General features: G+C 40.7%; 1 protein-coding gene across 1 annotated transcript; it reads left to right on the top strand.

The window, feature by feature from the left end:
• The first annotated feature begins 132,129 nt into the window (after window positions 1–132,129).
• Window positions 132,130–281,255, top strand: nord. Its single transcript, XM_068226525.1, has 9 exons — window positions 132,130–132,308; window positions 249,451–249,558; window positions 250,869–250,900; window positions 255,114–255,333; window positions 257,854–258,109; window positions 265,090–265,317; window positions 269,184–269,414; window positions 279,515–279,795; window positions 281,114–281,255. The coding sequence occupies exons 1-9, from the start codon at window positions 132,130–132,132 to the stop codon at window positions 281,253–281,255; spliced, it is 1,677 nt and encodes a 558-aa protein (XP_068082626.1).
• Window positions 281,256–288,358: the final 7,103 nt, after the last annotated feature.

The raw sequence follows: 288,358 nt of genomic DNA, 5'->3' as shown, positions 1-288,358 counted from the left end.
TGAGTGGACCCCGTTCCATCCCTCGTACCACTTTTCAAATTTCGTGGCAGAGCCGGGAATCGAACCCGGACGTCCGTGGGTGGCAGCTAATCACGCTAACCACTACACCACTACGTGTGGCCAGTATCCAGTATTCGGGATCTAGTCGGATCGAACCCCACTGTCAGCAGCCCTAAAAATGGTTTTCCATGATTTCCCATTTTCAGACCGGGCAAATGCTGGGGCTGTACCTTAATTAAGGCCACGCCCACCACCATCCCACTCCTAGCCCTTTTCTGTCCCATCGTCGACATAAGTCTTACATGTGCGACGTAAAACAAGTTGTAAAATAAAAAAGGGCACCCAGAATATAAACCGGGGCCAGTCCCAACCGATTGGTGGGAAAGGCCAGGAAGAAAAAGGTAATTACTATTAGTTTAGTTCCTGTGCTCCTCAACCCGTTTCTCTTGACAGACCCAACTTAGCAGATTCGATCCTGACTCTGTCCGGTGGTATTTGAAGGTGCTCAAATACGACAGCCTCATGTCGGTAGATTTACTGGCACGTAAAAAGAACTCCTGTGGGACTAAATTCCGGCACCTTGGCGTCTCCGAAAACCATAAAGAAGTAGTTAGTGGGACGTAAAGCAAATAATATTATTATTCTCTTGTCAGAGGAACGGCGACTGCCCGCAATACAATCCCTCATCAGCTGTTGGGACCTTCTGCTGCCTGGTCTTCAGTTTCAAAACTGTTGGGAAAATTTGTGTTCTCCAGTGCCTAGGAATTCGACCTATGAGTCCCTTACCAATTAATTTTCCCTCTATTATCAAGAGTTCGTAGTTGACTTCCCTTACTAGTTGGTCAAAATGACCTAAGGTCACACAAATAATGTTACGCACGAGCTTCTAAATTCCTAGTTCCTTCATGATGGATACACTTGTATATTTTTCAGTTCATGGGATACGTAGTGTCCGTCTCTGTGGTGTAGTGGTTAGTGTGATTAGCTGCCCCATCCCCGGAGGCCCGGGTTGGATTCCAGGCTCTGCCACGAAATTTGAAAAGTGGTACGAGGGCTGGAACGGGGTCCACTCAGCCTCGGGAGGTTAACTGAGTAGAGGTGGGTTCGATTCCCACCTCAGCCTACCTGAAAGTGGTTTTCCATGGTTTCCCACTTCTCCTCCAGGCAAATGTCGGGATGGCACCTAACTTCAGGCCACGGCCGCTTCCTTCCCTCTTCCCTGTCTACCCCTTCCAATCTTCCCATCCCCCGCAAGGCCCCTGTTCAGCATAGCAGGTGAGGCCGCCTGGGCGAGATACTGGTCATCCTCCCCAGTTGTATCCCCTGACCCAGAGTCTGAAGCTCTAGGACACTGCCCTTGAGGCGGTAGAGGTGCAATCCCTCGCTGAGTCCGAGGGAAAAGCCGACCCTGGAGGGTAAACAAATAAAGAAGAAGAAGAAGAAGAAGAAGAAGAAGGGATACGTAGTACCACATTTGAAAGGCATCGACTTTCTTACAAGCTACTTCCTGTATCTTCCATGGTTCTGGTACATATACAAGATGAACACAAACTGCACCGACAAACTTTCGGATCTTGTTCAGGGATACTTTCTGATTGTGAGTGTATTGGTACAAGGGACCCGTGGTCTTCAGTGTCTCGTTATAGGGTAATAATGTAATTATGATTTATTTACTTTTCCAACTATTCTTGTTTCTGTTAAAATACCTTGGCAACAGTGAAAACGCCTGCAATATGCAATAACCAAAACGTACAACACAAAACATAGATTACCAAGCGAGTTGGCCGTGTGGTTAGGGACGCGCAGCTGTGAGTTTATGCTCCGGAGATAGTGGGTCCGAACCCCACTGTCGGGAGCCCTGTGGATGGGTTTTCTTCGTTTTCCATTTTCACACTAGGCAAATGCTGGGACTGTACCTTAATAAAGTCCACGGCGGCTTATTTCGCACGTCCCAGATTTTTTCAATCCCCTCGTCGCCATAAGACCAATGGTGTTGTGCGACGTAAAGCAAATGTTAAAAAAGACACACACAGTAATGCAACAACCCCCAGACGATACACGTACACTTCTATCACAATGTGTTCAATATATTCTCTCAGTGTACAGTATTGTACAGTAAAAAACAAATTCAGAATTGTTCCCTTACTAGTAACAACTCCGTGTCGTTGACTTCCAGCATGTTAAACAAAGTTCTGACACCCCAGCGTCTGCCAAGAGCTAGCATCTAAAATGGACGTAAAAGATTATTGAAATTATTCTGTTAAGTGCGACCAGTATCCAGTATTCGGGAGATAGTGGGTTCGAACCCCACTGTCGGCAGCCCTGAAGATGGTTTTCCGTGGTTTCCCATTTTCACACCAGGCAAATGCCGGGGCTGTACCTTAATTAAGGGCCACGGCCACTTCCTTCTCACTCCTAGCCCTTTCCTGTCCCATCGTCGCCATAAGACCTATTTGTGTCGGTGCGACGTAAAGCCTATTCTAAAATTATTCTGTAACTAGCCACCAAAGTCCAAGGGTCTCTTATACCAGTATTCACAGAAGGTATCCTAGAACAACCTCCGAAATTTTGTCGTTGGAGTTCGGGTTCATCCTGTAGGACAGTAACACTGAAAAATTGAAAATGAAAGTGTTCAGCAGCCGGAGCTCTGTTCCAGTTCCTAATGCCATGATCCAAGGGTATATATTTAGTACCTCAGGTCTAGAGCTTCCAGAGTTTGATATTAGTGATGCTAGGTACACATGTTTTTCACTGACTTCAAAACCACCAACTCACCTTACAGTTGCAAAGTTATCATTAATTCAGTCGCTTTAGCCTTTCTTCCATTTATTATGAAGGTCCAAAGTTGTAACTCTTCGCTCAGATATTCGACGACATTTCTTATATGCCTTACGCATTGATGACCACGCCATCAACGTATCTAAGATCGGTTATTTTCCTAATATTTATGACCCACCACCTAGATGTTTTTTTTCAGGGACACGTCCCATGATGAATTCTTTTCATTTTTTTTTTGCTATTGGCTTTACGTCGCACCGACACAGATATGTCTTATGGCGACGATGGGACAGGAAAGGACTAGGACTGGGAAGGAAGCGACCGTGGCCTTAATTGAGGTACAGCCCCAGCATTCGCCTGGTGTGAAAATGGGAAACCACGGAAAATCTTCAGGCCTGCCGACAGTGGGGTTCGAACCCACTATCTCCCGAATACTGGATACTGGCCGCACTTAAGCGACTGCATCTATCGAGCTCGGTTTTTCATATTTCTGATTGTACACAGACCGAATTCGAGGGTTTTCTAAGCACGCTGATACGAGCCTCACTGCTGGCATATAACTCCTTGATTTTGCCAATGAGATAATTGGGGACACCGAGCCAAACGCAAACGAAATGAAGAAACAGCAATGCCAGTTAAGTCGACTAAAATATGACGGGCAGGTGCAGGGTTGCTATTAATGGTCGACGAACGCCAGTACGTAATAATCGCAGCGGGAAGTGATCAGAGAAAAAGTTCGGTGTCAACTGAGCAATCTTTATGTCTCGGCCTTTCAATGAGCGCTTTTCCATCGGCGGTGATGTTGTGTGCATCATGGGCGGCAGTACTTGTTTCTGCTCTCAGGATTTGACTGTACCATCTCATACGACTCTCCCGCATTTTTAGCTTTAATGAGAACAACTCCCATCTTCTGCCACATTGTTCCGTTGGGTACGTGATCAAATTTTGGAACTCCTAGTGACTAACAAAAAAGGCCCTACAGACGACCTGGTTTTGGTCAGACAGTTAGGTGGATTTGGTCAGATGAGGTGCTAAATTAAGTTGTGTGTAGTTGCGTCGTCCGAAGAAACTCTTGTCGGGTAGTTGCGTGAAGTCAGGTGGCCACGCCATCCGATCGCCTGACCACCTTATCAAATCAGATCGTGTGGAGCGTTGTCAGTTGACCAGGGCAGACCTACATATAGTACAGTGACTACTGACCGGGAAGTTATTGCAGAGTTTTTGGAGGTATATAAAGAATTTACTTGTTTGTCGGATACATCGAGAAGGCAGTATAATAAAAAGGATGTCAGAAAACAGGCTCTTGAGATCCTGTTAGAGAAATTACAAGTTATAGAAAGCGAAGCGACGCAACGATCCCGACAGTGAAGAAGAAACAAAACATATGATGGCAATGACTGCTTCTCTCATGTTGGTATCTTGTTTCGATGTCAGTGGACTCATTAGGTGTAACAATGTACTGAAACTTTCGTAGTTCATCATCATCATCATCATCTGTTTACCCTCCAGGTTCGGTTTTTCCCTCGGACTTAGCGAGGGATCCCACCTCTACCGCCTCAAGGCCAGTGTCCTGGAGCTTCAGACACTTGGTCGGGGGATACAACAGGGGAGTATGACCAGTACCTCGCCCAGGCGGCCTCACCTGCTATGCTGAACAGGGGCCTTGTGAAGAGATGGGAAGATTGGAAGGGATAGGCAAGGAGGAGGGAAGGAAGCGGCCGTGGCCTTAAGTTAGGTACCATCCCGGCATTCGCCTGGAGGAGAAGTGGGAAACCACGGAAAACCACTTCCAGGATGGCTGAGGTGGGAATCGAACCCACCTCTACTCAGTTGACCTCCCGAGGCTGAGTGGACCCCGTTCCAGCCCTCGTACCACTTTTCAAATTTCGTGGCAGAGCCGGGAATCGAACCCGGGCCTCCGGGGGTGGCAGCTAATCACGCTAACCACTACACCACAGAGGCGGATTCGTAGTTCATTCTCAAATAATTACGGAAGTCATCAGAATTCAGTTTAGTAACATCATACGACTATTCCTCTTTTTTCGTTCCACTAGACATTTCTTTGCCCGCATTCTTCTTTCTTTATCTCACATTGCTTAACTGTGCTACAACCGCAATCCCAAACTTTTGGCGTTTCGATAGAATGGGAGCCATGACGTGTGTGTTCTGTTCAGGAGCCAAAGCTAACTGATGAGCTTCGGCGCTTAGTCAGGCCGACTATTGACAACACCTGATTTGGTGAGGATGACAGTCGGGCCGACAAATCAGGTCGTCTGTAGGGCCTTGCACATCTCCATGGGGTGCAGGGCGCTCGGCGCTTTTGGTGACTAGCCAGCTCTCGGCCCCATACAACACCGCCGCGCCGGACGAACTATGGCGCGGTACCCCTTTGATATGAAGTGGACCGGCACACGCCTATCACACAACACTCCTGTGACACTCCTCCTTCTAAACCAGGCCTTACCGAGCTCGATAGCTGCAGTCGCTTAAGTGCGGCCAGTATCCAGTATTCGGGAGATAGTAGGTTCGAACCCCACTGTCGGCAGCCCTGAAAATGGTTTTCCGTGGTTTCCCATTTTCACACCAGGCAAATGCTGGGGCTGTAGCTTAATTAAGGCCACGGCCGCTTCCTTCCCACTCCTAGCCCATCCCTGTCCCATCGTCGCCATAAGACATATCTGTCTCGGTGCGACGTAAAGCAACTTGCAAAAAAAAAAAAAAAAAAAAAAAGAAAAAGAAAGAGAGAACCAGGCCTTTCCAACTGAGATTCCACCATGGCTCAGACCGGCCCCGGCAGCAGCACCGGTGCTCGAAAAAAATTTTAAAAATAAAAATTAAAAATAAAAATTAAAAATAAATATGTCCGCCTCTGTGGTGTAGTGGTTAGCGTGATTAGCTGCCACCCCCGGAGGCCCGGGTTCGATTCCCGGCTCTGCCACGAAATTTGAAAAGTGGTATGAGGGCTGGAACGGGGTCCACTCAGCCTCGTGAGGTCAACTGAGTAGAGGTGGGTTCGATTCCCACCTCAGCCATCCTTTAAGTGGTTTTCCGTGGTTTCCCACTTCTCCTCCAGGCGAATGCCGGGATGGTACCTACCATAAGGCCACGGCCGCTTCCTTCCCTCTTCCTTGTCTATCCCTTCCAATCTTCCCATCCCTCCACAAGGCGCGCCTGGGCGAGGTACTGGTCATTCTCCCCAGTTGTATCCCCGACCAAGAGTCTGAAGCTCCGGGACACTGCCCTTGAGGCGGTAGAGGTAGGATCCCTCGCTGTGTCCGAGGGAAAAGCCGAACCTGGAGGGTAAACAGATGATGATGATAATGAAAAATAAAAATTAAAAATAAAATAAAATAAAAATAAAAATGAAACAAAATTAAAAATAGAAATAAAATGTCCGCCTCCGTTGTGTGGTGGTTAGCGTGATTAGCTGCCACCCCCGGAGGTCCGGGTTCGATTCCCGGCTCTGCCACGAAATTTGAAAAGTGGTACGAGGGCTGGAACGGGGTCCACTCAGCCTCGGGAGGTCAACTGAGTAGAGGTAGGTTCGATTCCCGCCTCAGCCATTCTGGAAGTGGTTTTCCGTGGTTTCCCACTTCTCCTGCAGGTAAATGCCGGGATGGTACCTAACTTAAGGCCACGGCCGCTTCCTTCCCTCCTCCTTGTCTGTCCCGTCCAATCTTCCCATCCACCCCCCCCCCCACAAGGCCCCTGTTCAGCATAACAGGTGAGGCCGCCTGGCCGAGGTACTAGTCATTCTCTCCAGTTGTATCCCCCGACCTAAAAGTCTGAAACTACAGCACACTGCCCTTGAGGCGGTAGAGGTGGGATCCCTCGCTGAGTCCGAGTGAAAAACCGACCCTGGAGGGTAAACAGATTAAGAAGAAGAAGAAGAAATAAAAATTTAAAAAATGAAAATAATACTAAAAATAAAGATAAAAATAATAATAAAAGCACAAATACAAATAACAGTAATAAAAAGAGCTGTATCCTGGTGACGTGGGGGAAGTTGGGAAATGACAGACACAGCATCACAGGGCGTCAAAACGCAGCTTACTTAAATAAAATTATTGATGACAATTGTGTGAACACATAAACACACCTTTTTTTCTCTATATACCGAGCCAGTCGGTCGTGGGGTAGGGGACGCCCAGCTGTGAGCTTGATTTCGGCACTCTCGGCAGCACTGAAGATGGTTTTCTGTGGCTTCCCATTTTCACATGAGGCATATGCTGGGGCTGTACCTTAATGGAAGCCACGGCCGCTCAGTTCCCACTCCTAGCCCTTTCTTATCTCATCGTCCGCGTAGAACGACCAATCTGTGTCGGTACGACGTAAAGCAAAGAGTAAAAGGAAGTATTCTCTACATATTTTTGTTTGCCTTCGTGTACATTTAGCATTATAATCGTTTGTTGACATCGTTTTGTTGGAAGTAATTTACCAATATTGGGTACAATCGATTTGGCAGTAGAAATTCCAGGTACGGCCGCTAAGGCAGCAACAGGCAGAGAAGTCCTGGTTTAAATTTTATTTAGATTCAAAACTGAAAACATCTGTTCGCATGCATAAGTTGTACAAAACATGAACGGAAATTTTAAGGCAAGTGCATTAAGTATAGTAAATTCCTGTGGATGAACCACCTTGTAAAATGAAATTAAATTACTGCTGTAGTGATAGTGCGCGTCATGTAGGACTGCCTCGCACTATAGTTTTATCAACTCTGTTTGGAAATATAAAAACAACCAAACCAAACCCGGTGACGCACAGCCCCGAAGGGCCTTGGCCTACCAAGCGACCGCTGTGCAGGCCGAACGACTGCAGATTACGAGGTGTCGCGTGGTCAGCAACAACTAATCCTACCGGCAGTTATTCTTTGATATCTAGATCGGGTGTTCGGAATTATGATGGTGATTTTTCATGGCATAAATATTTAAAGTTGAGATGCCATATCGTTCATTTCTTTGAATCGGGCATTGAATTTATGGTGCAAGTTCTGTAACGACATCTGGTACTATCCAATATGTCTTTAAGTAGAAAAATTTAATGATTTTAACTAATGGAAATTGTTAAAAACAATTTGCTTTAAAACCAAAATCCAAACCCCATGGCGCAACAGCACCGAAGGGACATGACCTGCCAAGCGAACGCTGCTCAGCCCGAAGGCCTGCAGATTACGAGGTGTCGTGTGGTCAGCAGGACGAATCCTCGTGGCCGCTATTCTTAGATTTCTAGACCGGAGCCGTTATCTCACCCTCAGATAGCTCCTCAATTACAATCATGTAGACCGAGCGGACCTCGAACCAGGTAAAAATCTCTGACCTGACCAGAAATCGAACTCGGAGCATCTTTATTTGTGGTGTTAGTCCAAAATATCTTTCGGTGGTTTAGGGCCATTATACACCATGTCAACTAACTATAAGGCATTTCTGGAGGCATTTTTCGCAGCCCAAAAGCGTTGCATTCTTCCTCTGGCCACCTGTCTTCTCTCTTCTCACCACCCGCTGTTCTGCTTTCGCTCATCGTGGAACCCCTTAAAGTCGTTGATCACTGATCTGTATCTTGATCGGTTAGAGATGTCCTTCTCATTCCGTCCCATGCACTTGAGATCCTTCCTTACTTCCTTGAACCATTTATCCGAGATGTTATATCTCTTGTCCAATATATTAAAAATCTGCTTCGTTCATCCGATTGCACCCATCCTGAACAGATGTCCGTACAAATTCAGTCGTCGTTTCCTTATTCAGTTCATCAGCCGTCCATTATCTCTTCTCTTCCTCGGGGTCTATTCTGCCCATCTGTTATCTTAGGACCCATTATTTTGCGAAGGATCTTGAGCTTATACTTCTCTGCTTCTCTCAGTCATGTCTGGCTCCATGGCTAAATGGTTAACGTGCTGACCCTAGATTCAAGGTGCTCCGGGTTCGATTCCCAGACGAGTCGGGGATTTTAGCCTTAATTGGTTATTTCCACTGGCACGGGGACTGGATGTGTGTGTGTCGTCTATAAAAAATACAAGGGAAACAAAAAACAAAGAATTAGAAAAAAATTTAAAGTCCAGCTTTTCCTGTCTTTCTGAGGCATTCACTTGCGTACAGACACTCGGGTTTGATCACTGTCTTATAGTACATGAGTTTATCATTCTTGAGATTGTCTTTTTCTTGTATAGGACATGCGTCCTACGGAAAGCTGCGACCATCTTCTCTCGCCTGCTGTTGTTACCTTCTATCACACTAGCTTTCATCTGACCGAGCTCGATAGCTGCAGTCGCTTAAGTGCGGCCAGTATCCAGTAATCGGGAGATAGTGGGTTCGAGCCCCACTGTCGGCAGCTCTGAAGATGGTTTTCCGTTGTTTCCCATTTTCACACCAGGCAAATGCCGAGGCTGTACCTTAATTAAGGCCACGGCTGCTTCCATCTACTTCCTAGGCCTTTCCTATCCCATCGTCGCCATAACACCTATCTGTGTCGGTGCGACGTAAAGCAAATAGCAAAAAAAAATAGCTTTCATCTGCACTATCTCACCGAGATATTTGAAACTGTTCATTTTACCGTACTTTGTTGTTAGGTGTTGAGGTGTTTATTTGTGTTATATTATTATTAGATCCACTATTTTTGTGTGTTAAATAAACGGCTTACGTAACCATTCTTCTAAGACAGCACTGGCGGTATTTTTTGCAGACATTTAACTGTCTTCTACAAGTATTCTAAGCTCCACATCCATAAATAAGTCTTGCTGTCACTATAACATTGTAAACATACAACTTTGTTTGTTCACTGGGGTCATGGTTGTCAAATACTCTCTAGAAAAGATGAGCGAAGCCACTCTAGCTCATCTCAGGCGATACAGTACTTTCTTTATAGCATGTGCCGAGAGTCATACAGGGTGGTCGGAAACAACGTGAACCTGGTATGGAGCATTAGAGGGTTGGTCATACTGATAAATAATTTCTAAAAATTAATTCGATATCTCGCCGCGTTTTCATTTTATCACCTGTTGAAGTTAGCCAATTAGATCGCTTCGGGGCTGAATTCAAATGGGCTTTGCGAAGCTGTGTTTACTAAACCTGTACGTGGTTTAATACCTGCTTGAGAAATCAGCAAACACAAGCCGTTGTCACTCTTCTGGTGAAATTTTATCTTCGAAGGGTGCTCTCATTCTGGTCTTGAGATAATCGCCATGGCCTTGATTATGATTTGACTTTCAATCAAAAAGATTGATTAATTCAAAATAAATAATCTGAATTATATTTATTATCTCACAATTGACAATTATTTTAACATCAATTGTAATGATATTAGCTTCAATTCTATCTTTTAAAAAAAGCCATTAGTCTAATGATCGAGAAATATCCCCTTTTGAATGTGGGTTTGACCCTAAAAGTTCAGCACGACTTCCTTTCTCTTTACGGTTTTCCTTAATTCCTGTAATTTTTCTCATCTTTGATGTAGAAATTGCTTTACTTCTTCCAGTTATTATTATTCTTTCGAATGGGCCACCAGAGGACCACGTGCCAATTTCAATTCCTTCTTCTTTGTTCTTTCCTTTTCTTCCAGTACGCTTTCATCTGTTCACTATGTTTCTTCTTTCTGTCTTCAGACCACTTTGAACCAGTCGTTTTTACTTTCCTACCTTGGAATCCTTCTATTTTCAATACTTTTAACCGAAAGCCTTCTCTATTATTTATTTCTTCTGTTGTTATATTGTTTTTTTCTAAATCCTTTCTTACTTCGTTGACCCAGCTTGTCGTTGATTTCTTACTCCACAAATATCTGAAAATCTTACTGGTTAATCTACTATCTTGCATTCGATATAAATGTCCAAAAAACATAAGTCTCCTTTTCCTCATTACATCTGATATATTTTCTATTTTTTGATATATTTCAGCATTACTTCGTAATTTCCAACCTTCTGTTGTGTTTTGTGGGCCTAATATTTTCCTCATGATTCGCCTTTCTAGTATTTCTAGCTTATCTAAATTATAGTTTAATGCCAGACACTCGCTTGCATATTATTATTATTATTATTATTATTATTATTATTATTATTATTATTATTATTATTATTATTATAAACTTATCATATCATTGTCAATTATTAGTACATTCTTCTTATTTATTTCACTGCTAGGATTATATCATGAACAAAGTCAAGGTCCGTGGAGGGTGGCAAGTCAACTAAAAATTTTAATTCCTGTAGGAACAGAAATAATCATAGTGGCAGAAGATAAATCGGCTCGAGTGTCTACGTCTATCCATACAGTAAACATATGGCGTGTTCATACAACAAATACTAAAAGACCAATTGCTATTATTGCATAAATTATACCTAAAGTACCGAAGGCCTCCTTTTTCCCTCTTTCTTGGCTAATAATATGTGAAACCATCCCAACCCAATTGGTTTAATCGACCTGGAGTAACACCATCTTTTACGCCTAAAGCTGGAACATCAGCAGCAGTTACTAAAATTCGAATTGGTGTATTTATAGGGAGAATAGTTCGATTATCTACATCTAATAATCGAAAATCATCTGCCTGGTGAGAATGCGAACTCACACCTACACCACCCTAACCGCTTGGCATTTCACAACATTCAGTGGGTGCAGGTAATGCATCCTTTGACTACACCCACAGGGTAGATAAACAATTCCAAAAAATTGAAAGAAAAATGAATGCATCCACATTCTAGTCGTCGTAAATATATTATTACTATTATCAGCCTTGTGGTGTACCGGTACCGTGCTTGTCTCTCATTCCAAGCATCTGGGCTCGTCTTGCGGCCAAATTCTGGACTGAGGAGTAGCACGAGGTCAATCAATCAATCAATCAATCAATCAATCAATCAATCAATCAATCAATCAATCAATCAATCAATCAATCAATCAATCAATCAATCAATCAATCAATCACTACTGATCTTTATTTAGGGCAGTCGCCCAGGTGGCAGATTCCCTATATGTTGTTTTCCTAGCCTTTACTTAAATGATTGCAAAGAAATGGGAAATTTATTGAACATCTCCCTTGGTCAGTTACTCCAATCCCCAACTCCCCTTCCTATAAACGAATATTTGTCCCAATTTGCCCCCTTGAATTCCAACTTTATCTTCATATTGTGATCTTTGTTACTTTTAAAGACACCACTCAAACGTATTCGTCTACTTATGACCTCCCACGCCATCTCTCCAGTGACAACTCGGAATATACCACTTAGTCGAGCAGCTTGTCTTCATTCTCCCAAGTCTTTCCAGCCCAAACTTTGAAACGAGATTTTCTCATACTCTTAGTTACAGGAAGAAAGCGCACAGTGAGAAGATGACGCTACTGACCTAGTGTACAAAATCGAACAAAGGTTGCCGTGTTTACAATGGTAACGGAAAATTGTTGGCCACAGGACTGACTAATAATAATAATAATAATAATAATAATAATAATAATAATAATAATAATAATAATAATAATAATAATAATAATAATAATAATAATAATGTCCGCCTCTGTAGTGTAGTGGTTAGTGTGATTTGCTGCCAACCCCGGAGGACCGGGTTCGATTCCCGGCACTGCCAAAAAAATTTGGAAAGTGGTACGAGGGCTGGAACGAGGTCCACTCAGCCTCGGGAGGTCAACTCAGTAGAGATGGGTTCGATTCCCACCTCAGCCATCCTGGAAGTGGTTTTTCGTGGTTTCCCACTTCTCCTCCAGGCAAATGCCGGGATGGTACCTCATTTAAGGCCACGGCCGCTTCCTTCCCTCTTCCTTGTCTATCCCTTCCAATCTTCCCATCCCCCCGCAAGGCCCCTGTTCAACATAGCGGGTGAGGCCGCCTGGGCGAGGTACTGGTCATCCTCCCCAGTTGTATCCTCCGACCCAGAGTCTGAAGCTCCAGGACACTGCCCTTGAGGCGGTAGAGGTGGGATCCCTCACTGAGTATGAGGGAAAAAACCGACCCTGGAGGGTAATCAGATTAGGAAAGAAAGAAAGAAAGAAAGAAATAATAATAATAATAATAATAATAATAATAATAATAATAATAATAATAATAATAATAATAATAATAATAATAATAGGTATTATATTTACGAGGTCTATAATGTTTTTCATTTTCTCACAATTCATGATTCTTATAATTCTTCTGTGGATTCACTCATTTATCTGTCGGATTATCGGAACTCTTTACCTCCCATCTGAGTGGATGGTTAGAGTCAAGGGATGAACTATCTGTACTCCTTGCATGTCCTGAGAGCTAGTAAAAAAAGGCACACTGGGCGAGTTAGCCGTGCGGTTAGGTGCGCGCAGCTTTGAGCCTGTATTCGGGAGATAGTGGGTTCGAATCCCACTGTCGGCAGCCCAGAAGAAGGTTTTCCGTGGTTTCCCATTTTCACACCAGGCAAATCCTGGGGCTGTACCTTCATTAAGGCCACGGATGCTTCCTTCCCACTCCTAGCCCTTTCCTATCCCACCAACGCCAAAGAACTGTCTGGGTCGGTGCGACGTAAAGCCACTAGCAAAAAAAAAAAGACAACAACCAACGAATCTGTACTCGTTCTCTCGTCTTCTAAGCTAAAAAACGGACGCATGATTCGATACTTAACCGTGTAGCGAAAAAATGTATGAGTGCTAAGATTATGTTAGATTTTTTTTTTTTTTTTTTTTTTACTGTTACTTATTTTTTGCTTTACATCGCACCGACAAAGACAGGTCGTATGGCGCCGATGGGACAGAAAAGGCTAGGGGTGGGAAAGAAGCGGCCGTGGCCTTATTTAAGGTACAGCCCCAACATTTGCCTGGTGTGAAAATAGGAAACCACGGAAAACCATCTTCAAGGCTGCCGATAGTGGGGCTCGAACCCACTATCCCCCGGATGCAAATTCACAGCTGCGCGCATTGTAATTATTTTGCTACATTATTTTGTAATGACGTACTTTAATTCACTGAAATATATCGAAATTACTAGTAAGTAACCTTTAATTTTATTATATTTGTGCATCTTTTAATGAATGATTATTTAAACCTCTTCCTTTGTTATCATGTAACTTCATGTTTTTGTTATACTGTACTTTCTTGTAATATTTTGTTTTCATGTAATACTTTTTTGTGTATATTGCACCCGCCCACCTCCTGAGTCCCAGACTAGCATTTATCTCAGGGGTGATAAGTTCGAAAACGAATTTAAAAAAAAATTTTATCAAAAAAAATATATATATATCGGCGCATCAAATGAACACAGGGATGAACGGGGCATGAAAATTTAAGGTTACGGGGAACGACTCATTCATGGATACAAAATTCTGACTCCACAATAGGACTGGGAAGTGACAACTTAAATTCCATGGGCATACTGGACTAACTACAATGAAAAGATATGGAAGCTGTTTCCTATTGAAATTGCAATGAGGAGCAATTTATTAACTTATTTTGCATACTACACATGATGACAAATTTACATTGGGACACTTTTAATCCTGAAAAATAAATGACATAATATTTGGATTTTACCTCATTACTCTGGTAGTGTAAAACACCTGGTGAATTCGTCCCAATTGGGTACTGGGGATCGAATTCACATCCGTATGATTGGACGTTTCACCGCTGGAGATCTTCTTTCGGCGACGAAGGCACGACAGTAACTTTTTACTGTCGTCTCCTCGTTCCGTTTGGACATGAGACACTTCCGGTATGTACATTCTGGTGAGCCGGACACCCACCGTAGAAAATGTTATCGCCTCGAAAAAACGGGAATTTATAATACGGACAAACTCTAGCCTATTATTTCCAGATTCACAAACACACCAGGTAGAGTTCATTTACTCAAAAGCTACTTTAATATTTACCTTGTCAATACGACAAGACGTACGGAAAGGTTCATTACTCTGCTCTGACCCCGCAAACATGTGCCGTCCGTGGGTTATTTACGTATCTACCGCTATCTCCCCGTGAAAACCCAACATCTGGTTCAGAGCAGTTCGACACAGGATGACTGTCCCTAGCATATCCTCCTATTATTATTAGATAATATCATTACCATTCTTTATCTGATCATTAGCATATACTTTGACTACCATCAATTAATTTTATTATTATCATTAATTTCAATTATAATCCGGTATTTGATTATTATCATTTGTCATCCGGGATGATTATATGCCAACCCTTGCCGACGTTCCAAACGAAGGGTCGTTCTTCCTCCTAATTTATCCGCACAATATAATGATCAGCTTCCTCATAAATATTTTTATTATTATTATTATTATTATTATTATTATTATTATTATTATTAATAGTGGAAATCGTGATTATCGTAACCCGTAATCATCCTTTCTATAATACTTCAACCTCTCGCTCTTATTATTTTCATCAAAAAAATAAAATTAAAAAAAAAGTACCTTCATTGGTTATTCTTCTTCTCCTTCTTCAAATATTTTATTTATTATTATTATTAGTTAAAAATCTCAAATCTTTCATTTCATCTCCCAACATCATTATTATGTCCAAAATATAAAAAAATTTAATTCTTCAAAAAAAAGTAGCTTAGTTTTTATTATTATTATTATTTTTAAAAAAACTTAAATTCGCCTGTTACACGGTAGTTCACTCTTAATATGTTTAACGCATAACCCCTTTTACAATTTCGATTTATCTTGGCACTAAGCACTCGATTTAAGACAAGATTCACTTGGAGTATGATTAAAAAATGGAAAGATGATATTTTAATTTCCACTCTTTAGAATTTAGTCACATATGTTAAATCCCGTTATGAACCACTAAGATCTGCTTTATATCGGTCGGGACAACACGGTATTCGGGACCGTACCTTCAACTTCGTACTGCCGTTAATTTTATATGGGGACACCTGTCCTCCCAAGACACATCTCACCACCTATGGCACATCGCGGCTGGGCAAATACCTCCAATGCCGGCGATTGCTAAACTATTCCTTCAAATTTGAAGTCCATTTCCTTTCATCGGAACTCTTCAAACATTTAATTCATAAAATAATCCTCGGTGCGTGGATTCTACCACTCATACCACCGGCATATGCATTTATATCATCTTAGGCCTTGAGATTCATCTATTTCATCATTACAAACAATACGGCTCAACTTATTTCACGCCGGATATTCGTCCCTCATGACTTCCAACTCTAAATATGGGCTCAAATCATTCTGGGCTTTTAACATATCGTGACCAATCTAATTCACGTGCCTTTATCGCTTTTAAACAAAATTTAATGGTTAAATTAAAGTCCAAAAACGTAAAATCAAGAATTTACGTAAAATCAAACTGACTACGCGAATGAAAGTCTTTAACGCTACATGTCATCTCCACTTTGATTATTATATTTGCACTGGCTAACTCGCGAAGCACCGTCATTATTATTATTATACTTTAACTTGCACACGCCCAAATATTATTATATTTATTATTTTACTTTCCTTTGTCGACTCACAAACATGATTATTATTAGTATTTTAATGACCTTCCGTACACAACACAAATCTTCCATACTCTGGCTCTTTCATAATCTGGCTGTCTAATAGAAATTATTCCTAATTAAAATACAAATGATCACCGCAGTGAATGAAATTCAAATAAATGGGTTAGCACAAAAAAAGAATTTAACACTTGAAATGAACTTAATTCAAAGTATTACAAACAGCATGCATTAATTGAAAGAAATATATCCCATATTTATATTATATACAACAAACAAATACTCAAATTAATTAATCTAACCCATTATTACGTTAATATAAATTAGTTCGTCCGTCTAACAAAAAAATAAAATCATGGACTCGGGAAGCGGACCATGTTAAGTAACCATAATTAATTTACACTGAACCCCGTTTAGTCGCGATAACATTCCCCAATATCAAAATTGTGTACTCATTCCTGTGTAGAATTCCATTGTCTCGTAGCGGAGGAGATATAGGCCTTACGGCCCCATGGTGATTTACACGTCCATCATGTCGCACAATACAAATTTTACACAATAAAACACTTCTGGGTGACTACCCATGATTAATACCTTATTACACTATTTTACACAAGAATACTAATAACAAAAAAAACACTTATAGGTGCTCCTAGACCCCTGACACTCGCACAATATACTCTTCATATACGCCCGAAACACACGTCGTGACACATTACGGCGAAATGTCGTTCATTTGAACCGGCGCGTATCGCGTCTTCAACCGGCACTTCCTGGTTTATTTTCAAGCCGTCTTGATCATCGCCTAGCTCCTATAATTCCCTGCTCGGATAGTTATTCACCGTCTATCTTGAGGTGTTTCCTTCAGGCTCCGCACACTGCCTTCCAAAGGTACTATCGGCGTTCCGTTAGTTATGTATTATTTAAACACATGACATTCATTAAATTCAACATACAATTGTACTGATTATACACACTCGGTACTATGGATAATTTCACTGTTCGTATTCATTCTCCTAATAATTCACGTACTTTCAGCTCTAATTGACTTCGAATACGTCCCGAGGTACTGACTTACAGAGTCAACGTGTCAGAGTCTCAACTACTTCATTACGACTGACACGACTGGTGACCGATAACGACTGGTGGCTGGTAAGAACTGAGAGATGTGAGGTCCGCTTCTGGACTTTTATGGACGATCTGGTTTCCCGCCGGGGTCATCCGCGGTCATTTCCTGGAGAGGGGGGTTGGTTTCCTAAATCGGCATATGCAGGTGGATTCGGATCTCCTGCTTTATCCCACTTAATACACTGGCGATACACATTCATGTGTCGTATTCTGAACTCCTATCGTTCGGTTATCATGGAAATATCACTTAATTTCTGTCCTCCACCTTTCGCGCGCTAACTCGGCGTCCCTGATGGCGTGCTCATCTCGACCAATGGCGAGATAGCGTGGGTCATTTCCACGAATTCATTACTTTAATTTATTACGATTACCATTATTCAACATGGGAACGATATCACAAAAATCCCCTCTATTCAATTGTGTGGTTGGAATAATTTAATTATTGTTATCGGAGAAGCTAACTGGAGTTCACTCTGAGTTTTTCTTATGTTGGTTTATCTGCGGGCCTGTGATATATTTTCTCATTGGTCAACACCGTTTCGGTTAGTTTGAAATCTCTCCCTTGAAACGTAACCACACCAAACGCCTCGGGCGTCGAAAAACTGCCACGTCACATTCTCGGTATTGGTGATGCATCTGCTCGGCCTTGGTCCGAAATATATACTCTTCTACTTCCTGGTAGTCATTATTCTGTTGTTGTGAGCTCTAGATTTAATCCTCTTATCTTCTGACCAGGAAACCTTTTCCCCCTAATGACAAGCTTATTGTGGCGCCGGACAGTCGCGATCACGGCTGGCTTATGTCGAAATTTTTCCCGTCCACACAAAACTGCCACTGTATTCATTTAATATTCCTATATATCTGTATTTCTCATATCAAAATCAAATCATGAAACTAGGGCCTATCTCATCAGGGTACAATATATTATTGTTTTCATTACTATTCACGTGAAATGCTGATGCTGTAGATGATGATGATGATGATGATGATGATGATGATGATGATGATGATGATGATGATGATGATTGTACCGGTTGGTACACCTATAAGCCGCACATTTGAATTTTCCGCCTTTAAGTACTCCTCTACAGCTGAAACTCTGAACTTAAAACCGAATTAATTCAACCGTTTATCAGAAGATGTCACTGAGTTAATTTCGAATTGCTTTTGTTTACTAATTATCAAGAAGTGTGGACATTCTCTCACAGATGTCTCTACCAAAAACTATGATCATGCACCCTGGTGCGAAGTGAAGGAACTTTTCTTGAAGATATTTTGTATTCATAAGTTTGTTGTTCTTTCATTTGTGGGTTGGCAATATTAATCTTTCTTTCCGCCAGTTTTGAAATTAGCCAATCGTAAATTTCTGTCATTAATTTTCTGCCAATGGCGTCTTTCTTCTGCAATGTTTATGTGTAACTGTAAGCTACCCAATAAACGACTGTGTGTGTGTCTTAATCATTCATGAAAGGTCTCGAATCTTCCCCGAGAGTATAAAAACTGCTGATTTTCCTGGCTCTCGGCCACTCGTACAACATCTAGCTTAGTGTATGGAAGTATAGCAGGAGGCGGGAAGCGCCTCTTTCGTCCGCCAGCAGCTCTTCTACAAGGTAATGGCATTTTAACATCTTTATTTCTTGCTAGCTCAGCAGTTTAGGCCTCGGGGAAGGTCCGAAAAATGTTCAATGTAACCTACCTTTCTAAAAATGTAACTTAGTGCCGGATTATGTAAAAGTTTCTTATTACTTTAACTGTAAATCGGGGATAGAGAGTGCTTTACCCTCTCGAGTTCCCCTTCATTTTGTTTTAGGTGACTACGTTTTCACAACAGATTTTCTACTCTTAATGTATTTTTTTAATACCAGTCACCTCCCTAGTTTGGGAATAGCCCCTGTGTCAGCGGCCTAATGCCCGGTAGGTTTTATAAGGTTTCATGTAGGAGCGCAAGCTACGCCTCCATTCATATTGGTATTTTGGGCCATTTAATTAACCTACTATTTTTCCTTTAAGGCCCTGTAGGTTGGGTACAAGATACCCCTGTTTAATTCTTGTAAGTTGCACCTCGATTGTTAGTGATTGTAAAGCATTGTATTGCCTTTAATAGGCTTGAACGATTGAGAGCGGGTCAGCTCTTTATGGTGTTTTGAAAGGTGCCTCTACGAGGCTTGACATTACTAGGTGGGAGCAAGTGCCCCATGTAATTAGGGGTTTTCTGCCCTTTGGTATTTTGTGGTTGTGAGCTGAGAGCTTAAGGATTGTGAGTTTGGGGTTCGAAGCCCAGGATTTGTATGGACCCCTTAACTTGTGCTTTCGTTGGTAAAGTAATAATTGTACCTGATCTTTTCATTGTTATTTCACCTAGTGAAAATTTGTTAAATCTTGTTGTCTATTGAAAATATAACCTTTATTTAAATTTTTAATTCATCTTTCGGACTTGTAGTTACACCATTTCCAGCCCGCACCTTCTTTCACCTCTGCTGTTCCACAGATACCTCGAAACAATGATGATGGTGATGATGACGATGATGATGCTTGGTGTTTAAAGGGGCCTAACATCAAGGCCATCAGCCCTCTTATGAAAGCCGGGCTGAGTGGCTCACACGGTTCAGGCGCTGGCCTTCTGACCCCAACTTGGCTGGTTCGATCCTGGCTCAGTCCGGTGGTATTTGAAGGTGCTCAAATACGCCAGCCTCCTGTCAGTAGATTTACTGGCACGTAAAAGAACTCCTGCGGGACTAAATTCTGGCACCTCGGCGTCTCCGAAAACCGTAAAAGAGTAGTTAGTGGGACGTAAAGCAAATAGCAAATAGCATTATTACCTCTTATGAAATGAAGACGGAAAAAGTCCGCGTCTGTGGTGTAGGGGTTAGTGCGATTAGCTGCCACCCCCTGAGGTCCGGCTTCGATTCCCAGCTCTGCCACGAAATTTACAAAGTGTTAAGAGCCTCGGGAGGTCAACTGAATAGAGGAGGTTCGATTCCCACCTCAGGCATCCTCGAAGTGGCTTTCCGTAGTTTCTCACTTCTTGTCTAGGCAAATGCCGGGATGGTACCTAACTTAAGGCCACGGCCGTTTCCTTCTCTCTTTCTTGCCTATCCCTTCCAATATTCCCATTCCCCGCAAGGCAGCATATTACCATAGCAGGCGAGGCCGCCTGGGCGAGGTATTGGTCCTCCTCCCCAGTTCATGTAATATCATTTGAGTATATTATTGTTACTATTTTTATGAAATGACGACAGAAAAAGCCTGGTGTAGTGGTTAGTGCGATTAGTTGCCACTTCCGGAAGTCCGAGTTCGATTCCCGGCTATGCCACGAAATTTGAAAAAGTGGTGTGATCTTCAAGAGGTCAGCTGAGTGGAGGAGGTTCGATTTCCACCTCAGCTGAGGACCAGTACCTTGTCCATGCGGCCTCACCTGCTGTCGTGAACAGCGGCCTTGTAAGGATGGGAATATTCGAAGGGATACCCAAGGAAGTGAGAAGGAGCGGCTGTCTGACAAAAAGAGCAACCCTGGAGGGTAAACTGACTAAGGGCCAGTATTATGATGAACGTGGCATCCCCTTGCTCGGAAAACTCGCAGTGCCTGTGGTCGTTCAATAATTTGAACCACTTCTTCGTCATCGCTTAGTATTTCTTCAAACACCTCAAAAATATCTTCGAGGTCCATTCGTTCTGCCATGTTGTAAAGTTATGTATTCTTAGACTTCAGATTGAGTTAAACTGTAACTTGAGTTTAAACCGATGTTGAGTCTTATAATGTCCGGCCTAACTTAAACTGAGGTGAAGAAGGAAATATACGATCTTGGTAGCAGTGACTTGCGAGAAAAGATGACTGTCGATAATGTTTGGCAGTGACTTGCAAGAAAAGATGACTATCGATAATGTTTTCTTTACATCTTGTAGGTAAAATGGCGGATAACAGAAATAAACGTTGTCCTAATTTTACTTGTAAGGAAGTGGAATTGCTTGTGCAATTAGTACAGACATATTTATTTAGTCCGTGAAACAGTGGCCTTATGAATTCCTCCGAAATCTCCCATTTTAATAAACATACCACCGGAGGCATAAAACCGCAATGCTATTAGTAGCTGACTGAGGGGTTCTACAGCATGATTTCTAAAATACAAGGAAGTTGTTTATTTTCTAAAATTTACACTTTTGACATTCCAACAGTTCAAAAAGTCATTTTTTACACTCTTACCTTTTCGTTCTAGCACCAATTTGCCGAAATAGGGTTATGACAGTCTGTTTTGTAAGCCTAAACCTATTTAAAAAGAATTTTTCATTCTGTATATGAACGTGGCATCCCCTTGCTCGGGAAACTCGCAGTGCCTGTGGTCGTTCAATAATTTGAACCACTTCTTCGTCATCGCATAGTATTTTTTCAAACACCTCAAAAATATCTTCGAGGTCCATTCGTTCTGCCATGTTGTAAAGTTATGTATTCTTAGACTTCGGTTTAAACGGTAGATGAGTGGCAGTAAAATTAATCTCTAGTTAAACTTAAGATTAAGTTTTATAATACACAACTAACAGATAAACCGAAGTTTAAACTGAACCAACAGTTTAAACCTCTATTATAATACTGACCCTAAGAAATTAAGACTGAAAAAGGAAACCCCGTGGCACTGCGGCCTTGACCGGCTTCTGTTCTATCGAGCGCCGCGACGCTGCTCAGCCCGAAGCCCCGCATATTACGATGCGACGCTTTGTCATCGCGATAACGAATCATCTCGGCGGATATTCTCCTCTATTGCAATCACGTGGGCTGAGTGAACCCCGAACCAACCCTCAAGTCCAACGATTGAGAGGCAGACGCACAACCCCTTAACTATAGGGCCGGTTTGCCTGTTATACTTCCCCTTAAAGCAATAATCCCCACAACCAATAAAAACAAAATCATGCGCACCTGTTCTCCTTGATGTCAAAACTACAGCAATCACGGTCTTCAAAAAAGCGGCTCCATGGCTGAATGGTCAGCATAGTCACCTTCGGTTCAGAGGGCCCCGGGTTCGATTCCTGTCCTGGTCGGATATTTTAACCTTAAAAGGTTATTTCCAGGTTCGGGGACTGGGGGTTTGGACTGTCCCCAACATTATTGCAGCTCTCACACAGCACTATCTTCCAGCTCGCATACACAGCAGCTGCTGACAACCCTAATTGGAGGGTCTGAATTAGGAATAGTCACATGGAATTATTATTACAGTGTTCGAATTTCGTTACAGTAAATTCATCACATTTACAACTTAACTCATATTTTCTCGTTGTTCCAGTTTTTTTTTTTTTATAAAGGGGCTGCCTGGCCGAGGCGGTAAAGGTGTGCTCGGTTAGCCCGGAAAGACGTGGGTTCGTATCCCCGTCAGGAAGTCATAAAATTTAAGAAATGAGATTTCCACTTCCGGAGGTGCATATGGCCCTGAGGTTCACTCAGCCTACTCCAAAAATGAGTATCAGGTTAATTCCTGGGGGCAAGGGCGGCCGGGCGTAGAGCTAACCACTCTACCCCATCACGTGCCGCGGTTAACAATGGTGGAAGCCTTTACCTTCCACTACTCCAAGGGCCTTCATGGCCTGTACAGAGGTGACTTTGTCTTTGTCTTTGTCCAGTTTTTTAACCTTGAAATATCACCGTCTTTCAACCGAGACAATTTGCTTCTTCTTTCTTTCTTTGTTTCTTTCTTTCTTAATCGAAACCGCCCTCTACTCAGCTGACCTTCCGAGACAGAGTGGACCCCATTCCAGCCCTCGTACTACTTTTCAAATTTCGTGACAAAGTCGGGAATCGAACCTGGGCCCCCGGGGGTCGCAGCTAATCACATTAACGACTACACCACAGAAGCGAACGTAACTTCCTTCTCAAGTGTGAAAAATTAGTAAACTGTACTGTACTGCAACTCATGAAGTCGGCAATTAAGCACATTGCATTCAACTTTTCTACTCCTTCAGTTTTCATAAATTTGTTCCAGCTGAAATTTTCTCCATTCACCACATTTTCAGAAATGCGGATACACGCGACTTAACTTGCCACTTACACCTGAGTTATGTATATCAAATACAAAATGTTGATGCGTTTAGAGACATTTTTTGTCAACCTATATAATATACTATTGTCTGGCTCCATGGCTAAATGGAAACCGCGCTGGTCTTCTGTTCAGAGGCCCCTGGTTCGATTTACGGCTGGGTCGGGGATTTTGACCTTAACCTTTATATTGCTGTGCGGAGAATGACCGCCAGTGTGCTTCGCCCGTAATATTACGAGTGAGACACATTCGATTATAACTACGCTTTACTCGCAATGTTGACAAAAGAAATCATTTAAACTACGTGGACTTAGGTAATACAGCCGTCTACTTTCAGTAGATAGAAAGTTATGTAATGATCATCCATTGATTAATTCATGAGTTATTACTACAAATACGACACTCTGCTTTATCAGCTGTGGGATGTCCAGCGCACAAGCTGGCAGGGAGAATGAGTGTCATGTCGCCTGCCAGCAAAGAGCAGATTGTTAATCATTGCGAGTTTATATGGTTTTATCTGCATTAGAATCCTAAGAGAAATAAATAATCCTATTTTGGTAATTTCAAGATTAATGATGATTAAGGTTCGGGTGTACCGGAAATCTGAAAAATAACCGTGAATGGTGGGTCTTCGACCACATTTAAAATAATTTTATATTGCATATGAATGAATATTTCGGCCATTTTTATTCCTTTGGCCATATTTTGTTAATTATAGTGATATCCGATCAAATTTGGTTTGAGCGTTGTTGTTGAAACCAAGGCGTCATTTTTAACAAGGTACATGTTATCTGCGTGCCATGCTGAATGCCTCAGACGGGTGAGGTGCTGGCCTTCTGACCCCAACTTGGCAGATCCGATCATGGCTCAGACCGGTGGTATCTGAAGGTTCTCAAATACGCCAGCCTCGTGTAGGTAGATTTACTGGTACGTAAACGAACTCCTGCGGTACAAAATTCTGGCACCTCGGTATCTCCGAAAAAGTGCGAAAAGTAGTTAGTGGGACGTAAAAATAATAACATTATTATTATTATTATTATTATTATTATTATTATTATTATTATTATTATTATCATCATCATCATCATCAGAACCTCCGTGGCTGAGGCGGCAGCGCTCTGGTGTCTCACCGCTGTGTACCGTGGTTCAAATCCCTGTCACTCCAGTGAGATTTGTGCTTGACAAAGCGGAGGCGGGACAGGATTTTCTCCGGGTGCTCCGATTTTCCCTGCTATTTTTCATTCCAGCAACACACTCCACTATTATTTCATTTCAACTGTCAGTCATTAATCGTTGCTCCAGGGAAGTGCGACAGGCTTCGGCAGGCGGCACAATTCCTATCCTGGCCGCTAGATGGGGGCTTCATTCATCCCATCCCTGACCCGGTCATCGCCTGGAAAACAGGTTGGAGGTTTCAGTCTTCATTATTATTATATTATTATGATTATTATTATTATTATTATTATTATTATTATTATTATTATTATTATTATTATTATTATTATTATTATTATTATTATTATTATTATTATTATTATTATTATTATTATCTGCGTCGAGTTTCAAGCACAAGACTTCAAAATGCTGTGGCAGATGTATATTTTTTTTTCGAAATACATAGGTAGCAGGTTTATAAGACGTGATTCCGAGAAAGTAATAATGTTCGAACGTACGCCGACATATAGAAAAAAAAATCATGCTAACACTTCATTTCTTTTTAAAGAAAGTTAAGTGAGTATCTAACTAAAATGCATAAGTCATAATTTACTTTCTTTAAAGTCATATTAGCTAGTTTTTATGACATATTTGCTTGCATATTTTGTACTTTCTTAGGTCATATATAAGGGGCGATCAAAAAGCTTCCGTTCGACGGCCGTATAGTCCTAAATCGGGATGCCAATCAGGCAAAATCGCCGGAAGCTTTGAGGTACTCATCCCACCGACACAGCAGGTTGAAAATCTCCGTGTTGTAAAACACTGTGACCTGCTGCCTGAAGAAGTCCGTAACCGCCTACTTCACATCCTCGTCCGACAGTAAGCGTCGACCCTTCAAGGCCTTTTGAGGGGACCGAAGGCGTGAGTATCACATGGGGAGAGATCAGGTATATAGGGCGGCTGCTCGAGTGTCTCCCACTTCAGTTGGCGTAATGAATGAGGCTGGCCTCCTGGACCGACCGAAATGCGACCCGCATGGAAATTGGCACACCATTCCACAGCGATGGTTTTCGACAGACATGCTGCCCCCATACACAGTCTTCATTGTTCGATGGTGTTTGTCCTTCGGCAGCCAACAACAGAATAACAGCATGTTGGTCCTGTTTGGACGCGTTGGTAATAATGTCACCATAGTTCATGTGGCAGCATTTAACGCACGCACCTCGGCACGACACTACTGCTACACGAATCCTTCTGCCTACATGTCCGTGCTTGTATACCGCATCGGAGTCGCGCTACGTTGCACCGTCCGCCGCAGCAACGCCCTCAAACTTACCACGCCTTATCCTTCCGAACCCTAATGATGATAGTAATGACACTGATTATAATAAATGTTCAGATATTGACCAACGAAATGCGCGAAGCCTGTGAAATAGGAAACGTACCTATCCTCCGATGTTCCAATGGCAGAGTAATGTGTTTAGTCTAATCGTGCACGATTTTGTTGACGCTAACAGTGTTGCAGATCGAAACAACGAATTAGGACAGTTTTCCGTTTTTATTTTCACCTGTTCTTATGCAAGAAATATTTTTTTTTAACGCAAAATCATCTCCGTACAGGCCATGAAGGCCCTTGGAGGGATGAAAGGTAAAGGCTTCCACTACCTGTAACCTCGGTACTTGATGGGGTACAGTGGTTAGCTCTACGCCCGGCCGCCTTTGCCCCCAGGAATTAACTTGGTACTCATTTTTGCTGTAGGCCATGTGTACCTACGGAAGTGGAAATCTCGTTTCTTAAATTTTTACGACTTCCTGACGTGGTTTCGAACCCACATCCTTTCGAACGAGCCGAGCACGCCTTTACCTCCTCGGCCAGGCAGCTCCCCAACAAATATTAAATTAAACAAATACATGTTACAAGTTTGTCTTGGAGAAAAAGCCGCCGAGTTCAAAATCACTTTTTCAAAAAAAATAAAAAAATACATGCATATTGAAGCATATAAAATGCACATTCAGCTCTTTATTGCTATTTCATTATTATTTTAATGTTTGTCAAATTGTTGGACAACCTTGTATTTGATAGACACAGTGTATTTATATTTTGTGTTAGAATGTGATCAGTTTTCCCAAGGTAATTTCGACTTCTAAGGATGTATCCATGTCAATTAGGCCTACTAAAAATAATTCAGCACGGGGCTTTTACTAAGGAGTATCTCAGCAATGAAAAAGTTAATTGTTTAATTCGACCGGCTTGTTGTTGTTGATGCTTGCGTCATCATTCAAAAGTTTTGATGCAGCATTTCATGCCACTCTTTTTTTCTTCTTTTCCTACCGCTTTTTCTCACACCTGTGGAGTCGCGGGCACGAACTGCGTCGCACATATGGATTTGGCCCTGTCTTACGGCCGGATGCCCTTCCTGACGCCAACCCTATATGGACGGATGTAATCACTAGTGCGTGTTTCTGTGGTGGTTGGTGGTGTCGTATGTTGTCTGAATATGAAGAGAAGAGTGTTGGAACGGACACAAACACCCAGTACGCTAGACAGAGGAATTAATCAGAAGCGATTAAAAGCCCCGACCAAGCAGGGAATCGAACTCGGGACCCTCTGAACCGAAGGCCAGTACGCTGACCATTCAGCCAAAGAGTCGGACCATTTCATGCCACTCTATCATATACCAAACTTTTCATTTCAACATAACGACAGTACTACATCCTACATCTGCTTTAATCTGTATTTACCGCGCGAGTTGGCCGTGCGGTTAGGAGCGCGCAGCTGTAAGCTCGCACCCGGGAGATAGCGGGTTCGAACCCCACTGTTGGCAGCCCTGAATATGGTTTTCCGTGGTTTCCCATTTTCACGCCAGACAAACGCTGGGGCTGCACCTTAATTAAGGCCACGGCTGCTTCCCTCCCATTCCTAGGCCTTTCCTGTCCCATCAACGCCATAAGACCTATCTGTGACGGTGCGACGTAAAGCATCTACCAAAAAAATAATAATGATAATAATAATCTGTATGTTATATTCATACCTTGGTCTACCCCGGCCGTTTCTACCGCCTACATTTCCCTCAAAAGCCAGCTGAATAAATCCTGGGTGTCTTAAGATGTGACCTATAATTCTATCTCTTCTTCTAGTCAAGTTTTGCCAAATCGATCTCCTCTTACCATTTTGATTCGTTATTTCTTCATTCGTGATTCGATCTACCCATCTCACCTTCAGCAATATTCTGTAACACCACATTTCAAAAGCTTCTATTATCTTCCTTTCTGAGCTACTTATCGTCCATATTTCACATCTACACAATGCCACGCTCTACACGAAAATACATTTCTAACTCCTATATCAATGTTCGAAGTGAACAAATTTCTTTCCTTAAGCAAGGCCTTCCTTGCTTGTGCTAGCCTGCATTTCATATCCTCATTACTTCTGCCATCGTTACTTATTTTACTACCCAATTAACAATATTCATCACCGAGCTCGATAGCTGCAGTCGCTTAAGTGCGGCCAGTATCCAGTATTCGGGAGATAGTAGGTTCAAACCCCACTGTCGGCAGCCCTGAAAATCTTTTCCGTGGTTTCCCATTTTCACACCAGGCAAATGCTGGGGCTGTACCTTAATTAAGGCCACGGCCGCTTCCTTCCCACTCCTAGTCCTTTCCTGTCCCATCGTCGCCGTAAGACCTATCTGTGTCGGTGCAACGTAAAACAACTAGCAAAAAAACCCAATATTCATCCACTTCCTTTAAAATTTCTTTTCCTAATCTAATATTTCCCGCATCACTTGACTTCGCACTACTGCACTCCATTACTTTTGTTTTGGACTTATTTATTTTCAACATGTACTCCTCTCCAGGAGACTCCGTCCATACCATTCAGCAACTCCAGATCTTCTGCAATCTCAGATAAAATAACAATATCATCGGCAAATCTCAGGGTGTTGAATTCCTCTACTTGGATTTTGATTCTCTTTCCGATTTCCTATTTGATTTCCTTTACTGCCTGCTCTATATAAACATTGAAAAGGAGTGGGCAAACTGCAGCCTTGCCTCATCCCTTTCTGGATTGCTGCTTCTTTTTCATAGCCGTCAGTTCTTATCATTGCAGACTGATTTTCATTTAGATTGTAGATAATTCTTTCTCGGAATCTGATCCCAATCACCTTCAGAATCTCAAATAGCTTGGTCCGATCAACATTATCGAATGCCATTTATAGATCTACGAATGCCAGATGTGTGGGCTTGTCTCTCTTAATTCGATCCTCTAAGATCAGACGTAAAGTTCTGATTGCTTACGTGTTCCTACATTTCTTATGAAGCCAAACAGATCTTCTCTCAACTCACCTTCAACTTGTCTTTCCATGCTACTGTAAATTATAAGTGTCTCAATTTTACAAGCGTGAGTTCTCACACCTGTCAGCACATGCCTTCTTGGGAATGGATATAACAACATTAGAAATCGTCCTAGGTAGGGCCCCATCCTCACAGACATGCAGGTTGCCTGTAGGCCGTCTACTTGAAAATGACCTGCACCAAGCCTCTCCGGGGCCATCCGCAGTTTTTCATTTTTTATTTTGTTTCAAAGATCCCATGAGCTAATGCTTGTATTGGGACAGTACATTAAAAAGCTGTCCCAGTTAGAATATTAATGACAAATTAAATTATTGATAATACAGAGCTGTCCGCCTATGAGGTGTAGTGGTTAGCGTGGTGAGCTGCCATCCTTAGAGGCCCGGGTTCGATTCCCAGATCTGCCACGAAATTTGAAAAGTGGTATGAGGGCTGGATCGGGATCCACTCAGCTTCAGGAGGTCATCTGAGTAGAGGAGGGTTCGATTCCCACCTCAGAAGTGGTTTTCCGTGCTTTCTCACTTCTCCTCCAGGTGAATTCCAGGATGGTACCTAACTTAAGGCCACGGCCGCTTCCTTCCCTCTTCCTTGTCGATCCATATTTCTTTCGAACTTATTGAAATTCCGACAAGCTTTTAACGAGTCTGGAATGGATTTAAAAGCTAGTATAGTCCTACACAATACACCATTAGTTCCATAATTCACTGTATTCATTCTAGGGACATGTAAGTTTCCAGATTGCCGTGTTGTACGGTCATGAATTACTGAGGAATTTGAGTTTAATTTTTGGCAAAGTATGTTTAATTTTGAAGGCAAGTGTTACCAAAGAGTATGAAATAGATAACCTAACTAGAGGAATGACATTTATGATGTTTGGATAGAAAAATGTTACTCAGACCTTTCAAGGATTAATGAACATTGTGTTGATGCGACTCGACTTCGTTTTCTGTTACTTGGATGATGTACTCGTTGTTTTATCTGACAAAGATACACATCAGCGGCAACTTCACTTTGTTTTTGAGATACTTCATGAGTATGGTCTCTGTGTTAAAGTCGCAAAATGTAACTTTGGGGCAGAAAAAAATTCAGTTCTTGGAATAACGAAGAAATATCCTTTTCATTTGTTTTTTTATGAATATTCAGGTTGTTATTTTTATCTTGTAAGTTATGTGTAGATTAAAATAAAGAAATAGTTTCGGGTCTAGCCTGGTGAGTTTCTTGTGGGTTTATTATTAATTTTACCCACAAGTATAATATTTGTTTGGACACTAAGAGTGGAAAAATATAAAGTTTATTTTGAAGAATTTGAAGTTCTGCTATTTGACCTTGGGTGCAGCAACAACATTAATGTATAGTAGATGAGCTCCATTTGATGAACGTTGTTACTTTTATCTTGCTCTAAGGCTCCCTCATCGTTTGGATCAACAAAACAAAATGTAGCCTCTATTATAATTTGAAGCATAAATATGACATTTCATGTTAATCAGATAAGATGTCTACCGATGCTGAAGTAACAAACAAACAAACAAAACAAACCAGATACTGGTAGATGATAATATAATAATGTTACTGGTACCGCGTCTGACTACCAACTTCTTTCCGGGACGCAGATGTCCCAGAATTTGGTCTCACAGGATTTCCTTTACGTTCGATTAAACTACTGCCACGATGCTCGCGTATTTCAGCACCTTCAAGTACCACTGAACTGAGCCGGGATTGAACACAAGAACTTGAGTTCATAAAGGCAACGTCCTTCCATCTGAACCACTCAGCCCCACAGATAGATAAAAGCAAAGCAAAGTCACCTCCGTACAGGCCATGAAGGTCCTTGGAGAAGTGGAAGGTAAACGCTTCCACCATTGTTAACCTCGGCACGTGATGGGGTAGAGTGGTTAGCTCTACGCCCGGCCGCCTTTGCCCCCAGGAATTAACCTGGTATTCATTTGTGATGCAGGTTGAGTGAACCTCAGGGCCATATGCACCTCCGGAAGTGGAATTCTCGTTTCCTAAATTTTACGACTTCCTGACGTGGGACTTGAACCCACGTTCTTCCGGGCGAACCGAGCACGCCTTTACCGCCTCGGACAGACAGCCCCTAGATAGATAAAGAAAGCTGCAAATATTTGTATTGGATCCAGTCGTCACAAAAAGATCCGGCATGCTTAGAGAAGAATATTATACAACGAGCCTATAATAGCATTTCACAAATGGTACAAAATATAAGCAAATTCATAAATTAACACACAAAACGTGATCTAATCTTGGGATGTCTAGTTGTTGAAGCCACTGAATAGCCGTTGTTGACGCTGTCAGAAGGTCTTTGATAGTTCCGAAAAAGGCTCTATGTAGGCATCTGAAGGTGATGTGTCGCATTGTCTGGAATTCTTCACCACAGTCACAGCTTTGGGAATGTCGAAGGCCCCAGTGATGCAACGCAGAGCCACTTCTTCGATGACCAGTGCGAATTCTGTTTAGTGGGACCCACACACTCTGTTGAAGATGAAATCTGGGCGGGGGAGGCGTAGAGTCAAAGATCGATATCCATTCAGCGGACGCCTTAGCAGTCCATTCTTCATTCTAGAGTAATGTTCTTTCATCAGTTTTTGAGCCAGCAGCAGGGTAGGGTGTCTAGATTTCGGTCGGGTTGATGTAAATGGATGTCTTGATACTGATAATCCTTAAGCACAAGAATGTTTGTATACCATTTACGAGCACTTTGATGAAATCTAAAATCAAACAATCTTTAGAAGAAATGCCTCGCAAGAAAATTAACATAGGTGAAATTAAAATATGGATAGACCTATTCATGAAACACCTTTAATGGTTTCATCATACACTGTAAATGGTCCAGTATAGTGGAATATGGTTTGAAAAATATCCGGTTTCGTAATTCGAAGGATAATGTTCTCGACTATTGCTACAGATGCCAGGCACAATATTGTATAATTGACCATGAACGTTCCCGACTAGTTGAATTCATGGCCTGGACGGAGCATCCCCGTGGTTTGGAGATTTTAACCTCCGGGAACGTCATACTAAAACACAAGAATATAGTTAAGTAGTTGGAACGGGATGCAGAGGTAACAGCAAAAAACAAAGCAAACACGAGTATTGATTTATGATTGACTAGCTCAGGTGCCCGTGCTTTGTTACGGAATGAGCGGGCCACAGGCAGCCGCGAAATCTCCTCCGCTGTATTACGTTAACTTTGCACACTGCTCATTCCAATGAGAGCCTCAGAGTGGGAATGGAAGAGCTGGAATACTATGACGAACCAATGATTTACGTGCCAGTGGTTATCAGAAAATTTATGAACCAGAGGGATGCTCAAAAAAAAAAAAAAAAAAAAGAAGAAAGTTATGTAACTTCCCAGCTATTTCCCGCCAATATTATCGTAGGCTGGTTTAGTCTTCACGCAGCAGTAATCCCATATATCGAAGAAGAATTGAATTGAATTGAATTTATTGATCATGATTTACATGCCACTGAGGCTGAAAATCCCCTTTATGTAGCGTCTTCTTATAATACAATACAGATTTATGATCACAGTAACTAGATTTTTATAATATTAAAGTATTAAACTAAACATGAAACATGACAGCAGAAGAGACAAAGCACATCACAACAAACAGTCGATCAATCAATCAATCAATCAATACTAATCTGCATTTACGACAGTCACCCAGGTGGCAGATTCCCTATCTGTTGGTTTCCTAGCCTTTTCTTAAATGATTTCAATGACATTGGAAATTTATTGAACATCTCCCTTGGTAAGTTATTCCAATCCCTAACTCCCCTTCCTATAAACGAATATTTGCCAAAGTTTTCCTCTTGAATTCCAACTTTATCTTCATATTGTGATCTTTCCTACTTTTAAAGACGACACTCAAATTAATTCGTCTACTGATGTCATTCGGCGCCATCTCTCCACTGACAGCTCGGAACATACCACTTAGTCGAGCAGCTCGTCTTCTTTCCCCCAATTCTTCCCAGCTCAAACTTTGCAACATTAATGTAACGCTACTCTTTTGTCCGAAATCACCCAGAACAAATCGAGCTGCTTTTCTTTGGATTTTTTTTCAAGATCTTGAATCAGGTAATCCTGGTGAGGGTCCTATACACTGCAATCATACTCTAGTTGGGGTCTTACCAGAGATTTATATGCCCTCTCTTTTACATCTTTACTACAACCCCTAAGCCCCCTCATAACCATGTGCAGAGATTTGTATCCCTTATTTACAATCCCATTTATGTGATTACCCCAATTAAGATCTTTCCTTATATTAACACCTAGATACTTACAATGATCCCCAAAAGGAACTTGGTCAATGTAATGTTAATGTTGATCAATTTTATGAGCTTTCGATGTTGTAGGCTTTCACACTTAGTTTTCTCTCAACTCTGTGATATTAGGGTAACTAATGTAAAGAGATTTCTTCCTTCTTTCATGACTCCTTCTTCTCTTTTTTTGTTTTTTTTTGTTTTGCTAGTTTGCTTTACGTCGCACTGACACAGATAGGTCTTATGGCGACGATGGGACAGGAAAGGGCTAGGAGTGGGAAGGAAACGACCGTGGCCTTAATTAAGGTACAGCTCCATAATTTGCCTGGTATGAAAATGGGAAACCACGGAAAACCATTTCCAGGGCTGCCGACAGTGGGGTTCGAACCTACTATCTCCCGAATACTGGATACAGGCCGCACTTAAGCGACTGCAGCTATCGAGCTCGGTACTCTTATTCTTCAAGCGCTCGTTATGCTTAAAGTACGCTCCTTTACGATATATTCTCATTTTTATTATCGTCTTCACAACTTTTCTTGTCGATTTGGGACGAATGACCACGTGGTTTTACACCTTAAAACAATCATGGCCAAAATCATCGCCAATTAGCACGACTGAACAATATTTCCATGTTAGCAGTGCTCGGCGTTGATATAGACTAAGCAACGAAAGCCCCAATTCATTAATTCTGTTATCAAATTCGGTACGGTATAATTGTGTTAAGACATAAATGATTGGAAATATTATTCTCTATAACTTTTCTTTCTTTCTTTCTTTCTTTCTTTCTTTCTTTCTTTCTTTCTTTCTTTCTTTCTTTCTTTCTTTCTTTCTTTCTTTCTTTCTTAATCTGCTTACCCTCCAGGGTTGGTTTTACCCTCGGACTCAGTGAGGGATCCCACCTCTACAGCATCAAGGGCAGCGTCCTGGAGCGTGAGACATTGGGTCGGGGATACAACTGGGGAGGATGACCAGTACCTCGCCCAGGCGGCCTCACCTGCTATGCTGAACAGAGCCCTGGGTGGGGAATGGGAAGATTTGAAGGGATAGACAAGGAAGAGGGAAGGAAGCGGCCATGGCCTTAAGTTAGGTACCATCCCAGCATTTGCCTGGAGGAGAACTGGGAAACCACGGAAAACCACTTCCAGGATGGCTGAGGTGGGAATCGAACCTACCTCTACTCAGTTGACCTTCCGAGGCTGAGTGAACCCCGTTCAAGCCCTCGTACTTTTCAAATTTCGTGGCAGAGCCGGGAATCGAACCCTGGCCTCCGGGCGTGGCAGCTAATCACACTAACCACTACACCACAGAGGCGGACTATAACTTTTCTTATCTAGTAATTTTCAATGGGACCAATAACATGGGTATTTAAAAATTAAACTATAGGCCTCTTCCCCTAAACTACCATTCCATGCAGCTTGTATAAAATCATTTATAACTTAGACTGTAGTGCCTTATTCCCCGACTTAACATACCGATTTTCATTAAATTCTTTTCACCCAATTCTCGTGGCTCGGTGGTGATACGAACTTAGCAACAAAATTTGAAATTCATTAATTTCTCGTTATCATAGTAAGTACGGTAAAAATGTATACGTCAGAAATTTAACTTTCTATAACTTTTTATGTGGTATTTATCGATAGGACCACTAATAACATAGATATTTGAGAATTAAATTTCAGGCCTTCCCCTAAACTACCATTTCACTCAGTGTGAATAATATTATTTACAGCCTAGATTGCAGTGGCTCGTTCCCCGACTTTACATACAGATTTTAAATAAATACTGTTCAGTCATTTCCTCACGATGCCCGTACATTCATACATACATACATACATACATCCTAACAGACAGACAGACAGACAGACAGACAGACAGACAGACAGACAGACAGACAGACAGACAGACATGGCGGAAAAATAAAAAGTGAATTTCCTTGTTACTGTGAACACAACCGATAAAAAATTCCATTCTTTTTTTAAAATTCTGAGCAATGTACGGATAAAACTCTTATTATATATAGATGGCTATGAATTAAAGCATAGTAAACGCACTTTACCACCTATGTGGTGTAGTGGTTAGTGTGATTAGCTGCCACCCCCTTCTGCCCGGCTTCGATTCCCGGCCCTGCCACGAAATTTGAAAAGTGGTACGAGGGCTGGAACGTGGTCCACTCAGCCTCGTGAGGTCAACTGAGTAGAGGTGGGTTCAATTACCACCTCAACCATCCTGGAAGTGGTTTTCCGTGGTTTCCCACTTCTCCTCCAGGCAAATGCCGGGATGGTACCTAACTTAAGGCCACGGCCGCTTCCTTCCCTCTTCCTTGTCTATCCCTCCAATCTCCACCCCCCCCCCCCCGCCGCAAGGCCCCTGTTCAACATAGCAGGTACTGGGCGCGGTACTGGACATTCTCCCCAGCTGTATCCCCAGACCCAAAGTCTCACGCTCCAGGACACTGCCGTTGAGGCGGTAGAGGTGAGATCCCTCGCTGAGTCCGAGGGAAGAAACAACCCTGGAGGGTAAACAGATTAAGAAAGAAAGAAACACACATTAAGTTAGAATCAGGAATTATTCCACGTTGTATGTTCAATACAACTGTAGTGGGTACTATTTTACATTGAATAAATTGCAGATGATGGTCTCAGTCTAGTGCCGAGGTTATAAAAACAACTAAATATTTAATACCATCAACTTCTTTAACGAAATCATCATTAAGAGTCAGCGTATGAATCGGCCCTATAAATATATCCCCAGCTTTCCAGAAAACTATAAAACTATTATGGCTTAAATGAGAGGTATGGGACTCATTTTCACTCAAAGGTTGGTCCTTCATACTACATATTGCAAAAATAATTATCTGATCATTATGACGGCATATTCTCTGTATGCAGTTTTAACATACTAATAAAACATTTATACGTATTGCTTTACAGTGCACGTGCTTTTATTGACGTTATCACCATTAATTGCAGGGCAAAAAACTTGGAATTTATGATACAAATACTCATTTGCCTCATGCCAAAGTCTAGACGGTAAAATTTAGTCGCTCTCATTTCGAATTAATTTTGTCGTTTCGAACAGGAAACTGGAATTCGCTTCACGCTATGATTTAAATTCAGAATTGAATTGCCCTTGTTAACCTGCTTGTTGCTTTACGTCAGATAGGTCTTATGGCGATGATGGTACTGTAAAGGCCTAGGAATGGGAAGGAAGAGGCCGTGGCCTTAATTAAGGTACAGCTCCAGCATTTTCCACGTGTTAAAATAGGAAAACACAGAAAACCATCTTCAGGGCGGCCGACAGTGGGGTTCGAACCCAATATCTCCCGGATGCGAGCTCACAGCTCGGCGCTCCTAACCACAGAGCCAACTCGCCCGGTCTCTTCAACTTGAAACCAGCTGTTTGATGGATCAGTGTTCGATTCATGATCCGCATTGGATGACTTGGATTTTATTACTGCATTGCATATTAAATATTCCAACCGTATTTTGTGGTGTATATACAATACTGTTGCATATGGTAGGTGCGCGAGCACTACCTCTTATTCCACAATGCTTTTCCTATCCATTATTTTCCTAATTCTTCCAAAGATCTTTCCTTCATTTTCTTGACGATAAATGTCTTTCGAATTGGGGTCACCGAGCTCGAGAGCTGCAATCGCTTAAGTTCGGCCAGTATCCAGTATTCAGGAGATAGTGGCTTCGAACCCCACTTTCGGCTGCCCTGAAGATGGTTTTCCGTAGTTTCCCATTTTCACACCAGGCAAATGCTGCGGCTGTACCATCAATAAGGCCACGGCCGCTCCGTCCCCACTCCTAGCCCTTTCCTATACCATCGTCGCCATAACACCTATCTGTGTCAGTGCGTCGTTAAGAAACTTATTAAAAAAACATTGCGATCGGCGAATCTCACGCGAAAACTCGACAAAACGCTTCAAAATATTATAGCTGAAAAATTATTACATATCGATGGTGCGTGACCAATACCTCGTAACTCACAATTATCCTCCTTAATACGGGTCACGCCGCCCAGCTACACATAAATATGCAGTCCATCAGAACAACGTTCTGCATCCGGGGGATAGTGGGTTCGAATCCCACTGTCGGCAGCCCTGAAGATGGTTTTCTGTAGTTTCCCATTTTCACACCAGGTAAATGCTGGGGCTGTACCTTAATTAAGGCCACGGCCGCTTCCTTCAAACTCCTAGGCCTTTCCTACCCCATCGTCGCCTAAGACCTATCTGTGTCGGTGGAACGTAAGGCCACTAGCAAAAATAAACAACGTTCGTGTTCATTTTCCTGTGCTAACGTCTAAAATAAAATGAACCTCCCAGCCACTTACTGAACTCTTGAACTTACCTTTCCATTGTTGGTCGTCTGCCAGAGCTGCTTCAATAGAGCAATATCGAACTCTTAGATTTTGGGTCGTAGTGGGTTTTTCTCTGTCACTACATTGACCAAATGATAGGTTCAGAAGAGAGCATAACTACTTTAAATGGAGAGCAAAAGTGTGCTCACTAAAATATTTACTCACATTTAATCACGATGAACATATTTATTAAATTGGTTAAACAAATCACTTAATAATTTCACAACGTTTTAACGCAGTCACAATACATAACGTGAGTGGTATCCTGTTAACATTATTGTGAAACATTATTTAAAAGAATGAAAATGTCGTGTAAAATTCATGGACAGCAAAAACCAGAAAACAACAATAAAACCTGAAAATCGGGCACCATTTATACAAACGATAACTGAGAGAGAATCCACACGATCCGTGTAAAATCTAACCTTCAACAACTAGTTTCCAGATTTACATTTAGGTAAGGTTATCCACCAGTCTAGTATCCTATCGGATATTGCAACATCCGCCGAATGAAGCCTTAATGGAACCAAATTGACTATCCGTTGCTTTGGATAGATTGCGAAACATTACAAAAAAAAAGCATGGTGATTATGACAAGTTAACAGCAGTGGTCACAATCAAAAATAAAATTCCACCCTGTATTGTCACCTCGTGACACCCTTAAGTTACATAATAAAACCGAGCTCGATAGCTGCAGTCGCTTAAGTGCGGCCAGTATCCAGTAATCGGGAGATAGTGGGTTCGAGCCCCACTGTCGGCAGCCCTGAAGATGGTTTTCCGTGGTTTCCCATTTTCACACCAGGCAAATGCCGGGCTGTACCTTAATTAAGGCCACGGCCTCTTCCTTCCAATTCCTAGGCCTTTCCTATCCCATCGTCGCCATAAGACCTATCTGTGTCGGTGCGACGTAAAGCAAATAGCAAAAAAAACATTAAGTTACATAATAATCCCGATGCTGAAACATGCATCACTCCAAACAGATCTTCAGAAAATACCAACAACAACTTGATCCAAGGGGATCTTGCGTTACGTCGTCCTGAAAGAACAAAACTGCGAAATGCGGGAGAACACTAATTCATTATGCATTTAGAAGAAATGCCAAACCCTGAAGTTAAAGAGAAGTGATAAGTCACTTGAAAATGTTCTTACTGAACCAACTCTCAGGTCATAAACGGTAATGTCGTTAAGTTTATTAAATTACAAGTCCACATTGTAAGCAAAGTAAAGTAAATCTTTCCAGTTACTATAACTACGACTACCATTACAATTCTGTCTACCTTCACTTGCCCCATTAAACTACAAGTGATCGATAGCTCAACGTCTCACCTAATATAAAGTGAAATAATGAAAATTGAAAATAAAGTATATTAACAGCTGACGAATCGAAACCGCATTCGTAGTGTAAATCCTATATAAATCAACTAAGTGTCAACACACGGCACAATCATTATATATCGGACATCCGAACAATAAATCTAAAAATAAAGAAAGAGTGAATAGAAAAACGAAAGTTCATTGAACTTGAACACGCGCGGCTAAACAGTAATGATGAGTCTCCGTTAGCTAGGTTTCCATGTGGGGCAACCCTCACATTCATGCCACTACTGATGCAACGCTATTACGGGAGCACCTTCTGGTTAGTAAGAATTATGCCGAAACATGGCCTGGATAATACCTGCTAACACTCTTCACATTCGTATTCGCTACTGCAGACACTAACATCGTTCAAGTCGATTCGTAAAATTGACTAACATATGACTTGACTATATACAGACGACGCCCTAATCCTGTCTTTGAGCCTACGTAGTGTCTACACCTACCTATATTTATATAATACGTGCAGCATCCTAAATCTATCCTTGAGCCAACGTTAGGATGTCTACACATCATTTACACTATCAGGAGAAATCGAAACTTCAAACACAATCCCGAATATTTAAATCTAATCCTCGTTGAAACTCTAACACGATGAAATGCAATTCGCCACAGAATGAACTCGAACCTGCAAATATAACTATGTCCATTTCTTACAATAAAGCGTGAAATCGAAATTAAATAACATGCTCCTCAATACAATCTCAACACATACAGTGAAGTTCGATAAATAAAAACAAATTCAACTCTCGTATGATTTTACGTAACATCACTCAAAACAGCAATCACCACAATCAAGACTACCACAGCATAACTCACAGTGTGAGGCTCCAAAACGGCCTATCATCTCACGGTTCCAAACATGTATTGCCGTGAACTTTCCAGTGAAGCAGCTTTCCAATAATCTACCCCAGCTACAATCTCATTCTAATAACATTCAATTTCACACCCGCAATGTTTCTAATCAACGATAATTTCGTCTCGTAAAAATACAGAATAGAATTCAATTTAAAATAATCAAGTACTGCCTTGACCGTTTGCCAGAATGTATTTTGTTCATTAGGTCGACTATCACAAAAATGCACTTTGCTGGTATTACATAGGATCGTCACTTGGACTTAATTGCCAATACCTACAGTTTCATATAATATAATAATCATGGAAGAACATGACTTGTAATTAAAATAGACTTTACAGCGCGCTCTCTCTTGGATTTGACCACCTTTGAATTTGTCACCTGTCTTGAATTGCTTACAGGACATCATTATCTTACACAGCCTGTCTCAGAAATATTACCTCTTCACATATACCCCGTCACACAAATTCATCTCCGTTGTAAAACAGGGCTTCTTATCCGCAGTCTCCTGTTCATTATACATCTCTCATAAAATGTAGGCTTACACTGCCTTTAACATCTTCCTAACTATTCTCATAATATTTAATTTCCATTACAATCCATTTCTTCCAGTTCGGAACTTTTCCAAAGATACGTACTCCCATGACCAACAACTTTATTAGAATCTCTTCTTTACGTTTTATGACCTCAAGAGCAAAACAGCATGGCGCGATTTTCTGTATCACAAATACACGGTGTCACAAAATTTAAGTTTTACAAAATAAGTACTAACCTTATCAGACTTCACTGGATTTCGGTATAAATCGCAAATCTGACTTGACATTGCTGCTGAACACATAATTTATCATTTAAAATTTTTCCTGGCGTGAATATTATTATTATTGTTAATTTTATTAATTTGATATTTAAATTTATCACGCTCATAACGACTCTTTCATTATCATTAATGTAACTTTTACCGGCCTGAACATTGTTTCATTGATTTTCACATTACAATATTTAAAACTTCACCTATTACATTTTTCTTACAAAAACTTAAACGCGTTTATGAGTTTCGTGCACTGACATGAGTAATAGACACTTCGCCTCAACATTGTAATACACTTAAATTTTACACACGACACCTAGTAATTTAATGGGACAAGCATGTACAATTCTAACTATAGAACATGATTACTCAATTAGACAGACCTGATAACTGCTTCGTAGATATAGGGCCATCCCAGCCGTATTTGGGCCAGCTTGCCTCACACACTTAGGCCTTCATATTTGGAGAGCACATTCTTTGTCTTTATTCTATATGACTTATGATTACACATATTCTACACGTTAATTGCTTTAACACGTAAATAATTAATTATTCTATACACACACCATCTGTTCAACCGGACCGTTCTTCGGCGAATACCTAACTTCCCTCTCTCACCCTCTTATGCCAGGTGGTTTACTGATATGAAAGTCGAAGCTTATCTTGACTAGTCTACGGTTCCCTTCATTGAACACTAAGACACACAGTAATTTACGAGAGCTATCTATGAATTCACGGTTTTCATTTGAGAAGTTCAGGGATTCTATGCCAGTTCAACTAAATATTTTATCTCGAGCCAGGTAACTCAATAAATGTCACAAGTTTATTTGAAGAAACATTTCAAGACCTCTGCTTGATATTAACGCAACGCAGGTCCACCCTCGCAAACAACGACCAAGTGAGTGTGCTGCTGTCCATAAGTGGGGATACTTATAGCTTTTCTAGGGACGCTATCCTTGTCATGATATATTGTGGTTTAATCATACAATTTCATAACTACTGGACCGATTTCTTTGAGATTCACCCCAAAAATTCCACCAAAATTTCAAGTTATGATGGTATTGTTTACTGATTTTCCCCGTTCCTTTAACGGGCGTAATTAATTAATTTCGTGTAGATGATTTCGCGCGCATTTGGATTGCTTGACTTTGGCACGTGTTTCTAATCTGCCAGTATTTATGCCAAACTTTCTCCAGGCCTAATTACATACATTCCACCCTGTGGATTTTAGCTTCAGTAAATACACTGACTGACAGAGCAAATGCAACACCAAGAAGGAGTGGTCAGAACTTTATGCCAATTGCAGGGTAGACTGACGTCACTGAGGTATGCTCATGATGTGAAATGCGCCGCTGTGCTGCGCACGTAGCGAATGATAAATGGGACACGGCGTTGGCGAATGGCCCACTTCGTACCGTGATTTCTCAGCCGACAGTCATTGTAGAACGTGTTGTCGTGTGCCACAGGACACGTGTATAGCTAAGAATGCCAGGCCGCCGTCAACGGAGGCATTTCCAGCAGACAGACGACTTTACGAGGGGTATGGTGATCGGACTGAGAAGGGCAGGTTGGTCGCTTCGTCAAATCGCAGCCGATACCCATAGGAATGTGTCCACGGTGCAGCGCCTGTGGCGAAGATGGTTGGCGCAGGGACATGTGGTACGTGCGAGGGGTCCAGGCGCAGCCCGAGTGACGTCAGCACGCGAGGATCGGCGCATCCGCCGCCAAGCGGTGGCAGCCCCGCACGCCACGTCAACCGCCATTCTTCAGCATGTGCAAGACACCCTGGCTGTTCCAATATCGACCAGAACAATTTCCCGTCGATTGGTTGAAGGAGGCCTGCACTCCCGGCGTCCGCTCAGAAGACTACCATTGACTCCACAGCATAGACGTGCACGCCTGGCATGGTGCCGGGCTAGAGCGACTTGGATGAGGGAATGGCGGAACGTCGTGTTCTCCGATGAGTCACGCTTCTGTTCTGTCAGTGATAGTCACCGCAGACGAGTGTGGCGTCGGCGTGGAGAAAGGTCAAATCCGGCAGTAACTGTGGAGCGCCCTACCGCTAGACAACGCGGCATCATGGTTTGGGGCGCTATTGCGTAATATTCCACGTCACCTCTAGTGCGTATTCAAGGCACGTTAAATGCCCACCGCTACGTGCAGCATGTGCTGCGGCCTGTGGCACTCCCGTACCTTCAGGGGCTGCCCAATGCTCTGTTTCAGCAGGATAATGCCCGCCCACACACTGCTCGCATCTCCCAACAGGCTCTACGAGGTGAACAGATGCTGCCGTGGCCAGCGTACTCTCTGGATCTCTCACTAATCGAACACGTGTGGGATCTCATTGGACGCCGTTTGCAAACTCTGCCCCAGCCTCGTACGGACGACCAACTGTGGCAAATGGTTGACAGAGAATGGAGAACCATCCCTCAGGACACCATCCGCACTCTTATTGACTCTGTACCTCGACGTGTTTCTGCGTGCATCGCCGCTCGCGGTGGTCCTACATCCTATTGAGTCGATGCCGTGCGCATTGTGTAACCTGCATATCGGTTTGAAATAAACATCAATTATTCGTCCGTGCCGTCTCTGTTTTTTCTCCAACTTTCATCCCTTTCGAACCACTCCTTCTTGGTGTTGCATTTGCTCTGTCAGTCAGTGTATTTCATAAAATTCTTAATTATTTATTTCTTGGTTAATGATGTTTCCGAAATCTCTCGCAATGAAGGCTTATTATGAGATAGTTAATTATTAATTACCCGAAGTCAATCGAAGTGTTCCGAGCTCGCTCGAATTGGTGGCTGGCTCCCCACGGCGAGTTCTCCCACCACGGAATGAGAGATAAGCTTGCAATAAAGAATTACGGTTGCACTTGTAGTTGCGTCCTGTAGTTGCAATTTTCTACTTGCAATATTTAGCAGGGTAGAATTATGGATTCAGTATGGACATACAGTCCATCAGAACAATGTTCGTTGTTCCTCTTTCCTATTCCAATGCGCAAAGGAAAATGAACCTTATTGTACCGTACAGTAGGAATGTAATGTATATTTTCATGAAGTGTTTACGCCCCTACAGTATAATGCATTTAAGGTTCATTTTATATTACACGTTAGCACAAAATTTTCTTAAAAGTTTTCAAGGAACTTGGAAAGTTATCGAATATTTCCCTTCATCATTTATTCCAATCCCGAACACCTCGTCCTATAAATGAATATTTGCCTCAATTTGTTATCTTAAATTCCAACTTATCTTCATATCATGACCTTTCCTAGTTTTAAAAGCTGCACTCAAGCTTATTCGTCTACTAATGCCATTCCACGGCAAATTCTCCATTGACAGATCGAAATATACCTCATAGCCGAGCATCTCATCTCTTTACTCCCAAGTCTTCCCAGTCCAAAGTTTACAACATCTTCGTAACACTACTCCATTGTCGGAAATCATCAAGAACAAACTATGCTGCTTTCCTTTTATCTATCCCAGTTCTTGTTTCAAGTAGTACCGATGTGGTTCGATACACTGGAACCATACTCTAACTAGGGTCTTACCAGAACTGATACGCCATCTCTTTTACATTCTTACAACCTCTAAATACCCGCATAGTCATGTGAAGAGATCTGTAACCTTTCTTAACAAATATTTTACCCCATTGAAGATCATTCTTTTACTTTTTTCTGCTATTTGCTATACGTCACCCGACACAGATAGGTCTTATGGCGACGATGGGATAGGAAAGGGCTAGGACTGGGGAGGAAGCGGTAGTGGCCTTAATTAAAGTACAGCCCCAGCATTTGCCAGGTATGAAAATGAGAAACTACGGAAAAGCACCTTCAGGGATGCAGACAGTGGGGTTCGAATCCACCATCTCCCGGATGCAAGCTCACAGATGCGCGCCCCTAACCGCACGGCCAACTCGCCCGGTTATGATTTTACTAACCCCTATGTTCTTACATTGTACCCATGAAGTTCTATCAGCCCATCAATACAGTAATTAAAACTGAGAGAACTTCCCCTCTTGGTAAGATTTTTTTACGTCGCACCGACACAGATAGGTCTTACGTCGACGATAGGATAGGCAAGATCTAGGAATGAGAATGGAGTGACCTTCGCCTTATTTATGGCACAGCCCCGGCATTTTCCCGTTGTGAAAATGGGGAACCACGGAAAACCATCTTCAAACTGCCGACAATGGGATTCTAACCCACTATCTCCCGAATCCAATTTTGGTGGAACTTACAAATTGAATTTTCATCCCATTTACCATCATACCATTATCCGATGTCCATACGTGCATGATTGCATTGCAGAATAACACTTACTTAATATGAAATGTTACTATATGAGTTATAATTTCTCATTTCACAGGCATATTAAGTAACAAGTCACAGTTAGTCAACAATAATAGAATGGACGTTAAATATCAAGAATGACCTCCTGTGAGCGGGCCTCTTTGACCGTGCGGTCCTTCCGCCCCCGCAACAAGGAAGTGACTCGCACTCAGATATTTTATTCCGTGATATTTAATTACATGTAACAGTACCGCGGGCCGACTGCATTAGTTTACCGCGATGATTGAAAGTCCAAAAACTGGAACAATGAGGGGAGAGACTCGCCGTTAAATGTGCCTGCCACGAGAGATGCTATTTATTATTTTCTCTTTGGGCGATGCAGGCCGCTCTTACAACACAACCCTGTTTGCCACATGTAGGGCCTGTACTACGACAGCCAGATAAAAGTGCGGTTTATATGTATACGGACCGGGCGAGTTGGCAGTGCGGTCAGGGGCACGCGGCTGTGAGCTTGCATCCGGGAGATAGTGGGTTCGAATCTCACTGTCGTCAGCCCTGAAGATGGTTTTCCATGGTTTCCCATTTTCACACAAGGCAAATGCTGGGGCTGTACCTTAATTAAGGCCACGGCTGCTTGCTTCCAACTCCTAGGCCTTTCCTATCCCGTCGTCGCCGTAAGACGTATCTGTGCCAGTGCGACGTAAAGCCACTAGCAAATAAATATTTATGTGGCCACGGCCGCTTCCTTCCCTCTTCCTTGTCTATCCCTTCCAATCTTCTCATCCTCCCCCCCCCCCCAAGCCAGGCCCCTGTTCGGCATAGCAGCTGAGGCCGCTTGGGGGAGGTACTAGTCATCCTCCCCAGTTGTATGCCCTGAGTCTGAGGCTCCAGAACACTGCCCTTGAGACGGTAGAGGTGGGATTCCTCGCTGAGTCCGAGAGAAAAAACGACCCTGGAGATTAAACAGATAAATAAGACGAAGAAGTTAGCACACTTATCTGGAAGTTCGGTTGATAACTGCGACTTACCAAGCTCGATATCTGCAGTCACTTAAGTGCGGCCAGTATCCAGTATTCGGGAGATAGTAGGTTCGAACCCCACTGTCGGCAGCCCGGAAAATGGTTTTCCGTGGTTTCCCATTTTCACACCAAGCAAATGCTGGGGCTGTACCTTAATTAAGGCCACGGCTGCTTGCTTCCAACTCCTAGGCCTTTCCTATCCCGTCGTCGCCGTAAGACCTATCTGTGTCGGTACGACGTAAAACAACTAGCAAAAGAAAAAAAAAGATAACTGCGACTTTCGTTGTCCGGCCCCGCGGGGCAACGCGGCCACCTGTCACCCGACGGCCCCGAGGTCGATTCTCGGCCGGGTCAGGGGTTTTTAATTGTAAATGATTAATATCCCTGGCCTGGGATTGTCGCGTCGACGATAGGATGGGAATGGTCGTCCTTAAAGTTCCCTTCCTCACATTTAACACTTTACACTTCCACAATTTCCAAATACACGCAGGTTCATAACATATGGCGCAAAGTAGGGAAAATGATCTTTTTGGGCGACGCCCCAAATAAATAGCATTTAAAAAATGACTTTCGTTTATGTGCAATCTGGGAGAGTATTCTCGAGTTTAGTTATGCCGAAGTTGGAGAGGCAGTTAACGAGACTTTGCTCATATCGGGGACACTAAGGAACCGTAAGAATGGCTACACATCAAGATGAATCTAATAATAATAATGCTATTTGCCTTACGTCCCACTAACTACTTTTACGGTCTTCGGAGACGCCGAGGTGCCGGAATTTAGTCCCGCAGTAGTTCTTTTAGGTGCCAGTAAATCTACCGACACGAGGCTGTCGTATTTGAGCATATTCAAATACCACCGGACTGAGCCAGGATCGAACCTGCCAAGTTGGGGTTAAAAGGCCAGCGCCTTAACCGTCTGAGCCACTCAGCCCGGCAAGATGAATCTATGTCTGCATGATGTTATGCGAAAAATAAGTTGTTATATTGAAATCTATGTATATATTTATAAAATATATCGTGCATCCTGTCCAGCTATCGAAGAATTTTTAAAGATCTCCTAAGCTAGCAAGTTGTTGCCACTGACTATATGAGTTGCACGCAAACAATACAAAAGTGAGCTTCCTAGGTACCCGTAGTCGTTACGCTAATGTTGTTTGATGTTGCCACGCAGTTATTTATGGGTTCGAGCCCCAGTAGTCCAACACTTTTTTACCTAATAAATGTTAGTCGGTAGGGTACTAGAGGTGAAAGTACACATTTCCTAATCATTAGAGTGCGTGTCAAAAGCTTGGGTTCTTTTCTAAACCTATCCGTGGCTCAAATATGAAGTTAAAAATTTTAATTTCGTGTGGCTATTCCTAGCCGGGTGCAGCCCTTGTAATGCAGACCCTCCGATGTGAGTGGGCGGCATCTGCCATGTGTAGGTAACTGCGTGTTAATGTGGTGGAAGATAGTGTTATGTGTGGTGTGTGAGTTGCAGGGATGTTGGTGACAGCACAAACACCCAGCCCCCGAACCACTGGAATTAATCAATGAAGGTTAAAATCCCCGACCCGGCCGGGAATCGAACCCTGGACCCTCTGAACCGAAGGCCAGTACGCTAGCCATTCAGCCAACGAGTCGGACCAAATATGAAGTAAAAGTATACGACATTGTTCATGGTGATTCGTCAGTAGAATGAGGACGTTAAACGGGGTTATATTTCTTTGACTCCATAACAACTTGCTAATAAGTATTTACAATAAAGTGAGATAAATGCTTGCCACTTACTATTCTAACACTGTCTTGGAAAACTTAACTTCTTCTTATTATTAATCTGTTTACCCTCGGGAATCGAACCCGGGCCTCCGGGGGTGGCAGCTAATCACACTAACCACTACACCACAGAGGCGGACAAAAAAACTTAACTAAGAAGATATGCCATCTTTCCTTTTAATATTATTATTAAAATATCAGTAGGTTTGTTGATAAAATACTTACAAAGACCGGATATTAAAAAGAGTCGTAACTTCGGCAGTGGTTATCGTCTGTTAGTGCAGGGTATTTGACAGGGTATTTCAAATAGCAGTTCAACGGTTCCACCTATCACGAAGGTAATAACTACTTTAAATAAGGCAATACTGTTGTAACTTTTGTTTAAAGAAAGGATTTCAACAGAATATACAGCATTTCACTGGCGAAATATTTAACAGTCGTATTGCTATTTATTCATTATTGTCGGTCTTTGTATTCAAATATTGGCATTGTTGTCTACAGTCGTGAACAAAGGGTGTAGTGTATCAAGAAAATATAAATAAAGATCAGCTGATTCTTGTAATCCGATCATTTGTAGTTCTGAGTAGACAGTTATAGTATCCGTAATTTATATTTCACATCCTCGATCTTTCATTAATTATGAGCAATTAGCTAATAATCAAGTTCCTACATCCCAATAATTGCAATTCAAGTCCCTGGTGTAGTTTAGACAGAAATGCTTTTGAGAAATTATTGTAAACAACCTCATATTTGTCAGCATTTAATGACACTCTTATTCTCCGTCCCGCGGAGTAGGGAAACAGGGGCACGAGGCAGAACAGACACGTTCGACCACATCTCTCTACAAGTGGGCATCGTTTTCTCTTCAGCAATCTTTTGTTCGGCCGGGTGGCCTTCACCTATATCTGCTACTCAGACGACCTCAATTAGCAAATCAGTTGACGCCTCGTTGGCTGTCGACTTCCCCACGACCATGGCTTTTTGCATAATTCCCGGCGGGGATCTTGCCATCCCCAAAGATGACATCTTCGACGACCTTTGTGCAGCTGGCCTTCCGGTCCACAATGTCTATCGACTGGTTGATGGCCTCACCTCTACACCTTCTTCACAGATTCTGGTTCATCTCAGCGACGAGGCCGCCCTTCAACGTCTTTACACTTCGGGCGCAACGATTCACTGTCAGATCTATGCAGTGGTGCGAACCCCTCCATACATTGAAGAACAGCTTTCTGCCAACCCAACCCTTGTCCCAACTATCCATGAGCCTCCATTTCAGACGATGCTTCTGCCCTCAACTCTCACCATCCCGACAACCACCACAATTACCACCACAACACCATCTATTCTCCTCCCTTCCTTACTTCCCATCACCATTGTTACCACTTGTCATCCCTCCCCTGTTATGTCGTCCTCTCTCCCTATTTCTGCGCCCCCTGCCTTTCAGCAAGTACCTCCTAACCCGCCGGCCTCGTCTGTCGCAGTTACGCCACCGCCATCTCCACCAGCTAACACCGCACAGCAGTCATCATCGACCCAGCCGCCTTCACCGTCCACTTCTGCCGTGTACAGCTGTGTGCTACGTGGAATCCCTCCAGACTTCTCCGACAGGGACATCCTCCAAGAACTCCGTGCAGTCGGCGTTTCCGTCCGACGAGCCATTCGGATGCGGAGCGCCTCCGGCCCAACTTTAATGGTACGCCTCCAGCTGCCTATATCCGAAGCAGTTCAATAGCTCATCGCCACCGGTGCCCGTGTCCACGACCATTTTTATCGCATCGAGCCCTCTCTTTCCCCACCTTCACCTGGTCGCCAGCCCGCAGATCATCCATCTCGTCACCCCCGGCCAACTCCTCCTCCCATTTTTCCACCTCCACCAGTATGCCCACCCCCTCCTCCCAACGGCTTCCTCCCTTCTCCCCTTCCAACATTTGACCTCCTCGGTCTTCTCACCGCTTCCCTTAACCATCTAACCGCTTCCCTCCATCTTCTTACTTTACACATCTACCCCGGCACTTCATTCTAAACTCCACTTCCTCCCTTGCATTTCACTTCTTCCCTCACACATATCTTGTATCTTGATAACACATGTATTTGTAATCACATCATTGTAGTTACCATTTGTAAATCTGTCAATAAAGCTCTAGAAAACCTACACTTCCTTAACTTATCCATTCATACTTAGGCATAGGCACAATTCCCCTCCCATCTCCTACGTATTCACATCCTTTACCCACCTCCTTCCGTCACTTCTCCCCAACCCGCCCGCATCTCTTGGCCAGAGAGAGGGCGTTACCCTCTAGGTGGCCCGCCCCACCCCTCCAGGGTGGGAAATGAAAGCATTGTTAGTTAGTTAGTTAGTTAGAGTAGAGAAAATTGTAGTAATCCACCATCTGCAATAACCACATAACCACATTTCAGTTGAGAATTGTAGTGCAGATACTATACCCTATAATCCTCAAGACTGGCCCCTAAGTATGGGCGACATTATTATATACCCTACAGGGCACATTAATACTGCAGGATGATACCTACCTGCTCTTCTGTTCTTGGATACGGACACCAGCTCAGCTGCAGTCGGCAGAAATGGTCGATAATTTGGGTTCTTATGACGAGAGGATCATGGGGAACTCAATACTACATTAAATTACGAAATGAGGAACACTTTCGCTGTGATCAGAATTTTGAGCATAAGTTTGTATTCACAACACAAGTTAATTACAAGGATTGCACCTGTAGTGCCAAAATACGTGCGCCGAAGGCTCGCATCTACAAATTAAAAAGACAATAAAGCAAATACAATCTGGATTGATGACGTTATGCTGAAATTTGTCGATCTGTGAACCAAGAAAAAAAACCGGATGTGTTCTCCCACATGGAAACTACATCCCTATGTCTGCGACATAAAATGATATAATGGTAGAATTAAGGATACCTGCAGAGATTACCGCTATTATGAAAGTTTCCTCCCATACCGGGATATTTACATACACAAAAATTAGCAGCACAATAGGTAAATAACAATAAACTAAGATAACCTAATCTAGCGCCCTCAATTACATATTTACACGGACGTGAACCCACGTCCACCAGGCAGAAACTTGTGCCAACAGGGCAATCATACCAGTAGCATAGTGCCAAGATCACATTAGTAGAATACACAACCCTAAGAACGCGAATCAAACAAGAAAGGAATACGAGGTAAAATGGATAAAAATAAATGACGCACAGTTTTACAAAAGACACCCTGCCAAAGGAGAATGACCGACCTCCAGAGCAATTTAAAAATGGCCGAGCTCACCCCAAAACAGAGCAGGCGAACATTGACCTGCAGTCGGGTCTGGAGCCCCCTCCCACATCAAAAAAAACACTTGTAAACAAACCACCGCTAGACGTCTTACCCTACATTCTTTCACAAAGGGACTTTCAAGCTTCTACACATAGCAGCAAATGGTCTAAAATAAGTGAGGAAAAACACATCTCACATCACGCTCCTGACTTCAATTAACCACCCACTCGGGTCGCAGTTGGATCACATAAAGTGTTCTACAATTCAAACATATCAAACCATTACCTCCAATATGCGGCGCGACAACAGTAACCTAGGGAGTCAGAGGTTCAAACCCAACGTTTGGCAGAGTAGCACAGAGTCGAATAGCGTTAAAACCTGCGCCTCCGCTACAGTTTACGCCCGTCTAAGGCACGTAAATAGAGCCCCTTAACTAAATAAATACCATCAGCCTGCATACCTTACATTACGCAGGTATATCTGCCCTTCCCCTGGAATATAATGGGAATTACACATAGTGCCTAATCCTACAAGTAAAATGCATTTCGCGACCGACCCAAAGGAAAAATATCCTGTCTATCATACTCAAACAAATATGTATCACTAGGCACACTACCTCTTGCCTCGATAACAAATATTATCTCATTGTCCGCTTTACATAGATACAAGAAACAACTCTAACTACTCTTACCCTTAGATATATCAAACACTCTTAATATGCAGCCTGATGGGCCACCATCAAATCCTATATGAATATTTACACGTTTAATTCTACTATCTCTGCGTGATACCTTAACTCTACCATATGTCTAATAATTCATTGGTCCACTTATCTTAATTAGTCTCCTCGTCTCTCCCTCCGGGTAGGCTAGCATGATTTAGCCCATCATGATAGATGTCTCAGCCAGGTTCGATTCTTGGAGTCCAGTCTTCCAGCCCCGCTGGTTCATGGTGTCGCCTTCTTCTTGAGGGATGCCTCGTTCAAGGTAGCGTCTTCGAAGCCACGTTCTGAAGTCCTTGCACCTCACTCCCCTCGGCTATATCTCGACTTCTTACTACAATGAAATATTCACTTTAAACACAACGCCACATTCTGGACATTTATTTAGGTTGAGCTAGCACAGATCGCTAACACTTTGCAATACACACTCCTCGTCCTCCACTCTCGTATAACTGCATACTCGCTAGCTTGTGCACTGTGCCACAAACTATTTCCTGCTCTATAAACTATCCACTCGGTTATTGTGTTTTTATGCCCGCTTAACTTGGATTCAACAGTCTATCAGAGGATAAATATAGACCTCCTTAGCCTATTGTCCACACTTCCTCGGCACCTCGGGAGCTTCGCCCCTACCGCTATTTATCCGAGTCTACAGGTACGGCTTTCTATTGTTACTGATACCATTAAGCACACGCGACCTCATTGATAGGTATCTGAACATCGCGCCACTTACAAATCCACCACCTGTAACTCCGTAAGTCTCTTATCCACTGGATCAAAGTTATCGCACTGTAATAATTACACACTGTCTTTGTTCTGAACAAAGGATTTCTGGCGCAATCTAGGCAGACGTGCGACGCGTGCCGGCAGCAATATGATAGTCAACTGGATGATCTCCCCCCATATCACTTAGCTTTTATATGTGGCAGCACCCCAAAGGACGCCAGGGGAAGTCCCGAGAAACAACTTGAGTCTGGAATGTGGCCACTACAGAGCTTCCCACGGTGGTTCTGCTTGGAACATATTTATTGATCTAATCATATGTTAATAAACCTAGAGGTATCTACCGCTTCGTAAAATTCTAGTAACCATTTCCATCTTTTTATTTTCTTGAAACACCTTCAATTACGGGAATTACGGCTCAATTTCCGTAATGTGGTGGGCCTGTCTGCTCCCGCTAAAAATCTCTGTTAAGATGGCAGGTCTCTCCCCCAGACAAATTCCCATCTCTCTTTCTCTCTTCCTCACATATTCTTTCTTCGTCTCACCTGACCACGCCTTGCCTCGGGAAATCACCTTCTCGATTCCCGCGCTCTGTATAGCATCACGCCCTCACAAACGGCGCCCTACTGCACAATTATCACTGCGTTAAATATCCATACTTGCGGTCATATATAATGGTACAATACGGTATATTAGATAGTACCTTGCCTGTTATATTCGCGTGTATTTTTGTGCAAACGACAGGTTTCATTTCTATTACAGCATAGTAGTACTAATATTAATCTGTATACGTGTTTAAATTTGTTGGTAATCTTTGAGTACCGGTAGTTCTTGCGAATATCTAATTTAGGGCTAATTGGAATTTTCATTTCTATTTGTGCTTAGTAATAACCTATTGTAATTAGGATCCGTTTGAACGTAGTTTAAACATTATTGTAGTGTAGTATAGTAACTTATTAGAAATTAGCGTGCCTATTCTATTATTTTAAGTAGATTTGCAAATTTCGAACCTTAATGGTAAGTTTCTTTTCTGTTTGTGCTTGGTAATAACCTGTTATAATTAGAATACGTCTGAACGTACGGTAGTTTAAAATTATTGTAGTGTATTGTAGTAAGCTATCTGAACTTAGTCTGAACGTAGTTTAAAATTATTGTAGCGTATTATAATATATTATTAGAAAAAAGTGTGTTTATTCTATTACTGTGAAATATTTGTGTAGTATAGTACCGTATCTGTGGTATCTGTAGTAACTCACTTACTAGAATTCTGTTGTAGTAATTAGTGTAGACATAACTGCAGTTAAGGACTGTGTAATTCTTCTGTATTATTCTCTGTTTCCAGTAATTAACCGCAATTATCATCCTGTTGGGGTGTTGTAGGATTAAAAAATCGTACGATTAAGCAGTATTGTAGTGTAGTAGTAGCCTATATTAATTAACTTATTGTCGTCCTTTGTGAATTACCCTAGGCAATATTTCTTTCCTTTCATTTTTATTTTGCACAGAATAAGTTATTTTCCTTTTCTTTTCATTATTCAGAAAAGAATCGCTAAGGAGTGCAAGTGTAGGAACTGTGGTTGTGGCCAGGCATTAAGGAGTATGAGGGAGGAGTTGGAGAGCTTGAGGGAGACGATTAGGAATCTCTCATAGGACAGGGAGGAAAGTAGGCCTCCCCCGAACAATGTACAGGATACAGTAGATGTAAAAGAGGAATGGGAAGGAAAGGAGGGAATTGTAGAAGACAGGTGGTCTAATGTTTTAAGGGGAAGGAGATTACAGGCTAAGGGCTCCATTCAGGATCAGAATTCAGGAGAGGTGCCTGTGAGAAATCGGTACGAGTCACTGAAGCTAGAACAATCGAGGGAAGATGAGGAACAGAGAACTGTTGCTGAGATGTGTGGAAGTAGGAGAAAGGCCAACGAGTATTCTCTTCTTTGCACTCTCTTGAACGCTTATGGGATCTCCTTCCACTAAATACGAGAAAGTTACTTGTTCAAAGCTTAATTCTACCCATATTCGATTATGGTGACGTAATATACAACAACCTAAACACCCCACTCAACGCTAAACTTCAGCGAGCTTATAATACATATAATACATGCATCCGTTTTGTATTAAATATGCCCAGGTATTGTCATATATCACCTTGTCTTGAACAGCTGTCGTGGTTATATTTGGCGGAGAGAAGAAACCTTCACTCTGTTTCGCTTGTTCACAACATTCTCCGTACAGACACACCAAGTTATCTGAGCATGGATCTTAAATACTTGTCATCTCCAAACAGTATACCTACAAGGTCACTAACCTCTTCCCTGCAGAGCTTCCCAATTTACCGCACGACCGGGTACGGCAACTCATTCATACCTGCAACCATACACTCTTGGAATTCCATTCCGGCTGTAATTAGTGACATACATAGTAGAAATGTATTTTTTTAAATATGATATAAATGGTACATAGACTTAAGAAATTAGTACTTAATGTTTTTAATAGTGACTCTCAGAAATTTACCTTCTGTTTATAGATAGATAGATAGATAGATAGATAGATAGATATGATTTATTTTAACTGGCAAAGTTAGGGACACGTGTCCCTGTCTTACACTTAACCAGTGAAATACATAATTAACATAAAAATATATAACATACTGAAAAAATGAAAAAAAGAGACTGAAACAAATTACTACGGTACTATGCTATCCTGCTGTACATAAAAATAACTATTATAATACACAATATAAATTAACATTTTGCTTCGTACGAAGAAATTAACTTACAACAAAGAACGAATTACAATTTCAATAATAATAATAATAATAATAATAATAATAATAATAATAATTATAGTATAGATAAACCTACTGATATTTACAATTAATTTGTCCAATTCCAGAAGTATATCACATTGACGAATGTTCAGTTTACATGTGTTTACTGTGGGTGAAAAACATTGGCAAATGGGGATAGGGATAAGGATAACTATGCAGGAAACCACAGCTGAGTACTTTCTAACACTCTTGATGAATAATAATAATAAGAAGAAGAAGAAGAAGAAGAAGAGGAAGAAGAAGGACCATGGAGAGAAGAATGACCATGAGAAGAAGAAGAAGAAGAATGACCATGAGAAGAAGAAGGAAAAGAAGAAAACTGTCGCACTACCAGCTCGTTTGATAGAGATATTTTGAACACATACTTTTAAATCTTCCGTGGTTTGATATCCCTCTGACCTCCTGCGGAAGGAAGTTCCATTCACGGCTGGCCACAACAGTGAAGGAATTGTTGTAGGTTGAGGATTTATGCTTAGGAATAGCGAGCAATGTCGAGTTCAGCGCTCTGGTGTTTTTATCATGGTGTTCAGAAAGGCTATGAAATCGTTCATACAGGTAAGATGGGGATTGTAAGGTAAGGATTCGGTGCAATGAAGTCAGGGTATGCAGCTTGCGTCTGTCTTCAAGGCGTAGCCATCCGAGATCGACGTAAGACTGGGTAACATGATCTGAAAATTTCAGATTACATATAAATCTTACACAGGCATTCTGTGCACGTTGTAGTTTATCTCGAAGCTCGGTTTTCACATCTTTGTAAACTACGTCACAATAATCGAATATTGGAAGAACGAGGGTTTCAACTAGTTTCTTCTTTAAACTGAACGGAAAAGTAAATTTGAAATTGTTTAATGTGTGCAACGTAGCAAAAACTCGTCTACTCACAGATATTATCTGATCCGTCCACGAGAGGTGCTGGTCAATGGTTACTCCGAGATTTTTTACGCTCTTGCAAAAGGGCAACACTTGATTTTGAAGTTGTACGTCGGGGATGGACATGCGGAAATTGTCGGAAATAAGTCTTGGGTGGGCAATTACTATAGTCTGGGACTTTTTCGGGTTCAAAATAAGTCCATGCTGGTAAGACCATTTACTTATGGCCTCTAGATCCATGTTAATTTTCTCGATTGCTGTCAAAACGTCTGTTGGTTTTGCATGGATGTAAAATTGTACGTCGTCAGCATAGATGTGACGTTTACAATGTGTCAGCTGTTTAGCTAGGTCGTTGATATAGACAGAAAATAGCAAAGGAGCAAGGGTTGACCCTTGTGGGACACCTCTTTTTACATATTGCCACGAAGAAAATGCACCTTGATTGATGACACGTTGTTGACGTTCGTGTAAATAAGCTCCCAGCCATCTCAGAGTACAGTAGGAGAACCCTAGGTGATAAAGTTTGGATAGGAGCAACTCATGGTCTACAGAGTCAAATGCTTTGCTGAAGTCCAATAATACTAGGATAGTTAGTTTTTGCTCATCAATAACCTGTCTTATATCGTCAGTCACGCTTAGTAAGGCAGTACATGTACTGTGATTGCGTCGGAAACCTGACTGGTGTGGGTCTAATATGTCGTGGTCGTTGAGATAGTTGGTGATTTGATTATGCACAATGTGTTCGAGTCCCTTGGCTACTATTGACAGTATATTTATAGGTCTGTAGTCACTGTTTAGTCTAGGAGATTTTATCTTTGGTAAAGGATGCACCAGGGCCATTTTCCAGACAGTTGGAAATACACTATTTTGAAGGGAGAAATTGTATATGAATGTCAATACTGGAATAATAGCGTCGATAATTTTCTTTAGCATTATAATACATATATTGTCCACCCCTGTGGATTTGGTTTTGATTCGCATGATAGCCGCTTTCACTTGAAGGGGTGAGACATAACTAAAATAAAATTTGTCTCTGCCTACGGGTGGTGTGTTGTAATTTGCACACAAAAGGTTTTCTTTTGCTTCTTCGTTTAATTGTACATGGGAGGATACAAAGTGATTATTCAATTCATCAAGAGAAACTTCCAAATCGTCTACCTTGTCCGGTTTATTTAGTCCAAAATGGCGGATTGACTTCCATAAAGTAGCGGGTCTTACGTCAGGTTTTATAAGGTCATGGGCGTACCGTAGTTTCTTACTGTCTGAGTCGTTTTATTACGTAGTCGTTTGTAATAGATAAAGTTTTCCTCTGTCGGGTAATGTTTATATTTCCTATGAGCTGCATCACGCTTAGCCATCATTGCTCTAATATCATCATTTAGCCACGGGGAGAGTCTTTTACAGACGCGTGCTGTTCGTATAGGGGCATGTTTGTCAAAAATATGTATTATCATGTTATTGAAAGTGGTGACCATGTCGTCAATATTAGTTTTATGAGTTATCTCCTGCCACGGCATCGAAAAAGCGTCTTCCAATAAATTTTCGTTGTTAATTTTATAATTTTATAATTAATTATATAATTAGAAATCTTAATACTCTGTAGTTTGTACAATGTAGCACATATAAGATGGTTTGGCATAACAGCAGGCTTCATAGCCTGAGTCACGCCATGTAAAAGAAGTCAATAAATAAATAAATAAATAAATAAATAAATAAATAAATAAATAAATAAATAAATAAGGGGTAGGAAAGGGGAAGATGGGTGGAACAGGGTCATGGGATGGAGAAAAGGGACGAGGAAGTAGCTTCTGCAGCTGTCAGGGAAGATAGGGCTGACCAGGAGGAGAGGGGATCAAATGACGTGAGTAGGTTTGAGGCTCTGGTCATGGGGGATTCCATCGTTAGACGTGTCGGGAAAGTGTGTGGAGGAAAGGGTACCAGGGTAGAGTGTTACCCCGAAATTCGGTTAGGGCAAATGTTGAGGAAAGTAGAAGAAAAGGAGAAGGGAAAGGAGAAGGTGGTAGTGTTTCACGTTGGTACTAACAACATAAGACAAGCAGGTATAAGTACCAACATAGTTGGCAATGTGTGGGAAACTATAAGGAAAGGAAAGTGATTGTAGCGGGTGATCTCAATTTACCAAATGTCAATTAGGAAGGTAATGCGAACGACAGGAAGCATGACCAACAAATGGTAAATAAGTTAATATGGGAAGGGCATCTGATTCAGAAAGTGATGGAACCATCTAGACGGAAGAATATTCTGTATGTGGTGTTGGTAAAACCAGATGAGCTCTATAGAGAAACCGAACTAACAGATGGTATTAGTGATCGCGAAGCTGTTTTTGCGGTAGTTAAAAATACAAGTGAAAGAAAGGAAGATATTAAAATTAGGTCTATTAGGCAGTACCATATGGCTGATAAAACAGGAATGAGGGAGTTCTTAATAAAAATAACTATGATCGGTGGAAAACTGTAAATAAGAATGTAAACAGACTTTGGGTTGGGTTTAAAGCAATTCTTGAGGAATGTGAAAATAGGTTTGTACATTTAAAGTTGGTAAGGAATGGTAAGGATCCACTATATTATAACAGAGAAGTAATGAAACTAAGAAGTATGTGCAGATTGGAAAGAAATAGAGTTAGAAATGGCTGTGGAAGTTAGGAGAAATTGAAGGAACTTATTAGGAAATTGAATCTGGCAAAGAAAACAGCAAAGGATAACCTGATGGCAAGCATAATTGGGGAACGTACACATTTTAGTGAAAAAGGAAGGGTATGTATAGGTATTTTTAGGCAGACATAGATTCCAATAAGGACATTCCAGGAATCATTAATGAACAAGGGGAGTGTGTTTGCGAGGACTTTCAAAAGGCAGAAGTATTCAGTCAGCAGTATGTAAAGATTGTTGGTTACAAGGATAATGTCCAGATGGAGGAGGTGACTAATACTAAAGAAGTATTAAAATTTACCTAAGATAACAATGATATTTACAGTAAAATACAAAATTTGAAAACTAGAAAAGCAGACAATGGGTTGGGATATAGTACCATATCTGAAGTACTCATTTGATTATTGTTTGCATGAATGAACTATACCAAATGAATGAAGAGTTGCTATAGTAGCCCCTGCGTATAAAGGAAAGGGTGATAGACATAAAGCTGAAAATTACAGGCCAGTCGGTTTGACATGCATTGTATGTAAGCTTTGGGAAAGCATTCTTTCTGATTATATTAGACATCTTTGCAAAATTAATAACTTGTTTGACAGAAGGCAGTTAGTGTTTAGGAAAGGTTATTCCACTGAAGCTCAACTTGTAGGATTCCAGCAAGATATAGCAGATATCATGGATTAAGGAAGTCAATTGGATTGTATTGCGATTTACCTGTCTAAGGCAGTTGATAGGGTAGATCATGGGAGACTACTGGCAAAATGAGTGCAATTGGACTTGACTGAAGATTGACTAAATGGGTGGCTCTATTTCTAGAAAATAGAACTCAGTGATTTGTGTTAAGGAGTGGAATCAGAGATAAGGCTTTTTGCAGATGATGTTATTCTGTACAGAGAAATAAATAAGTTAAAAGATTGCAAACAACTGCAAAATGACCTCGATAATGTTGTGAGGTGGACAGTAGGCAATGGTATGATGATAAACGGGGTTAAAAGTCAGGTTGTGAGTTTCACAAATAGGAAAAGTCCTCTCAGTTTTAATTACTGCGTTGATGGGATGAAAGTTCCCTTTGGGGATCATTGTAAATACCTAGGTATTAATATAAGGAAAGATCTTCATTGGGTTAATCACATAAATATGATTGTAAATAAAGGGTACAGATCTCTGCACATGGTTATGATAGTATTTAGGGGTTGTAGTAAGGATGTAAAGGAGAGGGCATATAAGTCTCTGGTAAGACCCCAACTAGAGTATGGTTCCAGTGTATGGGACCCTCACCAGGAATAATTGATTCAAGGTCTTTAAGAAAAGCAGCTCGATTTGTTCTGGACGATTTCCGACAAAAGAGTAGCATTACAAAAATCTTGCAATGTTTGGGTTGGGAAGACTTGGGAGAAAGGAGACGAGCTGCTCGACTAAGTGGTATGTTCCGAGCTGTCAGTGGAGAGATGGCGTGGGAGGACATCAGTAGACGAATAAGTTAGAGTGGTGCCTTTAAAAGTAGTAAAGATAGCAATATGTAGATAAAGATGGAATTCAAGAGGACAAATTGGGGCAAATATTCGTTTATAGGAAGGGGAGTTAGGGATTGGAATAACTTACCAAGGGAGATGTTCAATAAATTTCCAAAGTCTTTGCAATCATTTCAGAAAAGACTAGGAAAACAACAGATAGGGAATCCGCCACCTGGACGACTGCACTAAATGCAGATCAGTAGTGATTGATAGCAACAATAAATTGAATTCTTCTTCTTCTTCATCTGTTTACCCTCCACGGTTGGTTTTCCCCTCGGCCTCAGCGAGGAATCCCACCTCTACCGCCTCAAGGGAAGAGTCCTGGGCGTGAGGCATTGTGTCGGGGGATACTACTGTGGAGAATCACCAGTACCTCACCCAGGCGGCCTCGCCTGCTATGCTCTACAGGGGCCTTGTGGCGGAATGGGAAGTTTGGAAGGGATAGACAAGCAAGAGGGAAGGAAGAGGCCGTGGCGTTAAGTTACGTACCATCCCGGCACATGCCTGGAGGAGAAGTGAGAAACTACGGAAAATCACTTCAAGGATGGCTGAGGTGCGAATCGAACCCCCTCTATTTAGTTGACCTTCCGAGGCTGAGTGGACCCCGTTTCAACCCTCGTAGCACTTTTCAAAATTCGTGGCAGAGCCAGGAATCAAACCCGGGCCTCTGGGGATAGTATTAGACAAAAAACAAAATTATACCGTGTGGTAGGAATTATTTGATAATATACACTGACTGACAGAGCAAATGCAACACCAAGGAGGAGTGGTTCGAAAGGGATGAAAGTTGGGGAAAAAACAGAGTCGGCACGGAAGAATAATTGATGTTTATTTCAAACCGATATGCAGGTTACACAATGCGCACGGCATCGACTCAGTAGGATGTAGGACCACCGCGAGCGGCGATGCACGCAGAAACACGTCGAGGTACAGAGTCAATAAGAGTGCGGATGGTGTCCCGAGGGATGGTTCTCCATTCTCTGTCAACCATTTGCCACAGTTGGTCGTCCGTACGAGACTGGGGCAGAGTTTGCAAACGGCGTCCAATGAGATCCCACACGTGTTCGATTGGTGAGAGATCCGGAGAGTACGCTGGCCACGGAAGCATCTGTACACCTCGTAGAGCCTGTTGGGAGATGCGAGCAGTGTGTGGGCGGGTATTATCCTGCTGAAACAGAGCATTGGGCAGCCCCTGAAGGCACGGGAGTGCCACCGGCCGCAGCACATGCTGCACGTAGCGGTGGGCATTTAACGTGCCTTGAATACGCACTAGAGGTGACGTGGAATCATACGCAATAGCGCCCCAAACCATGATGCCGCGTTGTCTAGCGGTAGGGCGCTCCACAGTTACTGCCGGATTTGACCTTTCTCCACGCCGACGCCACACTCGTCTGCGGTGACTATCATTGACAGAACAGAAGCGTGACTCATCGGAGAACACGACGTTCCGCCATTCCCTCATCCAAGTCGCTCTAGCCCGGCACCATGCCAGGCGTGCACGTCTATGCTGTGGAGTCAATGGTAGTCTTCTGAGCGGACGCCGGGAGTGCAGGCCTCCTTCAACCAATCGACGGGAAATTGTTCTGGTCGATATTGGAACAGCCAGGGTGTCTTGCACATGCTGAAGAATGGCGGTTGACGTGGCGTGCGGGGCTGCCACCGCTTGGCGGCGGATGCGCCGATCCTCGCGTGCTGACGTCACTCGGGCTGCGCCTGGACCCCTCGCACGTGCCACATGTCCCTGCGCCAACCATCTTCGCCACAGGCGCTGCACCGTGGACACATCCCTATGGGTATCGGCTGCGATTTGACGAAGCGACCAACCTGCCCTTCTCAGCCCGATCACCATACCCCTCGTAAAGTCGTCTGTCTGCTGGAAATGCCTCCGTTGACGGCGGCCTGGCATTCTTAGCTATACACGTGTCCTGTGGCACACGACAACACGTTCTACAATGACTGTCGGCTGAGAAATCACGGTACGAAGTGGGCCATTCGCCAACGCCGTGTCCCATTTATCGTTCGCTACGTGCGCAGCACAGCGGCGCATTTCACATCATGAGCATACCTCAGTGACGTCAGTCTACCCTGCAATTGGCATAAAGTTCTGACCACTCCTTCTTGGTGTTGCATTTGCTCTGTCAGTCAGTATACATAACCTGAATCTTAACTTTTGCGTCCAGGTTATATTTTCAGTCTTTTTATTTTCTACAACAATTTCTGAGTTTCGTTACATAATTAATTTTAACAGGCGGAAGATTAATAAGGTCGTCGCCTATGGCGTTGGCTACTTGCACGGCAATGTCCCATCCTCTAGTCAAAGCCAAATAAAGGATGGAGGCGCGAGTGTAGAAATACTGTCTCTGGGTGGAGTCCATGTTGGGCCAATTCGACAAAGCCCAAAGGATGCCTTGAGCTTCGAGCTGGTCTCTTCCCGTCGGGGTGGCCTGTACCAGTTGCCTGAGCGCTTCGGCCAGTCGGTAAGCCCCGGTCGATTCCGGGACGGTGAGCTCGCTGGAGGTATGATGCGGGCGCCAACGAACGCCACGGGATGGCTTCTTCGGTCGTTATCTTCGGAGTCGGGTAGGTTTTCGGGCGGCCCGGAGTGGTGACTAGGAGCCGGTGACCGCTCCTGGTCGGGTTGCCGACCAGCTTGAAGTTGCTGAACGGTATTGTTATGTGAAAGATGTAGTAACATTTTTATTGCGTTGGTAATAAGGTTACTGAAAATATACTGAATTTAGTGCGGTGGTATACGTGTTCCATGGTGTTTTCGTGTTGGACGCCCGATGAGCAGTTCTTGGGTGACAAGGGAGCAGAAGTCTTCCTTTCGAAACTGTATTACTAGAGTCTAATATCAAACTCGTATTAAGCTATAATGTGGAAGTTCAGGTCAAAAGCAGAATTAGGACTGGAATATACACATAACCATCGTTAAAATACGTTGGTAGTACGCAAGAAAATATTTAACTTCTAGTTTGCAAAACTGGAACCTACGTATCTGGTTGCTTATCTGACAATCGTGGTACAGGCCTAAAGATCATAAAGCCATTCGTTCTTCTTCTTAATCTGTTTACCCTCCATTGTTGGTTTTCCCTCGGACTCAGTGAGGGATCCCACCTCTACCACCTCAAGGGTAGTGTCCTGGAGCGTAAGACTTTGTGTCGGCTTTACAAGTGGGGAGAATGACCAGGACCTCGCCCAGGCGGCTGCACCTGCTATGCTGAACAGGGGCCTTGTCGGGGGATGGGAAGATTGGAAGGTATCGACAAGGATGAGGGAAGGAAGCGCCCGTGGTGTTATGTTAGGTACCATCCCGGCATTTGCCTGGAAGAGAAGTGGGAAAACCACTTCGAGAATGGCTGAGGAGGGAATCGAACACGTCTCTACTCAGTTGACCTCCCGAGGCTGAGTGGACCCCGTTCCAGCCCTCGTACCGCTTTTCAAATTTGATGGCAGAGCCTTGAATCGAGCCCGGGCCTCCGGGGGTGGCATCTAATCACACTAACCACTACAACACAGAGGCGGCGCAAGATTATCTAATATTAGAAATACAGACGTTTTTCCATTCAATTGAAGTGTTTCTTACAGGAACTCCAATTCATTGGCAAGAAAAATTGACATCATTGGAATTAGTTCAACTAATTTGTGAATAATTACGTGCGATGATTTGAAATGTGGCTGGCAAATTCCTAAATCATGCAGGGAATTTTCACAAGGTTAATATGAAAACACAGGAAATGCATACTAATGTGTAAGGATACACTTGCAAATTCAAACTAAATTTATTTCAAGCCTTCATTTCTGGCTGAAAAACCATTCCTAAAACTTAATTATTTAGAAGATCTTGGTAACAGCTGTCATTCAAAGCTCCTCTCCTGCTTCAATTAGACGTGGCTACCGTCTAATACAAATATGTCATTATAACAGGTTCAGAAGGGGAAGAACAATGCTGTCTTGAATGCACATCAACAATGTAGAGTACCCAGTCACAATTCTTTGGTTGATTTTATACATACAACCTGTGACAATAAAGTTCGATGAATAGTCCTGTACTATCAACATGGATGAACAATGCACGACTGTGAACTTACCGTCCTTCGAAATAGGCTCCTCCCATAACTATGCACTGGTGAGATCGACGATACATATCCTGGAAACTTTGCAAGAATGCTTCCTTTGGGAAGGTGTTCAAAAGCCTTGTCACGTTTCGTTGGATGTCAGGAATATCGTCAAGTCTCTTTCCTTTCAAAGCGAGTTTGAGTCGTGGAAATAGGAAGAAATCGGGAGGATTGAGATCTGGCGAGTACGGGAGATGTTCAAGTTTGCACCACTCCCCTTTTTTGCCATTAACTGGCACAAGATGAGAACATTTTTTCCCCTTCCCTAATTTCTGGGTAACGATTTGTCGCACGGATTCACGGTTAATCTGCAGATCATCCGCTATCATGCGCATAGTTAATCGTCGATCGTTCGTGATTAATGTCCTCAACTTCTCAATGTTTTTGTCACTGGCGGCGGTCGCCGGTCTTCCGCTACGGGGATTATCAGAAACTACTTTCCCGGCCTCCTCAAAAACGGCCGAACCACTCGTACACACACTTCAAGGACAGTGCTTGATCTTCATAAACACGTACCAGCATCGCATGCGTTTCTTTCGGTGTCTTGAAAAGCTTAAAACAAAACTGTACATTGATCTTTTGGTCGTTCATGTTCCTGTTTGCAGTTCAGAACCAACGCACTAAACACGCACTGTGTCAAACAGGTCTTACACGGCACACACACTATGCTCAACTGAACAACATTGGGAGTAGGTGGTCAAAACCTGCTGCTACGCAGGTGCAGCGTTGTATGACGCCAATGTTGCCGGATCGACTGTTCTGATTTCATTCACCGAACTTTATTGCCACAGGTTGTATATATTACGTAGGAGCACTTCCTCAATTCAGATAAACCAAACCAAAACAAACTCCATAACGCAATAGCCTCGAAGGGCTATGGCCTTCCAAGCGGCCGATTCCTCAATTTTTCTGGATGCACTCGTTTTTCTTCCGATTTTTGTATCGGAAATCTTTATCTCCAGTCTGGGTTGTGTCAAAGGATGCACGTCGTAAGAGGCTACTAAGAGGAGAATAACAAAAAAAAAATATGCACTTGCTCTAACGTCTTCTAAACCCAAAAAACATATCCATGATTCTATGTTTCTCCGTGTAATGAAGAAAATTTTCAAGTGTGGAGTTGTTTCTTTGTTGTTTCGTTTGTTACTCTAAAAATTAGACTAATTTTATAACCATGGAGTATTCATTATTGTCCAAAATAATATAAATAACGCACCTATTCTCACATTATTACGATAATAACTGTAATAATTAATGACTAGTGCATAGCCACTGAATCAAAATTATTCTCTCACTCATAATAGAAATTACAACCGAAAAACACCATATAATATGTCTATGCTGTTGGTGGTGGTATGGTGGTTCGATTCTATGGCAAACAAAGGAATTGCCTAATAGGACACATCTGACAAAGACAGAAAGTACCGATCATAAGCAGACTCGGCTGCATCTTCCATACTCGGTTGCATCATACAACACTGTTTCACAGAACCGTTTGGAGGTTTGCCGATACAGCTGGGGGCCAACTTCCTAGCGACGCAGTCGCTGTGAGCGATCCTCAAAATATGAACGAAACTTTCCAACGTCGCTCTGTGAAATGTGAGGGGCTTCTAGCCCAAAAATGGCGCCTGATATAGGCATGACCATTAAAGAGAGTTCATCGTACAATGTTTTGGCAACATTCTTTTGTTTTCTGTCCATAGATAAACTCGAGCGATATTTAAATTTCCTTGACTTGTTTAAGCGTGACTCGTAAAAGCATGGCATCGAAGTGTAGGAAGGTTTGTTTAAGAGAGGAGGAAATTAAAGAACTAATGAGTCCAAGAACTATTGTGGTACCTGTGGAGAAATGTCTTGGTAACATTCCTTTCTTCCCAGTCATTATTATTATCAGCATCGTCACTATAACTATCACTTGCCTGGTTGTGTACTATCACATTCCGCACATTGTCTGAGGCGGAATCGGCACTTGATTCGTCGCACACAAGATCGAAATCACTGCCCACGAAGTCCAAGAGGTCACCGACTTCAGTGATTAGCTGTATGGCTCTTTAATTTCATTGTCATCATTTAATGGTGTTTACTTCTGTGCTTGCCGTTCAATATGCTTCATTTTAGAATTTTGGAACTTTGACACCCTTGCAAATATTTTTAAACAAAGGAATGCGTTTACTGGTTTTCGTATTATGTATATGTGTCCTCCAGTGTTCAGTTTTGCTATATTTGTAAGCGTGAGGTAATAACAATAATACATTTTTCTAATTTATATTTTCCTGAATAAATTATCCTAATTAATTAGTTAATAAAGTCAGGAATTTCATAATGATATGGAAATTACCCTGAATTTCACTCTCAGATTAAGATTTACTTTCATATCTTTAAAACGAGCAGAATAACATTTTTTTTTCAGAAAGCCTACCTTTTCCATTAAAACAGCTTGGCACTTTAAGACCTTGCCGTTATATTTTCGCCTGGCACTAAAATAGTTAATGTCCATTAAGTACTAGCATAAACATATGGTCCTAGCCTTCAACATGATGATATTTTTGCTTCATGAAAATATCTACAGCCTGTTTTCCGGTCGTTCGACCGGGTCAGGGATGGAATGAATAAAGCCCCACCCAGTGGTAATGATAGGAATTGTTCCGGCTGCCGAAGTCTGTCGCACTCTTCTGGGGCATTGATTTATTGACTGACAGATGAAATTAAAAGATATTGGAGAGTTTTGCTGGAATGAAAGGTGACAGGAATAACCGGAGAATCAGGAGAAGAACCTTTCCCGCCTCCGCTTTATCCAGCAAAAGTCTCAAATGGACTGGCCAGGATTTGGACTACGGAATCCAGTGGTGAGAGGCCGGCGAGCTGCTGCCTGAGCCATGGAGGCTCGTTTTTTCTTCATCTGTGTCAATAATTTTGACCTCAGCTCTGGAAATTTGTTAGCACGTCCCACAGAAGTTTGGTAGTACTTCTGCAAATGGTAAGAGTAATTGCATTCTCATTTAAATGCTCACTAGTGATTATGGGAGCTGTGGTTGTTGTTGAAGTGAGGTGATCATAGAACGCATGAAAAAGTATACGCCATTATTTTTCATATTTATTGCAATCTTCTTACGCACGTCGTACTACCTCACATAATGAATGCCCATAGAGAAAACAGTGCTGTTAATTTTAAGAAATTTAAATCTTTCTTTATCATATAGTGAGTACTTTTTTATTTACTCTAGTTTTCTGATGGCGTTATCTAATTCTCTTATTAAAATTAGAATAAAATGTTTCTGTTTGTATGCTAAAGAAACAATTGATCTCTTAGAAAATGACATTATGAATTGGAAAGGATATATACAGATCCTCTGGATGTTCATAAAGAATATGATGTGCATTCGTCATATGAAGATTGCGGCAGGCTTTCGGACACTGCGAGCGCCTGCTGAGGATGTTCTTATTTCTACGGCTAGAATCGGTGGAGATATAAAACATGAGCAGGTGGAATAAGAAGGTGTTCAGGGAGCAAGTCATGTAGGTGACCTTTCAAACATCTACATGGTCAAAAATATATTCCTGAAACAAGTGTGCCATTAGCAATACCGGATATTAGTTATTCAGGAGAAAAATCATGTAGAACTCGAAGAATGTTTTCTCGACAGTGACTGTATCCCTCTTCTTGTTACCGAGGCCAAGAAAAATAATGTGCCTGATCCTAACGTGACACATGTGGAAATTAAGTATTTCATTGGGTAGTTTGATTGCCTCTGGGTATAAGAAACTTTATGAAAGATACTTTATTGGAATTCTTTGGATGATAACGTAAAACCATACGGCGTGAAATGCATTACATAGGAGCTGTGATAGGTTTATTAAATTTACGCGTTGTTTATATAGCGCACTCTATGGGTTTGGATAAACTGGCAAAGCTGAGACCAGTTATAAGTTTGCTGAAGACCGCTTACATGTTCATTTCAAACCAGAATTCATTTCAGGTTTGACGAATGTATGACTGAGTACTTCGGTCGCCATGGTTGCAAGCAGTGCAGCAGAAACAAACCCATTAGATTAGGCTGTCAGGCACGGTGCTTGAATGTCAACCTTGCATAAAAGGTAGACTTTTAAATGTATCAGGGTAAAATTCCAAATTCTAATGTAGATGATGTGGCAAAGTTTGGAAAGGCAGTTGCAGCCATACTACAGACGATAAATACTACCCATTCTCTAAACACACACAGGAGTAAATATAATTTCATATTATGACGCAATTGTCTTCTTCCCGTAATCAAAAAGTGTGGAAAATGACATTTTATCCTACTGTAATTACTTTCCTCAATGTTTCATTACAAACCGTCTCAGAATTGTTGAGTTCCCCTTCAGAGTAACGTAAAGACGGATGGTCAGAGAAGTCATGAATCAAGGAACACCAAATTGTTTCTCCACCTGACTGCAGTAGGGCCTACTGTGGTTCCGTACTTATCTACATGAAAAGTGGCGTATCTGCATTCCCAGCCCAAGTAATCTGCCGCCATCACAATACAGACTAATGTATAAGTTAATGCATTTGCAACTGATAAATACAGTATATCATAGAGTTCGTTTTACCATCATTAATCCAGGACCAGAGGAGCATGTTTACGACTTTGGTAGCTTAGTGGACTGTTCACTGCTTCAAATAACGTTAAGGCGACACCCCTGTGATAAAAAGATATTTTTACCTAATGTATGGATTTTCACGAAACTTCGTGGGAAGGTCACCTACATAAAACTAGAGATATCACGAACATATTTTTTCCAAAACATTTTTCGAAATTTATTTTGAAATATTTAATTCCATTTTTTCATGAAATTTAATTAGCATGTTAATGAAAATTTGTAAATAGTACATAACACTTTTTTAAAATTCACTACGTATCTATTTTTCTGTACATAATTTACATAAGGAGTACTAAAAATTGTGTAACTTTCATGTTCTAAAATTTTGGACCTAAAAATCCCTACTATTTGAAAAAAATTTTGCAAAACAAAATTACATACGCAGGTTTTCTAATATAGCTGTGATACATATACCATACAAATTTTGTTGCATTAGGCAGAATATTATGGGAGAAAATGGAATTTAAGTATAAAATTGCAATTGGCGGGAAAATTAAATCAAAGTTCAAGTGACGTTTTCTTCCTGATTCATTACCTAAAAGTCACCAGAACAGTATATTTTCCTTCCTTTTCTTTCTTAGCAGCTTCAGTATGAATACTGGTTACTCTGGAAGATTTTATCTTCTTTTTCTCCTTGTCTAAAGAACGGAAAATGATTCACCTGCATTTTGTTTTTCGCAATGCAACTTTTCCTGAGTCGAAGTTATGCGGATTGTAGTTTCTGTCATGTCATGATTGTTGGCTATAGGTGCAGGACTTACAACAGCAAAACAAGGAGACGTCAGTGCATGGATCAAACATGGACGATTTGCGTGCTGACGAATCAAAATAATTTATAATACATTTAATTTTAAATAAGTAAATTCACCATAGAATGAAATATAATATTGTACGCAAGAGTAACTGAAGTGATAACATAACTCTTTTCGAAATAAACATCTAAATGTAACGTTAAAGATCACATTCCGTGGCAGGCGCGTAAATAACTATTACTGAACTGCCTCTTCTAGTGCACTTGAAGGAGTTGGCTGCGTTGTTGGGTATTCAGCCTGAAGGCTGGTGTAATCCTTAACAGCTCCACCTCAGCTGTCATAGATCATCTAGGCGTCATTGAAGAGGCATTCTAGGGAGATTACGAGAGAGGTAGCTTCCAGTTGCTTTTCTGAGAGAGAGCCAGAAGTTGCTGTTACATATAAGTCTGCCAAGGCCAATGAAACGCATGCACCAACCGACCCTGTCAGCAACATTTTCACACCGTTCATAACAGGTAGGGGTTGCATACGGAATGGCATTACTAGCGTCGGTCATACCTCAATCCAAGTAAAAGTACAAGTAAATGGGGTGTACAACATGTCGGAATTAGGGGCAAGAAATGGTGGTGGCCGAAATTCGCCTGAATGATAGACACTGCAGTAAAAATGATTGGAGTTTCATCAAAACTACTGGATCTGACATTCTAGAGCTGGATTTCCGAATGCAATATTGGATTGTGAGCGACGTGCTTTTAGACTTCTCATACCAGCAGAATGTAAACAAACATGAGAATAACAATAACAATCACTAGAGCCCGGATGTTTATGACCCAAATATGTTAGAAATATGACAATAAATATAAATTTAAAGTTTTTGATCACATTTTCGAAATCTTCGACATCTTGCCGATGTTTTGTTTGTTTGCTATTTGCTTTACGTCGCACCGACACAGATAGGTCTTATGGCGACGATGGGACAGGAAGGGGCTAGGAGTGAGAAGGAAGCGTTCGTGGCCTTTATTAAGGTACAGCTCCAGCATTTGCCTGGTGTGAAAATGGGAAACCACGTAAAACCATCCTCAGGGCTAACGACAGTGGAGTTCGAACCCACTATCTCCCGAATACTGGATACTGGCCGCAACTTAAGCGACTGCAGCTATCGAGCTCAGTTTGCCGATGTTTAAATAAACATTATATTGAAATGTACTTTTAAAATCCCGGTACCGTACATAACATTCAATAATAATAAATAAGTAATACTATTAATTTTATTATTATATTTTGAATTTATTCAGTTACTCAATCCAGAGGTAACTCTCGACTCTGCACAGAATGAAATAAATGTCACATTTTGACGGGCGATCACAACGAATTACATATATTTTAAAGTTTTCAAATAGGAACGACTTTCTATTTTCACGCAACACTGACTGGTAACTGAAAAAAGACAGATCAACATCGCAGGATGATATTGGAGCATATTTGAAATACGTCAAATCATTAGAGTTCCATTGAGGCTCACTATTCTTCCGCTTTATACCATCTGTCTCTTTCTATACAGCTTACCCTCCAAATTCGAATAAATATATATTTCTAAAGAAGATAATGGTAAGAAATTACAGACAATAATCAGGAGATGTAAAAAATCCGCCTTTGAGACGACTGCAAGCAGGTATGCGAAAATCGAATAAAAAGATATACACATGACAAAAATACTAACATTCACTAGAAAATATGACCATAGTATGAAAAAACACCGGAAGATGGCAAAAATCATGAAAGGAGCCAAAATGACTATATGGACCGTGAACGTTGCATAATTTTAGTCACCGTAGAGAAAATAAGTTTAACTTTTATTTCCCATGGAAAAAATATAAAGGAAAAAATATAACATCTCGTAAACATCCAGGCACTAACAATCACTCTACATTTTCTCCACTACACGGAAAAGCATAGAATCATGGGTTTCTTGGACTTAGAAGACGACGAGCGATTACAGATCCTTTGCTTGTTCCCCTCTTAGTATCTTCTTACGACATGTAGGGGGTTTAGAAAATGCATCCTTACATTCCACCCACAGAAAGAATAAAAAGTTAAAATACAAATTAATTTCCTTATTTGGAAGCGTCGTCCAAACCGCTGTTCCACATTGTAGCGAGGGCAACATAAATTCTAGGTCTTCTGATAGGCTCTACCCCTAATATTTTTACAAATCTCATACCATAGCTGTTGTGCCGACTAGAGTATACTTATTACTCGCTTCAGTAGATTTGGATTGTGACCTATTAGTGCCTAAAAATCTGGGCCTCACGGCCATCACTAAATAGATGGTCAAAATCACAGACGTGCAGCTGGAATCTAAAGAAGAATTTTCCTCTCTGGAAAACCGCCATTATCTGGTATGTAGGTCGCTGAACCCACTGAGATTGGAGGTCCCCAGATGTAAAACTAACCTTCAGATGTGTGGACTATTATGGGCCGTGCTATCTGACTTTGGTCTCTGATGGAGAAACCTCTGCATCTCTTCCCCCATTGCTAATGAACAGGCTCGTTGTATCCATGGATGTGTTGGAAGCGCGTCTTCCGTTCAAATTTTAAATACTTCATGAATGTATTGACTTAGAGTTTATATGTAAAATAACTAGAAGTAAGGAGAACATAAAATGCAGACTCGCACAAGCAAGGAAGGCCTTTTTTAAGAAAAGACATTTGTTCACCTCGAACACTGATATAGAAATTACAAAGATATTTTTGAAGACTTTCGTCTGGAGCGTGGCATTATATGGAAGTCAAACATGGATGATAACTGGGTCAGAAAGAAAAAGAATAGAAACTTTTGAAATGTGGTGTTACAGAATAATGCTGAAGCTGAGATGATTTGGCTAAATTTGACCAGAAGAAGAGATAGAATGATAGGGCACAACTTAAGACACCCAGGACATGTACAGTTGGTGGTAAGAACGGTACGGGTAGACCAAGATACGAATATGACAAATAGATTAGAGCAGATGTAGGATGTAACAGTTATGTAGAAATGAAAATGTTAGCACAGGATAGGGTGGCATGGAGAGCTGTATCAAACCAGTCTATGGACTGATGACTCAAACAAAAACATGTGATATTATAATTTCGTTAACTTTCTCTAGTAAATCTGCATGCTGGCTAACGCACAAACTCCCAAAGCCCCTGCAAGATCGGCGGTCATGTTGTAGGACATAGGAACTCCGGAATCCCCTTTGTGTGATTCTGAAATTATAGGCAATATGACGAAGTTGTACGAACACACAGTCATCTTTCGTATCGCTGTTTAGTTTTTTATTTAGTGCACTCTCAAAGCCATTAGTATATTTTATTAGTGTGTGGTGTTATGTATATCGGTGAAGTGAAATTTATCTTGCACTAGAGGTGAATTAAATTATACTTTCGAGTCTTCCAGTACGCTACGAAATAGCGTATATATATATATGCAAGCTAGAAACTCACATCCCACTGAACCCAGCATGGAAGACTCAGCGGTAGCGGGTGAAAGTGGTGTAAGTACGGAGTGCAGTACAGGAACTACAGAAAGTAGTTGGAAGTGTTCAATTGAAAACTGCTTAAGGCTCCTTTCTTTCTGTTAGCATGTCATGAGAAATTAGGTATTGTTGAAAACAAAGACATTTATGAAGTATTTCACGAGCGCATTTATGACTCTATACCGTGGCTCTAAACAATTAAATAGAATGTATAACATTCATACAGCAGATAAAAGACACAAATCTAAAAAATCTTCAGTCATTTGAAAAAATACGCGAATTGAGTTTTGTTCAAGAGAGCAGCATAAACGAACTATGGAAAAGCGATATGAAACTATTGAACAGAATATGAAAATTATGTATACTTTAATAACTGTTTAGTTTCAAGGTTTTCAGTGACTTGCTTTCAGAGGTCAAAACGAAAGTAGTATATCTTTGAACCGAGATATCTGTGTTCAGATTTTCAACATCATGGCACGTTACGACAAACAATTTTGAACACTTCGGTAGTTTTTCGTGGTAATTCTCGGACATAGAGAATGATTTAAAATTTTCTCTTTCTCTCTCTCTCACCCACTCATTCTCACACAGGTGTTGACTATCACAGGTGCGCTTTATCTTCTTAATTCTTACCTTATTTATCCACGAGAAACCGGAGAGTTTATCTAGATCACAAGAAGTAAGGTACGCAATATTTTACTTAAAACTTTTCACAACTACTAAGTAACTGTTAAAAGGGTAAAACACTACAGTATTAGTTTTAACGATAATCGCAAATTACAGTAGTTCAATAAAATATTGTATTTGACAACTACCTCTAAGCAGAAAACACTGCTTATGAATCTAGTGATTTATAGTTATTTTCTAACTGTTGGGTTGCACTCTACGTCACCGACCATAAAGTTAAGAGACCCTGCTTGCCGATAAGACCTTACATTTATCTTTCATCCGGCATCTTGGAAAAAATCTGCCGCGACTTGCGTGATGAGAAGCTGATGCCAACTTTTTATGAAGCTGTATCATGAAAGTCACTACTGGTGCACTTCGCAATAAAATATTATATTTTTGTTTAGGATCGTAAATCTTTTAGGATAATACGAGGTAAGGAGAATCATGGGATCTTCGAATAATGCATTTAATAACCTAGTTCGAGAAGAATTGACAAATTACTTCTGGGAAGTAGTGGTGGTACTCCATCCAGTTCGTACTTAATTTTCATTGAGACGTCCAAGAAACAAGAGAAATCCCTAAGAAAGCTTCCAAACAAAAAGGAAAGCGAAGTCATGTGCTCTATAAAGCTCGCTTAAGGACACGATCATTAACATACACAAGGAACTGAAAATTTAGACACAATAAGATGTGAAGCAATAATTCTAACAAGAGGCTAAATTGGTGGGTAGAATGACATTACAACCTCGTTAGTCCGGACAGCGGTTTAATAATAATATATAAATACGATTACATTATAATGCTGAGTTACGAGCGCAATGGAGATCGTTGAAAATAAAATAGTGTTGTTGCCTTTTTTGACGGTTTTCTGAGACATCGAGGGGGCGGAATTTAGTCCCGCAGGAGTTCTTTACGTGCCAGTAAATCTACTTGCACGAGGCTGATGTGTTTGAGCACCTTCAAACACCACCGGACTGAGCCAGGAACGAACCTGCCAAGATGGGGTCAGAAGGCCAGTCCTTCAACCGACTGAGCCATTCAGCCCGGCATAAGAGATCGCTGAAAGTTTGATGGCTGCAGAAAGCCCTGAAACGGTGAATACGACAAGGATGAAGCAGGTGGTATTATTATTATTAATCCTAAGCCGAAACTTAGTGAAATTAAAGACCATCTAAACATTGTCATACGTTGAAAGATAACAACGATCAAATCATATTACGAACATTTGAGGCGTCTGCGTGAATTAATTATTAAAGAAATTAATATCAAAAAAGACAACTAAACATCAGCAGTTCCTTCAAAGCAGTAAGAGTACCAAGTGTGGTCAATGAAAATGTGTCAAGTTCTAATTCTGTACTGCGCTAGTTATTCTGTACTTTGGGGGACCGAATACTGTATTGCGTTATATTGTTATGAATAAAACTCCATCTGTTTCATTACTCTAATTTATTTCACTATGACCTAATAAATGTACACACACGTATTTAAAAACACACAATTCTAACCAGTTATAAATGGCCACGCTTACTAATTACAAGTCAATTCACAAGTTCCTTTTCCTTACGGCATCGTAGGAGGTCCAGCCCGTTGCTATAGCTGGGGGCGCTTAACCCTTATTTTCAGTTTCACAAGACCAGCCATCTCATACAGCATTTGTGTGTAGACAGCTGGATCTGAACACAGGTCTACGGGCCATTCGACACACGATGACTGTTCCTTGGTTCGATTCAACAGACAGTGCAGTTATTCACATAGTCACATGCAGTGAACAACTAAACAGCTCAACAGTATTCAACAGCCGACGATACTCACAACGGCGAACATTGACAAGGGGTCCATTTACCCTCACACTCGCGATAGCGTTTTCCCTCGCTGAGCCTCAGTTCACAGAAATGCACGAACACACATACAGTCTTCCGTTCTGTCGTCTCAACCCACTCACTGGTCTCTCCGATACCACAACAACAGCTCCTCGTTCAGACCTCGGTGGGACACTAGCGACAGCCAACACCTCTCTTGCCCTCAGCCCAGCCACCGAACCCCAACACACCTAGTCTCACACTGACTCCACCTCGGAGCCCAACTGTCACTGACTGTCCGCGACTAGCCTCCCTTTTTATAGCTCGAGTGATTTCAGCCAGAATTTTCGCAAGGTGGCTAGAGGGAGAACATTCCCGTTGAATCTCCAAGAAACGCGTAAGCCGGCCAACGAGAACAATGCACGGAAAGGCCGGCCCTACCCTACAAGCCGGCTGGGAGATCCCAGGTCGCCTGAGTCACTAGCCCCTTCCTGGAAGTACCGAAAAGACTACCACGGAGCTGGCACGTGACAATATCTTGTAGACTAAATAACCTCTGTATTTATTAAATTTAAAATACCGTACTGTACTCGTTCCTTTTACTGCACAGAGTATTTAAATATGTACCACGGCTCATTTCTTAACTTATTTTGTTCAGTCCGGACTTTCATTAACACGGACAATTAGTCTGGATTAAGGAGGTTCTACTGTATTCTGAATCTTGTTTCTATGGTATGTTTGTGACATAATGTGAATCAGAAGAAATTTAACCTTCATGATCAACCTAACCGAAGCTCATTGTTCAAAATGTATTATTATTGCATGAATGGTGGCACTGTTTGCAGACCTGTTCATTTCTGTATTAGATAGGGTTGTGTCCTGTCTCCTATCTCGCTTAACCAATACGTAGAGGAAATAATGCAAGCAGCTTTAGCGGAAGAAACAGCAGGAATTAAAGGAAGAACAATCAACAAGTTAAGATTTCCATATGACACATTGTTGTTGGCAGAAAGCCTACAAGATTTACAGCGACCGACCAACCGAGTCGTGGAGGCAAGTGACCAATGGGGCTAAACAATTAATGTAAGTAAGACACGTTTTATGGTAGTAGCCTTACCCGAATACAACCCCAGGAAAGCTTGATGATCAATGGAGAGACAGTACAGCAAGTGGAAAAACTACTTAGGAACAAATGTGAACTACAACATTGACTGTACTGAGCAGTGGCGTGCACTGAACGCCATCTACTCCAGGGCTGTTGGGGTAAATAACTTTGCATTTACATTTTCGTATTATTCCTTAGAACGCTATTTATAAAGTTTAAAAACGGGAAACATCTGAGCCAAGCCAAGTATAACTCGCTCTACCGCAGTTAAGGTTCTCCAGCGAGCTGGGTTTCCTTGCCGACGCGAAAGAAAGCTCCCCCAGCGAAATTTAGGTCACTTTGGTTGATGCATGTCTTGAAGCTTCCTAGTCCTGTGATCGGAGCGGGCCTGTGGGCCCTCCCCCGACAGCAATTTACGACGACAGTCCAGCTAGTTTGGGAAAGGAATGTTAGGTTTAATACTTGACACTCGAAGTGTTCATCGCCACACACTATAGGCTACAAGACGGATATCAACATGTTAACAGTATAGCCACTTGCACATCTTCTTGCTAATAAAAATAGAGCCATTTTATGAAATCAGTTGCAATGTAGAAGAATATATTTTATTCCTGGATTTCGGCACGTATAAAGTTATGTCGAGCAATTTCATTGATGGCACGTGTTGAGCATGTTTTCCAACAGTCGCAGAAAAATATTCAGTTTGCCCAGCATGAACATAGTACTAAGTGCGAAATAAAAGAATTTTGTAGTTGGTAGTCTGTGATGGTGGTATATGGTGAATTTCTTAGTGTTCCTCTTGGATTATAGGTGAAGTTTCCGTGAGTTCTGTGCCATTCTTTATGAATATAAAACGTGTTATACGAAGTGACGAATATTTTTTCTCGTTTGTCGTTGATGCACGTACACTCAGTAAGCGAGTGAAACCATAAAACTTCGGCAACGGTAAAATACCAGTTAAATTTTGCTGATTCTCGTAACGAATGTGTTCCCCGCACGCTTTTTAAGTTAAAAACAAACAGTCCGAGTGTATTTTTTTGTGAAAACTATGACTTTACTGTACTATCTCGAAGTGTCACCGGATGAAACTCTAAGTACATTGTTTAAAATCTGCTATAGATTAAGTTATGATGGTGCCGTCACTGCCGTGAATGTCAATTTGGAAATACACTGACTGACAGAGCAAATGCAACACCAAGAAGGAGTGGTCAGAACTTTATGCCAATTGCAGGGTAGACTGACGTCACTGAGGTATGCTCATGATGTGAAATGCGCCGCTGTGCTGCGCACGTAGCGAACGATAAATGGGACACGGCGTTGGCGAATGGACCACTTCGTACCGTGATTTCTCAGCCGACAGTCATTGTAGAACGTGTTGTCGTGTGCCACAGGACACGTGTATAGCTAAGAATGCCAGGCCGCTGTCAACGGAGGCATTTCCAGCAGACAGACGACTTTACGAGGGGTATGGTGATCGGGCTGAGAAGGGCAGGTTGGTCGCTTCGTCAAATCGCAGCCGATACCCATAGGGATGTGTCCACGGTGCAGCGCCTGTGGCGAAGATGGTTGGCGCAGGGACATGTGGCACGTGCGAGGGGTCCAGGCGCAGCCCGAGTGACGTCAGCACGCGAGGATCGGCGCATCCGCCGCCAAGCGGTGGCAGCCCCGCACGCCACGTCAACCGCCATTCTTCAGCATGTGCAAGACACCCTGGCTGTTCCAATATCGACCAGAACAATTTCCCGTCGATTGGTTGAAGGAGGCCTGCACTCCCAGCGTCCGCTCAGAAGACTACCATTGACTCCACAGCATAGACGTGCACGCCTGGCATGGTGCCGGGCTAGAGCGACTTGGATGAGGGAATGGCGGAACGTCGTGTTCTCCGATGAGTCACGCTTCTGTTCTGTCCGTGATAGTCACCGCAGACGAGTGTGGCGTCGGCGTGGAGAAAGGTCAAATCCGGCAGTAACTGTGGAGCGCCCTACCGCTAGACAACGCGGCATCATGGTTTGGGGCGCTATTGCGTATGATTCCACGTCACCTCTAGTGCGTATTCAAGGCACGTTAAATGCCCACCGCTACGTGCAGCATGTGCTGCGGCCGGTGGCACTCCCGTACCTTCAGGGGCTGCCCAATGCTCTGTTTCAGCAGGATAATGCCCGCCCACACACTGCTCGCATCTCCCAACAGGCTCTACGAGGTGTACAGATGCTTCCGTGGCCAGCGTACTCTCCGGATCTCTCACCAATCGAACACGTGTGGGATCTCATTGGACGCCGTTTGCAAACTCTGCCCCAGCCTCGTACGGACGACCAACTGTGGCAAATGGTTGACAGAGAATGGAGAACCATCCCTCAGGACACCATCCGCACTCTTATTGACTCTGTACCTCGACGTGTTTCTGCGTGCATCGCCGCTCGCGGTGGTCCTACATCCTACTGAGTCGATGCCGTGCGCATTGTGTAACCTGCATATCGGTTTGAAATAAACATCAATTATTCGTCCGTGCCGTCTCTGTTTTTTCCCCAACTTTCATCCCTTTCGAACCACTCCTTCTTGGTGTTGCATTTGCTCTGTCAGTCAGTGTTTGTGCGAGTTTGTGACTGAAAATATTTTTGGATGATCTTTCTGAGGTACACCTTCCCGCGAAAAATGCAGCCTTATAAAATGGTAATGTTGACTTTAGAGAGTATAGTGGGGCTCCAATGCTTATATTTAAAAATCATTTCTGGCGCTGGGGTAACGAATGTGGTACTGAGGAAATAAAGTCCAGGATTGCCCAAGCCAGAAATGCATTCAATAAAATGAGGAGTGTGTTCTGTAGCAGAATCCTTAGTGTACATCTAAAAATTAAGACTTCTGAGACGTTACGTCTTCTCCACCTTGTTCTCTGGAGTAGAGACCTGGGCCATAAAGGAAAGAAAAATGGACAGATTAGAGGCATTTGAGTTATGGACGTGCAGAAGGATACTGCAGTTGAGTTGGACAGGTAAGGTCACAAACGATGAGGTAATGAGGCGAACGGGAAAGAGAAAGGAAATAATAAATACTGTCAAAATCAGAAAGCTCCAGTATCTCGATCATGTAATAATAATAATAATAATAATAATAATAATAATAATAATAATAATAATAATAATAATAATAATAATAATAATAATAATAATAATCGTATGGCTTCAGCTACCGTGTGCAGATATTTCGATTTGACGCCATCTAGCTGTCTGCTCGTCAATTTTGACGTTCCGTTTTACTCTAGGCCCACTAGATGGCAGACTGAGTAAATCTAAACTCTCTTGGTCGTTACCAGAGATCTTTTACATGCCGACATCCTACGACATGGAGTGTCGAATGGACTTTTCTTCTTTTCTTTCTTTCTTAATCTGCTTACCCTCCAGGGTCGGCTTTTACCTCGGCCTCAGCGAGGGATCCCACCTATACCGCCTCAAGGGCAGCGTCCTGGAGCTTCAGACTCTGGGTCAGGGGATACAACTGGGGAGGATGACCAGTACCTCGCCCAGGCGGCCTCACCTACTATGCTGAACAGGGGCCTTGCGGGTGATGGGAAGATTGGAAGGGATAGACAAGGAAGAGGGAAGGAAGCGGCCGTGGCGCTACGTTAGGTACCATCCCGGCATTTTCCTGGAGGAGAAGTGGGAAACCACGGAAAACCACTTCCGGGATAGCTGAGGTGGGGATCGAACCCACCTCTACTCAGTTGACCTGCTGAGGCTGAGTGGACCCCGTTCCAGCCATCGTACCACATTTCAAATTTCGTGGCAGAGCCGGGAATCGAACCCGGGCCTTCGGGGGTGGCAGCTAATCACACTAACCACTACACCACAGAGGTGGACGCACTTTTTTCCGCCCTTCAAAAATCCGACTACCTCTGCCGGGTTTGAACCCGGTATCTTGAGGTCCGGAAACCGACTCTACCACTGATCTACAGAGGTAGCTGCGATCATGTGATGAAAGGAGAGAAATATCATCTACTGCAGCTGGGAAGATACAAAGCAAAAGAAGACCCAGAAGAAGACGCATTTCTTGGATTGATAATCTAAAAACTTGGTTCAACTGCTCCACTATTGAGCTGTCTCGCGCTCCATCATCTAAAGAAAGGATCTCTATGATCTCTATGATGGTAGCCGACCTTCTGAGAGGAGATGGCACTTGAACAAGAAGATGATATAAATTTCCCTTTGTATATTATTACAGCATTGATTCACTTCAGTCAAGAGAGCGATAATAAATTCTAAGAAAAAAATACTTGACTTATCAAGCATACACTGACATCGACAGTTGCAAAGTTTATTAATGCTAAATTATGTCAAGGCCAGATAACTTCACAAGGAATCTATTGAAGGATTATTCGTGGAAAATTACTTTCACAAAAAACAACCTCTAAGAAATGGCTTGTGTTTACTTTGACTTCTCTCTCCACAGCGGAATTAGTAACTGCAGCAATAGCTCTTCTCCACATGACTGAAAATGTTTATACCTACTGTTTAAAGAATTCTTAATCCGTTGTTTCCTTGGATGAGATTTGGATTTTTCTTAGTAAGGCAGGTGGCCTATATTTCATCCCCTTAGCAGATTTGGACCTGTAGAAATTTAATAATTTTATGGAAAAGGCTAGAAATTGGTTATTCTTCACTTACGTGCAAGTTACAATTAAACTGTTATAACGTAAGGTACTCAGTATTTGGCATAAACATAAGTACTACAAAAGAATTAAAACCAACAAACATGTCTTCGTACTTTCGCCCCCTAACCCCCACCCCCACAAAATTTATGAAAGTAAAATTAATTTTAATATTTCCTTTCTAACCTTACCGAACAATTTCTCTACAATGAATGACATGAATGTCATTTATGAATAATAATTTCTTGGTATTGAACCCATAATTCTAAAGTCCAAGGGTTCAGTATTCTTTATAAGATGGTCGTTCATCGTTGCTCGAGGGATGTTAAACGTTTTACTTGCTCGTGTGTAACCCTGTGATAGTACATATATCACACCCTCGCACTGTATGTAGAAGTTAGAGATATTATTGTCAGTATTCGATTTATTATTATTATTATTATTATTATTATTATTATTATTATTATTATTATTATCAGTATTTCACTTGTATATTTTGTCATTAATCTTTGTAAGCTGGAAGGTATCCATATATGTAGTATGAGTTATTTGTTTTGCACGAGTGGGAAAACATTGCTATATTGGTCTCTGGTAATTTGGATGACTCATGCGGTCATCCCAGTCGATGAGTTGAGCTTGTTGTTGTACTAGGAAAGTTCTATGACTCATGTGGAACACCCGAGAGTTTGTTTATAACTTGGGACCAAGGAGAAGTTCAGGGCATGGTCTTGACAAGAAGATCTACCATGATTGGCTGGCGAGGATCTATCTCGGCGTATCATCTGAGAGGAAGGGAGAAGCGGATGTTTATATAAACTTGGACATCACAGCGGAAAGGAACCACAACTGACACACTGTACGGGAATAAAGTAGTGCTGATACGCGGTACTGGAGTGAGACTGCTGCAGTATACTGGACTGGACTTCAAACGTTCATGGAACGTAGTCTTGTTATGTTCGTGGAAAGTGGATGATCGACAAATTGTGGAGAGCTTACGCCTTAGGTATTGTAGCACGTGTGGCGGCCTGGCAGTATATGTTGGTGAAAGCTATCTCAGACTTTCCATAATTTATGTTCAGGATCGACAAGCGTGTGTTGCTCAAATGTATATATCTTTACAACAAGTGTTAAGGTCTGTGAACACAGTATTACGAGGTACAGTATCTGTGTGATGTTATAAATGTCGATTATGAGAATTGGCAAATCGTGTTAATACAGAGACAGTGAAGGGTTCTTATCTACATATATGTACATTGTTCAACGGACTAGCTACAAATGGTGGCTTAGTTCTCGCTTTCGTTTTCCCACTGTTTTCATTGTTGTTGTTGCTGTAAATATGGAGTCTTCCAGCAATCTTTTGTGTGTGTATTATATGTATAATTTTGTGTGTTGATGAGGTGTTCATGCACGGATTTTGTTAAGAATATAGTTAGCTATTTTAGAATCAGTTGAGTTATTGATGAACCTAGGTACAGTTCCTACCTATTTAGTCGTTTTCAGGAGGTTGGGTAATGCCTGCAGCAGATGTACCAGTACGCAGCATTGTGTACACGCCCTGGGATATAAAGAATTATCATGCTCTATCAAAATTCGAGGGATCCATTCTGGTGAACTCTGGCGCCCATACTACGGACATTTCGATTAACTATTTTTATTAATTTAATTTATTTCAAGTATTTTATGAAGTTTTATTTTATTGTTATTTAATTATATATTTTTATTAATGGTATTATTTAATAATTACAACCCATTATCTTGTCCCTATGGCCTTTTTCATAGCTTTCTTATCACACTGCTTGCGTTTTCTCATCTGGAAATAATGATAAACTTCATAAATAACAAATGAAATGAAGGGGACGAAATTACGAACATTCTCTGATTTATTATAATGGCCGCTACAATAAGTCACGTCAACCACATCACTGTAGCAATTACACGCCAGGAACTATATCACACAACTGAAATGCAGTCCAGTATTTCTAACACATATCAGTGCTCACTGTAGAATAAAAAGCTGTTAATTTGAATGCTGCACTAACTCAGCTTAGCATGAAAAATGAATCCTCCTCGTACACGGAAACTAAACGTGGTGCACACAACCAACTCATAAGAAGACAATGTAATGAGGCTACGAGTGTGCGCTTGACTAAACATTTGGTACCAACCGTGCAAACTGGAAATTCCTAGGGGGACGAAATTAGGCGAGCGAACGGGATTTGGCTCCCCTATCTTATACCTATGTTCAAGAACACTTAATCTGTGGTTTCCTTGGATGGGATTTGGATTTTTATGAGTACTGAGTATTCAAACATTATGAGACTGTACAATAAAATTTACGAACTTCCTTATAAGTACAGATCATAGATCCAAATGTACATTTACCTTTCAGGATCACCCACATACTCATCAAACAAACCACAGAAATTCGATGTAATATTGAAGGAGTAATTTATTGACTTACTTCTGAGGGCAGATGATTGGTCGGTAATTCATGCTGGTGCAACACTTGGGAGGGGGACAAGGCGTTTTCTGCCCCACCCCCGCAACAAAATATTCTCAGGGGGCACAGAGTCAATTTTCCCCCAAAATATTCCCTTCCTGGATGTTAAGACCCCTTAAAACGTGCAGTTTTGTAGTCTTCAAAGGCTGCTAAGGCGTTAAATTTGGAGATGGTAGTAAATGGTTTTATATCAAGAAATGAGATTAGAAAGTGGGCATTCCTTTAGAGAACTACATTTCCCAATGGAGACTGTTCAGGCGGTACATCTGATGGTAGAGTGCTTTTCACATTTCTTATTAGGAAATGCATACTGTACAGTAATAGGACATTTATTAAGAAAATGTATTTATGAAGCAAGTTCCAATTCTTTTTACTTGTGATTATTTCTGATAGTTTCGTACATAAAATATTACTTCAAAATATTTATTTACAAATCGGGTTCTATTTTACTTGTGAATGTTCAAAAATACGTATATTTGAGAAACAAGCTGTATTATTGTTCTATTTCTCGGTTTGTGAATATTGTTATAATATAGGAACGTTTGCTTTAATAGTTGTTCCTCATTTCACATGCGTGTGTTCATGTTAATCATGCAACCCCCGCCCAGACGTCGACACACCCGAAACAAAGGATTTTATACCTGGGATGTTTTTCAATTAGTTTTCCTGTTATTGTTTATTGAAATTAACTGGATGGTAACGGAAGAGACACTATGACATACATTTCCCAGAGTCCTAAATTATTATTATTATTATTATTATTATTATTATTATTATTATTATTATTATTATTATTATTATTATTATTATTTGTATCAATTTAGGAAGGCTCGGCTTGTACCGGTAACAAAATGGGCTGACTCGGCCTAAGCAAGGAGTCACCCTCTTGATTATCAAAAACTACAGGTATATGTACAAATATTTACAACAGAAATAATTACAACATATACATTTATACAATAAATACAAACATCTTCAGACAACTTCTTATGTCCCCGCTTTGGGAATCTGTTCTTCAGTATTACTGGAACTGCGGCCTGGAAGTTCATGCTGTTTGGCGTAAGTCAGAGGAAAATTCGTCCCTAGGAACTTTCTCACAATGTGGCAAGTGCTCAGCAGGGTGGCTTTCTGTATGTGTGATGATGCAGGTTTAATGCGGCCAGAGAGCTGTGCAAGCATTTTGGGATAACACCGGTACATGATATTACTATTGGAACTGTGGTGACTGATTCTAGTTTCCACAGGTGTTGTATTTCTATTGCCAGTTCTGTGTATTTTGAAATCTTTGTGGCTATTATTGTCTGCAGATTGAAGGTGTTTGGACAAGCAATTTTTTTACAAGGAATGCGGATCTTTCTGATTTATCGATTAGAATAATATCTGGCCTATTGTTGCTGAGCGTGACTTCGGTTATGACTTCACGGTCCCATAGTAGTTTATATGAAGAGTTTTCGAGAATGGGTGGAGGTGTATATTTCTAATATGTAGTTGATTATTATTATTATTATTATTATTATTATTATTATTATTATTATTATTATTATTATTATTATTATTATTATTATTATTATTATTATTATTATTATTATTATTTGCTTTACGTCCCACTAACTACTTTTACGGTCTTTGGAGACGCCGAGGTACTGGATTTTAGTCCCGCAGGAGTTCCCTTACGTCCCAGTAAATCTACCGACATGAGGCTGACGTGTTTGAGCACCTTCAAATACCATCGGACTGAGCCGGGATCGAACCTGCCAAGTTAGGGTCAGAAGTCAAGTACCTCAACCGTCTAAGCCACTCAGCCAGTCAGGGTCCTATCACTGGTTCTCCTCAGGTAATACTGATTTTGCCTTTTCTAGTGCTAAGGAATCTCTGGTCATTTCAAATGTTTTTAAGATAAAGAATTAACATCAGATAGCATTTCACTTACAAACTCTGTAGTGCATTTTCATGTAATATTAGGCACATATTGGTTTGGTTTGTACTTTTACTTGTACTTACAAATGAGTAAAGCAGAAAAGAAAATTTTGATCATGAGTCGTCGGGCATTTACTTTCTAAGCATCTCATTTTTAGCGCCTAATATACATTCAGATTCTCAAGTTCAAGTAACGTCTCTATTTATTTATTTATTTATTTATTTTTTTTTTTTTTTTGCAAGTTGCTTTACGTCGCACCGACACAGATAGGTCTTATTGCGACGATGGGAGAGGAAAGTGCTAGGTATAGAAAGGAAGCGGCCGTGGCCTTAATTAAGGTACAGCCCCAGCATTTGCCTGGTGTGAAAATGGGAAACCACGGAAAACCATCTTCAGGGCTGCCGACAGTGGGGTTCGAACCTACTGTCTCCCGAATACTGGATACTTGCCGCACTTAAGCGACTGCAGCTATCGAGCAGTAACGTCTCTATAACGAATCCTTTGCAAGATGATTTATAGCAATTACATGTATGTTTTTCTTTATTCTTCTTCAAATGCCATATCCGATCCCACAGACATTCGCGATCACCCTGAAGAAAGCACCCCTTGCTTTAGCGAACGAGAAGAGTAGTTCGGCGTTGACGCATGTCCAATTTTTTAAATTTGGAGCCATGACATCGGTGGTCTGCCAGCCCTTCGTTTGTTTTCTATCTTGCCTTTTACTGTCAGGTGTAGAAGACCGTACTTTCTACCTCGTATAACATGGCCTAAATAAACTATTTTCCTGGCTTAAAATTGTATCATTATAAGTGATCAAGGACTGATAACTATAGTAATTGAATTCATAGCAAATTTGATAATAGGTTAATAATTCGATCACTTCACGTCTATGCGGCTTTGCTGTATTTCAGTTGCTTCCTTTTAAAATCAAGAATCTTTTTCAATGGCAAATCCATTTCAGTGATGTACATTATAGTGATTATAAATTAAATAAATCCTACATCACAAGTTTGGACTGTTAATATCCCTCTTTCTCCGCCTCGTTTATCTCACTGGTAGGGTCGCACATGTGGATGTATCCCTGTTTTATGGCTGGTTGCCCTTCCTGACGCCAACCACAGGTGGAGGAATGTCTTCACTATTGCGTGTTTCTTTGATGGTTGATAGTGTGATGTATTATGTGAATATGACGAGGAACGTGTTGGGACAATCACTCAGTCCCCGACCCGTAGGAATTAACTATGCAGAGTTAAAATCTCCAGGAATTCAACCCGGAACCCTCCGAATCGAAGGCCAGCAAGCTGACCATTCGGCCAAGAAAGGAATAATCGGACTGGCTGTTAATATCTCTGAATAAATTTTCATTTCTTTAGGGTATGTATTGCACCCGCTCACCTCCTGAGTCCCAGACTAGCATTTATCTCAGGGGTGATCAGTTCGAAAACGATAAAAAAAAATTTATATAAAGAAATTCAAAAAAAGTATATATCGGCGCATCAAATGAACACAGGGATGAACGGGGCATGAAAATTTAAGGTTACGGGGGACGACTCATTCATGGATACAAATTTTTGACTCCACAATAGGACTGGGAAGTGACAACTTAAATTCCATGGGCATACTGGACTAACTACAATGAAAAGATATGGAAACTGTTTCCTATTGAAATTGCAATGAAGAGCAATTTATTCACTTATTTTGCATACTGCACATGATGACAATTTTACATTGGGACACTTTCATCCTGAAAAATAAATGACATAATACTTGGATTTTATCTCACTACTCTGGTAGTGTAAAACATCGGGTGAATTCGCCCCAATTGGTTACTGGGGATCGAATTCACATCCGTATGATTGGACGTTTCACCGCTGGAGATCTTCTTTCGGAGACGAAGGCACGACAGTAACCTTTTACTGTCGTCTCCTCGTTCCGTTTGGACATGAGACACTTCCGGTATGTACATTCTGGTGAGCCGGACACCCACCGTAGAAAATGTTATCGCCTCGAAAAAACGGGAATTTATAATACGGACAAACTCCAGCCTATTATTTCCAGATTCACAAACACGCCAGGTAGAGTTCATTAACTCAAAAGCTACTTTAATATTTACACTTGTCAATACGACAAGACGTACGGAAAGGTTCATTACTATGCTCTGACCATGAAAGCATGTGCCGTCCGTGAGTTATTTACGTATCTACTGCTAACAATCTCCCCGTGAAAACCCAACATCTGGTTCAGAGCAGTTCGACACAGGATGACTGTCCCTATCATATCCTCCTATGATTATTAAATAATATCATTACCATTCTTTATCTGATCATTATCATATTCTTTGACTACCATCAATTTTTTTTATTATTATCATTAATTTCAATTATAATCCTGTATTTGATTATTATCATTTGTCATCCGGGATGATTATATGCCAACCCTTGCCGACGTTTCAAACGAAGGGTCGTTCTTCCTCCTAATTTATCCGCACAATATAATGATCAGCTTCCTCATAAATATTTTTATTATTATTATTATTATTATTATTATTATTATTATTATTATATTCGTAACAATGAATCATCGCCCATTAAATATCTTAATTTCCTTTCATCATAATTATTATTCTCAAATTATTATTGCAAGTTCTTTATCTTCTGCTCCTTTCTACTTTTCATTATTATTATTATTATTATTATTAATAGTGGAAATCGTGATTATCGTAACCCGTAATCATCCTTGCTATAATACTTCAACTTCTCGCTCTTATTATTTTCATCAAAAAATAAAAATAAAAAAAGTAGCTTCATTGGTTATTCTTCTTCTCCTTCTTCAAATATTTTATTTATTATTATTATTAGTTAAAAATCTCAAATCTTCCATTTCAACTCCCAACATCATTATTATGTCCAAAATATAAAAAAGTACATTCTTCAAAAAAAAAAGTAGCTTAGTTTTTATTTATTATTATTATTAAAAATGGAAAGATGATATTTTGATTTCCACTCTTTAGAATTTAGTCACATATGTTAAATCCCGTTATGAACCACTAAGATTTGCTTTATATCGGTCGGGACAACACGGTATTCGGGACCGTACCTTCAACTTCGTACTGCCGTTAATTTTATATGGGGACACCTGTCCTCCCAAGACACATCTCACAACCTATGGCACATCGCGGCTGGGCAAATACCTCCAATGCCGGCGATTGCTAAACTATTCCTTTAAATTTGAAGTCCATTTCCTTTCATCGGAACTCTTCAAACATTTAATTCATAAAATAATCCTCGGTGCGTGGATTCTACCACTAATAACACCGGCATATGCATTTATATCATCTTAGGCCTTGAGACTCATCTATTTCATCATTACAAACAATACGGCTCAATTTATTTCACGCCGGATTTTCGTCCCTTATGACTTCCAACTCTAAATATGGGCTCAAATCATTCTGGGCTTTTAACATATCGTGACCATTCTAATACACGTGCCTATATCGCTTTTAAACAAAATTTTAATGGTTAAATTAAAGTCCAAAAACGTAAAATCAAAAATTTACGTAAAATCAAACTGACTACGCGAATGAAAGTCTTTAACGCTACATGTCATCTCCACATTGATTATTATATTTGCACTGGCTAACTCGCGAAGCACTGTCATTATTATTATTATACTGTAACTTGCAAACGCACAAATATTATTATTAATTATTATTTTACTTTCCTTTGTCGACTCACAAACATGATTATTATTAGTATTTTAATGACCTTCCGTACGCAACACAAATCTTCCATACTCTGGCTCTTTCATAATCTGGCTGTCTAATAGAAATTATTCCTAATTAAAATACAAATGATCACCGCAGTGAATGAAAATCAAATAAATGGGTTAGCACAAAAAAAGGGAAATTAACACTTGAATTGAACTTAAGTCAAAGTATTACGAACAGCATGCATTAATTGAAAGAAATATATCCCATATTTACATTATATACAACAAACAAATACTCAAATTAATTAATCTAACCCATTATTACGTTAATATAAATTAGTTCGTCCGTCTAACAAAAAAAATCATGGACTCGGGAAGCGGACCATGTTAAGTAACCATAATTAATTTACACTGAACCCCGTTTAGTCGCTATAACATCCCCCAATATCAAAATTGTGTACTCATTCCTATGTAGAATTCCATTGTCTCGTAGCGGAGGAGATATAGGCCTTACGGCCCCATGGTGATCTACTCGTCCATCATGGCACACAATACAAATTTAACACAATAAAACACTTGTGGGTGACTACCCATGATTAATACCTTATTACACTATTTTACACAGGAATACTACTAGCAAAAAAAACACTTATAGGTGCTCCTAGACCCCTGACACTCGCACAACATACTCTTCATATACGCCCGAAACACACGTCGTGACACATTACGACGAAATGTCGTTCATTTGAACCGGCGCGTATCGCGTCTTCAACCGGCACTTCCTGGTTTATTTCTAAGCCGTCTTGATAATCGCCTAGCTCCTATGGTTCCCTGTTCGGATAGTTATTCACCGTCTATCTTGAGGTGTTTACTTCAAGCTCCGCACACTGCCTTCCAAAGGTACTATCGGCGTTCCGTTAATTATTTTATTATTCAATCACCTGACATTTATTAAATTCACCATACAGTTGTACTGTATTTTTACACTCGGTACTATGGATAATTTCACTGTTCGTATTCATTCTCCTAATAATTCACGTACTTTCAGCTTTAACTGACTTCGAATGCGTCCCGAGGTACTGACTTACAGAGTCAACGTGTCAGAGTCTCAACTACTTCATAGACTGACACGACTGGTGACCGATAACGACTGGTGACTGGTAAGAACTGAGTGATGTGAGGTCCGCTTCTGGACTTTTATGGACGATATGATTTCCCGCCGGGGTCATCCGCGGTCAGCTCCTGGAGAGGGGGGTTGGTTATCCTAAATCGGCATATGCAGGCGGATTTGGATCTCTTGCTTTATCCTACTTAATACACTGGCGATACACATTCATGTGTCGTATTCTGAACTCCTATCGTTCGGTGATCATGGAAATATCACATAATTTCTGTCCTCCACCTTTCGCGCGCTAACTCGGCGTCCCTGATTGCGTGCTCATCTCGACCAATGGCGAGATAGCGTGGGTCATTTCCACGAATTCATTACTTTAATTTATTACGATTACAATTAATCAACATGGGAACGATATCACAAAAATCCCCTCTATTCAATTATGTGGTTGGAATAATTTAATTATTGTTATCGGAGAAGCTAACTGGAGTTCACTCTGAGTTTTTCTTATGTTGGTTTATCTGCGGGCCTGTGATAAATTTTCTCATTGGTCAACACCGCTTCGGTTAGTTTGAAATCTCTTCCTTGTAACGTTGACAACACCAAATGCCTCGGGCGTGGCAAAACTGGCACGTCACATTCTCGGTATTGGTGATACATCCGCTCGCCCTTGGTCCGAAATATATACTCTTTCACTTCCTCGAAGTCATTATTCTGTTGTTGTGAGCTCTAGATTTAATCCTCTTATCTTCTGGCCAAGAAACATTTTCCCCCTAATTACAAGCTTACTGTGGCGACTGAGAGTCGCGATATGTCTAGCTATGTTGAAATTATCCCGTCCACACAAAACTGCATTTAATATTCCTATATATCTGTACTTCTCGTATCAAAATCAAATCATGAAAGATAGAGCCTATCTCATCAGGGTACAGTATGTAAGACAAATAACTTACATTGAAATCTGACATTTCTAGGATTAATGACAACACTCCTTGCAGTTTAAAACAATATTTGTATAAACTATCATAGTTCCTGAATAGTCACAAATTTCGAACGTGGATGAGATCACAATCGTTGTATTAGGAGGTATAAAATCTGTGTCACTATCATGGATAATGTAGCGTACCACTGCAAACTTGTGAAGCAACAACCTACAGTCAAATGTAAGATAGGTCAGATTGGGGCAATCATAGTAGATATACAGTAAAGAATTGCCAGCTGGACATATGGAGCACTGGACCAATTGCATATTTTTAAAGAGCCTGCGATCGGGTACTACTAGGTGTAAGGCAAATCGGCAAAATTGGCAATATTTGGTGGATTGTGCTTTGTGTGGCTGTGGTGAAGTGCAAAGTACAGTCATCTACTAGAACGTCATCTTTGTCCAGCCACATGTACGGAGAAAAAGCGATAAGGAATGCACTCGAAGTCGTTAATTTCTGGTGCGCCACTATCTCAACTTTTGGTGCACAGCTTACTTTTCTCTAATGTTTTTATAGAAAAATGTTGTACGCCTTTATATACTGTATATATAATTCTGCTTATGACACGATCTAAATAAATAAATAAATAAATAAATAAATAAAATAAAGAAAGAAAGAAAGAAAGAAAGAAAGAAAGAAAGAAAGAAAGAAAGAAAGAAAGAAATCGTAGGTAGAATATTTTCTAGTACTAAGTGTTAGGTAATGATATTACAAAATTTAACATTATATTTTCCATCAATTTACAGTCATGGTTGAGGTAGAACCAAGTGTCGTCATCAGAAAATGCAATGAAAGAAGAATTTCAAAGATTGTAATCGTATTCCGTGGCGTGCACTGAACCCCACTAACCCCAGTGCTGCTGGGGAAAATAATTTTGCATTTACATTCTCTTATTGTTCCTTAGAAAGTTCCTTTATCAACTTTAAAAACCTGCAGACAGCGAAGTAAGGGCAAGTACAGCTGTTTCAATAATTCGTTCACTCTGCCGCAGTCCAGGTCACTTCAGCGAGCTGCGTTTCTTTACGGGCGCGAAAGAGAGCTACCCCAGCGAAATTCAAGTCGCTTGATTGACGCATGAGATTCAAGCTTAATCCTCTTGGGGCAGCGGGGTGATAGCTGTTGGCCTCGCTCGAGATACACAGCATCTTTCGGCGGCAGAGCAGCTATATAGCTTGGGTATGTATTAGTTGTTGTAGTTAACACTCGAAGTGTTCAGCACCACACGCCAGAGACTACAAAAACCAGTGTAACCACTTGCACATAGTCTTGCTAATAAAAATAGCGATTTCATGAAATCTACTGTAATAAAAATATTTATTTTATTTTTGGATTTCATGTATGGAGATTTAGAAGGGATTCGTTGATGGCACCTGTAGAGTGTTTTTCGATGCACGCGGAAAATTATTTTGGTTGCCGAGCATGAACACAGAGCCAAGGGCGAATAAAATAATTTTGTATTCTTTCTTTTTTTGCTATTTTGTTTTACGTCGCACCGACACAGATATGTCTTATGGCGACGATGGGAGAGGAAAGGCCTAGGAAGTGGAAGGAAGCGGCCGTGGCCTGAATTAAGGTGCAGCCCCGGCATTTGCCTGGTGTGAAAATGGGAAACCACGGAAAACCATCTTCAGGGCTGCCGACAGTGGGGCTCGAACCCACTATCTCCCGATTACTGGATACTGGCCGCATTTAAGCGACTGCAGCTATCGAGCTCGGTGTATTCGTTTGCTCTGTGTGAGTGTGTCTACCTGTAATGGTGGTAAGTTATATAGCGAATTTTTGTAGCGATCCTCTTGGATTATAGGTGAAGTTTTCCCGAGTTCTGTAGCATTCTTCGTGAATATAACAGTGGTATACGTCGTGAAGAATATTTTCCCTCGCTTGTCGTTGCTATACCTACACTCAGTAGACAAGTGATAATATAAAACTTCGCCGACGGCAAAATACCTGCTACCGAGCTCGAAAGCTGCAGTCGCTTAAGTGCGGCCAGTATCCAGTAATCGGGAGATAGTGGGTTCGAGCCCCACTGTCGGCAGCCCTGAAGATGGTTTTCCGTGGTTTCCCATTTTCACACCAGGCAAATGACGGGACTGTACCTTAATTAAGGGCACGGCCGCTTCCTTCCAATTCCTAGGCCTTTCCTCTCCCATCGTCGCCATAAGACCTATCTGTGTCGGTGCGACGTAAAGCAAATACCTGCTAAATTTTGCTCATCCAATTTAGGTTAGGCTTTTAAATTAAAAAAAACAGAAAGTTAGACCCATCTTATTGCTGTGAAAAACCATGACTGTCATGAAACGTCAGCAAGTGAAACTGTAAGTACATTGTTTAAAACCTGCAAGAGCTTAACCCTGAGAACCATCTGACCTTGCCGCGGTTAAGAGGCTGGCGAGTCCCAATGAAGCAGACAGCCCAGCCGCAGTTCCAACCATATCGGATGGGTATCTGTCGAAAGACCAGACTAACGAATGGTTCATCGAAAGGGGAGTAGCAGCCTTTCGGATGTTGCAAGGGTGGCAGTCTAGATGAGTGACTGATATGGCCTTGTAATAATACTCAACATGGCTTAGCTGTGTTCATACTGCTACACGGCTGAAAGTAACGGGAAACTACAGCCGTAACTAACTCCCGAGGACATGCAGCTCTCTCTGTATGAATAATATACTGATCACAGCTTCCTCCCAGGTAAAACATTTCCTAGGTAAAATAGTCCCCCATTCGGATCTCCGGGTGGGGACTAGACGAGAGGGAACGATTATCAGGAAGAAGGATACTGACATTCTGTTAGATGGATCGGGAATGTTAGAATTCTTAATTGTTGTGGTAGGCTAGAGAATCTAAAAAGGGAGATGGATGGACTAAATTTAGATATAGTTGGTATAAGCGAAGCACGTTGACAGGAAGAACAGGATTTTTGGACAGCCGAATACACCAAACAAATTATCAACACAAAATCAAACAGGGGAATGCAGGAGTTGGTTTAATAATGAATAAGAAAATAGGGCAGCGGAAAAGCTACTACGACCAGCATAGTGAAGGAATTATTGATGTCTAGATAGACACCAAACCAATGCCCACCACAAGAGTGCAGATCTATATGCCTACTAGTTCAGCGGATGATGAGGAAATCGAAAGAATATACGAAGGGATAGAAGATCTAATACAATATGTAAAAGATGATAAGAATCGAATTGTGATTGGATATGGAACGCAGTGGTAGGCCAAGGAAGAGAAGGTAATACAGAAGAAGAATTCGGACTGGGACAAATGAATGAAAGAGGAAGTCGGCTGTTTAATTCTGCACCGATCATAATTTAGTCCTTGCTACTAGTTGATTCAAACACCACAAACGACGGCTGCATACGTGGATGAGATCTAGAGACACTGGAAGGTATCAAATAGACTCCATTATGATTAGGCAGAGCTTCAGAAACCAGGTGTAGGATTGCAAAACTTTCCCAGGAGCAGACGTGGAATCTGACCACAACTGTTGGTCATGAAATGCCATCTGAAGTTGAAGAAATCGAAGAAAGGAAGGAACGGAAGGAGATAGTATCTAGACAAGTTGAAAGAAAAGTGTGTGAGTGATTGTTTCAAGGAACATGTTGCCCAAGGACTAACGAAAAGGCTGAAGGAAACACAATAGAAGAAGAATGGATAATCATGGAAAATTAGGTCAGTAGGGCTGTTAAAGAAATGTTAGGAAGGAAGAAAGGATCAACTAAGAAACAGTGGATAACTCACGAGATACTAGACCTGATTGATGAACGACTAAAATTCAAGAATGCAAGAAATGAAGAGGGCAGAAAAGAATACAAGTGATTAAAGAATGAAGTGGATAGAAAGTGCAAGATAGGTAAGGAAGAATGGCTGAAGGAGAAGTGCAAGGATGTTGAAGATTGTGTAGTCCTAGGAAAGGTAGGTGCTGCATACAGAAAAATGAAGGAAACCTTTGGAGAAAGGAAATCTAGGTGTATTAATATTAAGAGCTCAGATGGAAAGCCACTTCTACGGAAAGAAGACAAAGCGGAAAGATGGCATGAACATATCCAACAGTTGTATCAAGGTAAAGACGTAGATGATTTGGTTCTGGAACAAGAGTAGGCTATTGATGTTGATGAAATGGCAGACCCAGTTTCGAGGTTAGAGTTTGGCAGAGCTGCGAGAGACGTAAATAGGAACAAAATACCTGGAGTTGATGAAATATCCGCTAAATTACTCACTGCATTAGGAGCAATCAGCATGGCAAATATATTCCATCTCGTCTGTAAGATGAACGAGACAGGAGAAGTCCCATCCGATTTTCGGCAGAATGTTATTATACCTATTCCCCAGAAAGTTGGTGCTGACAAGTGTGAAAACTACCGCACCATTAGTTTAGTATCTCATGCCTGCAAAATTTTAACACGTATTATTCACAGAAGAATGGAAAAACAAGTTGAAGCTGAGTTGGGTGAAGTTCAATTTAACTTCAGAAGAAACGTAGGAACACGTGAAGCAATCCTGCCTTTACGTCTGATCTTACAGGATTAAATTAAGAAGGGCAAGCCCACGTATATTGCCTTCGTAGATCTAGAAAATACATTCGATAATGTTGATTGGACCAAGCTATTTATGATTCTGAAGATGATAGGGATCAGATACCGAGAACGAAGAATTATCTACAATCTGTATAAAAATCAGTCTGCAGTGATAAGAATCTAGGGCTTTGAAAAAGAATCGGCAATCCAAAAAGGAGTGAGGCAAGGCTGCACTTTGTCCCCCTTACTTTTCAATGTTTACATAGAACAGGGAGTAAAGAAAATCAATGAGGAATTTGGAAAAGGAATCACAGTCCAAGGAGAGGAAATAAAAACCTTGAGATTTGCCGATGATATTGTTATTTTATCTGAGACTGCAGAAGATCTTAGAAGTTACTGAATGGTATGGACGAAGCATTTGGTAAGGAGTACAAGATCAAAATAAATAAGTCCAAAAAAAGTAATGGAGTGCAGTCGAACGAAGGCAGGTGATACATGTAATATTAGATTAGAAAGTGAAATCTTCAAGGAAGTAGACGAATATTATTACTTGGGCAGAAGTAAGGAGAATATAAAATGCAGACTAGCACAAGCAAGGAAGAGCTTTCTTACGAAAAGAAATTTGCTCACTTCAAACATCGGTATAGTAATTAGGAAGATGTTTCTGAAGACTTTCATCTGGAGCGTAGTATTGTGTGTAATTGAAACATGGACGATAACTAGCTCAGAAAGAAAGAGAATAGAAGGTTTTGAAGTGTGATGTTACAGAAGAATGCTGAAGGTGAGATGGATAGATAGAATCACAAGTGAATAGATACTGAACCCAATTGGTGAGAGGAGATCGATTTGGTTACATTTGACGAGAAGAAGATATAGAATGATAGGACACATCTGGAGACACCCAGGACTTGTTCAGTTGGTTTTGGATGGAAGTGTAGGTGGTAATAACGGTAGGGGTAGACCAAGGTATGCATTTTACAAGTGGGTTAGAGCAAATGTAGGATGCGATAGTTACGTAGAAATTAAAAGGTTAGCACAGGATAGGATAGCATGGAAGGCTGCATCAAACCATTCTATGGACTCATGACTCAAACAACAATAGCTGAAGTTTCGATGATGCCGTGAATACCAAATTGTGGTTGAAAGTAATTTCTTTTCAATTGAGTTATAATTTCGCAAGTTTTTTAATATCTACATTTATTTATTTATTTATTTATTTATTTATTTATTTATTTATTTATTTATTTATTTATTTCATCTTCTTCTTTCTTCGTTACGCCCATTCATAAAGCGCGTTTGAACTTGATAGTTGGTTTGATGGTTTGTGCCTTCTTATCCTCCCAAAATCTCTTCATGAATGCACTGTGTTGCATCTTGCGTTCTGTCGACCACTTCCTACCAGCTGTCTTTTTTGGTTTCTCCCTAAATTTATGATTGGCTACTTTTGTTCTAAAAGCTCCACGATTTTCCATGATGTCGTCTGTGATATTTATTTCTTGGAGGTCCGCCTTAGTTTCTTCTAGCCATTTTATTTTGACCTTCTTTGAGTTGATTACTTTGAATAATCTTTTAGTTAGTCTGTCGCTGTTCATTCTGTAGATATGGCCATAGAAATTAAGGCGCCTTTTCCGTACGGCATCAGTAAACCTGTCGGTGAAGGAGTAGAGGTACGCTGTTCTCCTCTTAATCCACATTCCATTTTCTCTCGTAGGACCATAAATTTTCCTGAGAATTTTATTTATTTATTTATTTATTTATTTATTTATTTATTTATTTATTTATTTATTTATTTATTTATTTATTTATTTATTTATTTATTTATTTGATCAGTTTGTTTGTTATATTTTTATTTAGTTATCGAGTGAGTTTATAAAAGAGCAATGTTGGCTTTAGAGAAAGTGGTGGGGCTGCGGGTAACGAATGTGTTCATAGCACGCCACTGATCGTATGACATCCTATGACATCTAATGATCATTGTATAAACCAGATATGTTGATGAAAAAATGCTATGCAGTGATGAATATACTTTATCCATGCCACTGTTTTCCTTTTTTCTTTTTACAATCTGATTTACATCGCACCGACACGGATAGGTCTTATGGCGACGGTAGGATAGGAAAGGGCTAGGAGTGGGAAGAAGTTGCCTTGGCCTTAAGTTAGGTACCATCCTGGCCTATACCTTGAGGAGAAGTGGGAAACTACGAAAAACCACTTCGAAGATGGCTGAGGTGGAAATCGAACACCTTTCCACTCAGTTGACCTCCAGAGACTGAGTGGACCCCGTACCAATCCTCTTACCACTTTTCAAGTTTTCAAATTTTGCGGTAGAGCCGAGAATCGAACCCGGGCCTCCGGGGGTGGCAGCTAATCACACTAACCACTACACCACGGAGGCGGACTTTATGGCAAGTACCAGGTGAAATTATTGTCGTTACAGCTACCAGCTATATAACGAAATTTCAGAAGTTTCGAGGCTCACCCTTAGTAGACGACAGCCGTGGAGCCTGGAAGAGGACAAGAGCTGACGAAGGAATGTCGGAGAGATAAGACACAAGGTCCTGACACAAGTAAAGCTGTGTCAGACTCAAACAGGTGTCTGACCATCACGATCCCAAAATCTAAGTTTATGAGCCGCTGGGGAAAGATATTGAATGACGTGACAGTGCAGTGTAATGACATAGGTGTCAGTTCGTCTCCCGCACAATAACTCGCTGCGTAAGTACAGCTGACACGAAGTACAAAGTGCAACGTGCTGCGGTGCAGTATCGAACTCCTGCGCTCTGTCCTGTCGCAAGACCACAATGTGTCCGTGTTATGTTGCTTCTTGTAAGGTCTGAAATACCCCGGCATTATTTTACAATCGAAGTGAGGGCAAAATTATTCTGATTGGCTGAAAATGCCTGTCCATCTGGACTACATTTACAGTTCTGCCGACTGAATAGTGCTATCCATTTTATCATAGTTAATTTTATTTCTCTTCAGAAATAGGAAGAGAATAATAATAATGTTATTCGCTTTAATTACGACTAACTATTTTTACGGTTTTAGGAGACACCAAGGTGCCGGAATTTAGTCCCGCAGGAGTTCTTTACACACCGGGCTAAGTGGCTCAGAGGGTTGAGGCGCTGGCCTTCTGACCCCTACTTCGGAGTTTCGTTTCTGGCTCAGTCCGCTAGCATTTGAACGTGCTCAAGTACATCAGCCTCGTGTCGGTAGATTTACTGGTACACAAAAGAAGTCCTGCGTGACTAAATTCAGGCACATCGGCATCCCCTAAAACCATGAAAGTAGTTAGAGGGACGTAAAGCAAACAGCATTATTATTAGTACTTTTGCGTTCTCCACATCTCATTTATGTGAACAAGCGATTTCGTATTTGATGACCATTAAAGCTAGGACCAAAGCGATTAACCACTATAGTTGCATCATAAAATATCTCCCCTAAATAACTATGAAGCGCATTTCTGTTCTTCTGGACTAGAACCTGTCTGCTGTTCGTCCAATCAGCACATTTACACAGCACAGCACAGCAAACAGACTCGTGGACAAGAGAAATTCTGGGAGGAACATCACAATTCCAAACTTGTCAGATCGAAGTAGAATAATGGCACTTGATGGGGAGGGGGGGGGGGAATGTTAACTCTACTTCTGGCCGCCTCTGCCAACATGATATAACCTGGTACTCATGTTTGGTGTAGGCTGAGTTAACCTCAGGGTTAAATGAGCCACCGGAAGTGTACAACTTGTTTCTTTAATTTTCGATTTACAAACGGGGAATGGAACCCACGTCCTTCCGCGTGAAGTAAACACGCCTTTACCGCCACGGTAAACCCCGTTTTACTACTACTACTAACTGTAATAATAATAATAATAATAATAATAATGCTCAGCTGCAGGCAATACTTTTGACGCAATTTAGACTGCCCGAGCGTAAATTTTAACGTTTCAATTTACTCTAAAAGGTGGCAGAGAAATAGATTCCTGTAGGACGCTTGATGCCCGATTATTTTATTAATTTTGTCGGGTTAAAACCAAATGAGTCAGCAAAGACCTTTTATGACAGTGGACTTTTATCACTCCATCAAAAGTAATCTGATTACCTATGCGGGGTTTGGCCTCGAGACATTAGAATCCCGAGGCTCTGATCTACAGAGGGAGTTCCATCTATGATTTTCTTACCCCTAGGACCTTAGCAATCTAAGTCATTACCGACAAATTTGCGAGCTGCAGTGTCTGCCTTCCAATTTCGAATTAGCTTCCGCTTTCAGCAACTGATGATCCCTTATTTTCTCCCTCACTTGTTATTTAATTTTCCTGAAAATATTCACCTAGTCTGCCTCGAGTCTTCTGTTTTCTTACTTACCTATGACCACATTTCACATACACTGGCCGCTAACGTGATGATGATACAGACCTTTAGGGATGCTGAAAAAGGGCGCATAGGGAACATCGGTCCGTAAAAGCTACAGTCGCATCTTATAGGCCAACGCTGTTGACCATAGGTTTCAGGTTTGCCAACGCATATAATCTTAACATGATGCAAACCCCAGCCCACTTTTCACATGATACTCAAGAACATTTTAATCAGACCTTTCCGGATTAATGATAGGAAGAGGAGATCATATAGCGTGGCCACCTCGTTCGCTTGATCTGATCCCACTTATTATCTTTTTCTCGAGCTGTGGGAAGAGTCATTTCTACGAGACACTTGTAGCGTCTGAAAAGAAAGAGCTACTGGCAAGAATCCTCACAGCTAGTGGCATTGCTTGAACGACGCCAGACATGTCGTACCAGACGTCAGTACTTACTGCGACGTTATCGACGCTGGTGGACGCTATTTTGAACAGCTGTTGTACAGTACATGTCTTAGTAGCATGTGCATGCAGTGCAGGTAAATGGAGGTATTATATCTCCACACAAAGAGTACAGAGATTTTTTAAATCCCACATTCATAAATATCGCTAAACAAGTTTGATTTATACCAGGCGATTGAGACGTTTACGAGCCTGGGTTCATTATCTCAAATTTTATACATGTATTCTTCTCCAGCATCCCTGAGGGTCTGTAACAACATCAGGCAAATAGGTATACTCCAAGCAAATGATTCCTTGAACTCAGCTTCAAAGTAACATAAACTCGGAGTCAGGAAGGTCGTGAATCAATGAACACCAAACCTAACCTTCTTGAATTGTTCCTCCGCCTGATTGCAGCACTGTGGATCCATACCCAGCTACACAATAGACGGTGTCTTTGTATTTCCAGCTCAACTAATCAGCCGCCATCACAATACTGACTAATTCCCACGGCACATAACGCCCTTGAAAGTGCTTTGGCCTGCCCAGCGACCGCTGCTCAGCCTGAAGGCCTGCAGATTACGAGGGGCCGTGCAGTCAGCACGACGCATCCTCTCGATCGTTATTCTGAGCTTTAAAGACCGGGGCCGCCATCTCAGCGTCAGATAGCTCCTCAATTCTAATCACATAGGCTGAGTGGACATCGAACCAGCCCGCAGGTTGAGAGAAAAATCCCTGAACTGGCCGGGAATTGAACCAGGGGCCTCCGGGCGGGAGGCAGGCACGCTACCCCTACACCACGGGGCCGGCCAACACTGACTAATGCATAGTTTAATCCATTTCCAACTAATAAATATCGCATATATCACACTATATCATAACGTTCGTCTCACCTTCATTAATCCAGGACCAGAGCTAGTTAGTGGACTGTTCGCCTATTCAAGCAACATTCTTTTTTATAATGTTTTCGTTATTACGTCTAACTATTTGTACGGTTTTCGGAGACGCCGAGGTGCCGGAACACCCCTGTAGGAGTTCTTTTGCGTGCCAATAAGTCTACCCAAACGAGACTGACGTATTTGAGCAGCTTCAAATACCACTGGACTGCCAGAATCGAACCTTCCAAAGTTGGAGTCAGAAGGCCAGCGCCTCAACCGTCTGAGCCACTCAGCCCGGCTCGTATATTTTTCATAACAAGACACGAACAAAAAAAAAACAAGGAAAACGTCAATGTATGGATCAAAAATGGACGAGGGGCCGATGACCTCGATGTTAGGGCCCTATAAACAACAAACATCAATCAGTCATCGAAAATGGACGATTTGAGTCGCGACGATTTAAAATTATTGTTAATTAAATTAATTTAATTTAAAATAAAATAAATAAATTCACCATAGTATGAAATAAAATATTGTACGTATCAGCCACAAAAGAGAGAAGCTTACGTTACTCTTTCCGAAATTCCGCCCTCGCCTGTCATTCTTAACGTAAGAGATCACCTTCTGTGGGAGTTGCGTAAATAACCGTTTTTATTGAACCCGAAAGATCGCACCACCACTTCTTATCTATCTTCTCCTGCCTTGACTCTTGTTAATTTATTCGGGTTGTCACTTGATATGAATTTGTCCTGTTAAACGGCCGTATGCCCTTCCTGACGCTAATCATATGTCGAGGGACGTATTCACCTTTACGTGTTTTTGTAGTGGTTGGTAGTATAGTATGCTGTGTGCAGATGGAAGTAAGCTTATTAAGACGAATACGAAAACCTCATTTCCGAGTCAGAACCAGTTTAAATGACCGGTGTGGCTACGAATCGAACCCGAGTCCCTCTGAAACAAAAGCCAGTACACTTATCGTTCGCCAAGGAGCCGTACAGAATCAAGTAGCGTACAGTAGACCGGAGCTCTCAAGGCGACTATTGATTAACGTTATTGATGTTATGTAAACATATCAAAAGAGGAAGGTAACCTCGTCGCTATAAATCAGCCTCGTTCTGCGAGAAAGTGAACAAAAACCCGGATATTGGCAGGAAGGAGGGATTGGCCCTCTTGTTGGTGCATGTAATGTGGCGGAGTTTTCTCAATGAAGTCATCTGGCGAGGCGGGACGGCGAGAGGGTGTGGGGAGGGGCCGCGCTGGGCATGCGCCGACAGAGTCTGGCCAGCATCAGGTGCAGCAGAGCGCGTAGCGTGAGCTGCAGTCATGTCACGGCCGGAGAACTAGCTCCACGGCTCTCAGGTGAGTGGGAACCTCACTTATTGTCAGTGTCAGGCAGAGATAGCGGCTTCGATCCCGGCTGCGGCAGTTCTTGACAGTGTCCCCCGAGGTAGTGGGTTCAGATCCTGGCGGCGGCATTTCTTGACAGTGTCATGTCCGAGATAGTGGGTTTAGATCCCGGCGGCGGCATTTCTTAACAGTGTCATGTCACAGGTAGTGGGTTTAGATCCCGGCGGCGACATTTCTTGTCAATGTCATGCCAGATGTAGCGCGTTTAGATCCCGGCTGCGGCATTTCCTATCTGTCATGCCAGAGGTAGCGGTTATAGATTCTGGCGGCGGCATTTCTTGTTAGTGTCAGGCAGAGGTAGCGGCTTCGATCCCGGTTGCGGCATTTCTTATCAGTGTCGTGTCAAAGGTAGCAGCTTTAAATCCCGGCGGCGGCATTTCTTGTCAGTGTTATATCATAGGTAGCGGGTTTAGATCCCGGCGGCGCCATTTCTTGTCAGTGTCGTCAGAGGTAGGTGTTTAGAAACAGGCTGCGGCATTTCCTGTCAGTGTCATATCCTAGGTAGTGGGATTGGATCGCGGCGGCGGCATTTCTATCAGTCATGCCAGAGGTAGCGGTTATAGATTCTGGCGGCGGCATTTCTTGTTAGTGTCAGGCAGAGGTAGCGGCTTCGATCCTGGCTGCGGCATTTCTTATCAGCGTCGTGTCAAAGGTAGCGGCTTTAAATCCCGGCGGCGGCATTTCCTGTCAGTGCCATATTATAGGTAGCGGGTTTAGATCCCAGCGGCGCCATTTCTTGTCAGTGTCATCACAGGTAGGTGTTTAGAACCCAGCTGCGGCATTTCATGTCAGTGTCATATCCTAGGTAGTGGGTTTAGATCCCGGCGGCGGCATTTCCTGTCAGTGTCATATCAGAGGTAGGTGTTTAGAACCCGGTTGCGGCATTTCCTGTCAGTGCCATATTATAGGTAGCGGGTTTAGATCCCAGCGGCGCCATTTCTTGTCAGTGTCATCAGAGGTAGGTGTTTAGAACCCGGCTGCGGCATTTCCTGTCAGTGTCATATCCTAGGTAGTGGGTTTAGATCCCGGCGGCGGCATTTCTTGTCAGTGTCATATCAGAGGTAGGTGTTTAGAACCCGGTGGCTGCATATTTGTCAGTGTGATGTCAGAGGTGGGGGTTTCGGTTTCCGCTGCGGCATTTCTAATAATAATAATAATAATAATAATAATAATAATAATAATAATAATAATGTTATTGGCTTTACGTTCCATTAACTACTTTTACGGTTGATGGAGACGCCGAAGTACCGGAACGTAGTCCCGCAGAAGTTCTTGTACGTGCCAGTAAATCTACCGACACAAGCGCCTCAACTGCCTGAGCCACTCAGCCCAGCACGGCATTTCTTAACATTGCGATGTCAGAGATAGAGGTTTCGATCGTAACAGCGGTATTTCTTGTTAGTGTCTTATCAGAGGTAGGAGTTAGATCCCGGCTGCGGCATTTCTTGTCATTGTCAGTGAGAGGTAGTGGCTTCGATCCTGGCTGCGGCATTCCTTGTCAGTGTTAGTCAAAGCAGCGAGTTCGATCCCGGCTGCGGCATTTCTTGTCTGTGTCAGTCACAAGTAGTGCCTTCGATCTCGGCTACAGCATTTAAGGGTGTTGAACCTATTTACAGAAGTAGATTCCAAGCCATGGACTCAAAATTCTACTTTTTAGTATAGCAAAAATTCTACTTTTTTAGTATAGCAAAAATATTGAAAAATATTGAAATAATGATATTTGTTTTACTATATTCGTAACAAATGCAGCCAAGATTTTAATACTCCACTCTATGAATTTATTTTCGATTTCAGGATTGCCGTCAGCTAAACAGAAATTTCGCCCAATCCGTGCGAATTAATGTGCAAGTTGGAAATCATGAATGGTGTGCAATATTTTGTAAATTAAAAGTAAGTTAAGACAGTTTGTTAGTTTATGTTTGTCACACTACATAATTTGGTGCCATCTTTCTGCACTAAAGAAATATTAATATAATTTAATTATCCCAAAGTGTTCGTGTAGTAAGCAAAGTTGAATCAAGGTACAGCAAAGCTACTGCAGTGTAGAATTTTTGTAGAAAATAAATCAGCTCACGGACGAACTATATTTACATCGCTCTTTTTACAGGTCGAATTTGTGGTATGGGAGTGAAATATGGGTGGACTCAGTATAAAATATTCAGGAGGTGAAAGTAACTAACATAAAAGTATAGAGAAATATCGCAGGTACAAATAGGTGGGAACAGTGGTAGGAGGGTATTAAAACATCAGGAGGAGGAAAGGCTGCGTTAGGAGTGAACTCGAGGGATGAATATGAACGTTTAACCCGAGTTCGATGGCCCGCTCATGTGAGACGAATGGAGGAGGATAGGGTACCTAGGACGGTAGGAGAAGTAGACGGAGACCAAGATGACGATGGTTAGACTCGAGTAGGTAACTGATCGTGGTCACAAACCTAGTAGGAAACAGAGGATTTTTAGATATATGTCGTCAGTTGAATGAACACTAAAAGTTTTAAAATATACAAGGAAGTATTCAAGTATGTAATGTATGACAGTTTGTAATACTGTATTTGAAGCGAATGTTACCAGTAAGTAGTGTGTATAGGACAGATATTAAGCTATGCAGTGAACAAAATATTTATATCAGCTCACGGACGAACTATATTTACATCGCTCTTTTTACAGGTCGAATTTGCGGTATGGGAGTGAAATATGGGTGGACTCAGGATAAAATATTCAGGAGGTGAAAGTAACTAACATAAAAGTATAGAGAAATATCGCAGGTACAAATAGGTGGGAACAATGGTAGGAGGGTATTAAAACCGCACGAGGAGGAAAGGCTGAGTTAGGAGTGAACACTGATACGCTTTTGTATTTATGCAGTCTACACTTATATCCTCCAATTTACAGGCATATGATCTTTCTTCTTCCTTAGAAATTGCACTAGTTTAGTTTGGAAAACATTGTAAAATATATTACTGAAGCGATTGGCTCAAAATATGGTGCACTAACTTACGAAATCAATCATAGATGTATGTATAAATACTAAAAATGATTGCATGTCAGTTTTAACAAGAAATTCCTCATTTTCGTGTACGAACAATACTATCATTGTTCCCTTTACGTTCCGTCAGTACTTGTCCATAAAACGTTTTATCTTTAATGTAAGGACTATAGGACTGAAATAACACGCGCCAAACACTGTTAGGTTAACTTTGTTTATAGCTGTTATGAACCTGCATCGACTTGGATTATGACGACAGTAGGATTTCGAAAAAAAAAATTTCATTTGAAATCAGCACGACTAAGATAATAAGAGCCTCTATGGCTCAGGCGGCAGCGCACCGGCCTCCCATCGCTGTATTTCGTGGTTCAAATCCCGGTAACTCCATGTGAGATCTGTGCTGGAAAAAGTGGAGGTGGGACAGGTTTTTCTCCGCGTACTCCGGTTTTCCCTGTCATCCTTAATTTCAGCAACACTCTCCAATATAATTTCATTTCATCTGCCAGTCATTAATCATTACCGCAGAGTGCGATCGGCTTCGGCAACTGGCACAATTCCTATCCACGCCGCTAGATGAGAGTTTCGTTCATTCCATTCGTGACCCGGTCGAATGACTGGAAACTGGCTGTAAACATTCATTTTCATGACCAAGGTAGATTTGAAGTAAATTATCTTGTTGGAGTTGAGTATCATGTACAGTAGTACATGCTGAGCAGCACATCTAAAAGCCGACAAAAACTTTCTTAGCAGGTTTAGGAATTCACCTCTTTATTCCTGCCTAACTTGACAGATATACATGAGGCATCCCACGTGAAATCGGACAACAAAAACAATAGCCTGCATTAATTTTTGAAATAATATATATTAGAAAATGCCTAGAGACCGAGAGACCATACGGTTAGGGGCGTGCAGCTATAAGCTTGCATTCGAGAGATAGTGGCTTCGAACCCCACTGTCGGCAGACCTGAAGATGGTTTTCTGTAGTTTACCATTTTTACACCAGGCACCTTAATTAAGACCAGAGCCGCTTCATTCCCACTCCTAGCCCTTTCCTATCCCATCGTCGCCGTAAGACCTATCTGTGTCGGTGCGAAGTACAGCCACTTGTAAAAAAGTTGAATAATTGCAGCCAGTCGTTTTTAATCAATATTGGCTCCTTCTGTTCAACAGTTTTCATTATATTAAATGTTGAACATAGTATATTTTTCCGATAGTAAGCTGTTTACAGAAATAAACTGCTATAGATAAAATATAGATAAAATATAGATAAAATATTTGCCTTTATATAACTGTAACCTTAATACTGTATAGAACGCAATGACAACTGCCTTAAGAATTTAGTTTTACTAACATATTCTGGAAACGTATTTATTAAATTTGACCAACTTCCCCATATTAAAAATATATTTTGAAACACTAAGATTTCTTCTTCAAAGTAGTTTGCAACGTATGGGGGTCTTCCTATAATTGTATGAAAATGAAATTTTCCTTTTCAATTTTTGAAATTTGCACCTACATGAGTTTCTAACCTCTGTGCATTTGAGTTGAACCCCGGCTGTGTTGCTGTCCGCCTGTTAAATAGCTACATGCTTCTCGCAGAAGCTCAGTCCCACCACAGTAACCACTGCGATGTAATAAACACTGTTGATTCTGAGAGAATACGAAATTTCTGCCAATCTGAATTTTTTCATAAATCGTTCAAGGGAGTCCGCTTCTGTGCTGTAGTGGTTAGTGTGATTAGCTGGAACCCCTGGAGGCTCGGGTTGGATTCTCGGCTCTGCCACAAAATTTGAAAGGTGGTACGAGGGCTGGAACATGGTTCACTCAAACTCGGGAGGTCAACTGAGTAGAGGGGTTTCGACTCCCACCTGAGCCATCCTCAAAGTAGATTTCTGTGGTTTCTGACTTATTTCCCACCGGGATGGTACCTAACTTATAACCACTGTCACTTCCTTCCCTCTTTCTTGCCTGCCCCTTCCAAACTTCCCATCCCCCACAAGTCCCCTGGACTAGGTACTTTTCCTCCTCCCCAGTTGTATCCCCACAAAAATTCTCACGCTCCAGGACACTGCCCTTCAGGCTGTAGAGGTGGGATCCCTCTCTGAGTCAGAGAGAGAAATCAAGCCTGGATAGTAAACGGATAAAGAAGGAGAAGAAGAAGAAGCAGAAGAAATCATTCACAGCCTCAGAAAATTTGACTTCACTGGTATATTCAACTTCTATTATTAAAAGCATTGATGAATTCCGATGTTTTTCAATTTGGAAATAAAATTAAATCTAACATTTTAATGATTATCTCAATAATGTTGCAAAGAAAATGGCATCACCGTATTTTTAATTCGCTTTACGTCGCTCTGACTCAGGTAGGTCTTGGAGGGGCGATGGCACAGGAAACGGCAAGGAGTGAGAAGGAAGCAATAGTGATGTTGAAAATGGGAAACCACAGAAAACCATCTTCAGGGTTACCAACGGCAGGGTTCGAACCCACAATTTCCCGAATGCAACGTGACAGCTACGTGACCAAAACCGCACAGCCACACGTTCGGTACATTACAAAACAAATATTACATGTGTGAAAATAAAATTTCATTCATTTTCTGTCTTTAAGGATAACCTTAATTTTGAAGCTCTTCTATATCTCTTTAAAAAGATTCATAAGATTTAAATTCATTTTTCTTGAAAATTCTTGTCCGAATCGATGTAGAATGTCCAACATACAGCACTTAGGGAACAATTTTTCAGTCCACAAGGTCACAAGTATGTTTGTTGACAAATAAGCAGATTCCTATAGGGTGAATTTTTTTATTAATTTCGAAAACATCACTCAATGCAAACTTCAAAAAATTAAAAGATAATTTCTATTTAAAAGCTTGGTTTCCCCTGAAAATATGATTCAAATAAATCTGACGTTGGATTAAGGCGTAACAACAATTATACGATTTGTTTGGCCGTACTGCGTGTTTTACGCAGCCTATAAATTCTTCCAAATTACTTCACAATGAACGTTCGTAAATTTTGAGAGCACTTAACGTCCGTCGAAATTCCATTATGGCTTGCAACTAATTATATGTCCAGTACACAGCTCGAAGGCAAGTTGGATCGCCAACAGCTCAGCCGAGCCAAAGGTTGCTATTCAATTTAATTTTATCAAGCTGACTTATATGCACGCACTAACCGATCCTATGACTCATGTACTCACACACTGTTCATAACTGAAATGGAGTTCCTTGCATCGCTCTTACGTCAGTTACGTTCATACTGTCAAAACCAAGGTTGAGACGGAGAGCGGTAAATGAAAGTGATAAATTTCTTCTAGCTAATACTTGAAAAGCCGGCCCCGTGGGGTAGGGGTAGCGTGCCTGCCTCTTGCCCAGGGATCCCAGGATCGATTCCCGGCAAGGTCAGGGATTTTTCTCTCAATCTGAGGGCTGGTTCGAGGTCCACTCAGCCTACGTGATTACAATTGAGGTGCTATATGACGGTGAGATGGGGGCCCCGGTCTCGAAAGCCCAGAACAACGGCCGAGAGGATACGTCGTGCTGACCACACGGTCCCTCGTAATCTGCAGGCCTTTGGGCTGAGCAGCGGTCGCTTGGCAGCCCAGAGCCCTTTCAAAAGCGTCAAGTGCCGCGGGGAATACTTGAAAACATAGTGAATGTAAATACATAGGCATTTACAACAGTAGATAAATGCGTAATATTTAACGTTTCCAAAATTAAATCTTGCTTATGCTTTAAGGGAACCGGGAAGTGTGATTGGCTCACAAATGTCAAATTTCGTTTTTGAGCTTAACAAAATCCCCAAACTTTCCTGAAGAATTTGGTGTATCAATTATTGTGCTGAATTTATATTTGAGCCAAAAAAAATAGGTTTAAACAAAACTATGCACGCTGAATATCATTAGATACCAGCTATCAATCAAACACTCTTTTGGGATTTTCCGAAAGACATATTTTTTGAAATTTTGTGTACGTTCTTCTCATAAACTATCACATAAATGTATTTGAAACTTGGTAATCCCTTAAACTCAATATAGATCTGCATGTGGAAGTAAATTTAATGGAGGCCAGCTTGATAAGCACTGAAAAATTTACAGAAAATTTCAGTTTTCAACTGGGATATAAAAGAAATTCCCATCTCCTGTAAACAACAGGACAATAATTTTACTTCATCAGCTCAAAATGGTTTAAATATTATACATGCAAAATTTCTTGGATCTGGTTTGTGTATTTTCTAAGAAAAATGTACATCAGTTGAGGAGATATTTTAAAAACAAACATTATTTTTATAATGTTTTTTCTGATACAAAATATTAAATATAGAAGGTTCATATTCTGCCCAAATAATGATGAATGTATACTGAATATATCAAAGGAATATTCAATGAAGTATATTTTCTAATTTTTGAGATATATAACTAAACATCGGAAGTTAAATTTTTCTATCGTTTCCCACTTCCCGGTTCCCTTAATATTTTCTAAAGATATTGGAGAAATGAATAATTGTTTTATAAAATCTGGACTTTGATATTTTGAATGAAATTACAACGGTATTCATGAATTACATCAAATCATGTTCATAGTTCGTCAGAATTTATGTTTATGATATTAGCAAAACAAGCAGAATGGTAACCATCCCCATGTTGGCCATGAAGGTCCTTGGCACATAGTAAACTCGTGTCCAATAACATCAATGGGTTTGCTCAAGGCTTAACGTCTCCATACGACGGACGCTTGACCATCAAGAGCGGCATATGCCCTCAACATATAGAGAGGTTAGTGATTGTATCCAGGCTTTTAGCACGCAATATAAATACGTACAAACATACATACATTTTCATTATATACTCTTATGCTTTCAAGCGTCCAGTCTGCAAGCCGCTGTGAATTTACTAACCGCCTCCACAATCCTCCATTTGTGACTTGGTATGTTGGCGTCGTTTAGTCCCGTACTGAGTGTAGCATTTGCCTTCTTGGTCTTCCTCGGCTTCTCTTACATACTTTGGCCGAGATCGTTATTCTTCTAAGTAACCTATCCGCCTCCATTCGCCTCTCATGACCCCACCACGGGAGCCGGTTTATGCGTTATCACTTCATCCATCGGTTCATTCCTAATTTAGACTTTATCTCCCCATTCCAAGCACCCTCCTGCAATTGTTCCCACCTGTTCATACCAGCGATCATGCTCACTACCTTCATGTCTGTTACTTCTAATTTATGATAAGATATCCTGATTCCACCCGGCTTGCACTCCCTTACAGCAAAGTTGGTCTGAAAACAGACCTGCTAAAGGATACTTTCGTCCGAGATCTGACTTCTATCTTACAGAATACTTGCACGCAATGTAGTGAATAGAAATTGTATACTACCACCTCGCCTACTCTGCTGACCAATCAATCAATCAATCAATGCTGATCTGCATTTAGGGCAGACGACCAGGTGGCAGATTCCCTATCTGTTATTTTCTTAAATGATTTCAAAGAAATTGGAAATTTATTGAACATCTCCCTTGGTAAGTTATTCCAATCCCTAACTCCCCTTCCTATAAACAAATATTTGCCCCAATTTGTCCTCTTGAATTCCAACATAATCTTCATATTGTGATCTTTTCTACTTTTAAAGACACCATTCATACTTATTCGTCTACTAATGTCATCCCACGCTATCTCTCCGCTGACAGCACGGAACATACCACTTAGTCGAGCAGCTCGTCTCCTTTCTGCCAAGTCTTCCCAGCCCAAACTTTGCAACATATTTTTAACGCCACTCTTTTGCCGGAAATCACCCAGAAAAAAATCGAGCTGCTTTTCTTTCGATTTTTTCCAGTTCATGAATCAAGTAATCCTGGTGAGGGTCCCATACCAATATCACGGCGAAATTTTTCCGCCAACGGCACTGGAATCAACTAACCATGGTGTAAGACTTTACAAAATATTTAAATTGTTTGATATTGGAAATATTTCGTTGGCAGTCAATTCATTTTACATGCCTCAAATACACCGTGGGTTAATTTCGAAGCATCCCACTTGGAATGAATTTAATGGTTTACATTTTTTTGTTTTTGTTGTTGTTTGGATAATCAGTCCATAGACTGGCTTGATGCAGCTTCCATGGCACCCTATCCCGTGCTAACCCTCTCATGTCTACGTAATTACTACATCTACTCTAATTTGTCTGTCGTATTCATACCTTAGTCCACCTCTACAGTTTTTACCGCTGCACGTCCCTCAAGAACTAACTGAACAAATCCTGGGTGTCTATATATGTGTCCTAACATAATATCTCTTATTCTGGTCAAATTTCGCCAAATCATTCTCCTTACACTAATTCGATTCGTGATTCTATCTACCCATCTCACCCTCAGTATTTTTCTGTAACACCACATTTCAAAAGTTTCTATTCTCTTTATTTCTTAGCTATTTATCGTCCATGTTTCACTTCCATACAATACCACTCTCCAGACGAAATTCCTCAGAAACGCCTTTCTAATTCTTATATCAAGAGCACAAATTTCTTTTAAGGCCTTCCTTGCTTGTGCTAATCTGCAATTACAATAATTTCGTGTGGCTATTTCTAGCCGAGTGCAGCCCTTGTAAGGCATACCCTCCGATGAGGGTGGGCGGCATCTGCCATGGGGAGGTAACTGCGTGTTATTGTGGTGGAGGATAGTGTTATGTGTGGTGTGCGAGTTGCAGGGATGTTGGGGACAGCACAAACACCCAGCCCCCGGGCTATTGGAATTAACCAATGAAGGTTAAAATCCTTGACCCGGCCGGGAATCGAACCCGGGACCCTCTGAACCGAAGGCCGGTACGCTGACCATCGAGCCAACGAGTCGGACATCTGCAGTTTATGTCCTCCTTACTTCCGCTATAGCTACTCTTATTCTAGTATCCAAGTAACAATATTCATCTAGACCTTTAAGACTTCATTCCCTAATCTATTATTCTGTCAGAAAATCGAAACATTTCACGAGCGAGATTTCCACTTCCGTAGGTGAACATGGCCCTTAGATTCACTCAGCCTTCACCAAAAATGAGTACGAGGTTAATTCCCGCGGGAAAAGGTGGCCAGGTATAGACTTAACCACTGTACACCACTAAGCACCGAACCTAGGGATAGTAATTTTTCAACCCTCCAGCAAATAGACTGATAGATATACAGATAGATAGATAGATAGATAGATGATTTATTTTAATGGACAAAGTTAGGCACACTTGTTCCTTTCTTGCACGTAACCAGTACATTAAATAAAATCTAATCCCTACTCTACTATATTATTATTATTATTATTATTATTATTATTATTATTATTATTATTATTATTTTTATTGTATTCCATTACAGAAAATTACCCCTATTCCACAAAGTATATAATTTTCACCACGGATTGAATATGACTGAGAAAAGCTCATTAAAGGTACGGTGAAGGAATGTTAGTAAAAGCTTGTAACAACAAATTTTTGAATATATGATAGATAGGTTTTACAAAGTCATTGATACAATGATTCGGGTGACACTCCGAAGTATGTCTTGCTGTTAGAAACACAGGCCATTTAAAAGGCCCATGTTGTACTGTCTGAGAGGATCCACAGAGATGTGAATAATTGTCTCAAACAATCATCTCAAATCGCTCGAAGTAGGACTTAAATTTACCAAGGACAGATAAAAATGTAGTTAGCATAAAATTCAGCACCAACACTGAATCCCGGATACGGTGATGAATTCTTCATGTTCCTGTGTGTTTCCGAGGATTAAAGCATTATGTAGAGTTGGAGAAAATGGGCCATAACTTGGAAATAAATCCTTTCCGTCCCCATACCCCTAAAACATATTTTCTTCTTCTAAGTGCGGGGAATGTGTCCTGAAAGTTCACCTGAAGGTACACCCTGTAGTTCCTTAATTTTCCATACAACACTCCGTTTTAAGGACACACCAGCCATTCCATTAGCATTAGATCAAACAACGACAGTAGCGGAAAACGGAAATTAAAAATCGGGGATGGAAGCATGAAAATTTATAGACAACCAAAAAGTACACGTGTCTGAAGGATACAGCCGGGGGACAGGGGAACATCAAAATCGAAAAAATAGCTATAAAATGGTAAGTTTTGATGCTCTCTGATCGAATTTCAGTGAAGACGTAAAGGTTGAGAGTCTACAAACTTAAGTGCGGTAATAATAGTACTAACCAATAAAACTTTCACCAAAGGAACAATAATTACTCAAGTTGGGATGTTTAGGCTGTAATAGGTTAGAATGCAAACATACTTAAGTAAATAACAAGTATACACCTGGAGAGTTGGCCGTGTGGTGAGGGGCGCATTACTGTGCGGGAGATAGTGGGTTCGAACCACACTGTCGGCTGCCTAGAAGATGGTTGTCTGTGGTTTCCCATTTTCACACCAGCAAATGCTGGGACTGTGCCTTAATTAAGGCCACGGCCGCTTCCTTCCCACTCCTAGGCCCTTCCTATTCCATCGTCGCCGTAAAACCTATTTGTGTCGGTACTACGTAAAGCAAATTGTTAAAAAAAGAAAAAAAAGCAAGTATACTCTACCCGGACAACAGTTCTGCTTTGAGATTTGCATAAACATTAGGGGATCGGAACTATTACTGTAGCTAGCATGTTTAGGTTGTATTAGGTTAGAATACAAATAACAAACATACTCTACCCGGACAATAGTTCTGTAATAAGATTTGCATAAACATTGGGGTCCTGGGTTATTCAAACCCCTAAAAGTTATGTTATTCTCGCCACACTCGGAGTGTTGAGAGTTAGTTTGCTTTCTAACCTACTGGTGATTAAACATCCGGGCTCTAATTATTACACATGTATTAAAACTAAATAGGAGCACGGCGTGATTGTACAATTAAAAAGTCATTTAGTATTTGTCTACACACTGACAAAATAATAGACACCAGATAGAACTGCACAGAAACATTTAGCATACTAAGACATACTGAGTTATACTGCCAGGCTGATGAATGCGCGCTGCAAACAGGTGTTTTGATGTTTAAAACAGTTCCTGGCAACAAAGTAGGGGTCCTCATGCTACGAAGAACGTACAGTTAAGCAATTTCCTCAATTGCAACGAAAGTTGAAGAGCTTAAGGGCCCGGAAAGGTTTCAAATTTTTTGAGTCTTGGATAGCTCTATTAAACTAAAAATAATCGAAAATCACTTCCGGCCTAAATGTGTTCCGAAAAGAAGCCTAAAATCACTCGTTTCGTTACTCGTTCCTTTATTCAAATTCTGGCCAAATTGACTTATTTACATGATTCTTTCGTAATGTGTTCCTTGGTTCAATGCCCTATGGCACTTTTTCGTAAAATCTCCACAACGAATTTGGTTATAAGGACGTAAGTGAAACTCTGCCTTGACTCACATTAGCTCTCGTAATGGCAGAAAAAGGCAAACTGTTAATCTAATAGACCGGATAAAGATGATTAAGAAAACGAATGTAAATTTAGGAGTAAATAAATATATTCTCATACTTTATTATATTTTATTTACCTAATGTTCGTAGCTCATATCGCTAGGATGTTTTCAACATTGAGTTGCATGCATGAAGGGCTAGAACAGTGTAATTATTAATTTTCTCTTGATAATCATACCTTGGCATAAATATCCCCCTGCTCCCCTGCACATGCGCTGCACGATTCTCCACTACATGATGTGCGCTGTACAAATCGATTAGCCGCGACGAACGACATTGTGTGCGTATTTCTGCTAAGTACTTTACTTATTAATAATTAAATCAAATAAAAGAAATAATTAGCTAAAAATACAACAAGGTTTGTAAAAATTGCTTTTTATTTTCAATTCCTTGTTTTATGCTATTTTTTGATAACAGTTAGGTTCTTAACTCTGCCGAAACTAAAAAAGTTTCAGGTGGTTAAAATGGATTTCTTTTTCAAAAGACCTCTCGACATTGAACAACGACTGTCGTGGGTGCCCCTCTACGTTCTCACATAAGCACGCTTTCGGCACGGTCCCCTCTCCCAGCGCTGCGCTCAAACGGCCAAATACACAGTTATAGTCTGTTCAGTGTAACTTGCCACGGCAAGTAAACAAATGCACGTGGAATGGTCGCGTTCTGATGGCTGCCGGCTCACTGCGTTGTCCAAGAAACATTTCCTTTTTTAAAAAAAATCGTCATCTTCCAACTTAACTAAATGCATTCTAGAATATTATATTTATATTGCAGTGTTATTTAGTAAATTTTATGAGAGAGATTGTTTAGTATAGTAAGTACTGCATGATGTCTAACTGAGGGTGATGCAATCATGTTTATTTAATAGCAGATGGCGAAATTTGTGAAATATCGGTCTAGAAAGCCTGTGGCAAGTGGCTCAAAACAGTTGTTTTTCAATGTGTTCCACAAATATTGTGTAAAGTATCCGGAATTAGCGATGACAGAAATCAGTTCGTTAGTAGCAGAATTTAGCAGTGCGAATAAGTTGTGTTCATGAGCACAACACAACTTTTAGACTAAGGGGCTTGCATGCCATAGTTAACGACGGACATGATCATGTAACAGCTGAGAAGGGCCAGGCATGTATCGACCATGTGGTGAAGGGAGGGAGTTAGGAGGGATTACGAACTCTGTGGTTGACCAGTTAGTGTAAATGCTTCATCGTCGTCAAGTCTAGGCGAGGTCTTCCGCACAGATATGGACTGAATCGAACCACTGCTGTACGACGACTTACAAGACTACGTATGTACAAGGTACATTGAGTTTGCACTATTTATTTAGCAATCACTTCTGTCTATTCTTGTGATTTAATTCCGTTTCTTGTTGCCAATAGTTCAGTCACGTGGCTCGGTGTGGATTTTTTCAACGAATGAATGTTGCAGGTTCGATCTCGACTTAATTTCGCTTTTATGAGATAAGTTTGTTTTCAGTTTTCAAGTGTACGAATGATATCGTCGAGCGATTAATATCAACCTCTCCACACCCGGTAGGACGTACTTCATACAGCGAACTTTCAGTGGTTTAGGAGGCCTATATTGGATTTAAATTCCCTGTATATCAGTCCACGTGGTAGGACATTTCTAACCAATCAGACATCTTTCCTGGCAAAGAGGTACTCTGTCCTTGTGTACATCGGGCAGCAGGTTACGCTGAACAGACCATAGCTACCTGTGTCTGCACTAGGGTAGCTGTGGTGGAGTTGGTACTGAAACTGTGACACCCTTTCAATGAATTTTCTTTGGAATGTGATAGCAGCTTTCTGCTTACAGATTACCACGAATAAAGTTTTCTCAATATGAAATATATTGCTTAGTTCACTGATGCTCTTCATAAGCAATGAGGTCTTCTAAATTGTCGGCGGGTATCGGCATGTCATCTCATAGCGTATGGTGCTTATTTGCATCCCCTTCATCTTCATATATTTATCAACTTCCATCAAGGGCGATTTGAAAAAGGGTTTTAAGATTATAAGTTAAAAAGAACTGAAGAGAGGATATAAATTTGTCTCACATTATTATTATTATTATTATTATTATTATTATTATTATTATTATTATTATTATTATTATTATTATTATTATTATTATTATTATTATTATTATATAGATAAAACACTGAAGTGTATGTTTCACAAAACTCAAGCTCTTAAACCACAGGGAGTTAAAAGGTGTGGTTTGTACCAAAATGTTCCAACCATCTCAACAGTACAAGAACAATCTTACATTTCTTGATGACAAATCAACAGAATATATTTAAGTCCGCCTCTGTGGTGTAGTGGTTAGCGTGATTAGCTGCCACCCCCGGAGGCCCGGGTTCGATTCCCGGCTCTGCCACGAAATTTGAAAAGTGGTACGAGGGCTGGAACGGGGTCCACTCAGCCTCGGGAGGTCAACTGAGTAGAGGTGGGTTCGATTCCCACCTCAGCCATCCTCGAAGTGGTTTTCCGTGGTTTCCCACTTCTCCTCCAGGCGAATGCCGGGATGGTACCTAACTTAAGGCCACGGCCGCTTCCTTCCCTCTTCCTTGCCTATCCCTTCCAATCTTCCCATCCCTCCACAAGGCCCCTGTTCAGCATAGCAGGTGAGGCCGCCTGGGAGAGGTACTGGTCATACTCCCCAGTTGTATCCCCCGACCAAGAGTCTGAAGCTCCAGGACACTGCCCTTGAGGCGGTAGAGGTGGGATCCCTCGCTAAGTCCGAGGGAAAAACCGAACCTGGAGGGTAAACAGATGATATATTTATAATAATCTACATATTTGTAGATAAAAATCCATCATGCAGTCACCAGGACTAAATGCATAGAGTCACTGTTGCTACGCAACGTACATAAGATAGGTAATACAGGTCAAGGAGCCATTTAAAGTCCATGGCGAAGAAATCCATTTCCGGTCCCTGACATGAGGTGCCATAGGTAATATCCGGAACTGTTTGTCTGTGTGTACGTGAGCGATGCCCAGCGAAATCTATGGCAAGCAGAGATTTGAAGTTGTTAACAGAGGCGTATTCTTAAATGAATCTTTTTACAGGTCACGGCAGGCCTTCATTAAATATTTTACTACTTTTTATCGTTTCAATTATTCATTTTATGGGCAAATCTCAGTATTTACCAGATATGCATTCCATTCACTTAACATTTCCATGCATGGCTGTGTCAAAGAGCAATTCTTGCTCCAAGAAATGAAGCAGTGAACTTCATCAAGAAGCACCTTTAACAAGAATTACTCGGTGTTCTGCAGATGTACAAGTCTGTCGACACGACATGTAAATACATATGAGGCTGTCAACTACACGACAGTGCTTTAAAACAACTTGGAGTCACATGGAGTACCCTCGAACATCTTGAATCTGAAGATGTGGCACCGATTATTCTTCTCAAGAATGTGAATCCTCCTTCCCTTTGCAACGGAACACGACTCTCAGTCAAGAAAGTAATGCCGAATACTACTGAAATCACCATCATGACCTGAAACGCAGCGGCGATGTAGTTAGTACTCATTCCTGAGATTCAAATCATCACTTCGGATATACCGTTTCAATTTAGACGTCTGCAGTTCCTCGTCTCTTTGAGTTCCTCAGTGTGTCACAATTAAAATATCAAGGAAGGTTCAACCTTTTCAATACAAAACGTGTTGCATAAGATGTTCACAACATAATATTTATTAAATAGTTAGAACCGGTTTCGACGCTCATTGCGTCATCATCAGCTACAAAAATCACAATGGGCAAAGTACATGTCATAAAAATTGCATTAATAACTCTTGCATGGCTGAATACAAATGGTAGGCTGCTTTTTCTTAAAAGCTAGAAGAACTTGAGTAAAATATGATGATGTGATGTGACACATAAAAGCGTAGTAGTTTGATGGGTAAGTATTGTGCATAAAATTGAACTGGTGCTTTGAACATAAAAGTCTGAATATGATGATAAAACGATGTGGTAAAAACAAAGTAGTAAAATAGTCCACTCTTCTGATGTTCAATTCAGGCACAAAAGTCCAGGTCCGATGTTATATAGCAATACCAACAAAAAGATTTTGTCGAGGCCGGGACACCTGATGTTGGACGATTGAATAAGGTTGATCTTCGAATTAGTCTCAGCTCAACAGGGTGGTGAGTCTTGTTTAGCGTGCTGAGTGTGTGGTGTAAGAAGAGTTGTGGAGAGTTTATTAATGCAATTTTTATGACATGTACTTTGCCCATTGTGATTTTTGTAGCTGATGATGACGCAATGAGCGTCGAAACCGGTTCTAACTATTTAATAAATATTATGTTGTGAACATCTTATGCAACACGTTTTGTATTGAAAAGGTTGAACCTTCCTTGATATTTTAATTGTGAATCTCAGTTCAATACGGGAAAATGAAGTTTTTAACTTATAATTCCTCAGTGTGTATCAGTAAGGCACAAGGATAATCACTTAAAGTTGTAGGACTCAATCTTCGGAAACGGTGCTGCTTCCATAGTCGTGGGTCGTTCAAGAGTTGGAAAGGAGAAAACACTATACACCTTAGTTCCAAATGGAAGGACATTTCTTACAGTTTATCCGGAAGCTCTACAAGGAAAAATAAGTTTGTTATTTTATAATATGTTATTTTACATTATTTTAATATTATTTGTACCATCCATCAAACCAGTATCCTAAGCAATGAAAGTAACAATATTATTAAAAATAAAATAATGTATTTACTGAAATGTGTATAAAAATTATCTGGGTTAATAAATATATTTTTATACTTTCCTTTCAAGTAAATGGTTTATAAACGTCTAAGAGTTGAATTAATAAACGCGGGTGAAGCCGAGGGTACATGCTAGTTATTATTATCATGTATTTGTTTAGCCTAAATAAGGAGCGCGTTTATTTAGTACTCCCAATATGTCTTCCTTCCTTCACGGAGTGCCTGTCTTTGTCAACTCGTTGTTGTCAATTCTGTGTAGGTGTCCGTAGAATTGTACTCTCCCTTTTTGTAATTCTATCTGGGTTTATTTCTGTGACTTGATCAATTCAGTGTGGTTTCTTTTTCATCTAAATTCCATTTTCTTATTTTGAACCTCGGATATTTTCTGATAATTTTTCTGTCTTTATTTTCGATGTTTTTAATTTGTAACCTGCCACCAGTTATCAGGGTTACGGATGCACAAAGCGCCACTGGTTTGATGCTTGTGTTGTAGTTTCGAAATTTTGCATTTTTTGATACAGATTATATCTTGTGAGTGTTGCAGGTGACTTAGTAAGCTCTTTATGGTTTATCAGTTCTTTGTTTGCTTTCTGATGTATCCTTGCTGGTTGAGCAATTTCGCCTAGATTCTTTAATTTATTTATATGGAGGATTTTTTCCAAATTTGATGATTAAGGGTTTTATTGTCAAATCTTGATTTAATTTCCTCCATATACTTCGTCGTTTCAAATGAAACTTGGAGTGATATTTTGGCAAATATTTCATGAATATTTTCTATGGAAAGGATGGCCACGTCATCTGCAAAAGCTAAACAAAGTGAATTTGTTTTTAAAGAAGTCCGCCAATACTTATCCTTTTAGTTTCTGTATTCTTTTTGTGAATCCGTTTTCTTTTTCAAAATTAGATTGAATAGTAGAGGGTATAAACCATTTCTTACTCGGACACCGGTTCTCATTTCGAACGATTCAGAAATTTCTCCCAGAAATTGCACATTTGATACTCTGTTGGTGAGGGTTTATTTGATCATTTCCATTGTTTTACTGTCTACTTTGAATTCCTCTAGTGTGTTCAATAGAGTATATCTATCTATTGAGTCATACACCTATTATTACTATTATTATTATTATTATTATTATTATTATTATTATTATTATTATTATTATTATTGTTACGGAGATATCCGTGGTAGGTAGAGGTGAAAGAAGGTGCGGGTGTGAATGGGTTTCAAGCTACGAAATTAACGTGCAATGTAAAATTAATTTAAAATTTAACTAGGTTATATTTTCTTTTCAAAAACAAGAGATAACAATCATAACAGGTACAGAGTAGCAAAAATGTAGGTACAATATTACTGGATTCGGGCTCAGTGCCCTTACTTCATAACTCTTGGGCAATCAGCCGCGCCTTACTCCAAAAAAAATTTTAGCCAAGGGGCAGAAAACCCCATTCATGCCCAGGAGCACTGGCTCCAAACATTACACATAAAGCCTGCACGAGGCATACAGAAACAAATTTCAAAGAGCGATCCGCTCTCAAAATTGTAAGCCTATCACAAGGCCACACCAAACTCTACCTTCAAGCTGTCCTCTAGGGACGTATTCACAGGGGTAAAACACCCAACCTAGGGAGGTCTATTACATGAAAAGAAGGTTGATTACATGACCTCTAAAATAACAATTTGAGAGGAGGCGAACTTGCACTCCTAATACACTTTGTTTTTAAAACCTAATCTGGCTCTGGGCCACTAACGCAAGGGCTAATCCCATACTACAGAGGTTACTTAGAGAAGAACACTTTACATTACATAAACGAAGAATAGTTTGAGAAAATAAGTTCACCTCAAAACAAATGTGAGTGGGAGCTCGAGAGGGTTAGCACTCTCTATCCCAATATGTAGCTTTACAAGAAAAAGATGAAAAGAGTAATTACATTTTAGGAGAAGGTTACATGATGGAAATGCTTCGAACCCGCCGCGAGTGTTAAACTGCCGACCTAGCAAGAAAGGAAGTTATTAATAGGCCATTACCTGGTGTTGAACGGCTGAAGAAGAAAGAGGCGCTTCCCGCCTCCTGCTATGTACTTAATACACTGAAAGATGGAACAGAAGTGGCCCGGAGACCCCAAAATCAGCAGTTTAAATACTCTCGCGGAAGTTTCTAGGCGTTAGGGGAATGAAAACACCCGCCCACAATGTTTTTATTGGATAGGACCCCGCAATCGATTCAAGTTGGGGGAAGATACATCTGATTGGATAGAAATTAATTTAAGAAATTCGGGATTGGCTACATGCAAAACAAGGGGAAAGAGAGGGGTATACAGCCAACTTAAACAATAACAGAAAGCAATTTAGCAAAGAACAAACATGTGAAATAAAAATTTCTTCAACAACATAGTTCTTTGACTCCGCACTAGGTTGCACTATTGTTGATCTTCAGTAGTGTCCTCTAGAAGAGAAAGTTCACACTTCTTACTTCAAGCTAAACAAAAACACATCAAAAGTGACACAGTTCAAAAACTCAAAATTTTCCACGTGGTGACATCTTCTGAGAAAGTAGAGAATTAATAGAATAGATAAAGTTCAACCTTCCTCCAGAAGAGGAGTTTCAACTGGCGCAACTTTTAAATAAACGGTGTAGAGGTGTACCGCCCGGTACAGACCTCCCCCCCCAAAAGTTCCTCCAGGGGTGACACATGAAATCAGTTTGAAACAAAGTCCAAGTAATGATGTTGATACGAAGATAGATAGCAGAAGCATTTACAAGATTTCTTAATTCAGTTTCAAAATGTTGTTGTTGCAGGTGAATGAAAGTCTTTATGTTTGTAGAATTTGAATTTCTGAAGATAAACTTTTAATACTTAAAGGTGAAGAAACATTTTGCAATGTCCACCAAATATTGTTGTTGAATTCCCAAGTGTAGTTATTGCTTATGGTGACTGTCCATGTAGTTGATGTAGATTGAGTCGGATGGCCAGACCGGCCGTTGCAGCTTGCGTCCAACGGAGGCCGCTCGGACCCCTCAAGTACCCTGAGATACCGCTCGCCCGCACTATGAGGGGAGCAGAGGTGTTGAAGTACGCCGCGCCCGCGGTGAACAGATACAGGCTGCGGGCATGTAGCAGGTCGTGCGCCGCACATCAGCCTTGGCCGGGAGGAGAGCTCCGGCTCGCCGTGCACATGTCGTCCTCGCTGGAGAGGAGGGGGCCCATCCCCCTCCCCAGTCGCTGCACGGCGCTGCGCGGCTGCGGGGGCGCTGAAACATTAAAGCTAGGCGGCAGAATTGTGTTGGACTATCATCTTCTTTGAGGGTACAGGCTTGTGGAGAGGTTGAGGGGCCAGCGGCGTGTAGATATCCATGGCATTTACTATTATGAAGCCACAGTGTAAGGTGGAGCAGGAGGGGGTGCTATTTGAGTTTGGGCAATTTTTGGCGATATGTGAGAAGGCCCCACACTTAAAACAGCCTTGTGATGAACCAGCTCCATTATTTGCCCTACTAGACTTGATCAGAGGACACTTATTGCGCAGATGGTCAGGCGACCCGCAAGCATAACATTTACGAGGGGTGACTGATCGGCGAGGTGGAAGCCGAGTATTACTAAAAGAAGGCGGGGGTTCTTTTGCCACACGCAAGGAATCGGCATACCTAACTCCTTCCGCAGAGACGGCTAATGCTTCCAGTTCAGAGAAGGTTTGCGGGCACGCCGCGAAACACAAATATGACCTGTAGGGTGGTGAAATCCCTTCGATAATAGCTTGCACGATCTGATCCTCAGGGAAGTGGAGAGCAAACACCCTAGTATAAAACTTAATATCTTGGATGAAGTCTGCCAGGTTTTCATCCAAGCGCTGTACCCGATAATAGTATTTCTGAATAAGAGATGACCTCGCGCGGGCAGGAATAAAATTTGCAAGCAGATGTGCATGGAAATCTTCGATAGATGACTGTTCAGCTATGGCTCTTACTATATTATCTGAGAGAACCCCAATAGCATAAGGATAGATAATTTGCAAAATTTGACATGGGGAAAGAGAAAACACAAGGGCATGATCCTGAAATTCCACTAGAAATCTTAAAAATGAAATTACGTCACTGGTGGTATTAACGGAAAACTTGGATATACCACTGAGCAACATTGCCAATGGATGAGGCAAGCTGCTAAACCCGGGCGACATAGTAGGTAAAGGTTTCAATGGCAAGGAAGTTAATTCAGCACGTACATTGTTCAACGATGTGCGGCGTTCAGACTCGTTGTCCAATGGGGCAGAGATAGTTTGAGCAGCAACGGTTATCCTATTGCCTTCTCCCTTAGCAGGTACTTCCTCACTACTTACATTCACTATGGTGGGCTGATCAGATTTGGGAGGAACTTCCCCAGTTAACAATTGAGTGACTTTACTAGACAATTCAGAGATAGTTTCAAGGAGCGTATTAGCTTGCTTCCTCTGAACGTCATTCACCTTCAGAGACAACAGATCATTAACTCTATTTGAAAAGTGATATAATCTGCCTTGCACACGCTTAATTTGGTTAGGAGACGGATCATTTTCATCAAAAAAACTAACTACGGAAGCTAGCCCAGTAATATTCTCCGTGATCGTGGAAAGAGAGTCGTCAATTTCTTTCTCTCCCAAATTGGGGATGGAAATGGGCAAATCAAGGGACTCTCTAAGCTTGTTAGTGTCTATTGCAACCGTGCCTCCAGATTGAACGTTTCTGATAGTTAACTCGTATATCAACTCCTCTTTGCGCAAATAGTTAAGGAGGAGAACATCGCGAGGGCCGGACATGATGACAGAACAATTTTTAAAAAAACTCAAAAAATTCCAGCAACTGAGAAAATTGTTAGAGTTCGAATTAAAGCAATGTTTAGCCGTCAAAAGGGGCTAAATTGAGACCCATTCAACCACGCTCTGCTACCACTTGTTACGGAGATATCCGTGGTAGGTAGAGGTGAAAGAAGGTGCGGGTGTGAATGGGTTTCAAGCTACGAAATTAACGTGCAATGTAAAATTAATTTAAAATTTAACTAGGTTATATTTTCTCTTCAAAAACAAGAGATAACAATCATAACAGGTACAGAGTAGCAAAAATGTAGGTACAATATTACTGGATTCGGGCTCAGTGCCCTTACTTCATAACTCTTGGGCAATCAACCCCGCCTTACTCCAAAAAAAATTTTAGCCAAGGGGCAGAAAACCCCATTCATGCCCAGGAGCACTGGCTCCAAACATTACACATAAAGCCTGCACGAGGCATACACAAAACAAATTTCAAAGAGCGATCCGCTCTCAAAATTGTAAGCCTATCACAAGGCCACACCAAACTCTACCTTCAAGCTGTCCTCTAGGGACGTATTCACAGGGGTAAAATACCCAACCTACGGAGGTCTATTACATGAAAAGAAGGTTGATTACATGACCTCTAAAATAACAATTTGAGAGGAGGCGAACTTGCACTCCTAATACACTTTGTTTTTAAAACCTAATCTGGCTCTGGGCCACTAACGCAAGGGCTAATCCCATACTACAGAGGTGACTTAGAGAAGAACACTTTACATTACATAAACGAAGAATAGTTTGAGAAAATAAGTTCACCTCAAAACAAATGTGAGTGGGAGCTCGAGAGGGTTAGCACTCTCTATCCCAATATGTAGCTTTACAAGAAAAAGATGAAAAGAGTAATTACATTTTAGGAGAAGGTTACATGATGGAAATGCTTCGAACCCGCCGCGAGTGTTAAACTGCCGACCTAGCAAGAAAGGAAGTTATTAATAGGCCATTACCTGGTGTTGAACGGCTGAAGAAGAAAGAGGCGCTTCCCGCCTCCTGCTATGTACTTAATACACTGAAAGATGGAACAGAAGTGGCCCGGAGACCCCAAAATCAGCAGTTTAAATACTCTCGCGGAAGTTTCTAGGCGTTAGGGGAATGAAAACACCCGCCCACAATGTTTTTATTGGATAGGACCCCGCAATCGATTCAAGTTGGGGGAAGATACATCTGATTGGATAGAAATTAATTTAAGAAATTCGGGATTGGCTACATGCAAAACAAGGGGAAAGAGAGGGGTATACAGCCAACTTAAACAATAACAGAAAGCAATTTAGCAAAGAACAAACATGTGAAATAAAAATTTCTTCAACAACATAGTTCTTTGACTCCGCACTAGGTTGCACTATTGTTGATCTTCAGTAGTGTCCTCTAGAAGAGAAAGTTCACACTTCTTACTTCAAGCTAAACAAAAACACATCAAAAGTGACACAGTTCAAAAACTCAAAATTTTCCACGTGGTGACATCTTCTGAGAAAGTAGAGAATTAATAGAATAGATAAAGTTCAACCTTCCTCCAGAAGAGGAGTTTCAACTGGCGCAACTTTTAAATAAACGGTGTAGAGGTGTACCGCCCGGTACAATTATTATTATTATTATTATCCGACTGGTCAGCTTCCTATCCACCCCGATCTCATCATGAATTCACTATGCTGTTTCTAGCTCCTTTATAACAATTAACAATAATTAACAATTATTATTAGGTTTAACTGTAAATTTCTGCTTTCCTACTTATGTATAAAGGCTCCGCGATTTTTTATGTCTTCCGTTATCCTCATTACTTTCAAGACTTCCTTTGTTTCTTCCATGAGCTTATTTGTATTATGTAATTCCTTGGTGAGCATATAGCTGTAGCTATCCATTGATTTTCAAACGTCTCTTGGATACGATATTATTAAACCTGTGTATTACACTGGAACCTCATAATATTATGGTTTCCGATGCGTATATGGTTTCTGTAATGATATCGTGTTGAAGTTCACATTACGTGGTATCACTCTTTTGTTCTAATAATTCCACATTAGTCTGTATACATTCTGGAGTTTGGTGGCTCTTTTTATGTTGGTCTAGCTGTGATTATTTATTTATTTATTTATTTATTTATTTATTTATTTATTTATTTATTTATTTATTTATTTATTTATTTATTTATTTATTTATTTATTTATTTATTTACGCCTACATATAAGAGGTGGTGTAACAAAATACAGATTATCAACCAAGTACCTGGTAGACTATAATCATTGTTATGGTAAAAACAATTGACGTGCATGGCACGTGTTCAACAGCACTGCTCTCCGCATTCGTGTAATTGCAGTAGATGCTTCGTACCTACATCTTCCAGACCTGTTATCACAACTTTCGTGACGATACCTGGCGCTGACAGGACCACAGGTATAACTCTTGTGCGGTTTAGTCTCTACATATTCTCCATCTCCTCTCCCAGTGCAGTATACTTATAAATTTCTCTGCCTGTGTGGTTTGAACATTGTGGTTTCGTGGGACAGCAATATCTATCAAATAGACCACTTTGGTACCCTTTTTGAGAAGGACAGTATACGGAAGATTTACCAAGATTATCTGGTCAGTTATAACAGATCTGTCCCAGTACATTTTTGCTCGTCGTTTTCAAGCACGTTTGATGGCTGACAGTCGTACTGCAGTACGCCACGTTTGATTCTTCTAGTCCACATGCCACCCCAAATTCTTGATACAGGATTTTGGCTATATAATTTCGACCTTTTCTATATTCCACACAAGCCAGCAGGGGAGAGTCCCCCCAGGCAAATTCCGGGGATGTACCTTAATTAAGGCCACGGCCGCTTCCTTCCACTTCCTAGGCCTTTCACATCCCAACGCCGCCATAAGACATATCTGTGCGACGTCAAGCAAATAGAAAAAAAAGGGGACAGTCCCCAATGATATGATCGACGTTTCTAGTGCCGAGATGCATGTGCGGCATCGATCATCTGACATTCTCTTTGAAAATACTTATTTTATTATTATTATTATTATTATTATTATTATTATTATTATTATTATTATTATTATTGTTACGATGTTTTGTGGACCGGCAGAGGTGAAAGGAGGTGCTGGGATGAATAGGTCTCAACTTACGAAATTAAAGTTAATTAAAAATTTAACAAAGGTTATATTTTCATTTCATGATCAAGAAATAACAAGTATAACAGGTACTCAGTAGCATATCAACAAATTAAGAATGTACAATTGCAATTTATTAATGGATTTGGGCTTAGAGCCCCCAGACACGCAATCCTTGAGCAATGAGCCCAACTTTGCCTATGTCCAAAGTTCAACAAAGGGGCAGAAAAGCTCAACCATGCCAAGGAACACTAGCTCCCAATTACCCAGTTAAGCCTGCTCGAGGCACACAGAAACCAAATTTAAGAAAGAGCAACCCGCTCTCAAAGCTCAAGCCTATTCAAAGGCCACACCAAACTCAACCTTCAAGCTGCCCTCCAGGCACACAAGAACAGGGGTAAAAATACCCAACATACTGAGGCCTATTCAGTAAAAAAACAGGATAATTACATGGCCCCAAAGTACCAACATGAGTGGAGGCGTAACTTGCACTCCTAATACACTTTTTTTAAATCTACTTGGCACTAGGCCGCATATGCAAGGGCTAATCCCATACTACGGAGGTGACACGATAGAAAAACATTATTACATTACGAAGAGAAGGGAAACTGTTATGAAAACGTAGTCACCTCAAAACAAAATGAATGGGAGCTCGAGAGGGTTAGGCACTCTCTATCCCAATTTGTAGTTAAGGAGACAGAATTTATACCAAGTGTCTTTTACATTTTAAAGGAAAGTTACATGATAAAAGTTTCGAACCTGCCCCGAGGGTTAAACTGCTGACCTAGCAAGAAAAGAATTTATTAAAAAGCCATTACCTTATGGATGAACTGCTGCCCGAAGAAAGAGGAGCTTCCCGCCCCCTGCTACATAATCACACACGGATAAATGTTACTGAAGTGGCCCGGAGACCAGAAAATCGGCAGTTTAAATACCCTCGTGGAACATTTGAAACCTTTCAAGAATGAGAACCCACACTCCCCTCAATCTTATTGGGTAGCATAAAGCAACATCTCCATATCGGAGAAGACATACGTTATTGGTCAAAAATTAATTAGAGAAATTCGTGATTGGCTAAATTCAAAACAAGCGGAAAGAGAAAGGTTATACTGCCAACCAAAAAAATAACTGAAAGAAATTTAACAAAGAACAAACTTATGACTACAAAATTTCTTCAAAAAAGGTTCCTTCACTTCGCACTAGGGTGCACAATTGTAGTTCTTAAGTAGTGCAATCTAGAAGAGAATGTTCACACTTCTTACTACAGAGAAAACAAAAACGAATCGAAATCGACATAGTTCAGAACACTTCAAAATTTACAGTAAAGACATCTTCTGGGAAACCCTAGAATTAATGTGGTTGTTAAAGTTCAGGCTTTCTCCAGTAGAGGAGTTTCAACTGGCGCAATGTTTTAATTAGCGGCGTGGAGGTGTACCACCTGGTACAGTTATTATTATTATTATTATTATTATTATTATTATTATTATTATTATTATTAAACCTGATCAGTGTCAGGAGGTGAAACGTAATTCTTCTTGTAGCGATAAAAGAAAAATAAGAAGAAAAATGTGCCTTATCTCACTCTCGCTCGCTCTCAAATTAATGTGAAATATATATCAAAACAAACTTCAAATGCATAAAATGTTAGCAATGATATCCCAAGCATTCTGCATCACATGACGACGTAATACAACGAACACCCGCAGTATGTGACCATTTTACCACACTTGTCTTGCGGGTCACCTTTAGCAGGCGACTAAGATGTGCTAGACATTGCGCCGCCAGAATATTGCAATTCAGAGTTCCGCGCCATATTGGCTACTGTGCATTAGTGAGAACTCCCGTGCTGTTGCAAAATCCCATTTCAGCAGCAGTTTAAAATAAATTTGTTCCATAGCCATTGGTATCCCGATTGTCCGGACTTCTTTCTAGACCACTGAGCCATTGTCCATGGTTCATGCACTAGGACGTAGTTGTAGCAAGTTGGACGTAACAAACATGAAAGCAGTAAGAATATTTACTTATACAATGAGTTAAGGACAATATCAGGAAGGTACTCAGATGGAGATAATAATTTATTAATAAACTCGATGGATGAACCCGCAATTATAAGCGGTCTTCAGCAGTGAGGTCATGTGAGGTGAATAGAGAAGATTGGGTTACCTAGGACAATATTTCACTCAGTTATGAAGAGTAAGAGAAGTAGAGGAAGACAAAGGTGTCAGTTTTGCTTTAGTTAATTATAAGAGGTGTGGAATTAAATGAGACTACAGGGAGAGTTCCAAGTAGACGATTGTGGAGGAGATTAATTCAATTCGCTGACGCTTGCAGACTGAACATTGAAACGTATAACAGTCTACAATGAATATGCATTTCGAATAACTACATTTTTACCGTTTTCGGAGAGGCCAAGAATTCGGTGTTTGGTCCTTATGGAGTTCTTCTGCGTGCCTGTAAATCTACCGACACAAGACTGACGTATTTAAACACCTTCAAATACCATCGGGCTGTGCCAGGATCGAACGTACTAGATGGTCTCACAAGGCCAGCGCTCAACCACGTGACCCACTCAGCCCAGCTATATGTGATATTATTATTATTATTATTATTATTATTATTATGATTATTATTATTATTATTATTATTGTTGTTGTTGTTGTTAAGGTATGAGCCGTGAAAGCATCAATGGCAACATTATTATTATTATTATTATTATTATTATTATTATTATTATTATTATTATTAATACTAATAATTTCAGTGGAAGTAGAGGGGAAGAAGAGGCAATACTGATATCGGGGCAAATGACCACACACAAAAATTAAATTTAGAATGTATTCTCATAATTATCTTTCTTTCTTTCTTTTTGATGTTGAAAACAATTCTTGGCAGAGAAAGTAGGGGTCCCGGTACTACAAAAAAAACTAAAATTTAGCAATTTCCTCGATTGTGCGATTGTGCAGAAAATTGAAGGGCTAAAGGTCGCGGAAAGGTTACAAATTATGAGTTTCTTAAACTAAAAACACAAATTTCGAAAATCACTTCCGACCTAAATGCAGTTCCGGAAAAACAGCCTAAAATCTCTTTTTTCTTTACTCGTATTATCTTTTATTCAAATCCTAGCCAAATTAACTTGTTTATATAATTCTTTCTGTAATGTGTTCATTGGTTTAATACCCAAGGAGTTTTCTGATTTTCTTAAAATGTCCATCCCGAATGTAGTTATAAGGGCTTAAGTGTTACTCTGCATTGGCTCACATTAGCGCTCGTAGTGGTGCTTAAGTGGAACTATGCACTGACTCACATTACCGCTCGCATTAGTAGAAAAAGGCAAACTGCTAATATAATCGATCATATAACGATGATTAAGAAAAGGATTGTAATTTTAGGAATAAATTAAGAATATATTCTCATAATTTATTATACGTTATTTACCTAAAATTCATAGCTCATATCCCTAGGACGTTTTCAACATTGAGTTGCTGCCTGAAGGGCTAGAACTGTGGATTCTGATCTCCTTCTCGGAACTTCCCGTGTCATTGATTGTTGAACCAAAGTATACGGAATCACACACGACATCCAGCTCTTTCAAACGACCTGTGACCTCGACCTGTGCTGCTCTATCAATCACCATGAGTTTGGATTTGCTGAATCTAGCGTACCAATTTATTTCTTTTCAAAAATCCCTCATGCTTTGGTCGGGATTCGAACCGCATCCGCCTTTGAGTGAAACCACTGCAATTTCTATTTTGTGCTTGGATTTTGCTATCGAGTTCTGTGTTGTTCCTAGGCAGCTATGGCCAGCACGGCGGCCTCTCTCTTACTGATGCTGCACGCAGCAACGCTCCTGGTGGGGGGAGACCCTGCACAGCGGTACCGCTTTAACATCAGCCATGACGAGATCTTCAGCGACAACAAAGTGATACCTCTGGAGCACCAGGTGTCCGAGTTCCTCTACAAGGGTCAAACCAAAATGTAAGTACTACCTGTGATTCCTCTTTTAATGTAGATTAAGGCAAATGTTCTGTGCCTGTTTTTCCTTGCTGCATCGTACTGGTTCCAATGACCAGTGCGACAGGATGGTGGAATCGCCCTCCGACCTCTAGCCCTCCTCCAGTGGAATGTCGTCGTTAGGAAGAAACATGCATCTCCCCAGTTGCTGGCCATCCGTGATTTGCTGGAAAGAGTGGTTATTATGCACGAACACGCTTAAATCAAAAATCATTCAATTCAGTTCATTCATTAACTTATTCATTCCATGCAATTCATCCATTAATACATGGAACTCTCCTCAGCTGGTGGCTATCCGTGACTGGGCGAGGAGAGTATTTATTCATGCACGAACACAATTCAATCATGCAATCATTCACTTACCAATACGTAGAGGCACTCATTCATTCTTTCGTTAATTCAATTCATTAAAAATGTATGTTGTATTTGTAGGATAACCCTATAAAGGCGGATGACACAAAAGTAAGAACTAATACAACTTATGGACGGCAAGGTACATGTGTGTCCTACACTATATAACTCTGTTAACGTCTAGGACAAAATAAATAATAAACTCGAAAGGAAAGAAAAAACTACAATTTAGAAATTGGATTCAAATATCGTCGCTTCACCGGTAAAACGTTGTAATCCACAAAGCTCTTCCTATCGATTATTCTCCTTAAGACTGGTCACGCCTCCCAGCCACATATGGTTATGCAGTCCATCAGAACAAATTTTGTTGTGTTCATTTTCCTGTGCCCATGTGTAAAGGAAAATTAACCTTACTGCACCGTACTATACGAATGTATGCTTGCATTACGTATTTACGCACTCCTATTGTATAATGCATGTTAGGTTCATTTTCGGTTACTCGTCGACATAGGAAAACGAACACAACGGACATTGTTCTGATGGGCTGCATATCCATATGTGGCTGGGAGGCGTGACCAGTCTTAAGGAGAATAATCGATAGGAAGAGCTTTGTGGATTACAACCTTTTACCGGTGAAGCGACGATATTTGTTAAGTTTAATTCGAATGTTTAATGTAGTAATAAATAAATAGTAATAAGGAAAAGAATTCCTTATCAAAGCACATTTTGTATTACAGTAAATAATTTCTCCCTCTACTGTTTCAGGTGATCCGAAACTGTAGGATGCGAGTATTCTATTCGATTCTGAAGAGTTATGCGTTGTTCCTCGTTTGACTTTCAACCGTCTAAATTCCAATGTTTCCACACGGCGTCATAATTTTCTAATGGCTGAAAACATTTCCTAACAGACAAACTAGGGGTCTCTCCCCACACTACGAAAAACGTAAAATTAAACAATTTCCCCAAATGTGCCGAAATTTGACGGGATAAAGGTCCCGAAAAGGTTTTCAAATTCTGAGTCTTGGATAGCACTATGAAACAAAAAAATAAATTTCGAAAAGCTCTTCCGGCCTAAATGCAGTTCCGAGAAAACTGTCTAAAATCGCTGGTACCTTTAGTCGTTTTCTTTCTGATTCAAGTCCTAGCACAATTAACTTATTTACATAATTCTTTCTGTAATGCGTCCCTTGGTTAAATACCTTCAGATTTTTTTTGTTAAAGTCCACAACGAATATAGTTATAAGGGCTTAAGTAAATCTCTGCATGGACTCACATTAGCCCTCGTAGTGGTAGATAAAGGCAAACTGCTAATCTAATTGACCGGATAACAATGACTAAGAAAAGGATTGCAATTTTTAGGAATAAATAAATAATATACTTTCATACTTTATTATATTTCATTTACCTAAAATTCGTAGTTCATATCCCTAGGGTGTTTTCAACATTGAGTTGCTTGCCTGAAGAACTGGAACTGTCGATTTTTTCTGAATATCTGAGTCCATTTATAAGTCACTGCAAGTACCCGTCGATCCGCCCCGTTTATCAAAACCGCTCTGTTCTGAATACATTTGGTAACAATAGGGAGCAGTCCAATAATGACTTACCACTGTTCAACCTGTCTGTCAAGTTTCATGTCCCATCATCAGATAGCGAGGAAACATGAATCGCCTAGCTGCCAAGGCGGTCGCGTCTCCAAGCGCTCAACATTTTCAGGAGAGGTTAAGAATGAACACCAAAAAAATGGGTTTATGATAACTCTAATCAGCGTAAATATCTGTCAACAAATTTTTAGAAAAATGGGGGAACGTAATGTCTTTTAATGAATGTCATTACCTTATTACAAATATTGACGTTCTTAGTATGGATAATTGGAGGTGGCTGGGTTTACGACGAACCTGAACATTTCTAAAGTAAAACATTTTTATACCATAAATTTGTAACAGATCAGTAATTAATGTATGCACTTAATTCCATATTTGACCTTGAAACTTATGATAGTGAATGCTAAAAATTACACACTAAACTCAGCATCTGATTAATGTTCGCATTTCGTCTGTGTGGATTTATACCATAAATGACTAAAGTAGATGCAATTCAAGCCATGATAATTCTGATGGTAAAACACAAAGATACCAAGACAGTCCTGCGCATAGTTCTCATCGAGCTTGAGAAGTAATCTGTTAGAGTACCAAGAGTTCAGATCAGGAGAGAATTACGATATCATTGCATTCCAGAATATTATGTGTAATGCGATCCAAGATAATATGTATAAAAAAATGCAAACACACATGTGAGATGCAGTGCAGGTTTAACATAACAATTTCTAGCAAAAAGTGGTGTCCCCTAGGGCACTGTTCTTAGTCCACTCCTTTTCATGGTTGTCATGAATTACCTGAAATTGGAAATCACACATGCACTTCTTGAGACATTACATTTTGCTAATGATGTGGCACAGAAGAGCCACAACATGGTATTGTTTCAGGATGCATTTTTAAAATAGCGTAAAGTGACAGAAGGCAATGGACTGGAAGTGAACCGCTCAAAGACCAAATATTTTCACTGCACTTTCAAAGACCCTGTGGCTTTAAGCCCGATATTTTGCTTGACTCACAACCACTCCCGAACGTATTTTAAATACCTTAGTGGGAAAATTGGGTGGATGTAGTGAGGACGAAATCACAGGATCAGTGTAGGCTCGCTGAAGTGGACATAAAATTCTCCTGTGTTCTGCGATAAGAGAATGTCACTGAATTTATAGGAAAGCTCGGCATGACCGTAGTGAGGCCTGCACCGACTTACGCTTCAAAATGCTGGACATTTAAGGAACAGCACAAGCGCCGTTAATGCCACAGGGAACAGGATGCTGAGAATGTCAGTCACACATACTGAGATCTGTCCATAATCCCTTACTGATTATGCGGCCACCCAACACATTTCTGCAGTGTGGGCAGTATCGCTTAAAGTAGGCGTGTTCTCTCTCTTCCTCAGTCAGCGTGTTAAATAATGGATGCCAAATCGTGCTCAAGTATCTATCGAAGATAAGTATTGGATAAAAAGTAATACGGTCCAATTATTCTTCGTCCACCAACTGCACGCCAAATACCCACATTCGTGTTATGAAGAGGCGCCTCGTGTATTGCGTGGGGATTTTCTGTCTCCCAGTGTCGTGTATTCTGAGAATTGCTGTACCCACTGAGGTGAAACCGAGCTTCCTCAGACATGCTCAAAAGTGAAAGATCTAAATCTCCGTCATGCATGGAGTGTAGCATCCACTGACAGAAGCTAACACGCGCGAAGGAATTTGCAATATTGAACTTGTGTACTACGGAAAGCTTACAGGGAATTCATTTGCATTTAAGCTCTCTTAGAAATGAGGTGGGAGAGATATCATACTCCTGAAATGTGGCTTGCAAGTCTTCAAGTTTCTTCCGTCAGTTATGACTCTCTTTGTAAGTTTTTTTCTGTTAAAAATTGACCAGGCGAGTTGGCCATGCGGTCAGGGGCGCGCAGCTGTGAGTTCGCATCCGGAAGATAGTGGGTTCGAACACCATTGTCGGCAGCCCTGAAGATGGTTTTCCGTGGTTTCCCTTTTTCACACAGGCAAATGCTGGTGCTGTACCTTAATTAAGTCCACGGCAACTTCCTTCCCATTCCTAGGCCTTTCCTGTCCCATCGTCGCCATAAGACCTTTCTGTGTCAGTGCGACGTAAAGCAAAATAGCAAAATGTTAAAAATGGATTCAGCGGCGTTCCACTTTCAAACAAAGCACGGTTCTGATGGAATAGAATTTCCAGAAAATAGTATACAATACATCCGCAAACAGTTACCGTCCGATTTCTTTATCGTAAGGTATATTTCAGCTATAAATACTAGCCGGGCTGAGTGGCTCAGACGGTTGAGGCGCTGGCCTCCTGAAACCAACTTGGCAGGTTGGATCCTGTTTCAGTCCGGTGGTATCTAAAGCTGCTCAAATACGTCTGCCTCGTGTCGGTAGATATACTCGCAAACAAATGTACTCCTGAGGGACATAATTCCGACATCTCAGGGACACCGAAAGTCGTCAAAAGTAGTTAATGGGCCGTAAAAACAATCACATTACTATTTCTTTCTTTCTTTCTTTCTTTCTTTCCTTCTTTCTTTCTTTCTTTCTTTCTTTCTTAATCCGTTTATACCCTCCTATGTTGCTTTTTCCCTCGGACGCTTCCGTCCAAAGGTCAGTGTCCTGGAGCGTGAGACTTTGGGTTGGGGGATGAAACTGGGGAGGAGAATCAACACCTCACACAGGCGGCCTCACCTACTATGCTGAACAGGGGCCTTGTGGAGGGATGGGAAGATCGGAAGGGGTAGACAAGGAAGGGGAAAGGAAGCGGCCATGGCCTTAAGTTAGGTACCATCCCGGCATTTGCCTGGAAGAGAAGTGAGAAACCACAGAAAATCACTTCGAGGATGGCTGAGGTGGGAATCGAACACCCTCTACTCACTTGACCCGCCGAGGCTGAGTGGATCCCGTTTCAGCTCTCGTACAACTTTTTCAAACTTCGCGACAGAGCGGGGAATCGAACACGGGCCTTCGGAAGTGGCAGCTAATCGCACTAACCATAGAGGTGGACAGCATTATTATTATTAACAATAAAGATTCTGTTTTCAATTTTGCACTTAAATATCACAGATAATAGTTACTGTGCGCTGTATAATCACAGTGGCTGAGCACGTCAAGTAAATCGCGTGTCTCATTAGCTCAAGTGCAGTGTTCTAGTACAGACCGATCCTTACAGAGCAGAGGATGGAACAAAGAACTGTTGTCTCACGCCAGGTAGCTCCTCGGTTATCTTTGGAGTGTAACCTAAACACTTGTTTGGTAATCACAGTATAATTAATTCTGTTCCTTACGAGAGCATCTGAAACTTTTCAAACATTGTCAAAACCACAAGACCTACAGCTACTACAATTTCTCTCATTCTCGGTTCCTGATGATTTTTTTAACTCTTGTATCATTCAGGGCATTCAGTAATGTTAATAATTAGCTAAAGTATCCATTCTTCGTAAAGGTGAAAGGATGAGAAAGGATGTTAGTGGTAGAATTATGGTGGTCCGCAAGTAGGCCTATATGTGAATGATGAGTGACTAACATGGATTTACGTGACTCTTAATTAAGCGCAAAATGAGCATCCCATTCATTAGTGAAACCGGATTATTTTAAATAATAATAATAACAATAATGTCCGCCTCTGTGGTGTAGTGCTTAGCGTGATTAGCTGCCACCCCCGGAGGCCCGGGTTCGATTCCCGGCTCTGCCACGAAATTTGAAAAGTGGTACGAGGGCTGGAACGGGGTCCACTCAGCCTCGGGAGGTCAACTGAGTAGAGGTGGGTTCGATTCCCACCTCAGCCATCCTGGAAGTGGTTTTCCGTGGTTTCCCACTTCTCCTCCAGGCGAATGCCGGGATGGTACCTAACTTAAGGCCACGGCCGCTTCCTTCCCTCTTCCTTGCCTATCCCTTCCAATCTTCCCATACCTCCACAAGGCCCCTGTTCAGCATAGCAGGTGAGGCCGCCTGGGCAAGGTACTGGTCATACTCCTCAGTTGTATCCCCGACCAAGAGTCTGAAGCTCCAGGACACTGCCCTTGAGGCGGTAGAGGTGGGATCCCTCGCTAAGTCCGAGGGAAAAACCGAACCTGGAGGGTAAACAGATGATGAATGAATGAATTATTATTATTAATATTATTATTATTATTATTATTATTATTATTATTATTATTATTATTATTATTATTATTATTATTATTATTATTATTATTATTATTATTATTATGCAGATGTATTCAACTGTCGAAAATATAGAAGAATAATATATTCAAATACTTTTTTTTCAGTTTGGAATGTTAAAACTCTGCCCATTTCAATGATTTGAATTTCAATATTCTAAACGGCCCTCATCAGTACAAAGCCTATGATAGTCCGTCTCCTTGGCTGAACGGTTAGAATTGAAGCCTTTGGTTCAGGGGGTCCCGGGTTCGATACCCGGCTGGGTTGGAGATTTTTATCCAACATTTTCCTCTTCATTTCGCACAACTCACCACACTAAAAACGCCTTTGAAACACGCAATAGTTAATACATCCCTTCACACAGGGTTGGCGTCAGGAAAATCATCCGTGGATGTGGAATAAAATAGAAGCCTATTTTTTATGTGCGTAAATAAAATCTGGTTCAGTTTTCTATCTCTAAATATTACTGACGTCCCTGTGGTGTGGTGGTTAGTGTTATTAGCTGACATCCCCGGACATCCGGGTTCGATTTGAAAAGTGGTACGAGTATTGGAATGGGGTCCACTCAGCCTCGGGATGTTAATTGAGTAGAGTGGTTTTGATTACCACCTCATCCATCCTCGAAGTAGTTTTCCGAGGTTTGGTTTCCCACGTCTTATCCAGGTAAATGCCAGGATTGTACCTAAAATACGCCTATGGCCATTTTCTTCCCTCTTCCTTGCCTATGCACTGGGTGGGGTACTGATCCTTCTTCCGAGTTGTATCCCCAACCAAATGTCTCACACTCCAGGACACTGCCCTTTAAACATTAGAGGTGAGATCCCTCGCTGAGTCCTTGAGAAAAATCAAATCCGCAGGGTAAATGGAGTAAACCAAACAAACCCCATGGCACTACAGCCCTTGATTGGTCTTGGCCTACCAAGCGACCGCTGCTCAGCCCGAAGGCCTGCAGATTACGAGGTGTCGTGTGGTCAGCACGACGAATCCTCTCGGCCGTTATTCTTGGCTTTCTAGACCGAGGCCGCTATCTTACCGTTAGATAGCTCCTCAATTCTAAATCACGTAGGCTGAGTGGACCTCGAACCAGCCCTCAGGTCCAGGTAAAAATCCCTGACCTGGCCGGGAATCGAACCCGGGGCCTCCAGGTAAGAGGCAGGCACGCTACCCCTACACCACGGGGCAGGCATTTAAGAAAGTAAGCATAACTGAAATATATGCTTCGGAGATATGGAAAATATTGTGATGAGATAACACCTCCTCAAACCCGATTTAAATCAATAATCTGATTATTTTAATGCAGAATGTACAGTGTAATCTACATTAATATCTGAATCAGTAAATATTTCGTTGTGTATTCTTTAGGAAGTTTATAATATCTCGGGAACATGCTGCACATTATTATTTCCAGTCTGGATAGTGATGTTCTCTTTAGGCCAATGGGTCTAGTTACTAGGAGTTAGTTTCTTGGTCACTGTGTCATATGCTTAGTTGGCTGTTGCTACGCTGTCTATTATTTTGATTGCTATGTGCTCTTTCTCTGCCATTCAACTGTTGTGACATTTAAATGATTTTTGATGAATGTTCAAAATATTGTTAAGTACATTTACACTGTTGCCCTGAAAAATGAAGGTTCCAGAAGAGTGAGCATGTTAATGTACGCTGTACTGCACAGTCAGGCCGAATGAAGTGACTGACTGACGATCTAAACTTTTTTATACTGAATAAAAAACCTTGAAACCTTCAAATATTGATACTGTTAATAAAAATGAAATGGTGTCTGATCTTTCGTTTGTTTATTTGTTTGTTTGCTTGTTTGTATGTTCGTTCATTCGCTCGTGTTCTCATTAATTTGTTTGTTTGTTTGTTTATTTGTTTGTTTGCTTGTTTGTATGTTCGTTCATTCGCTCGTGTTCTCATTAATTTGTTTGTTTGTTTGTTTGTTTGTTTGTTCGTTTGTTCGTTTGTTCGTTCGTTCGTTCGTTCGTTTGTTTGTTTGTTTGTTTGTTTGTTTGTTTGTTTGTTTGTTTGTTTGTTTGTTTGTTTGTTTGTTTGTTTGTTTGTTTGTTTGTTTGTTTGTTTGTTTGTTTGTTTGTTTGTTTGTTTGTTTGTTTGTTCGTTTGTTTGTTTGTTTGTTTGTTTGTTTGTTTGTTTGTTTGTTTGTTTGTTTGTTTGTTTGTTTGTTTGTTTGTTTGTTTGTTTGTTTGTTCGTTTGTTTGTTTGTTTGTTTGTTTGTTTGTTTGTTTGTTTGTTTGTTTGTTTGTTTGTTTGTTTGTTTGTTTGTTTGTTTGTTTGTTTGTTTGTTTGTTTGTTTGTTTGTTTGTTTGTTTGTTTGTTTGTTTGTTTGTTTGTTTGTTTGTTTGTTTGTTTGTTTGTTTGTTTGTTTGTTTGTTTGTTTGTTTGTTTGTTTGTTTGTTTGTTTGTTTGTTTGTTTGTTTGTTTGTTTGTTTGTTTGTTTGTTTGTTTGTTTGTTTGTTTGTTTGTTTGTTTGTTTGTTTGTTTGTTTGTTTGTTTGTTTGTTTGTTCGTTCGTTCGTTCGTTCGTTCGTTCGTTCGTTCGTTCGTTCGTTCGTTCGTTCGTTCGTTCGTTCGTTCGTTCGTTCGTTCGTTCGTTCGTTCGTTCGTTCGTTCGTTCGTTCGTTCGTTCGTTCGTTCGTTCGTTCGTTCGTTCGTTCGTTCGTTCGTTCGTTCGTTCGTTCGTTTGTTTGTTTGTTTGTTTGTTTGTTTGTTTGTTTGTTTGTTTGTTTGTTTGTTTGTTTGTTCGTTTGTTTGTTTGTTTGTTTGTTTGTTTGTTTGTTTGTTTGTTTGTTTGTTTGTTTGTTTGTTTGTTTGTTTGTTTGTTTGTTTGTTTGTTTGTTTGTTTGTTTGTTTGTTTGTTTGTTTGTTTGTTTGTTTGTTCCGGATAGGCTCGAAAACTAGGGGATCAATTGGGCTGATGATTGGTAGAGATATAGCTTTTGATTTTGATATATTACACCGTTTCCAACTAGTGGGGGATTTTACGACAGTATGTCGCAAAATTTGGCGGACTTTACCCCACATCAATTTAAAATAACGGGTAATCCGTTGTCTTCATCGAAAAATTAAGCGCACTGCGTGACCTTGAAATTGTTTACAAAATAAAGTTTTGAAAGAAGTTAATTTAAGTTCTAATATCTAATTGTTGATTTCTTACTTTAAATTAAAATTTTGGCAATTTAATTTTTTACAAGAAACGTTATAGAGGGCGCATCAAATATAAACGAGAATTTGTATGTATCGCTGCTGTTAGTAATAATTATGAGGCGGAGCTTTGCCAGGTCAGTTTTAATTACTGCGTTAATATAAGGAAGTTCCTTTTGGGGATCATTGTAAGTATCTAGGTGTTAATATAAGGAAGATCTTCAATGGGGTAATCACATAAATGGGATTGTAAATAAAGGGTACTGATCTCTGCACATGGTTATGAGGGTGTTTAGGGGTTGTAGTAAGGATGTAAAGGAGAGTGCATATAAGTCTCTGGTAAGACCCCAACTAGAGTATGGTTCCAGTGTATGGGACCCTCACCAGGATTACCTGATTCAAGAAATGGAAAAAATCCAAAGAAAAGCAGCTCGATTTGTTCTGGGTGATTTCCGACAAAAGAGTAGCGTTACAAAAAAGTTGCAATGTTTGGGTTGGAAAGAACTGAGAGAAAGAAGAAGAGCTGCTCGACTAAGTGGTATGTTCCGAGCTGTCAGCGGAGAGATGGCGTGGAATGACATTAGTAGACGAATAAGTTTGAATGGCGTTTATAAAAGTAGCAAAAGATCACAATATGAAGATAAAATTGGAATTCAAGAGAACAAACTGGGGCAAATATTCATTTATAGGAAGGGGAGTTAGGGATTGGAATAACTTACCGAGGGAGATGTTCAATAAATTTCCAATTTCTTTGAAATCATTTAGGAAAAGGCTAGGAAAGCAACAGATAGGGAATCTGCCACCAGGGCGACTGCCCTAAATGCAGATCAGAATTAATTGATTGATTGATTGATTGATTGATTGATTGATTGATTGATTGATTGATTGATTGATTGATTGATTGATTGATTGATTGATTGATTGATTGATTGATTGATTGATTGATTGATTGATTGATTGATTGATTGATTGATTGATTGATTGATTGATTGATTGATTGATTGATTGATTGATTGATTGATTGATTGATTGATTGATTGATTGATTGATTGATTGATTGATTGATTGATTGATTGATTGATTGATTGAGGATGTCGGTGGGGATGTCTGAAGAAGGGATTTGCGCGCGCGAACGACGGTGGAGAGCTGGGCTGCTTCAGTGCACCATGAGTGAACAAGAGGTGCACAAGTCTGTCGCGCAACGCATCATTATCAAATTTCTCGCAAAAGAGGACAGCTCTGCGCACAGTTTGGGGAAGAAACGCTTTCGCAGACTCGACTGTATGAGTGGGCTAAGCAATTTGTGGCAGGAAGAGAAGCTGTGAAAAATAAACCTCATGAAAGGAGACCACGAACAAACATCGCTGCAGACAGCATTGTTGCCACTGGTGACTTTATTGGTGAAGTTCGACGAGTAAAAATTTCGCAGATTGTTTCAGCCGTAGAAATAATTCACGGAAGTGTTCAAACCTTCAACCCAGATGAACTCCATTTATAAATCTTGTCTGCCAGTTCGATTCCTCGTCTATCAATCGGGAACAAAAGACTTTACGCCAGGATGTGAGTCAGAGACTCCTACGTCGTCACGAGGAGGAAGAAGAGGATTTCTGGCGTCGCATTGTAACTTGTGATGAAACTTGGAAGCATCATTACACCCCAGAGTCAAAGCAAGTAAGCATGGAGTGGCAGCGAAGAGACGAAGCCAAGACACGTCCATCTGCTGGAAAGCTGGCGCTTTGCTGGTAGATTTTCTTCAAGAACAAAGTACAATTAATGCATCCTATTACTGTCGTCTTTTGGATGAAACAAAAGCTGTGCATCGCAACAAGCGACGCCGACAACCGACCCGAAACGTCGTTCTTCTCCTTGACAATGCAAGGCCACATACTGCCGCTTTAACGCGGGAAAAAATTGGAGGAAATTCATTGGACACCTCTGAAACACCCCCCGTACAGTCCACATTTATCGCCCTGTGACTACCATTTGTTTGGACCATTCAAATGAGACCTAGGAGGACAGCGGTTCGATAATGATGCAAGAGTAGAAGAGTTCGTGCACAAATGACTCCACACGCGTCCCTCTTCTTTCTATCAGGATGTCATCAAAAACTTACCAATCCGATGGAGAAAATGCGTATCGAAGGAAGGACACTACAGTATGTAGAAAATTGATCTCTATATGTGTATTTCTTTTCTTGATGCAGTAAATTTAAAAATATAATTTCCGTAGATTCTGCTCTGTAACTTTAACCATGTTGGAGAAATTGTAGCTTTCTTGTGTTTTTAGCTGTGGTCGACTATTACAGACTCATTACTCACTCGATATCTGAAATCCCAAATCTCATGTTATTATTATTATTATTATTATTATTATTATTATTATTATTATTAAAAAGGATCCAGCTTTCTCTAATGAATAGGCCACTTATTTCAAGCGTACTCTTAGTAGGGGTCACGTGAAGCTATGTTCGTTATCATTCACACATCCTTCCCCAAGGGGCTGTCTGGCCGAGGCGGTACGGGCGTGCTCGCTTCACTCGGAAAGCCGGTGGTTCGATTACCCGTCAGGAAGAAGAAAACTTAAGAAATAAGATTTCCGCTTCCGAAGGTACACATGGCTCTTAGGTTCACTCAGCCTACACCGAAAACGATTACCAGGTTAATTCCTGGGGGCAAAGGCGGCCGGGCGTACAGCTAACCACTCTACTCCACCAAGGTTACGGATAACGGAAGCCTTTAACTTCCAATCCTCCAGGAGCCTTCATGGCTTGCACGGAGATGATTTTGTTTTGCTTTATATCTGTGCGAAGAACGGGCACTTTAGCTAATTATTTATATTCTTGATTAAGGTGAAATATCGGAACTAGAGAAAAATAGTGATGAAGTCAGTGAAAATGCTTCAAGACATTTCGTGCCAAGAACTAAACAAAGATCATTGGAACTCAACGATCTATAATTATCTTTTAACCTTACGGCTTTTATTATCTCCGTGATTTTTTATATTTTTTTCCTGACATTATAATCCTGTAATAATAATTAGTTATTCTATATTGTAAAAAATATAGTGTAATTTCCAACTTGCCCACCTCTGTGGTGTAGTGGTTAATGTGATTAGCTGCCACCCCCCGGAAGCCCGGGTTCGATTCCCGGCTCTGAGACGAAATTTGAAAAGTGGTACTAGGGCTGGAACGGGGGGGTCCACTCAGCCTCGGGAGGTCAAATGAGTAGAGGTGGGTTCGATTCTCACCTCAGCCATCCTAGAAGTGGTTTTCCGTGGTTTCCTAATTCTCCTCCAGGCAAATGCCGGGATGGTACCTAACTTTAGGTCAGAGCCGCTTCCTGCCCTCTTCCTTGTCTACCCCTTGTAATCTTCCCATCCCCACACAAGGCCCCTGTTCAGCATAGCAGGTGAGGCCGCCTGGGCGAGGTACTGGTCATCCTCTCCAGCTGTATCCCCGACCCAAAGTCTCACGCTCAAGGCCACTGCCCTTGAGGCGGTAGGGGTGGGATCCCTCGCTGAGCCCGAGGGAAAAACCAACCCTGGAGGGTAAACAGATTAAGAAGAAGAAGAAGAATTGTCAACTTACTCTGAATTATTATTGTAACATGATATTGTTGATAAATGTAGTTTCATAACGCGTTTTTTTAATTATTCTGCTAACTGGTGAACAATGTTGGCTAATTTATGTTTTCCACGTTACTTCATCCACGAATACGAAAGTACGAAAAATTATTTGATAGCTAACTTAAGCATGAATGTATGGTACACTGCATCCTTAAAAAGTAAACAATACAAATAAAACTCAACTTATATGATGAAATAATAAAATAATAATAATAATAAGAAAAGAATAATAATAATAATAATAATAATAATAATAATAATAATAATAATCGTATGGCCTCAGCTACCGTGTGCAGACATTTCGATTTGACGCCATCTGGCTGTCTGCTCGTCAATTTCGACGTTCCGTTTTACTCTAGGTCCGCTAGATGGCAGACAGAGTAAACCGGATCTCTCTTGGGCGTCTATGGCTGAGATTTAATTAATTTTGTCGGGTAAATGCCAAATGTATCACCAGAGATCTTTTACATGCCGACATCGTAGGACATGCAGTGTCGAATGGACTTTTTTCCGACCTTCAAAAATCCGACCACCTCTGCCGGGTTTGAACCCGCTATCTTCGGATCCGGAGGCCGACATTCTACCACGGATCCACAGAGGCAGATATATGATCAAATACTTCCATTGAACGAGAGAAAATTGCGGAAAGAAAATACGGTAAAGTGAGTACGGGAAGGAGGCAATTACGTCATAGTGTGAAATCAAATAAATTCCCCTGCATTCGCGTGTGACCGGGCGAGTTGGCCGTGGGGTTAGGAGCGCGCAGCTGTTAGCTGGCATTCGGGAGATAGTGGAATCGAACCCCAGTGTCGGCAGCCCTGAAGATGGTTTTGCGTGGTTTCCCACTTTCACACCAGGCAAATGCTGGGTCTGTACCTTAATTAAGGCCACGGGTGCTTCCTTCCCATTCTTTTTTTTTTGTTATTTGCTTTACGTCGCACCGACACAGATATGTCTTACGGCGACGATAGGATAGGAAAGGCTTAGGAATTGGAAGGAAGCGGCCGTGGCCTTAATTAAGGTTCAGCCCCGGCATTTGCCTGGTGTGAAAATGGGAAACCACGGAAAACCATCTTCAGGGCTCCCGAGAGTGGGACTCGAACCCACTATCTCCGGATTACTGGATACTGGCCGCACTTAAGCGACTGAAGCTATCGAACTCGGTCTTCCCATTCCTAGGCCGTTCCCTGTCCCATCGTCGCCGTAAGACCTATCTGTGTCGGTGTGACGTAAAGCAACTAGCATTCGCATGTGAAACTTCAATATTTCTTATTCTGAACATATACTCTTTATTTTCTGAAAAGTTTAAATTTATCAGTTTCGTTGGTCTCATAGTGCTATGGAACAAAATTCAGACTGCCAGATGCTGTATTTGTTTGCACAATATTTTGGTCCCCACTGTTCGGTAGATGTCGAGGACCTTAGCCTTTTAAAGTGTTCGTTTATTTTGAGCTTCTACGAAAAGTGTTTTTTTCAGTCGAGTCACACAATGGATAACAATTTCCTCTGATCATCAGATTATGTTAACAATCGCGCTAGACGAGCGGGATTATCCGCTGCGTAGAAAATAAACGACTCCTTTCTGAGTGTAACAATGGGTGACAGATGGCATCACAATCATATTTCACCAAATCGATGGCTGTCAATCAGGGTTTCGGATTAGGCGTGAGGCCCACTGGTGTCTTGGAGGTCACCCTGCTCGCTTTATAACACGCGCTCTGACGTCAAGAATGTGAGCTAAATATTCTAGGAATAACTTTCATGTTTCGAAAGACACTTTCATGTGTCATGTTCAAGACTCCAGTGGAATTTTGACTTTTCCTTTTTTATTTTCTGCTTTATTTTTATTTTTCTACATGTTTTTTATTATTTTTACGTCGCACCGACACAGATAGGTCTTATTGAGACGATGGGATATTAAAGGTCTAGGGAGTGGAAGGAAGCGGCCGTGGTCTTAATTAAGGTACAGCCCCGGCAGTTACCTGGTGTGAAAATGGGAAACCACGGAAAACCATCTTCAGTTCTGCTGACAATGGAGCTCGAACCCACTATCTCCCGATTACTGGATACTGGTTGCTACTTGTTTAACGTCGCACTAACACATCGAAGGTTTTCGGATGCGGGAGGATGGGAAAGGCCAGGATTATAAAGGTATAAGCCGTGGCCTTAATTAAGGAAAGTCCCCAGCATTTATCGCGTGTGAAAATGGGAAACCACGGAAAACCATCTTCAGGGCTGCCAACGGTGAGATTTGAACCCACTATCTCCCAAGATTCGCGGTACTAACTGCACGCCCAAATCACTTTTAACTTTCTCGGTGGAAAAAATGTTGCTTTTAGCGGATGTTATTGGAATTTACAGCTTAGCGGGAAAGAGAGAGAGCAAAATTATTCCTGGCGAAGAAACATTTCGATGAACGGCCAAACATGAATCTTCGTAGCGAGTTTTAACGATCGGATGCCCTTCCTAACGTCAACCACATCAGACAAGTTCATAAGATGAAATTAATGGCTTGATATATAATAATAGCACCAAGGCTTAACGTCTCCATCCGATTGGTGAATCACAATCGAGAGCGTCATATGAAGATCGTGGAGACGTTTGGAATTTACTCCAGTATTTCGGCACGCTATCTACTGATTAGAAATTGTGTACCACCACCTCACCTTCCTTGCTAGTCAACATTGTGGTGGTGAATGTTTACAGGCCAGCAGGTCTCGAATCGGCTAAGCACGGTGTCATAACCATCAAGCGGGCCTTCTACATTGAGCGATTGTTTAAAATTACGACGATCTTTCCCTTCATATTGGGTTAGAAATAAGAGGAAAGATCATGTATAAAGTCAGTAGAAGAAGAAAGTTAAAAAGCACAGGAAAAAAGAAGAAGAAAACAGAATAGGTGATTTTTTGACTTCTTTACGATTTCCTTTACGTCGCATCGACACGACGATGAGGTAGAAAAGAGCTAAGAGTGGGAAGGAAGCGACCATAGCCTTAATTAAGGTCCAGCCCCAGCATTTACCTGATGTGAAAATGGAAAACCACGGAAAACCATCTTTTTTTGCTACGGGCTTTACGTCGCACCGACTCAGATAGGTCTTATGGCGACGATGGGATAGGAAAGGCCTAGGAATGGGAAGGAAGCGGCCGTGGCCTTAAGTTACAGCCCCAGCATTTGCCTGGTATGAAAATGGGAAACCATGGAAAACCATCTTCAGGGCTGCCGGCAGTGGGATTCGAACCCACGATCTCCCGGATGCAAGCTCACAGCCGCGCGCCTCTACACGCACGGCCAACTCGCCCGGTGAAAACCATCTTTAGGGGTGCCGACAGTAAGGTTCGAACCCACTATCTTCCATATGCAAGCTATAAGCTACGTGACCCACACCACGCGACCACTTGCCCGGTTGACATTTCATAGAAAATTAACTTCTCTCATCACTGGAGGTAAAATGGGCTAGAAATTTTAAACAAAATCTATTAATCCCGTGATGTGCAGGACGATGATCGGTGAAGTGCGGTTTAAGAACAACATTCTTCTAGAAGCAGGTCAGAAGCCAGCAGCCTGAGAAAAAGAAATCTTCCTAATCTTAGATTTTTCCAGAAGATGACCCACTTTATGAAGGTCTGTGTATCCTTGCGGTGTGAGGCACATGACCTTCAGACAAGTAACAGTATAATTGGATCCTAAAGTGGCGAGAGGTTCTAGCACTAACCGCAAGGCACATCTTCACGTTTGCAGATATGACCTTGGAGGAAAGAGCCCAGTGCGAATATCAATAAGGGAAAAAAAAGATTTGAACCGAACCGAACCGAAGCGACTTCTTTTTGTGTCTCAAACTGAAGATCCCATGGCCAAGAGTGAGAGACTTGTGAGCTTCGAGTGTTCTCAACCTAACGTACATAAATCACCAGCGATATCAGAGTGATGTAAACAAAGTTAGAGTTTAGTTTGTCCATCCCAATGATTGTGGTGTCCTGTGTTGATGCTTGAAGGGCAGGGGTGGACGTGTTTTTAAAGATTTGGATGTGAGAGATCAAATTTGTCATGAAACGCACGGCACGAATAATCCAGAAATAATCTATATAAATACAGCTGTGGAGGGGTCCGCTGTCTGTAATTCCGATTATTTTGCCATTTTGTCATAGATTTTCCATTTTTGGGTCAACTCAAGACCGTATCGGTGCTTTTTTATCTTCCGTGTCTGGTTGTCCGTCTGTCCCACCATCACGACGAAACGCCTGGACAGATCTCGACAAAACTTCGTATTTAGAGTATGCTCATTCATGAGCAGGTTTGGATATCCATATGACTTAATAATCATTGAATATACTGGGGATTTATAGGCAGACCAGAACAGGATTTTTAAATTATATCTTATACTAGAGTATTGATTTTCTATAAAATATGTAGACTATATGTGAAACGTTCCTTCATTGTAAACAACTTTGGTTATATTCATAATTTCGCTTACTCTTCAAATGAGAGAGAAAATTACTCTTTTCAGCGGGTTTCATGCTTTGCATTGAGTGGCCGACAACGAATCTACCATTTACCAACGTCTCTGGCTGCTTGTCGGCTATTTTCGTCATTATTCCTGGTTTTTCGTTGGGTAGAAGGCGAGAGATACGCCAAGCTGCCATTCTGCGGTATATTTCTCTCTTTATAATGAAAACTCCCCATCTGCGTTGTGAATGGCATTAGGCAATTGAGCCTGCCGTTATAGTAGAAATTCCCGAACTCGATTGTGAATAGCAGTGGGAAACGTGGCCTGCCATTATTATCAAAACTTCCCAACGTGCACCGTACATCGGAAGCAATATATGCGGCCCTCCCCGTGGTGTTTCTCGTACAACGCTAAGAGACAGGCAGTTTCATATTTTTTTTCACTGCGTGTACGGTAATTAACGTACATATCCGTATACCATCTAGAATACCGTAGCTAAGCACGGGTACATTTGCTAGTCTTAAATAAATATCTTGTAATATTTCTTGTAGTTTAGATAATTTATAGTAGGGCCTACATAATCGGTATTAGAGTAAGCATTTTAAGATCTTCAACCTCTCATAAGATGAAATATTTATACAGAGTGTTTAAGGGATAACAGCACATCATCTTAGGAAAAGTAGAGATGAATATGTGCAGATCACAAAATATGTTTTTTTCTTTCTTTCTAGTTTAGTGATTGGTTCACCCGAGGGCGAATGTGATGTTTGTGAGGTAGGTAGTAGCTTCGTTTACCCCTTGGCTTGCACCACCCGTCGTACCATGCTTCAGGCAGTCTGTAAGCATGAACATGTAAGAAGCAATTCTAAGCACACCACTACATTGCAGCTGTACACATCAATTCACTGCGGCTTCAGGACACATCCATACGTATTCTTTAAGAAGCAACTGTAAGTCCATCACTGCACTGGAACTGTACGCATCACTGCTGTTTCAGGGCGTATTCTGCAAGCGCATTGTGTAAGAAGCAATTCTACGTACATCACAGTAGTTGTAGCTGTACGCATCAATTCACTGCAGCTTCAGGATGTATTCTGCATGCATAATGTCTAAGAAGTAATTCTAAGTACATTAATGCACTGCAGCTATACACATCACTGCGACTTCAGGAAGTATGCCTGCGAAACGTGCAAAATTTAATTCTAAGGACATTACGGCACCTCCATATTATTTCACTACGGCTTCATAACGTATTTTAATGCACAATGTCCAAGCATCAATTCTAAATACATCACTGCACTTTAACTGTATGAAAACTTTCTACGTAAAAGAAGCGAACGTTTTTACACCGAAAAATATTGTAATGTTTGTCAACCAAGCCCTACAACATACAATCACAAACATAAATTTTCAGCTTATTTTTATTATTGACGATGTTATGTACATTCAGGGACCTATCAATAAATAGCATAACATATTTGTATTTATTTCCCAAATAGCCTGTGTTCTGTTAGTGACGCCCTGCGGAATTCACGACATCATCGAATAAGATCTGTGATTGCTGAAGCCCTGAGAGAAAAGCACTATACAGTGCACGAGGAGGTACATGGACTGTCTCAGACAAGGTCAAACCGGCTGATTGACATGATAGCTATATCACCGGGATCAAGTAAATGGTTCATAATAGGCCCCACAATTAGAACCGAAGCATCATCCACTCAACCACATTATGTACAGAATGAGAAATGTGATATATATGAACCCACAATTCCATACTATGCCGAGAAATATCATCTGGACTCCATAGATGTGTTAGGATTGATGATAGGAGCAAGAGGCACCATTACTCACACATTTCACAACTTTTGCAAGAAATTTAATTTGCATAACCAATTCATTAAGGATATTGGGTTAGCAGCCCTGAAAGGATCGTTAGCAATAGTAAAAAATAATTTATACTCCTAGCTATATCTTTGTCCAATGAGGAATTTATCATGGATTTCATGACTATTGACTGATATTTTTTTTTTTTGCAAGTTGCTTTACGTCGCACCGACACAGATAGGTCTTATGGCGACGATGGGACAGGGAAGGACTAGGAGTGGGAAGGAAGCTGCCGTGGCCTTAATTAAGGTACAGCCCCAGCATTTGCCTGGTGTGAAAATGCGAAACCACGGAAAACCATTTTCACGGCTGCCAACAGAGGGGTTCGAACCTACTATCTCCCGAATACTTGATACTGGCCGCATTTGATACAATTTTTATTTTTTAGGCTTTACTGTAGTATACCTATTTATAGACACATTTTAAACGGCCCTTGTAATTACTAATCAAAATTTTTATATAAGCTTTGTCTTTTTGGCAGCCTCCAAATGAGGGAAGCAGAAATAAATGCATTTCTATTATTATTATTATTATTATTATTATTATTATTATTATTATTATTATTATTATTATTATTATTATTATTATTATTACAAATTGTTTTACGTCGTACCAAACCAGATAGGTTTTATGGCAACAATTATATAGGAAAGGGCTTTGAATGGGAAGGAAGCCCCAGTGGCCTTACCTGCCCCATCAGAAACACTCTGCGTAAAATCGTTTAAAAATGTGCATTTGAAACTTACCTCACATTATAAAAAAAAATTGTATCTCAAATGTTTCTCTTTGCACGCATAAGACTTTCAAATTATGCACTGTGTTCGAAGAGATGTCGTAAGCCAAAACTGTGGGACGTACACAATGGGAAAAGCAAAATCTTCTCGGTGAACATGGGATCACAATCGAACCGTTCGTGAGATGATGCTGAACGTTTGTAGACGCGCTGCCACCGACGTGCTTGCATGTACACAAGGGCACATGGTGTGTTTTACACGTGTGTACATCCAGTGTCGTCGTCTTAGAGAGTTCCATATATTCTACATCTCTTTGAACCGAGCGAGTTGGCCGTGCCGTTAGGGGCGCGCAGTTGTGAGCACACATTCGGGTTCGAAACCCCACTGTTGGCTGCCCTGAAGATGGTTTTCTGTGGCTTCCTATTTCCGCACAAGCCAAAGGCTGGAGCTGTACCTTAATTAAGGCCACGGCCACTTCCTCCTTACTCCTAACCCTTTCCTATCCCATTGTCGCCATAAGACTGATCTGTGTCGGTGTGACGTGAACCAGGTTGTAAACAAAAACAGCACAATAAGCAAGTCATACAGACTAGCACTTACCCCAACTATATTTGAACTTAAATGCCGAGTTTCCCGAAATTATGAAAAACTGTTTACTCGAAATGTGGACACAAGCGCAGAGGCTAAAAGGACATAAATAAGAAGTATGAGGCAAAATATTAAATTATACAGGCACAATTTTATTTTTATTTCTGTATAGCATACCAGTATACATAAAGATCATCCTCTCGTCGGTAATCACAAAGACAATATTGTCATCTACCTAACTCTATCCTCCATGACTCAGGAATTAAACCAGGATACACAAAAGCTGCGAGGATGTGTGCCAAGAGTAGCACGTGCGTCTCCCCTAAGAAGCTCGCCGTATCACTTGAGACATCTCTAGTGAAACCCTCTGAGTAAACGCCCCAGCTGTTGCCGGCTATAAATAGACACAACTGTTGCGCAAAGTAATCAGTCAATCAGTGGGCCGGCATCTGATTGACAAGGTCCTTGTCTCTATTAATGTCGGCTTGCGAATGCATCACAGGCCGACGACACTCTTGGTATGAGGGTTAAAGTTCTATCGTGACATTCATTAGGAATTTGCAAATCTCATCAAGATTTGACGACAAACATCTCCACATAGTATTGGGGTCCTACATAATCAACCAGTCAGATGGAGCTTGAATTATAGAATTTCATCTTTGTTGATCATCGTGTACACACCTGGAACGTTTACTGAAATGTATAATAATAAATAATATTAATGTTATTTGCTTTACGTCCCACTAACTACTTTTACGGTCTTCGGAGAAGCCGAGGTGCCGGAATTTAGTCCCGCAGGAGTTCTTTTTACGTGCCAGTAAATCTACCGACACAAGGCTGTCGTATTTGAGCACCTTCAAATACCACCGGACTGAACCAGGATCGAACCTGCCAAGTTGGGGTTAGAAGGCCAGCACCTTAACCGTCTGAGCCACTCAGCCCGGCCAAATGTATAATATAATATGGCAGGGAGAAGTTCCGTTTAGTTTGATAAGAGGGAATGGTTGCCAAGTTTACCTCCTCTCAAAACAATAATCACGATCACTGTCTCAAACGTCCGACTCGTTGGCATGGTCAGCGTACTGGCCTTCGGTTCGGTGGGTCCCGGGTTCGATTCCCGGCCGGGTCGGGGATTTTAACCTTAATTGGTTAATTCCAATGGCCCGGGGGCTGGGTGTTTGTGGTGTCCCCAACATCCCTGCAACTCACACACCACACATAACACTATCCTCCACCACAATAACACGCAGTTACCTACGGATGGCAGGTGCCGCCCACGCTCATCGGAGGGTCTGCCTTACAAGGGCTGCACTCGGCTAGAAATAGCCACACGAAATTATTATTATACTGTCTCAAACGGTTGAAAGTGTAAAGTGCAGTTTAGTCTATACCGACGACTTAGGCTTAATGGTGCTCGACCCGCACTACGCGTATTTTACCTGCTTCTCATTCGGAAGTCTCAGTCAGCTCAGGGATTCTAATGTTGAAAATATTTCTTAGCAGAGAAATTAGGGCTCCCCACACTACGAGAAACGTAAAATGAAGCAATTACCGAGATCGATAGCTGTAATCGCTTGAGTGCGGCCAGTATCCAGTAATCGGGAGATAGTGGGTTCGAACCCAACTGTCGGCAGCCTTGAAGATGGTATTCAGTGGTTTCCTATTTTCACACCAGGCAAATGCTGGGGCTGTCCCTTAATTAAGGCCACGGCCGCTTCCTTCCCACTCCTAGGCCTTTCCAATCCCATCGTCGCCAAAATCTATCTGTGTCGGTGAGACGTAAAGTGAATAGCAAAAAAAAAAAAAAAAAAATTAAGAAATTTCCTCAATTGTGTCGAACGTTAAAGGGCTAAAGGTTCCGAGAAGATTTCAAATTGTGAGCCATTAAGAGCTCTATCAAACTATAAAAACAAATTTCGAAAATCACTTCCGGCCTAAATGCAGATCCGGAAATAAAGCCTAAAATCGCTTGTTTATTTACCCGTTTTCTTTTTCATTCAAATTCTAGCTAAATTACCTTATTTACATAACACTTCCTGTAATGTATTCCTTGGATCAATACCCTTAGGTGTTTTTAATTTTTTTTAATATCCACACCGAATGTAGTAATAGGGTATCGAGTGAAACTCTGCATTGACTCACATTAGCACTCGTAGTGGTAAAAAAAAGAGGGCAAACTGCTAATCTAATCGACCGGATAACGATGATTAAGAAATGGATTGTAATTTTTAGGAATAAATAAAGAATATATTCTCATATTTTATTACATTTTATTTACCTCAAATTCGTAGCTCATATCCCTAGGATGTTTTCAACATTGAGTTGCTTGCCTGCATGGGTTGAACTGTGGATTTGTTTACCTGACGGTTACTTTGAGGTCCATTCAGCCTCTGTGATTACAAATGAAGAGCTATATGATGGCGATATCGCGAACCCGATCTAGAAAACCAACTATAACGTCCCGAGGTATTAGGCATGTTGGCCATGCGTCACGTCGTAAACTGCAAGTCTTTGGACTGTGCAGCGTTCGCTTGGTAGGCCAAGACCCGACAGGGCTACAGTGCCGTGGGGTTTGGTTTGGTTGTGGTTTAGTCTTAAAGACAGACTGTGCCGAAAGCCTACAATATAAATTCTTGGAAATTGAAAATTTATGTAGAGAACAGAATATGAAAATTATAATTTTAGTTCCCTTTCCGGGAGAGATTCAAACCTGATAAGCTTCAGTTGTATTATTATTACATTTCTCTCTCTCCCGTAAAGGGCACCAGATTGACCTATTAACTATTTTTGTGGCAGAAGTTAGATTATTATTATATTATTAACTTATATTTTGGACGGCTAGCTATGGAAATACATTTGTAAAGCCCTTCACATGGTGCAATGAATAATTGACTGCACACGCTCCTTTACTTACCGCCTACCAATAATTAACATGCAACCAACCTGACGCGTTTGTTATTGGAGCTGCATAGCACACAGGCTCTCCTAACCTGTGATGAACGGCAGCAGCTGTACTTACAGATGCTCGCTCGCTCCCCTATTCACGAGTTCTCCTTAGAGAAATATATAAATTAGGCTTCATGGTGGATGTGCCACCATTCTGGAGAGGAGAACGGATTATTATTATTATTATTATTATTATTATTATTATTATTATTATTATTATTATTATTATTATAGCTGACTGAATTGCATGCTCTCCATACTTCAGTTTATATGCTCAGAGTTATAGATTTTTTTTCAGTGTATGTAAAAATGTATCTCCTTTCGTTATGTTATTGTGTTAATTTTCATGAATGAGGAAAATTATCTTAAATGTCTAGTAATTTTGGAGCGTATGTAACCGTTTCTGTGTTTTGGTTATGAAGTGAATGGTTACCAAGGAGGTTCGTTTACATCCTTTGGATGTTAGAGGTTAAGTAACGATTTGTTTTGTTGGCATCTTGCATTCAGTACATTATATATATATATATGTCACATTAAAGTGAACTGGGAGAAACTGACTCTTCACAACTTCAACCATCGGCAACTAATCAATGTCGTTTAACATGACCATATTGTGGTAACTTTTTACGTATTCATTTTATAATACCTCATTCAGATAAACACAGGAAAAATCTCGTCCAGTAGCAATGTAGATTCTCGTGATGATGAGAATCGAGATCATATCTGTTCGAAAATTTTTGCAATTAGTTACTCGCAAAACACCATTTCGGTGAATGCATATGCCGTCGCTGAGGAACTAATACCACGTAACTGACAAGCATCTGGCAATGCTCTTCCTGTCTATTATTCTTCTTAAGACTGGTCACGCCTCCCAGCCACACATGGATATGCAGACAATCAATGCAATTTCGGTTGTGTTCATTTTTCTCTGCTGGCTTGTAAAGGAAAACGAATCTTAATTTCATCATACAGTAGGATCGGAGATATACACATGAAAAAATACATTCGTACAGCACGGTGCGACAATATTCAAATCCATACGTGGCTTAGAGGCGTGACCAGTCTTATGGAAAATAATAGATAGGAAAAGTATTGCCAGAAACTTGATTCAGCGCGATATGGAGCCAATTAGAGAGATGATTCTGTCATTTCAGGATTTTTTCTGTTTTGCTCATGGAAGACCCTTGTCCAGGTGAGTTAAATGAATTATATAACGAATTTATCACGGCAATGTTTGATGTTAACAGCAAGTTTCGTGTTGCTAAGCACGCGTCTGTGACTTAAAATGAAAGTAGGAAACAATCTAAAACGTTTTATCGAGTAATAGCAGGAAATAGAATGAGTATAGTAAATCAGAGAAGCGATCCAAAATGTACAACGGGCGAAAGAAGGAAATATTCAAGTACAAACTTGCCTAATATCACTACTTTAATGAACGTAAAACATGTGTTGTGTCATTGCTGAATACACGAAAGGGTAACAAAATCTGTGGGATACCAAGTGAAGTAATCAGAGATGCCATGGAAGAAAAATGGGGATTTTCTGAGAATTCCTTTCTTGAAAATTATGATCTTCTTTAACTAGTATTCATCAAGGTGATCTGGGCCGGTCATGTAAAATTTGTATATATGATATGCAGCCATGTCCAAATATACAATATCTGATTCCACGCCTGGACCTGACAGGATATTCCTATGGACAATAACATTAACAGAATAACCTCCGGATAATTTCTGCACTCCTACAAGTAATATTTAAATGGGAAGTAGTTCCTTAAAAAATGAGAGAACAAGAGATGTGACCCTCTTCATTGAAGGCCTATGTCTGATTCATCCAGTAAGTTTAAATTAACTCGCTGTGTCAACCACCACGTTCGTCCGACTACATTGCACCATTATATTCCATCTCAGAAAGGCCCAAAAGACACGATTATTTTGTTAGAAAAGGCCCTTTTTCCCGCTTTCTGGACGTAGGCTCATTTTTCGAGGTCTCTTTTTGGCGTTAACGTACCACAGAATTGTTTTTTTTTGTGTCAAAATTGTTAAAAATACGTTTTGTCCATCGTTGCAAATGACCGTGTAAGCAAGCCCTGCGTTTTGCGCATTGTGTCCGTGATCTTCTCTATCTAAGAGTAGTTTTTCTTGTCCGGATTTTCTTATGATGACCCAGGTTTTGTATTTTCAGCCAAGCAAGTTTTTGAGAAACTATCTTTCCTTTTGCTCTAACTGTGCATAATGGAGTTCCTTGGGAATTCCTTTATTTATTTATTTCTTCCTTCCTTTCCTTGTTTCTTTCTTTCCCAACTCCTTTACTATTATTATTGTCTTCCTTTGTGGTATAGTAGTTAGCGTGATTATCTGCCATCCTCGGAGGCCTGAGTTAGCTACCCGGCTCTGTCACGAAATTTAAAATGTGGTATGAGGACTGGAATGGGGTCTACTCAGCCTCGGGAGGTCAAATATGTAGAGGGGGTTTCGATTCCCACCTCAACCATACTGTTAGTGGATTTACGTGGTTTTTCACTTCTCCTCCAGGCAACTTAAGGCCACGGCCGCTTCCTTCCCTCTTCCTTGTCTATCCATTCCAATCTTCTCATCCCCCCACAAGGCCACTGTCCAGCCTGTGCGAGGTGCTGGTCCTCCTCCACAGTTTCATTCCCCGACCCAATGTCTAACGCTCCAGTACACTGCCCTTGAGGCAGGTGAGGTGAGATCCCACGCTGAGTCCGTGGGAAAACCAACCCTTGGGTGTGAACAGATTAAGAAAGAAATAAAGACTGTTATTCGTTTAGTACATTTAGAGGAAATATTAACTCAATTAAAAGGAATAACCTGCAATTCAATTTATTTTCCTTAAAGCAATTCATTTTACAAATTCATTTTCATTTCCCAGTACATAGGCTTTCTAATTACCTACCTGAATAAACATATGGAATTTCCTAAAAATTTGTTCTGATAATAATAATAACGATCATTTCGAGAGGCTATTTCTATCCGGGTGCAGCCCTTGTAAGGCGGACCCTCCGAGCCTGGAGGGTGGCATCTACCATGTGTAGGAAACTGCGTGTTATTATGGTGAATGATAGAGTTGTGTATTGCGGGGTGTTAAGGACAATATCAATCGCAATTCTCCGAGCCAAGAATGAAATCTCCGAACCGGCCTGGAATCGAACCCGGGGCTCTCTGAACCGAAAAGTGCTGCGCTCATCATTCAGCCAAGGAGCCGGAGGTCGTTCTGATGAGCGTAACAGACGAAAAATAATGGTGTACTTCTTCTCTGAGGGAAATAGCCACGTTGTTGACAAGGTCGAAAGCCAGGATGGTAGAGAAATGTCAGCCAGCGTGACAACTAAAAGTACACCGTTTACAATATCAGATATTCTCATAAAATACTCTCCGTTGTGTTTCCCATGAGGATTTTCTGTCATTAACTCTGCCTGCACTCTTTCAAGTTAAGAACTATCTGCATGCAAATTTACAGCTTCCTAGGCCATCTAATCTTCCAAATACATTCTTCTCCTTTCCTTTTATGACAGAGGACAGCGGATTTGGTGTAACAAAATTCAAACGCAAAATAAAATCATCTCCATACAAGCCATGAAGGCCCTTGCAGAGATGCAAGGTATTAAGGCTTCCATTATCCGTAACTTCGGCACTTGGTGTGGTGGAGTGGTTAGCTCTACGTCTGGCCACCTTTGCCCCCAGGAATTAACCTGGTACTCATTTTTGGTATAGGCTGACTGAACCTCATGACCATGTGCACCTCCGGGTGGGGAAACCACCTGATGGGGAATCGAACGAACATCCTGCCTAGGCCAGGCATCCCTAACAAAATTCAATATACACGATAAACTTTTCTGTCTAAACACGAAAAGTAGCACTTAGAATACTATAACATACCAGTAAAAAATGGACAGTTATAAGTGGAATAATGTTTCGTTCTGCAAGCACATGATCAGATTCTATCCGTCACATATAACCATGCTTATACAATATTGCGCAAATAACAGTGAATGTAAATTATTGTGAAATGGTGATATTTGGAAAAAGTGAGACGAGTTTCAAATAGAAGTCCTCCATTAGTAGAATTTTTGAGAAAGTTACTTATAATAATCTTAATAGCCTCTGTTGGACTGAGTCCACCTTTAGCTGCTTCTGTTTGCGGTTTCCTAACCTACTTTTCTGTGATGGGCGCGGGGAAAGGATACCTTCTTTGTTCTGTGGGGCATGATAGCGCTCTCCTGACTGACGTTAATGGTCCTGCCGTGTGCTGAAAAGAATGAATGGCAATAGCTTTGGAAGGAATAAATGAGTAATTAAGATTTAAAGAGTATCCTGTAAGATTTTAATGTTAGTGGTAAAAGATCTCGGTTTCGAACCACAGCCAGGCAGTTAGAAGAAACAAAATCTGTACTCAGTCCAACACTTAGTACCGCAAAGGCTGGTCAGACAGGTACAGGAAGCTTCCTCAAAATTTTAAAATGGCTAACACAGGATTTATTGCCATCATGCGCGTCACATGTTCATAACATCACCATTTCATGCCGGGCTGAGTGGCTCAGACGGTTGAGTCGCTGGCTTTCTGACACCCAACTTGGCAGGCTCGATCATGTGTCAGTCTGATGGTATTCGAATGTGCTCAAATACGTCAGCCTCGTGTTGGTGGATTTACTGGCACGTAAAAGAACTCCTGCGGGACTAATTTTCGGTACCTTAACGTCTACGAAAACCGTAAAAGTAGCTATTGCGATGTAAAAATAAGTAATATTATTATCATCATCATTTCACAATCATTTACAATCATTCACAATAGTTTGCTCAAGATGAAAAGTACTGTATACTAGCATGTACCGTCGGCTTAGCCCGAGTTTTTAATTCAGATTTTACCGGGCGAGTTGGCCGTGCGATCAGGGGCACGCGGTGTGCGCTTGCATGCGGGATATAGTGGGTTCGAATCCCACTGTCGGCAGCCCTGAAGAGGGTTTTCCATGGTTTCCCATTTTCACACCCGGGAAATTCTGGGGCTGTACCTTAATTAAGGTCACGGCCGCTTCCCTCCAACTCCTAGGCATTTCCGATCCCATCGTCGCCATAAGATCTCTATGTGTCACGTAGACGTGAAACAAATAGCAAAAAATTAATTCAATTTTTAGATGCTTTTAAACCATTTATCTAAAAACAAAATAGAAACATTAATTAACACACATCGCTTTTACATAGATTTCATTAATTATATTATCTTCAATTATCAATGCTTAAGATACCGGGTTTGTGGATAGTACAAATGATATTAACACAATATAAAAAACCTATGATGTAAATTTAAAAAAATATTTACTTATTGAGCTCCTGAATAACTACATTAAGTGTCCTTACATTTGAAGCTAAGATGTATAGTGCATTTGCCTTTCAAACTCTTGAACAACTCACGTTCAGTTGACCATGGGAGAAGGGCAGATTCCGAAGATATTAAGCGATTGTCTTTGGGCCTTGCACATAGCGAAACTCAAACGAACGGGGAACTGCAAACGTCTATATTGAAACTGTATATCCGAAGAGATGATTTAAATCTTAGGAATGATTACTACACCACCCGTGGTACGGTATGTCCAGTCATGACGGCGGCTTCAGTAATATTCGGCATCAATTTCTTGACTGTGAGTCGTGTTCCATCGCAAACGGAAGGAGGATTCATATCCCTGAGAAGAATAATTGCCCGCTCCAAAACTTTGAGAGTACTCCAGGTGACTTCAAGTTTTTCAGAAGCTCTGTCGTGTAGATGAGAGACTCATCTGTATTACAGATCATTTCGATACATTTGTAAATTTGTAGAACACCGGGTAGTTCTTGTAAAAGTTGCTTCTTGATGACAATGACAGCTTCATTTCTCGGAGCAAGAATTGTTCTTTGACACAGCCATGCGTGATCGGTGAAATGTTGTGACAATATATGTTATCATTCTCAGATGTCCGACTCGTTGGCTGAATGGTCAGCGTACTGGCCTTCGGTTCAGAGGGTCCCGGGTTCGATTTTAACCTTCATTGGTTAATTCCAATGGCCCGGGGCTGGGTGTTTGTGCTGTCCCCAACATCCCTGCAACTCACACACCACACATAACACTATCCTCCACCACAACAACACACAGTTACCTACACATGGCAGATGCCGCCCACCCTCATCGGAGGGTCTGCCTTATAAGGGCTGCACCCGGCTAGAAATAGCCACACGAAATTTATTTATTTTTTCTCAGATCTCTACGTGCCGCAGATTTGGCTGGTCATCACACACAGACAAACACTTCCGGATATCACGGACTGAACTAATATAGCACCTTGACTGATATTTGTATTACTATCCCGTGTTTATTTTTACCTACCTTATGTACTATAATTATGTATCCTCTAAATAAAATATGTTTGAATTAGTTGAAAGAAAATACGGTTCACGTTATATTGCTGGTATATCGAAATCCTAGTATTACCTAAAATTTTAAGTGAACGGAATGAATATCGGGTAAACGTGAAATAACAGAGTATTGTTATATTCGTTTACGGCCAGTTGAGACCACGTTAAGCAACAATCACACATTTCTGTAAGCATTCTTTGCAGCCCAAAATCTTTACATTCTTTCTCTTGCACCCTGTTCTTTTCCTCTGTCCATCCCCTATCCGCTTTCTGTTCGTCCTTGAAGCCTCTGATGCTCTCGACCACTGATCTACACTTTGTTTGGCTGAGGATGTTTTCTCAATTTAATCCATACAGCTCAAGATCCTTTCGTATCTCCCCGAACCATTTGTCGTAAACTTTAGGTCTACTGTCAAGTGTTTTAAAAATCTGTTTTTTCAGCCTCTACACGTCCATGTCCGTAAAATTTGAGTCTTCCTTTCATCTTTGACTCAATCATTCTTTCACTTTCTTGGTGTATTTCTCCCCTTCCTCGTAATATATACTGGCCATCCACGATTGTTGGACCATTATCGTGCGAATGATCCCCTTCTCAAATTCGTCGGCTTCTCTTAGTCCTGACATTCCTGTCATTCGGAGGCATTCACTATCGTACAGACCTCTGTTTTGATTGCTGTGCTGGAGTGTCTTAGTTTAGCTCGTCATGAACTAGGTACCTAGTAAATACATAAATAAGTAAAATCATTAAAATTAATATAAATACTTAATGAAAGCAGGTCTGTATAAAGATCTTTTTTGCTAGTGGCTTTACGTCACACTGACACAGATAGGTCTTACGACGACGATGGGATAGGAAAGGCCTATAAGGAAGCGGCCGTGACCTTAGATGAGGTACAGCTGTATGTATATTAAAGGTAAATTCTCATTTTCTAACGGGTTATTAGTAAGGTACAGTGTTTGAAGCGTATGTAGTTAGCTTGTTTGTCCAATTATTTTCCTGTCTCTCTACGGGGTCGGCCAGCTTTTGCCTGGTGTGAAACTGGGAAAATACAGAAAATCATCTTCAGCGCTGCCGACAGTGTGATTCGAACCCACTATCTCCCGGATGCAGGTTCACAGCCGCGCGCCCCTGACCGCACGGCCAACTCGTCCGGTATATAAAGATTCATCAAAGAATAGGCTATGTTAAAAATTTCAGATTTCTGCATGTAGTAGATTTGACTAGGCATCGCACGCGCGCGCACTCGCACACAAACACAGAGGGGGAGAGAGAGAGAGAGAGAGAGAGAGAGAGAGAGAGAGAGAGAGAGAGAGAGAGAGAGAGAGAGAGATTTCTGGATATTACGGACTGAATATATCTTCTCGTGTTGGGGATTGAAAATTGGCTTCTTACGACTTGGACTTAAAATGGCTCCTTGACTTGTATTACCTATCTTATGTACGTTCTCTAGCGACAGTGAATACATTCATTCAATCTTGGTGACAGCACGTTGGATTGTCATATCCATACACACGTTTTCTGATTGTTGTCTATACTAAAATTATACAGAGGAAAAATGTGTTTGTTTGTAACGAATAGACTCAAAAACTACTGAACCGATTTTAAAAATTACTTCACCTATAGAAAGCTATATTGCCAGTGAGTAACATGGGCTGTATTTTATTTTCAAAACAATTCGAGGTGGGGGGCACTGGGGGTAGATATAAAAATATTAAAATAATAGACTAATATTGGCGAAATCCAATTTGTCGTACAAGGACGAGACAAAGCTCAATTTAATCCTCTTAACGCAAAGAACAAAACTCGGTAAGCCCTACGGGCCCAAAAACTATGTTTTAAGGCCCTAAAACCAACCGTTACGGAGATATTGGCACCATACTACCCCTGCTCTAGGAATTGGATACAGTAATGAACTGCCGTAACCATGGCAACGTCAGCTCCAGGATTCTACAGCAGCGAAATTATCTATCTATATATATAAAATAACTTGTCCTGACTGACTGACTGACTGACTGACTGATTCATCATCGCCGAGCCAAAACTACTGGACATAAAGAAATGAAATTTTGGGCATAGATTCATATTAAGATGTAGGTGCCCGCTAAGAGAGGATTTTTGGATATTCCTTCGCTAAGGGGGTGAAAAGGGGGTTGAAATTTTAAAATAAGTGTATCTATATCTCAAAACTTTAAAAGTTTACACATGCAAAAATTGGTATTTAGAATCTTCTTTAAAAATAAGGAAACACGTATTTTTTGGTTTTCAGAAAATCCCATTAGAAGGGGTGAAAAGGGGTGAAAAAGGGGTTGAATGCCTTTAAGCAGGATACCGGTACTTATATCTCAGAAACTGAAGATATTACAGACCTGAAAATTGGTACTTTTGATCTCTCTTAAAAATAAACACGTATTTTTTTGTTTTTGCAAAATCCAATTAATGGGAGGGTGAAAAGGGGGTGAATTTTTAAAATGAATGAATCTATATCTCCAAACTTTTAAAGTTTGCAGATGTAAAAATTGGTATTTAGAATCTTCATTAAAAATAAAGAAACACGTATTTTTTTGTTTTCGGAAAATCGCAATAGGAGGAGTGAAAAGGGGTGAAAAAGGGGTTGAATGCCTTTAATGAGGCTACTTATATCTCAGAAACTGAAGATATTACAGACCTGAAAATTGGTGTTTGGGATCTCCTTTAAAATAAAGAAACACGAATTTTTTTGTTTGTGGAAAATCCAATTTAGGGGGGTGAAAAGGGGGGTAATATTTTAAAATGAGTGTATCTATATCTCAAAACTTTTAAAGGTTATAGATGTGAAAATTGGTATTTAGAATCTCCTTTAAAAATAAAGAAACACGTATATTTTGTTTTCGGAAAATCCTAATAGGAAGGGTGGAAAAGGATCAAAAAAGGGTCGAATGCATTTCATGAGTCTACAGTACTTATATTTCAGAACCTGAAGATATTACAGACCTGAAAATTGCTGTTTGGGATCTTCTTTAAAAATAAAGAAACACGTACTTTTTTGTTTGTGGAAAATCCAATTAATGGGGGGGGGAGTGAAAAGGGGGTGATTTTTTAAAATGAGTGTATCTATATCTCAAAACTTTTAAAGTTTATAGATGTAAAAATTGGTATTTAGAATCTCCTTTAATAATAAAGAAACACATATTATTTTGCTTTCGGAAAATCCCAATAGGAAGGGTGGAAAAGGGTGAATAATGGGTCGAATGCCTTTATTGAGTCTACTTTTATTTCAGAACCTGAAGATATTACAGACCTGAACATTTGTATTTTGGATCAACTTTAAAAGTAAAGAAACACGTATTTTTTCGTTTTTTGAAAATCCAAATAATGGGGGGGGGGTGAATTTTTTAAAATGAGTGTGTCTACAACTTAAAACTTTAAAATTCACAGATGTAAAAATCGGTAGTTAGAATCCCCTCTAAAAATAAAGGAACACGTATTTTTTTGTTTCCTGTAAATCCTAATAGGAGGGGTGTAAAAAGGTGAAAAATGGGTTGAATGCCTTTAATGAGGATACATATATCTCAGAAACGAAGGATATTACAGAACTGAAAATTTGTATATGGGATCTCCTTTAAAAATATAGAAACGCGTTTTTTAGTTTTTGGAAAATCCAACTAATGGCGGTTAAACAGGAGTGACAAATTGGGGTGAATTTTTTGAAAGACTATATCTACAGATTATCTTGGAAACGTAAAATGTTACAGACGTAAAAAGTGGATGTTTGGAATCTCCTGTAAATGTAAAGAAACAGAGGTGATTTGTTTTTGGAAACTCCACTTAAGGGGAACTCAAAAGAGGTGAAATTTTAAAATGAGAATTTTTATAGTATATCTAAAAAAACTTAACATGTTACAGAAGTGATAAATGGTATCTTTTATCTCTATTAAACACAAAGAAATGTGTATTTTTAGTTTTCGGAAATACCACTTGGGTGGAGGGGGGTTAAAGTGACTGAAAATGGTGTTGAATTCTTTTAATTAGGCTACTGATATCTCAAAAATGAAGATGTTACAGACGTGAAATTTGATATTTGCAATCTGCTTTAAAAGTAAAGAAACACGTATTCTCGGAAAATCCAATGAAGGGTTGGGGGGGGGGGGGGGGATGAAAGAATTGAAAAATTAATTGTCTTAATTGTATGAGAATACATACATCTAATAAAAACTAAAGTTGTTACAGACGTGAAAATTCGTATTTGGATCTCCTTTCAAAACAAAGAAAAACGCGTTTTGGGGGGAAACCATCTTGGAGGGCGGGAGTGTAAAGGAGATGAATTCCTTTCATGAGGACACATAAATCAAAAACTGAAGAAGTTAGAGTCGTGATAATTGGTATTTAGAGGATCCTTTACTATTAAAGAAACAAGTATTTTTTTGCGGGAAAATTCACTTAGGGGGGGGGGGAGTAGTGTGAAATGAAGAACGTAAATTATTTTTATGGGGATACTTATATCTCACAACTGAAGGTAATAGACGTGAACATTGGTGTTTGGAATCTCCCTTAAACATATAGAAACAAGCCTTCTTTTATTTTTTTTTGGGTGGGGGGGAGGGGGGTGGTAAATAAACTTAACGGCGGTAGGGTGTAGAAGGAGGTGAGACCAATTGATTTTACTGTTATTAATGTACTTAAAAGGATCCTCCGTTGCTCAGGCAGCAGCGCGCCGGCCTCTCACAACTGGGTTCCGTGGTTCAAATCCCGGTCACTCCATGTGACATTCGTGCTGGACAAAACGGAGGCGGGACAGGTTTTTCTCCGGATACTCCGGTTTTCCGGTCATCAGCCATTCCAGCAACACATAATAATAATAATAATAATAATAATAATAATAATAATAATAATAATAATAATAATAATAATGTCCCGGACCGTCATCAAATGTGCGGACCGCGCTGGAAACGGCTACTGGACGGGTAATGACTAAGAATGCAGTCCGACCGCCGGTTCAATGCCGCCAAGGCACCCAATATAACACCACGCCGGATCTCCTGAAGGATTTTATCCATATTAAAAACGATTATAGGAAAAGATGGCAAAGATTTACGTACACAACTGACCGGGAAGAATACCTGAGCCTAGCCCGGGAAGTACGAACTCGATTGCTGGAAAGGAAGATTGAAAAATGGGAGGAAACGTGCCGTAAAATAAGAGAAAACGAGTCAGATCGGGAATTTTGGTGGATTCTCGCAGAAAACGAGTCAGATCGCGAATTTCGGCGGATTATATATCTAAAACAATAAGCATTCAATTATAAATTTCAGTATAATACCGTAGCGAAGCACGGGTATCTTGCTAGTATATATATAAAATAGCTTGTCCTGACTGACTGACTGATTCATCATCGCCGAGCCAAAACTACTGGACATAATGAAATGGAATTTTGGGGATACATTCATATTAAGATGTAGGTGCTCGCTAAGAGAGGATTTTTGGATATTCCGTTGCTAAGGGGGTGAAAAGGGGGGGTGAAGTTTTAAAATGAGTGCACCTATATCTCAAAACTTTAAAAGTTTACAAATGTAAAAATTGGTATTTAGAATCTTCTTTGAAAATAAGGAAACACGTATTTTTTTGTTTTCAGAAAATCCCAATAGGAGGGGTGAAAAAGGGTGAAAATGGGGGAAAATGTGTTCAATGCCTTTAATCAGGATACCGGTAGTTATATCTCAGAAACTGAAGATATTACAGACCTGAAAATTGGTACTTTTGATCTCTTTTAAAAATAAAGAAACACGTATTTTTTTGTTTTTTGAAAATCTAATTAATGGGAGGGTGAAAAGGGGGTGAATTTTTAAAATTAGTGAATCTATATCTCCAAACTTTTAAAGTTTGCAAATGTAAAAATTGGTATTTAGAATCTTCATTAAAAATAAAGAAACACGTATTTTTTTTGTTTTCGGAAAATCGCAATAGGAGGTGTGAAAAGGGGTGAAAAAGGGGTTGAATGCCTTTAATGAGGCTACTTATATCTCAGAAACTGAAGATATTATAGACCTGAAAATGGGTGTTTGGGATCTCCTTTAAAAATAAAGAAACACGTATTTTTTTGTTTCTGCAAAACCCAATTAAGGGGGGTAAAAAAGGGGTAATATTTTAAAATGAGTGTATCTATATCTCAAAACTTTTAAAGGTTATAGGTGTAAAAATAGGTATTTAGAATCTCCATTAAAGATAAAGAAACACGTATATTTTGTTTTCGGAAAATCCTAATAGGAAGGGTGGAAAAGGTTGAAAAAGGGGTCGAATGCATTTCATGAGTCTACTTATATTTCAGAACCTGAAGATATTACAGACCTGAAAATTGGTGTTTGGGATCTCCTTTAAAAATAAATAAACACGTATTTTTTGTTTGTGGAAAATACAATTAATGGGGGGGCCTGAAAAGGGGGTGATTTTTTAAAATGAGTGTATCTATATCTCAAAACGTTTTAAGTTTATAGATGTAAAAATTGGTATTTAGAATCTCCTTTAAAAATAAAGAAACACGTATTCTTTTGTTTTCGGAAAATCCCAATAGGAAGGGTGTAAAAGGGTGAATAATGGGTTGAATGCCTTTCATGAGGATACTTATATTTCAGAACCTGAAGATATTACAGACCTGAAAATTGGTATTTTGGATCTACTTTAAAAGTAAAGAAACAGGTATTTTTTCGTTTTTGGAAAATCCAAATATTGGGGGGTGAAAACGGGGGTGAATTTTTTAAGATGAGTGTGTCTACATCTTAAAACTTTAAAATTTACAGATGTAAAAATTGGTGGTTAGAATCTCCTCTAAAAATAAAGGAACACGTATATTTTGTTTCCAGTAAGTCCTAATAGGAGGGGTGTAAAAGGGTGAAAAATGGGTTGAATGCCTTTAATGAGGATACACATATCTCAGAAACGAAAGATATTACAGAACTGATAATTCGCATATGGGATTTCCTTTAAAAATAAAGAAACATGTATTTTTTAGTTTTTGGAAAAGCCAATTATTGGCGGTTAAACAGGAGTGACAAATTGGCGTGAATTTTTTGAAAGACTATATCTACAGAATATCTTGGAATCGTAACATGTTACAGACGTAAAAAGTGGGTGTAAATCTCCTGTAAATGTAAAGAAATATAGGTTATTTGTTTTTGGAAACTCTACTTAAGGGGAACCCAAAGGGGTGAAATTTTAAAATGAGAATTTTTACGGATATCTAAAAAACTTAACATGTTACAGAAGTGAAAAATGGAATTTTTTTATCCGTATTAAACATAAAGAAAAGTGTATTTTTAGTTTTCGGAAATACCACTTGGGTGGAGGGCGGGGGGGGGGGGGTAAAAGTGACTGAAAATGGTGATGAATTCTTTTAATTAGGCTACTGATATCTCAAAAATGAAGATGTTACAGACGTGAAATTTGATATTTGCAATCTGCTTTAAAAGTAAAGAAACACGTATTCTCGGAAAATCCAATGAAGGGGGGGGGGGGGGGAAGAATTGAAACATTAGTTGACTTAATTGTATGAGAATACATACATCTAATACTAAAGTTGTTACAGACGTGAAAATTCGTATTTGGTTCTCCTTTAAAAACAAAGAAAGAGGCGTTTTGGTGGGGAAAACATCTTGGAGGGCGGGAGTGTAAAGGAGTTGAATTCCTTTCATGAGGACACATAAATCAAAAACTGAAGAAGTTAGAGTCGTGATAATTGGTATTTAGAAGATCCTTTACTATTAAAGACACAAGTATTTTTTTGCGGGAAAATTCATTTAGGGGGAGGAGAGATTATTGTGAAATGAAGTGAAAAAAGTAAATTATTTTTATGTGGATACTTATATCTCAAAACTGAAGGTAATAGACGTGAACATTGGTGTTTGGAATCTCCCTTAAACATAAAGAAACAAGCATCCTTTTAATTCTTTTTCGGGGGGGGGGGGGTGGCTGTAAATAAACTTAATGGCGGTGGGGTGTAGAAGGAGGTGAGACCAATTGATTTTACTGTTATTAATGTACTTATAAGGATCCTCCGTTGCTCAGGCGGCAGCGCGCCGGCCTCTCACAGCTGGGTTCCGTGGTTCAAATCCCGGTCACTCCATGTGGCATTCGTGCTGGACAAAACGGAGGCGGGACAGGTTTTTCTCCGGATACTCCGGTTTTCCCTGTCATCAGCCATTCCAGCAACACATAATAGTAATAATAATAATAATAATAATATTCCGGACCGTCGTCAAATTGCGGACCGCGATGGAAACGGCTCCTGGACGGGTAATGACTAAGAATGCAGTCCGGTCGCGGGTTCAGTGCCGCCAAGGCACCCAGTATGACAGCACGCCGGATCTCCTGAAGGATTATATCCGTATTAAAAATATTATAGGAAAAGATGGCAAAGATTTACGGACCCAACTGACATGGAGGAATACCTGAGCCTAACCCGGGAAGTACGAAATCGATTGCTGGAAAGGAAGATTTAAAAATGGGAGGAAACGTGCCGTAAAATAATAGATCGGGAATTTTGGTGGATTCTCGCAGAGAACGAGTCAGATCGCGAATTTCGGCGGATTATATATCTAAAACAATAAGCATTCAATTATAAATTTCAGTATAATACCGTAGCGAAGCACGGGTATCTTGCTAGTCTACAATAAATCACAAAAACCTAACATGTTACAGGCTTGAAAATTGATATCTGGAATCCCCTTTAAAAATAACAGAACATAAATATTCGTTTTCAGAAAATCCGCTTAAGGGCGGGGGGTGAAAAGAAGTGAGGAAGGAGTTGCATTTGACCATGTTTTTACGACTGGATGCCCTTCCTGTCGGCAACCGCATGTATATGGATGTAATCTATACTTCTATACTAATATTATAAAGAGGAAAAATTTGTATATTTGTTTGTAACGGATAGATTCAAAAACTACTGAACCGATTTAAAAAATTACTTCACCTATAGAAAGCTACATTGCCAGTGAGTAACATGGGCTATATTTTATTTTCAAAACAATTCGAGGGGGGACGACGGGGGAGATATAAAAATATTAAAATAATAGACTAATATTGGCGAAATCGAATTTGTCGTACAAGGACGAGACAAAGCTCATTTTAAGCCCCTTGATGCAATGAACAAACTCGGTAAACACTTCGAGCCCGAAAACCATGTTTTAAGGCCCTAAAACCAACCGTTATGGAGATATTGGAACCACACTGCCCCTGCTCTAGGAATCGGATAAAGAAACGAACGGCCGTAACCATGGCAACGTCAGCTCCAGGATTCTACAGCAGCTAGATTATGCATGTTGTGTAAGACGCTCATAGCACCCCTTTGGGCGGGAATGGATAGGGAGTGAAGTATAAAAATAATAGTCCCGGAGATCTCCGTAGTACGGCGACCAGCGGTTGTCGACGGGCCTCCGTTTTTACGTACTGGCTTAGGTTTCAGCATTTTGCGGAGTCTGTTACCTTTAGTTTAAACTATTTTCTATCAAATCATGGAGTAGTAGTATCACTGATGTTGTTAGTGCCGATATTTTGGTCCACTTTTACAATCATTGTAACCATGAATACAACCTATATACTGTACACAATTGTCAAGATGGTGCGCCCATGACTTGAAAAAAATTCTCAACATTTATACTCAGATTCATTATATGATGTGCGACATGAGTGACAAGCCCTGAGAATTATAATTATCGGTAATTATAGTAGATTCTTTTATGCATCGCGTATTTCCTTGATCATTTGTAATAGTTATGAAATGTCGGATCAAACAAATACACTCAATAATATTTATATTTGTGGTACTATCTAGCGGAAGTATACTTACACTAAACCTGCAGCTTTGTGAAGGGAGCAGGTATATCTAGGTGTGAATGAAGGAAAACATGGTAGCAAAAGATCTTAGAGGTCGACGCTAATTAGGAACTAATATTTAGAGGCCGCCATAAGGAAGAAGAAGATATACTATAATTCCAAACATGACAAATAATTTCTACGTACTTAAGTAAATACACCAGTGATATAAATATCTGATAAAGTCAGTCACACCGATAGTATGAATAACTAAAGCCAGTTTCTGATAACCCGAACGAAGAACTGGTACTTCTGCTAGTTCGTTCATAACTCCCCAAACGAACGCGAAAACTCCGGCTTCGATGTGAATTTGGACCCATTTTCATCCGACTTTGTCAATAATTTCAGATCTTTGCATGTCATAGATTTGGCTGGGCATCGAGCACAGACAGACAGATACTTTCGTTTATTATTATAGATATGCATGATTAAAGGATACCTGATAGAATCTGGGTGTGACTGTGCTCTCGTAGAACGAAACATGTCATTCGCACTTATAATTGTTCAATTTTTACAGATATGTTATAGTATTGTAAATGTTCGTTTTGTGCTTCGTCAGACAGCAAAGTTTGTAACTTCTATTGATTGTATAGACACTTAAATATGGATTCCTACTTCAAAAAATATCAATACTCAAACCTCTGGAGATGACAGAACACACTAAAGCAAATTTGTTTCCTTAAATAACCATAAGTCCGATTGAGGCACTTCCTGACCCGATTCAGAACGAAATTATCACACTTCAATCATTTACAGCAAAAGTGCTTACGTTGGGGATATCGTCCTGGGGGCGCACAGCACTGTAAGAAAGCGGGCGGACAAGGCGATGAGCGTATGATACTCAGCCAATGACGTAGCTACGTCACAGGCCATGAAGGTTGAGTGAAGTTCTTCCAGGCACTCTTGATCACTGCGGTGATAACTTAGTTTGGAATGGAGGCAGAAAATATTGAAAGAAAGCTATATCATTTTCAATTTGCGTTGGAAGAGGTAAGTTATTTACATTCATTGCAGTTTGTGAATCTTGACCGGATACAGTAAAGAGTTAGGCCTACAACCTGAAATTTTTTGTATTGTACGTAGTGAATTACAATTTTCACTATTATATTTTAAGAGGTTCTTTAGAAACATTTCTATTAAAATATAAATTTAGGGTGAATAAGCTGTGGCTTGTAGTTTTTTGGGCTTAAATTATCTAATAAATTCACGAACAATCCAATCATGCTTAGCAGGAATAGCATCAGCGAAGTTATATATTTGAAAGCATACTCTTATATATATATGTATTTGGTAGATACATTTACAACGTTGTTCTACTTTAACCTTTGACAGTAAATATCTATCATCACTCGTGATGAAACTCCCTTACCATATAGAGGCTAGCTATTACCATATGCGAGCCCCATTGTCGGCAGCCCTGAAGATGCTTTACCGTGATTTTCCATTTTAACACCAGGTAAATGCTGGTACTGTACCTTAATACAGCCCACGGCCGTTTCCTTCCCACTCCTAGCCTTTTCCTATCTCATCGTTGCCATAAGACCTACCTGTTTTGTTGAATTGTAAAGCAGATTGTAAGGAAAACACCCCAACAAACTATTAAGATGGTGGTCAGGGCAGTGTAAGGCATTCTCTGAACTGGTAAATAATAATTGGTCATCAGAATTTGATAGCGTATCCCGCAGTAACTAGCTTTTCATTATTATTCAGCTGTGGAGAAGAAGCCTCCAATTCATATATATTATCAACAGCAATCCTGTTGTACATCTCCTCGATTGGTTTCTATTCTGATGATGTGGTGTAACTCATACAGAAATGAAATAGTTTGTGTATAATCTGCCGGCCCCGTGGTGTAGGGGTAGCGTGACCGCTTCTTACCCGGAGGACCCGGGTTCGATTCCCGGCCAGATCAGGGATTTTTACCTGGATCTCAGGGCCGGTTCGAGGTCCACACAGCCTACGTATTAGAATTAGGGAGCTATCTGACGGTGAAATAGGGCCAAGAATAACGGCCGAGAGGATTCGTCGCGCTGACCACACGACACCTCGTAATCTTCAGGCCGTCGGGCTGAGCAGCGGTCGCTTGATGGGCCAAAGTCCTTCAAGGGCTCTAGTGCCATGCGGTTCGGTGGAATGGGGTTTGTGTATAATCTGGATATTACTAGATCTTTATCGTTTTTTTAGTATTTCTAAAAATGATTTTCTGTTTACTCTGCTGTGCGCCTTTTCAATTGTCAACAATTGATATGTGGGTGTCCATATTGAGTTCTGTGTGCTTTTGTAACAAACATTTAGAGTGAAACAGCTTTCAGTGAATGATTTTTCTTTGTCGAGTTCATTTTGCTCTGCTAGGAGTGGTCCAAGGTTTCTTTAAATTCGCTCCATCGAGCTGAAACATATGATTATTTACTAAATACTGAATGTATTTATTTTTCACGGTTGGTACCAGTATTCAGAAAAATACATAATCAGGTTTCATAAGAGCTGATTGATCAAATGTTGAATTTTATAACTATCGAACAAGGTTGCAAAATGACAAGAGAGTGCAATGGATGAAGACAAGTATATAGACAAATAGTTGTTTACATATTTTATATCTTAGATGTCACTGCAATTTATGGCTAAGAATGACGTTGGCATGGTAAATAACTCTACTGATATAGTCCTGTCGAGAAGAGGAGTGGCAAGTGATGTAATTTATTCCAAAACATGGACATGCCCATTGCAGCATGTTCCCAATAACTGATTAGGGTGACCGAGATGTTGCTATGCGCTTTGAGTCACGTAGATAACAGCATCTAGTTTGCATTCGGGAGATGGTGGGTTCTAACTCCACTGTCGTCAGCTCTGAAGATGCTTTACCGTGGTTTCCATGTTACAACAGGAAAATGCTGGGACTGTATTTTAATTCAGGCCATGATCGCTTCCTTCCCAGTCTTAGACCTTTCTCATCCCATCGTCACCATACGATCTGTCTGTATTGGTGCGAAGATAAACTAATAGTAAAGAGAAATTTGATTAGAGCTCGACCTCTCGACTATTTCTATATACATTCCGTCTTAACTACATTACTCTAGTCCGCCTCTGTGGAGTACTGGTTTGTGTGATTCGATGCCACCCCCGGAGGCCCGAGTTCGATTCCCGGTTCCATCATAAAATTTGAAAAGTGGTACGAGGGCTGGAACGGGGTCCACTCAGCCTGAGAAGGCCAACTGAGTAGAAAGTGTATCGATTCCCACCTCAGTCAACCTCGAAGTGATTTTCCGGCAAATGTCGGATGGTACCTAACTTAAGACCACGGCCACTTCCCTCCCTCTTCCTTGTCTATTCCGTCCGATCTTCTCAGCCCCTCAAAAGGACTCGGTTCAGCATAGCAGATGAAGCCACCTGAGCGAGAGACTGGTACCCATTCCCAGTGTTTTCTCCCGTCCCAAAGTCCCACGATCCAGGACACTCGCCTCATTAGGCGGTAGAGGTGGGATACCTCGCTGAGTCCGAGAGAAAAACCAACCCAGGAGGATAAAGAAAGGAAGAAAGAAAGAAAGAAAGAAAGAAAGAAAGAAAGAAAACGTATTGCTTATATCGAGTGTAGTATATATCAAACCGTAATGTCTTGAAAAGTTCGGCTTTATTACTCTTATAGCTTTTCTTTAAGTACTGAACCACAGTCAGCATTTCGCTGAGTAGTGGAGAAGAGATTGGTAGTCACAATCGAACGTGACTGTTACACACACACACACACACACCCAGTCCACGAGTTAATTAATATAACCAATGAAGGTCAAAAACCCCGAGCCGGCCGGAATCGGACCCAAGGCCCCTGGAGCCAAAGGCCAGCACGCTAACCATCTAGCCATGGAACCGGACGATGTTCGCTCTGTCGATTCATTGTGGCGTAAGCCGCCCGCATTTACGTACGGCCAGCTCGGTCGCATTGGGCTAGCCTCAACGGACGTCCTGCTGAGCACCTCTGCTTGCCGCTTGCTGCTGTAGTACAAGCTCAGAAACGATGTGCGGCTGCCGCTCGTGCACGTTCAGACTCTAGCCGTGTGCTGTAGAGAGTAAGCAGCTACAAGCATCCGAGCGACGAGCTCTTGGATTCACACACATGAGGCCAGTGTTGCCAGGTCTACAAATAAAACATTGGTAGATTATACCTAAACATTTCGGGAGTTTTAATGAGAATTTCGGTAGTTTCTCGAGCACTGAAATGTTGTAATATAACTAAAATAGCTAGTGGCTTTACGTCGCACCGACACAGAGAAACCTTATGGCGACGATGGGACAGAAAAGGCCTAGGAATGGGAAGGAAGCATCCGTGGCCATAATTAAGGTACAGCCTGGTGTGAAAATGGGAAGCCATCTTCAGGGCTGCCGACAGCGGGATTCGAGCCCACTATCTCCCGGATGGAAGCTCACAGCCGAGGGCCTCTAACCGCACGGCCAACTCGCCTGGTTAAAACTAAAATGAAGAATGCAATAGTCATTTGATGTTATTATGAGAAAATATACAATTTCACTCACCCGTATTCTCTTTTTTTCTTCTATTTTGCATTTCGTCGCACAAACACAGATAGGTGAGGAAGCGGCCGTGTCCTTAATTAAGGTACAGCCCCAGCATTTGCCTGGTGTGAAAATGGGAAACCACGGAAAACCATCTTAAGGGCTGCCGACAGTGGGGTTCGAACCCACTATCTCCCGATTACTGGACATTCTTCTTCTCTTTCTCCCCAATATTCCTGTAGATGAAGTTTTTCATCAGGCGTAGACATTTTATGCAAATTTTGAAGTCGTAGCAGGATGCAGATTTTGTATTCTATATGCGGGTCGATGATTTCCCTTCGAATGATACAGTTAAGCGCGAGTTTTGAGTTCAATAAGAGAGGAGAGATTACGTAATTCTAGCCAAAAATGAATGCGGAGAATTACCTAACAAGTGATGTTACCGATGAAACGTCACGCAGTGAGACAAGGAAAGAGTTTTTCGTCAACAATATATTATGCACCATTAATCATTATAAATTATTTTCCTTAAATATGGACTAGAAGAAATTTCGAGAGAGTTTATGGTTTTTCGGGTTTTCTAGTGTGTTGCAAAAAATCCGGAAATTTCCTGAAATTTTGGGAGACCTGGCAACACTGCACGAGATTCATCAAGTGGCCGCATACAAAAGAATTAAATGTGCAGTTTAAGCAAATTTGTCTTTTGTAAAACACCGGTATTTTAATAGCCGAGCATGTTTCGTTCACGAATGCGGGGAATGTGAACCAAGGCTTAGATGTGAAGTGACGTGAGATAATCTTGAGCGATGTGACGTCAAGACAGAGGAGCGTAGGAAAGGTCGGGAGAGAGAAAGCACCGTGCTGACTGCAATAAGGAGCGATAAGAATTTAGCAACTGAGCTGGTGAAAGGTCGCCAGTACTTCTCAGTAGATCCCTGTGAATCTCTCTAATTGTTCCTAACCTACCTCAGTGTTCCCCCAACACGTCACATGTTCAAGGTGTGGGTTTAAAACTCAGCTTCAGATTTACTGTCGGCGAAAGAGGCGTCGGTTGTCGTAGAGTTCATGAAAACGTAATAGTTTGTTATTAAAATTCTGTCCATCTCCATGGCTAAATGGATAGCGTGCTGGCCTGTGATCCAAAGTATTCCGGGTTCGATTCCCAGGTGGGTGGGGGATTTTAACCTTGATTGGTTAATTTCAATGGTTAAGGAGCGGGGTGTGCATATGCCGTCCTCAGCATTAAAACTCGTCATAGGTAGAGTAGCATTATCACAGACGCGCATCGCCTATCAGGCATCAACTCTAAAGACCTGCACCAGGCCTCTCGGAAGGCCACACGCCATTTTTGTTAGTACAGTGAATAAGGTTATAATAAGGTTATAATTTACTATTTTACTTGAAAAATATTTAATACATTTTACAAATAAATCATGAAAATTAAAATTCACACAGATAATATAACGAGAGTTCCTGAAGTTACCCACAACTTCGTGAGCAACGTAGTTCTTTCTTTCTTTCTTTCTTTCATTCTTTCTTAATCCCACAGACTAGGCGAGGTATCCCACCTGTACCGCCTCAAGGGCAGTGTTCTCAAGTACATCGCCAAGGCGTCCTCACCTGCTATGCTGAACAGGGGTCTTGTGGCAGGAATGGAACATTGGAAGGGATAGACAAGGAAGAGAGAATGAAGCGGCCGTTGCTTTAAGTTAGGTACCATCCCGGCATTTGCCTGGAGGAGAAGTTCAAAACTACGGAAAACCAATTCCGGGATGACTGAGGTATCGTAAGAAAGGAACCTCCCTCTACTCAGTTGACCTCCAGAGGCTGAGGGTACCTCGTTCCACCCCTCGTACTGAACCCGCAATTCTATAAGTTCAAGGGTTCAGTGCCACGTTTCAAATTTCGTGCTGAAGCTTGGAATCGATCTTGGGCTCCGGGGGTGCCAGCTAATCACATAAACCACTACTCCACAGACAAGAGCAATGTAGTTACGAAGGAATTTATATAGAAATAGTCTAAGCTCTAGCTGTATCTTGTGACTATTTAGTGAACAACCATCGTTGTGTCCAGTGTCCAATTTTATGGAGATGGATTTTAGCTGAACAAATAGAGCATCCAGAGGGTTACATTGTGCTGCGATTCATTTTCTCGGCCGTAGTGTTGCGTTTTAAGCAAGAATTCATGGACGGTGTTGCTTCCCAGGTGTGAAAACTCTGAACTTAAGTCTATAGAAGGCAAGAGGGAAACTTCTTGTTCACATGTGGCTTCTTATAATTCGGTAGAAATACAGAGTTTTGTGTTTTATGTATTGGAACAAATATCAAGATTAACATCTTTAAAATATTGCTTTTTTTCACTTTTCTGACTTTTAAATATATACCTGCCAAAAAATAATTTTGAAATATGACGTCCACAGAAGTGGACATCAAATGCACTACATACCGCAAGACACAGAATTTTGTTTGTTTTATTTCTTGCACGTCGCACTGACACAGATAGATATTATGGCGACAATGCGATAGGAAAGATCTAGGAGTGGAAAGGAAGCCACCGTAGCCTTAATTAAGGTACAACCCCAACATTTTCCTGATGTGAAAATGGGAAACCACGGTAAACCATCTTCAGGATTGTCGACAGTGGAGCTCAAACTCACCGAATGCACAGTAATTGAAACTGAGAACAATATTTTCTATTTGTGAATCTCACAACCTCAATTTTTGCATGTTCGCCATCACTATTGTCCGCTATATAACACTGTCGAGGCTCATTTGCAGTCACTCACATTCCTGTTAATTATATATAAATCTATTCATTCGTATTATTTTAACATAATCCGCAAAAAAACCTGCAAGTACCTAGAAAATAATATAAGGAATGTTCTTCATTTGCGTAATCACATAAATGGGATTGTGAATAAATCCAGTGATATGCGACAAAAGAGTAGAAATGTTCCATAGTTTGGCCAGGGAAGACTTGGGAGAAACGAAGCGAACTGCTCGAGCAGCGGTATATGGCTTCGATTGACATTAGTACATGAAGTACACGAATAAGCTTCAGTGGAGTTTTTAAAAACCGGAAATATCACAATATGAAGATAAAGGAGGAATTTAAGAGGACATATTAGAGCAAAATATCGTTTATTGGTTGGGGAGTTAGGTATTGGCAGATTTACCAAAGGATAAATTTCCAACGTACGCGAAATCATTTGAGAAAAGACTACATAAACGACAGATAGAGAGACTGCACCTGGATGAATGCCCTAAGTGCGATTGATTGATTGATTGATTGATTGATTGATTGATTGATTGATTGATTGATTGATTGATTGATTGATTGATTGATTGATTGATTGATTGATTGATTGATTGATTGATTGATTGATTGATTGATTGATTGATTGATTGATTGATTGATTGATTGATTGATTGATTGATTGATTGATTGATTGATTGATTGATTGATTGATTGATTGATTGATTGATTGATTGATTGATTGATTGATTGATTGATTGATTGATTGATTGATTGATTGATTGATTGATTGATTTTTCTCTTATAAAGCATACAATACCTTACCCAACAATACAGTGTACAATACTTTTCACTTTTCGAGACCAAGAGTGCTCTCTGTGGAAGATTGTTTGCGCCCCTGTATGTTAAGCAACCCACCTTACTGTGTAGTACAGTACCGAGAGTGTACACTTCGGAAGATCATGAACACACTTCTGAATGCTAGGCAACCCACATCACGGTATGTATTGCTACGGTCTGTATTCTGTGACTGTACTCTCTGAGAAATCACACACATCCCTGGGTGGTAGGCAAACCACCTCGCAGACCAGCTAATGTTGCATCCAATCCTCTGTCAAAGAACGTTTTCGAAATGTCCAATATAAATTAATAATGGCAAAATACTGAATAAGATGTGTGGTTCAACAGTTTATTGGCCTAATTTCAGTTTCCCATTGTGGTAATAACATATCATTATGAATTTTGTAGAGAAGCCATTTAAGCACAGAGGTGCTTCAGAAACTGAACGCACAAGATTTGTTGGGAGTTGTCAGTACGGAGAAATGGGGACAAGGTAAGGGAGAAGAGTGCTACTTCGGCGTTTATTTCCACAGTACTGCCAACCAAAGAGAGTGAAACAGATGGAGTAAAGTAGTTAATCCAGTTGTCTGAACATCATTTACTTTATATATGCCACTTTAATTTATTTATACAAATGAAGAGGAAGGAAATCGAGACTAACCTAAGAACTTCCGGTGCTGTAGATATTTGTGCCTGTCCCATAATGCACTTCTCGGTACCGAAAAATGTGTGAAGGAAGGTGACAAAATTAAACGAGGGGAATAATAATCATTCGCTATAACATGGTAACATACGTCTCTTTAGTAACAATCCATTAATGAAATCGAAATGTACTAATCATTTGATATCGAAGAACACTGCCCGCATAACTTCCCCCTTCGATCCATCATATACCCTACTAGGCAGAGAAGTTGCCTACATAGCAAGGCGAAGCAAGTCAAAGTTTAGTTACTTTCTCACTCTGTTGGTAATTTGCAAGACGAGTACCAGACCGTCGAAGTTTGAGAAAATTTTGCCTGAATACTCTGAGTATTCACTTTCCATTCACAACACTGGGTACACCTCCTTTTTAATTGAATCCATTTCCTCAACACATTTGATACGAAGCAATGAATCTAACGGTATCTCGCGCCCTAATCAAATTTCTCTTTACTATTAGTTTATCTTCGCACCAATACAGACAGATCGTATGGTGACGATGGGATGAGAAAGGGCTAAGACTGGGAAGAAAGCAACTATGGCCTGAATTAAAATACAGTCCCAGCATTTTCCTGTTGTAACATGGAAACCACGGTAAAGCATCTTCAGAGCTGACGACAGTGGAGTTTGAACCCACCATTTCCCGAATGCAAACTAGATGCTGTTATCTACGTGTCTCAAAGCGCATAGCAACATCTTGGTCACCCTAATCAGTTATTGGGAACATGCTGCAATGGTCATGTGCATGTTTTGGAATAAATTACATCACTTGCCACTCCTCTTCTCGACAGGACTAGATTAGTGGAATTATTTACCACGCTAACGTCATTCTCAGCCATAAATTACAGTGACATCTAGGATATAAATGTAAACAACAATGTATCTATTTACTTGTCTTCATTAATTGTACACTCTTGTCAGTTTGCAACCTTGTTCGCTAGTTATAAAATTCAACATTTAAACAATCAGCTCTTATGAAAGCTGATTATGCATTTTTATGAATACTGGTACCAATCGTGAAAAATAAATACATTCAGTATTTAGTAAATAATCATACGTTTCAGCTCGATGCTGCGAATTTAAAGAAAACCCTGATCACTCCTATCAGAGCAAAATCAATTCTACATAGAAAAATCGTGCACTGAAGGCTAATTCACTCTAAAGGTTTGTTAGAGAAGCACACACAATTCCATATGGACATCCACATATCAATTGTTGCCAATAAAAATGGCGCACAACAGAGTAAACAGAGAAACATTCTAGAAATACTAAAAAAACAACGAAGTTCTAGTAATATCCAGATTATACACAAACTATTCCATTTCTGTATGAGTTAACACCACATCATCAGAATAGAAACCAATCAAGGAGATATACAACATGGTAGCTGTTGATGATCTATATGAAGTGGTGGCTTCTTCTCCACAGTTGAGTAATAGTAAAAAAACTACTTACAGCGGGATACGCTATTAAATTCTGATGCCCAAGTATTATTTACCGGAGGATGCCTTACACTGCCCTGACCATCATCCTAATAGTTTGTTGTGGTGGTGGGGGGGTATTACAATTTGTTTTACAGCCCACCCACAGAGGTACATCTTATGGCGATGATGGAATAGGAAAAGACTAGGAGTGGGAAGGAAACGGCCGTGGGCCTAATTAAGGTCCATCCACCAGCATTTGCCTGGAGTGAAAATGGCAAACCGTAAAAAAAAATTTTCAGGGCTGCCGACAGTGGGGTCCAAACCCACTATTTCCAGCATGCAAAATCACAACTGCGTGGCCCTAACCACACGAACAACCAGCCCTGTACTCTGAATAAAGTAGTATAGTTGCCGTTTATCATATGGAAATATCAGTTGAAGAAATAAGGGCAGTTGCTTTTCAAGGAAAATAAATAACTTAGCGTATAATTTTACTTAATAACAATAATGTGCCGGAAAATTGTCCTGAGAAAAGTACTCTACTTACCGATAAATCCGCCCACACGGAGCTGACGTAAATGAGCACCTTCAAACACCATCGGACTGAGCGAGGATTGAACTCAACCCGGCGTAACATCTTTTAATGTTAAGTAAACTTACTCAGGAACAATCGACTTTGTAATTTCATCAATTGCCAAAACGCCACCAGAAACACATGAAAATAACTATATTTTTTCCTAAAATATAAGTAATAATAGAACTAAACACTTGGATATTTTTAAGGAAAAGTATTATTTCCTTTCTGAGATCTCATCATGCACGTCTAAGTGTTTATTGTAGACACTGGTGCTACTATAACTAATTAAATAATATATAGAGTAAAACTATACCTGAAGGTGTCGGTAAATTTGAATTTTAAATGCGTTTTGTTGCTGATAGGACCCCTGTTGATGAACTAAAAGATATTTATGATTGATATCATGCATGTATTGTGCTTCAGTGATAAATTTAGGAGCGAATTTCCTTGCATTAATAGTTTCGATTTGAACGAGCGCTGGGGTAAATGGTTCAAGTAATAAAAGGTCGTGCCCTTTGTGCTTATGCAACACTTAAAACAGGAACGTGGCGCGCCCTTGAAGTACATTTCTACTCGTTGAAATCCGAGCCATTTCTGCTTATAAATCCACTCTAATGACAATTACAAAAAGAAGAAGAATTAGGCAGTTTTGAAACAAATACAAGAACTTACTCAGGAACCATCAAATCTGTAATTTCATCAATTGCCAAACCCTACACGGAAAACTAGAAAAAACTATGCTAACTAACATAACGACGTGTTATACATTGTTGATGATAGTAAAAATAACACTTATAAAAATAAAATTGTTGATATTCCACACATGAATATCAAAATTTTCGTCTGAAAATTTGCGTTACCGAAGTTAGAGCGATTGAAGTATAACCCTAGCAATCGTGCAGGCTGTGATGTAAGGTATGAATGGATGGTCAGACAATGTTACCTAGTAACCGTGCAGGCTGTGATGTAAGGTAGGCATGGATGGCTAAACAATGTTACCCAGCAACCGTGCAGGCTGTGATGTAAGGTATGAATGGATGGTCAGACAATGTTACCCAGCAACCGTGCAGGCTGCGATGTAAGGTATGAATGGATGGTCAGACAATGTTACCCAGCAACCGCGCAGGCAGTGATGTAAGGTATGGATGGATATCCAGACAATGTTACCTAGCAACCGTGCAGGCAGTGACGTAAGGTATGGATGGATATCCAGAGAATGTTACCTAGCAACCGTGCAGGCTGTGATGTAAGGTATGGATTGATATCCAGACAATGTTACCTAGCAACCGTGCAGGCTGTGATGTAAGGTATGGATGAATATCCAGACAATGTTACCTAGCAACCGTGCAGGCTGTCATGTATGGTATGGATGAATATCCAGACAATGTTACCTAGCAACCGTGCAGGCTGTGATGTAAGGTATGGATGGATGGCCAGACAGTGTTACCTAGTAACCTAGCAGGGTGTGATATAAGGTATGGATGGATGGCCAGACAATGTTACCTAGTAACCTAGCAGGGTGTGATATAAGGTATGGATGGATGGCCAGACAGTGTTACCTAGTAACCTAGCAGGGTGTGATATAAGGTATGTACGGATGGCCAGACAATGTTACCTAGTAACCTAGCAGGGTGTGATATAAGGTATGGATGGATGGCCAGACAATGTTACCTAGTAACCTAGCAGGGTGTGATATAAGGTATGGATGGATGGCCAGACAGTGTTACCTAGTAACCTAGCAGGGTGTGATATAAGGTATGTACGGATGGCCAGACAGTGTTACCTAGTAACCTAGCAGGGTGTGATATAAGGTATGGATGGATGGTCAGACAATGTTACCTAGTAACCTAGCAGGGTGTGATATAAGGTATGGATGGATGGTAAGACAACGTTACCTAGTAACCGTGCAGGCTGTGATGTAAGGTATGGATGGATGGCCAGACAATGTTACCTAGTAACATAGCAGGGTGTGATATAAGGTATGTACGGATGGCCAGACAGTGTTACCTAGTAACCTAGCAGGGTGTGATATAAGGTATGGATGGATATCCAGACAATGTTACCTAGTAACCTAGCAGGGTGTGATATAAGGTATGGATGGATGGCCAGACAATGTTACCTAGTAACCTAGCAGGGTGTGATATAAGGTATGGATGGATGGCCAGACAGTGTTACCTAGTAACCTAGCAGGGTGTGATATAAGGTATGGATGGATGGCCAGACAGTGTTACCTAGTAACCTAGCAGGGTGTGATATAAGGTATGGATGGATGGCCAGACAATGTTACCTAGTAACCTAGCAGGGTGTGATATAAGGTATGGATGGATGGCCAGACAGTGTTACCTAGTAACCTAGCAGGGTGTGATATAAGGTATGGATGGATGGCCAGACAGTGTTACCTAGTAACCTAGCAGGGTGTGATATAAGGTATGGATGGATGGCCAGACAGTGTTACCTAGTAACCTAGCAGGGTGTGATATAAGGTATGGATGGATGGCCAGACAGTGTTACCTAGTAACCTAGCAGGGTGTGATATAAGGTATGGATGGATGGCCAGACAGTGTTACCTAGTAACCTAGCAGGGTGTGATATAAGGTATGGATGGATGGCCAGACAGTGTTACCTAGTAACCTAGCAGGGTGTGATATAAGGTATGGATGGATGGCCAGACAGTGTTACCTAGTAACCTAGCAGGGTGTGATATAAGGTATGGATGGATGGCCAGACAGTGTTACCTAGTAACCTAGCAGGGTGTGATATAAGGTATGGATGGATGGCCAGACAATGTTACCTAGTAACCTAGCAGGGTGTGATATAAGGTATGGATGGATGGCCAGACAGTGTTACCTAGTAACCTAGCAGGGTGTGATATAAGGTATGGATGGATGGCCAGACAGTGTTACCTAGTAACCTAGCAGGGTGTGATATAAGGTATGGATGGATGGCCAGACAATGTTACCTAGTAACCTAGCAGGGTGTGATATAAGGTATGGATGGATGGCCAGACAATGTTACCTAGTAACCTAGCAGGGTGTGATATAAGGTATGGATGGATGGTAAGACAACGTTACCTAGCAACCGTGCAGGCTATGCCTTATGATTGGCTATCATCTGAGATTAGTAGCCGTTCGCGGATTGTCATGACATATTGATCATCATTCTATTTTGCAAAGGGAAAATGGTTTCATTTTTCATCTTTTTCAATTACTTTAAATTCTTCCTCCAATAAAAGCGCCTTACTTTTAGAATATGTTTTTATCGTATCGCAAAAATATTTTACGAAACTGAATTAACAAACGTCTTCCGATCACAGCTTTTAACCGCTCACACTCCACAAATTGTTTGGCTGAACAAAACTGAGAATGGGTCGTATCTACCCACCAATGTGCATTGCAAGTTGATTGGAAAGATTAATGGTACACTATTCACAACCCAACAGAGCCAGGAAACTTCTGTGGCAAAAACGAGAAACCACTGTGCTAAGAATACTATACAATCTCCCAGGATCCTCAAAGAAGACAGTCAAGTATGGTGAGAGCAATAGATCCTAGAAGTCCGAATACACACAATTTCAAAAATAATGCTTTACATGTTATAATTATTATAAAATGTAAAATTATTCGAAAGAGTTTGGTTTCTGTTACGCTTCAATTGTTCCATTTTAATCATCAGATTATTTGCGAACATTGTACCCATAAATTTTTCCGTTTCCGCGTTAAGATGTTTTCCGCTTTATATTATTATTTATTTTCTTTCTTTATTTCTTTCTTTCTTTCTTTCTTTTTTTCTTTCTTTCTTTCTTAATCCGTTTACCCTTCAGGATTGGATTTTCGCTCGGACTCAGCGAGGGATTCCACCTATACCGTCTCAAGGGCAGTGTGGGTCTGGAGCGTAAGACTTGGGGTCTGAGAATATAACTGGGGTGGACGATCAGTACCTAGCCCAGGCGGCCTCACCTGCTGTGCTGAGCACAGGCCTTGTGGAAGGATGGAAGATTGGAAGAGATAGAGAAGGAAAAGGTAATTGACTGTGGCCTTAAGTTCGGTACCATCCCAGCATTTGCCTGGAGGAGAAGTGGGGAAAGCACGAAAAACCACTTCGAAAGTATCTGATGTGGGAATCGAACCGCTCTCTATTCAGCTGACCTCCCCGAGGCTGAGTAGATCCCGTTCCAGGCCTCGTACCTCTTTTCAAATTTCGTGGCAGAGCCGGGGATCTAACGCGGGCCACCGGCGGTGGAAGCTAATCCTCTAACCAATATACCACATAGGCGGTAAATTGTAATTTAACACAGGAAATATCTTCGCTCCAAAAAAATCTCACATTTTTACGGGTTTCCGCTGTATTGGTTGTCCGATTTAACCATGTTTTATTGTATATAAGTTACAAGACTGTTTGAAAATGAGTTATGATCTTTTTTTTACCTTGTTGACTAAGGAGTTTGCTACCGATGGGTGAAAAAACATGCATATTTCATTGTTTTAGTTACATTAGTTTCATACTAAAGCCTCGAACTGTTTCTTAGATATAAGGTAAAGGTTATTCTGCCCGAAGGCAGGTTCGAACCTCCGCAGAGGTGTTCCTGAGCCGGAGTTTACGTGCGGTAGGGTGGCCAGTTCCTTTCCGCTCCTCCATTCCCTTACCCCCACCAACAGCGCGTGGCAATCCATCCATCTCCTGACCACGCCCAATGTTGCTTAACTTCGGATATCTCACGGGATCCGGTGTTTCAACATGGCTACAGTCGTTGGCTTTCTTAGATATAAACCTAGAAAATGAGCCTTAATACTCGCAGATTTCACATCCAGGTGGTTTTATCTTCCCCTGCTACTGCGTTCAGAAATGAGGAATTAACGAGTGTTACCCTCGCTTTTTGAATCACAGGCGCATAGCTGGCCGACCTCCAGCTGCGGTTTGTTATATTAAACTGTTAATCGATTACGACTTCCTTGGCTACTACTCGGCTCATCATTTTCTTCAAATTGGCAAACAAGTGACAGTAACGAGCGCTAATGCCTGTCCTCAACGACAGTCTGCTTGGAGAGGACAAGCGATAAAAAGAAGGTTCTACGATTATTTTAATGATAACGATTAGTATTATAACATTTATAGAGTGTTTTCTTTGATTTTTAGTTGTTAACTCTTCTCTACGTAGTCACCTTCAGATTTACGCATTTTTACCAACGTTTCTTGACCTACCGAATACCTCTGCAGATTGCACCTCAAACCACCCTTCCACCTCACGAATGACGTCACCTGTGTTGTCAAATCGACCACCAAGTAACGGAGTTTTCATTCCTGGGAATAATAAAATGTCAGATGGTACGAGATCGGGAGAATACGGCGGATGCTGCAAGACTTTAAAGCCACACGCCCTTGTTTTATCAATTGCAACTTGAGAGTGAGCTGGTGGATTGTCAGCTAGCAGAATAACGACTCTAGAGAACATACCGCGTCATTTCTGATTCAGAGCATTTCTCAGCTTGTCCAGAAGATTCCTGTAGTATATACCAGTGATGGTTTTACCGTTTTCAAGGCAATCAGTGAGGATGATTCCACGACAATTCCAAAAACTGAGAGCATGGCCTTCCCTGCTGACTTTTGCACCTCTGCCCTTCTGGACGGATGGGAATCGGCATATTTCCACTCCTTGCTCATGGATTTGATCTCTGGATCATATTGATAGATCCAGCATATATTAATGGGTACCAGGCGATCAAATAAGTTCTCTTCATCCTGTTCCAATAGCGTCAACAGCTGTCGTGAAAGCTCACGCCGTGATTCTTTCTGGAAACGAGTTAGCAAACGCGTAACCTAACGTGCAGACACCTTACACAAGTGTAATTCGTCATTAATGATTTTCCACATACTACCATAGCTGAGACGAGTTTGGAAGGTTGATCGTCTGCTTTCCAGGATTAAACACTCCACTTTCTTCAAGGTAGCCGCATCGTCCGTCAGTGATGGTCTTCCAGGTCTTGGCTCATCTGTGAGGGACATGTGGCCAGTTTGGAAATTCCTTTCCAGCCTCACAATAGTATCATTTTCATGAACTGTCATCATCTCGTCATGAATTTTCCGGTTACTATTACCCTTCAAACGCAGGAAATTTATCGTTCTGCGAGCCTCAATCTTCTCCTTCTTACACTCACTCACTTCTGGCATTAACTGCAAAAGGAAGGAAGATCACAATGAGTTGATTTTCTAGGCATAATGAACTCAAGTACCAATGGTAAAGACCGAAAAAATAATAATCAATGTACCATAACAACTACCGGATGATAATTAGTACTTTACTATACCCCTTCGTATAATAACATTATTATATATACATATTAAATTTATGCCTCCCAGCGTTCAGTCTGCAAGCTTCCATCAATTAACTAAGTACCTCAGTAATCCTCTCTTTTTTTACAATTGACTTTACGTCGTACCGTCACAGATAGGTCTTATGGCAACGATGGGACAGGAAATGCGTAGGAATCGAAAGGAATCGGCCGTGGCCCTTATTAAGGTACAGCCCCAGCATTTTCCTGGAGAAAATTGGAAACCACGGAAAACCATCTTCAGGGCTGTCGACAGTGGAGTTCAAACCCACTATCTGTGGCCTCTTTCAGTTCCAATGTTCGTTTAGTTTAGTTCTACTCCTTTTATCATTAAATCAATAAAAATTGAGCCTGTTCATCGTCGCCTCAGTCTCCTTCCACTTCTCTCACTCTTGACAGCCGAATCCTTTTGTACCCTAGCTAATCTATCATCCTCCATTTTTCCTCACATGACATCACGAAGAAGTATGCATTTCTACCGCAAATAGATAGGCCGCCAGCGCCAAGTGTCGAGCTGTGTAACTACTCCGATTACAGTGCGTGGACCCGATTGTCAAGGCCGGTAAGGAGCTAGCTAGAGCGACGCATCGTCAGAGCGACGTATCAAGTCGGCCGTGTGTCTATACAGATCTTTCTATGTTAGTCCAATAGATGACTCTGTGAAATAAACTTATCACCAGAATGAAAGTTGTTGCTCTGTATGACAAAATTATAAAATTTAAAATCATTACAGAATTGCAGGTGTTTCCAAGAATGAGATCATTTATCTACCTAGGATTGGTTTGGTGTATAATGACAGTAACCCTCCCATTCAAATTCAGAAGGAGGCAGTTCACTGTACGTCTTACTTTCGCAATGACCATTAACAAAGCAAAGTTTTGACAAAATATGTATTTACTTACCCCTGCCTGTTTTCTGACCATCGTTATGTGTGGCATTTAATATAGTTAAAGCTGCGAAAGATGTCAACAATAAAATTATAACTGAGCCAGTCCACCTCTGCGGAATAGCAGTTAGTTTGATTAGCTGCAACCCTCTGAGGCCCGGATTCAATTCACGGCTCTGCCACAAAATGTGAAAAGGTTTACGAGGAATGGAATGGAGTCCACTCAGCCTAGGGAGGACAGCTAAAGAGAGAGAATTAGATTCCCACCTCAGCCATCCTTGAAGTGGATTTCCGTGGAATGGAGTCCACTCAGCCTAGGGAGGACAACTAAAGAGAGCGAATTAGACTCCCACCTCAGCCATCCTTAAAATGGATTTCCGCGGTTTCCCGCTTCTTCTCCTGGTAAATTCCGGGATAATATCTAACTTAAAGCCACGGTCGCTTTCCAACTACATTCCTATCCCATCGCCGTGTCGGTGCGATGTAAAGTAAATAGTAAAACAATATACATATATAATTACACCATATTAGGTCAGTTCCCCGAAATTGAAGGGAATTTCACAAAAAAACATAGTCTAAAATGAAATACTAACTTTATTAAAGTGATTTATGAGTGTTAAAATGGTCTTTCGGAGTTTAGTATGCTTTCCGGTACTTTATCACGCTTCCTTTATCATCAGTTTCATTTTTAGTTTTTAGGCCACTAGTATATTCATAAAGAACACGGGTTTGCAGGCGGTAATTGGTTAGAATGCTTAAAAAAGGAGGAACCAACACCTTTGACCGACCAAAAATGCGATTTTTCAATTTATACTTTTCATTTAACATTGAACTTTTCTATTTATAACAGTGCAAAGTTTTTTTTTTTAATACCTGTAAGACTTTCGGAGTTATGATCATAAACGCGAAGCCCTGTCATCCAAGCAAGCCCTTTATCGGTAAGTTTGCTGCTCGTTTCCCACAAGTTTTGTTTTTCAGGACCGTTTCCCTGATAATTCTGGAAGTGTTCAAAATACCAAGATGAAAGAAGAGGCTATATTAGAATTATTGAGCTATCTTCATTGGTTAAGTTTTTAAAAGGTTCAAATTAAAATTAATGAAAACTTGATTTCTTGAAAGTAACTTCGTGAAAAAAATATTTATACTTGATGGACTTCACTAGTTCCAGTACATGTTGTAGCTCTAACATGACTAACTATAATAAAAAAGAATCATAGAAAAACACTCACGTGTTTGGAAATTATCAGGGAAACGGCAAAATAGTGGCCATGTTATACCGCCATTTTGAACAATTAGTAATATATAATGGCATAGGTTTATATGGTTTCTATATAAATAGGCATATTATTAAGGAATAATATGTCTGTCATACTAAGTTTCCTTTCAGTATTCATTTTAATAAAATCCATTTTTCTATGTTCAAAGAAGCGAGTAACAAGTATACTCTACCCTGCATGAAGGATATGCTATGCGATTTGCATAAACATTAGGGGTACGCCGAATCAGAACTCCTAGAATGTATGTTACTCTCGCTACAGTATGGAAGAGCGGACTGGACGACACTTCTTACTAACCAAATTAGTTTGCTTTCTAACCTATTACTGCCTAATAGTGCAAGGTCTGTTTACAATATATTACTATCCTATTTCGCTCAATTCTTTTTAGAATGTATTCCATTATCAGCTACCAAGGGATTAAGATCGAACGTTATTATATCATTTATATTGCGTAACTATTTACAACGTGCTTTTAATTATTACTACTGTACTGAAAATCCTTCGGTCCGGTGAGTGGTTGGATCCTGAAAGAGGTTTACCAAAGGTAACCGCAAACCGCAAAAGCGGATTGTAGTTGCTTCACCCACTGAGCCACAAAGTACTACTGCAGCACAATTGGTCCTGTCAGTAGCACCTTTTGTAACATCCAGACACTCTAGTTTTGCTCTGAATGCCCATACCTCAAATAGCCACAACCATAATGTGACTGAGACTACAGTGGAAGCGACATTTTGTTTTGATCAGCTACACGGGACAAATGTAAACATACTGCAACCAACAACAAATAGCATCAGGTTGAAATATTACTATTCAACAGACAACTTGTACTCGGTCAAACAATGTTTAATATGCACAGCGATAAAGGAACCTTTGCAGTGTATTTATTTATTTATTTATTTATTTATTTATTTATTTATTTATTTATTTATTTATTTATTTATTTATTTATTTATTTATTTATTTATTTATTTATTTATTTATTTATTGTGATCCCAACAGGTACAGACCCAATTACAAGGGACCACAAATGATAAACGTTAATATTATTGCACTAGCTACGCATTGTTTTAACACATCAACTAAAGTTACATTTAAAATCTAGGACACTATTATCAAACACAAACATGAAGTGTAATATATATGTTTTATTGCAAGTTGCTTTACGTCGCACCGACACAGACAGGTATTATTATTATTATTATTATTATTATTATTATTATTATTATTATTATTATTATTATTATTATTATTATTATTGCTATTTTTTTGCTAGTGGCTTTACGTCGCACCGACACAGATAGGTCTTATGGCGACGATGGGATAGGAAAGGCCTAGGAGTTGGAAGAAAGCGGCCGTGGCCTTAATTAAGGTACAGCCCCAGCATTTGCCTGGTGTGAAAATGGGAAACCACGGAAAACCATCTTCAGGGCTGCCTATAGTGGGATTCGAACCTACTATCTCCCAGATTCAAGCTCGCAGCCGCGCGCCTCTACGCGCACGGCCAACTCGCCCGGTATTGCTATTATTATTATTATTATTATTATTATTAAGAAATACATCGCAACTGGGAAATATTCCGGTGGCAATGGTCACTTAGACTAGTGTGATAATAAGGTAAACTTAAAACATAATTATCTAACAACAACGGAGTACAACAAGCGATTCCATGGAAAGTAAATATTGCAAGAAATACTACTAGTTTAACATTCTAAATTCAGAATCGTCATATAAAAATTCATACATAACTTAAGTATTCCCAGTGCTTAACACTAGGGCTTGTAGATGAGGATAGACTTGAAATTTAAAAATATGATGACCGGAGAGAAACTCTTTAAAAATAACCGAAGTTGAGATTAAATGATATGAAGTTTTAAGGTGTTGAAGGAAGCCTGTGATAAACGGAAAGCAAAACTGTTTTTAGTAAACCTTGTGAATATATGGTGATGAAGTGTCGGATGAACAATATATTTAAAATAAATACGACAATAATATAGCAACTCCAGCATTCTGAAGGAAGAAGATCACTTACTAGGATCCCTTACTTACAGATTATCTCACCATGAAGGAACATTTTGTGTCACCATTATCATCACCATAAGGGTTTTTTTAATTTCAAACATGCCATTTTTATACATCTACACACGTTTTTTTAGCTGAAGACCTTCCAAATCAGGAACTGAACAAGTGTTTTTAATCATTTAATTGGATTTTAAGCTCAAATATGTTTTAGGATTACATAGATTAGCAATAAAAAACAAATAATATTTGAAGGTGGGAACCTTCCTTCAACCTAACCTTAGTTGAGTTGTTGGCAATACGGGACAAAAATTAGATTTATGTTGTAAATATGGACTATATGCCAAATTATTGAATAGTTTGAAAGTAAAAATGAGGGATGTAATTTTACTTCATGTGCACAATGACTTCTAATCTAACGAATTTGGTAGTTTGTCATAGCTGTCAAATTTTGGATGTTAGAAGTAAAATTCTAAACTGTAGAGTCCCGATTAAATTATTTTGTACCATTCCAAGTGCAGAACTATATTTTGAGAAGCAGGTTTTCCAAATTAGGGACGCATAATCCAGCCGGCTTCAGACATACAAGTTATATAAAATAGCCATACTTTTGAGATTTACAAAATCTGGGGTAATGCTACTGATAAATACTAACATTTTATAAGCTTTTGCAACAGTTTCAATGTCATGCCTTGAAAAGGTTAATCTCGAATCAAACTTGACACCTAAATCTTTATACGATTTTAGGACAGTAAGTGCTGTATCTAAATTCTGATATTTAGATATGACCTCCGAATGGCTTCTTGTATATCCTAGGATATAGCATTTATTTATGTTAAAATCCAAGAGATTGGCTGAGCTCCAGCGTGTAATATGATTTAGGATTTCTTGTAATCATTTACAATTTTTTTCCTCTCGGATACTCTTAAACATTTGCACATTGTCAGCGAATAATAAGATATATGAATTTTTTACAGATTTTTGTAGGTAGTAGGAGGAATGACGGAGGTCCGAGGTTAGAACCTTGAAGTACACTGGAACGAATAATGAATGGAACCCTTATCTGGTCTTGGACGGACGCAAATTTTTGTCTATCACAGATATATGCCACAAATAATTTCAACAAACCAATGAAAACCATCTTCAGGGCTGCTGACAATGGGATACGAACCCACTATCTCCCGAATGCAAGCTGACAGCTATGTGAATGAAACCACGCAGCCATTCACTCGGTGTTATACTACCCCCTATAAAGTAGATCAAAAAGATTATACAACGTTTTCTAAAGTACAGGAGGGTGAATTATCAATCCCTGACTTATGGGGCTTTAAAAATAGCCTACTCGAGGAAGGCGATGTTCTGAAGTCTCCCGTGGAGACAAGGCACCAAACCAAGGCGGTTACAAGGAGAACTTTTGAAAGCCGGCGGTCGTTAGAGTATTATTAGTGACAGGGGATGAGTTTAACGAACCCGACAAGGCGGTCCTTGTGTGCTCTGGATAAACATTAACACGTGGGGCTGTATACAGTGTCAAACATCATTGTGTTCCACGCAAAGCGGAAAATACACAGAGAAGACTTTGTGTTTAAATACCAATTTATCAATAGCTGTCAGCACTTGCGTTAGTTTAGAGCCAGACTCTGTCAATCACAGATTGTGTGGGCCTGGGGGTGTCTTTACAATACCGCTGCTCACAAAGAAGAAGTCACTCTACTATTTGAGGAGGATAACAAGCAACCGAAGCTCCTCGAGGCTACATGCTGCGAATAAATCGAACTCTTAAGAGGACACAGCCCACAGCGCTGTCAAAAACAATCACCAGTACTTTCGCTCTCCCTTCTGCCCAGGGCTTGAAAGTCGGGAAGAAAGCCAGGAGGAAGAATAAGAATAAGAACAATGTTGCCTTATTTTTTATGACTACATTGTCTACATGAAACGAACTCAATTCTTAAAATTCCTCATCTCATTCATAAATTAGCAGTGACAGACACTAGAATAGGGAGACTGATTGCTGGAAAAAAATTAATGTTATTTGCTTTATGTCTATTACTAATTTATATGGTTTTCGGAGACTTCAAGGTGCCGGAATTTCGTCCCGCAGAGTTCTTTTACGTGCCAGTAAAACTACCGTCGCGAGGTTGACGTATTTCAGCACCTTCAAATACCACCGGACTGAGCCAGGATCGAACCTGCGAAGTTGGGGTCAGAAAACCAGCACCACAACCGTCTGAGCCACTTACTTTGGCTGCTGGAACAGAAACGAATATTGACAGGAGATAATTCGTAATAAGGTGATAAAGGCTAAGTTAAGATTGATTTTTTTTTTTTTTTTTTTTTTTTTTTTTTGCTAGTTGCTATACGTCGCACCGACACAGATAAGTCTTATGGCGACGATGGGACAGGAAAGGGCTAGGAGTGGGAAGGAAGCGGCCGTGGCCTTAATTAAGGTACAGCCCCAGCATTTGCCTGGTGTAAAAATGGGAAACCACGGAATACCATTTTCAGGGCTGCCGACAGCGGGGTTCTAACCTACTATCTCCCGAATACTGGATACTGGCAAGATTGATCTTGATGAATGAGGTGATCGTATAATCCAACTTCGATATTAGTGCCCCGTTACGTACATGAATGGTCCCATTAGTCTGTTACCTCTAACTCATGAATAGTTTATCCTAAATTTTGCTCCCGTTGACCGAAAAACAGAACGATGTTAGGAAAAGTTCTCCCGAGGGTTCACGTATTTCTTACGTGGCAAACTCTGAGTTTACTGCATTAGCTTTGCTACAGATCGGTTCTGTTCTACTTAGTATACGACTATATTTTTTCTGCTGGGGGTTTATCTGGAATTAGCGTCATGAATGTAATGCAGACGATTTTTCGTGGCTAGAAAACTCACACCGTGGAAACCTAGCAACCAGTGTTCGTCATCTCTCTGTACTCAGTCTTCGTCATCTTCCTCCTCACGTTATTAGCGTGTACCAGAACACTGCCTTCTATACTGGCGGTAAAATGTATCCAAACACCATTAAATAAGGTAAGCTAAGGTAAGGTAAGGTAAGGGTGTATTCTGCCCGAAGGCAGGTCCGAATCTCCGCAGAGGTGTGCATGAGAAGGAGTTTACGTACGGTAGGGTGGCCAGTTCTTTTTCGCTCCTCCATTCTCTTACCCCCCACCAACAGCGCGTGGCAACCTATCAAAATCTTGACCAAGCCCTATGTTGCTTAACTTCAGAGATCACACGGGATTCGGTGTTTCAACATGGCTACAGCCATTGGCACCATGAAATAAGGAATACGGAAATTTTGGCAATATATTTGTCGAGGTAACATGTTTAATTGATTAAAGGTACAACACCATTCGTTAATATCCACACGAGTAAAGTCATAGCAAATGAGCTATGCTGGTCCATTAATAACCGGTGTAATCGCCTGACTGTTGAAAACAGGCATGCATTGTGTCGTGCAGGTGCCGGATGTCAGTTTATGGGATGGAATTCTACGCCTATTGCACTTGGTCGGTCAATACAGGGACGGTTAATGCTGGTTGTGGATGAAGCTCGAGTTGTCGTCCAATGATGTCCCATACATGCTCGATTGGGAACAGATCGGGGATCGAGCAGACCAAGGCAACATGTCGACGCTCTGTAGAACACGCTGGGTTACAATAGCGGCATGGGGGCATGCATTATCCTGTTGGAAACACCCCCGGGAATGCTGTTCATGAATAGCAGCAGAAAAGGTCAAATCACCAGACATATGTACACATCTGCAGTCATGGTGCGTGGGATAACAACGAGAGTGCCCCTACTGTCATAGGAAATTTTTACCCAGACCGGAACTCCCGGTGTAGGTCCAGTGTGTCGACGCCGCAGAATGGTGGAATGCAGGCGCTCACCTGGTCTCCATGTAACCAACACAGCCGTCACGGGCACCAAGGCAGAACCGGCTTTCATCGGAAATAACAACGGACCTCCACTGCATCCTCCAATGAGTTCTCGCTTGACACCACTGAAGTTGCAGACGGCGGTGGATTGGAGTAAGTGGAATGCAGGCCGCAGGGTGTCTGGCTCGGAGCTGTCCTTCAAGTAACAGATTTCAAACAGATCGTTGCATCACTGTGGTGCCAACTGCCGCTCGCATTGCTGCTGCAGACGCAGTCCGCTGCGCCACAGCCATACGCCGAATACGGCGATCCTCCCTCTTAGTGGTGCCACGGGGACGTCCGGAACCCGATCTTTTCGCGACCGTACCTGCTCGTGACCACTGCTTCCAGCACGCATGCATAGTGCAGACATTCCTAACAAGTCGTTCTGACATAGCACGGAAGGAAAATCCACCTTTACTGGCCTCATCAAAAAAGCATTCTTGACCCACTCACAGTCACTCCGTCCAATCTCAAAGGTAACTAACGCTCTCGCACAGTACAGTCTGATGTGCAACGTCATGGGGCCGCTACTAGTGCCATCCTAATGCGATTTGCAGAAAATTTGAATCTACGTTGTCTTTCAGATGTATAAATATTCCTACCAACGTTCGTTAATCTAGCACAACCCCTTCTTGGTGTTTGGATATTTTTTCCACCGGTGTATACACAGTCGGTACAAATGGCGCCGTGTTTTAAACGATTTTCCACTGACTTTGACTGGCCTGTCATCTAGGTCACAGCAAAGCCCCTTACACTCTGTAAGGTCACTGAAAGGGGCAGAATTTTTCTCATAATATTGATCTTGCAAACAAACGTGGCCATAAAATTGTGTGTTAAATCAGCTACCATTTTATTGGTGGGAATGTTGCGCGCTGGATCAACTGCCATGTTGCTGGACGTAGACCATCCTTTTCCTACCGCTTTTTTCCCATTCCTGTGGGGTCGCGGGTTCGAACTGCGCTGCACATGTGGATTTGGCCCTGTTTTACGGCCGGATGCCCTTCCTGAGGTCAACCCTATATGCAGGGATGTAATCACTATTGCGTACTTCTGTGGTGGTTGGTGGTGTGGTATGTTGTCTGAATATGAAGTGGAGAGTGTTGGGATGGACACATACACCCAGTCCCCGAGCCGGGAGAATTAATCAGAAGCGATTGAAATCCCTGACCCGGCTGGGAATCGAATCCGGGACCCTCTGAACCGAAGGCCAGTACGCTAACTATTCAGCCAACGAGTCGTAAGCTGGACGTAGGCCATGATGCTAGATATTGATTTCGATAACGGAACTCTTTATCTTCACAGTGAGTGGAGTGAAAGGATGCATTATCTGTACCCTTGCATGTCGAAAGAGGCTACTAAGAGCGAAACAACCAAAGAATCTGTATTAACTCTCTCCTCTAAGCCCAAAACATATGCGCGTCTGCTTCTGTATGTACAACTGGTAAAAACTTTATAAAAACAGACTGGTCGCACTTGGGCGAGGACTTAAAAAAGCTATTCAGAACCTCCAAAGCCTTGTTATTTACAATGGACTCTTCTTTCAAATCAAAACTTCAAATCCCATCATCGCATTCCTTGTCACTCACAACTACCTTAACAGTTCCAGTGACCCACCTTTTAATGATGTCGTCATATTTTTGTTCCGCCGTAACTTGCACATCCTCATCCACCATTACGAGGTCGTCAAACGTCGGCAGATGACCTTCACTAATGTGTCCAAGCTTTTGGCTCATTTTCGGCATTTTAATTTAGACAGAAACGCTCCTTGCGCAATGCGATTCATTGACATGTCTATACCGTGTGATTCAGCCGCTCCTTTCAATGTAGTTTTATGCAACCCGTAATATTATTTTCTTGCTAAAAACATCTGCCTTGCCAGTATGCTCAGACAACACAACCGGATATCTACCGCCTCATCATAACAGGACACCGTAATGTTATATTCGTATTAAACATTGGAAGGCATGCGTGTGCCTTCTAGATCATATGAACCTTACACTCCGCCGAAACATTAAATTGATATTGAGGCCACTGTAAACCTAATACATTCTATAAGCTGCAGTGGGTGTCGTAGGGAACCATAACGTAGTTGGTAAAAGCGCGGTGGAGATAATTTCCGTACGAAGTGTGAGGTTCGAGTCCTGGGCGAAGATTCCATGTGTTTGAAATATTTGTTTAATACGTACCGCATATAATGTGAGTTCAATACCCGCTTCCATGCAAATTTTGTGTGAATTAATATCATTGTGGTCCTAAGAATGGCCGATTAGTTAGCAGTCCGGTATATACGGACCGGAAATAATAGGAACATAACTGCCCTAACAATGTTTTATCGATGTGACGACCGTTTCGGTTTATGCACATTCGGGCCCGGTGTCCAATAGATCGTTTTGCGCTCTGAAGCATTCCAGGTGTAATTGCTCGGCAGGTGTCCGTGGTGAGTTGTCGAGGCTGGTTGGGGTTTACCGGCGCTTGAGTGTAAACAACGTTCTTCAAATGCCCCCCCCCCCTCAGAAGAAGTCTAACATCATAAAATCCGGTGATCTGGCTGGCCAAGGAACAGGGCCTCCTCTTCCTATCCATTTCCCTTGCAGTTCCTCGTTCAGGTGGTTACGAACGGGTAAAGTCGGGTGTGGTGGAGCTCCATCCTGTTGCAAACATAGCGTCAAAAGATCGAATATGGGCACATCTTCTAACAGCATATCTTCTAAATGCAGGTAGCGTGGGCCCGTCCAATGGCCCTCTAATAATTAAGGTTCAATCAGGCGATCCCCCAAGATTCCATATCAAATATTCACGCCCCATCGTAGTTGATGGGCAGCCTGTCGCACCCTATGAGGATTGCCCGGACTCCAATAGTGCATGTTGTGGCGATTGATTTTCCCATTATTGTGGAAGCGCGATTCGTTTGAGAACAATATGTGCGATAGGAATTGTCTAGCCTGCCTAATAGCCACTGACAGAAATCCATTCTATCTTCGGAATTCCGCCCATGGAGCTCTTGGTGTAGCTCAAGATGGTATGGGTGAAATTTATGTTCATGTATTATTCGCTTAGACGGACGGCTGACGCCTGTTGTGCAATCGCCCTTGTACTGATGTGTGCATCATTACGAGCTGCCTCCAGAACGGCCTCTCCTGTTTTACCCGATGTAACGGGCGTATCACGGACTGGTGGCTGCTTGGAAATCATGCATATTGTCCTTAGGCGTTTTTCAACACGGCGGAATGTCGTAGCAGCCGGGTTTCGCCTGTCAGGATACCGTTCCTGGTACAGACGTAGTGCCTCGCACGCGTTTCGTCTTGCTTCCCCATACGTAAGGAGCATGTCAACGTATTCCTCTGTGGAAAACATGCCTAATGACAGCACAGATTACATTTAGGCACTAACCAGCGCAGTATGGGTAGGGCACAAGATGAATAATAACGTCGTTCTAATGTTTGAATGTGGCAAACAAGGACCTGTGTTTACATCATACCGATGCCAAAATATTTGAACGATGCAGGATTCGAACTGTGATGGCACATTCCGTAAATTACTAGGCTGACGCCTAACCACATCCTTTGCGCTACATTAACGGTAACATGCTGGTAGTACGACGAGAGTACAGTACATACGCCATCCAGTTCGGTGTTTAAGACATTAATCACTGCACTTTTACCTAGTTTTATTGATTTATTCCCCTCTTCGTCACACCCGGTCACGAGGCATGACGCATTAACGTAGTTACATGGTCAATGGACGTCGCTACATGATTTGAAGGCGTCATGTTTTGCGAGCAGACGATATAACCTCCCCATAGGGTTCAGGATCGTGTGCAAAATGTGCTCACTGGACATTAGTACCATACAGTACGCCCGGAGGAGAATAGCTACCTTATAAAGATGTCGCACGTTAGTTGGATTGCATAAAACTACATTGGTAGGGGCGGCTGAATCACACGATATATGGTTACAACACCAACAGCCGCATGACTGGTAAATAACCCGAAATGTGCCTCTGCATTCTGAAGCAAAAATGATTCTCACTTAAAGAGGCTTTTGGGAGTGAAACTGATGGAACCCAGCAAATCATCTCAAGGTTTCTCAGTTATCCAGTTATGCCTTAACCAGGTACGATTCTATATATACACTGACTGACAGAGCAAATGCAACACCAAGCAGGAGTGGTTCGAAAGGGATGAAAGTTGGGGAAAAAACAGAGACGCCACGGACGAATAATTGATGTTTATTTCAAACCGATATGCAGGTTACACAATGCGCACGGCATCGACTCAGTAGGATGTAGGACCACCGCGAGCGGCGATGCACGCAGAAACACGTCGAGGTACAGAGTCAATAAGAGTGCGGATGGTGTCCTGAGGTATGGTTCTCCATTCTCTGTCAACCATTTGCCACAGTTGGTCGTCCGTACGAGGCTGGGGCAGAGTTTTCAAACGGCGTCCAATGAGATCCCACACGTGTTCGATTGGTGAGAGATCCGGAGAGTACGCTGGCCACGGAAGCATCTGTACACCTCGTAGAGCCTGTTGGGAGATGCGAGCAGTGTGTGGGCGGGCATTATCCTGCTGAAACAGAGCATTGGGCAGCCCCTGAATGTACGGGAGTGCCACCGGCCGCAGCACATGCTGCACGTAGCGGTGGGCATTTAACGTGCCTTGAATACGCACTAGAGGTGACGTGGAATCATACGCAATAGCGCCCCAAACCATGATGCCGCGTTGTCTAGCGGTAGGGCGCTCCACAGTTACTGCCGGATTTGACCTTTCTCCACGCCGACGCCACACTCGTCTGCGGTGACTATCACTGACAGAACAGAAGCGTGACTCATCGGAGAACACGACGTTCCGCCATTCCCTCATCCAAGTCGCTCTAGCCCGGCACCATGCCAGGCGTGCACGTCTATGTTGTGGAGTCAATGGTAGTCTTCTGAGCGGACGCCGGGAGTGCAGGCCTCCTTCAACCAATCGACGGGAAATTGTTCTGGTCGATATTGGAACAGCCAGTGTGTCTTGCACATGCTGAAGAATGGCGGTTGACGTGGCGTGCGGGGCTGCTACCGCTTGGCGGCGGATGCGCCGATCCTCGCGTGCTGACGTCACTCGGGCTGCGCTTGGACCCCTCGCACGTGCCACATGTCCCTGCGCCAACCATCTTCGCCACAGGCGCTGCACCGTGGACACATCCCTATGGGTATCGGCTGCGATTTGACAAAGCGACCAACCTGCCCTTCTCAGCCCGATCACCATACCCCTCGTAAAGTCGTCTGTCTGCTGAAAATGCCTCCGTTGACGGCGGCCTGGCATTCTTAGCTATACACGTGTCCTGTGGCACACGACAACACGTTCTACAATGACTGTCGGCTGAGAAATCACGGTACGAAGTGGGCCATTCGCCAACGCCGTGTCCCATTTATCGTTCGCTACGTGCGCAGCACAGCGGCGCATTTCACATCATGAGCATACCTCACTGACGTCAGTCTACCCTGCAATTGGCATAAAGTTCTGACCACTCCTTCTTGGTGTTGCATTTGCTCTGTCAGTCAGTGTACATAGACTCATTTTTCACACTTTGATGTTTTACCTAACAATGGTTTATAGTAACCATGACCATGCCAGAGAAGACGCATTTGCTATATGGCTGTTAATAGCATTGTCTATGACCTGGCGAGTTGGCCGTGCGGTTAGGGCCGCGCAGCTGTGAGCTTGTATCCGGGAGATAGTGGGTTCGAACTCCACTGTCGGCAGCCCTGAAGATGGTTTTTTTGTGGCTTCCCATTTTCACACCAGGAAAATGCTGGGGCTGTATCTTAATTAAGGTCACGGCCGCTTCCTTCCCATTCCTAGGCCTTTCCTATCCCATCGTCGCCGTAAGACCTAACTGTGTCGGTGCGACGTGAAGGAACTAGCAAAAAAACATTGTCAATATGTCGCTTTTAATCACGCAGGTCCCCTCAAGAACTATCTTCTCCGTTAAAAGTCAGGCGTTTCTTGTCGTTGCAGTGCCAAAACCGCGAATGTGACAATGTTCTTCCATTAATTATTTCCCTTAAGACTGGTCACGCCTCCCAGCCACATATTTATATGCAGTCCAACAGGACAAATTTCGTTGAGTTCATTTTCCTATTCGTGTTTGTAAAGGAAAATGAACCTTAAATACATCATACTCAAATTGTGGGTAAATACGTCGTGCAAACACACATCTACTGTGCGGTACAGTAAGGTTCATTTTCTTTTACACACTGGCATAGGAAAATGAACTCAACTAAAATTGTTCTGATGGACTATGTGGCTGGGAAGCATGGCCTGTCTTAAAGGAAATAATGGATAAGAAGAGCATTTTCACTTTCATTGTTTTGGCATAGGAGGGGCGATAATGTTATCGTCTGATAAATGTACATAAATCGCTTGACTGATATATCAATTCAATTTCCTTTGCAAATGGCTGTTTCAATCGATTGTCAGGGCTTCAGGAAAATATCGAAGAAATGTAAATCTTAACATCTTAATGAATGCAAAAGTATGTAGGCTTATATTGTAATATTATTACCTTTTTTTACGATTTCAAACCACCACGTACTGCAGCCGAGCTGAGTAAAGCAGAAGTCGATCATGACATATCGATCAGTCAGTATAAAGTAATCAGTGGATCCAAAGGTCGATGTCTTGCTTTATTATGGAATACGTGTGTCTACTCAGCTGCTCCGCGCCTCGATTCTTATCATGAGCGGGAAATTAATTAGACTAGTTTCCTGTGCCATATGTTACCCCTCATTCCTACCTCTGGAGGTGATGTGTAACCTTCCTGTGGAACTCTACGATATTAAGGTGTACGATACTGGAAAAATAGTCTTTTCTGAAAAATGTTGATATTATCGCCCGCTGTGCGATTCTTTCTCGTTCCCACGATTTGTGCGGTCAGGCGGTTATTGTCATATGAATTACTGTAAAAAAGGGACACATAATCACAATAAAAATTTAAAATGGCCACGCAGGTTTTCGGTCAAGAAGTAAAAAACATGACAAAATTCGAAAAAGTGATCGTCAATGGTTTGATGGCAGTGGTATCAAACCTCAGGAACTATGACTACCTGGCAATGTTCTTTGATAAGAAATGGACAAATTTAAAACATAATCATTCAATGTAACTCTGTATTTTCCTTTCATTTCAACCTACTAATGAAATAGTTCGTTATGTTAATTAATGTATATAGTAGCTCAAACTTTTTCACTATGGCATTTTTATTTTTAAAAAGATGACTTGTTGATATGGTTTCATAGAGCGAGTTGGCCGTGCGGTTTGCACCGCGCAGCTGCCGGCTAGCATACGGAAGATAGTGGGTTCGAATCTCACTGTCGGCAGTCCTGCAGATGGTTTTCCGTAGTTTCCTATTCTCACACCAGGCAAATTCTGGGGCTGTATCTTAATTAAGGCCACGGCCACTTCCTTCCCACCTCTAACCGTTTCCCATCCAAACGTCGCCATAAGACCTAACTGTGTCGTTGCAAAGTAAAGCAAATTATAAACAAAAAAAAAGCATTATTTTTTTTTCGGTTTTAAGTTAATGTAAATAATTCGAATTCACAATGTCAATTGAATTGTAATTTGTAACAAGTAAATAGCAAATGATAAATTTTTTTGCTGGTTGCTTTACGTCGCACCGACACAGATAGGTCTTATGGCGATGATTGGACAGAAAAGGCCTAGGAATGGGAAGGAAGCGCACGTGGCCTTTATTAAGGGACTGATGTGAAAATGGGAATCCACGGAAAACCATCTTCAGGGCTGCCGACAGTGAGATTCGAACCATCTCCCGGATGCGAGCTCACAGCTGCACACTCCTAACCGCACGGCCAACTCGCCCGGTATAAATTAATTTGGTTAAGAGGAAAAATACTTTGCTATCACTAAGGTTCAAATATTAAGGAAAAGTCTTATTTCTATCCTGAGCTCATTTTACCAGAAACTTGAAAAATAATTGTGAATGGTGGGTCTCTGACCCCGTTTATAAATAAATGCATATTTCCGCCATTTTCATTTTTAGGTCATATTTTGCTCATTCTAATCATCATCATCATCATCATCATCATCTGTTTACCCTCCAGGTTCGGCTTTTCCCTCGGACTGAGCGAGGGATCCCACCTCTACCGCCTCAAGGGCAGTGTCCTGGAGCTTCAGACACTTGGTCGGGGGATACATCTGGGGAGTATGACCAGTACCTCGCCCAGGCGGCCTCACCTGCTATAGTGAACAGGGGCCTAGTAGGGGGATGGGAAGATTGGAAGGGATAGGCAAGGATGAGGGAAGGAAGCGGCCGTGGCCTTAAGATAGGTACCATCCCGGCATTTGCCTGGAGGTGAAGTGGGAAACCACGGAAAACCACTTGGAGGATGGCTGAGGTGGGAATCGAACCCGCCTCTACTCAGTTGACCTCCCGAGGCTGAGTGGACCCCGTTCCAGCCCTCGTACCACTTTTCAAATTTCGTGGCAGAGCCGGGAATCGAACCCGGACCTCCGGGGGTAGCAGCTAATCACGCTAACCACTACACCACAGAGGCGGCTCATTCTAATCATACAAGGTCTTATTTGGTTATATTTTGAGCATATTTCCTTAAGGCGTCGTTCTTAACATGGTACATGTTTTCTGCGTCGAGTTTCGATCACAGAATTTCCACATGCTCTATTAGACATACTTTTCTTTCTTTTCCCAGCACAGACAGGTAGAACGCTTAGAAGACCTGTTTTCGAGAAATAATTGCCGTAAAGACGTGTCATGGAGGACGATGTCACTTCAGTAGATATATTTAGCTTAGAAGCAATTAGCACACTAGGAAATCCCATGCTTTCTCTTTCCAAGTTCATCGATGACGAGTCCAGTTACAGCACTCTTCCCCTTTCCCTGCCAAATAATTTCAACTTATACGTCACACTTCTAGTGCTACAGTGAACCCTATCATAGCTGACGTGAAGTGCAGTGAAGATACACTAGCGGAAATGGAAAGTGTTACACCATGAAGAATAGAACGAATGTCACCAAACTGATACCCCAATATTCCCATGCCTCTGAGATGGCATATATACTCTAAAGTCGTCGTACTGCCAGCACGTTCCCGGCAGTGTAGCGTAGCGGATGTGGTTAGGTGTTAGCCTAGCAGTTGACGAAATATACCTTCGGCGGTTCGAGTCCTGCGTCGTTCGAATGTTTTTACATCGGTAAGATATTTGAATACGTAAACATAGGCCCGTCCGCCTCTGTGGTGTAGTGGTTAGTGTGATTAGCTGCCACCCCCGGAGGTCCGGGTTCGATTCCCGGCTCTGCCACGAAATTTGAAAAGTGGTATGAGGGCTGGAACGGGGTCCACTCAGCCTCGGGAGGTCAACTGAGTAGAGGTGGGTTCGATTCCCACCTCAACCATCCTGGAAGTGGTTTTCCGTGGTTTCCCACTTCTCCTCCAGGCGAATGCCGGGATGGTACCTAACTTAAGGCCACGGCCGCTTCCTTCCCTCTTCCTTGCCTATTCCTTCCAATCTCCCTATCCCTCCACAAGGCCCCTGTTCAGCATAGCAGGTGAGGCCGCCTGGGCGAGGTACTGGTCATACTCCCCAGTTGTATCCCCCGACCAAGAGTCTGAAGCTCCAGGACACTGCCCTTGAGGCGGTAGAGGTGGGATCCCTCGCTAAGTCCGAGGGAAAAACCGAACCTGGAGGGTAAACAGATGATGATGATGATGAAACATAGGCCCACGTTTGCCACATTCGAACAGTAGAACGAGGCTGTTATTCATCTTGTGCCCTGCGCATGTTCTGCAAGTTAGGGCTTAAATGTAATCTCGCCTATCATTCAGCATATTTCCTTCTTATGAATACGTTGAGATGCTCCTCATTTATGGGGAAGGAAGACAAAACGCGTGCGAGGCACTAGGTCTGTACCAGGAACGGTATCACGACAGGCGAAACCCGGCTGCTATGACATTCCGCTATGTTAAAAGACTCCTAAGGAGAACAGGCGTTTTACAAGCAACCACCAGTCCGCGATAGGCCCGTTACAACGAGAAGAACAGAAGAGGTCGTTTTGAAGGAAGCTCACGTCATAATCCACACATCAGTACAAGGGCAATTGACAAGAGGTGAACACCAGCCGGTCGTCCGTCTGGCGAATACAGTATTGCATGGACATAAATATTTCACCCATACCACCTTGAGCTAGATCAAGAGCTCCATGAACGGAATTTCGAAGCTCGAATGGATTTCTATCGGTGGCTATTATGCAGGCTGGAAAATGATGCAGCATTCTTACGCACATCTTATTCTCGTACGAATCACTCTTCCAAAATAACGGGAACGCCAGTCGCCACAACATTCACTATTGGAGTCCGGACAATCCTCACTGGGTGCGACAGGCTGCCCATCAAGTACGATGGGGAGTGAATGTGTGGTGTGGAATCTTGGGGAATCTCCTGATTGGACCTTATTTATTTGATGGCCATTTGACGGACCCACACTACCTGTACTTCCCGCTTCAGGAACTCCCACTTCTGCTGGAGAATGTGCTCTTGCACGATCGTTTGACGATGTGGTTGCAACAGGATGGAGGTCCACCACATTAGACTTTGCCCTTTAGTAACCATCTGAACGAGAAACTGCCAGAGGAAATGGATAGAACGAGGTGGCCCTGTTTCTTGGCCCGCCAGATCACCGGATTTAACGCCGTTAGACTTCCTCTTATGGGAGCATTTAAAGAACGCCGTTTACATTCAAGAGTCGAAAAACTCCGACCAGTTCCGGCAACGCATTACGGACGCCTGTCGAGCAATTACACCTGGAATGTTTCAGCGCACAAGACTATCTGTTAGACACCGGGCCCGAACGTGCATAAACCAAAACGTTCATCACATCGAGCATTTGCTGCGATAAAACATTGTCCGGGCAGTTGTGTTCCTATTATTTCCGGTCAGTATGTGTCCTGCCTGCTAACTATTGGCCCTTCTTAGGGCCACAAACACATTTATTCACTCACAATTTGCATGAAAGCGGGTATTGATCTTTATTACGTACGGTACGTTTTAAACAAATATTTCAAAAATATGGAATCTTCGTTCCGGACTCGCACGTTCCGCCTCACACGTAAGCCCCCCCCCCCCCCCCGCCGTGACTTTACGAACTACACTACGGTTCCGTACGCCACACTTTGCAGCTTAGGTTTACTGCGGTTATAATTTCAATTTAATGTTTCGCCGGCGTGTCAGGTTCACATGATCTAGAAGCAAACACATGCCTTCCAATGTTTAATACGAGTATAACATTACAGCGTTCTATCATGGTGACGCGGTAAATACCAAGATATCCAGTTGTGTTGTCTGAGCATGCCGGCAGGTCAGATGTTTTTAGGACGGAATTAATATTTTGGGTTGCATAAAACTACATTGGAAGGGGCGGCTGAATCGCAAGGTATATCCTTAATGAAAAATAAATGAGGAATAGAAAGGTTACAAAGAAAGAGCAATAGATGGCTCTCATGACGAAGATCTGCGGTTCTCAAACAGTTCGAACTCGGACAAGAGATGTGATCATCTAGGACTCCAGCAGCGCGGAACTTTCCTCATGGTGATCTGTCACCTTAATTTTGAAACGCTCCCTATAAGAATTCTGACGCTCCGCAGTGGTGATTTTGGACCTTTCGGAGCACAAGCCTACTGAAGGCTCCGCACTTATTGCACACGGAGACTCAGCGGAGTTTGATGCTCTTTCATTTCTGTTTAATTCACGGGATTGCCGATGCGAGCTTTTTTTACGAATTACGAACTCTTACCAACTGTTGCGAACTGTTACCGAAATTATTGTCTTCGATTTGGAAAGATAAGTTACATCCACTAACAGAATCTTTTCTTGTGCATTAATTCTGCGCTTGTTGGTAACGGAAGCTGCGAATTATGAATTCTGGAAATGATGTAATATCAGACAGTGGCAGTGATGGTGATGATGATGATGATGCTTGTTGTTTAAAGGGGCCTCTCAACTAGGTCGACGGCCCCGTCAGTGACAGTACTAGCAAGCAGCTGGCCGACTAATGGAGGATAGCGCGTGATATGTTTCATCTATCTATCTATCTATCTATCTATCTATCTATCTATCTATCTATCTATCTATCTATCTATCTATCTATCTATCTATTTATCTATCTATCTATCTATCTATCTATCTATCTATCTATCTACCTATCTATCTATATACTTTATATACCTGTACATAATAACCTGTCCTCACTGACTGACTGACTGACTGACTGACTGACTGACTGACTGACTGGCTGACTGACTGACTGACTGACTGACTGACTGACTGACTGACTGACTGACTGACTGGCTGGCTGGCTGACTGACTGACTGACTGATCATCGCTGAGCCAAAATTACTAGAAATAAAGAAGTGCAATATGGGGTTACATTTATATTAGAGTGTAGGTGCTCACTAAGGGAGGATTTTAGGATATTCCGTCGCTAAGGGGCTGAAAAGGGAGTGGGGTGGAATATTTAAATGAGCAAATCTATATCTCAAAAACTTAAAAGTTTACAGACGTAAAAATTGGTATTTAGAATTTCTCTTAAAAATAAAGGAACACGTATTTTTTGTTTACGGAAAATCCCTTTAAGGAAGCGGGATGAGACATGTTGAAAAACTGGGTTGAGTACCTTTAATAAGGATACTTATATCTCAAAAACTGAAGATGTTACAGACATGAAAATTGGTATTTGGAATCTTCTTTAAAAATAAAGAAACCCGCATCCTTTTGTTTTGGGAAAATCTAATTAATGGGAGATGAACAAGAGTACAAAAGGGGTGAATTTAAAAAAAGACTATATCTACAATATATCTCAGAAACGTAAATTGTAAGAGACGTGAAAATTGGTACTTGAAATATCCTTTAAAAGCAAAGAAACATAGATAACTTATTTTCGGAAAATCTACGTAAGGGAACAAAAAACAGGGTGAAATTTTAAAATGAGAATATCTACAGAACACCTCATAAACTTAACATGTTACAGACGTAGAAATTGGTATTTTTAATCTCTTTTAAAAATACAGATCAGCTTTTTCTTTCCGGAAAAACTAAAGGAGGGGAATAAAAAGGACTGAAAAGGGGGTAGAAATCATTCTATTAAGCTGGTGATATCTGAAAAACTGAGGAATGTACAGAAGTGAAAAACTGAAGATGTTACAGTCGTGATAATTTGTATCTGGAAGCTTCTTTATTAATAAAGAAACACGAATATTTTTTGGGGGGAATCAACTGAACGTGGGGTGGGGTGAAAATGGAGTTGAAATATTTTTATGAGGATGCTAATATCTCAAAAGCTGAAGATGTTACAGACATGAAAATTTGTATTTGGAATCTTCTTTCGAAGTGAAGAAACACGTATTCTTTTGTTTTGGTAACACCCACTTAAGGGGGGTGAGTGAATTGAAAAATGCGTTGAATTCTTTGTATGAGGGTACTTATATCTCAAAAACTAAAGATGTTATACCCGTAGAAATTGGTATTTGGAGTCTCATTTAAAAATAAAGATACGCATATTCTTTTGTTTTCGGAAAATTTCCTAAGTGGGGTGGGTTGAAAAATTGAAATATTACTTAACTATTTGTATGAGGATACTTATTTCTAAATAACTAAAGATGTTACAGACGTGAAAATTGGTATTTGGATTCGCCTTTAAGTATAAAGGAACACGTACCGGAATTTTTTTTTCGGAAAATCGACTTAAAGTGGGGTAGAAAATAAGTAAAGAAGGAGTTAAATTCTGTTCATGAGGATAATTATATCTCAGAAACTGAAGATGTTTCAGACGTGAAGACTGGTATTTGGAATTTATTTTCAAAATAAGGAAATATGTATCGTTTGTTTTCGGAAAATCCACTTAAGGTGGTGAAAAGAATTGGAAAAGTCGGTGCATTTTTAAAATGAGTACGAGTATATCTACAGTATATATCAAGAACTTAACATGTTACAGACGTAAAACCTGGCATTTGGAAATTCCTTTAAAAAACAAGGAACATCCTTTTTGTTTTCGGAAAAGGCTCTCAACGGGATGGAACAGAAAGGACAAATAGTTCAAATTTTTACGAGGGTACTTATATCTCAAAAACTGAAGATGTTACAGACGTGCAAATCTGTGCTTTGAGTCTCCTTTTAAAAAAAAATATGTACCGTACTTCATTATTTCCATAAAATCCACTTAGGAGGGGTTGGGGATGTGGGAAGGACTGGTAAATGGGTTGAATTCTTTTTATGAGCATACTTATATCTCAACGAAATGAAGATGTTACAGACGTTGAAGTAGGTATTCGGAATCTCTTTTAAAAATAAGGAAACATGCTGGGTTTTCTTTTTCGACTTGAGAGAAGACTATATCTCACATGTCCAGTTCTATGTCGCATGGTCATCTTAGCCCCAAAAGGCAATGCCAAAAACGTGGTTTACAAATAGCTTCTGGGGTAAATGGAATTCATTTTTTCGGTGATATTTTATACATTAGGGATTTTCAGGTATGGTCTTAGTACAGTAGTGAGGAACGGTTATTTTTGACAAATTACGAAATCCACTGGAGCGAAGCCAGCCTACTATAAATCTTCGCACTACCCAATTTGGAGAACTTTCTCAGTTTTATTTATATCAGTTACAGAATGCATTTATATTTTAATGTGCTTACTAAATTTACATTCTTTAACATTTTAATACTTCTCTTATTGTTCTTGTTAGTGTTTCTGTAATTCATATGTAGAAGGCAACGAATTATTATTGGAGAGAGGAAGATATTAATTACGTTAAAATTATAGTTAGTAATAAAAGTAAAGCTTACTTTATCTATAATGATATCTCCTCTGCAATTTTTTTTTAATACTGGGTATTGGCATTTCTATAAAAATGTGAGTCAGGAAATGCCATCTCACGGCAACATTTTGAACAACGGCAGAACGAACAATGAGGAGTTTTAACAGTTTTGAAGTGAGTTAGATTGGAAAGGATTGGGAGCGATGTGGCTTCGATTCCCGGCCTTGCCGAAGATTTTAATCGCGTCTGATTAATTATTCTGGCTCGGAACTGGGTATTTTTGTTTGTTTCAATATTTTCCTCTTCATATCCTATCCATTATTTTCCAGGGTCCACTCACCCTCGGGAGGCCAACTGAGTAGAGTAGGGATTCAACTGGGGAGGAGAACCAGAACCTCTCCCAGGAGGCTTCACCTGCTATGCTGACAAGGGACCTCGTGGGAAGATGGAAAGATTGGAAGGGATAGACAAGGAAGAGGGAAGGAAGTGGCCGTGGTCTTAAGTTTGGTACCATCCCGGCATTTGCCTGGAGGAGAGGTGGGAAACCACGGAAAACCACTTCCAAGATGGCTGAGCTGGGAATCGAACCGCGGTATTCCGCTTTGTCCAGCACAAATCTCACATGTAGTAACCAGGATTTGTACCACGGAACCCAGAGGTGAAAGGCCGGAACGCTACCGCCTGAGCCACGGAAACTACTGTGCATACTTACTATTTTAGGTAAATATACTGTGCATATTTTCCTTCATATGCGTGAGTCATTTTCTCTCTCCTTTCAAGTTACTTTTGAGGATTTTTAGGTCACTTTAGAGGTCTCTTTTCGGTATTCATTACATCTTCAAATATTCTTCTTCTTCTTTATCTGTCTACCCTCCAGAGTCGGTTTTTCTCTCGGACTCAGTGAGGGATCCTCAAGGGCAGTGTCCTGGAGCGTGAGACTTTGGGTCGGACGGATTTAACTGGGGAGGAGGGATATACTGATATGAGTTAAAGAAGTGGAATCAGAGATAAGGCCTTTTGCAGATGTAGTTATTCTGTAAAGAGTAATAAATCAGTTACAAGATTGTAAGCAAACGCAAAATGACCTCATTAATGTTGTGAGATGAACAGTAGGCAATGGTGTGATGGTAAACGAGGATAAAATTCTGGTTGTGAGTTTCAAAAATAGGAAAAGTTCTCTCAGTTTTAATTACTGCGTTGATGGGGTGAAAGTTCCTTTCGGGGATCATTTTTAGTACATGGGTACTAATATAAGGAAAGATCTTCTTTTGGGTAATCACGTAAATATGACTGTAAATAAAGGATACAAATCTCTACAGATGGTAATGACGGTATTTAGAGGTTGTAGTACGGATGTAAAGGAGAGGCCATATAAGTCTCTGGTAAGACCCCAACTAGAGTATGGTTCCAGCGTATGGGACCCAATAACTGGAAAAAATCGAAAGAAAAGCAGCTCGATTTGTTCTGGGTGATTTCCACCAAAAGAGTAGCGTTACAAAAATGTTGCTAAGTTTGGCCTGGGAAGACTTGAGAGAAAGGAGACGAGTTCCTCGACTAAATGGTATGTTCCGAGCTCTCATTGGAGAGATGGCGTGGAATGACATCAGTAGACGAATAATTTTGAGTGGTGTCTTTAAAGGTAGAAAAGATCACAATATGAAGAGAAAGCTGGAATTTAAGAGGACAAATTGGAGCAAATCTTTGCTTTTAGGAAGGTGAGTTAGGGATAGGAATAACTTACCAAGGGAGATGTTCAATAAATTTCCAGTTTCTTTGCAATCATTTAGAAAAGGCTAGGAAAACAACACATAGGGAATCTGCCACCTGGGCGACTGTCGTAAATGCAGATCAGCAGTGACTGATTGATTGACGATGAGATAGGAAAGGGCTAGTAATTGGACGGACGCGGTCGTGGTCTCAATTAAGGATCAGCCCAGTATTTGCCTGGCGTGAAAATGGGAAACTTCTGAACGCCAAATTCAGGGCTGCCGACAGTGGGTTTCAGACCAGCTATCTCACGAATAAAATATCATAGTTGCGCGATTCTAACTCATTCCCCACTCTGACGGGGTGGGGCGGACCACCTAGGGGATTACGCCCTCTCTCTGGCCAAGAGTCGCATGTATCAGTGCTAGCGGAAGGTGTTGTGTTTCGAGCGCTTCATGTAAGACAGAGTTAGGTGTGGTCTGCTGGTACGCTCTGTTCCTGTGTGTTTCCCATGATTAATGTAAGTATTGTTGTAAAAAATGAGTTCTAACGAGGAAACAAAACGTTTCCGGACCCATTTCCATATGATATATTTTCTTCTACGTATCAGGAATGAGCCCTGGAAGTTTGGTGAGGAATTACCACGATAACTAACGCTGTAATCTGTAATTATAATTTTTGCATTGTACTTTATGAGCCTCCATGACTCAGCCGGCAGCGCGCTGACTTCCCATCGCTGTGCTCTGTGGTTCAAATTCCGGTCACACAATGTGAGATTTCTGCTGGATAAAATGGATGCAAGTCAGGTTTTTCTCCGGGTAATCCGGTTTTCCCTATCACCTTTCATTCCAGCAACACTCTTCAACATCATTTAACTTCGTCTATCAGTCATCAATCGTTACCCCAGAGGAGTGAGACAGGCTTCGGCAGCCGGCATAATTCCTATCCTCGCCACTAGGTGGGAGCTTCATTCATTACATTCATTTATTATACTTCGTCAACTCGAAACTTCTGGCGTGAAAAATTGAAAGAAATTTTGGTTCTCTCACTCTGTATTTATGCCTACCGTGTGGCCTACTCCTTGTCAAAATGTCAGCATTGACGCCTTGGGACAAGAGAGTCCGCGGTTCAATTTCCGGTCGATCGGAAGATTTTAATCTCCTCTGATTAATGCCATTTACTCGGAGATTGTATTTTGAATTTATCTCAACCATTTTCCCAAAAACATCTCACTACCAACCACCGCTGAAGCACGTAATAGTGATTACATCCGTAGGAAGGCCATCCGGCTGTGAAACAGGGCGAAGTCCACACGTACGACATAGCTTGAACCCGCAACCCCAGCATGGTGAAGAAGACGAAGATTAATGCGAGTCCTGCATAGTATATTTAACCTGGCATTTACACTGCGTCCGCTTCCCCTGCCAAAGATATTGCGTACTCCATCTCATGTCCACATTCCCCTGGAAACTCGTGCAGAGCGCTTTCGCTCCATTCTGGCCAACGTAAAGGCGGGTATTGCCCCAGGCTGATTTGGCACATCTTCCCTGGCCACATACCACAGGAGCCAAGGTTGCGATTACCATATTTTAGTAGGACAAAAAGTTGAGCCCATGACCTTTCCCTACGCCGAAATATTGACTTGGATGTTCGCACCGAGAGAAAAGAGTTACAAGTAGACATCCTTCAACCCTCAACCTTAAGATGGTCTTAGCTAACATACTCGTGCGTAAGAGAATTCTATACCTTTCAGCGTTCACTCTGCAAGCATCTACCAGCTAGCTATGCACCTCCACGGACCTCTGTTTACAACTTACTGAGAGGTCTCAGTCAGTTCTTATGCCAGCCCAGTCTGGTATTAAGGCCACTATACACACAGAAAGCTACGCTAAGCTACGCAACCCAACGAAAAAAAATCTCTCCAATGAAGTTATAAAGAATGGCACACACAAACTGCTATGCTAAGTTACGCATGCCATTTTACAGATCGCCAAGGAGGCGATTTTCATAGCTGTAGCTGGCTTCGTGCATGCGCACAATCACTTGTTTGCCCGGCGTGTTGCAAACAGTCGTTTTATGTGGGTGGCTTTCGTGAAATACCTTCATACAGCAGCTATTATATTGCTTAATTGTCCCTGTGTTTGTTAAATATCATGGGAGGTAGACCAGAGGATAAAAGACTGTTTGAAAAAATACAAAAATATACTTGTCCGCCAAATTATTAAAGAGATATAACCAAGAAAGGTAACTGTTGGCAGGAAATAAATGAAACTCTGGATATTGATTATACGTATCATTTATTGCCTTTACATACATTATTACCCTACATTCTATAATTTGGGTACTTCATATGCTTTTTTTCTTTAAATCATCCTCAGTGATTGAGAGAAGTTCATGAAATTGCTCCTGATTTAGACGAAAGTCACTTTTAATTCATCATTTCCATGCAACGCTTGAATCAAATGATGGAATTCACTATGAACTATTCTCCCTCCAATTTCATGCATACACAATCTTCTATCTCCGTTTCTTAGAATAGAATAGAATAGAACAGAACAGAACAGAACAGAATAGAAAAGAACAGAATAGAATAGAACAGAATAGAATAGAATAGAATAGAATAGAATAGAATAGAATAGAATAGAATACTCCCATCCCCTAGATCAGGATCCTCTGGAATTGTGGCGAAAGTAATCATATATTTCGACTCATACTATTCTCCTACATGCATAATATTCTTATTAATTCAAATTAATCTACTACTACCTTAAACATTACACCTAATTACTATTTCCACATAATTTCTAAATTGTAATTTAAAAAGTAAACTATTTATATTTGTCCTAGGTATTAACAGTGTTTTATTGTCTACGGCAACATGTATCTTTCTTTTATTATTAATTGGCGAAGTATTTGTTTGTTATGAGTCCGAACAAATTTCTCCTCAGCTTAAGATAGACACCGTGAATTCTCGACCTACAGCTACGGAATTCAGGCAGCTGAGTAAGACGCGGTTCATCTATACAGATTCATATGCAATTCAACACAGTATCAGTTACAATGACACTGCAGTCATGATTCTAAACGTTGACTTTGTTCTTGGTTTCTTTTCATATTTTTAGTTAGTGCTAATCTCTAGCTATTGTATAGAATTCCTTCTCTCTTTTTATTTTTAATTTATATTCACCATCAAAATATGTAACTTTAAGTGCACCAGTTTCCCTACATTCTCCCAATAGATGAGCCTCTTCCATTATTTCTCCACACAGTATACAATGATTTTCATTATGTTTTTCTCTCACCACCTTATTGTTCCCATTAGCCACCACACCACGCTTCTTCGTTCTCTATTTGTGAGACTTTCTTTCCTTATTGATATATGTTGAATAATTTCACAAATTTCTGATAATGTTCTTTTAGTCTCACATTCTGCCTAATCATCTGTTTCTTCATGTCCTTCACTCTGATCGTTACTTTTTTGGTGAATCTCTTCTCCTTACTTTGCATATCCTTATGCCAGTATTCTCCCATTCCTATTCTGTCTAACATACTTTTAACCTTCGTCATCCAATAACCATCATCTAAGTGTTTGATCTAGTGTTGGTATGCTAAATACAATATTTCCCTCCCATATCCCCTTCATAGTCTTAACCAGTATTTTACTACTTTCCTGATTAAATCTGCTTGGATGCTGATATATTTGCATAGATTTTTAGCTCCACTATTTGCTGTGAATTCTGTCAGACACATTATTATTATTACAGAATTCATTACTTATTACATCTAATTCTTTTTGTCTAATTCTTGATATCACAAGGGCATTTAAAATAGTGTTATGCAACTTATATTCAATATTTGGCATCTTCCTCTCTAAAGACGGTGTGCTTGATAAGGCGGCCAATCCTCACTTACTGTTTCTTTCTCTTTGTTCATTTTCCACGAATGAGGTCAATAAAAAATCCTCCTCTTCAATTAATCCGCCATTTTTAATCGGCTGTGTAGCATAGTCTAGCTTAGAATTTTTGTTATGACATAGCACAGCTTAACGTAGCTTATCTTAGCTTTCTGTGTGTGGTGGCATTTAGTCAACAGGTTGACATTGCAATCAATGAAAGATGCAGAATTGAAGACTTCCCGGAATAAGAATGTAACAAAGAAATATGGCATTTTTAGAAGAGGAAAAGTTATCTTCGGAGTCTATTTCATGGTACACACTACTTGAAATAATTGCATATTCTACAGTATGTACAAATGTGTTCATCTACTGTAAAAAATATTTTGCTGTTATAACTTTGCGCTCTAAAAATAATGTATGAATTGTAAGTTTTACAATGTAAAATAATCTCCAAGAATATAACAGAAGAGAAATTCTGTACATGCACTTTGAACACAAATGATAGCAGATAATATTAGTGTAATAATAAAAAACTAGTTGATACCTGGCGTGCGTTTCTACGCCTCAATAAATAAAAGATGCTTTTAATTAATTTTACTTTATGCAAATTTTTATGAATTTTCATTATTTTTGGTGGTTTTCTTATTTATATATTTCTTATTATATTTATTGTAATTTCACTTACAAAACACATTACTGTAAATATGTTCTAATTTTCAGATTCCTATGTCTATTAATTCGATCAAACTATTTATATTTACTTACATAAATGGCAATTTATTGGCATGATGTTCATTGCAACGCGATTGGATACATGACATTCTTTGATCTCCTTTTTTTTTTTTTTTTACAAGTTGCTTTACGTCACACCGACTCAGATAGGTCTTATGGTGACGATGGGACATGAAAGGGCTAAAATTGGGAAGAAGGTGTCCGTGGCCTTAATCAAGGTACAGCCCCAACATTTACCTGGTGTGCAAATGGGAAACCACGGAAACCACCTTCAGGGCTGCCGACAGTGGGTTTCCAACCCACTATCTCCCGAATAATGGCGACATGTTCCCATCCTCTTATATTCAGCATTTCTTATCGAACTATCATCATACAGAAGAAGTAGCTGTCGCCTAGCGACAATCCATACATCAAAGTCGATGGAAATCTTGGTGCGGTTTCGTAATTAAATGAATTACATAACATAAACATATTTCCTTCAAATTTTCTAGAATTGAAAGACTTTTCCTGTACTATTGAGACGATTTGGAATATTTTGGTACAAACCGCACCTTTGAACTCCCTCTGGTTTAAGAGCTTGAGTTTTGGGAAACATACACTTTAGCGTTTTATTTATAGATAACAACAATAGCAATGAAAATGTCAAGAAAATATTTAAAAATATAGATGTGATTTCGTCTATGGCCTTTTTTAAATGATCCATTACGCCTGGTAATGAATCAACACAAGCTTTGTCCACCATTTTCACTGATGTTCCCTCCTTACACCTCGGAGGACAAAGTTCTGCTGGCAGTAAACCAGTTTGAAGTTCAAATATAAGCCATAAGGGGATATAGACGTGATGATACACGGTATTTCGACTGAAATGTCAATTTTTAAAATATGTTACTTACATCCTTATTCCGGGGAGATCTTCAGTTATTACTTCGATTGAGGAAATCAACCACTTAACTGGCATCGCTCCGGGTGAGATTCGTAGAGAGATAGCGGCGAATAAGGAAAAATTCGAGGCATCCTCATCAAAGGCACACTGACGCCTTCGATACTCCTGTGCTAAATCTAGGCTTAAATATAGGAAACGCTTCCTTAGAACAACCGTCATCCTTGAAGTGATGGAAGATATCACCAGGATAAAATCTTGAAGGGAAGAAGTGACCATCCCTTTAAATTGGATGGAACCAAAGGAGAGCCTCCCTTGTAGTCACAAGGAGAATTAGATAATATGAAATGTACTCAATAAACTTCGAAAGGGAGTTCGAATATCTAGAATGAATGCGTCTTTTCATCTGATACAACCCTGTTTGATTGTGGAGAGTGACATACATTAATTCAGCATCTTTACCAGTGTATCTTGTGTCCGTCAACATGCACTATGGAAGACATTGATGCCATCACATACGGAGGAAAGAATATTTAACTTACTACACTGCCATTCTCCGTATCATCACCAACTTGTCCCTCATATTTGTACATAGTCATCTGTTCATAACTCGTTATGTATTATTTTGATTTGCAGCAGAACCTCATTAGCACGAACTCTCTTAAGAAAAGCACTCGTATTACACGAAAAATGATTTGGACTAAGCGGTGATACATTATTTCTTATGGGAAGTCTTATCAGTCAAACGAATAACGAACATTATTTTTGTCCCTAGAGTTATCTCGAAACATTTAATGTGAATTCTGTTCGTAATTGTCTTATAATGCATTTATTTTTAAGTCAATATTCACAACATCAATCAGAAAGCATGCATGTCAGGAAAGAGCAGGTACTACTTTCCTCTGCCTGCGAAGGAGTCTCCGAGGATACTGGATAATGTTATTTCCGCTGCCATACAGGCAGGGCGCGATAAATCTCAACGGGCCTCAACAACTCAGCAGTTCACTTCTAAACAAGGTGCCAATTCACTCAGGTCGACAATCAATCAATCAATCAATCAATCAATCAATCAATCAATCAATAAATAAATAAATAAATAAATAAATAAATAAATAAATAAATAAATAAATGTCATCATTGATCTGTATTTAGGGCTGTCGCCTTCGTGGCAGATTCCTTACTAATTGCTTACCTAGACACTTGTTCAAATAACTTGGAAATTTATTGAACATTTCCATTGGTAAATTATCCAAATCCTTAATTCCTCTTCCTATAAATGGGATTTTTGCCCAATCTGTCCTCTTAAATTCCAACTTTATCCTCATACTATGGTTTTTCCTACCTGTAAAAGCTCCCCTCAAGCTTATCTTATTCGTCTACGTATGTCAGTCCGCATCATCTCCCCACTGACACCTCGGAATATCCCGCTTACTCGATCCTTACTCTCAAGTCTTCTCAGCCTAAACTTGCTGCCAGATGATACTGCCTAAATACAGTTTTTACTCCTCTCACCTTTCAATTACGATCGTTCATGTACAGCAAAGAACAGCAATGCGTGATAACAGTATTGTTATTGTGGATACTACGTGGAAGAGCTTGTACTGTAAGTTTGTAGTTACTGTTAGTAATGCTATCTAGAACAGTGACATATTAACCCCTCTTAGTACGAACTCACGATTTTCCGGTCCTTTCGAGTTAGTCTTAACGAGGCTTTACAGGATATGTTATTTTTAATTTGCTTTGCGTCACACCGACATAAATAGGTCTTACTGCGACAATGGGATAGGAGAGACCTAGGAGTGGGAAGGAAACAGCTGTGACTTCAATTAAGGTTCAACCCACGCATTTGCCTGATGCGAAAATGGGAAACCACGGGAAACCATCTTAAAGGCTGCATACAGTGGGGTTCGAACCCATTATCTCCCTTATTCAAGCTCACAGCTGAGCGGCCCTAGCCGCACGGCAAACTCGTCCGGTGACTGGATAGCCTATCTTTTAATAGTAAACCATTTTTATTTTTATTTAGTCAGCTTACCATCCAGGGTTGGTTTCTCCCCCCAGACTCAGTGAGTGATCTCACCTCTACTACCTTAAGGGCAATGTTCCGGAGCATCAGATATTTGGTCGGGGGTGGGGAGATACAATTGGAGATGAGGAGCAGGCGGCCTCACCTACTATGTTGAAGAGGAGCCTTGTGGGTGATTGTTAGATTGGAAGGATGAGGAAAGAAAGCGACCGTGGCCTTAAGTTAGGTACAATCCCGGTATTTACCTGGAAGAAGAAAGAAACAACGGAAAACCTATTCGAGGATGGCTGAGGTGGGAATCGAAACCCCTCCACTCAGTAGACCTCCCGAATTAGAGTGGAGCCCGTTCCAGTCCTCGTAACACTTTCCAAATTTCATGGTATAGTCGGGAATGGAACCCGGTCCTCCGGGGGTGGCAGATAATCATACTAACCACTACACCACAGAGGAGAACTTAATTGAGGATAATATTCGGTATATCCGGGCGCGCTCAGAAACAGCATCACTAAATCGTCTAGGGCAGGAAACGAACGTATCCAAGTGCTCGGCCCACAGAGTGTCGATACTACTGAAATCTTGACCATATAAGATAAAGTTTATGCAGGAACTTCACCAGACATATTTAGCCATAATAACAATTTTCTGTAATCCGTTTCTTGAAAGTGTTTATAACGGAAATTTAGATCCACAACTAATGATTATTTGACTTAGCGTTATGTCCTCAATACAAGTAAGCCTAGCCTCCTACCATTGTTATCAGTTATTTGTACCAGCAATGTTTTTTTTTCTAATGGCTTTACGTCGCACCGATACAGATAGGTCTTATGGCGACGATGGGAGAGGAAAGGCCTAGGAGTTGGAAGGGAGTGGCCGTGGCCTTAATTAAGGTACAGCCCCAGCATTTGCCTGGTGTTAAAATGTGAAACCACGGAAAACCATCTCCAGGACTGCCGACAGTGGGATTCGAACCCACTATCTCCCGGATGCAAGCTCACAGTTGCGCACCCCTGATTGCGCGGCCAGCTCGCCCGGTACCAGTAATGTAGTTACTTTTATCTGCACGTGTAAATTATAGAAATTTGCGATTTTTGAGTACTGAAAATTTGCATCTTTTAGAGGAAGTCCTATTTTCATCGCGTTCAAATAGGAATATGGTGTGACGTAAGTGCACTGTGGGTAATTGGGCCTACGATGACCTCGAGAATTCAGATGGGTATGTGAGAACAATTCTGCGTCTAATTTATAATGAACTGACACGAGAAGGAAAGGATTGTGGATTTGTTCAACAGGTCGGTGTCAGCTCATACCGCTCCTAATTCTATAGACAGTTAACTTCCCGTTTTTCATGACCAAATAATAACTAACACATGTTTATGGCCCCCTAGAACAGCCAACGTAACTTACTGTCATTATCACCGAAATAACCCTCGTACTATAGAAGAACTGAAGCCCAAAATATTAAGTGCAATACAGTCTATAACTGATACAGAATTAGAGAAAGTGGCAAATAATTCGTTTCAACGATGTGAGGCGTCTTACTGCTGTAGGAAGACATTTTCAACAATCTCTGAAATATATGGTAAGTGATAATCTTGTATACATATACAGTATTTCTCACGTTTAAATTCGTACTTACTAAATGTCTTGATTTGCCGATAGTAACGGAGTACGCTCCCCGCGGCAAAATGTGAACCGCGTTCCAGTTAATCCAGTTTCATAGTTCTGTCACCTATAACCTGTCACTAGCTCTTCACGCTGAAGCTGAGAATGACGGAAGTTGGCCAGCGGAAGAATGATCGGAAGTTTTCTCGTAAAATCAGAGGACAGTGTAGCACTATCAGGGAAAGTGGTTAACGTGCAGAGATCCAGCCAACAAGTTCACTCCTAACTTGGCGTTCCTCATTTCAAGTACCCTCCTACCATTTTTACCAATCATTTGTGTCGAAAATGAAGTTTTTCAAACAGGCCAGGTATACAGTGATTCGATTGGCCATACAGCCAGCTGCTCAACGCCGAGTGTTGGGCGGCGGGAAATGACCCAATGAGCTGATGGGGCTGAGGTCATTTTACGGAGGCGATGAATCCTCAGTGGAGGAAATGCGACTGGAATTCATAACTGCAAGTGTCTTACCCATAGTGGGCGGCTTTTATACAGCGCCTGTTCTCCAGGTTAGTGGAAGCTATGCAGGAGGCAAAGGGAAGCCATTACACAGGCTAATTCCAAAGTAGATCGGTCTTGGATAGAAACTTGAGTGAAATTTGTGAATAAGGTATCCCAAGTATACTCGCCTATCACTCCCATATAAAGGTAATTTCTAAATTTATTTTTATAACATTTTAATATGGTTATTTTTTACTGGGGATTTATCTGGAATTAGCGTCATGAATTTTCTGGCACCATTGTAACCATGGCAACAGTGTTCGTGTATGTATACTAGGTCAGTAGCGTCATCTTCTCACTGTGCGCTTTCTTCCTGTAACTAAAAGCTCGAGATAAATTTGGAATTCAAGAGGACAAACTGGGGCAAATATTCATTTATAGGAAGGGGAGTTAGGGATTGGAATAACTTACCAAGGGAGATGTTCAATAAATTTCCAATTTCTTTGAAATCATTTAGGAAAAGGCTAGGAAAGCAACAGATAGGGAATCTGCCACCTGGGCGACTGCCCTAAATGCAGATGAGGATTGATTGATTGATTGATTGATTGATTGATTGATTGATTGATTGATTGATTGATTGATTGATTGATTGATTGATTGATTGATTGATTGATTGATTGATTGATTGATTGATTGATTGATTGATTGATTGATTGATTGATTGATTGATTGATTGATTGATTGATTGATTGATTGATTGATTGATTGATTGATTGATTGATTGATTGATTGAGTGATTGATTGATTGATTGATTGATTGATTGATTGATTGATTGATTGATTGATTGATTGATTGATTGATTGATTGATTGATTGATTGATTGATTGATTGATTGATTGATTGATTGAGAAGGTCTCGTATCAAGTGAACCACGTTCTACTCCTCAGTGCAGAATGAAAATACTTCAACAGGCCGGCAAACGAACCCAGGGCCTTGGAATAAGAGGCAGGTACGCTACATCTATACTACAGGGTTGGCTAATAATAATAATAATAATAAACTGCAAAGGGCATACAGGCTCGCTTGGAGCAAATATAATAAAAAATCTATATCCCGAAATGCAAAGTTAAGATATTATAACACTGTAATTAAGCCTGAAGCACTGATCATTGATTAAAGATGTAGAAAACCAAGAAATAAAACTTCAGGAAAATTTTTGGACCATTCTGTACAGGGGGAATTTGTATGATAAGGAAATCTCATGACCTGTACCAATACTCAGAGAAAATCTCAGACACATTTAGTAACAGACGTTTGAAATGTTATGGACATGTTCTCAGAATTAATCAGAGATTGACTAAAAGAATTCTGAACCTCGCCTATCAATGAAAGTAAAAAAAAAAACAATTGGCTGCTCTAAGTTTGAAAAGATCTTCAGGACATAATCATCACAAATGACATTGTGTTAGACAGATCTAAGTTCAGAAAATCAGTCGACAATCACCGCTTTAAACATCATCCGAACACCACCAACAAAACCTGGTCAGTAGATCGTAAGAAAAGCCACAGCGAGAAGATGAAGAGATTTTGGGACAAGAGAAAGGCAACGAAATAAGCTAAATAAGTTCAATCACGCTTCTTAGTTGGTCATAACGAAGACAGGATAATAATAGTAATAACAATTATAATAATAATAAAAATGATAATAATAATAATCCACGGCCTATTTCCAGTTTCAAACGTGTTGGGATATGAATGAATGAATCCCGCATCTACCGGCGGGGATAGGACTTGTGCCGGTTGCCGAAGTCTGTCGCTCTTCTCTGGGGCAATGATTCATGACTGACAGATGAAATGAAATGATATTGGAGAGTGTTGCTGAAATTAAGGATGACAGCGAAAACCGGAGTACCCGGAGAGGAACCTGCCCCGCCTCCACTCTTCCTAGCACAAATCTCACATGGAGTAACCGGGATTTGAACCACTGAACCCAGCGATGAGAGACGGGTGCGCTGCTGCCTAAGTACGTAGGCATATAATAATAATAATAATAATAATAATAATAATAATAATAATAACAGGCTATGCCCGCCTCTGTGGTGTAGTGGTTAGCGTGATTAGCTGCCACCCCCGGAGGTCCGGGTTCGATTTCCGGTTCTGCCACGAAATTTGAAAAGTTGTACGAGGGCTGGAACGGGGTCCACTCAGCCCACCTCAGCCATCCTGGAAGTGGTTTTCCGTGGTTTCCCATTTCTCCTCCAGGCAAATACCGGGATGGTACCTAACATAAGGCCATGGCCGCTTCCTTCCCTCTTCCTGCCTGTCCCATCCAATCTTCCCATCCCTCCATAACGCCCCTGTTCAGCATAGCAGGTGAGGCCGCCTGGGCGAGGCACTGGTCATTCTCCACAGTTGTACCCCCCGACCCAAAGTTTGAAGCTTCAGGACACTGCCCTTGAGGCGGTAGAGGTGGGATCCCTCGCTGAATACTAGGAAAAAACCGACCCTGAAGGATAAATGGATTAAGAAGAAGAAGAAGATTAATATTATACTTCCGAGGTCTAGAATGTCTTTCGTTTTCTCACAATCCATGAGCCTAACCATTCCTTTGTGGATACAATCACATTTATTTCGATTTATCAGAAATCGTTATTTCCTTGGTGGATAAAGTCAAAAAATGCATTATCTGGACCTCCTCCATGTCGTAAGAGGCTACTAAAAGGGGAACAGGTAAGGAATCTGTACTCTATCTTTGCCTTCTGAGCCAGGAAACGTATCAATGATTCTATTCCGGGTAGCGGAGAAAATTTATTGGTGCGATGTTTTTTTCTAAACCAACCCACAATTTCGTTTTGATCAGATGGATAGAATTATTGTAATAGTCTCATGGGCTTTCAACAGGTGAAAATGTATTTAATCTTCCTCCCCCCCCCCCTCCTCATTCTAGGTTCCTCAGCGAGTGTATGAAGCCTCCTCTCTCTGAAACTTATCCCACACACAGAGTGTACCTTAACCCTATAGAGTTTGGGGTCACAAAAGGCTTACAACTAACAGAACATTTGCAGTGCTGGCTGGACCTGCTCCAAGGCCAAAATAACCGCACACGATTTATGGTCGTTGTAAGGTGTTGAGCGAGGTGCAGTGGGTGAGTGTCATGCATCACTACCAACATCAAATAAATTTACTTTATACATTTTACCATAAAATATTAATGGGTTCCTTCTCTTATCGCATAATAGCCATCTTCTCTCTCTGAAAGGACAAGTTGGTCATGTTGGTACGGTATCGAGAGAGATTTATAGTTATCTTCACTTTTAATTTATTTCAATACGCTAAACAAAATGGGTGCTCTAGGTCAAGCCCTAGAAATTATGCGTCCCTACCCCAAATCCCAAAACTCTGGAAAAGGTATCGTCAGTGTCGTAATCAAAGCAGTAGTTCGGCTTGATCGTGTCAGTACGTGAGTTGGAAGGATAAACAGGGGCCTTCAGATGTCTTATGTTGATGCTTCAAGCACAGCGTCAGACAGGTTCATTAGAGAGCTTGGTAGTGGTCGGTGTGATTAGCTGCCACCCCCGGAGGCCCGGGTTCGATTCCAGGCTATACCAAGAAATTTGAAAAGCTGTACGAGGACTGGAATGAGGCCTACTCAGCAACGGGAGGTCTACAGAGTAGAGGGGTTCGATTCCCACCGCAATTATCCTCGAAGTGGTTTTCCGTAGAGCCTTTACTAAAATAGTGGCCAAGAGCAAATTCGTGGAGAAACCTAAACATAAAAAATGGTAAGTAGTGGTCCAGAGAATGCAAGCTGGAATGCAGTGCATTCATGAAGAGATTTTGGGAAGATAAGAAGACAAAAACCATCAGGCCAACGAACAAGTTCAAAGACCCTCTTTAAACGGGCATAACAAAGAAAGAAGAAGAAGAATAAAAAGTAGTTTATCATTAAAGGAACTAACGTACTTTTCGCTTCAAATAAGACACAATAAATTACAAATCTATATTATTAAATGTATTTCAGACTCAAAAATATGAGCTGACACAATAAGCAAATCACACCATCTAAACAATTAGAACATTCAACCATAAATTCCATCTGGAAAACGACAGCGAAGATATGACGAAGAAAAGAAAATAATGTATAACATACATTTTTAACTAAATAACAACAATAAAATCAACAATGTGTGTCCATGCCTTTCCTGTCTAACTTCGGCCTTAGGCTATTCCTGGAAAGCATGGCCTGTTTGAATTTTCTTCTTGGATGGGACATGTTCCAGGATGTCATTACGTGTGATCACCACTTCTTTTGGGTCTCTTTCTACCTCATTGAGTTTCTTGTCCTGAAAGAGTTTAATGATCCGATTGGCCAGCCCTTGGTTGTTCATTCGCATCACGTGTCCATGAAAGGTGATCCTTCTCTCCCGGATGGTATCGGTTATATTATTATTATTATTATTATTATTATTATTATTATTATTATTATTATTATTATTATTATTATTATTATTATTATTATTATTATTATCATCATCATCTGTTTACCCTCCAGGTTCGGTTTTTCCCTCGGATTTAGCGAGGGATCCCACCTCTACCGCCTCAAGGGCAGTGTCCTGGAGCTTCAGACTCTCGGTCGGGGATACAACTGGGGAGTATGACCAGTACCTCGCCCAGGCGGCCTCACCTGCTATGCTGAACAGGGGCCTTGTGGAGGGACGGGAAGATTGGAAGGGATAGGGAAGGAAGAGGGAAGGAAACGGCCGTGGCCTTAAGTTAGGTACCATCCCGGCATTCGCCTGGAGGATAAGTGGGGAAACTACGGAAAACCACTTCGAGGATGGCTGAGGTGGGAATCGAACCCACCTCTACTCAGTTGACCTCCCGAGGCTGAGTGGACCCCGTTCCAGCCCTCGTACCACTTTTCAAATTTCGTGGCAGAGCCTGGAATCGAACCCGGACCTCCGGGGGTGGCAGCTAATCACGCTAACCACTGCACCACAGAGGCGGACATTATTATTATTATTATTATTATTAGTATTAGTATTATTATTATTTACGACAAACTAAGGAGCGCACTCGAACTTATTTAGTACAATGCTTTTTCGTTTCTTCTCAACATCTCTTCATTCGTTCACTGTGTTCCTTCCTGCGTACTTCTGTCCATCTAGTATATTTTCATTTAGGTTTTTCTGAAAACTAATTTTTGCTTAATAAACTTCTAAATGTTGTTCTACCGGGCGAGTTGGCCGTGCGGTTAGGGGCGCGCGGCTGTGATCTCTCATCCGGGAGATAGTGGATTTGAATCCCACTGTCGGCAGCCCTGAAGATGGTTTTCCGTGATTTCCCATTTTCACACAAGGCAAATTCTGCGGCTGTACCTTTATTAAGGCCACGGCCACTTCCTTCCACTCCTAGGCCTTTCCTATCCCATCGTCGCCATAAGACCTATCTGTGTCGGTGCGACGTAAAGCCACTAGCAGAAAAAGATTGTCCTATCTTGAATGGTTTCTTCGGTAACACAAAATTTCTTATAGATCATCGTTTATTTCCACCAACTACTAATTGCTGCTTTTCATGGATAGTACTAGGTTTGGAAATTGTTTATCAGCTTGGTGTTATCCGATCTGTGTAGATGAGCATAGAATTTTAATCACCTTTCTTCTAATTGTAACTGTGAGGTTTTATTTCTGACATGAAAAATTTCCTGACGATTCTTCCTCATACAAATTCCATTTTCGAACATTTGTCCTTGGATTTTTCTGACAATTTTCCTCTCATACTTTCTTGTTTCTTATTTGTGGCCTGCCTCCAGTTAACAGGATTTCGATACATAATGTGCCTCTAGTTTTGTTGCAGCATCGTAATTTTGCACTTTTTTTCAATTTAGATTTTGTTGTTCTATCTGTTCAAGGTTATTTTTTAAACTCTTTGCAGTTACTTCTGTATTTGCTTCCTGATTTATCCCTTGTAGTTGAATAATTTTGCCTAGATACTTGCATTATTATTATTATTATTATTATTATTATTATTATTAAGAAAGAAATACATGTTTCATATTTTCGCACCACAGACTGTTAAATGTTCATTATACTTCCGCTAGCTAACGGCCGTAGCCGTGTTGAAACACCAGATCCCGTGAGATCTCCGAAGTTAAGCAACATTGGGCGTGGTCAGGAGTTGGATGGGTTGCCACGCGCTGTTAGTGGTGAGTAAGGGAATGGAGGAGCGGAAAGGAACTGGCCACCCTACCGCGCGTAAACTCCGGCTCAGGAACACCTCTGCGGAGGTTCGGACCTGCCTTCGGGCAGAATAACCCTTACCTTACCTACCTATACTTCCATTACTTTTTTGAGCTTATACTTAACTCAGAGATATATATCAAACGAAACCTCATACAACGCGCTACTGCGCCGAAATCCAGAGCAATTCTATTTTTTTATCCGCGTGGCACATCAGACCAAGGCCATGAGCTGGTTGTTAGATACATTGATTCTTCCTCCTTACAATGAGATATTGAACAGTATCGTCGCACGCATTGTCTAGAAATTATTATGTATTTGAAACGTTCGTGGTTGTGTAACACCGGGCCAAGTATGGTTCAGAAACTAAGGTTGCATTCTACGTCCAAAAAAAAGAAGAAAGACACAGTTTTCCCTTTGCAAAAATCAGATGATCATAAATAGGTCTCTCGGTCATGCTCATCCGTTCGTACTTAACATCACACCCTGCACGGTTGCTAGGTAACACTGTCTGGTCATCCATTCTTCCATGCCTTACATCATAACCTGCACGGTTCGTAGGTAACACTTTCTTGCCATCCATCCCCACCTTACCTCACAGCCTGCACGGTTCCTAGGTAACACTGTCTCGCTTTCCACCCATACATTACATCACAGCCTGCACGGTGGCTATGGTTACACTTCCGCCACGCTAAATTCCTTAACGCAAATTTTCATAACAATAAGACATACAGTATTTATGTCTATACTAATATTATAAACAGGAAAAATTTGTTTGTTTGTAATGAATAGACTCAAAAACTGCTGAACCGATTTTAAAAATTTCTTCACCTATATAAAGCTACATTGCGAGTGAGTAACATGGGCTGTATTTTATTTTCAAAATAATTCGAAGCGGGGGCACGGGGGAGGGGGAGTATAAAAATAATAGGTTAATATAGGCAAAATATCGAATTTGTCGTATAAGGACGAGACAAAGCTCAATTTAATCCTCTTGACCCCAAAAACAAAACTCGGTAAGCCCTTCGGGTATGAAAACCATGTTTTAAGGCCCTAAAACCAACCGTTACGGAGATATGGACACCACTCTACCCCTGCTATAGGAATCGGATAAAGTAATGAACTGCCGTAACCATGGCAACGTCTGCTCCAGGATTCTACAGCAGCGAAATTATTTTATAAATAAAGTTGTAGGGGGTCCGCTGTCTGTTAATTCCTTTTGTTTTGCCAAATTTTCAAATATTTATCCGTTTTAGGTAAACTCAAGACCGTATCGGTGGTTTTTACTTTTCGTGTCTGTTTGTCTGTTTGTCTGTTCCACCATCACGTCGAAACGGCTGGATAGATCTCAACCAAACTTCATATTTAGAGTATACTCGTCCCGGGGAAGGTTTCGATATGCATATCATTTTAAAATCTTTGAAAAGACGGGGGTTTTATAGGAAAACTACAACGGTTTTCCTCCATTTTCTCTTATACTATTGATTTTATGTAAACTTTGTGGACCGTATGTGAAACGTCTCTTCATTATAAACAACTTTTGTTATGTTCATAATTTACCTTACTCTTCAAATGACGGAGAAATTTACTATTTTCTGCCGATACCATGCTCTGCATTGAGTGACCGACAGACCGACAACGAATATATGGGTTACCATGACAACGTCTCTGACTGCTTGCCAGCAGGGAAGTAACGTATTGCCATTTTCCTCATCATTCCTTTAAATTCGTGGTTGTTCCTTGGGTAGAAAGCAAGAGAGTCGTCAATCGGCCATTCTGCGGGATATTGGCGGAATATCATTGGAGGTTATAACCGTCCTCGAATAGCTTAAGTCATAACACAAATATTCATCTTCTTATCTGATTACCTAAGATTCCCTACGCCTAAATTTCTCTCCGATTACCGCTCTCTTATATCCATAACTCACACCGGCATAATTTATTGAGGAGCGTTTGATTTTCCAATACATTCACGTGGTATTTACATATTTGTCGTCATCCGGATGTCCTCAGTTATAATCCATTTTCTATTAATTTCAACTTACGAAACTGCATTATTTTCTTCCTTAATTACCACGTATGTATGCGAGTGCTAATCCCGAATGTTGGACACTCTTTTCTTTGAGGAAATATTCTATGCTATGCAAATGTATAACTTTTGGCCCAGGAAAATTGCGAAATATGGGTGCAATTTTAACCCGCGAGTGGTCGCTAGACAAAATGTAACGCGAGTGGTCGCGCGAGAGACTTTCTCTCACATGAAAATAAATATGACATTTTTCACAGTTTTGTGGGGCGTAAAGCTGAAATTTACCACTGAAATCAAACGCAAGTTCTACCTTATATATTTTAGATAAAAATGAAATAAAGAAAATGAAATGGCGTATGGCTTTTAGTGCCGGGAGTGTCCGAGGACAAGTTCGGCTCGCCAGGTGCAGGTTTTTGATTTGACACCCGTAGGTGACCTGCACATTGTGATAAGGATGAAATGATGATGAAGGCGACACATACACTCAGCCCCCGTACTAGTGAAATTAACCAATTATGGTTAAAATTCCCGACCCTGCCGGGAATCGAACCCGGGACCCCTGCGACCAAAGGCCAGCACGCTAACCATTTAGCCATGGAGCCGGACATAAATATGAAATGATTAGCTGTTTATTAAAGACACAAGTTGCTACTTAAAATAACATATGCAATGTATACAAACTTCCGCCCTGGAGTTGAAAAAAAAATATCTCACACATGCATTATATCTAGTAATATTTAAGTAAAAAGCAAGATTTCTGAATACAATCACATTTTCAAAAACAAGAAGTGCTCATAGTACAAATATTAACGCGTACAACAGGAGTAAGTTTTCCGCTCCACTTCAACATAACACCAACGCCATTGGTCGCGCGATGAGAGAAACTCTCACGCAGTGCGCACGGTCATATAGGAACCTTCGTTCTGAATAGGGGAGGGGGTACTACCCTTCAAATGTGAATCGCTCTACTCACGACAGTTATAAACTCAGCTAGAAGAGGGAACAGTCACCTCCCTGTCATCGCTGTGAAGTAATATCACAATAAAAAATAACGTGAGAGAAAATCTCATATCGCGACCAATCGCGGGTTAACGACAGTGCAGACCTTCGTTTCGGGGTAATTGGTGGCTAATCAGTAAGTCGTATCACAAGTAAATGGCATTTCATTTTGGAGAGATCTACAACTTTTGTCCTATAACTTTTCGTCGTATTTCTATCCCTAATACGTTAAATACAGCTGTATTTCTCGATTTCAAGTTGATTTTGTACTTTTACACGTATATGTTATCATTTGGCACACTTATAGGAAAGGTAGAATCATGACATTCGGCACGCACATTGACATGACCATTGGCCATGTAATAGCCAAATTTTATGATTCTAGCTGTCACATGAATATCAAAAATATAAAGTAGTATGTGAAAACTGTACAAACTTTCACCCCATTCAATGACTCTAAATCAATCTAAGCCATAAATATAGAAGATACGAGAAGATGTCATAGGACCAACCATGTAGAGCACTGAAAGGGGCGTCTGATGGTGAAGTCCGTTTGTAGATACGTCGTACAGTTTCAAAGCAGTAACTATCGAAATAAAGGTCTGCACTTCTAGAGTGTGTCTGTACATTGACAATTTTGGCGAAATTTCCGTACAGTTTTCCGTTTCAGGTGTAATAATGACCATCTGCATATATTCAGTTTTGGTGTTTGTCTGTTTGTTTGTGTGTCTCTTTGTCTATAACTTGTAAACTACTGGATATATTTCCACCAAACTTGATATTTATAATCCACCTGTCCTTTGGTAGGTTTTAGAGCAAATATTGTTTCTAAATCCGCCAATTGACTGGGGGATTATACAAAACCAAAACCGTGATTTTGCATTCCCAAAAGATGTACACAACCAAACTTAATGTAAATTTACCTGCCTTAATGGAAATTAATTCCTAAGCCTTTTTCCTCATGTTCATCATTTCAATACGAGGATTAATAAGGGAGACATCATTAACGGACCGTTTTCCCCTACAAGTCCCACCGGACTTAACTCAAGAGCGGGTGCGTGTACAAAGTATTTTTTACAAATTGAAAACCACTGAAGATATTTGAGTCAAACTTTACATTAACTCCGCCTGTCCAACGGTAGGTGTTAATCGTCAATAACATTTCATGTTCCCGGAATGGACTGGCGGTTTATAGGGAACCGAAATGGTGATTTTACTCTTACACAATACATACAGTACAAGACCAGCCTGACTGGAAATCGACCAAACGTGATGGAATTCCATCTCTAAAACTTTTTTCATGTGCATTTTTGCGACAGGAGGATTAATAAGGGAGATATCATAAACGGTCCGTTTTTCAGATTAAGTCCAGCGGATATAGCCCAAAAGGTGTTGTACGTGGAGCAGGTTCCTTATCTATCTGTGTGAATAAAATCGTAACGACTGTGTGCCTGTGCATAGACTATTTTGGCGAAATTTTCGTACAGCTACACGTTTAAGGGGTAATAATGACCATCTGCATATTTTTGGTTTAGTTTCTCGAAAGTCCTAATTTTTGCACTCCTCACCGAAAACCCAGATTGCGGCATAATCTGCCAGTCGAAGAAGGATATTGAAATTTGGCAAGATGATACGTTTTAGCCTGTAACGGACGGAAAACTTCCAAGATCTTTAAATTTTTCCCTTTTTATCCCGAAGAATATCGAAATATGGAGGCAATTTTAATGATGGTGCAGACCTTCGGGAAGTATTATCACATAACGGATGGCACAATCCCCGTTAAATTTGGAGTGATCTACAACCTTGGTCTTACAACTTTTTGTCGTATTTCTATCCCTTTTACTTTTGATTTTTCTCTATTTCTCGATGTTAAGTAAATTTGGACTTTTCACATACATAATTCATACCTTCCATCACTTATAGTAAACATAGAATCATCAAACTCTACACGAAAATTGATCCACCCAGTAGCCATATGTGAGCCAAATACTATGTATGTAGCTGTCATTTAATTATCCGAAAAGCAATGCAATGTGAGATAATCTTACACAAATTTTACCCTATTCCACGTTTCTAACTCAATTTGACCCATGAATAGATGAGATATCAAAAGACCAGCAATTTAGGCCGCTAAATCAGGCGTCTTATGGTACAAACCTTTTTCGATATGATGTACCGTTTAGCAGCAGTTAATCTGTAAATGAAGGCCTGCAATATTGTAAACAAGCACATACTTTCGTATGTCGAACTATATATATTCACTGATGTCGATTTTGTAGCGATCGAGAAAGGGTGTGTCTGCTATTGTAATTAGTACTCCCCACACCGACTATGGCTGGCAGTAGGAATGGGATCCTTCTCCAATTCCTGTGTAACTGGCATTAATAAGGCAGGCCTACCATTGTAATGAATAATTAATTTCTTTCTTTGACTTGCAGAAGGCAAGGGAGCACGCAGTTTTGTTCAAAACTCCCCTTACCCAATTGTGTTTGGCTGTAGGCAAGCGTTCCCGCAGTTATAAACAGATGTACCCATCTAAAATGTGACTGGCATTAGGCATACTGGCCTGCTATTTTGATGGAAACTCACCAGCTTGGTGTGACTGGCAGTAAGCTGGCTGGCAGTTGGAAAAGGGGCCTGTCATTATAATGATAACTGCACAACTCAATTTTGACTGGTTGTAGGGAAGTTTCCTGCCGTTATAATAAAAACTCCTCAATTTGTAATATGTCTGGAAGTAGGAAAGGGAGCTGCCATTGTAACGGAAACTCCCCAAATCAATTGTGAATGGCAATAGGCAAGTGAGCCTGTCGTTATCATCACAAATCCGTAACAAGCACTTTACATTGGAAACAACGTATGGGGACCTCTCCATGCTGTTTCTCGGATAACGCTAAGAGACATGCTATTTTAAGACAATCTTATTTACTGCATGTACAGTATTTACTTCAATATTCGTACACAATACAGAATACCGTAGCGAAGCACGGGTACATTTGCTAGTCAATAAATATAGCCCGTAGTGTTACCACTAGTTTAAGTTTGTAACCACGACGGTACAAGTTGAAGTGGTGGAAAAAGAGGTTTACGAAAATTTCGAGGTCAAACTTGTACAATAACGTCTGCGAATATAGAGTTCATGTTGTTTACGTGCGGACAGTCAGACAGAGGAACAGTCAGACAGCAGGGCGCTCAGCTAAATGCAGACGGTCTGAAGGCCACGCGCCAACCAGACCACCTCAAATTTAGTTCTCACATTCCTCCAACCGCTCTGTGTTTCCACCACCTGCTTTTACGCGCTCATGTTAATACACACAGTGAAACCCCGTTAAAGCGAACTCAAAGAACGGGAAATTCGTGAGTTCGTGTTGAAAGGAGATAATTTACTCTTCCAGACAACATTCATATCACTAGAGTTTTACACACCGGACGAGTTGGCCGTGCGGTTAGGAGTGCGCGGCTGTGAGGTTGCATCCGGGAGAATAATGGGTTCGAATCCCACTGTCGGCAGCCCTGTAGATGGTTTTCCATTTTCACACCAAGCAAATGCTGGGGCTGTACCTTAATTAAGTCCACGGCCACTTCCAACTCCTAGGTCTTTCCTATCCCATCGTCGCCATAAGATCTATCTGTGTCGGTGCGGCGTAAAGTCACTACAGTAGCTTGCCACTAGCAAGAGTTTTACACACTCACAATGATCAATCAAAAATGTACAAAAACAGCTATGTTGACATAGATATATCTTATGACTGGTGGTCATCTGGAATTAGCGATACAAAATGTTTGACGCTATGTTACCTAGCGGCCGTGCAGGCTGTAATGTGAATTACTTATGATGGCCGCGACTGAGTGACGTATTATCAATGTGAGTTGTAGAGTACATATAGTCGATATGATCTTGCAGGCTGTGATGTGAAGTACTGATCGATGACTATAACTGAGATTCATATTATCGAAGCGGACTGACAGAGTACGGATGGTTGATGTAATTTCGCACTCTGTGATGTACAGTACTGACGGATGGCCACGACTGAGAGACACATCTTTTAGTAAACTCGCCTCATCTCATGACACGTCCGGCTCCATAGCTAAATGGTTAGCGTGCTGTCCTTTGGTCACAGGGGTCCCGGGTTCGATTCCCGGCAGAGTCGGGAATTTTAACCATCATTGGTTAATTTCCCTGACACGGGGGCTGGGTGTATGTGCTGTCTTCATCATCATTTCATCCTCATCACTACGAGCAGGTCGCCTAAGGGAGTCAAATCAAAAGACCTGCACCTGGCGAGCCGAACCCGTCCTGGGATCTCCCGGCACTAAAAGCCATAGGTCATTTCATTTCATCTCATGATACTCTATAGAACTGATTATTCATTCATCGTAGTTTCATAGGCCTTGAGCCATTTTCCCCTTTCAGATGCATTGAATTCTACACTTGTCGACTCCATATTTCATACACATGTCTCACGAAAACGATTCGTTACTTGGAAATTAAAGAATCACTATCAATTTGAGTTTCAATTATTGAAAGATATATGTATGATCATTTATTATCCCAAAAATGGCCGAGGACAAGAAATGTAAGTTATCACTAGAGCCCGGATTTGCATGCAAATGCATGTTTTTAAATAAGCTGGTTACAATTCTCAAACTTTGCAAATATTCGTTTTATGGCTTAACGATTCCAAATAACCGTTCATTTTCCGTGTATTTTTGCATGTTTTGGCCTTTTTAGGACAAAATTCGTGCATAATGCATATTTTGAAGATTTTGGATTTAATAGCGAACATTTGGACATTTAATATTGCATAAAATGAAATTTCCTGTGACTTTGGCGCATATATACTGCTAACTTGCATGATAGTACCTTTTAGGAATGTTCGTTTGCAGAATTTGGGGCCTTTTTTTTCACGTTATACAGAATATTTATTACTGAGAAACGGAGAGAATGTATTCCTGGCATCCTACATGACAACCAAAATTAGTACATAATCCAATTATGCCGGAAGGCCGCACGTCCATCTGTGTAATTCTTGGGATTAAATTGTCCCAGTTATACATTGTTATAAATCGAACCATAAATTGTGCATTACTCAATGACGGCTCATTTTTTCGTCTATGTTAGACGAACAAAATAAAACTTGTACCGCATTTCTGTGACGCCGCGTTACTGAGCTAGCAGATGGTTTTGCACTGAACTCTCTTCTGCTGTTATCCTGGATTTTCCTACCGGGAAATCTCACTCGTCACTTTGTTATCGCAGCAGGCAATTGAGGAGATTCAAATGTGTTTGCCATCATCGCACGGAGAAGTATAGCTGCGGCAGCTAGATATAAGTTGAAAAAAGTGGTCCGTTCAAATCCTGATTTTGATTTGTCAAGCTTATATAAGACGTATTGTAGTTAAAATGCAAAAGACGTACAATTTGACCTCACTTTGTCCCAAATGTCTTCAATTAATTATGCACTGTCACTTCTTGTGACGTAGAACTTCTGTGCTTAAGGATGTGCTGACAGATAAACGGACGAGCTTAAATCAAGGCAATTTGGAGAAATTAGTTGTACAAATGTTTCAAAAGGAAGTGAATTTTGATTGTGCATATTTCCAGTTTATCGTGCATGTTTTGATATATGATAGTGCATGAATGCATGCATATTTTGAGATTTGATAGTGCATGGGAATCCGGGCTCTAGTTACCACAAAATGAGTTATGTCCATATTGTAACGGCCCACACTGATCGATACAGGCTATATTTGGAAAAAATATCAGGCAAGTGATCTCATGGATTGTTTCTTTTTTTACATCGCATGGTAAAAACGTAAAAGCTTTATACAAATAGTTCATAATGTCTTCATTCCTGATGGTGAGATGACGCTATGAAAGCAATATTTTAAAAAATCGTATTCCGTCAATGAGCTTCGAATGAGGACTTAGTCTTCAGAAGAGCTAACGCATTAAAATATGTGTCAGGCAGACAGTCAGGAGCATTTCTCTCAACTGGGTGGAGCTGAAAGGGCTACAAAATACAAGGACCTCCAGGAATTTAAATCTCTTCAACAACTTAATTTCTATAAGTCTACCTCATCAGCAAATGCCAGACAATGAGCGAAGAGAACGTCTTTTGTACTGAATATCAAGTGATGGCTACAATATTTCAATCAGTGATGAATACAGTGTAGCCTACTTCCTAGTAGAACCGGTTACTAGTGGATAGGATATTAATGTCATATTATTATGGTAACGTCACTTACTTTGCGACTGTTTCCTGTACCAGTAAAGTCTTCTTTTTCTTCTCCTTATTCTTATTCTACCGCTTTCCCTACAGCGGTAGGGTCGCGGGTGCGAACTGAGTCGCATATAAGGATTTTCCCCTTCCTTACACCAGTCCCATGCGGAGTGACGTAATCACTATTGCGTGTTTCTTTGCTGTTTGGTAGTGTGGTGGATTGTCTGTGTATTAAGAGGAGAGTGTTGAGACAAGCGCGATCACTCAGTCCCCAAACCAGAAGAATTAATCAGATGCGATTAAAATCCCCGACCTGGACGAAAATCGAACTCGGAAACCTGTGAACCGAAGAACTCGCGGCTGACCATTCATCCAAAGGGTCAGACTATATCTATGATATCTATGTCGTATGATGTCGGCATGTAAAAGATCTCTGGTGACACATTTGGTGTTTACCCAACAAAATTCATTAAATCTCTGTCATAGACGCCCAAGAGAGTTTCGGTTTATTCGGTCTGCCATCTAGTGGGCCTAGAGTAAAACGGAAAGTAGAAATAGACGAGCAGACAGCCAGATGGCGTCAAATTGAAATGTCTGCACACTGTAGCTGAGGCCATACTATTATCATTATTATTTATCAGTACTTATGATGCCCTCAGAACATACAAAATCCAAGGCAGGCAATAATGCTATTGTAATTTTCTGGAGAATGTAAAGCTTTATCAGCAATTACCTCAAGAATAATTATTTTATTTATTTATTTTGGATTTTAGCAGTGGCGCAGTTAGGGCTCGTGGCCCTTTCTTACATAAATTACAGGTAATACACATATAAAATAAATGTGCTATTCCATTATAAAATCGTCTGGTTGAGCGACTCAGAGGTTGAGGCGCTGGCCTTCTGACCCATACTGGCTCAGTCCGGTAGTATTTGAAGGTGCTCAAATACGTCAGTCTCGTGTCGATAGATTTACTGGCGCGTAAAATAACTCCCGTGGGACTAAATTCCAGCACGTCAGCGTTTCGGAAGACAGCAAAAGTAGTTAGTGGGGCGTAAAAACTTCTTTTTTTGCTAGTTGCTTTACGTCGCACCGACACAGATAGGTCTTATGGCGACGATGGGACAGGGAAGGGCTAGGAGTGGGAAGGAAGCGGCCGTGGCCTTAATTAAGGTACAGCCCCAGCATTTGCGTGGTGTGAAAGTGGGAAACCACAGAAAACCATTTTCAGGGCTGCCGACAGTGGGGTTCGAACCTATTATCTCCCGAATACTGGATACTGGCCGCACTTAAGCGACTGTAGCCATCGAGCTCGGTAGGGCTTAAAAAACAAAATCAATATTTATTATTATAGAATCAAAGATAACTATGCTAAATAACAGATTTGGAGAACGTTCAATGAAGAAAGAAGGAAAACTAAAATGGAATCTGGAATCTGAAGATGGAGGCACGTCACAATGAAGAACAAGTAACATGCAAACTGAAAAAATATAAGCCAATGTAAAAAAAGAACACAATACATAATAAAGTAACAGAAATACAAATATGGCAATCAACAGAGATCTACATGAATTAAAAATTAAATATCATGTAAATTTACACAATAATAATATAATATTAAATATATGAAACAACAGTGTTCTTCAGGTGTACATTAAAATGGCAATGTTACTAGTCTACATATCACGATCACAAAACCTATCATACGTCATTAATCACACGAAGCAACAGGTGGTATTCACCAGGTAATCTCTGCATAAAGGAATTCCAAAGACGTGACCCAACCAAAACGAAGGATCTATTATACATTGAAGAATGGTTGACGGGAATAGCGAGGGAAGTGCCAGAGGTTTCGTCACTTGATTTTCGTTCTCTACCGCTCAACTTTTTATAAACAGTTAAGTAAACAAATCAGAGGCTGGCTGAATTCTCAAAAGAGCACCACCAAATATTATGCACGTACTGGGAAAGTTCAAAGAAAAAACAGAACAAAATGCAGCTTCCACCGAAGTCTGGCTCATTTGAGGCTGTGAGAGTAATTTAAAAAATGTTATTGATTGTACATCCCACTAACTACTTTTACGGTTTTCGGAGACGCCGACGTTCCGAAAATTTGTCCCGAAGGAGTTCTTTAACGTGCCAGTAAAGCTACCGACACGAGCCTGACCGTATTTGAGAACCTTCAAATAAAATCGGACTGAGGCAGGATCGAACCTGTGAATATGGGCTCAGAAGGCCAGCGCTCTACAGTCCGAACTATTCAGCCCGACGGCTGTGAGAGTGTGGACACTGCTGAGGTATGCTTAATGACATTCGGAGCACGACTGGATGTCTGGATGTTTCGAAAGATGCTACTCATACGCCGGTCGCATTGCAATAGCACTTTCTCACCCAGTGAGGAAAACAATGGCAAACTATGTCACTCCTCATCTTGCTTATTATGCTTCATTATGGTACCGGATTTTGCGGTTTCCCTGTAACCACTGTTGCCAGGTCTCCCGAAATTTCAGAAGATCTCCAGATTTTGTTGTAACACACCAAAAACCCCGAAAAAACAAAAAATCTCCCGAATTTTCTTCCAATCCAAATTTAAGAAAAATTAATGATAATGATAAATGGTACATAATGTATTTGTACTGAAAAATTATTTCCTTGTCTCACTGTGTGACGATTTATCGATTACATCATTCGTTAGGTACTTCCCCGCACTCATTTTAAGCTGGAATTATGCAAGCAAAACTCACGCTTCGTTGCATCATTCGAAGGGAAATCCTCAACTCGCATATAATCAGATCCGGATGTTAAGGGAGTGAGTCCATTCAGTCGATCAGACCATTTATAGCTGCGTGTTGAAATTTTAATTCGGGATCTTGACACTGAGTGGCGGGTATTAAGAAATACGGACGTGAATTTTGACAGTACAGATACAATATAATTTTGAAATGCAGTATGTAACGTAAAAATGGAAGATGGATCACAAATGTTTCCTAAGTTATCAATCCTGATGTTGTCACTCTTGTGTTTGCCCCATTCATCTGCCAGTGTTGAAAGGATTGTTTCTGTTATCAATCGAATGAAAACAAAAACCAGAAATAGACTGAGCACTCAAACGATCTCCGGACATTGCATTCAAAAAGGAATACAAAATCTGCATCTTGCTACGACTTCAAAATTGGCACACAATGTCTACGCCTGATGAATAAAGACGTCTACAGGAAGAGTAGGGAGAAAGAAGCAGAAGAAGAAGCATAAGCATAGATTGGCCAGAGAGTAAAGATGAGTGAATATGTATATTTTTCTCATAATAACTTCACATGACTATTGCATTCTTTAATTTAGTTATATTATGAAATTTCAGTGCTAGAGAAACTACCGAATTTTTCATTAAAACTCCTGATTTTTTTACGTACGATCTACCGATATCTTATTTATAGAACTGGCAACACTGTCCGTAACCACATACCCTGGGGCGGTGTGATTTGAGGACTAATCCAGCCTTCCGGTTGAAGACTTAATAGACTTATTATTATTATTATTATTATTATTATTATTATTATTATTATTATTATTAATGTTCCTCTTATTCTTCAGCCCAATTTCTTTCGATCGGTATTTAATATGGATTTGGGCCAGTTTTACGGGCGGATACCCTTCCTGATGCCAATCCGATGCGGAGGAATCCATTCACTGTTGCAAGTTTCTGTGGATGTTCGTCGAGTGCTGTATGCATATGAAGAGAGGTAGGTTAGGACGAACATAAAACCCACGTCCCCGAACCTGAGGATTTAATCAGGTCGGGAATCAAACCAAATGGACTCTTTCCACCCTTCAAAAATCCGATTACCTCTGCCGAGCTGTAACCCACTATCTTCAGAACCGGAGATCATCCACCGAGGGATCTACGCACAGGATAAAATACCGTGTGCTGAATTTATTCATTCACCTCTGCAATTCATTATAATGACGATCAGCTTTCGGCTCTTACTAAAGGCCCTCATTTATTTTGGACGTGCGTTAAACTATTCATAAGCATCACGGGCCATTTTCACAAAGAAATTCAGCCGACAAGTTCCTTAAACGTACGGGAAAGCGTTTAACAAAATAACATGGACCAGCAGTAATAATGTACATTATTTTTAAACTTTAACAAGCATGTTGCCTTTTGAAGGTAGATGTCGGTGAATAAAATTTGCTGGTGTCAAGGAATATTTTCAAATGTAAATTTTACCAGGCGCTAAATGATTCTTTGTGGTGCTCAGAGGTACAAGAAGCACAAATTGAATGTAATCGCTAGGGAAAGGCATTTTAGGCGCTAGTAAGTTAGAATGCAAACGTATTTAACTAAGGCGCAAGAGTTTTCTACCCGCGCAACTGTTCTGCAGTGAGATTTGCATGAACATTAATGGTATGAACTATCTATCAGAACCCCTAAAATGTATGCAACTCACCAAAAAGGCCGTAGAGCGGCTAGAAGACTATTGAGGCTTGTTCAAATACGATTACATTCTAACATACAGGGTGACCCAAAATTTCGTTAACATTTGATGAGGCAATACTTCACGGAATATTGGAGGTGTATGTATGTTTGTGTGTTGGGTATTCAACCCGGAGGCTGGTTTGATCCTCCATAGCTATGTCAAAAGCTGTCATAGATGGCTTAAGCATCACTGAAAAGGCGTAATAGGGAAATGAGGAGTGATGTAGTTTCCCGTTGCTTTCCTCACCAGGCCGGATGATGCACACATATCAGTCTACCAAGCCCATCGAAATGCATGCACCAGTCTACCCTATGAGCGATATTTTCACACCATTCATAACAGGAACTGGCTGCATAAGGAATGGTTTTACTAGTATAGCTCATATCTCCGTCATTTTCATATTGTCAAAACCAAGAATGAGACTGAGACAGGTCAATGAAAGTAACAAATGTATTCTAGTCTATACCAGAAGACATGTGTTGTTGTTTGAGTCATCAGTCCATAGACTGGTTTGATGCAGTTCTCCATGCCACCCTATCCTGTGCTAACCTTTTCATTTCTACGTAACTATTGCATCCTACATCTGCTCTAATCTGCTTGTCATATTCATACCTTGGTCTACCCCTAGCGTTCTTACCACCTACACTTCCTTCAAAAACCAACTGAACAAGTCCTGGGTGTCTTAAGATGTGTCCTATCATTCTATCTCTTCTTCTCGTCACATTTAGCCAAATCGATCTCCTCTCGCCAATTCGATTCAGTATCTCTTCATTCGTGATTCGATCTATCCATCTCACCTTCAGCATTCTTCTGTAACACCACATTTCAAAAGCTTCTATTCTCTTTCTTTCTGAGCTAGTTATCGTCCATGTTTCACTTCCATACAATGCCACGCTCCACACGAAAGTCTTCAAAAACATCTTTCTAATTCCGATATCAATGTTTGAAGTGAGCAAAGTTCTTTTCTTAAGAAAGCTCTTCCTTGCTTGTGCTAGTCTACATTTTATTTCCTCCTTACTTCTGCCATCGTTAGTTATTTTACTACCCAAGTAACAATATTCATCTACTTCCTTTTAAGACTTCATTTCCTAATCTAATATTTCCTGCATCACCTGCCTTCGTTCGACTGCACTCCATTACTTTTGTTTTGGACTTATTTATTTTCATCTTGTTCTCCTTATCCAAGACTTCATCCATACCATTCAGCAACTTCTCGAGATCTTCTGCAGTCTCAGATAAAATAACAATATCATCGGCAAATCTCAAGGTTTTGATTTCCTCTCCTTGGACTGTGATTCCCTTTCCAAATTTCTCTTTGATTTCCTTTACTGCCTGTTCTATGTAAACATTGAAAAGGAGAGGGGACAAACTGCAGCCTTGCCTCACTAAGACATAGTGCACTGTAAACACTACATCTCGCCTGCCAAGGCATATGTAGGTGGAGGTAGAGAGGTGATAATTGACATACATGACTGGCATGATATGGGGTTTTATTGACACCAAAGTGAAGTACACAACATGACCAACAGATGGTGCTTGATACGATACATAAGCAATAATTAGCATAACAATCGAGCTATAGTAAAAACGATCATATTTATAACACGTGTTCAGTATGTCGACATCAACAATACCGTTACCTGTAGTCCAGGCAGAATGTTGTGAACACCACTGCACAGCATATCCATAGGTATGGTGAGAAATTGCCGTAGGATGTTGGCTTTTAGCATCCCTAATGAGGACTGACGATCGCGGTAGACATGCGACTTCAGGTAAACCCTCAACCAATTGAGGTCAGGGGACCGGGGAGACCAAGCATTACATGTCGCGATTATAGGCGCATTTGACGCCCTCTCTAACGAGAGCTCCTTTTATACCGTACACGGGTCTCATGCGACATCACTGGTGCTGTCCAGCGCCATCTGTTGGTCATTTTGTGCACTCGTTGTTGGTGTCAATAAAACCCCAAGCAGCATCAAGCATGTGTGAACATTTGTAGCCTACCTCACCTGTTGCTGTCCAACACCATCTCTTGGTCATTTGATATACTTAATTTTGGTGTCAATAAAACACCATGCCATGCCAAGCATGTGTGTCAATTATTACCTCTCTACCTCCAATATTTCGTTAAGTATTGCCTTGTCACACTTCAACCTGTATTAGTGCCTAAAAATCATTTGTTTAGTAATCACTCTCCAGCTCTTCGTCCACTCTACTTGAGCTAGGAAAAATGGAACTTGCAACAGCTGGATACTGGAGACATTGAATGGTGTCAGCTGGGTATGTAAACGATACTCGTTTAAACCCAGTTGTCTTGCTGATATGGTCCTCGCCACCTGGTTGTTCATGGAGCTCAGCTAACGTGTAGCCTGTAAGATGCAGTGACGTGAGCTGTTCGGTTGTTAAACGTGCCTTGCCAGCGGATACGAGCAGGATATCAATAATTGTCACCGATCGAGAGGCCGTGGGTAAATGGTCTAGGTGAGAGTAGATCATCTGTGTGGGATGTAGGTGAACGTGTTGACCACAACGTGTATGGCCACAGTGGTGAAACGAACGGGCACAGACGCGGAGACCTGAAAGAGGACGAACCCTCTGTACAACTGTGCAGGGGAGAATTGCCGAATCATTTCATGTTCTGGACAAATGTCTGAGCAACAGCGCGTAACGCTTTAGTAATAGCTACACGAGGATTGTATTCCCCTCGAATAGCTTTTTGCGCAGCCTTTATAACATCTTTCCATCCAACAGTTTTTACTTTCTTCTTCTTCTTCATGTCGTTTGGATATCGTTGTTTCACCATGCTGTACACGACTTTACTAGTCAAGAGCAAATCATAAACTAACCGTTGCCTCTTGTTTCGTTTAATATATATATATATATATATTACTATTACGTACAGCTGTCAAAAAAGCACGTGGATTTGTTTACCGATTCAAATCTCGCGCTAGTGAGGTTAAGTTGGTAGCACTAAGGTTTAGGCCCGTTAAGATGGCAGCACTGAGGATGATAGGTGACGAATTTGCAGCTACTGTGATAAAGAGGGCAGCACAGTGCTCTGTGGTTTAAAGATGGCGAATGACAGCTGTCAAAAAAGCACGTGGATTTGTTTACCTATTCAAATCTCGCGCTAGTTAGGTTAAGTCGGTACTACTGAGGTTTAGGCCTATCAAGATGGCAGTACTGAGGTTGGCGATGCGTTGTTGTCTGTCAAAAAGCACGTGGCTGTCAAAAAACACGTGGATTTGTTTACCAATTCAAATCTCGCGCTAGTTAGGTTAAGTTGGTACCACTGAGGTTTAGGCCCGTCAAGATGGCAGCAGTGAGGTTAGCGATGCGTTGTTGTCGATGACAGCTGTCAAAAAGCACGTGGCTTTGTTTACAAATTCAAATTTCCCGCGGGAGGCGGAGGAGGCCTCTGGGAGGGCCCCTCGGGAGGCGGAGGCGGAGGAGGCCTCTGGGAGGGCCCCCCGTGAGGCGGAGGCGGAGGGCCCCTGGGAGCCCTGAGGCGGAGGCGGCGCCCGAACCATCCAATTATACTACTCAGATAACCTTCGATCTAGTGTTCACTAACCCAAAAACATCGGTGTGAGATGCTGTCCTGGTGTCGGGAAAGGTCACGCTGGGCCTGATAAATAGCCGAGGACAACTTCAACGATGCACCGACTTTTACCTTGGACTCAGTGATAGTCGTAATAGTGTCCAACGAAGTACTGGAGGGAGAGCCCACATCAATCTCGTTGAGAGGTGGACCTACACTAGGCCAGCACCAGTCATTTCAGTCTGAGAAGGTATTGACTTCCGCGCGAAATCGCCGTGATTATTGAGGCACAGAGTTCTCAATCCAATGGTTGTCCCTCTGATGCTGACCGTTGCAACTGGATGTTATCTGTGTCGGTGCGACGTAAAGCAAATTCTAAATAAAAAATAAAAACTGGATGTTTTATCAGGACAATGTCTGCCCCCATACTAGAGTCATCTCCTGGGAAGCTCTCAAGACATGACAGATTTTCTACCTTGATATGTTTCTTTTATTGTAGTGTGTCCATGTGAATTTGTACGCTTTTTGAAGTTTGTCTGTTCTGTCTGCGTTGGATGCCTTATTTGATCCTCTTATTTGTATATATTCCCTTAGATACTTGAATTTTTCTACTCTTGTGATCTTTGCCTATTTTATGTACACGGATTGTGTATTGTTATACTTTCTTTCCATATACTGTGTTTTCCCATGTAATCTGTAGACCTACTCTGATAGAAATTTCATAAAGTAGTCCAGTGCTTCTTTTGCTTCTTGTCTACTGTTACTAAGTATTGTCAGGTCATCCAAACATTTTATGATTCTTCTGTTATTATTATTATTATTATTATTATTATTATTATCGATTTTGGCCATGGTAAGGGCCATGGAAAGAAACCCTGGTTACTTGACGCCTTCTTTTCTTGACTTCCGATATTTCTTCATTATTTCACTTTGGTATCTCCTCCCCTCTTGTGTCCATATGTTAATACCTGTCCTGTTCTCCTTCGTCTGGAAACCACTGAAAGTTCGTATCAATCTTCTGAAAGTTGTTCTGTCTTGTATTTTATCTTCTGTTATTCCAATCTCAATCAATTTTTTTTTTTTTTTTTTTTTTTTTTTACTCCTTGTATCCACTGGTTGCCATTTTTGCTATTGTAAACATGGTTAAGCACTCGTTTTCTCAGTCCGCTGTTATCCATTCATATTATGTGATCAAAAAATGTAATTCTCTATGGTCGTGTCTGATATCCTTTTATTTTCTTCGTCCTTCAACATATCTTTATTCCTCCTGAATAAACGCTCTTTCCTTCGTTTTAAATGGTCCCCATATTTTTCTCAATACTTTCCTTTTTTATCTATATCTCTTCTATTTCACCGATTTTCATAGAGAGCATGCATTCTGTGGTATACAGACTCCTTGGTCTAATTACTGCGTTGTTGTGTTTGGTTTTAGTTTCCCTTGAGAGATTATTCTTATTGATGGTATGTTAGTTCCAGTTTTCTTCCTCTTGATCAATTTGCTTCCTTATTCAGTCCATCAACCTGAATTCAGTGGTTTAAATTTAAATTTATTGACCTTGTTGATTTTCCCGCACTCTGTTTTTAACGCTGAGGGTGACTCTCTAATATTGGTCATGAATTTAGTCTTCTCAAAAGATATCTGAAATCCAACTTTTCCTGCTATTTATTTCAGAAGATTGATTTGTCCTAAATCAGTATCTATACTTCCAGAAAGGACCACTATGTTATCAGCGAAGACCAAACACTTTACACCAAGCCTTTGGTTTTGAATCTACTCTTCTCTTGTGATGGTGTCCCCTTTCTTGAGCCTTTCTTCCCATACTCTTATTACCTTTTCTAGGGCGCTATTGAAAAGAATCGGGTAAAGCCCATTTCCCTGCCTGACACCGGTCTTAAATTCAAATTCATCTCAGATCACTCCCAAAAATATTCACTCTGGAGTTCGTTTCAGTGAGAGTCTAGCTAATTGTTTTGATTGATTCTGTGTCAACTCCAAATTCCTCTAAAATGTTCAATATCGAAACTCTGTCAACTGAATCGTATGCAGTTTTGAATTCCACAAAAACTACGACATTATTCTTCGTAACCCTCTCTTGTATTATAGTTTTTAGGTTTAGAATCTGTTCTACCTTTTTTGAACCCGCCTTGGTATTCTCCAATTTTTTTGTCAATTATTGGTTCAGTTCTGATATGAAGATCTTTTGACAGTATTTCATAATATTTTAATAATAATACATCAAAAAGCAAATCACGATCTGTTTAGTGCGTGAAACCAAAACAAGTGGCTATTAATGATGCCTTGTGGACCTCCACTCACTCCAGTCTTACACCTAACCGCGAGACGACTGACTTTCAAGCTCAGGGTACAACCTTGTGGCAAAACGAGAGTGAAACCCATTAGTGGCCGGTTTTTGCAACACTGGTATACATAACAATAGAATCTTCCCGTCTGTTCCAGGTTCTTCTTCTACAACAAAAGGCGAGAAGGTCCCCTGTCCATCACCGTCACCCCTTGTACCAGCAGCCTAATCTGGTCCGTGCGCTATCGCCCCAAGAATGACACCGAGTCAAGTAAGTTTTTTGTCTACCTTTATATGCATGACTCAATGCAAATTCTGCTGCAGTAATTAATTTTCCCCATATTACGCAAATAATCAAAAGAATTCAGATGTTTTAGGCAAAAATAGGTTAGAATACAAACTAGTCTAGTGTCGTCTAGCCCCTTCTTCCGTAATGTATCGTGAGTAACATAAATTCTAGATGTTCTGACTGGCCGTAACCTTAATGTTTATGAAAACTCTTAGCATAACCGTGTTTCATTGGGGTGGTTGGCTTGAGCGAAAATTAAGCTATTAAGAAAATTAAAGGCAAGGATTCTTTTATTTACAATTCAGAGGTTAGTTTAGTGTAAAAATATTTGGAGATTGATGAAAATAGTATTCTTTCCTTTGAGTTTTACAATATATACCTTAATATTGGTTTACAAGACCAGTGTTTTCATTAAACTACTAAAACAATGGTAATAAGTACAAGGTGAACTACACTGATTTTAGTATTTTTTGGGGAGTGTGAGTCTTTTGTTCTAAGCGTAAACATTGACTGTCCATATTATTAAATTTGGAGTTTATTGTATTAAGTTTATTTGGCTTACTTTTTATGTATTTAAGCATGTTTGAATATGAACTTTATTTTAGTATGGTTTTTCTAACATTTTCAGTGTGTGAGGGGGCGTTAGGTTTATCTGTATTAGTAGGGCCTATTCATGATTCGTACACATGGTAATGATTTTTTCAGACATTTAGAATTCTACAATATTAAAGTTTATATTTATGATTTTATTTTTAATCCCACCGTGTTTTTATTGATTATTGATGGGTGGTTCAGTCCTTGATATATTTTATAGCTTTTAATTTTTTTTCTGGCGATTATAGTAATTTGAGTTACTAGTTTGGTTGAGATATTTTATCTTATGGGCTTATTTTATTAAGTTTTGCATTTGTGCTTTAATAACTACGGCGAGAGAGTCAGTCTATCGTGTTAAGTTTTATAGTCAGTTTGTTTCAGGTCTATATTTTATTTTTGTTGCTTATACTATATTGTACTTTTAGAAGAATGAGAATATTTTCTTGTTACTTGCTTTTTGAAAGTAGTTTAATTCCTACTTTGTTCATAATGCTAACCGCTTCAGTAGGTTTTAATTCTAACCTATTTGTGCCTACAAATCCGGGCTCTAGTTGTCAGTCTACATCATATTTCACTCTTTATTCAATACGAGTTCTGTGTCTGTTTTCTAGTGTTACTCTGCAAATATTGGCTAAAATTGTATGTATAAATGCATCTATTTCTGTTAAAACATTTGAATGGTTGCCAATTAAGACTTTCACGGCCGCAAATTGAAAGGATTTTGGGTCATTAGACCATGTGTGTGCAGCATTTCGGCCGGGGCGTGCAGTGAGGCTCATCCTTTCCAAGGCGATGTTTATCAGGGGCAGACTGGCTACACAAAGTTAGCAAATACAATTAGTAACTTAATGAATAAATGGCGTCACCTTATCGAAAATTGAGAACTCCACCACCACCGGTAGGAACTGCAGCCTGGCAAGAGGGAATCAATTGCCTCGTGTGTTTGACAACGCACTCGTATTTGGCCATCGACGTGTTCCAACTCGTACCTCTACTCATCTGTCCAGGCGACATTTTCCCATGCTTCAAGCCTCCAATAACTGTGTTTCATTGCTCATGTGGAATACTTCGTACTGTATCACGTGTAGAGGAGATGGTTCTGGATAGTATGACTGTTCACACGTCGTTCATGTCCAACAATGAATTAAGACTTTTAGAGGTCAGAATTTAATATATTAAAACCTAAAACAGGTTGCCCACAAGCGGAATTTAACATATTAAATGGTCAGGGATAGAGCGTCACCGGTGGACGCAGTAACCAGAAATACAACAGATGGCAGTAAACGACACTTATAGGTCTGGCTTAAGGGATAATACTCGAACAGAGTTGCGTTATCCCCCTATTAGGTTTCTACAAGCTGTGAGAGGCTATCGTGTTCAGTCAAGAATGCGTCGCGAATTTTGAGACCGGCTTTTTGAGATTTATGTGGCTATTTTGCGATATTGTTAGTAAGCAGAGAGTCAGTGAGCAATAGCTTGCTTCAATTATGGACTCTACGGATGTAGACGAAAGTGATTTTTCATTTGAAGAGCGCAAACATGGACATAGAAGTAGTGAGTCTTCTCAGTGCAAGAGCGACTCAAAAGCCCCAGAGAATGAAGCAGCTGATGAAGGGATTGACGAGACTAGCTTGGACACAGGACCTTCTTACCATTCTGATATATAATATTAATCAAATACCAATTTTACATTCATTTTTGACACGTGGACCGAGCTTATAGAGTACTTTTAACTATTTTTAATACCAAAATTTTGACATAATTAACAAGGAGATAGTAATTCAGGGGAACAAATGGAAACTACAGGCAACACCTCCACTAGAACATGATAAATCAAAGGCTGGCCATCTCCAACACTATCTGATATAAGGGCTTTGATTGGCTTAATGACTTCTGTGTGGAATGACTCTTATGCCTTTTTCTCGCTAACTTGCTGCCACGAAAAGATTCGATAATATCCAATACATCCAATACTCAAGATAATTAATTAATATTACGTACATACACAAGTTAATAATTATTGTTCGATAATTCTGGATGAGTTTTAATTTGCCACATTTTCGATCCGCGTACAGACATAAAATGCTTCCGCCCGCATTGAATTAACGAGTGACTCCGTTTGTCCACTCTTACGATCCGAGCTAACCGACAGAGATCGCTTTCATCAACGCGTCATACAGCACGACAGTAGACCCTGGTGTAGGTGGTTTATCCCAAATCCACGAACACACTGTACACGCGTGCACACAAATGGTGTCCCGATATAAACAAAGCATGGCATCCCCCCACCTCCTTCCTTAACGCAGTGCTGCAGGTTAAACAGCTCGCTACAAGACTTTGTTATGATTAAAATAGGCACAGTGGTGATGTACAGCAATACACACACTGTGCCTTCAGCACTACCCCCTTCACTCCCTTCCCCTCTTTTTCGGTGCGGGAGTGGACTTCAACACTACCCCTTCACGCCCTCCCCTCCTTTTCAGTTCTAGAGTGGGGCAGTGTTGATTGTTTATGTAGGGACACTATTTCTGTGCGCGCGTGTACATGGCTGCCCTGTGCCTGCACGACTTCAGACATGGAGTGACCAATACGTCTGGCACCGACAATCTGACTGCGATTAAATGATCTGAGGTCTCGTGTCTTACACATCCTGCAGTCAACTGCTAAACATACGTAAGAGGTCTGATGTCCTCGCTTTTTTAATGCAACGCCCTCCTAACACATTCTCCGGGCTGAGCACAGCGCCATTCCCTCACTATCTCTAATTCAACTGCTTTCGAGTGTAATTCCTTTTCATTAAATTAATAACCCTTATAAACACAATAGAGATTTACAAGTGTGCCAAAAAATTAATTCATCCTATTAAAATTGACGATCAAAAGGAAAAAATTATTCCCTAAAAATTCTTCACGTCATACTTCAGAGAAAAACACACTTACTTTGTATTGCCACACACACATACATTAACAGGCTAACAGCTAATGAATTTCTTGTAGCTTTTAGGTAATTTAATGCACTGAATTCGATTGATCTAGGTATTTCCTCTTTCGCTGCTGTGGTCGCATTTTGCGCAACACGCCAGGTCGCATTATTGAGAGTTCACACTAACTTCCACTCACTGCAGCTGTCGCATTTCCGCACTACATCGATTATGGTGGCCTTCTGACATCTCTTGATAGTATTTGGAACTATTTGAACTCATAACTCAGTAAAATTATTGTTTCTAAAAAGATATATTTTAATATCTTAGGACTATAGAATTGTTTCCCGGTGCAAGAAATGAATTTTTCCAAAATTCCAAATCTTTTTCAAACTATCAAAGAAATAAAATACCACCGGAGACTACAGAATGGTTTCCCAAAGCAAGGAGTGACTTTTTAAGTTCTCGATGACGTGTTTTGCAATGTAATTTTGTAAAATAATTGTCTCTAAAGAGTTTTTCAAAATTTATAATTTCTGCAAAATATCATTTCATACCGCACCTGAGAGGGAGTGGCAGTTGTGACCCATACTTAGATAGGCATTTAGAACGCACTTTTCTAGCAGGAACATTTACAAATGTTATATTTTTGTATTTAGGTATGTTTACTTTATTCAGAATATTGAAGTACCAAAGAAAAAATTTTCTAAATTCTCTCTAACGTATTATGCAATGTAATTTTGTAAAATTATTGTTTCTAAACAAAATAGGTTTTCTATTCTTTTCTAAATTGCTAAATTGTTCAAAATATCATACCTTCAAAGACAACAGAGTTGTTTTCTAGTAAAAGAAACTATTTATGTCCTCTCGAACGTATTATGAGTTATAATTTTCTAAACATTGTTTCTGGAAACGATTTTTCCAAATTTCCCATTTTTCAGACTATAATAGAAATAACATACCACCGGGAACTACAGAATTGTTTGCCAGAACAAGAAATGACTTTTTAAGTTCTCTCTAACGTATTATGGAGTGTAATTTTGCAAAAATAATTGTTTCTAAAATATTTTTTCAAAATTTCTAAATTTCGCAAAATATCATTTTATACCACCAGGAACGGCAGAACTGTTTACCAGTCCAAGAAATGAATTTTTTTCTTTCTGACGAATTATACAATGTAATTTTGTAAAATTATTGTTTCTAAGAAATGAGGTTTTCGAGTTTTAAAAGAACGAAATTGTTCAAAATATCATACCATCAGGAACTACAGAATTGTTTGTCAATACAATTAATGACTTTTAAAAGTTCTCTCTAAAGTATTATGCAATGTAAATTCGTAAAATTATTGCTTTTATAATTTTTTTCAAAATTTCAAAATATCATAGAAATATCATACTACTAGGGACGAAATAATACTTTTGTAACTTTCTCTCTAACGTATTATGCAATGTAATTTTGTAAAATTATTGTTCTTAAAAACGTTTTTAATTTGCAAATGGTCCAAAATACCATACTACCAGGGACGACATAATGGTTTGCCAGAGTAAAGAATGACTTTTGTAAGTCCTCTTTAACGTATGATTCAAGATGATATTTTTTATCAAAAAATCAAATGTTATTACGTATCCAAGAGATACTGTGCACTAGAGAATTCCGTAGCGAAAGAGTTATTGCGTGAGGAAATTGTACCTGAAAATATAAAAAGGCTACTTTGGAAATGGGATATTAACTAGCACCTGAGAGGGAGTGGCAGTTGTGGCCCATACTTAGATAGGCATTTAGAACGCACTTTTCTAGCAGGAACATTTACAAATGTTATATTTTTGTATTTAGGTATGTTTACTCTATTCAGAATATTGAAGTACCAAAATGTGAATTTTTATCACTTTTAATATCCAGGTCCACTTAATATTTCGAAGCATTATGGTAAGTGTATTGCTTTACGCTTTAATATTGACTTTATATCTTGTGTGTTTCAGTCACGATAGACAACTCAGCGACTCTGGAGCCCGTCTTAGAGGAGTTCCGCGGTCGGGAGACACGAACTTTCACGCTGAACTCCGCACGACCTGGTCTCTACATGGTACAGGTTTCGCCGTTAGAGCGAGAGACCTACGTACACCTGTACGCCAGCCTTCAGCCCGGCGGGCCTCACCCTTTGACACAACCTCATCGGCCCAAACTGAGACTCCAGAAGAGACATCGCCGTAAGAGTCTGACCGTTCGCTGGGAACAAAGGTATGTTCCACATACTGCAGTTAAGGGCGGGCATTATCATAAAACATGCGGCTGTGCCATAAGTACGTTATTTTGGCTTCCCATTGATCCCGCCCTACAACTTAACAAATATTCTCTCTGTACCATTGATATAAATAACTATTTTACCCTAATACTCAAGGGACTACGACCATAACTTCTGCGGCCTCGAGCAAAAGATATAATTTAAAATCCCTACACACAATTTTTGCAGGTTTATCAAATACAGATACATGTTCATGTCACTATTTAGTAAGAAAGTCTGTCAATAGATAACACTTGAAAGGCGTTTTCATTATATTTTTCACGAATCGAGGATGCAGCGGAAAGAAGATATCATCGACGACCGCAGTAAAAATGGCGCGATCAAAACGATAAAGGAGGAAGTTATCGAAGTAGTTAATACAGAAGGCGACACAGAAGACTCTGGTAGTGAAACACTGTAGATTATTTGAGAGGTATTATTGGTGTGTTTGAAGATAATGTGTTGTAATTAATTTGAAGTACCTGTAAGCCTAAATCGTAATATTTCGGATACAACTTTTGAAAATTTACGCCTAGGTTTTGTAATGAAAATATTGATAAGTGGCAGAATCAACCACACCAGGAAACAATATGACAAGGTTCTTTAGTTAATATGTAGTTTGTATCACTTCCATAAGATTTACTTTTCCCTTTTTCGGTTCACATAGTGACAAAGAACACTGTTTAGAATATTTTAATGCAGTAAATGGGATATAAATGACAAGACAGCACCGTTGAGACGATGAATCGCAACATAAGATTCATTATGTAGGTACAGAGGTGGTAATTTTTAAATATCACTGAAGCTTCCCGGTTTTTTGGGAGACAAGAACAAAGTATATGAGTGATAAACTACCCGGCAAAACCGCGCTCAATAAGTGAGTGCCCTCACTTTCACACACAAAAATCCTTTATCACTGTGAAGGTGCAATTTACTGAAAACCGTTAGAGGTCCGATAATGAAGCATCTGGATATTCTTCGCGTAAATTTAATTTTAAATCCTATATATGCGTTCCTTTCTTGATAACACTAACAGTTATTTTGGTTTATACCCTAAAACACAGACATATATTTTATACGTGGAATATTGTTAAAGTTAGTATCAAAATGGATTTTTTTTTTTTGGAAAATTTAATTTTAACCTTTAGAATGTTGTTGACGAAGCGTTTCGTCACTTTGAATGTGTTTGCTCATCTGAGATGGTTACAGGGATATTATTAGGAAGGTGACTCAACCATCCACGTGCTGTTCTTTCGTGATGGATACGGTACGTTTTCATCTGTCTCGTGGCCCAGAATAGAGCAAAACGTCATTCAGTGTAACACAGGGTTTCATATCAATCGATATACATATGTACATTCCACTTCCGGAGGTGTACCTGGCCCTGAGTTTCACTCAGCCTACACAAAAAGTGAGTACCAGGTTAATTCCTGGAGGTAAAGGTGGCCGGGCTTAGAGCTAACCACTCTAGCCCACCAAGTGCTAAGGTTACGGATAGTAGAATCCTTTACCTTCCACCTTTCCCAGGGCGTTCATGGCCCGTACGGAGTTGACTTTCTTATATGTGTGGATTAAAGAATCCTACAACGCTTGAAATATGTTATGTCCTCCTTTTTCTGTATCTCATCACATCAATAAATTATTGTTAGCTAATATACTTCCCCTATAATATCAATATTATACAGGGACATTATTTTATCTATTCAGGGGATTCTGACTCTCCCAGTCACCTGCGCTGCGAGCCTGTCTCCCGCCAATCACTTTGCCGTAATGCGTCCAGCGCGTGTTTTCGCACAAGATTTCCTGTACTTTATGGAGGTATTAAGTATATACACAGGCTCACGTAATTAAAATGGCATTAGAACAACACATTGAACAATAAACACGCTTGACTAAACTGATCTAATGCAGACTGCAAAAGAGGGAAGCTTGTAGCACCGAGAACATCATTATGGCAAAGTGCTTGGCGGGAGACAGGCTCGCATCGCAGGCGACCGAGGGCGTGAGAATCCCCTGAATAGATAAAATAATGTCCCTGTATATATGCTACATAATAATACTTTAATAGAAAAAATAGATATTAAATTCGATCAATAAAACTGATTTTAACATATACATCAACTTCGAACCAACATGCTATTTGACCACCAAAAATTCACTCTCCTTCAGAATCTGAACTCTAAATTATAGCCAAATAAAAACACCACCAAATGGCCACCAGAACAGCTTCCATAAGTGGGAACAGTATTGAAAGTGTTGCCCTAGTAGGGGAGGGTTGTACTTTGAAGGAGATAAAGCTAACTAGGCTGCAGGTAAGTCCCGAAACGAGTTTCAAAGTTACGGTATTTTCTGTACAGACGGTGATACACATTGCTTCATACTGCAGATGATGTTGTTTGCTCCAGGTTGTAGGACCAAACTTCCCTCTGTAACACAGTTTATCACCCAACTGTAATCGATGATACTGTCTCTTCCAGTACGGTGGACCCACACTTGATGCACTACTGCTTGGTGGTGAACACAAGACGCTACTACTCGACGCTGTGTGAGGCGCGAGGTGAACGCTATGGCGTCATTCCTCCCGACGCCTCGAACCGTTCCGGGTTCAACTTCCCTCACGAACAGATGGTGGTCCAGAAGCTGGAGGTGGCGCAGAAGGCTGACCGGCTGAACGCCAGTCGGCTGGGGAGAGGAAGCGGCGCGGGAACTGGCACCATACACGAGGATATCGTGGTAACTATCACTACTACCTTCTCACCAGGGAACTGTGTTTTAATTCCTTTAAGAATTTGTGAAGCGAATAGTTAAATTCTGCTGAAAGCTGGAGTGTTTCTGATTATGATTACGATGTCAATAGAACTCGAGAAATGTTAATTTCAAATGAAAGATACAAACTCTGTCGCGTAGTGGTGATGATTACTGTCTTACAACTGGGCAACCATCCTCTATTAACACTAATCGGAATGAACAAAAATACAAGAGGTGGAAAACTTTGAAAATAAAGGTATCGGTAAAAGAAAGAGGAACGCAACGAAGGGCATGAAAGTGAAAGACTTTCTAGGCTTCCTAAATGTAACACCGTCGGCGTAGGAAAAGAACAAGAGCTGACAAAGGGTGGTCGAATAGGAAAGATGAGGGCGAGGAGCATGATACAAGTAAGTACAAGCAATAACAGACTCGGCTAGGGAAATCGTGGTTGCCAACTTGCGCCCCAAAATTCAGAGCCCATGTTCCTCCTTTTAGTCACCTCTCACGACAGGTGGATGTTATCCTATACCCCCACCCACAGGGGATTAAAACAGCTATCGATATTGGAAGAATAGACTATGGGGGGGCCAAGAGGTGGTAGAGAACTACATGGCTTGGTGTGTGATGAAACATCACACAATGTGGTTAGTAGAAATGACAGCTGAAGCAGCAGTGACGTGTAGTGAACACAACCACACTGGGCGTTTTCTGCTCAACTGACAGGAGTCTCTCGAATAATATCGGCCCATCTTGCTCCCTTCTATACAGATTTCACTGAATTTAGCTTGGAATTGGTTCATTTTAACTTTTGTTACATTCTGTCACTGACACTTCTTCAAATAGTCTTCCTTTAATCCAGTGGCGTATACTGAGGGCTACCAAGGCTATCAGTAAAGCCCAAACCTCAAATGCGAGCGATGGAAATCTAAAGCACATTATATTGTAAGCATCTGACACATTGTTCCATTTGCAAACCTTGAAAGCAATGAGAAAACACGTCGCACGTATTTCTGAGAACAAGGCTTCGGAGACCGATATTGCAGCCCAGACACTCGTCCTTTCCCATCGACTCGCCTCACGCGGCTTGCTGCTGTCTGCCTACAGGCGCGGGGACCGCGGAGGATAGCTGTGCTGGGCTTCGGTCCGTCAGATCGCCACTGCTATCACCATGCGTTACTCATCGTATATACTTCCTCACCTCATCCTTCTGTCTTAAATATGTAGATAACGGAGTGCTGGTATTTCACTCCCGTTTACTTTTACATCCTTGTAGGAAGACACTGCAGGGCTGCTGTTATAGGAGTAATATAGTTTTCTTTTTATTGGTAGATCTGCTAAAATGAAACGCAATCTTTCAAGTTTAGTGTTCTCTTTTGTTGGTTGGAATCGAACCCGTGATCATGGGTCGGACACCACCTCTGATCTTCCGAGGAAGATAATTAACCATTGCACGAAGGGTACGACCGCTGTAAAATTCAACATTGTTATTTAACGATTATGATGATGATGATAATGATGTAATAATAATAATAATAATAATAATAATAATAATAATAATAATAATAATAATAATAATAATGGTGCATGGCATCTACATAGGCTTGGTGGTGACCTAATAAGGACAAAATGAATGGCGAAGACATCATAAACACCCAGTTCCCAAGCCAGGGGAATTAACAGTATGAGGGGGTTGATTCTGAAAATTGAACCGGGGCCGTCGGACCAAAGGCAAGCATTCTATCCATTTAGCCTCAAAGCTGGACTTCAATTTGCTAAACCTTAGGCTGCAAACTCGATTGATTAGGTGTTGAGTATTGGCGGTAGCAGAGTCCAGGGCAGTAGTTTGTGAAGCAGCCTTGACAACACAGCGGGCAGCTCCGTTGGCTGTTGGATGCAGCTCAAAATGCTTAAGGCTTGATGTTCCCTAAACCAATTATTGAAAAGGGGTAACCTAAGTCTGGTGGTAGCCCACGTCTTGATACCAGCATACGCCACTGCTTTAATCAGAAACGTATACATACTGGACTTACATACACTGAAACATTTTGTCCGCTACACGAAAAATACACAGAATCATAGATGTGTTATGGAGCTTAGAAGACGAGAGAGCAAGTACATATCAACAACTTGATACTTTCCGAGCTGAGTGGCTCAGACGGTTGAGGCGTTGATATTCTGGTCCCAACTTGACAGGTTCGACCCTGGCTCAGTCCGGTGGTATTTGAAGCTGCTCAAATACGACAGCCTCGTTCCGGTAGATTTTTACTGGCATGTAAAAGAACTCCTTCGGGACTAAATTGCCGCAAATCGGCGTCTCTGAAAACCGTAAAAGAAGTTAGTGGGATGTAAGGTAAATATTATTATTATTATTATTATTATTATTATTATTATTATTATTATTATTATTATTATTATCACCCATTTAGATAGCTGCAGTCCCTTATTTGCGGCCAGTATCGATTAATCCGTAGATAGTGGGTTGGAACCCCACTGTCGGCAGCCCTGAAGATGGTTTCTCATTTTCATACAAGGAAAGTGCTGGGACTGTACCTTAATTAAGGTCTCGGTCGCTTCCTCTTTGGGGCTCTTTCCTGCCCCATCGTCGCCATAAGAATTATCTGTGTCGGTGCGACGTAAAACAACTTGTAAAAAATATTAATAATAATAATAATAATAATAATAATAATAATAATAATAATAATCCTATGTTTTTCCTTGTAGTGGAGGAAAAGTACGAATGCGAAGTGCCAGTGTCTGTAGTAGTGTACAGGGGTGTAGAGGTACAATTATTTTTCGCAAAGGAAAAATACAATACTTATGGAATGAAACTAAATATTATTTACGCATTAATGTACATACATAGATTTCGGCACATTAGTTATACTCAGTAATGGACGGTGATAGGGAAAGTTCGAAACATACTGTTGGGTTCTGATCGTATCTTAAAATTGACCGTAAAAGTTTAGTGTTTTAGCGGTTCAGATTTGTCATTGTGTGGATCCTTAATCTTAATACTTAATTATATGGAATCTATTTTGTCTGGTTTTCGAAAAGGTTAATTTGATCTCATAATCAGTTTAGTTTAGAGGTAATCTTGTTTCCCTGATATATAACGATTTCGGAGTTTTTCCCGTACCATAATTATGTATAGGCTACTTTTTTCATTGATATCATACGTGCTTGTGTCAGCTTCATTTTAAATTGCTGGGATGAATTCAAGGCTGAGTGATAATGAAATACTCAAACATTTAGATGCTTTAGACCAAGAAATGTGTTTGTTACCGAATGCGATTCCGATTGTTTGCTAAATGACGACTGCACTCCTTAGGATATTCCTACAGTCAGAGCTGCCCACAATGTGCCTGACAGTGAGGAAGATGTGACGTACTCTGTGAACAATATCGTGTCTTACTTCATGACCGAATGCAGTTGACAAATCACACAGATAGCAGTTTATTCAGAATTAAATGTTGTTCCTATTTCTTTCACGTTTAACAACAAAGAAGACTTACAAAATAACATGTGATATTTCCGCCACTGAAAACCAGTCTCTCAAAATTTACTTTCCAAAATTTGGTATTTTTCGTCAAGGTCAAGACCAATGGCACATTCGTTTCTGAAATGCTCATAATTTTAAGTATTAGTGAGATTTATCATTTTAATACGTCTTAAGTTGTTTCATCATCATTATCATCATCATCTGTTTACCCTCCAGGTTCGGTTTTTCCCTCGGACTCAGCGAGGGATCCCGCCTCTACCGCCTCAAGGGCAGTGTCCTGGAGCTTTAGACTCTTGGTCGTGGGATACAACTGGGGAGAATGACCAGTACCTCGCCCAGGCGGCCTCACCTGCTATGCTGAACAGGGGCCTTGTGGAGGGATGGGAAGATTGGAAGGGATAGACAAGGAAGAGGGAAGGAAGTGGCCGTGGCCTTAAGTTAGGTACCATCCCGGCATTCGCCTGGAGGAGAAGTGGGAAACCACGGAAAACCACTTCCAGGATGGCTGAGGTGGGAATCGAACCCACCTCTACTCAGTTGACCTCCCGAGGCTGAGTGGACCCCGTTCCAGCCCTCGTACCACTTTTCAAATTTCCGTGGCAGTCCTGGAATCGAACCCGGAACTCCGGGGGTGGCAGCTAATCACGCTAACCACTACACCACAGAAGCGGACCTTAAATTGTTTACGCGTTGATTTTTTTATATTTTGGTTGGAAAATCAAGAAAGAACAAAAAGGCTTTGAACTCGCTTGAACAGACCCCAACGGACAGATTGAGTGCAAGAGCGTTAAGTAGTTTGGGTAGCAACTGAACTGAAGACAGCATCGCTTCACGTACTATTCCACGTAGTAGAAGTGGCTGGGTCGTTGTTTAGTTCGAGCGTGAGTGTATCACGGGTGAATGAGAGAAACACTTGACCAGGCTCTGACTTCATACTGATGTTCAAATCACCACCAAGTACGAGAGGTGGTACATTGTACCCGTTCTCACGAGCCGGGCTGAGTGGCTCAGACCGTTGAGGCGCTGGCCTTCTGACCCCAACTTGGCAGTTTTGATCCTGGCTCACTCTGGTGGTATTTGAAGGTGCTCAAATACGTCAGCCTCGTGTCGGTAAATTTACTGGCTCGTAAAAGAACTCCTGCGGGACTAAATTCCAGCACCTCGATGTCACCGAAAAGCGTTACTTAGTGGGACGTAAAGCCAATAACATTATTATTTTTATCCTTCTCACGAAGCTTGCGTTGTTATAGCAACGTATTGATGATACTACTAGCGTAGCATAGGCCTACATAGATGCCGAACGCGAATTGACAATGGTTATAATAGTGTTAGCCCAGGATACATATCCATGTTAAAGAGAAGCAACATTTCCGACAAAGGTGGGCTGGTTCTGCAGTGTATAAGAACCTGCGTGTTTATGTGGTGGAGGATAGTGTCGTTTCTGGTTTGCGATATGTACGTCGGAGGCACCATAAACACCCCGTTCCTGAGCCAAAGGAATTAATCCTTTGCAATTAAACTCACTGGACCATGTCGGGAATTGAATCTCGAGTCCCGCAAAGCCAAGACGCTGACACCTCTGACCCATGGAGCTGGGCAGCAATGCATATAGCACTCGGACTAATTGGCGTTACGACTGCAAGCCTACAAACAACTGATGACTGAAGGTGTTAGACCCAAGTCTCCTGCATTGTTGTCAACTCGTATGTTACTATGTCACGGGAACTCACTACAAAGCATAGTGTGCCGTGGATAATATTGAAGGTCAAGGACCATTTTGCTAGAGTCCCTACACGTCACGCTACCCGCTGTACAGACGTGGTTGGAAGGTTGCCACAGTTCAATATCTTACGGCGTCATTTTAAAACCGGGATTTTCAACTAAAACCTGGTCAACAATTTACTGACTAGTGCCTGCATGGGCATTACTCTATTACGAACCACAAATGATTATTGATGTTCACAGAAAATACAAAATATGGCACTGTAGGATGGACATTCATTCGTTCGCCACTCTGTCGTATCGTAAAGCTGAATAACAGTCAGTGACGCCCGGTGTAGCATTTGCAGTAGGAAAGTCGTCAAGGTACATTCAAAGCAATACAATAAGCACCTAAACGGAAATTTAATGTTGAACGTGAATAACATATTTTTCTGCATTTTGATGTTTTCTCTCTTTCTTTCTTTCTTTCTTTCTTTCTTTCTTTCTTTCTTTCTTTCTTTCTTTCTTTCGTTTTTCCTTTCGTTCCAAAAGGAATTATATGTTTTTGTTGTTTTTTCTAGAGGTTTAACGTCGCACTAACACATTTAAGGTTTTCGGTGACCCAAGGATGGGAAACGGCCATGATTTGGAAGGAAGCGGCCATGGCCTAAATTAAGGTACAATCCTAGCAATTGCCTGCTGTGAAAATAGGGAACCACGGAAAATCACCTTCAGGGCTCTCGCCAGTGGGATTCGAACCCAAACACACAGCTTCACGACCCTATCCACATGGCTAACTCACACGGCGAATTGTATGTTATTGGGTTATTCTGAATAGCTTACGTACAACAAAAAGGAATGAGCTTGATAAAATTCTATTATTATCTGAATAATTGACTTGGACTCGCAAAATGTTAAATAAGAAATGCCTAATTTGTTATTCCTGGAAAATACTTAATTCAGATGTCAAAATAGCCGAAATAATACAATAATTAATAATTCTTAAACGTATCACAGCTGAAGAGTCAATCCTGTGCCGTAACTAGATGTTTTGCGTGCCCAGAAATTTACTCCTCACCACCCGCGCAATTTAAGCAAAGAAACTAATCATTATGCATTAGACCACTTAAATCGCAATCGCACACAAGAACATGTGTTCAGCACAGAGCAGAAACCATTCAACGTTGTCGTATCTAATCCTCAGGATCAATAATGATCAACAACCTACATAGTAATTGACATAGCAGAATTTAACTTCCTGTATAAATACATACCGCAGGGAATATGCACCTCGTAAGGCAATTAATATTTATTTATTTATTTATTTATTTATTTATTTATTTATTTATTTATTTATTTATTTATTTATTTATTTATTTATTTATTTATTTATTAAGGCCTATTTAGCTTATGGCTGGAAGTGTCCAAGGACAAGTTAGGCTCACCTGGTTCAGGTTACGCCCTTGGCGGCCTTCCCGTTTGTGTTTCAGATGATTATAATGAGGTAGGGAGATGGTTAAGTCCGGTGTTGGCACGTAGCCTACTGCTATAACACCACGGAGTCTGCACAAGGCTTCACTTCCTCTTCACACTCTATTCGGAAGATCCTTTACCCCATGTACTCAGCTCATGAAATTACACATTTCTTGAATCAGTCTGTCTGAGACACCGGCCACCGAACATAATATTAGTGGCGTCGGGAAAATACAAAAATCCAATGAGGTATTCATGTGGTCCATGGAAAATATTCTCCTTGTGTTCGCAGATCGGCTGTGTGGGGCGCAAGACACAGTACACTCTGTGTGACCTGGAGCACGGTAAGGTTTACCACTTCAACCTCTTCGCGGTGAACAAGCGTACCAACTTGAGTTTCCCATACGGCAGCACAACACTCAAGTACGAACAGAAGAACCGTCCGGCGGGACTCAGGGATGGCAAAACCATGACTGTGAACCTCAAGCAACTGGACGGCAGAGCTACCTTCAAGTTCAAGGTGAGATAAACTAAGCTTACTAGATTCATTTCATAATTTCTGGAGACAGATAAAAATAAGATTGAAAACCTCTTTCGTAGACATTTGGTTACTATGTTTCATGTTGTCATTTGAGTCGTAAGTCCAAAGACTGGTTGGATGCAGATCTCCACGTCACCCTATTGTGTGGTAATATATTCATTTATATGTGACTACTACATCCTTCATTTGCACTAATCTGCTTGTCATATTCAAACCTTGGTCTACCCCTACGGTTCTTACCGCACATACTTCCCTCAAGAACCAAGTGAAGAAGACCTAGGCGTCATAAGATGTGTCCTATCATTCCACCCCTCCTTCTCGTCAAATTTAGCCAAATCGATCTCTTCTGACCAATTCGATTCAGCACCTCTTCATTACCGATTTGATCTACCGATCTTACGTAACACCACATTACAAAAGATTCTATTCTCTTTCTTTCTGTGCATAGTTATCGTTCACGTTTCATGTCCATACAGTGCCACGCTCCGGACGAAAGTCTTCAAAACCATGTTTCTGATTCCTGTATCACTGTTCAAAATGAGTAATTATCTTTTCTTAAGTAAGTACTTCCTTTATTGTGCTAGTCAGCATTTTATATCGTCCTTATTTCTACCATCATTAGTTATTTTACTACCCAAGTCACAATATCCATATACTCCTTTAAGGCTTCATTTCTGAATCTAATATCTTCCTGCATCACCTCACTTCGTTCGACTGCACTAAATTACTCTTGTTTTGGGCATATTTATTTTTCATCTTGTACTCCTTCCCCAAGGTTCTGTCCATATCGTCTCCGTTCAGGCCATGAAGAACCTTGGAGGGGTGGAAGGTAAAGGCTTTCACTGTCCATAATCTCGGCACTTGGTGGGATAGAGTGGTTAGACACATTACTTTCCTGCATCATATTCCCTAGTCATATAGACATTGCCATGAAGACTCCTATTACTGTAAAAAAAAGACCAAAGGGTCTGCTCAAGATTCATCCTTCTTGCAGCCCTTTCCAGATTAGTAAAGGCCTCTTTCATAACTCTTGGTGTACTTGCTATGATATCAATATCATCCGCTCACGCTAAAATCTGGACTGATTTATAGAAGATAGATAATGTCAGAAGAGCCTCCGTGGCTCAGGCGGCAGTTCGCCGGCCGGCCACTCACCACTGGGTTCCGTGGTTCAAATCCCGGTAACTTCATGTGAGAATTGTGCTGAACAAAGCCGAGACGGGACAGGTTTTTCTCCGGGTATTACGGTTTTCCCTGTCATTTTCCATTCCAGCAACACTCTCCACTATCACTTCATTCCATCTCTCATTCATTAATCATTGCCCCAGAGGAGTGCGACAGGCTTCTCCAGCCGGCACAATTCCTATCCTCGCCGCCAGATGGGGGCTTCATTCATTCCATTCCTGATCCGGTCGAATGACTGAAAATAGGCCGTGGATTTTCAAGTAATGTCAGAATCTACCCAACGGTTTTGTCGCGAGTTAAAGGCGCTATGGCTAAGGAGTCAAGCTCTGAATTCGGGAAACGCGTGGGTTCAAACCCCACCACCGGCTATCCTGAAAATGGTTTTCTGTGGTTTCCTATTTTCACTTCCAAGCAAATGCCGGAACAGTTCATATTAATAGGGCACAGACGATTTCTTCCACCTCCTGCTCCAGTTTCATTCACAATCATTCATTTCAACTTCATTGGCTCTTCAATTGAGGTCAGCGTTAGGAAAGGCATCCGGCCGTAAACACGTGCCATATAATTTTATCTCATCCCCGACCCCGTATCAAGACTAAAGGGTGTACATACAGTTAATGTCAGCAGCACGAACCACCTTTTCTGACTCAATATTGAGCAGAGGACAAGCCAGTGAATCTCCTTGTCTAACTCCATCCGTAGCTGTTGCAGGGTTCGACAAAATATTTGGAACGTTTATACATAGTCGTTCCACCTGCAAAAACCGCTATGTGAATTTTTTCAGCTGTAAACTTTGGTTCTGCCATTTGAGGTTTGATATTGTCAAAGAATTCTCACTCTATATGCTGCGGGTTAGTATTTCTCTCACAACATTATCACATAGCGGTTTTCACATGCGCGACGACGATATACGGATTGATCCATCCGCCCCTTATTGTTTAGTTTTATGAAACCCAACCAACAGCCCTACCATCATCTGTCATCAATATCCTAGCTTTCAATAAGCTGACTTACTAGACAAATGAGGAGTGAACAGGTTCCCATTTCTTAAGTATACCTAAGGATGGTTCCCCCAGTTCCTTATTTTCATACTACAGATCATATTGCTGTTCTTATGGGCCTACAAGTAATTAACACACCCACTCTTAGACGCACATTATTTCTCATGATAAAGGAATATTATAATGTAGGCCAAATTTATCTTGTATTATAAGAGAAATTTTTGCCGGTAAATTGTTAAAATAATAACTTAACATTCTGTATTTCATAAATACATTCGCAGGGAGGAAACACAATGGCGGGAGCAGCCATCGCTTTGTTTCTTTCCTTCATTTTCCTTCTGAGTTGCTCTGGTACTGCAGCGCGTAATCCGTTCCGCTGGGAATCGCCGTCAGCCTTGCACTGTTGAAGAGAGTCCATCTATGAGTGTTTCTTTTCTAATATTCCCGCACTGTACAGCAGTTGTTACTTAAGAATTTGATGCTATGATAGGCAACGATACACTACGGCATTATTTGTACTGATAAAATAATTCGCTATGATTTTATCTATGCTTCGTTTTATTAATTAACTGTTGTTTCTTAAGCACATTATATTTTTACTACGATTTTCACAAGCGCATTTCATTTTTACCATTGTTTCCGTGGGACGATACGACGGCACAGTAGTACCCGGCATTGCGTGGGCAAATTTATGAAATGCAGTTAACTGCATCCCCCACTTCCAGAGGTTATAAAAATTTTCTGTTGTCTATTTTTTCCTCCAATTTGCCTTGAACTTCAATACTGAGATACTTTACGTGCAGTAGTTTACCCTCGTTGTATAAAATCATAACAATGCTCCTCTAAAAATAATTTGCACCTTAGTCCCTCCTTCCTTTTATCTTAAAGACAAATACTGATTTTTACGATTCATTGTGTCACCGTTTTCCCGTTATGCTGTAAAAATCAAAATGACCCCCTTAAAATTCCCTGACCCCTTGAGTCCTTAAACATAATTTCCAGCTTACTTCCCTCTCCCGTTTCATCTGAAATTTAAATATAGGTTTCACAACTTAATGCGCAGCCGTTTACCCGTATTGGTGTGAAAACCAAAATGAGCCCCTGCTAACCCCCACCCCCCATCTGCGTTAACTTGAGTTAATAAAAATGATTTGCAGCTTAGTTTCTTCCCGCTTTTATCTTGTACTTAAATATTGGGTTTCACGAATTTATATACCACCGTTTTCCCGTATTGCTCCGAAAATCAAAATGAGCCCCCTATAAAACATCCCACCCCTTGAGTTTCCAAAATAATTTTCAGCTTAGTTTCTTCACCCCTGTTATCTTGAAATGAAATGCTGAGTTTTCCCGTGATGCTGTTGACCAGAGTCGTTCGATATGTAAACCTTCTTGTCATAAGAGCAATACTGCTTCCTTAGCAATGAATGAACTACAGGCAAATTCTGGATCTATGTCTTAATTAAGACTTAAGCCGCTACAATATCTTTCTCCTTCCAGTGTCCCCTAAAATATGTATCTGTTAAACTATTATCTGATGTACATCTGTTTCAATCCACCCAGTTTTTCGACTGATGTATAACGTGGAACTTGAACACTGACAGAAAACTCCCTACTCAAGAGTCGTATTGTGTAAGAAACTTTTGATATTGTGCTTCACAGGTAGGGAAGAAAGTTAGTTCCACGCCCGGCAGCGCCGTCCAACTGGCCGTGATGCCTTGTGGCGGAGCGGTGGACGTGAAAGTGAAACTGAAACAGCAAGTGGTGGTTGCCAAGCAACGGGTGGACGGCTATGAGCGGTTCAGCCTGAATTCACCTGCTGCTGGCCAGAGGTACGTCATCCATGTGACCGCTCCCAACGTGGAGGAGCTGCGTCGTATCTCAGGGCTTGAGGTAAGTAAAACCTTTCTATCCGTCTCATCTATATACTCGGTGTTACAAAAGTACAAGTTAAAAACTTCTCACTTGTACATTTTCTCGGTATAGGATCATGGGTATTGATATGAATAAAACAGCGTCTGTTTGATTTGTCTAATTTATTTCCGGATGACCCTATAGAAGCACACACACAATATCATTCAACCATGAATGGCCACACTTACTAATTGCTGCCTATTATAAGTCTCCATTCTTTACACATAGCAGGGAGTAGCAGCTCGTTGGAATTACCTGAGAGGGCTATAACCCTATTTAACCACATTCACCTGCTCGCCTTGCTCTCACTTCTTCAAGTCCAGTCAGCCCACACAGCAGCTGCGTGCAGACAGCTAGGTTTGAATACTATGCTACTGGCTACTAAGCGGACGATGGTGGCTGTTCTTTCGAGTGACTCTGGAGACAGTCCAGTAATTCACACAGTCTAACACGGTGAACAACTTGGCAGCAACATCCCAACAGTACTAAAGAGCAGGACTCCAGAGACAGACCAGTAACTCACACAGTGAAACACGGTGAACAACTTGACATCGACAGCTCAACCGTGTTAAAGAGCAGGACTGCAGAGACAGTCCAGTAATTCACACAGTCAAACACGGTGAACAACCTGACAGCAACATCTCAACAGTGTTAAAGAGCAGGACTGCAGAGACAGTCCAGTAATTCACACAGTCAAACACGGTGAACAACCTGACAGCAACATCTCAACAGTGTTAAAGAGCAGGACTCCATAGACAGTCCAGTAATTCACACAGTCAAACACGGTGAACAACCTGACAGCAACATCTCAACAGTGTTAAAGAGCAGGACTCCAGAGACAGTCCAGTAATTCACACAGTCAAACACAGTGAGAAACTTGACAACAACATCTCAACAGTGTTAAAGAGCAGGACTCCAGAGACAGCCCAGTAATTCACACAGTCAAACACGGTGAACAACCTGACACAACATCTCAACAGTGTTAAAGAGAATGACTCCCGAGACAGTCCAGTAATCCACACAGTCAAACACAGTGAACAACTTGACAGCAACATCTCAACAGTATTATAGAGCAGGACTCCAGAGACAGTCCAGTAATTCACACAGTCAAACACAGTGAACAACTTGACAACAACAGCTCAACAGTATTAAAGAGCAGGACTCCAGAGACAGTCCAGTAATTCACACAGTCAAACACAGTGAACAACTTGACAGCAACATCTCAACAGTATTATAGAGCAGGACTCCAGAGACAGTCCAGTAATTCACACAGTCAAACACAGTGAACAACTTGACAACAACATCTCAACAGTGTTAAACATCAGGACTCCAGAGACAGTCCAGTAATTCACACAGTCAAACACAGTGAACAACTTGACAACAACAGCTCAACAGTATTAAACATCAGGACTCCAGAGACAGTCCAGTAATTCACACAGTGAAACACGGTGAGCAACTTGACAGCAACATCTCAACAGTGTTAAACATCAGGACTCCAGAGACAGTCCAGTAATTCACACAGTCAAACACAGTGAACAACTTGACAGCAACATCTCAACCGTGTTAAAGAGCAGGACTCCAGAGACAGTCCAGTAATTCACACAGTCAAACACAGTGAACAACTTGACAGCAACATCTCAACCGTGTTAAAGAGCAGGACTCCAGAGACAGCCCAGTAATTCACACAGTCAAACACAGTGAACAACTTGACAACAACAGCTCAACAGTATTAAACATCAGGACTCCAGAGACAGTCCAGTAATTCACACAGTCAAACACAGTGAACAACTTGACAACAACAGCTCAACAGTATTAAACATCAGGACTCCAGAGACAGTCCAGTAATTCACACAGTCAAACACAGTGAACAACTTGACAGCAACATCTCAACCGTGTTAAAGAGCAGGACTCCAGAGACAGCCCAGTAATTCACACTGTCAAACACAGTGAACAACTTGACAGCAACATCTCAACCGTGTTAAAGAGCAGGACTCCAGAGACAGTCCAGTAATTCACACAGTGAAACACGGTGAGCAACTTGACAGCAACATCTCAACCGTGTTAAAGAGCAGGACTCCAGAGACAGCCCAGTAATTCACACAGTCAAACACAGTGAACAACTTGACAGCAACATCTCAACCGTGTTAAAGAGCAGGACTCCAGAGACAGCCCAGTAATTCACACAGTCAAACACAGTGAACAACTTGACAGCAACATCTCAACCGTGTTAAAGAGCAGGACTGCAGAGACAGTCCAGTAATTCACACAGTCAAACACAGTGAACAACTTGACAGCAACATCTCAACAGTATTAAAGAGCAGGACTCCAGAGACAGTCCAGTAATTCACACAGTCAAACACAGTGAACAACTTGACAACAACATCTCAACAGTATTAAAGAGCAGGACTCCAGAGACAGCCCAGTAATTCACACAGTCAAACACAGTGAACAACTTGACAGCAACATCTCAATAGTATTGCACCCTACGGGTCAGGGTGACCACATTATTTTCCCAACTAGTCAGTTACATATCTATGTTTTGGTTTAACGTGTGTTCAAAGAGAAAGTAACGGCATCATACGCGGTTCAGAATTACGTAATTCAACGCTCAGTAGTGGATTTTGCGAACGTAAACATCAGTCAACCTTTCGAAAGAAACACATCCGCATAACGAGAACCTTACTCACTAAGTACAACTACTGACTACCATTATAAATGAAAACTCATTCCATTCTATAAAATTTAATCAAGAAACACATTTATTAAACTATCAAGATTCGCGAAAGAAATGGTTAATGTCAAATATTGTCATAATCTTCAAATTATCAACCTAATAAACAAATATTTTAATTACTGAATCAAATATTCTAGGTCAGCGCTGCCTTATTCCTAAACGAAGTTTACATATATTAACATTCTGGGTCGCGTATTCCTGTAATGAATTATTGCTTTGTTTCATCTTCCTATTAAAATTTACATCTGGTCACTTAAGTATATATTACATCAAAGTCTTCAGACCACAGTCAAGATTCGGTATATCAATAAGTTATTCCATCACTCACGGTGTTAATTATACACCCTCATCAAAAATACAACCATAACATTATTCAAGTTATCGCGGAAATGAACTGAATTTGAATAAAGTGTCCTGAATACAAATATCAGTGACCTAAGTTACATTGAAAATTATCTGAGTTCGTTGGTGCAGACTACAGTGAAGAAAATGAAATATTGAATGACGCACTAAGTTTCTCGGTCCGATTGCCACTTAAATTACGGCTCATAACTAAATATTCGCTCTAATAATATTTCAGATCAACAAAACATCGATGATATCCTACGTAAATCTCGAATAATTTCCCTACTCTAGCTAGATAATTTCTTATGTAACGTATTCCAGTTCAATATACATATAGCCAATAAGCATTTTTCATATATAGATGTGCAAATGCCTACCTAAAGATATTTCAACACTACATTATCATACTAGTTGCATACAAGTTTGATCTTCCACGCAATTACCATACATTCAGAATATGATACAATCATGTATTCATTTACCCATCACCGGTTGTAATTATTGTCAAACCACTTTCACACTTCATTAAAATATGCGTAATTTTATTGTCCATACCTTGCTATAGTTCCTCCCTGGGGCATACTTATATTCCGTAGTCGCTTTACATGTGCTCCTATATCGCACATTATATATATCATATACGTTTTACTCCCTGTTAATCTGCGCAATATATCATTTAAAATACCATATATACTTCCATTATTTCATTATTAACCTTCAATTCAACCCATATTTAATTCATTTAACATCTATAATTACCGCGTTTAACCTCCAACATTAATTAAACACAACGATACGTATCACTCCAATAGCGCAGAATTCGTTCCTCAAAACGCATTTTGTCATACAATTCAACATATAACCCCAAATTCAGTATCTATTCTTTCAATATATTCACACAGCAAAGAGTATGGTAATTTATCTTAACCAATTCAAACATGCATCCCTCTGTGACGTAACTGGGTTTGACTGGTATTACATCACTCATGGATCTTTCTAACTAACCGGGATTCTTTGAAAACAGCTGTTACACTATGTCACATTTTAAATCGTATTCCTTCATCCTTGGATAAGATAATGTAGTAAACACGTTACCATTCTGTCACGAGATATCGTCTTAAATATTTCACACTGCACTTTCTTATATTCACTGCACACTTAATTATCTCACGCTTAGGCTATTCAGATCTATTGCATATACTGGTAATACTCTACATAAGAAATTATACTACTTAATACTATTACTTAGCTCGCCATACAATATCTCGGGCCTTAGTTGCTCTTCGGTCTGGTCGCAGGCCTTGGATTGGGAACTGGGCAGGATCTCCACCACTGGTATCTCAAGTAGAGTGACCTCCTCCACACGGGTCGGGTGGTTTTAACAGCCAGGATGATATCTCCATCCAGGTTGGTCTATGCCGATTTAGCAAGCCATTATCTGTTCAGGAACACAGTAGACAATATGCGTCGATTCTGGAAAATATGAATTCATCATGGTTCTGCGTAGTATAAATATATTTTTTATAATGATTGCTTCTTTATTTAGGCTGTCCTTGCTATTATTTCCACTTAATATAGCTCAACCTCGAGCTCTCACGTCTCAATCCACTTCTTGTTTCCAAATGACTTTGCGTCTAAGTATTTGGATGGACTTTTCAAAACTTCTGGATTCTATTCCCTCTTTACGGTATTTCAAAGTTTATCTCTTCGTTTCGTTTAATATTTCCGTCCTCTCAGCTTAAAATTTCACGTTAGATATTGCAAATCTTGCTTATTTTTGAGAGCGATGTTCGGGATATCTTGTCCTTCTAACGTCAATTTTTTAAGTCAGTTTTTATAATAATCTGTTTGATCCTTCTTATTTTTTTAAAACAATTCTATCGATTCTACACCATTGTACACCGCCTTCATAGTGGTAGGTTTAAGTTAGTCATGGCCTTCTAGCATACATAAATATCGATATCCTATTACACATTTCTTTGCCTTGGCTGGCCTCTACCTTCCGTAGGCGCCATTTTTAATACGTCCAGTAAATGCATCGGGTACAGTATTAAACATCACGACTTCAGAAACAGCCCAGAAATTCACACAATCAAACACGGTGAGCAGCTTGACAGCAACAGCTCAACGGTGTTAAAGAGCAGGACAAAACTCCTCACAACAACTACCATTATCATTACTCTAATTACATTCACGATAGCTGCTCTAGTCGCTGACTCACGACGATCTTCAGTCCACAGAAGTACACACACACACACAGTACTCAAAGGGAGTACACAGTCTTCCGTTCCGTACGCCGTCTTCAATTCAGCTACACACTCGACACATAACATTCGTGATGTGGCTAGAGACCGAACATTCTCATTGTGTCTCCCAGAAACTCACAGGTAAACCAGCCGACGAGAACAATACACGGAAAGACTGGTCCCGCTCTACAGGCCGGCTGGGAGGTCCCCGGCAGTCTGACTCACTAGCCCCTTTCAGGAAGAAACTAAAGGGGCTACCACACGGCTGGCATGTAATACTTTTTGGACTTAGAAGAGGAGAAAGTGAGTTCATATCCAAAATTCTCTGTTTTTCCGTGTAGCGGAGAAAATGTACGAGTGCGAAACGCGAGTGTCTGTTATAGAATACTGGAGTTTATACGTACAATCAGGTATTTTTCACGAAGAAAAAGATATAAAACTGATAGAATGAAACAAAACAAAAATTGATTTATGCATGAATATACAGACATATCTCTTGGTACATTAGTTATACTCAATAATATGTTTTAGCGAATGTCACCGTAGCGTACATTCTTCGGGGCGATCCTGTCAGCACAGAAGTCCGTGTTCAAATCTCTCCCCTGGAGTTTATTTCTTCTATTGGTGCCCTCAGCGCGGTATTACTCCACGCACAAATTTAATAACACCACCTGCATGTCGTTTCGCTGTAAAACAAAATGTCCTAAATTATTTTCTCAATCCAGGGAAAATGCTGGGGCTATAACTTAATTAAGGCCTCGGTCTCTTCCATCCCGCACCTAGACATTGCCTGTCCCATCGTCGCCATAAGACCTGTCTGTGTCGGTGCGACGTAAAGAAATTTGTAAAAGGAATACTTTCCTGCTTTCCCACGTAGAATGTGTGTATGTCTTTGCAAAATGAAAGTGCATTTTAAGAGTCTATGTAAGTAAAGTGTGGTGGCTCCAGTGTCACTCTCCCTCAGCTGTAAGGTAATATTACATTTCTGAAAATGGCTTTTTTAAATATTTAGATAACCTTTTCTCAGGAAACATAACAAATAAAACAGTAAAACTCCGTACGTTTCCTTAATTTCAAAAGCTACAACGAATTGTAAAAAAAAATACGTTTCTCTTAGTATGGTCACTAAACACCTCCATACTTCTGAGGAAAAATATTTTCTTTCCATGTGAGCTCGTATCAGTAATAGCATCTCCGTACAACGATTGCCGATACAATTATAATCCCCTCTTTAACGATAAAATATTCCTGTCCCGGCATTAATTCCATTCATTCAATGTAAAATGTAACGATACTCCCATTAAATACAAATCTCTCCGTTATGATTGTCTTTTGACACCCGAACAATATGCTTTTCACCCGGTACTACGATAATCCAACAAAAACAGTAATTAACCCCGGGAACATGTGTCACCCACGTAGCTTGTTCTTTATTTGTTGCTAGGTCACCCACTTCCAGTACCTTTCAAGGGCATTATCGCCAATAATATCTGATGATTATGCTGTCATCATTGGGCATTCGTACCAGAACCAGAAGACGTTGAACATCTGTGGATGACGGGTGTCAACCACGCACCTATTTGTGTTCCATCTTTCCTTTTTAATCACAGTTTAACATGATATCTGCGATTTGTTTAAGGGAATTCCTACATATATACTGTAATCTTATCAATATAAATGCTCTGGGTGTTCATTTTGTTCCGCAACCATAAGCTCACATATAGTTGCGACGGCATCAACAAAATTCCCACCGCCTGCCATGTCAACACCTACGAAGATAAAAATTCTGAGTACTGTGGTTTTCTTGGTCATAAGTGGACAGTTTAAATGAATAATTTGGTGGTGATTTGGAAATTCCCTTTGAAGATACAGAAAGCAGGAGTGAAGAGGTACAGACAGTTATTATTCATGACAATGGAGCTGAGTCTGAGCAGGAAGAGGTTGAGTGAAATGAAGAAGATGGGCCTGATGAAAGGGGGCAGGATGAAGCGCCAAGGTTTTATATTAGAAAGAATAAAGAGAAGTAGAGAAAGGAAACGTCTAACCTCATTATTAAAACCGAGAGATACAATATACTGTAATACCACATTATACGTAGTGCACAATTTTGAAATATTTAAGGTACGTGTGATTTGTATATGAAGGTGTTGTAATATTAACCTAGTAGCAAGCTCAACCTATAGTATTGTAAGTCGGAGTGTTAAGAAATGGAAATACTTAAGTTGTGTGTGTGGATCTGTATATAATGATGCTGGATTTAGAATGTCAAACTAGTAGTATTTCTTGTAATATTTCCTTCCCATGGAATTGCTTGATGTTCATTTTTGTTGTTGTTGTTGGGTAAATACACTTTAACTTTACTTTTTTTATCACACTACTCCAAGTGATCATTGCTACCTCGATATTTCCCAATTGCGAAGTATTTTTCCAATAATAACAATAACTAGACGCACGGGGCGTTAAATTCAAGTTACGGGATGCTTGTTAAGGATTTTGGGGCTTAATTATATGGCACTGTAAGTTTTTGTCGTAAAGTCTATTTAAATATCGAATAAATCAGGTTATCCACGAAGTAATATACACATATAGCTATTTCGTAAAGAAATGTCATGAACACTTTGGGTGATACCTGTCCCCCACGCAACAATTCGTGTTCCCAAAATGCGCGCGCCTGCTCTAGGAATAAGACTGAAAGAGAGTAATTAAGTACTGCAACACAAATACTGTCCGGCTCCATGGCTAAATGGTTAGCGTGCTGGCCTTTGGTCACAGGGGTCCCGGGTTCGATTCCCGGCAGGGTCGGGAATTTTAAAAATCATTGGTAATTTCGCTGGCACGGGGGCTGGGTGTGTGTGTCGTCTTCATCATCATTTCATCCTCATCACGACGCGCAGGTCGCCTACGGGTGTCAAATCAAAAGACCTGCACCTGGTGAGCCGAACTTGTCCTCGGACACTCCCGGCACTAAAAGCCATACGCCATTTCATTTCATTTTTTTCAACACAAAGACTGAACTTCACTATTGTGTAAACATAGCAAACGGGAAGATTTAAGTATCGTCCATACTAGGAGGACTGCAGCTATCGCAGAGCTGCTTAAAACTAAAATAGCGTCCTGGCTTCCTCGTTTGAACACATTGTCCTAAATTCCAAAGGTCTGTTATAAGTGTGCTGCTGAATATCGAAGCAATTAGGTCTGGGTGTTTTTCTCTGTCTGTGAAGAGGATTGCGAAAGAGACTGTCATTTCATATTTCCTAACTACGGTAGTTTAGATTAGTGGAACAATAATTATATGTGAGGAATTAAAATTACGTGGTGAATATCAGTGTACATTGATGAACATAGGTATGGTACTGTAATTTCGTATTTTGTTGTGTGTTTCTGTTGTGCAAATTCCATATATTACTTCCGCAAGAATATTGACACAACTGAAAAATGAACGTTTTCGAGATAATCCTTTTTTTAGTTTTAAACACCATATCTATTCAAGGACAATATTTTATCAGAATACTTCTATATGATAATATTTAAGATATTTTCACAGCGTTTCATTGAAATAAATCAAAACTAAGAAGTGTCAATATTCTCGACTGACGATATTCAGTATGCATTTGTGATTTTTCGCAAGAAAGAAAGGAGTTACACTTACGACAGGTTTCTGGATCGAAAGAGTGATTATTTTTCCATATGTTCTATGTCATAAAAAATGACATTATTTGAGTTAAGCCACTATTTTTGCAGGGGTGCGATATTAGAGGGAAGTGGTTAATGTAACTCAGTTTTCAGATGATACTGTGTTCACCAAGTGACATGCAGTAAGAACCCGTTATTCTAAATCCCTCTTCATGACAACAACTCCACCTAGAGCAACATTTTTTTGCTGCTGGTACAATTAAACGTTTGCATTCTGTCCCTGAAGGGGACGGCGGGCCTCCTAGATGATAACGCCGTCTCTCAGGCCAGGTAAATGCTCGGAGAAGGTGAGAGGGTTGGCGGCCGTGGCTTATACTAGGAACTGTTCCGGCATTCCCCTTAGTGTAGAAGAGTGGAAGACCACGGAAAACCAATCTTAGGACAGCCGACGGTAGAGACCAACCTCTCTTCGTCTCCCGAATTCAGAGCCGATTGGTCGGTCAGAGTGCAGAGCCTTCGAACAACGGACCAGCCGTGGCCACCCGTACACCGAAGCCCACTCTTTACCCGCCGACCGATTTTTCTGTCCACGCGGTATTACTGTATATTATCGAGACTTCACTGTACACCTCTTGAATGCATTCATTGTATGCCCTTCCACAAAAGGAATTATGGCTCACAAAAGGAGGATATTTCGATACAACCCGGAAATTTAGGCAGTAATATGTAGAACGCAAATTTACTGAAGACTTTAGCAAGTATACACTAGCTCTCACAACGGTTGTGCCATCAGATTTGTACAAACAGGGTGCGGCCCATCAGGACCCCTAGAATTTATGTTATACTCACTACGCTGTGGATGAGCGGCCTGCATGACAATTTATTCTAACAAAATTAGTTTACATTCTATAAATTACTTGCCCAAAAATCCGAGTTCTAATAATACCTTCCGTGAAAATCGTACCGTGATTTGTTGGTATTTGCATCCGTACTGAGGAACAAATGGTGTTGGATAATTGATATTATGTACGTGTTTTGCCCTAGTTGATGGTGAAGAAGAAAAATTTCTTATAAATTAAAACAGGATGCAGGTTTCATACAGAAATGTGGTGTTGTTGCAGATGTTGGCGATGACGCAGCCTACTTCCAAGTTCCCCCTGCCCTTGCTGCCGTCCAGCACCCAGCTCCACGAGTACGACTCTCTGCGGCGGTGCGACTCCGTCACTGTGGGCTGGGTGCCGTCCCCGGAACCCGCCGTGCGCTACTGTATCCTGGCGAGGGAGGCGCGCCCATTGGACCTGGAGACTGGCCGGCGACCCAACCAGTGCGGGCTGGAGGGACGGCTCCGGAAGTCGTCAGACTTCGTGGTGCGCATGTGCCAGCAACGACAGGAGAACATCAAGTGAGTCTCTTTAAGGTTAAGGCGTGGCCTCAGAGTAGTTCCTGGTTAAATCAACCAAGTTCAAGTACATACAAAACAACATAATATGAACTACACACACACTCGACGATACTTTAGGCAAACTTGCAAAATGACAGCAAAGTAATTTCCTAAAAGAAACCATTACGTCGCGATCTCACGTGACAGTATCTCCCTATTTTATAATTAAATTTATCCTGAGAAAAACAGAACGGATTTTGATGCGTTTTTCACCATTGCGCAGAGCATTTATTGATTTCGATACATGAAATACTATTTTATGACGAAAGGAAATCTAGCTGTGGCGAATTTACTGCATGAAGTTAAAATAGTAGTGCCCTTTTTCCTTACATTCCTTAAACAGACAGCGATACACCTCAATTGTGTGTGGAAGAAATGTTCAGCACAAGAATCTCTACAACAAAAATTATATCTTTGAAAGGTAGCCCTAAATAACCGCTTTAATGTCATAGTCTGTAATTTAAAAATGCACCTTAAATTTAGAAACAATATTTTGAGATTAATCACGTAATCCTTATCAAAGTAATTTTTTTCACTCTTTATAGATAATTAAATCTGTTACCAGTCACAATTAAATTTAATGTCATCATTTTGCCACCTGATAACGGAGGCTAGACCCTGTTGTGAAGAAGATTACATGAAAATTGTGACTGGTAAGGGATTTAAGTACTTATAAAGAATTAATTCACACTCACTAACAAGGCCTAAACAAAACATGCTTACGTATATTTTAAAAAATACTTTCAATTATCCTATTACGACATACTAGCTCCCTTACAGTATACCGGGTGGTAACCCAACAAATACATACTGTATATCATAGTCATCCTAAAAGTAGTAGTACCTGCTTCTTTATGGTCTTAGTACAACTACACCGTTTATATAATGCCCGCAAATATGGTAGAATACATTAGTGGCAGTGGCATTTCTATTACTTAAACTGTAATAAATGTGCAAACCGATCACAGCTGGAAATAATGCTCTCCTACGTTTGGACAGGAAGTGTCAATAAGGACTACAACGTGCTAGCTATGCCCCACGGTTCGGAGTAGCTAAGGTGGCTAAATCACGCCTCACTGCTGTGAACTAAACACTAAAAGTGACTTAAAATTTTTCTTTCGATGTGTCCGTTGTTGTGTAACGTAATTCTACGTTAAAAGGCCAGGAAGAAGGAGTGTACAAAGTGTCCAGGGCATTTGAGTTACTTGATAAATACCGATCTTATATTTTTGTTTTGGTCGTATGTTGTGATACACCACATGTGTGTTTTTCCTTTCAGGCCTGCCAACGTGACAACCCATGTGATCCGCAAGCTGAAGCCTGGTCGCTCCTACACTGTCCAGGTGACTGTTCAGAAGATAGGAGCCAAGATGTTGTCATATGACCTTCTCCAAGTGCACACAAAACCCAAGTGTACGTAGCCGTTAGAGCTGGCATCTGACATGCCGCGTTAACTCACGAGACTACTTCAGTGAAGTGACTGGTATTCTGTGTTTGTTCACTGTAGACTGTAGCCCAAGTTCAAATATTTATTGCATTTTGACAGCGATCTGGTTTCTGTAGAATACTAGGCAGGGAAATGTTTGGATTGGACCGGACAGATTTTAATGTCACTTGGGTAAATCATCAAGTACTATATTGTAAATGTAATGGCAATGATTACAGCCTGGATGTATATGCAATAATACGTTAGAATGCAAGCTCATTTGCGTAGTAGCAAGTGTAGTCTAGTCGACTCTTCCGTAATGTAGCTAGACTACCATAACATTTAGAGGCTCTGACCTCGTATGCAAATTTCATAGCAAAACTGTTGTCTGGGCTAGCGTACACTTGTTAATCAGTAAGCTTGCATTATCAATAAATGCCTAAATATCCATACTCCAGTAATAATCACTTTACCATATAATTAAAAGAAGTGAAAAAATTTGCATGAGACCGGTGAATACGTACTTCTTGATGGGTATCGTCGAAATGAAGTATCGGGTCATTATGACTGAAATTTTCCCTCCACCCCAGTAGATGTGCTACGCTCCAATAACGAAGAATACACCTCACGAAGTTCGGCCACTTTAACATTGAAATGCACCTGATAAGCAACTTTGACGCTCGGCATTGGTAATTTTGAACATTTTATAAATCTGACAAACTACTTTAATCTCTCGAATAATTCTCGATTATTTTGATGCAATTTATTGCCCACGTCCCTCCACATTTTTCCGAAAGAAAGATATTATTCACTCTTCTTCCCACACACATATTTTCCTGAAACGAATCAAACGACACCTTACATAGTTACCGCCACGCCGGAGAACAGAGCAGCATGGATATCGTAGCACCTCCAGATGACAGCACCCCATGACGTCAAATCGAGGTTAGATTCTTCTTGCTAGATACACTGTTTCTTCTTATTTCCAGTGATAAACTGAACTCTTTCTTAGCAGGTATTGTCCAGATATTATTTCCATTTCAAACACTCATGTGTATCTAATGTTCACCGACGTAAGCACGGTTTCGAAACTATGGACGTATTCCACCTCAAAACAGCTGGGTGGCTCGAAGCAGTTATGATGATGATGATGTAAAATGATCACGTAGAAATACAAAGTATATCCGTAGTTCTGTCCCAAAGGCGCATGAAACACGCTAAACAGAAAATTATATTTTGATAACACGAACAAAATTTCACGCCTACAAACCTATTTCACTAACGCATACAGCATATGAATACCAGGTAGCCCATCAGCGCCGGCAGAAATGCAAGTATAGACAACCCTTCTAACACGATTGAGCGTGAAGTGTTTTCAAGATTCAAGGGGCAATATCAAAAGCGTAATGAGTTGGATCGTGCAAATCCTGCTAGGTAGTTGCCGAATTCAAAGGGGCAAAGAGCTGATATTACAGGTCATCGCGAATGTCATTCTAGTGGTCGAAACTTGACGTAGACGAGTTCTGAACTCACTTTGTTCTGTTTCTCTTCTCTAGCCAATAGTTTCTACGTACAGTAGTTAGTAGAACTTCAGTTTGTGTTGATATGTTTCGGATTCCTGGAGCGTTTACTAACGAGGAATACATTGACATTATTTTCCTGTATGGTACCGCAGCAAAAGAAGCAGCACCTCGCATACTTCACCAAACACGTCGGTTATCTACAGAACACGGTTTCATGCCTAGAACCATTAGGACCGGGTGAGTTGGCCGTGCGGTTAGAGGCGCGCGGCTGTGAGCTTGCATCCGGGAGACAGTGGGTTCGAATCCCACTGTCGGCAGCCCTGAAAATGGTTTTCCGTGGTTTCCCATTTTCACGCCAGGCAAATGCTGGGGCTGTACCTTAAATAAGGCCACGGCCGCTTCCTTTCAACTCCTAGGCCTTTCCTACCCCATCATAGGCATAAAACCTATCTGTGTCGGTGTGACGTAAAGCCACTAGCAAAAAAACGACCATTAGGTGACAAGCTCATGGATTATTTATGTCTGACCGTAGATCAGGAGGGGCGGGATTCTGAACACCTACATTATCAATAAGCACCTTCAATAAGAAAGTCAGATTTTTTTCTTTATTCTTGCACTATCATTAGTGAAGGCTTGCCTGAAATTCACACCCGCTTAATTTAGTATCATTTAGAATTACCAATGTGATATATTGAAAATTCAATCATACAAATAGCATAAATTGTTTCCAGTTTCCTTTATTGAGTTTCTCTGAACTACAGACAGTCTCTTTGTTGTTATCCCTTTAATATAGAGAACATTTCGCGCTCTGTCCTATTTTAATGGTTGTCAATATTCCATTTACTGCTGGCGCTAATAGGCCGCCTGGTATATCAAAATATTAGGGCATTAATACTACTGTGTCGTGTGTAACGAAAACAGAAATATGTATTAGGAAATCTTGGCATCGCTGTATTATACACGTGCATTCTATTAATAACTCAATATAACCTTTTATTAGCATAAACGAAGAAACTGCCAGATTCGGAATCACTCATTATTTCAAACTGTGGGGACCCTATGCAACAACGGCAGGATTACAGCGATGTTTCGATATCTTAATTGATCTTCCTACCAAGTTTAATTGCAATCAGTCTGGTCCAACCCAAACAGTTCCGTTGTAAATCGGAAGTGAAGGCGTTCATTATTTTAAGACGAAACCAGACCGCCATGACACATAAAAACCCATAGCCCTTCCGGAAGGAATATTACTTACGTCAGATTAATGAATTACTCCGTGTACTTCAACATACTAAAGTACATCACGTCAACATTTCATAAAATCTCTGTATTAGAATTCTGATGCAATTCTTTTTATTTAATTCGTTTAGGGCCACTGGAGACCACCATCATTGGCAGCCTCCTTTGCAGCCCAAAATCATTACATTCTTTCTCTGGAATCCCGTCTCCCTTCCTCCGCCCATCCTCTTTCCTGCTTCACTTCCTCACTGAACCTCTTGTAGTTGTATCGTGCTCAACGTGGATGTTCCGCCCCCCCCCACCTGACACCAAATATACCGAAGTCATTTCTGAGCTACTGAAACCATTCACCTATTATTTTGGTTCTATTCCCTAGTATTTTGACGGATTGGTTTGTAAGCAACGTACCAGCTATTCAGTACAATGTCCGTATAACTGTAGTATTTCATTATCAGTTTAAATACAAGTTTTACTATACTGTACCAGCCAAGCTCATATTTCCTTTAAATTCAACGATACTGATTTAAACGATATTTATTTATTTATTTATTTATTTATTTATTTATTTATTTATTTATTTATTTATTTATTTATTTATTTATTTATTTATTTATTTATTTATTTATTTATTTATTTATTTATTTCCGTCCATAAAAATGGGTATTTCCAACTACGTTGACAGAACAATCTCTACTACATCAATAATTATAATGATATCAGTAATAATACAATCATACGTAAGGCTTCATACCTTGATGCTTATTTCTGAAATTGTACCTGGACGAGTTGATCAGTATATACGTCATGCGAAAGCTCGGGTTAAGTAGTTCCCAAAATAAAACTTTAAGGGGCGAGTTTATCAGATGAACCTTGGCCTTTGAAGTTACCAAGTTGGGTCCCTTTTTATTCGATCCTCCGGCCCAGAAACGTAAGAACTTTTTTGTCAAAATGTACGTCCTGCAAACTAAACCGCATACTTTTCTAAAAGTGTCTTCAGTGTATAATAACTGTTCTGCTTTTAAAAATAGCTACTAATAGTGCTCTCTCTCTCTCTCTCTCTCTCTCTCTCTCTCTCTCTCTCTCTCTCTCTGACAACGGCCGTAGCCGTGTTGAAACACAGGAACCCGTGAGATCTCTGAAGTTAAACAACATTGGGCGTGGTCGAGAAGTGGATGGTGTGCTACGCGCTGTTGGTGGGGTGTAAGGGAATGGAGGAGCGGAAAGAAACTGGCCACACTACCGCACGTAAACTGCTGCTCAGGCACACCTCTGCTGAGGTTCGGATCTGCCTTCGGGCAAAACACACCCTTACCTTACTTTCTCTCTCTCTCTCTCTCTCTCTCTCTCTCTCTCTACTCTCTCTCTCTTTACAGTCAGTAGCGGAACTGAGCATCACGAAGGCTATTCCAAGTGACGTTTATATATTTGTAACGTAATAGCACAGGATTGCTACGTAATTAGCAGCATTGCTCAGTTAGTACGGTTTAAGTTTTGCTCGAGAAGAATGCGATTTGCAAAGAGCTAAGGAACAAGAAAACGTGAGAAAATTATATAAAATACTTTAAAATTGGGAAAAGTAGCAATGGAGAATGGAAAGTTCGAAAGAGGATCCACACCTCTTTCCGTACTAGAAAAAAAACTTAACTTCCACATTCTCGGTTTTCAATTAAAGAAATATCCGGCTGCATGGCTAAATGGTTACCGTGCTGACCTTTCATCCAGGGGTCCCCGTTTCAATTCCCGGACAGATTGGAGATTTTAACTTTCATTGGTAAAGTTCAGTAGCTTGGGGTCTGGGTGTGTGTGCCGTCTTCAACATTAGAATTCATCATAGGTGATGTTCCATCCTCACAGATTCGGAGGTCACCCTTACGGCATCAACTCGTAAGATCTGCTCCAGGCCTCTTATAATTAATGAAATTGCCAAGAATATTTTTCTTTAGGCCATATCCTATTTTTCAATACACCGGGGTTTATCACTTGTAATAAGTACAACATCTTACAACTATGACCAAGTATAATATTTATTATAATAAAAGTAATATTATTAATAATAATAATAATAATAATAATAATAATAACAGTAATAATAATAGGTACTTATTCTTAGCCCTTATAATTTACAGTAGTTACGTTGAGTAGCTCAGACGGTAGAGCACTGGCCGACTTAATTCAAGTTGTCAAGCTCAATCCCGCTCAGTACTATGGTATTTGAAGGTGCTGAAATACTTCTGCAAAATTCTGGCATTTTGGGGTCTCCAGTAACCGTAAAAGTAGTTAGTAAGACGTAAATCCTATACCGTTCTTATAATTCCTGTAAATATACCTCTCATTTTCTCTGACATTTCCGTTGTTGAGTGTTTAACAGGCTACCATGGGTATACATTCCGCAGTGAACAGACAAAAAATGCCGGAGAGGATTACGAGAGCCAACATTTAATCCGAATTAAGGGAAAATGTCAATCGCAAAATAAATTTGTGATAAGAAAGATGGACGTAAATGGAGGCTTATATAAATGTATTCAAAAGGAAAGTGTTTTATCATCACTGAAGACATTGTGTAAATACTGTATTGTTGAATGTGTTTTATACAGACGTTGTGTTGAGTCTTTTTTTGCATGACTAATGATGTATGCATACGCTTTCTACACAAGACTTTTAAGAGCAATATTCGAGGAGAGTAGTGAGAATGTTTCATTACAAGAATATGAGTTTAAATTTTACCCATATTACTACGAGGTAAAACGATAAGATAATATACTTTAGGACAAACATCTGAAGTCAAGTGTGGCACAAAACTGTTCTAAAATATGTACGTATAATATATAATTTTAAATTATTCCTTTTAGGCCTTTTTAATCTTGATATTAAGGCCACCAGCGTCTATGAAATGTGCGGCCATCTACCTGAAGAGCCAGTTGTCACACTGGTAATTTCACGATTAAAAAGGTTTAAAGAAGTGGAATATTTTAATAATCGCATACAGTGAAATTAAATATTATTGTTCCCTTGTGGGAATTTGACTTTTAATTTATAATTATTATTTATAATACGTCCATATTTTAACTCTTTGATATTTACTCATATCAAAATCTTCTAATGTTAAGCTCTACGCACTGAGTAAAGAATATGTGTTCAAACTTATTCATAAACACAGAAACAAACTCATCTGTATGCTGACCGTGGCAAGTAACATGAATGGGTACGTGTCATTTACTCAAACAAATACATTCTTTATTACTAGCTAAAATTATTGTGGTGGAATTTACGAAGTTTTACTCAGTGCTAGAGCAAGGGAGATGCCTTGATTTGTCATATTCACCTAAAAATAAATGAAATTACGTGATTTTACGCGAATGCCGCAGAATATTTCACACATCTGTGGCGCAGAATAAGGTCACTCTTGTACCTCGTGTGACCGCCTCGTGTCTGGATACGAGGGCTGTATTCAGTAGCATGTACTGCGAGCTTCAGATACACAGAGATCAGGGAGATGAATGGCTTATAACAGAGGTGCTTCGAAAAAGGAGATTTTCAGCTCAAACGGCCGCTGTGTAGGCAACTTCTCTGCTTTAACTGTGCAGCCTACTAAAGGCGAATATTGGAGGTTCACATCACCAACAAACCTTTCCCCAACTCACTTGTTGCCCGTTAAAGCATTTTGCTCATTGGTAAGGGGATTTGCTCGATGTAATGGCTTCATTCACATAAGACCATTACTACACATTCCGACTGCATATTTCTTGTTATTGCATGAAACAGGAACACTGTAGTAACGACATGTTCCTAGATATGCAATATGTGGAAAGTGAAGATGCAGATTTCCTTTTGTACGGCTCTATGCGCGGATAATTGACTCAACATTCCCTGAAAACATGGAAGGATTAAGACAGCAAATGAAAATGCATTATGAGTATTATAGTACTCTGTACGAAACAAGAGAGTGAGTACTTTGGGCATATATTTTAAAAGAAGTGGTACGGCATAATAACTGAATTGCACTCTTTATATACGTTTTTTTCATTCCATTATTCTTGGATTCTCCTTTAATGTAGATCGACCCACTGCACAGGTAAAGCAGACAGGTTGACGACACATCGTGAGATAGTACTGAGCACCTTCTCTTCTCTTAGCCCACTCAGCTTAATGAACTGTATGTATCTGAAGCATGCTGTATTATCCACTCAAAGTAAGTAAGATTAACGAGCTGAATGATACAGAGATGAGATCTGAACTGTCCTTCCTTGTTTGCAATACAATAGTAATACAGTAGCCTCTCACTAGTGAGAGCGTGCAATAAGAAATATGTTATATTCTTTGTAATTGTCATTTTCAG

The sequence above is a fragment of the Anabrus simplex genome, chromosome 1 (genome assembly GCF_040414725.1).
Source record: "Anabrus simplex isolate iqAnaSimp1 chromosome 1, ASM4041472v1, whole genome shotgun sequence".
NCBI lineage: Eukaryota > Metazoa > Arthropoda > Insecta > Orthoptera > Tettigoniidae > Anabrus > Anabrus simplex.
The sequence above is the reverse complement of the archived record's forward strand: the minus strand, read 5'-3'. Positions and strand labels throughout refer to the sequence as shown.

Bases quoted from the DNA above. Each gene is read 5' to 3' on its own strand.
- nord (XM_068226525.1), top strand. From the start codon at position 132,130: ATGGCCAGCACGGCGGCCTCTCTCTTACTGATGCTGCACGCAGCAACG. The intron at 255,334-257,853 runs GTATGTTCCACA...TGTCTCTTCCAG, and splicing joins ACCGTTCGCTGGGAACAAAG to TACGGTGGACCCACACTTGA. The intron at 279,796-281,113 runs GTGAGTCTCTTT...TTTTCCTTTCAG, and splicing joins CAACGACAGGAGAACATCAA to GCCTGCCAACGTGACAACCC.